The following is a 265,000-nucleotide window of genomic DNA, read 5'->3' on the forward strand; positions in this document are numbered from 1 at the left end:
GACAGAACAAAGAGCATAGTGTATAGGAGAACCAGCCATCAGACTGGGTGGTTTTATCTGTCCTGTTCACATGTACAAGTTAGTATTAATACGCATGTGGTAATTGAAATAGAAATTTTGACACATATCCCAACTCCCGAGACACCCTCGCAGGGTCACGGCCAGGGTCACGGCCAGGGTCACGGCCAGGGTCACGGCCAGGGTCACGGCCAGGGTCACGGCCAGGGTCACGGCCAGGGTCTCATGTGTAATGGCTAGAAAAGTCTAGTGTGTACTGTGGAGGACAAACCTCTCCTGGTATCACAGGTGCCTACTGTAGGGTTGAGGTAGTGAGGTAGTGTGTAGGGTACATACCTCTCCTGGTATCACAGGTGCCTACTGTAGGGTTGAGGTAGTGAGGTAGTGTGTAGGGTACATACCTCTTCTGGTATCACAGGTGCCTACTGTAGGGTTGAGGTAGTGAGGTAGTGTGTAGGGTACATACCTCTCCTGGTATCACAGGTGCCTACTGTAGGGTTGAGGTAGTGAGGTAGTGTGTAGGGTACATACCTCTCCTGGTATCACAGGTGCCTACTGTAGGGTTGAGGTAGTGAGGTAGTGTGTAGGGTACATACCTCTCCTGGTATCACAGGTGCCTACTGTGGGGTTGAGGTAGTGAGGTAGTGTGTAGGGTACATACCTCTCCTGGTATCACAGGGGTCTACTGTAGGGTTGAGGTAGTGAGGTAGTGTGTAGGGTACATACCTCTCCTGGTATCACAGGTGCCTACTGTAGGGTTGAGGTAGTGTGTAGGGTACATACCTCTCCTGGTATCACAGGTGCCTACTGTGGGGTTGAGGTAGTGAGGTAGTGTGTAGGGTACATACCTCTCCTGGTATCACAGGTGCCTACTGTGGGGTTGAGGTAGTGAGGTAGTGTGTAGGGTACATACCTCTCCTGGTATCACAGGTGCCTACTGTAGGGTTGAGGTAGTGAGGTAGTGTGTAGGGTACATACCTCTCCTGGTATCACAGGGGTCTACCGTAGGGTTGAGGTAGTGAGGTAGTGTGTAGGGTACATGCCTCTCCTGGTATCACAGGTGCCTACTGTAGGGTTGAGGTAGTGTGTAGGGTACATACCTCTCCTGGTATCACAGGGGTCTACTGTAGGGTTGAGGTAGTGAGGTAGTGTGTAGGGTACATACCTCTCCTGGTATCACAGGTGCCTACTGTAGGGTTGAGGTAGTGAGGTAGTGTGTAGGGTACATACCTCTCCTGGTATCACAGGTGCCTACTGTAGGGTTGAGGTAGTGAGGTAGTGTGTAGGGTACATACCTCTCCTGGTATCACAGGTGCCTACTGTAGGGTTGAGGTAGTGAGGTAGTGTGTAGGGTACATACCTCTCCTGGTATCACAGGTGCCTACTGTAGGGTTGAGGTGTTCAACTGGTTTAATGACCACTTGGACCAGTTTGGCTGCTTGCATGTACTGATACATACGCTTGAAGGTCCTCTCACTGATACTCTGCAGAGAGAAAACACACTGCATGTCCTGATACACACACTAACCTCACACTGCTGGTACACACTCTCTAACCTCACACTGCTGGTACACACACTCTCTAACCACACACTGCTGATACACACACTCTCTAACCACACACTGCTGATACACACACTCTCTAACCTCACACTGCTGATACACACACTCTCTAACCACACACTGCTGATACACACACTCTCTAACCTCACACTGCTGATACACACACTCTCTAACCACACACTGCTGATACACACACTCTCTAACCACACACTGCTGATACACACACTCTCTAACCTCACACTGCTGATACACACACTCTCTAACCTCACACTGCTGATACACACACTCTAACCTCACACTGCTGATACACACACTCTCTCTAACCTCACACTGCTGATACACACACTCTCTAACCTCACACTGCTGATACACCCACACTGCTGATACACCCACACTCTCTAACCTCACACTGCTGATACACCCACACTCTCTAACCTCACACTGCTGATACACCCACACTCTCTAACCTCACACTGCTGATACACCCACACTCTCTAACCTCACACTGCTGATACACCCACACTCTCTAACCTCACACTGCTGATACACCCACACTCTAACCACACACTGGCTGATACACCCACACGCTCTACCTCACACTGCCTGAAACCCCACTCTTACCTCACAACATGCTGAGATACACCCACACTCTCTAACCTCACACTGCTGATACACCCACACTCTCTAACCTCACACTGCTGATACACCCACACTCTCTAACCTCACACTGCTGATACACCCACACTCTAACCACACACTGCTCAACAATGCACTGTTGACTGGAACACACACACACACACGGAGGTCTCACCAGTTGGTCTCGTAGTGTGATCATGGAGGCTATGTGGTTGGGCGCCTCCGACAGGAGGTTAGAGGTCAACTCCATCAGGATATCATACTTACTACGCCTGGAGAGAGAGACCCAACCAAATCATGAGAAAACCAAAAGGTAATTACTTGACACATTGGAAAGAATTAACAAAAAAAGAGCAAACTAGAATGATATTTGTCCCTAAACAGAGAGTACACAGTGGCAGAATACCTGACCACTGTGACTGACCCAAACTTAAGGAAAGCTTTGACTATGTACAGACTCAGTGAGCATAGCCTTGCTATTGAGAAAGGCCGCCGTAGGCAGACATGGCTCTCAAGAGAAGACAGGCTATGTGCACACTGCCCACACAATGAGGTGGAAACTGAGCTGCACTTCCTAACCTCCTGCCAAATGTATGACCATATTAGAGACACATATTTCCCTCAGATTACACAGACCTACAAAGAATTCGAAAACAAATCCAATTTTGATAAACTCCCATATCTACTGGGTGAAATACCACAGTGTGACATCACAGCAGCAACACTTGTGACCTGTTGCCACAAGAAAAGGTCAACCAGTGAAGAACAAACACCATTGTAAATACAACCCATATTTGTGCTTATTTATTTTCCCTTTTGTACTTTAACCATTTGTACATCGTTACAACACTGTATATAGACATAATATGACATTTGTAATGTCTTTGTTCTTTTGGAACTTCTGTGAGTGTAATGTTTACTGTTACTAAACAAAAGTGAAATAACCAATACAAATGATCAAGTTCACTTGCTTTGGAAATGTAAACATAAGTTTTCCATGAATCAGACAGTGTGTACTGACCGGTCTACGTGGAAGCGTTTGAGCAGCAGCAGTATGGAGTGTTGCTGTGCTCCACTGGCCAGTCTGATGACGTGAGACTGCATGGTGATCAGATCATTCTGCGTCAGAGACTTCCTCAAGTAGTGCATCTTCCTCGGGTCCGTCCTGCACCAATCACAACACAGCTTATTACATAGTGTGACCAATCAGAGCAGACTATAGTGGTATTCTAGCAACTTTACAGAGATGAAAGTGTGACAGAGAGCATGCTGGTACATAAACACTAAAGAGGTAGAGGAGATCACTGTGGTTTTCCTGTCAAGCCAGCTACTTCAATGAGCAGGAGTGCAGGTCTCTCAGTAGCTAGAGGTAGATATGTGTTTTCCTACTTGAATGAGCAGGAGTGCAGGTCTCTCAGTAGCTAAAGAGGTAGATATGTGTTTTCCTACTTGAATGAGCAGGAGTGCAGGTCTCTCAGTAGCTAGAGGTAGATATGCGTTTTCCTACTTGAATGAGCAGGAGTGCAGGTCTCTCAGTAGCTAGAGGTAGATATATGTGTTTTCCTACTTGAACGAGCAGGAGTGCAGGTCTCTCTGTAACTCTCCCTGCCAGCGGGCCCTCCCCAGCCTTTCCAGGATACAGTATGAGTGGTCAGTCAGCTTCATGTCCGGGTCTCCTCCATCACCTATCAACACCCTGAACCTTACCCTCTGGGAGGCCACCATTACCAGCTTCCTCCCCCACCTGGAGGACGAGAGGTTATCATGGGTTAAGGGTTGTTTTAGGACCATGCTTAGTATCTTCCTGACTAGTTCATGACAAGTTGTGGATTGATTCTACCTCGGGGAGAGGTCATCAGTTGGGGCTATGACTTTCTGTAGTCGGCCAGCTAATGTAATGTTAACAGCCGGTCCCATATCACACCCTATCCCTCCCCCTTGGCCCTAAACCCTTGATGTAACATGCTGACCATATCGCTCGCATCGCTAAATAAATGTAAACACACGTTTTTCAATTATTGCACCCACGCTGCTCGCGCACTAACGAGCGTCTGCGTTTCCAAGTGCTAAAATAGAAGTCAGTTCTATTTGTGACGCTGAACACGGTGCAAGTCCTGCCTCTCCCATTTCCTCATTGGTTTATAGAAGCAGATACCCACATGCCATCTCCTCATTGGTTACACCAACGTGCACCATCGTTTACATCACCCTCTTCAAAGGGGGAGACACTCTAGACCCAAACTGCTACAGACCTATATCTATCCTACCCTGCCTTTCTAAGGTCTTCGAAAGCCAAGTTAAACAGATCACCGACCATTTGGAATCCCACCATACCTTCTCCGCTATGCAGTCTGGTTTCAGAGCTGGTCATGGGTGCACCTCAGTCACGCTCAAGGTCCTAAACGACATCATAACCGCCATCGATAAGAGACATTACTGTGCAGCCGTATTCATCGACCTGGCCAAGGCTTTCGACTCTGTCAATCACCACATTCTTATTGGCAGACTCGACAGCCTTGGTTTCTCAAATGATTGCCTCACCTGGTTTACCAACTACTTCTCTGATAGACCTCTGGTACTCTCTATAGGGGTGCCACAGGGTTCAATCCTCGGGCCGACTCTCTTCTCTGTATACATCAATGATGTTGCTCTTGCTGCTGGTGATTCTCTGATCCACCTCTACGCAGATGACACCATTCTGTATACTTCTGGCCCCTCTTTGGACACTGTTAACCTCTCTGGGCTAGGTGGCACCAAATCGTCCCTCCTACGTAACAGCCAGTTGAATCCTGTGGCGCGATTTTCAAATCCCTTAGAAATGCTATTACTTCAATTTCTCAAACATATGACTATTTTACAGCATTTTAAAGACAAGACTCTCGTTAATCTGACCACACTGTCCGATTTCAAAAAGGCTTTACAACGAAAGCAAAACATTAGATTATGTCAGCAGAGTACCCAGCCAGAAATAATCAGACACCCATTTTTCAAGCTAGCATATAATGTCACAAAAACCCAGAAGACAGCTAAATGCAGCACTAACCTTTGATGATCTTCATCAGATGACACACCTAGGACTTTATGTTATACAATACATGGATGTTTTGTTCAATCAAGTTCATATTTATATCAAAAAACAGCTTTTTACATTAGCATGTGACGTTCAGAACTAGCATACCCCCCGCAAACTTCCGGTGAATTTACTAAATTACTCACGATAAAAGTTCACAAAAAACAATTATTTTAAGAATTATAGATACAGAACTCCTCTATGCACTCGCTATGTCCGATTTTAAAATAGCTTTTCGGTGAAAGCACATTTTGCAATATTCTAAGTAGATAGCCCAGCATCACAGGGCTAGCTATTTACACACCCACCAAGTTTAGCACTCACCAAAGTCAGATTTACTATAAGAAAAATGTTATTACCTTTGCTGTTCTTCGTCAGAATGCACTCCCAGGAGTTCTACTTCAATAACAAATGTTGGTTTGGTCCCAAATAATCCATAGTTATATCCAAATAGCGGCGTTTTGTTCGTGCGTTCAAGACACTATCCGAAAGGGTACAAAAAATGTCTAAATATTCCATTACCGTACTTCGAAGCATGTCAACCGCTGTTTAAAATCAATTTTATGCCATTTTTCTCGTAAAAAAGCGATAATATTCCGACCGGGAAAGCGTGTTTACGTTCAAAGAGAGAGAAAATAAAAACATGGGATCCCCTCGTGCACGAGCCTCAGTCTGATGGTCCCCTGATAGAGCATTTACCAAAGGCGCTAATGTTTTTCAGCCAGCGGCTGGAATTACATCATTCAGCTTTTTCCCGGGTTCTGAGAGCCTATGGGAGCCGTAGGAAGTGTCACGTTACAGCAAAGATCCTAAGTTTTCAATAAACAGAGCCAAGAAGCTCAAGGAATGGTCAGAGAGGGTACTTCCTGTTTGGAATCTTCAGGTTTTTGCCTGCCATATGAGTTCTGTTATACTCAGACACCATTCAAACAGTTTTAGAAACTTTAGGGTGTTTTCTATCCAAAGCCAATAATTATATGCATATTCTAGTTTCTGGGCAGGAGTAATAATCAGATTAAATCGGGTACGTTTTTTATCCGGCCGTGAAAATACTGCCCCTTAGCCATAACAGGTTAACAAACCTCCAGACGAGCTTCAATGCCATACAACTCTCCTTCCTTGGCCTCCGACTGCTCTTAAACGCAAGTAAAACTAAATGCATGCTCTTCAACCGATCACTGCTCGCACCTGCTCGCCCGTCCAGCGTCACTACTCTGGACGGCTATGACTTAGAATACATGGACAACTACAAATACCTGGGTGTCTGGTTAGACTGTAAACTCTCCTTCCAGACTCACATTAAGCATCTCCAATCCAAAATTAAATCTAGAATCGGCTTCCTATATCGCAACAAAGCATCCTTCACTCATGCTGCCAAACATACCCTCGTAAAACTGACCATCCTACCAATCCTCGACTTCGGTAATGTCATCTATAAAATAGCCTCCAACACTCTACTCAACAAACTGGATGCAGTCTATCACAGTGCCATCCGTTTTGTCACCAAAGCCCCATACACTACCCAACATTGCGACCTGTACGCTGTCGTTGGCTGGCCCTCGCTTCATACTCGTCGCTAAACCCACTGGCTCCAGGTTATCTACAAGTCTCTGCTAGATAAAGCCCAGCCTTATCTCAGCTCACTGGTCACCATAGCAGCACCCACCCGTAGTACGCGCTCCAGCAGGTATATCTCACTGGTCACCCCCAAAGCCAATTCCTCCTTTGGTCGTTTTTCCTACCAGTTCTCTGCTGCCAATGACTGGAACGAACTGCAAAAACTCTGAAGCTGGAGACTCATATCTCCCTCACTAACTTTAAGCATCAGCTGTCAGAGCAGCTCACAGATCACTGCACCTGTACATAGCCCATCTGTAAACAGCCCATCTGTAAACAGCCCATCTGTCTAATTACCTCATCCCCATACTCTATTTATTTAACTTGCTCCTTTGCACCCCAGTATCTCTACTTGCACATTCATCTTGTGCACATCTACCATTCCAGTGTTTAATTGCTATATTGTAAATACAGCTCTACAAACATTGAAGTGGGCTTGGGCGATATACCGTTTATATAGCATACGGGGGCATTTGGAAACACCGACGGTATGATTCTCAATATCGCCTCACGTGCGTGCTCCGCCACCGCTTAACGATAACGAGGTATAACTATAACTTTTAACCTATATCCAGCTCAGGGATCCAGCTATGCATTTGGTTTGCTAACTTGTTAAGATCAAACTTCTTGATTACAGCAGAGACATAACAGCCTGAGTAACAGCTTCTTCAGCTAACAAGCCACTCCTTGCCTCTCTGTCATTGCCAAACAGACTGGCCTTTCTACCATCTTCAAATATGAACATTCTATCATTAATGAGCACGAGGAGAACAGAGGACTTGATCGTGATTCGATAACCCCTCACAGCTATCTTCCAATCTCAAACATTATCTAAATATTGGCTTTTATTTTATTGAAATTTCAAACATTTTTAAGGATACAAACTCAAATGTGTTACAAAAATCTAAAATACAACAGCTTGCCAAGCTAACAGCTATCAAAATACAACAGCTTGCCTAGCTAACAGCTATCAAAATACAACAGCTTGCCTAGCTAACAGCTATCAAAATACAACAGCTTGCCAAGCTAACAGCTAAACGTTTGTTTTTGACTGTTATAATTCTAATTATATTCTTTAGGCTCTACATGTTGTCATGGAAAATATCAATGTCATTTCTAACAACCAATGAGCAACTCCGGTGTAAATCTAGCTGCATATTGAACATTGAGATTTCTTTGACAATGACAAGGAGTGGAATGTTAGCTAAAAAGACCGGTACTCAGACTAGAGACATTTAATCACCTCCTGGATCAAGATCCCTGTTGCCTAAATTGTTTTGTGTGTCAAATAGCACCTTTGTGTGTACTTCCAATAATACCGTATACTGTATGGTACAGAAACGGTATGAAGATCTGGATACCGCCACAAAAATGTGCCCTTAAGGGTTGCGGCCAAGGAGAGGTGGAGAAATTGGGACCAGCTGGATATGAATGTCTTTGAGATATCTTGAATCTTCAGACAGTTTACCCCCCCCCCCCCCCCCCCCCCCCCCCCCCACACACACACACACACGGATTAATCTTCTGCCAGTTTCTCCCACCTTTTGAAGGCATCCTCTAACGTTAGCCGTGGCGTCAGGTCGGTGGTGCGGATGATTGGGGTGACGTTTCTCCTCTCCTTGAAGAAGACGCACGAGCCCTGGATTCCCCTCTTATCCTCCAATAAGATCTGGACAGGGTAGGAGTCCACTCTGTCCCAACAAGATGCTTCCTGAATCCCTGTGTCTGGATCTATGTCTGCAAACCTGAAGAACAGACATATGGCATGGAGAGGGATAGTGGCGTTGGCAACGTGCACACAGCTAACTGAACATTTGGCACTGAGCATGGCTAGATATTTAGCCATCAAGGTTAGTTAACTAGTTAGCGTCAGCTTTGGAGTCAGGGCTTCTGAATGGTTTTACTAGCTAGTTAGTTAGATAGCCTCTGAATTTGAAACAAACTATCAAACAATGCCATAACGCTACAAATGTACAATATAGGGAAAATGTTTAGTAGGACTGTTGTTAGGCACTGGGAAATCCATGTTCAAAATAAACTTTCGCAGTTGGAGCTAGTTTTTTCTCTCCAATTTCTCAGTCGTCTTGAACGCACTGAAGTAGCTAGACAAGTAACGGCTCGATCACGCCGACAGTGTCAATGCATTTTGGTACACCTGAAGTACATTCATTCCAATGGAACGCTGCGTTTGCCTTGCAGCATTGCGTTGCAGAGGCAGTTGCAGTGAATACGTTGGATTTATCTAAAGTATGCGTCAAACTGTATGCGCAGACGGCTTGACAGAAATGGTAGCAGAAGGTGAATGTTGAACACATATCCAGATGATGCTCCGTCCCATTTTTCGTAATGACACTGTACGTGTGATCGACGCGTAAGAAAAACTCCAACCTACCTGTCGACGAGCACGACATCCGCTCTCTCTTGCGGCAGCTCGTAGAAGTCGACTTCGTGGTTCGAGACCAAGGATTTCCAAATGAACTCTTTAGTATACGGGTCCAGATTCCGTGGGAAAGCAGGGTTCCTCTTTTCCAACCGAATCCACAGAGAGAGGATAGTAACCCCGTCCAGTCCCTCCAACGCCACTTCGTCCATCACTATGTCTAGCGGATCCATGGCTAGCAAACTAACGTTAGCTCGCTAGCTCCGCTGCGAATTCGTGACTCAAAGTTAAAAAAATGACCAGCTACTACTGTACGGCTCGATATGCATTCAAAGCATCTGAATTGTATCCTGTTTAATTAAAACCGCCAAATTAAAACGTTAAATCAAGCACATTTCACGCAAAAATGTATGTTTTCTTTGGGAGCTGCCGTTTCAACTGTGTTCCTGTCGTTACGTTGCACATGTAAACTTTGACCTTGTGTTGTACGTCATTCGCGTCGAACGGTCAGGTTACCTGAAGGACATCCCCCAATGTTCCACAAGATGGCGTACTACTCACATTTACCTGGAAAAATAAAACGGAAACTGTAGTCATCACAACAATTAATTGAGGGCAATAAACTGAAATCAACAAACGTTATTGCATCCAACTCCTGATATTAATGGGCTGAGCTAAAATATGTTGCGGAATAGCTTGGGACTGTCCTTACAAAGGGTGCACTAAACCGAAGGGAACAAATAGTCAGGAGGATTGCCTGCATACATTATGGGATTTTAAGTACAGTCCTGGACATAAAAGCATGTTCAAGAGAAACTGCCGCTAGGAATAGGGCCCTAGATTGGTACCTTTTGCAGACTATGTATAGATTGGTAGTAGGGATGCACCGATATGACATTTTTGGCCGATACCGATATCCAATATTTTCCTTGCCAAAAAAAACGATACCGATAAAAAAAAATGTTAGCCGTCTTTTAAGCATTCTAATACAGTTAAATAATTTAAACACACACACACACACACCACAAAGTAGTTTTTTTTGGCATTTACGCATGTCCCCATTACCAGTAAAACATAATCAAACCTATTTCTTTCACTTACGTGTGTCTGTTTCATGTCACTGTGTCTGTTTCCATGTTGTCCAGCTGTGTCTAACATTTCACGTAAACCCTGTTTCTTGTCTGCATCGAAGTAGCGGTCCTTGTACCTAGCATCGAGCATGGTGGCGACACAGTAAAGAGGCTCAGAGAGAATACCACCGAATCGCTTGTTCACAGCCTCGAGTACTTTTGTTAGTTAACCCCGCGGTCTGTGTCGGCAGTTTTGTTGAGCAGGCGCTTCAATGCCATTACAGAGGGTATCACGTCTGCTGCAGACGCAGTTGATGAGCTTATTTCTCCAGTCAGTTGTTCGAATGGAGCGAGGAGTGTGTTCATGTTTCAAATATATTCTCAAATGCCATTTAAATGGCAGCAGCGGTATAAGAACCAGCACATTCTTGAGCAATACGGCTTTCCTCAGCAGGAAATCCTCATCGACACACTGTGCTGTCAAACTCAGCATGCTCATGGGGCTGACATTACTGGTCCAAATGTCATGAAGCTAATAGCAGTGACGCCCGTAGCAAGTAGCTCATGGATGTGCGTTTCAACAATACTGTGTAACTCCGGTAGGGCAACATCTGAAAAATAGTGCCTAATTGGTAGTGTGTCCTGGGGCTCGAGGTGCTCCACCAGTCGGCGAAAGCCAACATCATCCACAACAGAGAACGGTTGATTGTTAAGGACAATGAATTCCATTATCTTGGTGTTAATGTCCTTCGCCTTTGAATTGTCTCGCTGAAGTGTTCTTACTCTTTCAAATGACTGCTGGACTTGTTGACTGCTCTATCCACACAGCAGACATTGTGGTCTAGGTTAGGAATGCTGTGTTGCACGTGTAGTGCGACATTTTACGTGGCGTCATTATGCCATGTACCTACGTTATATAGGTATGGCACGTCAGCTTTGACATCGGTTTTGCACATCGGTGTTAAACTAGACATCGGGTTGATGCCGATGCTGGTATTTTTAGCTAATATCGGCCGATTCCGATATGCTTACCGATATATCGTGCTTCCCTAATTGATACCTTTAGCAGACTCCATGTATAGATTGGTACCTTTAGCAGACTCCATGTACAGATTGGTACCTTTAGCAGACTCCATGTACAGATTGGTATCTTTAGCAGACTCCATGTACAGATTGGTACCTTTAGCAGACTCCATGTATAGATTGGTACCTTTAGCAGACTCCATGTACAGATTGGTACCTTTAGCAGACTCCATGTATAGATTGGTACCTTTAGCAGACTCCATGTATAGATTGGTACCTTTAGCAGACTCCATGTATAGATTGGTACCTTTAGCAGACTCCATGTACAGATTGGTAGAAGTGACTGCCCAGAAGCAGTCATCAATGTTTAGGTTTTCTAGAGCGTCAATACATCCTTTTCACATAAATCCTGACGGCAACAGAACGATGCTCTACTACTCCATCAACAAGGACAGGGGTCATATTTTATTCAATGTATTTATTAACGAAGTACCTTTTTAAAAAGAAATGTACAAGTGAATCCAGCGCTCTGCAATCTCTGTGTAGTCTATAGTTTATAAACCTCAGAGACTGGCTGGCTGTCAGCGGGTTGAGGACTGAAAACATAAGAAATATGGCAATGTACATATTTACATAGTGAAGAGCAGGCTTGTCTAGACCGACACAGCGTAATGTTGGATGAAAACAATAAACTAAATAACAATGATTTAAAAACAGCACCTAGAGGCTAATGCATGTAATGACAGGTTATATGACAATCAGTGATTGAAGTTAGGATGGGAATAAAAAGGCACAGTTTTCACCCCACCACCACTGACATCTGGGCCTGTATTCAGAAATCTTCTCAGAGTAGGTTGGCTGGATCTAGGATCAGGTTGTCCCCCTGTCCAGTTGGAACTTGCAACGCCAGGGGGGACGGGGGACCAGTATCAATGAAAATGTATTCCACTCACTACTGTAAGTCGCTCTGGATAAGAACGTCTGCTAAATGACAAATGTAATGTTATTCATTGTGATCTTAAAATAAAAAAATTAAATCATAGATCAGTCCCACATACTCTGTAGTGACCCTGTAAGAACTTAGTTAAATTAAATGGAAATTACCTTCATTATAATTACTACCATTCTAAAACAGGACCCTCACAGCTTTTCCCATTCATTTATGAGAATTCCAGGGAGACGTCTCAAATGGCACCCTATTCCCTATATAGTGCACTACTTTTTACCAGGTCCCTATGGCCAATGGCACCCTATTCTCTATGTAGTGCACTACTTTTAAGGCCAGTAGAGTACAATATAGAAAATAGGGTGCAATCCAGGACATCCCCCCCAATAACACAGCATTAAATACCATTCAAAAGGGGCAATGTAGTTTACAACTACAAATAAAACTAAAATCAGGTATAATCCCATGTATAATCGTAAAATACATTTTATATAAAATGAGAACATGCTTGCCAATTATTGGACAGATATTGTCGCATGAAACAACATTCTCTCATCTAAAACGTTATAATTCAGAGGGGGAGATAGTGGGTCACCATCTTGGATTTTTTGGGATGAAATAGTCCTATTGTGTATTTACCCTCTTCGACCAGATCTGAGTGCAAGTCAACATCAGGCACTGTTTCTCCAGAAGTTGATTTAAAACCCAATACATTTAACTCCACATTATAGACTGGACTATTGGGGGAAATAGGGATAACCAAGTGAATTTCTGCCATACAGACAGATACACAATTAAACAATACATTTCACAACGGGACTAACTGTACAGACAGACGCATTTGACAGATGTACAGACAGTGCCCAGACACAGACAGACATCGCAACACAGACAGGTTATGGATTTTCTTTGGCTGTTTACATAGATCCATGCACCGTAGATCAGTTCATTGTAGAAATACAACATAGTACATAGAATACACACAGTACAGGAACCTTGGAGTAAAAAAACAGATCCTAAGACAGTTTCCTCTCCAGAGAGTGACACCTTATTCCCTATATAGCACAATACTTCTGACCACAGCCCTATGAAACCTGGTGAAAAGTAGTGCACTATATAAGGAATAGGGTGTCACTTGAGACAACACAGGGTTAGGGGTAAGCTGATTCTAGATCTGTGCTCTGCTATGGGACAGCTTTGATCTGAAACAGATACAGGCCCTGGGACAGAGAGGAGAAGTTAGGGGTAAGCTGATTCTAGATCTGTGCTCTGCTATGGGACAGCTTTGATCTGAAACAGATACAGGCCCTGGGTGTCTGAGGGGAGAAGTTGGGGAGAGTTGCATTGCATTAATGATCGACAGACAGTTTTCAAATTCCAAACCAATACCTAGCCCCCACTCCAAAACTAGGGTGTAGGGGGTTCAACCTAGGGTGTAGGGGGTTAGGGTTTCAACCTAGGGTGTAGGGGGTTAGGGTTTCAACCTAGGGTGTAGGGGGTTAGGGTTTCAACCTAGGGTGTAGGGGGTTAGGGTTTCAACCTAGAGTGTAGGGGGTTAGGGTTTCAACCTAGGGTGTAGGAGGGTTAGGGGTTCAACCTAGAGTGTAGGAGGGTTAGGGTTTCAACCTAGGGTGTAGGGGGTTAGGGTTCAACCTAGGGTGTAGGGGGTTAGGGTTCAACCTAGAGTGTAGGAGGGTTAGGGGTTCAACCTAGAGTGTAGGGGGTTAGGGGTTCAACCTAGAGTGTAGGGGGTTAGGGGTTCAACCTAGGGTGTAGGGGGTTAGGGTTTCAACCTAGGGCGTAGGGGGTTAGGGTTTCAACCTAGGGCGTAGGGGGTTAGGGTTTCAACCTAGGGCGTAGGGGGTTAGGGTTTCAACCTAGGGCGTAGGGGGTTAGGGTTTCAACCTAGGGCGTAGGGGGTTAGGGTTTCAACCTAGGGCGTAGGGGGTTAGGGTTCAACCTAGGGCGTAGGGGGTTAGGGTTCAACCTAGGGCGTAGGTGGTTAGGGTTCAACCTAGGGCGTAGGTGGTTAGGGTTCAACCTAGGGCGTAGGGGGTTAGGGTTTCAACCTAGGGGGTTAGGGTTTCAACCTAGGGGGTTAGGGTTTCAACCTAGGGGGTTAGGGTTTCAACCTAGGGGGTTAGGGTTTCAACCTAGGGGGTTAGGGTTTCAACCTAGGGGGTTAGGGTTTCAACCTAGGGCGTAGGGGGTTAGGGTTTCAACCTAGGGCGTAGGGGGTTAGGGTTTCAACCTAGGGCGTAGGGGGTTAGGGTTTCAACCTAGGGCGTAGGGGGTTAGGGTTTCAACCTAGGGCGTAGGGGGTTAGGGTTTCAACCTAGGGCGTAGGGGGTTAGGGTTTCAACCTAGGGCGTAGGGGGTTAGGGTTCAACCTAGGGCGTAGGGGGTTAGGGTTCAACCTAGGGCGTAGGTGGTTAGGGTTCAACCTAGGGCGTAGGTGGTTAGGGTTCAACCTAGGGCGTAGGGGGTTAGGGTTTCAACCTAGGGGGTTAGGGTTTCAACCTAGGGGGTTAGGGTTTCAACCTAGGGGGTTAGGGTTTCAACCTAGGGGGTTAGGGTTTCAACCTAGGGCGTAGGGGGTTAGGGTTTCAACCTAGGGCGTAGGGGGTTAGGGTTTCAACCTAGGGCGTAGGGGGTTAGGGTTTCAACCTAGGGCGTAGGGGGGGTTCAACCTAGGGCGTAGGGGGGGGGTTCAACCTAGGGCGTAGGGGGGGGGTTCAACCTAGAGTGTAGGGGGGGGTTCAACCTAGAGTGTAGGGGGTTAGGGTTCAACCTAGAGTGTAGGGGGGATTCAACCTAGGGTGTAGGGGGTTAGGGTTCAACCTAGAGTGTAGGGGGGGGTTCAACCTAGGGTGTAGGAGGGTTAGGGTTTCAACCTAGAGTGTAGGGGGTTAGGGTTCAACCTAGAGTGTAGGAGGGTTAGGGGTTCAACCTAGAGTGTAGGGGGTTAGGGTTTCAACCTAGAGTGTAGGGGGTTAGGGTTCAAACTAGGGTTCAACCGAGGGTGTAGGGGGTTAGGGTTCAAACTAGGGTTCAACCTAGAGTGTAGGGGGTTAGGGATTCAACCTAGGGTGTAGGGGGTTAGGGATTCAACCTAGGGTGTAGGGGGTTAGGGGTTCAACCTAGAGTGTAGGGGGTTAGGGATTCAACCTAGGGTGTAGGGGGTTAGGGTTTCAACCTAGAGTGTAGGGGGTTAGGGTTTCAACCTAGAGTGTAGGGGGTTAGGGTTCAAACTAGGGTTCAACCGAGGGTGTAGGGGTTAGGGGTTCAACCTAGGGTGTAGGGATTAGGGTTCAACCTAGGGTGTAGGGGTTAGGGTTTCAACCTAGGGTGTAGGGGTTAGGGTTTCAACCTAGGGTGTAGGGGTTTGGGTTTCAACCTAGAGTGTAGGGGGTTAGGGGTTCAACCTAGGGTGTAGGGGGTTAGGGGTTCAACCTAGGGTGTAGGGGGTTAGGGGTTCAACCTAGGGCGTAGGGGGTTAGGGTTTCAACCTAGAGTGTAGGGGGTTAGGGTTTCAACCTAGAGTGTAGAGATGGTTCAACCTAGGGTGTAGGGGGTTAGGGGTTCAACCTAGAGTGTAGGGGGTTAGGGTTCAACCTAGGGTGTAGGGGGTTAGAGGCAGTTGAACGGGATAATAGACATGAAGCGTCTCCTGGAGAAGCATGGACTGCCTGAAAACAGATTTCAGCCCTTATAAGACTCAGCCATCTTGCTTTAAAATATATACCTTTACATATAAAAACACAAGGAGTCCCAAACCACACCCTAACCCCCCTCTCCCCCCACGTAGTGCACTAGCTGGGGAATAGGGTGCCATTAGCCATAGGGCTCTGGTTAAAAGTAGTGCACTAGAAAGGGAATAGGGTGCCGTGTACACATGTTTAAAACCTACTAGTACCTGTACATTACCCACCCAGAAAAAATACTCAACGTCTACAGGTAAAAATACTACTTTTCCTTTTATGTCCGTAGGCATAGCGTTGTATCAAAAATATACAGCTGCAGTAAACCAGTTTTACAGAACAATGTTTGTTTGAACAGAATGCTGTGACATCGCTAGGTGACATCAGAGGATGGAGCGTGAAGGTTCTTTATGATGTCATTATGATGTCCACGTGTTGAGGAGATGAAGGCTCCGCTCCATGATAAATCCTCACCTCACGTCCCAAACGGCAGCCTATTCCCTATAGTGACCAGGGACCATAGGGCTTTTATTTTGGAACATAAAAGCTTGTAAAAACACCGTCTTTCAGCTGCAAATTATTTTAAATTTCGGTATTCTAAAAATATTCCCAGGCATAATAGAGAGATATGTGATTGTATACAAATGTAAGCAAGGTTTGAAATGATTATGTTTTAGTCAAATATTCTATCTGTTTGGGCTTGTTGTATTCAATTTGCAGTCCACAAATTCTATGTAATTATATTCAGGCCCCCTGACCAGCCACTCAAGAATTAAAAAATAATAATAATCAGCCTGAGGCTGAATCTAGTTGATGATCACTGGGGTCTAGGGTGCTATTTGGGCCGCACCCATCCCCTCTGCCCCCTCAGTGACGAGTCTAGGGACTGAAGGGAGTGAGATTCCGGAATGGAACTCAGCCGTCATCCTGTTCCGAGCACCATGACGTCTCCATAGCAACTTAGCAGCAGCTGGTTCTGGAAGGAGAACAACTCCCCCAGAACAGGAGTGGAAGACTGTTTAGAAATCAGCTTTTCACCCTGTTCATCCCTCCTTCCTTCCTTTCCAAACGTGTTCCTCTACGCTTCAACCAGGCAGAGACATTCTGTGTACCATTCCATCCTTCTGTCTCATCCTTTCCCACCCTCCTTTACTTCCTCCCGGCTCCATTTCCTGTTTCCTGGTTCAGTCCACCTTCTCTACCTTACCGATGATCTTCTCCTCGTAGATGGGCAAGACGGCGTCGTCCTCTTTGACTTCCTCAAACACCACGCCACAGTCAAACTCATCACTCACCTTCTTAAAGTAGAACCTAGAACACACACAGTGAATCAACACACACACAATTGAATCAACACACACACACACACACACACACACACACACACACACACAGTGAATCAACACACACACACAGTGAATCAACACACACACACAGTGAATCAACACACACACACAGTGAATCAACACACACGCACACACACACAGTGAATCAACACACGCACACAAACACAGTGAATCAACACACACACAAACACAGTGAATCAACACACACACACAAACACAGTGAATCAACACACACACACACACACACACACAGTGAATCAACACACACACAGTGAATCAACACACACACAAACACAGTGTGAATCAACACACACACACACACACACAAACACAGTGTGAATCAACACACACACACACAAACACAGTGAATCAACACACACACACACAAACACAGTGAATCAACACACACACACACAAACACAGTGAATCAACACACACACACACAAACACAGTGAATCAACACACACACACACACACAGTGAATCAACACACACACACACACAATGAATCAACACACACACACACACACAATGAATCAACACACACACACAATGAATCAACACACACAATGAATCAACACACACAAGTAGTGCCCTACGTAGGGAACAGGGTTAGAAGACATGACTTCGTCGTCCACAGGTATTCACCCTGTTCCTTTCATAGGGCCCATAGGGCTCTGGTCACAAGTAGTGCACTGCGTAGGTGCACTCCCCGTGGTCTCCAGAGTTTAATCTCCATAATGACGACCTCTCACCTGTAGTAGCCCTTCTTGGTGAGTAGCTCCTTGAACTGTCCCAGGGTCACCACGCGACCTTTGACCGTGGTGCGGTAGGGGATTGGCTCGCCACAGAAGTAGTAGGCCACAGTTACGTTCTCACACTGTGACACCTGCTTCTTACTGCTTAAAGACTTCTGTCTGGAGGAGAGATGGAGACAGACAGTACTGCTTAAAGACTTCTGTCTGGAGGAGAGAAGAGATGGGAGACATGAGACAGACACTACATGGTGACAAACAGAGTTTATGTCTGTCAGACTGACTGATCCATCAGCATATTGGAGTCTCCCTCCTCTCCCAATACAGCCTCCTGTCCCAGTAACTTTACATCATGTAGTAGAAATTCTACACAGGGACACTGGAAGTCAATCTTAAATGAATCATTCTTTATTGTCAGTGCGCTGGAGAGGTTCCAACCTACTGAATGCACCATAGTACACATGTCAATCAGGAGCTCCACCGGGGCAGTCCCGTTAGTTCTCTTATATACAGACAAGTTATATTTGCATGATTTAGCTTGTTCATCATTCATAATTAATTAATCATTAACACCGGGTCATAACATGTGACCGACCAACAATCCCAAACCTAACCCCTCCTCCTCTCCAGCCTCCTGCTCGAACCCCTGATCCTAATCTCAACGCTAACCCCTCGTTCCAACCTCAACCCCTGTTCCTAATCTCAACGCTAACCCCTCGTTCCCACCTCAACCCCTGATCCTAATCTCAACGCTAACCCCTCGTTCCAACCTCAATCCCTGATCCTAATCTCAACGCTAACCCCTCGTTCCAACCTCAACCCCTGATCCTAATCTCAACGCTAACCCCTCGTTCCCACCTCAACCCCTGATCCTAATCTCAACGCTAACCCCTCGTTCCCACCTCAACCCCTGATCCTAATCTCAACGCTAACCCCTCGTTCCAACCTCAACCCCTGATCCTAATCTCAACACTAACACCTCGTTCCCACCTCAACCCCTGATCCTAATCTCAACACTAACCCCTCGTTCCCACCTCAACCCCTGATCCTAATCTCAACGCTAACCCCTCGTTCCAACCTCAATCCCTGATCCTAATCTCAACGCTAACCCCTCGTTCCCACCTCAACCCCTCCTCCTCTTACCTCTGTTTAGCCTGCAGCAGGGCGGCCCTCCTCCTCTCCTCCTCCAGTCTCCTCCGGGCCTCCTCTAGCTGAGTGAGGGGGTTGGGTGCGGGGTTGGGGGGCATGGTGGGGTCCTGGATGAAGGGGTGGGAGGGCTGCACGTTGTTCCGCAGCTGGGCGCTCACCCAGGGGTGCACTGCCCCAGGACGCTCCACAGAGCTGGGTCTCAACAGCTCCACACTCCCCTGGGTCTTCCTGGAGCCTGTGGTACTCCTAGATAGGAGAGAGAGAAGGAAAGCGAAAGAGGGGGGGAGAAAGAGGGGGGAGAGAAAAAGAGAGAAAGAGGGGAGAGAGAAAGAGAGGGGGAGAGGGGAGAGAGAAAAAGAGAAAGAGAGGGGGAGAGAGAGGGGCGAGAGAAAGAGAGGGGGAGAGGAGAGAAAGAGGGAGAGAGAGAAGGGGAGCGAGAGAGAAAAGGTTAGTTAACATTGGAGTAAGTGAGGGACAGAGAGTGCGTCCTACCATGTGTGTTACCCGTGTGTGTGTGTGTTACCCGTGTGTGTCTGTTACCCGTGTGTGTTCTTTTTGTGTCGTAGTGCCTCCCCCTCCATCATCCACTGCAGTATCTTGTGGTTTCTCTCCAGGTCCTCCAGCGGTACCTGGGCCTCCTGGACACGCCCCTCATCACCTTTACCTGTCGGCTCCGCCCCCTTCTTAGAGCCACGCTTCGATAGGGTGCTGCCCTTACTGCTGAGGTGCAGGGAACACATAAACACACAGGTCAGTATGGCGATACACAGGTCAGTATGGCGATACACAGGTCAGTATGGCGATACAGATGGGCTTCCAGTCCATGTCGGGTTCCAAGTCCCTTCTAAGGGTGAAAGAATTCTGTCCAATTACCTTTTAAACTGAATATCGTATCTTACTTACTAAGGCTAGCTAGTGGACAGAGTTCTACATGAGTAAGGCTAGCTAGTGGACAGAGTTCTACATGAGTAAGGCTAGCTAGTGGACAGAGTTCTACATGAGTAAGGCTAGCTAGTGGACAGAGTTCTACATGAGTAAGGCTAGCTAGTGGACAGAGTTCTACATGAGTAAGGCTAGCTAGTGGACCGAGTTCTACATGAGTAAGGCTAGCTAGTGGACCGTGTTCTACATGAGTAAGGCTAGCTAGTGGACAGAGTTCTACATGAGTAAGGCTAGCTAGTGGACAGAGTTCTACATGAGTAAGGCTAGCTAGTGGACAGAGTTCTACATGAGTAAGGCTAGCTAGTGGACAGAGTTCTACATGAGTAAGGCTAGCTAGTGGACAGAGTTCTACATGAGTAAGGCTAGCTAGTGGACAGAGTTCTACATGAGTAAGGCTAGCTAGTGGACCGAGTTCTACATGAGTAAGGCTAGCTAGTGGACCGTGTTCTACATGAGTAAGGCTAGCTAGTGGACAGAGTTCTACATGAGTAAGGCTAGCTAGTGGACAGAGTTCTACATGAGTAAGGCTAGCTAGTGGACAGAGTTCTACATGAGTAAGGCTAGCTAGTGGACAGAGTTCTACTTGAGTAAGGCTAGCTAGTGGACCAGAGTTCTACATGAGTAAGGCTAGCTAGTGGACAGAGTTCTACATGAGTAAGGCTAGCTAGTGGACAGAGTTCTACATGAGTAAGGCTAGCTAGTGGACAGAGTTCTACATGAGTAAGGCTAGCTAGTGGACAGAGTTCTACATGAGTAAGGCTAGCTAGTGGACAGAGTTCTACATGAGTAAGGCTAGCTAGTGGACAGAGTTCTACATGAGTAAGGCTAGCTAGTGGACAGAGTTCTACATGAGTAAGGCTAGCTAGTGGACAGAGTTCTACTTGAGTAAGGCTAGCTAGTGGACCGAGTTCTACATGAGTAAGGCTAGCTAGTGGACCGTGTTCTACATGAGTAAGGCTAGCTAGTGGACAGAGTTCTACATGAGTAAGGCTAGCTAGTGGACAGAGTTCTACATGAGTAAGGCTAGCTAGTGGACAGAGTTCTACATGAGTAAGGCTAGCTAGTGGACAGAGTTCTACATGAGTAAGGCTAGCTAGTGGACAGAGTTCTACATGAGTAAGGCTAGCTAGTGGACAGAGTTCTACATGAGTAAGGCTAGCTAGTGGACAGAGTTCTACATGAGTAAGGCTAGCTAGTGGACAGAGTTCTACTTGAGTAAGGCTAGCTAGTGGACCAAGTTCTACAGCGTTCCACATTAGTAAGGCTGCACTGTTCTAGTCATGAAAATCGTGACTTGAGTCCGAGTCTAGTTCGAGGCCTGGCCCCAAGTACGACAACACTGATAACACATAACCCCCCCGAGGTACTAACCTATAGCCCATTGCGTCCATGGTCCCAGCCCCATCTGCGTAGTTGCGTCCCTTCCCGGTAGCGTAGTGGTGGGCCTCCCCGTTCCACAGGCCGCTCCCCTGGGTCCTGGAGCCTCCACCCAGAACCACCTCATCCATCTGGGGCTCTTTGGGCTTGGTGCCCCCTGGGGGGTGGTGGTAGCCATGCTTGTGGTGGTACACACCTGAGGGAACAGAGACATATAGGTTAAATAACAAGAACTCTACCTCTTAACCCAACAAAGGTGGTGTTAGCCATGCCATGTGGTGGTACAGTCTTTATGGACACATTCAGAAAGAGATTGGTTTAGAGGTGGTCTATGATATATTTCACCTCTATACCTGGGCCCGTACTCATAAAGCATCTCTGGGTAGGAGTGCTGATCTAGGATCAGATTGACCTTCAAATCCATAAAGAATATGATTATATGGAACAGCACTCCTACTCCGATGCTCTGTGTTCTGTTGGTTGAATACACTCCATCACATTGATTATACAACGTCAACACTATACATACGTAGACTACTGAGCTTGTCTGATGCTTTAAGCACTGCGATAAAAAAAATGAAGACACCATAAATGACTAAAGAGGGAGCTAGATATCATCATAGCCTAACCAGAAGAAAAACCTGTCCCCTCCCGCTGCCTGCAGCCACTGGTCTTCTCAGGTTCTGCCATTATGCTTCTGGAGCTGCTGGTAACAGGCTAAACCAGCGGTCGGCAACCCTTTCCATTTGGAGTGCCAAGTTATCCTACCATTTCTACTGATCTGTATGCCAGTTATGGTTTTCATATGCATATTTTCTTGGAACTGTTTCATTTAGAATAAAAAGTCTTCATTTCTCAAAATCAATGTCATGTGGTTGATCAACAAATTCTATCTGAATGAAAATGATACAAATCTAAAAAGTAACTTCTATGGCCATGACCACTATGTAAAAATAGCCGACATAAACCAAATAAAAAACATGGCAGCCTGCAGGTGGAAAATATCCTGATAAAAATAAATGTCCTATAAATCACATTGGCTACACATGGCCTGTCTGTAAGGAACTGGAAACATTGTATCAACTATTAACTTAGTCCAGCCCATCAGAGTTTCCCACGCCAGCGAGCTAAGAAGTAATCAGGTAGGTCTATGTTATGACGTTTCCACCGGATCAGAGCATTACATTTTGTCCCCCAACATGCTGAGTGGTTATTGAAAGGGAGAGTAGGCTACATTGAGGGACTATAGTCATTCTCAATGAGGCGAAGAACAAATGACTTTGAGAAGCTCCACAGTGACGGTGAGTTAAGACAATCAGAAATAGTAACATCCCCAAATGGGCACATTTATATGCCTACAGGCCAGGTAGCCTTGGACTACTTCTATGTGTAATCAGGCCAGGTAACCATGGACTACTTCTATGTGTAATCAGGGCCAGGTAGCCTATAGGACTACTTCTATGTGTAATCAGGCCAGGTAGCCTTGGACTACTTCTATGTGTAATCAGGGCCAGGTAGCCTATAGGACTACTTCTATGTGTAATCAGGCCAGGTAGCCTATAGGACTACTTCTATGTGTAATCAGGCCAGGTAGCCTTGGACTACTTCTATGTGTAATCAGGGCCAGGTAGCCTATAGGACTACTTCTATGTGTAATCAGGCCAGGTAGCCTTGGACTACTTCTATGTGTAATCAGGGCCAGGTAGCCTATAGAACTACTTCTATGTGTAATCAGGCCAGGTAGCCTATAGGACTACTTCTATGTGTAATCAGGGCCAGGTAGCCTTGGACTACTTCTATGTGTAATCAGGCCAGGTAGCCTTGGACTACTTCTATGTGTAATCAGGGCCAGGTAGCCTTGGACTACTTCTATGTGTAATCAGGGCCAGGTAGCCTATAGGACTACTTCTATGTGTAATCAGGGCCAGGTAGCCTATAGGACTACTTCTATATGTGTAATCAGGGCCAGGTAGCCTATTGGACTACTTCTATGTGTAATCAGGGCCAGGTAGCCTTGGACTACTTCTATGTGTAATCAGGGCCAGGTAGCCTATAGGACACTTCTATGTGTAATCAGGGCCAGGTAGCCTATAGGACTACTTCTATGTGTAATCAGGGCCAGGTAGCCTATAGGACTACTTCTATGTGTAATCAGGGCCAGGTAGCCTATAGGACTACTTCTATGTGTAATTAGGGCCAGGTAGCCTATTGGACTACTTCTATGTGTAATCAGGGCTAGGTAGCCTATTGGACTACTTCTATGTGTAATCAGGGCCAGGTAGCCTATAGGACTACTTCTATGTGTAATCAGGGCCAGGTAGCCTATAGGACTACTTCTATGTGTAATCAGGCCAGGTAGCCTATTGGACTACTTCTATGTGTAATCAGGGCCAGGTAGCCGAAAGGACTACTTCCATGTGTAATCAGGGCCAGGTAGCCTATAGGACTACTTCTATGTGTAATCAGGCCAGGTAGCCTTGGACTACTTCTATGTGTAATCAGGGCCAGGTAGCCTATAGAACTACTTCTATGTGTAATCAGGCCAGGTAGCCTATAGGACTACTTCTATGTGTAATCAGGGCCAGGTAGCCTTGGACTACTTCTATGTGTAATCAGGCCAGGTAGCCTTGGACTACTTCTATGTGTAATCAGGGCCAGGTAGCCTTGGACTACTTCTATGTGTAATCAGGGCCAGGTAGCCTATAGGACTACTTCTATGTGTAATCAGGGCCAGGTAGCCTATAGGACTACTTCTATATGTGTAATCAGGGCCAGGTAGCCTATTGGACTACTTCTATGTGTAATCAGGGCCAGGTAGCCTTGGACTACTTCTATGTGTAATCAGGGCCAGGTAGCCTATAGGACACTTCTATGTGTAATCAGGGCCAGGTAGCCTATAGGACTACTTCTATGTGTAATCAGGGCCAGGTAGCCTATAGGACTACTTCTATGTGTAATCAGGGCCAGGTAGCCTATAGGACTACTTCTATGTGTAATTAGGGCCAGGTAGCCTATTGGACTACTTCTATGTGTAATCAGGGCTAGGTAGCCTATTGGACTACTTCTATGTGTAATCAGGGCCAGGTAGCCTATAGGACTACTTCTATGTGTAATCAGGGCCAGGTAGCCTATAGGACTACTTCTATGTGTAATCAGGCCAGGTAGCCTATTGGACTACTTCTATGTGTAATCAGGGCCAGGTAGCCGAAAGGACTACTTCCATGTGTAATCAGGGCCAGGTAGCCTATAGGACTACTTCTATGTGTAATCAGGCCAGGTAGCCTATTGGACTACTTCTATGTATAATCAGGGCCAGGTAGCCTATAGGACTACTTCTATGTGTAATCAGGGCCAGGTAGCCGAAAGGACTACTTCCATGTGTAATCAGGGCCAGGTAGCCTATAGGACTACTTCTATGTGTAATCAGGTGCGTGTCGTTACTCAAGATTGACAGGATCGCGAAATAATCCAAAACGTTTTTCCTGATAAGTGTAGCCTGTGCGCTCTGTAAACAACATGTCCACTCCTACAATAATAACGAGAAGACTGGAATAATAATATTGAATGCATTAACAAGAAAAGAATTCCATAAACCAACAAACATTGTAGATTAGAAATGAGGGTAATTAACGGTCAATGTGCTACTGATGATACTAGTGTGCCATCTACGTCACCGCCGCAGTGGACTAGTCCACCCAGACAGGCCTCCGCAATGGACTAGTCCACCCAGACAGGCCTCCGCAATGGACTAGTCCATCAATCAAATGTATTTATAAAGCCCTTCTTACATCAGCTGATATCTCAAAGTGCTGTACAGAAACCCAGCCTAAAACCCCAAACCGGAAGCAATGCAGGTGTAGAAGCACAGTGGCTAGGAAAAACTCCCTAGAAAGGCCAGAACCTAGGAAGAAACCTAGAGAGGAACCAGGCTATGAGGGGTGGCCAGTCCTCTTCAGTCCACTCAGACAGGTGCTATATATATATATATATATATGTCACTGCTAGACAAAGAAGAGGTTTATCATTGAGACTAACCTGGATAAATAAAGACAACAACAACACTAGAATATGTTTATCATTGAGACTAAACTGGATAAATAAAGACAACAACACTAGAATATGTTTATCATTGAGACTAACCTGGATAAATAAAGACAACAACAACACTAGAATATGTTTATCGTTGAGACTAACCTGGATAAATAAAGACAACAACACTAGAATATGTTTATCATTGAGACTAACCTGGATAAATAAAGACAACATCAACATACCTGCTCCCATCCCCGCTGGGTCCCCTCCCTTGGCTCCTGGCTTGTGGCCTTTCACCCCTGGAGGCCCCTGGGTTCTCCCAGAGTGAGGCGGAGGGTACACCCCGTCGGGGGAGCGGGACTTGGGGGAGTGTCTCCCGGTGCCTGGTGACTGGCAACCCGGCGTCTTCATCACTCTCTGCACGTGTTCGTCTAGGATGGACTCCGGGTTCTCCTCGTGCGCGTCCTGTAGCGCCAGAACACCATTGTACGAGGTCTCTGAATAACGGGACCCGTAGTGGGGGGGGAGGGGCTTGTTGCCGTAGGGGGGGAGGGAGTTTACCATGGAGACGTCGGCGTCGTCACCCTCCTCCTCCTATCACAGAGCAGGAGAGGAAAGAAGGGGGCAGGGTTAGAGGAGAAGCAGGTTAGTGTGTGTGTGGGATGATTACCATCCAACACACACACACACATCCAAACCACACATGTCACACACACACCCCACTACATACCAGTCTGACCCTCTTCAGTCTCTCCTCCAGTCTCTCCTGAGCTTCTCTCTCTCTCAGAACTCCCTCCAGTCGACTGATGAGGTCAACAGCAAACCTCTCCGGCTCAACGTGGACATCCTTTGGCACACGGTATGTACGCTACACACAGAACATCTATCAGATACCATAAACATCACATACATGGTCTACCGTTATGACCACAGAACATCTATCAGATACCATAAACATCACATACATGGTCTACCGTTATGACCACAGAACATTATCAGATACCATAAACATCACATACAGTCTACCGTTATGACCACAGAACATCTATCAGATACCATAAACATCACACACATAGTCTACCGTTATGACCACAGAACATCTATCAGACACATAGTCTACCATTATGACCACAGAACATCGATGAGATATGATCTATATACAGTTGAAGTCAGAAGTTTACATACACTTAGGTTGGAGTCATTAAAACTTGTTTTTCAACCACTCCACAAATTTCTTGTTACCAAACTATAGTTTTGGCAAGTCGGTTAGGACATGTACTTTGTGCATGACAAAAGTCATTTTTCCAACAATTGTTTACAGACATTATTTCACTTATAATTCACTGTATCACAATTCCAGTGGGTCAGAAGTTTACATACACTAAGTTGACTGTGACTTTAAACAGCTTGGAAAATTCCAGAAAATGATGTCATGGCTTTAGAAGCTTCTGATAGGCTAATTGACATAATTTTTGTCAATTGGAGGTGTACCTGTAGATGTATTTGAAGGCCTACCTTCAAACTCAGTGCCTCTTTGCTTGACATCATGGGAAAATCAAAAGAAATCAGTCAAGACCTCAGAAAAAGAATTGTAGACCTCCACAAGTCAGGTTCATCCTTGGAAGCAATTTCCAAATGCCTGAAGGTACCACGTTCATCTGTACAAACAATAGTACGCAAGTATAAACACCATGGGACCACGCAGCCGTCATACCACTCAGGAAGGAGACGCGTTCTGCCTCCTAGAGATGAACGTACTCTGGTGTGAAAAGTGCAAATCAATCCCAGAACAGCAGCAAAGGACCTTGTGAAGATGCTGGAGGAAACGGGTACACAAGTATCTATATCCACAGTAAAACGAGTCCTATATCGACATAACCTAAAAGGCCACTCAGCAAGGAAGAAGCCACTGCTCCAAAACCACCATAAAAAAAGCCAGACTACGGTTTGCAACTGCACATGGGGACAAAGATTGTACTTTTTGGAGAAATGTCCTCTGGTCTGATGAAACAAAAATAGAACTGTTTGGCCATAATGACCATTGTTATGTTTGGAGGAAAATGGGGGAGGCTTGCAAGCCCAAGAACACCATCCCAACCGTGAAGCACGGGGTGGCAGCATGGGGGTGCTTTGCTGCAGGAGGGACTGGTGCACTTCACAAAATAGATGGCATCATGAGGGAGGAAAAATAGGTGGATATATTGAAGCAACATCTCAAGACATCAGTCAGGAAGTTAAAGCTTGGTCGTAAATGGGTCTTCCAAATGGACAATGACCCCAAGCATACTTCCAAAGCAGTGGCAAAATGGCTTAAGGACAACAAAGTGAAGGTATTGGAGTGGTCATCACAAAGCCCTGACCTCAATCCTATAGAAAATTTGTGGGCAGAACTGAAAAAGTGTGTGCGAGCTATGAGGCCTAGAAACCTGACTCAGTTACACCAGCTCTGTCAGGAGGAATGGGCCAAAATTCACACAACTTATTGTGGGAAGCTTGTGGAACGCTACCCGAAACGTTTGACACAAGTTACCGTAAATTCCAGACTATAAGCAGCAACTTTTTTCCCAGGCTTTGAACCTCGCGGCTTAAACAATGACGCAGCTAATATATGGATTTTTCCCGCTTTCAATTTTTCTCTCTCCAAAAAAACACATTCTGTGACGTGCTCAGTTTTTTGGTGGCATGAAGCTTTCATTAGACCAATGAAATTGCCGAACGGGTTAAGGTCAAACAACTTTTTAGTTTACTGTTTAGATTAAATCGAGCGCTCTCAAACTTCCCATCATTCTGATTACGGTTGTCATTTTGTCACCCTCATCATGGCAAAGACACGGAGAAATGCATATGATGCAGCTTTCAAGTTGAAGGCGATTGATCTGGCTGTTGGAAAAGGAAATAGAGCTGCTGCACGGGAGCTTGGTCTTAATGAGTCGATGATAAGACGTTGGAAACAGCAGCGTGAGGAATTGACTCAGTGCAAAAAGACAACTAAAGCTTATTGCTAATTTTTTATTTTTTGTTACAAGCCGTGTTTCGTTAAAGCCTATTTATTTTTGTTACAAGACGTGTTTCGTTAAAGCCTGTGTAAAGTTAAATTTGTTTCAATGTACCGGTAGGCACCTGCGGCTTATAGACATGTGCGGCTTATTTATGTTCAAAATAATATTTTTTTTTAAATTCAGTGGGTGCGGCTTATATTCAGGTGCGCTTAATAGTCCGGAAATTACGGTAAACAATTTAAAGGCAATGCTACCAAATACTAATTGAGTGTATGTAAACTTCTGACCCACTGGGAATGTGATGAAAGAAATAAAAGCTACAATAAATAATTCTCTCTACTATTATTCTGACATTTTACATTCTTAAAATAAAGTGGAGATCCTAACTGACCTAAGACAGGGCTTTTTTTACTATTTTTTTTACTAGAAATGTCAGGAATAATGAAAAACTGAGTTTTTAAAATGTCTTTGGCTAAGGTGTATGTAAACTTCCGACTTCAACTGTATATGAGATAGGGTATAAAGTAGTGTGTATACTACTTACAGGTATATGAGGTAGGGTATAAAGTAGTGTGTATACTACTTACAGGTATATGAGATAGGGTATAAAGTAGTGTGTATACTACTTACAGGTATATGAGATAGGGTATAAAGTAGTGTGTATACTACTTACAGGTATATGAGATAGGGTATAAAGTAGTGTGTATACTACTTACAGGTATATGAGATAGGGTATAAAGTAGTGTGTATACTACTTACAGGTATATGAGATAGGGTATAAAGTAGTGTGTGTACTACTTACAGGTATATGAGATAGGGTATAAAGTAGTGTGTGTACTACTTACAGGTATATGAGATAGGGTATAAAGTAGTGTGTGTACTACTTACAGGTATATGAGATAGGGTATAAAGTAGTGTGTATACTACTTACAGGTATATGAGATAGGGTATAAAGTAGTGTGTATACTACTTACAGGTATATGAGATAGGGTATAAAGTAGTGTGTATACTACTTACAGGTATATGAGATAGGGTATAAAGTAGTGTGTATACTACTTACAGGTATATGAGGTAGGGGCACACGTCCATTGGCTTTGGCACTTTCATGCATCTCTCTACGATGCTGTTTACGATACCGGTAGGGTGGAACACCATCCCTGCAAAACACACCCACGTTAGTATTCAGAAGAATGTGTTTCAGTGTGTGTGAGAGATAGAGGATATGTGTGTGTGTACTCACACACTGCTGTCGGTCAGTGAGAGTGTGTCGCCGTCGGAGACGCTGGACATGCTCTGCTGTTCACTGTCGTTAGCGCTGGTCACCGGGGCGCGAGCAGAACCCATGTTAACGTAGTAGGGGTTAACTACCAGCTCTCTGCATGGTCTGAGAGGAGAGATGGTTACACACACACACACACAGTAGGGGTTAACTACCAGCTCTCTGCATGGTCTGAGAGGAGAGATGGTTACACACACACGGAAAGTATTCAGACCCTTCAGTTTTTCCACATTTTGTTACAGCCTTGTTCTAAAATTGATTGAATAACAAATTCTCATCAATCTACACACAATACCCCATAATGACAAAAGCGAAAATAGGTTTTTATAGAAATATTTGCAATTTAAAAAATAAATAAATAGAAATACCTTATTTACATAAATATTTAGACCCTTTGCTATGAGACTGTAAATTGAGCTCAGGTGCATCCAGTTTCCATTGATCATCCTTGAAATGTTTCTACAACTTGATTGGAGTCCACCTGTGGTAAATTCAATTGATTGGACATGATTTGGAAAGGCACACACCTGTCTATATAAGGTCCCACAGTTGACAGTGCATGTCAGAGCAAAAACCAAGCCATGAGGTCAAAGGAATGGTCAGTAAAGCTACATGACAGGATTGTGTCGAGGCACAGATCTGGAGAAGGGTACCAAAACATTTCTGTAGCATTGAAGGTCGCAAGAACACAGTGGCCTCCATCTTTCTTAAATGGAAGAAGTTTTTAACCACCAAGACTCTACCAAGAGCTGGCCGCTTGGCCAAACTGAGCAATCAGGGGAGAAGGGCCTTGGTCAGGGAGGTGACCAAGAACCCAATGATCACTCTGACAGAGCTCCAGAGTTCCTCTGTGGAGATGGGAGAACCTTCCAGAAGGCCTTAATGGTACTGAATGGCCAGACAAAAGCCACTCAGTAAAAGGCACATGACAGCCCGCTTGGAGTTTGCCAAAAGGCACCTAAAGACTCTCAGACCATGAGAAACAAGATTCTCTGGTCTGATGAAACCAAGATTGAACTCTTTGGCCTGAATGCCAAGCGTCTCGTCTGGAGGAAACCTGGCACCATCCCTACGGTGAAGCATGGTGGTGGCAGCATAGTGATGTAGGGATGTTTTTCAGCGGCAGAGACTGGGAGACTAGTCAGGATCAAGGGAAAGATGAACGGAGCAAAGTACAGAGAGATCCTTGATGAAAACCTGCTCCAGAGGACTCCTCAGACTGGGGTGAAGGTTCACCTTCCAACAGGACAACGACCCTAAGCACACAGCCAAGATAACGCAGGAGTGGCTTCGAGACAAGTTTCTGAATGTCCTTGAGTGGCCCAGCCAGAGACCGGACTTGAACCCGATCTAACATCTCTGGAGAGACTTGAAAGTAGCTGTGCAGCAACACTCCTATTCCAACCTGACAGATCTTGAGAGGATCTGCAGAGAAGAATGGGAGAAACTCCCCAAATACAGGTGTGACAAACTTGTAGCATCATATCCAAGAAGACTCGAGGCTGTAATCGCTGCCAAATGTGCTTCAGCAAAGTACTGAGTAAAGGGTCTGAATACTTATGTAAATGTCAGTCTTTTATTTTTTTAATAAATGTCAAAAAAAGAACTGTTTTTGCTTTGTCATTATGGGGTATTGTGATGTCATTATGGGGTATTGTGATGTCATTATGGGGTATTGTGTGTAGATTGATGAGGGAATATATATATATATATATATATATATATATATATATATATTACACACAGACAAGACTAGGGCTGTGATGATACCAGTATCTCAATATTTTTTCCATGGTAAAAATCAAAACAGGAAGCAGATCAAACTCTTTGTATGTTAATTATTGAAGCTAAAGCTTGGAAGATGACAGCATGATGAGGTCTGTTTCCAACATGATGGCTGTTCTCCTGAAGAAGTTAAATCCGCTTCGTGTTATGTTGCCTTGCCGCGCGATACTGGTATCATCCGGGTACAGGACGCGTACAAACACAGAGATTCCCTACAGGCACAACTGCATAGCAACCACTCGGACAAATACTAAACACTGTCATGAATTTCACACAATCAGGCGCAAACACACACATCCATAAACACTCTCTCTGGTCTCCTACCTGTACTCTCGGCTTTCCCCTGCTCTCCGATTGGTCGACACTCTGTGAGGAGCCGTCTCCATTAGCAACCTCTGGGTCAGCCTGCTGGCCTGCATATCCCCGCTTTCCTCTTCCTCCTCCTCTTCTTCTTCCTCCTCCCGGCACCTGAATCACAACCACCTTAAATCACCAAGTACATTCACATGGACCAGGAGTTTGACCTGGTGACGTGGTGCTGACAACAAGAACACAATATAGACCAGAATATACGCAGGATCTATACACAGAGACACACACACCTCCACTCTACGTCCTCTGTGAGGGTGGGCAGGTAGCCAGGCCCCAGCGGCCCAGGACCAGTACCCGATGAGGAGCTGTGGTCGCTGGGTGGTTTGGGGCTCTCCTCCCCTGTCTGGGTGTACTCCAGGTAGGGGTCTGACTTCAGGAACAGAGGGTAGGTGTTCTCCTCCATGGTGCTCTGGATCTCTGTCTGGGCCTGGGAGAGGGACAACTTCGCTTCAGTACAAAGTTCCAAAAACTTTATTGTTCATTCAGAATATAAAATAAAAACGAAAGTGAGATTAAACGAGGGAAGCTGGGATCTTCACCTGCAGCAACACACATCCCAGAGAGGGAAGCTGGGTTCTACACCTGCAGCAACACACATCCCAGAGAGGGAAGCTGGGTTCTACACCTGCGGCAACACACATCCCAGAGAGGGAAGCTGGGTTCTACACCTGCGGCAACACACATCCCAGAGAGGGAAGCTGGGTCCTCACCTGCGGCAACACACATCCCAGAGAGGGAAGCTGAGTACCCCACCAGCAGCAACACAGAGAGGGAAGCTGGGTTCTACACCTGCAGCAACACACATCCCAGAGAGGGAAGCTGGGTTCCTCACCAGCAGCAACACACATCCCAGAGAGGTAAGCTAGGTTCCTCACCAGCAGCAACACAGAGAGGGAAGCTGGCTTCTATACCAGCAGCAACACAGAGAGAGGGAAGCTGGGTTCTATACCAGCAGCAACATAGAGAGACGGAAGCTGGGCTCCTCACCAGCAGCAACACACATCCCAGAGAGGGAAGCTGGGTTCTCTACCAGCAGCAACACACAGTTGTTGGTTATGTACAAGCTACCAACACATCCACCCCTTGTCTACAACTGTTCATGAAAATATGTTTGCAATAAAACATCAATGAATGTATATTTGTCCTGATATCTGTGTCTCCTGCCACCGAGAGGATATTAACAGTGTGTTCTCAACCATCTGCCTGGTCAGTGAAAGGTTATTCATAAAACAACAGCTTCCTGTTCCAACATCACGTAATGATTGGTTGTTGCATTACTTCCTGTTCCAACATCACGTAATGATTGGTTGTTGCATTACTTCCTGTTCCAACATCACGTAATGATTGGTTGTTGCATTACTTCCTGTTCCAACATCACGTAATGATTGGTTGTTGCATTACTTCCTGTTCCAAAATCACGTAATAATTGTTTGTTGCATTACTTCCTGTTCCAACATCACGTAATGATTGGTTGTTGCATTACTTCCTGTTCCAACATCAGGTAATGATTGGTTTATGCATTGCTACCTGTTCCAACATCAGGTAATGATTGGTTTATGCATTGCTACCTGTTCCAACATCAGGTAATGATTGGTTTATGCATTGCTACCTGTTCCAACATCAGGTAATGATTGGTTTATGCATTGCTACCTGTTCCAACATCAGGTAATGATTGGTTTATGCATTGCTACCTGTTCCAACATCAGGTAATGATTGGTTTATGCATTGCTACCTGTTCCAACATCAGGTAATGATTGGTTGATGCATTGCTACCTGTTCCAACATCAGGTAATGATTGGTTGTTGCATTGCTACCTGTTGGAACATGGCAGGGTCCAGATGCAGTCTAACCACACAGTCTCTGATGAAGCTCTTAGTAGCTGGTTTAATCTGCCTCGACACGATGCCGTTACTGTCCTGGATATACTTCCTGGAAAGACAGAGAAGAGAGAGATGAGAGAGAGAATAGAGACACAGTGATAGAGAGAAAGAGAGAGAGAGAATAGAGAGACAGTGATAGAGAGATAGAGAGAGAGAATAGAGAGACAGTGAGAGAGAGAAAGAGAGAGAATAGAGAGACAGTGATAGAGAGAAAGAGAGAAGAGAGACATTGATAGAGAGAATAGAGAGAAAGAGAGAGAGAGAATAGAGAGGCAGTGATAGAGAGAAAGAGAGAGAGAGAGAGAATAGAGAGACAGTGATAGAGAGAAAGAGAGAGAATAGAGAGAGAGAAGAGAGAAAGAGAGAGAGAATAGAGACAGTGATAGATAGAAAGAAAGAGGGAATAGACAGTGATAGAGAGAGAGAATAGAGAGAGGAGAGAGAAAAGACATCCCTACCTGTAAATGGCCTTGGCCAGCTTGGGCCTCTTCTCCTGGCTGCTCTTCCTGAAGCCGGAGCAGGCGAACCAGAAGTCAAGCTGGTCCCCACAGCCCTCCTGTCTCAGGAAGCCCCTGAACAGCTGTATGCCCTCCTGGTCATCCAGGAGAGAGTGGAGCGACTCGGCCCACTTCAGGTAGGGAGGCGTGGGGGAGGCGCTGCCCTCAGGCTCGTACCCTAGGTCCAGGTCCGGTCGCCTGGGGGTGGGGGTGGCCGAGGATGGGGACTCGCTACTACGGAAGGAGGGGTCTGTTTTGGAGGGGGGGTAGCAAGTGGACTGGGTGGGGGGGGCGGCCTCCATGGCTGGAGGGGAGGTGGTGGGGGTCACGGTCGCCCCCCTCTTCTCCAGGGACAGGGGGCCGAGGGGCGTGCTCTGTGAAGTGGCTGTGGGGGTCCACCCCCATCCCAACCCCTAGACCCCCCAGATGGTCGCCCCCTCCCACCCCCCTGTACGCCCCCTGTGGGTCTCGGACCACACTCATGTCTCTGGTTGGGGACCACTGGGTTGGGCACCGGTCACACCCACACCTCTAGAACAGCTGAAGATGAGAGATTCTTCCTGTGGTGGAAGAGAAGAGGAGGATGAGTAAAAGAGAGGAGAACAAGGAACTGATACATGAACAATTCTATCTGGAGGAAGGAAGGAGAGGGTCAGAGATTAACTATAGAGTGAAGGAAGGAGAGGGTCAGAGCTGAACTATAGAGTGAAGGAAGGAGAGGGTCAGAGCTGAACTACACAGTGAAGGAAGGAGAGGGTCAGAGCTGAACTATAGAGTGAAGGAAGGAGAGGGTCAGAGCTGAACTATAGAGTGAAGGAAGGAGAGGGTCAGAGCTGAACTATAGAGTGAAGGAAGGAGAGGGTCAGAGCTGAACTATAGAGTGAAGGAAGGAGAGGGTCAGAGCTGAACTATAGAGTGAAGGAAGGAGAGGGTCAGAGCTGAACTATAGAGTGAAGGAAGGAGAGGGTCAGAGCTGAACTATAGAGTGAAGGAAGGAGAGGGTCAGAGCTGAACTATAGAGTGAATGAAGGAGAGGGTCAGAGATTAACTATAGAGTGAAGGAAGGAGAGGGTCAGAGATTAACTATAGAGTGAAGGAAGGAGAGGGTCAGAGATTAACTATAGAGTGAATGAAGGAGAGGGTCAGAGATTAACTATAGAGTGAAGGAAGGAGAGGGTCAGAGCTGAACTACACAGTGAAGGAAGGAGAGGGTCAGAGCTGAACTACACAGTGAAGGAAGGAGAGGGTCAGAGCTGAACTATAGAGTGAAGGAAGGAGAGGGTCAGAGCTGAACTATAGAGTGAAGGAAGGAGAGGGTCAGAGCTGAACTATAGAGTGAAGGAAGGAGAGGGTCAGAGCTGAACTACACAGTGAAGGAAGGAGAGGGTCAGAGCTGAACTACACAGTGAAGGAAGGAGAGGGTCAGAGCTGAACTACACAGTGAAGGAAGGAGAGGGTCAGAGCTGAACTACACAGTGAAGGAAGGAGAGGGTCAGAGCTGAACTATAGAGTGAAGGAAGGAGAGGGTCAGAGCTGAACTATAGAGTGAAGGAAGGAGAGGGTCAGAGCTGAACTATAGAGTGAAGGAAGGAGAGGGTCAGAGCTGAACTATAGAGTGAAGGAAGGAGAGGGTCAGAGCTGAACTACACAGTGAAGGAAGGAGAGGGTCAGAGCTGAACTATAGAGTGAATGAAGGAGAGGGTCAGAGCTGAACTATAGAGTGAATGAAGGAGAGGGTCAGAGCTGAACTATAGAGTGAATGAAGGAGAGGGTCAGAGCTGAACTATAGAGTGAAGGAAGGAGAGGGTCAGAGCTGAACTATAGAGTGAAGGAAGGAGAGGGTCAGTGATTAACTATAGAGTGAATGAAGGAGAGGGTCAGAGCTGAACTATAGAGTGAATGAAGGAGAGGGTCAGAGCTGAACTATAGAGTGAATGAAGGAGAGGGTCAGAGCTGAACTATAGAGTGAAGGAAGGAGAGGGTCAGAGCTGAACTATAGAGTGAAGGAAGGAGAGGGTCAGAGCTGAACTATAGAGTGAAGGAAGGAGAGGGTCAGAGATTAACTATAGAGTGAAGGAAGGAGAGGGTCAGAGATTAACTATAGAGTGAAGGAAGGAGAGGGTCAGAGCTGAACTATAGAGTGAAGGAAGGAGAGGGTCAGTTAACAAAACACAGCCAGCTAGATGCATTAGCTCTGTAACTGTTAGTTAGCTAGCTGCCAGTTAAACAAAACACAGCCAGCTAGATGCATTAGCTCTGGAACTGTTAGTTAGCTAGCTGCCAGTTAAACAAAACACAGCCAGCTAGATGCATTAGCTCTGGAACTGTTAGTTAGCTAGCTGCCAGTTAAACAAAACACAGCCAGCTAGATGCATTAGCTCTGGAACTGTTAGTTAGCTAGCTGCCAGTTAAACAAAACACAGCCAGCTAGATGCATTAGCTCTGGAACTGTTAGTTAGCTAGCTGCCAGTTAAACAAAACACAGCCAGCTAGATGCATTAGCTCTGTAACTGTTAGTTAGCTAGCTGCCAGTTAAACAAAACACAGCCAGCTAGATGCATTAGCTCTGGAACTGTTAGTTAGCTAGCTGCCAGTTAAACAAAACACAGCCAGCTAGATGCATTAGCTCTGGAACTGTTAGTTAGCTAGCTGCCAGTTAAACAAAACACAGCCAGCTAGATGCATTAGCTCTGGAACTGTTAGTTAGCATCAGGTCAATAATAACAATGAGTTTGCACTTAATGTGTACTGTAACTAACGTTAACTAGCTAGCAAATAAACAATGCATTTCAAAGATGGCTACAGTACAGTAACTAGTCAACGTTAGTTCAGTCCTCTCGCTTCCTCTACTCCGGCTAGGTGTAGTAGCTAGCTAGCCTCTCCCTCACATTGCTTTGAAGTGAGATCCCATTCATCTTGGCCTCTCGCAAAGACGGTGGGGGAGGGGGTACAAGGCAACAAACTCCACACCACCACACAAGACGGGCCTGCTGCCTTTCCTTTCCTCCACTAAACCCCTTGAGGTAGCCCGCAACACTACTTGACACAGTAAACATTAGCCAGATTGCTAACTAACTCGGATGGCGGACACAGTTGAGCGTTCTCGTACGGGACACGAACATCCCGAAGCCGTTTGATCGATCAAAGCGCAACAGCCCCAATCCTTCGATCAAGGATCAAACACACAAGCAGAAAGCGGAGGCACGTTTCACCCCGCCGCTTGGCTAAGGGGCTAGCAAGCTACCTAAAAACCCAAAACATCCCGTATTTAGCGGCTTAAAGTATACAACCTACCGTATCTGAAAGCCCGCACCCCGTTTTCCACCGCATCGGGGATAGTGGCGAGAACAGTAGTGTGTGAAACGCGGCATAAGGACAACTTGACAGTATTAAAACGTGAAAGAAAACAACCCTCTCTGTCTTGCCCTCTCAACTCCCCGTGGCCATGGAGGTCTCCAACACACTCCAAGCAGAGTGAGAATGCGTGCTGGAGTATGTGACGGTCGGTGTGCGCTAGTATCGAGTGTGTGTTTAACAGCGCTTCGTCCGGTCGGAACGACACACTGCACCGGGAGAGGGGAGAACATTGGAATGTCCCGTGGAGCGAATGTTCAGAACATTGCCCCCCAAAAATTATTAAGAACAAACCAAATATGATCTAGGTATTGAATTGACTCAATTAATAAACACATGATGGATAATGGTACAGAATATCGGTTCAATTATCTCAATCCTGAAAAATAATTTCTGTCCTCGTACAGTAAAGGGCTATAAGGTACTTTTTAAGAAATCACCGATTTGGCTACACAATGAATACACTGATGACACCCGTTGCATTACATATGAGATAGAATGGCGAGAAAATAACCAAGCAATTACAAACCACTGATCAATAAGCAGAATCAGAATCAATACTTTTCTTGCAATGTGAACAGAATGGCAAATGAATAGAATGACGTAGCCTAACGCGCACCTTTGAATGGTTATAGGGTCCGACGTCGGCTTCTAGACAAACGTTCTACATGACAGTATGTGCTCAATAAAAACAGCCAGGTAGACTAACCAAAAGCAAAAGTAGCCTATTGTCTTCGATTAAACAAAATAAAAAATAAAGATAATTCCGACAATTAAATAGACAAAAAGAAAAACAGAAACAACAGCCCAAAACATACATTATATAAACGAAGAAATCTGTATAAATCTACCTTTCTGCTGTTGCTGCTCCGGTCGCCTGGCGCAGAACCCATCTCCAGAGTGACTGACAGCAGGACAGCGCGAGAGCATGCCGCCGACAGCCGAGCTGTCAGTCACACGCCTGTAGTCAGTAAGTCAGGCATCGACCTGTGGAGAGAAGGGGGAGGGTGAGATGGAGGGGAGAGAGAGGAGGGAGGGAGGGAGAGATCTGAAAGGAAGGAGGGAGACTCAATAGTAAAACCAAGTCATTATATTCAGTTACTTGGCCAGTGCAATCAACCATAGCATATGTATTCAAACATTAGGAATATACTATAATTCTAGTTAAACAGTACCAGTCAAAAGTTTGTACACACCTACATTGTAGAATAATAGTGAAGACATCAAAACTATGAAATAACACATATGGAAACATGTAGTAACCAAAAAAGTGTTAAACAAATCAAAATATATTTTAGATTCTTCAAAGTAGCCACCTGTTGCCTTGATGACAGCTTTGAACACTCTTGGCATTCTCTCAACCAGCTTCATGAGGTAGTCACCTGGAATGCTTTTCCAAAAGTCTTGAAGGAGTTCCCACATATGCTGAGCACTTGTTGGCTGCTTTTCCTTCACTCTGCGGTCCAACTCATCCCAAACCATCTCAATTGGGATGAGGTCGAGTGGTTGTGGAGACCAGGTCATCTGATGCAGCATTCCACTCTCCTTCTTGGTCAGATAGCCCTTACACAGCCTGGAGATGTGTTTTGGGTCATTGTCCTGTTGAAAAACAAACGGTAGTCCCACTAAACACAAACCAGATGGGATGGCGTATCGCTGCAGAATGCTGTGGTAACCATGCTGGTTAAGTGTGCCTTGAATTCTAAATAAATCACAGTGTCACCAGCAAAGCACCCCCACACCATCACACCTCCTCCTCCGTGCTTCACTGTGGGAACCACACATGCAGAGATCATCCGTTCACCTACTCCACGTCTGACAAAGGCACGGCGGTTGGAACCAAAAATCTTACATTTGGACTCATCAGACCAAAGGACAGATTTCCACCGGTCTAATTTTCCTTGCTCGTGGTTCTTGGCCCAAGCAAGTCTCTTCTTCTTATTGGTGTCCTTTAGTAGTGGTTTCTTTGCAGCAATTCGACCATGAAGGCCTGATTCACACAGTCTCCTCTGAACAGTTGATGTTGAGATGTGTCTGTTACTTGAACTCTGTGAAGCATTTATTTAGGCTGCAATCTGATGTGCAGTTAATTGCCGATTTCTGAGGCTGGTAACTCTAATGGACTTATCCTCTGCAGCAGAGGTAACTCTGGGTCTTCCTTTCCTGTGGCGGTCCTCATGAGAGCCAGTTTCATCATAGTGCTTGATGGTTTTCGCGACTGCACTTGAAGAAACTTAAAATTTTCCTGGATTGACTGACCTTCATGTCTTAAAGTAATGATGGACTGTGTTATTTGTGTTATTGACTGTACGTTTGTTTATGTGTAACTCTGTGTTGTTGTTTTTGTCGCACTGCTTTGCTTTATCTTGGCCAGGTCGCAGTTGTAAATGAGAACTTGTTCTCAAGTGGCCTACCTGGTTAAATAAAGGTGAAATATATAAAAAAACTGTTGTTTCTCTTTGCTTATTTGAGCTGTTCTTGACATAATATGGACTTGGTCTTTTACCAAATAGGGTTATTGTCTGTATACTAGGGGTCGATCGATTAATCAGCATGGCCGATTAATTACGGCCGATTTCAAGTGTTCATAACAATCAGTAATCTGCATTTTGGGATGCCGATCATGGCCGATTACATTGCATTCCACGAGGAAACTGCTTGGCAGGCTGACCACCTGCTACGTGAGTGCAGCAAGGAGCCAAGGTAAGTTGCTAGCTAGCATTAAACTTATCTTATAAAAAACAATCAATCTTCACATAATCACTAGTTAACTACACATGGTTGATGATATTACTAGGTTAACTAGCTTATTCTGCGTTGCATATAATCAATGCGGTGCCTGTTAATTTTTGCATTATTTCAACCAAATTGAGCATGTTTCATTATTTATTTGAGACTAAATAGATTTTATTTATGCATTATATTAAGTTAAAATAAAAGTGTTCATTGTTCCTTCAGTATTGTTGTAATTGTCATTATTATATATATATATATATATATATATAAATCAAACGATTAATCGGTATCTGCTTTTTTTGGTCCTCCAATAATCAGTATCGGTATCGGCTAATCGGTCGACCTCTACTGTATACCAACCCTACCTTGTCACAACACAACTGATTGGCTCAGAAGGAAAGAAATTCCCAAATTAACTTTTAACAAGACACACCTGTTAATTGAAATGCATTCCAGGTGACTACCTCATGAAGCTGGTTGAGAGAATGCCAAGAGTATGCAAAGCTGTCATCAAGGCAAAGGGTGGCTACTTTGAAGAATCTCAAATAGAAAATATATTTTGATTTGTTTAACACTTTTTTGGTTACTGCATTATTCCATATGTGATATTAAATAGTTTTGATGTCTTCACTATTATTCTACAATGTAGAAAATAGTAAAAATAAAGAATGTGTAGGTGTGTCCAATCTTTTGACTGGTACTGAATGTATTCAAATAGGTCTATGTTTTACAAAGGCCTATTATAGCAAAAATGTAAATCATCGTTACCTTGAAACAGCTGCACCCAAGCGTCCTGTATGGTGTGCCACTCCTCTCCAGTGGACTGGGGTTTTCCCCCTCTCCCCATCCCAGTCCTGCAGGTGAACCACCAGGTCAGCAGGGGGGGCTCTGCTCTGTCCATACAGAAAACAGAGGAGGGGTTCCACACCTGGCTGCTGCTAGGTCCTCTCTCCATACCGCCCTGGGGAGAGAGAGAGAGAGAGGGTTCAAACAGGTGTGTCTATTGGGGAGGGAGGAGAGGGGAGGGAGAGGAGGGGGAGGGAGAAAGGGGAGGGAGAGAGGGGAGAGAGAGGAGGGGAGGGAGAGAGGGGAGTTGGAGAGATAGGGAGAGAGACAGGGAGAGAGACAGGGAGAGAGACAGGGAGAGAGACAGGGAGAGAGACAGGGAGAGAGACAGGGAGAGAGACAGGGAGAGAGACAGGGAGAGAGAGGGTTCAAACAGGTGTCTCTTTTGGGGAGGGAGGAGAGAGAGAGAGGGGAAGAGAGAGGAGGGGAGAGAGAGAGGAGGGAGAGATTTTATTTTATTTTTATTTGGATCTCTTTTAGTCCTCATTTGGACTAATCTTCCAAGAGTCCTTAAACATTAAAATACAATTTATAACACAAACACATTTTCACATTTAACACACTGTTACAAACAGACATAATACACTAATATATTGACCAGATAAATACTCTAACAGTCTAAAAATATATTGATTTTTCATCTACTATAGTCCATCACAACATTTCTATGTATTATATTTAAATGGTTGTAAAGTATTGTTTGAATGTATATATTGAGAGGTTTCTGGTTTGCACAGTTAAATTATTCAATTTCTATATTGCTCTAAATAAAATGTTATTTTTCCTATTTCTCTTTTCTGTCTGGATAACACATAGATGGTGGACAATCTATTCCTAGTATTTACTGAATGTCTGTCTCTTACCAACTGAATACTGTTGTGAACAGAGTTTGGCTGTTTTAAATGGTGTATATTATGAAATAAAATAAGCTTTTTTTTTCTCAATTATCTTGTTGATTGATGACCAACCAAGAGCATTGCGTATGACTACAATAGAAGAACCATATCTCCACCTTAAAACAATCCTTGCTGCTTTGTTCTGTGCAATCTGCAGCCTCCTAACTTCACTTGATGAAGTTTAGTTTCTGCCACTTCCTCAGTTGTCTAGCTGCACTCCCGGTAGTTTAGTTTCTGACACTTCCTTAATTTGAACTCCCTCCATACTTAATTGTATCCCCATGCTGTGTTGGCCTTTTCTTAGTGGAACAGACCAACATAACTTTGGTTTTCTTGGTGTTTAAAACAAGTTTGTTCCGGCAAACCAACTCCCTGATATTCTCAAAATCTCCTTGTAAAGCTTGCTGTACCTGTTGAACCGATTGTCTTGCTGTATAAATTGTAGTATCATCTGCAAATATAGTAGCTTGAGTTACAGATAAGGCATAAGGAAGGTCGTTGGTATATATTAAATAAAGAAGTGGCCCAAGGCAGCTGCCCTGCGGTATTCCACAGTTTCACACATGAGGGAAAGAAAATTAACCATTGATATAGGTGGACTGTTTCCTGTCAGTTAGATATGACTGTACCCAATTCAATGCTACCTCCTTAAAACCATAATGCATTCATTTTGTCAAAATTATTTCATGATCCACTAAATCAAACGCTGCAGTAAAATCAAAAAATAATACACCCACAAACCTGCCATTATCCATAGCATTGAACCACTGTCATGTCCCACGGGGGACCAGTACAACAAAAAAAAATGTATGAAATGTATCCATTCACTACTGTAAGTCACTCTGGATAAGAGCGTCTGCTAAATGACTAAAATGTAAATGTAATGTAATGTCATGTCAACCATTGCAGTGGTAGTGCAATGGTTTTTGCGATAAGCATGCTGATTTGCTGTAATCAGATCATTCTTTTTCATGTACTCCCATATTTGTCTACTCACAATACCCTCCAATATCTTACTGAGTGAAGGGAGTAGACAAGTGAAGGGAGTAGACAAGTGAAGGGAGAGAGAGGAGGGGAGGGAGTAGACAAGTGAAGGGAGAGAGGAGTGGAGGGAGTAGACAAGTGAAGGGAGAGAGGAGGGGAGGGAGTAGACAAGTGAAGGGAGAGAGGAGTGGAGGGAGTAGACAAGTGAAGGGAGAGAGGAGGGGAGGGAGTAGACAAGTGAAGGGAGTAGACATGTGAAGGGAGTAGACAAGTGAAGGGAGTAGACATGTGAAGGGAGTAGACATGTGAAGGGAGAGAGAGGAGGGGAGGGAGTAGACAAGTGAAGGGAGTAGACATGTGAAGGGAGAGAGAGGAGGGGAGGGAGTAGACAAGTGAAGGGAGAGAGAGGAGGGGAGGGAGTAGAGAAGTGAAGGGAGTTGTAACGTCCTGACCAGTATAAGGAGTTATTGGTTATTGTAGTTTGGTCAGGACGTGGCAGGGGGTATTTGTTTTATGTGGTTCGGGGTTTAATGGGATATGTATTTATGTAAGAGGGGTGTTTGATTTATGTGTTCCGGGGTTTTTGGGTAATGTTCTTGTTTTGTATTTCTATGGTTTTCTATGTTGTGTATTTATTTGTGTTGGCCTGGTATGGCTCTCAATCAGGGACAGCTGTACATCGTTGTTGCTGATTGAGAGTCATACTTAGGTAGCCCTGTTTCACCTTTCCCTTTGTGGGAAGTTGTTGTTTGCATAGCTGTGTGGTTTAGCCTGCAATCCTGTTCGTTCGATCGTTTTCTTGTTTTGTTTGTGTTCAATAAAAGTCATTATGAACACTCAACCCGCTGCGCCTTGGTCCACTACATACGACGACCGTTACAGGAGTAGACGAGTGAAGGGAGAGAGAGGAGGTGATGGAGAGAGAGAGAGAGAGAAGGAGGGAGAGGGGGTAGAGAGAAACAGCGACAGGGGGGTGTCAAGCAGGTTGCTTAACTAATGGGGAAGGAGATCGATAGGGAGAGAGAATTGGGATTGGAGAGAACAGAGAGGAGAGAGACAGACAGACTCCAATTTCTGTAGTCCAAACCAGAGCCTTATCTCTGTCTGTGTAAACTCTATATAACTCTGCTGTAGTCCAGACCAGAGCCTTATCTCTGTCTGTGTAAACTCTATATAACTCTGCTGTAGTCCAGACCAGAGCCTTATCTCTGTCTGTGTAAACTCTATATAACTCTGCTGTAGTCCAGACCAGAGCCTTATCTCTGTCTGTGTAAACTCTATATAACTCTGCTGTAGTCCAGACCAGAGCCTTATCTCTGTCTGTGTAAACTCTATATAACTCTGCTGTAGTCCAAACCAGAGCCTTATCTCTGTCTGTGTAAACTCTATATAACTCTGCTGTAGTCCAGACCAGAGCCTTATCTCTGTCTGTGTAAACTCTATATAACTCTGCTGTAGTCCAGACCAGAGCCTTATCTCTGTCTGTGTAAACTCTATATAACTCTGCTGTAGTCCAGACCAGAGCCTTATCCTTATCTGTCTGTCTGTCTGTTGGTGTTGTTTATCCTCCAGGTGTCTGTCTGTTAGTGTTGTTTATCCTCCAGGTCTCTGTTTGTCTGTTGGTGTTGTTTATCCTCCAGGTGTCTGTCTGTCTGTTAGTGTTGTTTATCCTCCAGGTCTCTGTCTGTCTGTTGGTGTTGTTAATCCTCCAGGTCTCTGTCTGTCTGTCTGTTGGTGTTGTTTATCCTCCAGGTGTCTGTCTGTCTGTTGGTGTTGTTTATCCTCCAGGTCTCTGTCTGTCTGTTGGTGTTGTTAATCCTCCAGGTCTCTGTCTGTCTGTCTGTTGGTGTTGTTTATCCTCCAGGTCCCTGTCTGTCTGTTGGTGTTGTTTATCCTCCAGGTGTCTGTCTGTCTGTTGGTGTTGTTTATCCTCCAGGTGTCTGTCTGTCTGTTGGTGTTGTTTATCCTCCAGGTGTCTGTCTGTCTGTTGGTGTTGTTTATCCTCCAGGTGTCTGTCTGTCTGTTGGTGTTGTTTATCCTCCAGGTCTCTGTCCTCCTCTCAGGGTAGGAGGCTACATGGTTGGCATGTCAAACATATCACCATCACTACAGATTTCATGTATCTGCGTACACAGTACACACACACACACACACACACACACACACACACACACACACACACACACACACACACACACACACACACACACACACACACACACAGTACACACAGTACACACAGTACACACACAGTACACACACACATGCAGTACACATGTACACACAGTACACACACACACACACACACACACACACACATCACTACAGATTTCATGTATCTGCGTACACAGTACACACACACACACACACACACACACACACACACACACACACACACACACACACACACACACACACACACACACACACACACACACACACACACACACACACACACACACACAGCCAGTCCCCAGGGTGGAGCCAGTAGAGTATCAGGATAGAGAGAGTAGATGATCAGTCTGACCTTTATCATATCTACTGGGGCATGTTGCTACTTATTAATCACTAATGACCCCACTGGGACTGGGAGTGTGTGTGTGTGTTTACTGTGTGTACTGTGTGTACATGTGTACTGTATGTGTGTGTGTACTGTGTGTGTGTGTGTGTGTGTGTGTGTGTGTGTGTGTGTGTGTGTGTGTGTGTGTGTGTGTGTGTGTGTGTGTGTGTGTGTGTGCGTGTGTGTCCTAAGGGAACTTCGGTTGAGCCCTCAGCTGAACAAAAGGTCACCTCACTGGGGGGGCAAAGACACAACTGCCCCTCCCCTCCCCCCTCCCCTGCTCCTTAAGGATGTCAATGTGTGTGTGTGTGTGTGTTTAATCCACTTGCTGCCCCCTCAACCCTCCCACCACCTCTTCTGCTCTGCATGTAACCTCACCCACACACGCTCTCTCTCTGCCATTGTCTTGTGTAATCTCTCTGGTGTAATAAGGTCTATGGCTGGGGGTTGTTTTAGAGCTGCAGCAAGTGATCAGGTGGACTACATGATGGTGATTACGTAAAGCACGCAATAAAATACATTCTACAACACACACACCTGCTGAGCTCAAGGAATGGGCCGACGACACACACACGGGCACGCACACACGGGCACACACACACGGGCACACACACACGGGCACGCACACACGGGCACGCACACACGGGCACACACACACGGGCACGCACACACGGGCACACACACACGGGGACACACACACAGGCACACATGCACGTACACACACACACTATAATAACCAAGACAGATAACAATCACAATATAGACATATCCCACATATCCCAGACTGTCTGGCGCTAGGTGTGTGTGTGTGTGAGTGTGTGGGTGGGTGGGTGTGTGTGTGTGTGTGTGTGTGTGTGTGTGTGTGTGTGTGTGTGTGTGTGTGTGTGTGTGGGTGTGTGGGTGTGTGTGTGTGTGTGTGGTATTGTATAAGCTGACTCAAGGACAGTTCCTTTGTCATAAAGCCTGGCTCGTTAACCGTGGCGACTTCGGTATACGTGACGTGACCCATGGAATGCGGTTGCCGTGAGAGATGATGCTGTACAATCTATGATGTCATTGTCTCCTCCTTCTGATCAAAGGCCTTGACTAGGGTCTAGTCAAGATTATTGAGATATACCCTTAATATGTGGGTCCTTGACTAGGGTCTAGTCAAGATTATTGAGATATACACTTAATATGTGGGTCCTTGACTACGGTCTAGTCAAGATTATTGAGATACACCCTTAATCTGTGGGTCCTAGACTAGGGTCTAGTCAAGATTATTGAGATACACCCTTAATCTGTGGGTCCTAGACTAGGGTCTAGTCAATATTATTGAGATACACCCTTTATATCTGGTTAATGAATTGAATAACTTGCTAATATCGGATAAATTCATATACTGGCCATCTGAAACTCACTGAGATAATTATTTTGATGATACATCAGTAGCAGTACAGGGATATACTATAACATCTACAGAGAAGACAGGAATTCCTATGGTGGAGGTGTAGTTGTTTAAATTCAGAGACAACAGCTACTACTTCCTGTTAAGCTTAAAGAGCATCTTATGTCAAATGCTGTTGAAGTAATATGGCTACAGGTTCACCTGCCTCGACTAAACTCTTCTTTTGGGGTGTTGCTATAGGCTAAGTGCCAACAGTCAGTATGTGGATAATATGTGTGCAATGCTTGATACAGTGTGTGTGATGTTAACAGAGAGGTCTATTTTCTGGGTGACCTGAACAGTGACTGGTTAGCAACTAGCTGTCCTCTCAAGAGGACTCTTCTAACTGTGACTAATGCCTGTAATATAACCCAGATTATCACTCACCCAACTAGAGTGTGTACCAATAAGTGTTGGATCTGTGACATCCATTTGTATTGATCATATAGTCACTAATGCTGAAGAACTTTTCTCCAAACTAATATCAGTTCCCATTGGCTGTAGTGACCATAACCTTTTGTCAATAACAAGGAAAGTGCCAAAGGTTGGGCCTAAAGTAAATTCATCAGAGATCATACAATATGTTTTCTCAGGACTCTTTTGTTGAAGATGTACAACATGTACATGTTGGTCTGATGTGTTTGAGGAAGTAAATCCAGATGCAGCACTGGAAGTATTTGTAAAATGATTCATGCCAATTGTTGACAAACATGTTAATACCTTAACTGTGACAACTGTTAGAACGCTGTTAGAACCCCATTAGAACCCCATTAGAACCCCGTTAGAACCACATTAGAACCCTGTTAGAATCTTGTTAGAACCCCATTAGAACCCTGTTAGAACCCCATTAGAACGCCGTTAGAACCCCATTAGAACCCTGTTAGAACCCCATTAGAACCCTGTTAGAACCATGTTAGAACCCTGTTAGAACCCTGTTAGAACCCCGTTAGAACCCTGTTAGAACCCCATTAGAACCTTGTTAGAACCCCATTAGAACCCTGTTAGAACCCCGTTAGAACCATGTTAGAACCCCGTTAGAACCATATTAGAACCCATGAGGAATTGAAACATTTTATGGTTCAAAGACATGATGCAGCTGATTGGTTGACATACTGTACATTGAGACATTTTGTGACTAAACTTTGCAAAAATAAGAAGAAATTATATTGCCAAACCAAGATAAATGACATAAAACACAATGGGAAAAGACTTTGGAGTACCTTAAATGATATAATGGACAGAAAACCCAATTCATCTCCATCGTTCTTTGAAGTTGATAGGTCACCTATAACAAAACCTTTTGATACAGCCAATCATTTCAAATGGATATTTCACTACTAAAACTGGAAAAACCCAGAAATGAAATGACAGTATTGAACAGTGAACCATCATACTAATATATAAAATATCTAATAGTGAAAGAGAAGGATTGCTGTTTTGTATTTGGTCAAGTTAGTGTGGGAGAGGTAGAGAAACTATTGTTATCCATCAATAATGAAACCAGGTATAGACAACCTTGATTGGAAACCATTGAGAATGGTAGCAGACTGTATTGCTACCGCTATATGCTATATATTTAACCAAAGCTTAAAGGAGTTTGTGTGTCCACAGGTGGAGAAGGAAGCTAAAGTCATTCCACTGCCTAAAAATAGTAAAGCACCCTTTACTGGCTTTAACAGCCGACCAATCCGTTTGCTGCTTGTTATGACCAAATACAGTTCTATTTTTCAGAGAACAAGTTTCTATTTTGTTTATTTAACCAGGCAAGTCAGTTATGAACAAATTCTTATTTACAATGACGGCCTAGGAACAGTGGGTTAACTGCCTTGTTCAGGGGCAGAATGACAGATTTTTACCTTGGCAGCTCAGGAATTCGATCTATCAACATTTCGGTTGCTGGCCCGAAAGGCTACCTGCCGCCCCTAACTACTGACTTTCAGCATGCATATAGAGAAGGGCACTCAACTTATACTGCACTGACTCAGATGACTGATGATTGGTTCAAATAAATGGATAACAGGATGATATTGGAGCTGTATCATTAGATTTCAGAGCAGCCTTTAATGTTATTGAAGAAACTACCTTGCTATGGGTTTACATCACCTGCCATCACATGATTGGAGAGCTATTTAACCATTCGAACCCAGAGAGTTCTTCAGTGGAAGCTTCTCTAACATCAGATATGTACAGTTCGGTGTCCCTCAGGCAAGTTGCCTTGGGCCGTTACATTTCTCTATGTTTATAAATGATTTACCACTGGTCTTACACCAAGCTAGAATGGCTACGCATGGGGATGATTCCACACTCTACATGGCAGCACCCAAAGCCAGTGAGCTCACTGATATTCTAAATGAGTAGTCACGGTCACTATCAGAATGGGTGATGTAATAATAAACTGGTCACGGTCACTATCAGAATGGGTGATGTAATAATAAACTGGTCACGGTCAGTATCAGAATGGGTGATGTAATAATAAACTGGTCACAGTCACTATCAGAATGGGTGATGTAATAATAAACTGGTCACAGTCACTATCAGAATGGGTGATGTAATAATAAACTGGTCACAGTCAGTATCAGAATGGGTGATGTAATAATAAACTGGTCACGGTCAGTATCAGAATGGGTGATGTAATAATAAACTGGTCACAGTCAGTATCAGAATGGGTGATGTAATAATAAACTGGTCACGGTCAGTATCAGAATGGGTGATGTAATAATAAACGGGTCACGGTCAGTATCAGAATGGGTGATGTAATAATAAACTGGTCACGGTCACTATCAGAATGGGTGATGTAATAATAAACTGGTCACGGTCACTATCAGAATGGGTGATGTAATAATAAACTGGTCACGGTCAGTATCAGAATGGGTGATGTAATAATAAACTGGTCACAGTCACTATCAGAATGGGTGATGTAATAATAAACTGGTCACAGTCACTATCAGAATGGGTGATGTAATAATAAACTGGTCACAGTCAGTATCAGAATGGGTGATGTAATAATAAACTGGTCACGGTCAGTATCAGAATGGGTGATGTAATAATAAACTGGTCACAGTCAGTATCAGAATGGGTGATGTAATAATAAACTGGTCACGGTCAGTATCAGAATGGGTGATGTAATAATAAACGGGTCACGGTCAGTATCAGAATGGGTGATGTAATAATAAACTGGTCACGGTCACTATCAGAATGGGTGATGTAATAATAAACTAGTCACGGTCAGTATCAGAATGGGTGATGTAATAATAAACGGGTCACAGTCAGTATCAGAATGGGTGATGTAATAATAAACTGGTCACAGTCAGTATCAGAATGGGTGATGTAATAATAAACTGGTCACGGTCAGTATCAGAATGGGTGATGTAATAATAAACTGGTCACGGTCAGTATCAGAATGGGTGATGTAATAATAAACTGGTCACGGTCTGTATCAGAATGGGTGATGTAATAATAAACTGGTCACGGTCACTATCAGAATGGGTGATGTAATAATAAACGGGTCACAGTCAGTATCAGAATGGGTGATGTAATAATAAACGGGTCACAGTCAGTATCAGAATGGGTGATGTAATAATAAACTGGTCACAGTCAGTATCAGAATGGGTGATGTAATAATAAACTGGTCACAGTCAGTATCAGAATGGGTGATGTAATAATAAACTGGTCACAGTCACTATCAGAATGGGTGATGTAATAATAAACTGGTCACAGTCACTATCAGAATGGGTGATGTAATAATAAACTGGTCACAGTCAGTATCAGAATGGGTGATGTAGTAATAAACTGGTCACAGTCACTATCAGAATGGGTGATGTAATAATAAACGGGTCACAGTCAGTATCAGAATGGGTGATGTAATAATAAACTGGTCACAGTCACTATCAGAATGGGTGATGTAATAATAAACTGGTCTTGAATATATCTAAAACTAAAAGCATTGTATTTGGTTCTAAACATTCTCTAAGACCTTAACTGGCGTGGTGCATGTAGGGTGTGAACATTGAGAAAGCTGAGGAAGATAAACTCCTAGGTATAACATTGGATGGTCAGTTATCATGGTCAAGTCATATTGACTATGTTGTTGTTTAGATGGGGTGAAGTTATCACGGTCAAGTCATATTGACTATGTTGTTGTTTAGATGGGGTGAAGTTATCACGGTCAAGTCATATTGACTATGTTGTTGTTTAGATGGGGTGAAGTTATCATGGTCAAGTCATATTGACTAAGTTGTTGTTTAGATGGGGTGAAGTTATCATGGTCAAGTCATATTGACTAAGTTGTTGTGAAGATGGGGAGGGGTGTGTCTGTGTTTTTGACACAAAGATCAACTGTACTAGTTGTCCAGGCTCTGGTCTTGTCCCATCTTGATTACTGTCTGGTAATATGGTGCAGAAAAGAAAGACCTAGCAAACCTGGCTCAAAACAGAGCAGCACGCCTTGCCCTTTAACTGCACATCCAAAACTAATATGAACAACGTGTTTGCCAGTCTTTCCTGGTTGAGGGTTGACCAGAGATGTACTGCTTCTCTTCTAGTTATGATAAATATTACTGTGGCAAAAATTCCAAATTGTCTGCATAATCAAATCACATTCAGCTCACACACCCATATATACCCCACAAGACATGAAACCAGGGGTCTCTTCACACACCCATACATACCCCACAAGACATGCCACCAGGGGTCTCTTCACACACCCATACATACCCCACAAGACACGCCACCAGGGGTCTCTTCACACACCCATTCATACCCCACAAGACATGCCACCAGGGGTCTCTTCACACACCCATACATACCCCACAAGACATCCCACCAGGGGTCTCTTCCCAAGTCCAAAACGGGGATGGTGAGGGGACACACACACAGACACACACATCATTTTTTGTTGTTGTATTGTATATTGTTGTATTTTAAATTTGTGGGACTGTCCTTGTCTATCTGTGTTTTGTCACTTGTCATGTTTTTTGTGGACCCCATGAAGAGTAGCTGATGCTTCTGCAGAAGCTAATGAGGGTCCAAATTAACAAATAGATACACCCTTTATCTGTTTGTCCTAGACTAGGGACCAGTAAGACTATTGAGATACACCCTTTGTCTGTGTGTCCTAGACGAGGATCTAGTCAAGAGTATTGAGATACACCCTTTGTCTGTGTGTTCTGGTCTAGGGGTCCTTTGCTGCAGCTGCCATGGCGGATTTAAGTGTCCGCACGGGCCTGACTGAAACAGGCTTACCTCCTCTCACACAAAGAGCCATTTAAATGCTGAAAGGATGAGTGAAATCTTCATTATATACCACCCGGAGAAAGAGAGAGGAACCTCGGAGAACATATGGCCTGCGTCCCAAATGGCACCCTATTCCCAATACACTGAGTGGACAAATAATTAGGAACACCTGCTCTTTCCATGACACAGACTGACCAGGTGAAAGCTATGATCCCTTATTGATGTCGCTTGTTAAATCCACTTCAGTCAATCAGTGTAGATGAAGGGGAGGAGACAGGTTAAAGAAGGATTTTTAAGACTTGAGACATGGATTGTGTATGTGTGACATTGAATTGAAGGGCAAAAGATTTAAGTGCCTTTGAAAGGGGTACCGGTTTGAGTGTGCCAAGAACTGCCACGCTGCTGGGTTATTCACGCTCAAGAATGTATCAAGAAGGGTCCACCACCCGAAGGACACCCAGCCAACTTGACACAACTGTAGGAAGCATTGGAGTCAACATGGGCCAGCATCCCTGTGGAAACGCTTTCGACACCTTGTAGAGTCCATGCCCCGACGACTTGAGGCTGTTCTGAGGGCAAAAGGGGGTTGTGCAACTCAATATTAGGAAGGTGTTCCTAATGTTCTGTACACTGAGTGTGTAGTGCACTATTTTTGACCAGAGCCAATAGGGTGGTAGTGCACTACGTAGGGAATAGGGCGCCATTTGGGACGCAACCATGGAGGACGGCTGTTTGGAGAGGCTTGGGTCGTAGCTAAACAGCCATGGAGAACGGCTGTTTGGAGAGGGTTGGGTCGTAGCTAAACAGCCATGGAGAACGGCTGTTTGGAGAGGGTTGGGTCGTAGCTAAACAGCCATGGAGGGCGGCTGTTTGGAGAGGGTTGGTTCGTAGCTAAACAGCCATGGAGGGCGGCTGTTTGGAGAGGGTTGGGTCGTAGCTAAACAACCATGGAGGACGGATGTTTGGAGAGGGTTGGTTCGTAGCTAAACAGCCATGGAGGGCGGCTGTTTGGAGAGGGTTGGGTCGTAGCTAAACAGCCATGGAGGGCGGCTGTTTGGAGAGGCTTGGGTCGTAGCTAAACAGCCATGGAGGACGGCTGTTTGGAGAGGGTTGGGTCGTAGCTAAACAGCCATGGAGGGCGGCTGTTTGGAGAGGGTTGGGTCGTAGCTAAACAGCCATGGAGGACGGCTGTTTGGAGAGGGTTGGGTCGTAGCTAAACAGCCATGGAGGGCGGCTGTTTGGAGAGGGTTGGGTCGTAGCTAAACAGCCATGGAGGGCGGCTGTTTGGAGAGGGTTGGGTCGTAACTAAACAGCCATGGAGGACGGCTGTTTGGAGAGGGTTGGGTCGTAGCTAAACAGCCATGGAGGACGGCTGTTTGGAGAGGGTTGGGTCGTAACTAAACAGCCATGGAGGACGGCTGTTTGGAGAGGGTTGGGTCGTAGCTAAACAGCCATGGAGGGCGGCTGTTTGGAGAGGGTTGGTTCGTAGCTAAACAGCCATGGAGGGCAGCTGTTTGGAGAGGGTTGGGTCGTAGCTAAACAGCCATGGAGGACGGCTGTTTGGAGAGGGTTGGGTCGTAGCTAAACAGCCATGGAGGACGGCTGTTTGGAGAGGGTTGGGTCGTAGCTAAACAGCCATGGAGGGCGGCTGTTTGGAGAGGGTTGGGTCGTAGCTAGACAGCCCACAATGTGTGTTAAGAGTCACGAAGCATCAAACTAAGGAGACGAGCACGACTTGTTGGTTTATTGTCTTGAGATAGTAGAATAGTAGCTATCATCCGTATTCTGTGGGTTCTATAGCACACAGACAATCCTAACAGCTAACGAGAGAAAGGCTGAGATATGTCTCTCTCTTCTCAGAGCTCCACACAGGCTCATTACCGAGTAATAACCAGAAAAAGAAAAAAAACGGAAAGAAAAAAAGCATAGAAACCACAACGTCTGAGAGGTGTATAAACCCATTCATTCATCCCCTGTTCTTTTTCAGCCCGGCTTGGGCCCATAAAGAGGAGTGTCAGCATGTCTGCCATGGCTTCCTACTGATGTGTATTGAGACAGTGTGAATATAGAGAGACCAAAATGGCCTCCTCCTCCTCCTGCTGCAAGGCTGGATTAGCTACACTGGATTAAAAGATTTACCTCCTGCTGCTTATTCAAATATTGTTTCACGTATTGTCATCAACAGTCATAGAGACTCTACCTACTGCCCAGTAGAGAAAAAAAGAACTCTACATTAAACCTAGTTTAGAAATGGGAAATATTTCCTCTCTATAACAATCTACAAAGGAGTTCTATGTGATTGGGGAATGAGAATGTGGAATCGGAACGTCGTGGGTTAGTAAAACAATGGTGGAGAGTTCTGAGGCATTCCGCAGCCAAGGAAGAGCGGATGGGATGGAAGGAGATGGAGGGTCCAGATGGAGCAGGATGGGCAGGATGGAGCAGGATGGGGAGAAAAACCCCAGCAAGGCGAAGACGTAAATAAATGCATCAGGAAAGCGTGTGGTGATCTTTGCTACGAGGTCTTTTTCCTGGAGACTCTCCTGGCAGTCAAACCAATTGATGTGCTTCCTTTGATGTCGATAAAGGGCTTCTGGAGGGACATAAGGACCAGGATGAAAGGAGCGAAAGAAAGAGAAGAAAAAAATAACTGTTATTAGATTAGAAGACGAACACGACAACAAACGGGTCGGACGACGACGACGCCACGGCGGGGAGATGTTACGGCACAACAGGCTTTGTTGTTTGGAGGTTCCGTTGGCATACGGAAGGTGGAGGGCGGTGGCAGTAATACGGTAAATGGTGATTCTTACCATGGCGATGATGGGTCGGTGGTGGTGATGTCGTGGTGTCAGGCCGGTCGTCGTCCCGTTGTAACGGACACGGTTCTGGTACTCCGCAGGACGATCTGTTAATCTGGACTCCTGTTGGCGTCCCGCAGTGGAATCTGTCGCCATCTTTGTGTCGTTGTCTTGGTTATCAGCCCTTCTCTCTCTCCTCCTCCTCTCTTTCTCATCCCACCCCTCCCTCCCTCCCTCCCTCCCTCTCTTGTTTCCGTGTTGTGATGTCATCACGCTGCAGCGATATGGAGGAGCAACGAAGGCCTTCTCCGTTCTGCAGGGGGGCCCCGCCACCAACACACACACCAGACAGACCCTCAGTAGAAAGGACGTCAGACTGACAGGAGACCCCCTGCTGGGCTTGCCCTGTGTTTGATGTTGTATTTAACAGCTTCATTCATATCTCTCTCTCTCTCTCTCACCCCCTCTCTCTTTCACCCCCCCTCCCTCTCTCCTCTCTCTCTCTCTTTCTCGCCCCCTCTCTCCCTCTCTCTCTATGTTCAATACCTTCTCAAATCCTGTTAATGCTGCATGGTGCAGTGTGTGTGTGTGTGTGTATGTGTGTGTGTGTGTGTGGGTGTATGTGTGTGTGTGTGTGTGTGTTGGAGAGCCCTTCTGTCTAGATCATCAACCATGGCAGCTGCTTCTCTTTGAAGTTTTCATATATAATCCCTATTCATGTTCCTCCTTTCAACATTTTTTATCCCTTTAGAGTTGTGTTGACATGCTATCTGTGTGTGTGTGTGTGTGTTTAATCTATATAGTTTTGATGTGCTGCTTTAGAGAGGGTAACTTGGAAAGGGGAAAGCAGAAGATGACGCCGCAGAAAGCAGCCATATTGGAAACGTCTGATCGTCTGATCCATTCACTGGAAGCAGACATGATGGGACATATCTCAATACTCTGAAGCAGACATGATGGGACATATCTCAATACTCTGAAGCAGACATGATGGGACATATCTCAATACTCTGAAGCAGACATGATGGGACATATCTCAATACTCTGAAGCAGACATGATGGGGCATATCTCAATACTCTGAAGCAGACATGATGGGACATATCTCAATACTCTGAAGCAGACATGATGGGACATATCTCAATACTCTGAAGCAGACATGATGGGACATATCTCAATACTCTAAAGCAGACATGATGGGACATATCTCAATACTCTGAAGCAGACATGATGGGACATATCTCAATACTCTAAAGCAGACATGATGGGACATATCTCAATACTCTGAAGCAGACATGATGGGACATATCTCAATACTCTGAAGCAGACATGATGGGGCATATCTCAATACTCTGAAGCAGACATGATGGAACATATCTTAATACTCTGAAGCAGAAATGATGGGACATATCTCAATATTATGAAACAGACATGATGGGACATATCTCAATACTCTGAAGCAGACATGATGGGACATATCTCAATACTCTGAAGCAGACATGATGGGACATATCTCAATACTCTGAAGCAGACATGATGGGACATATCTCAATACTCTGAATCAGACATGATGGGGCATATCTCAATACTCTGAATCAGACATGATGGGACATATCTCAATACTCTGAAGCAGACATGATGGGACATATCTCAATACTCTGAAACAGACATGATGGGACATATCTCAATACTCTGAAGCAGACATGATGGGGCATATCTCAATACTCTGAAGCAGACATGATGGGACATATCTCAATACTCTGAAGCAGACATGATGGGACATATCTCAATACTCTAAAGCAGACATGATGGGACATATCTCAATACTCTGAAGCAGACATGATGGGACATATCTCAATACTCTGAAGCAGACATGATGGGGCATATCTCAATACTCTGAAGCAGACATGATGGAACATATCTTAATACTCTGAAGCAGAAATGATGGGACATATCTCAATATTATGAAACAGACATGATGGGACATATCTCAATACTCTGAAGCAGACATGATGGGACATATCTTAATACTCTGAAGCAGACATGATGGGACATATCTCAATACTCTGAATCAGACATGGGGCATATCTCAATACTCTGAAGCAGACATGATGGGACATATCTCAATACTCTGAAGCAGACATGATGGGACATATCTCAATACTCTGAAGCAGACATGGGGTATATCTCAATACTCTGAATCAGACATGATGGGGCATATCTCAATAATCTGAATCAGACATGGGGCATATCTCAATACTCTGAAGCAGACATGATGGGGCATATCTCAATACTCTGAAGCAGACATGGGACATATCTCAATACTCTGAAGCAGACATGGGACATATCTCAATACTCTGAAGCAGACATGGGACATATCTCAATACTCTGAATCAGACATGATGGGGCATATCTCAATAATCTGAAGCAGACATGGGGCATATCTCAATACTCTGAAGCAGACATGGGACATATCTCAATACTCTGAAGCAGACATGGGGCATATCTCAATACTCTGAATCAGACATGATGGGGCATATCTCAATACTCTAAAGCAGACATGATGGGACATATCTCAATACTCTGAAGCAGACATGATGGGACATATCTCAATACTCTAAAGCAGACATGATGGGGCATATCTCAATACTCTGAAGCAGACATGATGGAACATATCTTAATACTCTGAAGCAGAAATGATGGGACATATCTCAATATTATGAAACAGACATGATGGGACATATCTCAATACTCTGAAGCAGACATGATGGGACATATCTCAATACTCTAAAGCAGACATGATGGGACATATCTCAATACTCTGAAGCAGACATGATGGGACATATCTCAATACTCTGAATCAGACATGGGGCATATCTCAATACTCTGAAGCAGACATGATGGGACATATCTCAATACTCTGAAGCAGACATGATGGGACATATCTCAATACTCTGAAGCAGACATGGGGCATATCTCAATACTCTGAATCAGACATGATGGGGCATATCTCAATAATCTGAATCAGACATGGGGCATATCTCAATACTCTGAAGCAGACATGGGGCATATCTCAATACTCTGAAGCAGACATGGGACATATCTCAATACTCTGAAGCAGACATGGGACATATCTCAATACTCTGAAGCAGACATGGGACATATCTCAATACTCTGAAGCAGACATGGGGCATATCTCAATACTCTGAATCAGACATGATGGGACATATCTCAATACTCTGAAGCAGACATGGGGCATATCTCAATACTCTGAATCAGACATGATGGGGCATATCTCAATACTCTGAAGCAGACATGATGGGACATATCTCAATACTCTGAAGCAGACATGATGGGCATATCTCAATACTCTGAATCAGACATGATGGGACATATCTCAATACTCTGAAGCAGACATGATGGGACATATCTCAATACTCTGAAGCAGACATGATGGGACATATCTCAATACTCTGAAGCAGACATGATGGGGCATATCTCAATACTCTGAATCAGACATGATGGGACATATCTCAATACTCTGAAGCAGACATGGGGCATATCTCAATACTCTGAATCAGACATGATGGGGCATATCTCAATACTCTGAAGCAGACATGGGACATATCTCAATACTCTGAAGCAGACATGATGGGACATATCTCAATACTCTGAATCAGACATGGGACATATCTCAATACTCTGAAGCAGACATGGGACATATCTCAATACTCTGAAGCAGACATGATGGGACATATCTCAATACTCTGAAGCAGACATGATGGGACATATCTCAATACTCTGAAGCAGACATGATGGGACATATCTCAATACTCTGAAGCAGACATGGGACATATCTCAATACTCTGAAGCAGACATGATGGGACATATCTCAATACTCTGAAGCAGACGTGATGGGACATATCTCAATACTCTGAAGCAGACATGGGGCATATCTCAATACTCTGAAGCAGACATGATGGGACATATCTCAATACTCTGAAGCAGACATGATGGGACATATCTCAATACTCTGAAGCAGACATGATGGGACATATCTCAATACTCTGAAGCAGACATGGGACATATCTCAATACTCTGAAGCAGACATGATGGGACATATCTCAATACTCTGAATCAGACATGATGGGACATATCTCAATACTCTGAAGCAGACATGATGGGACATATCTCAATACTCTGAAGCAGACATGATGGGACATATCTCAATACTCTGAAGCAGACATGATGGGACATATCTCAATACTCTGAAGCAGACATGATGGGACATATCTCAATACTCTGAAGCAGACATGATGGGGCATATCTCAATACTCTGAAGCAGACATGATGGGACATATCTCAATACTCTGAAGCAGACATGATGGGACATATCTCAATACTCTGAAGCAGACATGATGGGACATATCTCAATACTCTGAAGCAGACATGATGGGACATATCTCAATACTCTGAAGCAGACATGATGGGACATATCTCAATACTCTGAATCAGACATGATGGGACATATCTCAATACTCTGAAGCAGACATGATGGGACATATCTCAATACTCTGAAGCAGACATGATGGGACATATCTCAATACTCTGAAGCAGCTTCTTCCCCTCTTCTACTTCTTCCTGTCTCTTTCTCTCTCCACAGTTCACACCACAACAGACTAGCCCTCCTCAATCTCCCCTCCCCTCCTCTCCTCTCCTCTCCTCTCACCTCCTCTCCTCTCCCCTCATCCTCTCCTCTCTCCCCTCATCCCCTCTCCTCTCCCCTCATCCTCTCCTCTCTCCCCTCATCCCCTCCCCCTCCTCAGACATTACCATTTTAATATGTCTGCTGCTTTAGAGCCCACCTGTCCTCCAGAGTCCAGTTAGTCATGTGACCTCTGTAGCGGTATGGTAATCAGCCATGTAGAACCACCGACAGCAGAACAACAAAGAACTAGAACACTGCTGTCAAGGTCATTTAGTCCAGACCAGAGTCCCTCTCTCCCTCTTTCTCAATCTGTCAGTCTCCCCCTTTCCTCCTCTTCTCTCACTTTGTCTCTTTAATTCATACTACTCTCTCTCTCTCTCCCCTAACAGTAATAAATACTGAGTAACATTGACTGATTACACTGAGTCAGGTGTTAAAACTCATTTCTCATCACTAATTAACACATCATTATAAAAACACATCTTCCCATTTCCATTCCCTTCCTGGTTCATAATCTCCTCCAATTACATCTCAAACTACTCCATATCTAGGGCCCAAATAGCACCCTATTGACCCTGGTCTGAAGTAGTGCACCCTATTCCCTATGGGCCCTGGTCAGAGGTAGTGCACCCTATTCCCTATGGGCCCTGGTCTGAAGTAGTGCACCCTATTCCCTATGGGCCTTGGTCTGAAGTAGTGCACTATCTAGGGGGGGATTGGGTTCCATCAGTCTGATGACTTCCATTCCCACAGGAAGCTTTGGGGTCCGAGGGGACCAATGGGTGCTCAGAGTCAACACGGGCCACTTGAGACAGCTCTACCTGCTGTGTTTTGCTGTGTTGCCGTGGTTACAGCTAATAGCATTCAGCTGACAGGCTGCTGAGTGATGATAAGAGTTTCTCATTATAAGACTCATTCACACTACACACCGTACACACACACACACACACGCTCGCACCCATACAGAGGGAAGGGGAGAGTCATTATGGGGTAATCTCACCAGTAAATGGATGTAACTACATCTCCCAACAAGGTGTGAATAACAAGTGGGACTTTATATTACCTGTGGTGAGTGATACAGAGAGGAGTTTAGGAAGTGTGTGTGTGTGTGTATATGTCGTGACTGTGGGAAGGGGAAAGTGTGTGTGGCATGAGAATCACAAAACCACTCAGCACACAACAGTCTAGAGAATCACACCCTGAAATATCACTTCTTCCTGTTCAACTCTGACCTCTGTAGCAGCAGTCTAACTGACGTCCTGTTCAACTCTGACCTCTGTAGCAGCAGTCTGACTGACGTCCTGTTCAACTCTGACCTCTGTAGCAGCAGTCTGACTGACGTCCTGTTCAACTCTGACCTCTGTAGCAGCAGTCTAACTGACGTCCTGTTCAACTCTGACCTCTGTAGCAGCAGTCTGACTGACGTCCTGTTCAACTCTGACCTCTGTAGCAGCAGTCTGACTGACGTCCTGTTCACCTCTGACCTCTGTAGCAGCAGTCTGACGTCCTGTTCAACTCTGACCTCTGTAGCAGCAGTCTAACGTCCTGTTGAACTCTGACCTCTGTAGCAGCAGTCTAACTGACGTCCTGTTCAACTCTGACCTCTGTAGCAGCAGTCTGACTGACGTCCTGTTCAACTCTGACCTCTGTAGCTGCAGTCTGACTGACGTCCTGTTGAACTCTGACCTCTGTAGCAGCAGTCTGACTGACGTCCTGTTCAACTCTGACCTCTGTAGCAGCAGTCTGACGTCCTGTTCAACTCTGACCTCTGTAGCAGCAGTCTGACTGACGTCCTGTTCAACTCTGACCTCTGTAGCAGCAGTCTGACATCCTTTAAATGCTGAATTGAATGGCAGAACTCAATAACTAGCGAGCTAACTCTTCAGCAGAGACCAGTGTGATGCCTACATGCAGAGTACGTGTGTGTGTGTGTGTCAGGGCCAGATGTCTGGAAGGAGGCCCAGGAGACAGATAAGTTAGCGTCTGACAGTGAAGGTCAGATATGGCTTGCTTCTCAAATGGCAACACTATACCCTAGGTAGTGCACTACTATTGAGTAGGGCCCAGAGGGCTCCACATAGGGAACAAGGTCTCATTTGGAACACAGCCATAGGGCTACGAGCAGGGCCCAGAGGGCTCTAGATAGGGAATAAGGTCCCATTTGGAACACAGCCATAGGGCTACGAGCAGGGCCCAGAGGGCTCTACATAGGGAATAAGGTCCCGTTTGGAACACAGCCATAGGGCTACGAGCAGGGCCCAGAGGGTCCTACATAGGGAATAAGGTCCCGTTTGGAACACAGCCATAGAGCTACGAGCAGGGCCCAGAGGGCTATACATAGGGAATAAGGTCCCATTTGGAACACAGCCATAGGGCTACGAGCAGGGCCCAGAGGGCTCTACATAGGGAATAAGGTCCAGTTTGGAACACAGCCATAGAGCTATGAGCAGGGCCCAGAGGGCTCTACATAGGGAATAAGGTCCCATTTGGAACACAGCCATAGGGCTACGCTAGTGGATGATAATCCCCATGTCCTCAGGGACAACGTGCACATGAGTGTGTGTGTGTGTAGGAGAGTGTGTGTGTGTACTGTATGTTCCATTGTTTCCGGGGCCTCTGACCTTTCCACTCAAACGAGAGGGGTTTCGGACAATCCTGAGTGACGGGTGTGTGAGTGTCAGGTCTGAGTGGCAGGGGGCTCAGGTCCCACAGAGAAACACAGAGCAATTAGACAGGACCAGAGGGCCAATTAAAACAACAGAGACAGGAAGAGGGTGTGTGAGACTCCTGGGAGTTTTCTTAAGAGACGACCAAGTACAAACTGAATTCATGGATAATATTGTAGGCTTTAACCGCTTCAAATGGCGACAATGTTTGTCCCCTGTAGCCTGATGGAGGAATCATTTTATGTTACCTGATTACCATATTATTGTAACAGTATTAACTGGTTAATTCCTTCCCATCAGGTGCAGGTCAGGATAGACTAACAGGCAGACCGTATTCCGATGACTCATATTCTGTAAATTGGTCATTATGACATTAGATATCTAATGGGGTATAATTTTAATGGCCGTTGTATTTCTAGGCTTTAAAACGCGCTCCAATCATCCTCTACTCGGGCGCTGTTGAGATTCTCACCTTGTCCAGTAAAATGTCAAACCGGGGCGCTTGAGACGAGCCGGTAGCAGCTAATTTTCCAACGAGGAACGGAACGCACCGGCTGTCGGGACTAACGATCGACGGGGTCGCTAGAAACACTCCCTGCCCAGGTAATTAGCTTTAATAAGGGACAGTGAAAACTGCCACTTTGGGGAGATGTGTGTGTGAGAGAGGTCAATATGGCATACAAATGAGAGAGAGGGGGGGAGGGAGAGAGACAGGGCGGGAGGCAGATAAAGAGAGGGGGGAGAGAGAGGTGTTCTAAATTAGCTCTACAAATGAGTCAGCTGTTCCTAAGTGCAGCTCCTCCTAAATGGAAGACAGAATTCAATATGAAAATATTCTGTTCTATTCTAATGGAAGCCTCTGTCTCCACATTGACAACCTGTCTCTCCTATCCGTTCGTCTGTCAATATCACTGGAAGTCTATGAGCCAATTAGTACAAGCCATCCCCCCTGTCTCTGTCTGTCTTACAGTCATTTCACTCTGCCTGCAGATCCATAATGGAAGTCAATGAGCTGTTGCTCAAATTACACTCAAGTGGCACCCTATTCCCTATCCTATGCACCCTGGTCCAAAGTAGGGCACATATAGGGAATAGGGCTCTGGTCCAAAGTAGGGCACATATAGGGAATAGGGCTTTGGTCCAAGGTAGGGCACTATATAGGGAATAGGGATCTGGTCCAAAGTAGGGCACTATATAGGGAATAGGGCTCTGGTCTAAAGTAGGGCAGTATATAGGGAATAGGGCTCTGGTCAAATGTAGGGCTCTATGTAGGGAATGGGCTCTGGTCAAAAGTAGGGCAGTATATAGGGAATAGGGTGCCATTAGGGAAGCATTCTAACACTCCTGAGATGGTGAGTGTTCAATGATCCTAACCTGCTCATTAAGGAGAGTTATGAAGAGACCGATGGCTGATGTACTGAACCTGGCCATCTTCAGCTGTTTGCAGTGAATAGTTACTTTGGTCAATAACAGGTATAAAAACAGGGAGGGACTACCTGCACTAGCCCAATAATACTCGCTTTTCCCGTTGCAAAATGTTTCGCTACGGTGTGCCCCTAATGAATTGGACCCAGGAGTCGGAGTGGCCAGAGATACACACCAGTAGCAAGGTTTTGTTCCAGCCTTACTGTGACACCTGATTTCACTAATCAGCTGATACTCAGAACCTTGATAAGCTGAACCAGGTGTGTTGTGTAAAATAGGTCTGGAGCAGGGCCTCCCGAGTGGTACGGTGGTCTCTAGCTATGCCACTGGAGATCCTGGTTCGAGTCCAGGGTCTGTCGCAGCCGGCCGCGACCGGGAGACCCATGAGGCGGCGCACAATTGGCCCAGAGTTGTCCGGGTTTGGCCGGCAGGGATGTTCTTGTCCCATCGCGCTCTAGTGACTCCTGTGGCGGGCTGGGTGCAGTGCACGCTGACACGGTTGCCAGGTTATGGTGTTTCCTCCGACACATTGGTGCGGCTGGCTTCCGGGTTAAGCTGCCATTTTGTCAAGAAGCAGTGCGGATTGACTGGGTTGTTTCAGAGGACTCACGGCTCTCGACCTTCGCCGTGCGGGAGTTGCAGCGATGGGACAAGACCGTAACTACTAAAACAAATGGGGTAAAAAAATAAAAATAGGTCTGGAGCAAAAGCCTGCTCTGTCAGTAGCTCTCTATATGAAGAGGATTTGGTCACCTGTGCTATTGGCTGGGTTTACAGTGCAATACAGCGCCACCTTGTGTTACAGAGCAGTAATGGCAAACATCAAAATGAAATTGGAATAAGTCAAATCAAATCAAATATATTTATATAGCCCTTCCTACATCAGCTGATATCTCAAAGTGCTATACAGAAACCCAGCCTAAAACCCCAAACAACAAGCAATGCAGGTGTAGAAGCAGGTTTCCACCCAACTTTTATTATTTATCTGAGTTAAGTAAAAATCTGAGTTATTAAGTAAAAATCTGAGTTAAGTAAAAATCTCACAAAAATGTGTTTTTGGTAAACTTTCCAAATGTCGACAAAACAAAATACGCCGGACAAGGTGGGATCTTCTTGTGTCAGTGAAAAGGCTTTTGCGTACAGATATTGATATAATACCCATCATATGGAAGTAACCGTGGAGTCACGCGATGACATGGTGAGTGGTCCTCCCCTACGACTCGTCGGTAAAGCAGTTTATTAGCCTACAGATGAAATAAGATATGTACTTCACAGGGTGGTGAAAAGTGATGCTCCTTTACAATAAATATTGAGGGTCTTATTCTGTTGACATGATCGTCGATGCTCGGCTGCCTTTTGACAAATAAAAATGATTTACATTTACATTACATTTTAGTCATTTAGCAGACGCTCTTATCCAGAGCGACTTACAGTAGTGAATGCATACATTTCATACAATTTCATACATATCATACATTTTTTTCTGTGCTGGCCCCCCGTGGGAATCGAACCCACAACCCTGGTGTTGCAAACACCATGCTCTACCAACTGAGCTACAGGGAAGGATTTCTCTCTTTAGTACATAAATCTCATCACTCGCTATACAACATGTCTTGTGAGAGTTGAAAATGCAATGGAAACAGATTTATTCGCTACGTGGGAATTTAACACTATTTTATTTTATGTGCCCTACGTCATCACACACAGCCTTTAATCTGCAACAAGTCAGTTTGATGGAAACAGCTCTCGTGGGAAAATGTGCATATTATTTTTATGCTGATTTTACAATATTCGTATTGAAAATCTCTCATCAGTTAGATGGAAACCGAGCTAGTGAGTTACTCTGAAAACAAAGTGGAGCGAGAATGAGAATATAAAAACACACACACAAAAAAAAAATCACACTTTATTTCAAGGAGCAGTTTTTTTGGGAAGTTACTCTGTTCTACAAAACAAAAAGGTATATTACAGTATACCTCCATTATCGGACAGTATATGAGAGTCCTGCACTCAGATCAGGGCTACATTCCTGGGGCCGTATCAATGGTCTCAGAGCTGATCTAGGATCAGTCTTTAAGATTATAACAAATACAATTATATGGACAAGGGGACCTGATCCTAGATCAGCACTCCTACTCAGACACATGATAGATAACGGCCCCTGAACTAAGAAGCACTTTCAATGGAGATTCTCAATGAAAAAAAGTGTTTTAGTCCATGACTATGCTTCATCTGGGTCCAGGAAACCAGCCCTGTAAGAACTGGGTCAACTTAGACGACTAGAGATTCTTCTAACATTCATTTACAGAGGAAAGATTGTCGGCTGACTAGGGTTGAAAAATTCAGTGAACTTTCAATGAATTCCCTGGTTTTACAGAAATCCCAGATGTAGGATTTCTTGAATAATGAGGGAAAACGCAAGAAACTCGGAACCCTACAACCAGGATTTCTGGAAAACCAACAAATATATATTCGAAAACAATATGACACCTTTTATGTTAAAAAATAAAAGTGAATCTTTTAAAAAAAATCTAATGAAATTAAAAAATGTACCCATCAGCTTCCAGTGACTGCTCGGTGATGGAGAGGAGACCAATGGACTGTCAGTGATGAGGAGGACATGTTGGAGACAACACAAAATGGAGGACATGTTGGAGACAATACAAAATGGAGGACCAAAGGATTTTGTCGTAGTCAGGGTTGAGGTCAATTCAGAAAGTAACCCAAATTCCAAAAGGTTCCTAATTGAAAACACATCGAAGAGAAATGGAATTTCAGTGTAATTTCTGAATTGACTGGAATTGAAAAGGGAATTGACCCCAACCCTGGTACTAGTTAACTATGCACCATACAGCTGGAGGTACAAGGGGAAAAAAATAACATACAGGTTATGTCCCAAATGGCACCCTATTCCCTTTATAGTGCACTACTTTTGACCAGGTCCTATGGCAACCTACTCCCTTTATAGTGCACTACTTTTGACCGGGACCCATAGGCCTCAGGTCAAAAGTAGTGCACTATGTAGGGATTAGGGTCCCATTTGGAATGGACAATAGGAATAGGACCTGTTCTACAGTAAAGTTATCTAAAACACATTGACTGCATCACCTGCACTGTGAGATGCCTTAGTTGTTTATCAGTCCCATTTCACTTCCTCTCTCATTCCCCTCCCTCTTCTTCTCTCCCTCCTGGTACATGGATCTACTTCTCCTCTTCTTCTCTCCCTCCTGGTACATGGATCTACTTCTCCTCTTCTTCTCTCCCTCCTGGTACATGGATCTACTTCTCTTCATCCCCCTTTCCTTCCTTTTCTGTTTTTGGGGCATCCTTTCCCTCTTCCTGTTTCCCATCCTTCTCTTCCTGGTTCGACTTGATCTCTTCCTGTTTCCCATCCTTCTCTTCCTGGTTCGACTTTATCTCTTCCTGGTTTGTGGTGACCTCTTCCTGTTTCACGTCTTTAGGCCCCTCCTCCTTGGCGACCTCCTGCAGGTTGTACTTCCGGTATAGAGTGTAGTCCCTGACAACGCTGACGCAGCACACACTCTTGATGACCTCGACGATGATGGTGAGCTCAGGGGTGGTCAGGTCAACCTTGTTTTTAGGATTCATCTTCCCTACCAGGCCTGCAGGGGGACATAAACATAATGAGAGTGGCCAGGTACAGAGGTTATATGAGCGAGCACAGTACACACACAGGGGTTGTCCCATGGACAGAGGACAGGTGTGTGAGATATGAATACACTAGGACAATATAGAGACAGTTCCCTGCATGTAATCTCTATCCAGCATGCGTCTCAGTCCAGGCCTAGGCTTAATCTGTGTCTGGGGAAACTGGTCCGATGAGATATACTGAAACATCTAGGATGGAAGTGGTCGGACCAAGCAGACATGAGGCTACAAGACTGTTTTGCTAGTACAGACTGGGATATGTTCCGGGATTCATCCACAACAGTCATGAGCTTCCTCAATAAGTGCATACAGTGCCTATAAGAATGTATCCAAACTAAAAACCATGGATTACAGGCAGGGCTGAAGGGGCTATCCACGCTGGGCTAAAGGCTAGAGTTACCACTTATAAGGAACGGGACATGGACACACACAAGAAAGCTACGACTTCAAACATGCAGAAGGACAATATAGGAGGAATCCTAGTACACCAGCTCCGATGCTCATCGTATGTGGCAGGGCTTGCAGACGATAACGTTTTACAAAGGCAAACCCAGCCATGAGTTGCCCAGCGATGTAGAACTCCCATATGAGCTAAATGCCTCTTATGCTCGCTTCAATGAATACAACACTGAGTCTTGTATGAAAGCACCTGTTGTTAAGGATGACTCTGATCTCACTCTCCATGGCCAACGTAAGTAAAACTTTTAAACAGGTTAAAACTAGCAAGGCTGCCGGGCCAGACGGAATACCAAGTTTTTCAAAGCATGCACAGACCTGCTGGCAAGTGTCTTCAAGGGCATTTTCAATCTCTCCTTGTCCCAGTCTGTAATCACAACATGTTTCAAACTGACCACCATTGTCCCTGTTCCCAAGAGCTCCAAGGTAACCTGCGTAAACGACTATCGTCCTGTAGCACTCACATCTGTAATTATGAAGTGCTTTGAAAGGCTGGTTATGACTCACATCAACACCATCGTCCTAGAAACCCTGCACCTACTCCAAATTGCAAACCACCCCAACAGATTCACAGATGACGCAATCTGAAATGCACACTGCCCTCTCTCACCTGAACAAGAGGTGAAATAACACCAAAGATCCCTCCAAGCTCATCATAGAACTGGGGACCCTGGGACTGAAACGCTCCCTCTGCAACTGGTTCCTGGATGTCCTGACGGGCCGCCCCCAGGTCGTGAGGGTAGGCACACTTCCGCCACGCTGACCCTCAACACGTGGGCCTCTCAGGGGTGTATGCTTAGTCCCCTCCTGTACTCCCTATTCACCCACGACCGTGTGGCCGCGCACGACTCCAACGACGTCATCAAATTTACCCGACGACACAACGCTTGGTATGCCTGATCACCGACACCGATGAGTCAGCCTACAGGGAGGTCAGAGACTTGGCAATGTGTTGCCACGACAACAACAACCTCTCAGTCAATGTAGATAAGACCAAGGAGCTGATGGTGGACTACAGGAGAACGAGGGGAGACACCGTCCCCATCCACATCAACAGGGCTGTAGTGGACTACAGGAGAACGAGGGGAGAGCACCGTCCCCATCCACATCAACAGGGCTGTAGTGGACTACAGGAGAACGAGGGAGAGCACCGTCCCCATCCACATCAACAGGGCTGTAGTGGACTACAGGAGAACGAAGGGAGAGCACCGTCCCATCCACATCAACAGGGCTGTAGTGGACTACAGGAGAACGAGGGGAGAGCACCGTCCCCATCCACATCACAGGGCTGTAGTGGACTACAGGAGAACGAGGGGAGAGCACCGCCCCCATCCACATCAACAGGGCTGTAGTGGACTACAGGAGAACGAGGGGAGAGCACCGTCCCCATCCACATCAACAGGGCTGTAGTGGACTACAGGAGAACGAGGGGAGAGCACAGTCCCCATCCACATCAACAGGGCTGTAGTGGACTACAGGAGAACGAGGGGAGACACCGTCCCCATCCACATCAACAGGGCTGTAGTGGACTACAGGAGAACCATCCACATCAACAGGGCTGTAGTGGACTACAGGAGAAACATCCACATCAACAGGGCTGTAGTGACCTACAGGAGAACCATCCACATCAACAGGGCTGTAGTGGACTACAGGAGAACGAGGGGAGAGCACCGTCCCCATCCACATCAACAGGGCTGTAGTGGACTACAGGAGAACGAGGGGAGAGCACCGCCCCCATCCACATCAACAGGGCTGTAGTGGACTACAGGAGAACGAGGGGAGAGCACCGTCCCATCCACATGAACAGGGCTGTAGTGGACTACAGGAGAACCATCCACATCAACAGGGCTGTAGTGGACTACAGGAGAACCATCCACATCAACAGGGCTGTAGTGGACTACAGGAGAACGAGGGGAGTATACACACACACACACACACACACTTTTACACTCATCATTTGCTGCTGCTACTCTGTTCTTTATTTTACTTGTATTATTATCTATCCTGATGACTAGTCACTTTACCCTGCCTTCATGTACATATCTACCTCAAATACCTTATTATTATCTATCCTGATGCCTAGTCACTTTACCCTGCCTTCATGTACATATCTACCTCAAATACCTTGTACCTCTGCACATTGATCTGGTACTGGTACTCTCTGTATATAGCTCCACATTGATCTGGTACTGGTACTCCCTGTATATAGCTCCACATTGATCTGGTACTGGTACTCCCTGTATATAGCTCCACATTGATCTGGTACTGGAACTCCCTGTATATAGCTGCACATTGATCTGGTACTCCCTGTATATAGCTCCACATTGATCTGGTACTCCCTGTATATAGCTCCACATTGATCTGGTACTGGTACTCCCTGTATATATCTGCACATTGATCTGGTACTGGTACTCCCTGTATATAGCTCCACATTGATCTGGTACTCCCTGTATATAGCTGCACATTGATCTGGTACTGGTACTCCCTGTATATAGCTCCACATTGATCTGGTACTGGTACTCCCTGTATATAGCTCCACATTGATCTGGTACTGGTACTCCCTGTATATAGCTCCACATTGATCTGGTACTGGTACTCCCTGTATATAGCTCCACATTGATCTGGTACTGGTACTCCCTGTATATAGCTGCACATTGATCTGGTACTGGTACTCCCTGTATATAGCTGCACATTGATCTGGTACTGGTACTCCCTGTATATAGCTGCACATTGATCTGGTACTGCTACTCCCTGTATATAGCTCCACATTGATCTGGTACTCCCTGTATATAGCTGCACATTGATCTGGTACTCCCTGTATATAGCTGCACATTGATCTGGTACTCCCTGTATATAGCTCCACATTGATCTGGTACTGGTACTCCCTGTATATAGCTCCACATTGATCTGGTACTGGTACTCCCTGTATATAGCTCCACATTGATCTGGTACTCCCTGTATATAGCTCCACATTGATCTGGTACTGGTACTCCCTGTATATAGCTTAATTATTGTGTATTTTATTGTATTCCTCGTGTTAGTTACCATTTGATTTTTAAACTCTGCATCGTTGAGAAAGGTTCGTAAGCAAGCATTTCAATGTACACCAGTTGTATTCGGTGCACGTGATCAATAAAATGTGATTTGATTTTGGGTTATTCTCTTGTCTCTGAACACACTGTATCTAGAGATGTTTCCCAGTACTGTGTCCATGTAGCCTACCTGCCAGGGCCTTGATGATGTCATCCCTCTTGTTGTGGGAGCTGTTCCGGGCCTTGAAGGCAATCTGGTAGCTGCCCTGGTTGGGGGCTTTAAACCACGGCTCTAAGAACACACTCAGGAACTTATCCATGTCCTCCTGGAACGCCTTGCACGTTCCACTCACCTAGAACACACAGAACCATCAGAACGACAAGGAACCCCCCCAACCCAAAAAACCCACACATTCCCAAAAAGAGAAATTCTTCCAGCTAGTCTCTCCCTCTCTCTTCTGGTTGGACTGTCAGGAAACCTCCATGCCACCTGATACTCAGCCACATGACATGTGCTCACCGGCAGCATTCTGAGGATGACTCGTGACTTGTTCTTCTTGGTGATGTGGAGGTCTGACAGGATGTGATGCACCAGCTTATCAGGGTCTGGAGAGAGACAGAGCAAGAGGGGGGATTGGGAGAATAAAAAGACTAGTTAGTTATAAACCAAACAGACTATTTTGAGGACTTCTGAATAGGTATAACTGTTAATGTTGGCAGTTCTTTAATGAACTAAGGATAAAACCTAGCCTGGTCCCAGAACTGTTTCTGCTGTCATGTCAGCTCCTTGTCATGCCAAGTAGTGGCATGACGGCACAAATCATTTCAAAGAACTATGATAAAAGTGTCTGCTAAATGAGTGGTCTCACTCTCCACTCAGGGCGCTGGTTCAAAGTAGTGGGCTCCCAAGTGGCGCAGCGGTCTAAGGCACTGCATCTCAGTGCTAGAGGTGACACTACAGACACCCTGGTTCGAATCCAGGCTGTATCACAACCGGCCGTGATGGGTGTCCCATAGGGCGGCGCACAATTGGCCCAGCGTCGTCCGGGTTTGGCCGGTGTTGGCCGTCATTGTAAATAAGAATTTGTTCTTAACTGACTTGCCCAGTTAAATAAAGGATCAATTAAAAAATATATAAATATATACTGGGAGTCTTGAGACATGCTTCATCTCTGTCTAAGGAGCTGGGATGCTGTCTGTCAAACTCTTCCTCACCGAGGTTCTTCGTCTTGATGAAGATGACGTTGTTGGCTCCACTGTCCATAGCCTGGAAGCGCCGCTCCCGTTTCCCTGACGATGCTTTGAGCTGCTTCACCTCCTTCTTCAGAGCTGCCTCCACATCTTCATCCTCCTCTTCCTCACTACTGCTCTCCTCGGGTTCCTTAAACTGGGTTGTCAGGAGAGTTTAGAGAAGTTACTTTAAACAAAAAGACACATTAATAACTATTAACAAAGATAACTACCAATAAAGATGTACAGTACAAATAATATCTACTAACAATTCACACTTCAACATTTCGTAAAGTTGGCGCAGTTACTTCAGAAATGACTCCTTTCTCCTACTCCTATTTACGTTCAGTTGATCCCGGATTTGATTGACATGATTGGACAGTTATCCGTTCAACTCAACGGCTTTTCACCAGCGATGACTTCAAGGCAGGAATTAAGGGAAACACCTCTTCACGTATTCGTACATGGCCTCGCTAAATGTACTGCTTACATTCTCAGGTCCGTAGAGTTGATCGGCGTATTCGTTGAGCAGGTTGAAGGCTTCCGCGGTGCATTTCCTCTCGTTCATATTACAGGTGATGAGAATACCTTGCATGCCCACCTCAAGCTCCCGGGAACCCTTGTACTTCTTACTCCGGTGTCCGCCGCCGTAGCGTTTCTTACTGCGCTTTCTCAAGTCTTGTGCTTCGGACATATTTGATCATATACAGGACTCCTGGATAATAGTTTAACTGTTAGAAAAAAAACACATTTACCTGGATAACGTTATCTATCTAGTTTCTTATTTGTCACTAGCAAGTATAGCAGAATTGGCTAGCTAGCTAACATGCAAGCTAGCACAACAAACGACACGAGTCGGGATTGCTTACTTTAGCTACTGTACTAAACCTCAATCAGTAACCGTACACGTTGGATTAAATGCTAACAATGTATCGTTTAATTTGCTAAGTTATAGAAATACTAGTCAACGTTTATCGTACTCTTCTCAAGTTGAATCTGAAGGTACTCGTGGGCTCCTTCGTTCATTCAAACAAGCGAGTGTTGTGAGCAGCAAAAGTGGAATCGGCGTATCGCCTTCAAAATAAAAGTCCCCGTTGAAACATGCAAACTAATACAAATATTGAAATCATGACACAATTGGACTATAAATGCTAAACAAGTTTGGAATGTTGTTATAAAAATGAAACAAAAGACAATTTGACAACAAAAATGTAAAATCCGTTGATCGCACTGTGGATGTATAAATTTAGGGATGATGGTCCAAGCACACCAAGACAGTCGTGAAGAGGGCACAGCAAAACCTCCTCACGCTCAGGAGAATGAAAAGACTTGGCATGGGTCCTGAACATCTAATCAAATGACTACCCAGACTATTTGAATTGCCCCCCCCCCCTTTACACCGCTGCCACTCTCTGTTGTTATCATCTATGCATAGTCTTACTTTAATAGTTACTTTAATAACTCTACCTACATGTACATATTACCTCAACTAACCGGTGTCCCTGTACCGTTACCCCCCCTGTATATAGTCTCGCTATTGTTATTTTACTGCTGCACTTTAATTACTTGTTACTTTTATTTCTTATTCTTATTGGTACTGCATTGTTGGTTAGGGGCTCGTAATTAAGCATTTCACTGTAAGGTGAAATGTATTCGCCGCATGTGACTAATACAATTTGATTTGATTTGAACTTCAGAATATCAAATCAAATTTTATTGGTCACATACACATGGTTAGCAGATATTAATGCAAGTATAGCGAAATGCTTGTGCTTCTAGTTCCTACAGTGCAGTAATATCTTACAAGTAATCTAACAATTCCCAACAACTGCCCAATACACACAAATATAAAGGGGTGAATGAGAATATGTACAGTTGAAGTCGCAAGCCTCCAGCTTGATGATGAGCTTGGAGGGTACTATGGTACTCCGAGGAACTTAAAACTTTCCACCTTCTCCACTGCTGTCCTGTTGATTTGGATTGGGCTCATTGATGTGGATAGGGGTGCTCACTCTGCCGTTTCCTGAAGTCTATGATCATCTCCTTTGTTTAGTTGACGTCGAGTGAGAGGTTGTTTTCCTGGCACCACACTCCGAGTGCCCTCATCTCCTCCCTATAGGCTGTCTCGTCATTGTTGGTTATCAAGCCCACTACTGTTGTGTCGTCTACAAACTTGATGATTGAGTTGGAGGCATGCATGGCCAAGTAGTCGTGAGTGAACAGGAAGTACAGGAGGGGGCTGAGCACGCACCCTTGTGGTGCCCCAGTGTTGAGGGTCAGAGAAGTGGAGATGTTGTTTCCTACCTTCACCACCTGGGGGCGGCCGGTCAGAAAGTCCAGGACCCAATTGCACAAGGCGGGGTTGAGACACAGGGCCTCCAGCTTGATGATGAGCTTGGAGGGTACTATGGTGTTGAATGCTGAGCTGTAGTCAATGAACAGCATTCTTACATTGGGGGAATACTTATCTTGCAATGTACAGCCTTACCTATGGATCTGAGGTCCAGATGGGCAGCTTACTCAGTGACACCCACAGATTACAATTCTGAAGAGTTTACACAAATATTAGCATTGTAGCTCTTATCTGAAACTATTTTAAGGCAATCTGACAATGCTCCAAAGTTGATTTCAAAACTGTTTCAAGGGTTGATCAAGGCTTCTCCCGATGACACAACATGTAAAACAAAAATGTGAGGAAGACCTGGTAGACGCTATTGATGATGATGAATGAATACAGATATGTTAGAATACCCAGTCATGTTCATATCATCTCAAATACAAATCGCTGCAGTTGAAGACCATTCATAGAACGTACTATATGCCAGTGAAACTGAATATCAGGCACTCAGAAATGTCATTCCTCTGCTGGAGGTGTAAAAGACAAAAGGGGACATATTTACATATGTTATGGTCATATGTATGGCTGAATTCTGGCTGAATTCTGGAAAAGAGTATGTTCTTTTATCTCCCTGTTTTTGTTTGCTTGGAAAATGACGATACTGGAGTCTGTTATCAGAAGAAACTGTGTAACCAAGCATTTTTTAGCACTAAGAAAATGCACTGCCATTAATTGGAATGTTGGTTATCCACCCACAATGTCACAATGGATGGCAGAAATGTCAAGTTATATATCACTAGATTTGATTTATTACAAGCTTAAGGGTATCTGGGCAACTTTTATAAGGTCTGGATGCCTTATATGGAATACAGTATGACTAAAGGAGTCAGGATTGAAAACATGCCCAGGTCAGGGGAGATACCAAGTCTATTAGGGCAATCCCTAGCTGCTGGGCAACTCAGTCCTGGTCCTGGGGGTCTGCCGTCCTGTGTGTTGTCACTCTGGCCTTGGCCTAACACACCCGAAACCAAAAATGAATGTTTCACTAAGATCCTTAAGGTGAGCGGGGTGTGTTAGGTTGGTGTGCTGCAGGGTGGTGGACCCCTAGGGGCAGGGTGGTGGACTCCTAGGGGCAGGGTGGTGGACCCCTAGGGGCAGGGTGGTGGACCCCTAGGGGCAGGGTGGTGGACTCCTAGGGGCAGGAGGGTGGACTCCTAGGGGCAGGGTGGTGGACCCCTAGGGGCAGGGTGGTGGACTCCTAGAGGCAGGGTGGTGGACTCCTAGAGGCAGGGTGGTGGACCCCTAGGGGCAGGGTGGTGGACCCCTAGGGGCAGGGTGGTGGACCCCTAGGGGCAGGGTGGTGGACTCCTAGGGCAGGGTGGTGGACCCCTAGGGGCAGGGTGATGGACCCCTAGGGGCAGGGTGGTGGACCCCTAGGGGCAGGGTGGTGTGGTGGACTCCTAGGGGCAGGGTGGTGCACTCCTAGGAGCAGGATGATGGACTCTTAGGGGCAGGAGGGTGGACCCCTAGGGGCAGGAGAGTGGACTCCTAGGGGCAGGAGGGTGGACCCCTAGGAGCAGGGTGGTGGACTCCTAGGAGCAGGGTGGTGGACTCCTAGGGGCAGGGTGGTGGACCCCTAGGGGCAGGGTGGTGGACTCCTAGGGGCAGGGTGGTGGACTCCTAGGGGCAGGGTGGTGGACTCCTAGGGGCAGGAGGGTGGACTCCTAGGGGCAGGGTGGTGGACTCCTAGGGGCAGGAGGGTGGACCCCTAGGGGCAGGGTGGTGGACCCCTAGGGGCAGGGTGGTGGACCCCTAGCGGCAGGACTGGGTGACCCAGCTATATTGGGTGCAAGTAAAAAGAGCTCTACAGTACTATTAGGCATATGAGGTTAATTATATGGAAAATGTGCTGCTCCCGGGTGGCGTAGAGGTCTAAGGCACTGCATCTCAGTGGAAGAGGTGTCACTAGAGTCCCTGGTTCGAATCCAGGCTGTATCACATCTGGCCGTGATTGGGAGTCCCATAGGGCAGCGCACAATTGGCCCAGTGCCGTCTGGTTTTGGCCGGGGTAGGCAGTCATTGTAAATAAGAATTTGTTCTTAACTGGCTTGCCTAGTTAAATAAAGGTTAAATATATATTTTTAAATAATTATAATAATGTGTAGGTGCATGTGTTTTTTGTGTTTTTTTTTTTACTTTGGTTTCCAAACCTTTCCCTTGGGAATAAAAAAAAAAATAGGTGGGAAGGAAATTGTGTTGGGAGTGAGTTGAGTTATTGACTAAACTGGTGGGGGTTGGGCGTGCGGCCAGCTTGGGCTGACTGGCTGAAATTTGATATAGAGGATGTCTTAATAAAGACAATCAAGTCTTTGTACTTTGTAATTTTTTTAAGAGTTAATTTGTTAGGCTTTTGGTTAAAGGTGCAACACAATATAGATTTTTGAATTACCTTTGATCTACTTCAGTCTTATCAATCACCTATACATATGTAATAATCTCTTACCTAGCTTGATGACTGTGGGCATTTTTGCTTACTTTTTGTTGTTCTAAATAGAGATGACTAGAAGGGCCATGGGTCATATTGGATTGTGTAGAAAGGCAGGAAATGAGCTTTAGATCCGAAAAATCTGGAGCAGGAACTCCAGACCCCCCTCCAGGTTATGCCCCCCACCCTCTTCTAAAACCAAAGTGCACCCCTGTCTTAATTGTTACCCAGAAATGATTTTATATTGAGATAAAAACGGCTGCATTGGACCTTTAAACAAAATCTCTTTCTCTGATAAATTGTATTGGCATAAAATAATTTAATTTTCAATATTTTTTGAGCCTGCAATATAGCTCATTATTTGTATTATTTATTTGATACAGTATTTTTTGATCATCTTTATCAAGGGTGCCAATAATTGAATCCTACAGACGAAGAACCATATATGTGACAATTTTTCCATTTTAAGATAATCAGTTATTTTTATATTATTAATTGTGTGTACCACATTAGGTGTTTTATGGTTGACAAATAATTCACCATACTCATATCTTCCAACAACAATTGATATTTTTTTGTTATTTCAAAAAATACTTATTTTATTGCTGTTTTAATTTTTAGAATGTGGAAGAACAGTATATCTCCAGCGATGATTTCAGTTTGTGGAAGAACAGTATATGTGACATTTTGCATGACACTTGTAAGATGTCCTTTTTTAACACCTGATATGATGTTTTAAGTACTTTCAAGTACAGATGCCCTTCATGTAAATAACTTAAATGCAATATATAGTTAATTCATTTGTATGGAGGTTCATTTAAAGGTGGTCTATCAACTTTAGCACTGATGACTTTTCTTAAAAGTTGAGTCATGAAATCTTAGTCTCATTTAAAATGAAACCCTCAATGTGAACATACCATAGAATAACTACAAAAATAGAATACAATTAAATTAATTCAATCAAAAGAAGCACAACTTGTACATATCAAATATGGATCAATGTGATGTGCCAATATGCATGTCCATTATGCAGGTCCCTAAGGTCAATATTACAAAACATTCAGAAAACCATTCTCTTTGCGTTTAACACTATGATCAGCAATTAAGTTTTGAATTGCGTTAAACCCATGCTAAAGGCAAGAAATGTCCTTCTGTACTGAGGTGACAGCAGTAAATAAGTTAACTGCTTAGAGTTAATGCTAAATGTGGTGACAGAGAGATGTACTGTATATTGTAATGAATAAAAAAAGGGAATCATTAGGATATTTTATTGTTAGAACAACATGTTGCATGTTGATGGGATGTTAGTAAACTATTTTCTGTGCAATACCTGTGACTTTTAACCACCTCACTGAGGTGATCTGTAGTCCAGCTGGTCGCTTGAGGACAGAATCTGGAAGGTGCCTGAAGTCTTCACATTGCATCCTCATCACCTTGAATGGTTTCGCTGGTTGTGCTTCAAGTATCATCTTTGAAACATCATCAGGTGTATGAAGGACTGACTCCTTGCACCTCTTCTCGATGGTGGCAAAAGATCGATCACAAGGAAGAAAAGAATGACCAGAGACCATGAACTTCTGCTCAACTTGGGTAAAGTAACCCATAGAGATGAGCATCGACATCAGATTGAGCATCCGCCAGTTGTTATTCTGCCCACAGCATCTGTCACTGAAGATGATCAACTTGTGCACCTCTGGTTTGGTGAGTGATGTGAATTTTGTCTTCACCCACTTCAATATGCAGCTTGCTACCTCAATGGACCCTCGGTGTGCAATCCCCTCATGCCAAACACACATGTATGCAGGATCTTCTTTTCCAAGTTCCTGGATGCAAAGGTTAAAATTTGACAGCTGCCGCTGATAGTAGACATTGGAGTGGGTCAGATTAGGGGTGTACATCACCCCCTATAGATCCACAGAAATGACATGGCAGTCAGCATTGGCTTTAGCCCACTCAGTGTCACTTTGAAGCTGTGTGTAGGCCTTTTCGGCTTTTCGATGGTGCAACTCACTTTCAACTGCAATCTTCCTCTTCTCCTCTTCAGATGTTGCTGCTGACATCTTAGTGAAGAATGTGTCACATTTGCCACAGGTGTCACTCCTGGGTTGGCCGAAATTGAGACTGCTGTTTGAAAATGTCCCTATAAACCCAGAATTTTGCAGTTGATGTGGTATTCTTCTCTTTGTAGAACATATACATTTATTGATAGTAAAACATATACTGTAGCACATTCAGGGTATTGCTTGATCAGGACCCCCATCTTTCACACACTCCCAACCTATACACAGAATGAGTTTGTATTGCACCATTGTGTAACACTGCACTTTTAGAGTTAACGTTAATGTACGTATCATTACTGTCAAAGTTAAACTATGCAAGTGTTCAATATAGCTATTATAATATGAGTTTTGTCCTGTTTCTAACCTGTTCTAAGCCGGAGAGAATCAACGCTTGTTGTTTCTCGTATGGGACAGTGTAGAAACTGTTGAACAGATGCAGCTTGCGCTCATCAGTCAACTTTCCACAATCCTTCTGCAAGTCGTGGAACACGCTCTTCCCTGCAGGATACAGTGTAACGTTACATATAACTAGCTAGCTACTGTAGCCATGTCGAATCATCCGGTGGATGGACAAAAAGTAGCTAGCTATGTTTCTTCTATAATCTAGCAATAACATTTGTAACGATAGTGTATAAATTAGTAGCCAACGAACTTTAGCTAATATATTTTCTCTATAGTTACAAATTAGACAACCCAGAACATACATGTTAGTTACTGTACTCTATAGCTAGCTAGCTTGATTGTTTGATATACGGTTCTTCCACATACCTCTTTTGGACAGCTTTTCACATTTTTTTCTTGACCCTTACGATTTGTATAGGGTTTTCCCGCATTCCGTAAGATCTTCCTTTGCCTGTCTTTCCATTCTTTTAGTTTTGTTTTACGTTTCTTTCCCACATTTCGGCGATTTTCATCAGCAACAGAAAAGGTGTGCGCTTATCCGTCCATTCTGAGTGGTGCACATAAACGGTTATTCCACGAGAGCCTATCTTTAAATTAAAAAATATTGTTAATTAGCGCGTGGAAAGCTTGTGAAACCGGTTCACTATAGAAAAAGGGTGTCCAATAATGATTTTTCATGTATATCTCTTTTTTTTGAAAAATGTCACATATACGGTTCTTCGTCTGTAGGATTCAATTATGGACGTGGCTGTATATTAATCGTTTGACACTTTTCTACTATTGCATGGGGGACTTTATTTTGAAATTACCCTAAATTCCGTGACCCGGATTTGACCTGTTAGTGCAACTGGCAAGAACACGTAGCTAGCTAACAAAGCTTGAAATGCAACATCTCAAGGAAAAAGGTAACTAGTAGCTAGCTAGTAGTTTGCTATCGTTGCAGTGTGGTAGCATCTGCAGAGAAATGTTCCTAGGATTGATCTCTCTTTGGCCTCTGTCTCATAGCTAACTAACTAGCTAGCTAAAGTGAGTTATTTAAGTTGCGATCAAGTGACAGCTAGGCTAGCGAGCTATATAAACTAGCCTATTATGAATTCGGCAGGAAAACCTTTATCTTGTCATTTGCCGTGGTAGCCTCACGTTATGTCAAGAACAGTATTTGTATTTATTAGGGATCCCCATTAGTTCCTGCCAAGGCAGCAGCTAACGTTACTCTTCTTGTGGTCCAAACACACCAAAGCACCCACATTACGTATAAAACAGTGAACTATGTTTGTACTGAATGAACTAAAGATAAAACAGTACATCATATGACATCCCTACACCACCACATATCCACAACACAAAATGTAAAATACCACCATACAATTTTAGCTAACATTTTTTACATTTTATTTAACTAGGCAAGTCAGTTAAGAACAAATTCTTATTTACAATGACGGCCTAACCCGGATGAAGCTGGGCCAATTGTGCGCCGCCCTATGGGACTTCAAATTACGGCCGGTTGTGATACAGCCTGGAATCGAACCAGGGTCTGTAGTGACGCCTCAAGTTCTGAGATGAAGTGCTGCACCACTCGAGAGCCATCTCCAGATCCTTCTCTTAATTGCCTATAACCACAAAAAATAATAATTGCCTATAATCGCGGTCAATCTACGTTGAGATGGCTGTTTCTATGGCGATTTAAAGGGAAAGTCTCAGAAAAACGCAATGAAAACAGGAACAGATTATCTTTGGAGGGTGGATATTGAAATTCAGTCTGTTAGCTTCATGGCTACTGATGTGAGTGCTATGGGTCGGTAGTCATTTAGGCAGGTTACCTTCGCTTTTTTTGGGCACAAGTACTATGGTGGTCTGCTTGAAACATGTAGGTATTACAGACTCGGTCAGGGAGAGGTTGAAAATGTCAATGAAGACACTTGCCGGTTGGTCCGCGCATGCTCTGAGTACACGTCCTGGTAATGTCTGGCCCTGCGTCCTTGTGAATGTTGACCTGTTAAAAGGTCTTACTCACATCGGCTACAAAGAGCATGATCACACAGTCGTCCGGAACAGCTGGTGCTCTCATGCATGCTTCAGTGTTGCTTGCCTCGAAGCGAGCGTAAAAGGCATTTTGCCCGTCTGGTAGGCACTGGGCAGCTCGCGCCTAGGTTTTCCTTTGTAGTCTGTAATAGTTTACAAGCCCGCCACATCCGATGAGCGTCAGAGCCAGTGTCAACTTCATAACAAACACTGTGAGGCAGCTGTGAATGGAAAAAAAGATCTGTGAGCCCTTTCCAAAAGCCATGGAATATAATTGACTGAAATGCATAATTTGACACTTGCCAACATTCATGCAGACTCCTACATACACTGATTCAGTCTGCACTCTAACATATAGACCTCAGGGATAATTAGCAACATGGTATCATTTGGAAATGACTAACCTTTTTTCTGTACGCTCAGGTTGACTTCTCCAGGGAATGACCCACAAACGATGTCTCCTTTTCTGAATTTGTGCCCGTAGGTCCCTTTCTTCCCCCAGCGTCTCTGCGTCTTTTGGTTCCTCCACTGTGGCTGATGTCTGCAGCTCTATGGCAGGTTGTTCAGCGGAGAGACATCATGGACTACGGCTTGGTGGAGGAGTTTGTCATCACTGTGTTGGACATAGTCCCAGATCTGATGAGTTACAGAGAGAAAGTCCAACTCATCATGGGCCTGAGAGCACAGGTGAGAGATGGGGCTGATGGGTGGAGAGGGTAAAGGAGAGATGAGACTCAGGAGAACCCCTTGTTTCAACACCGGGGGTGAGGTTATTAGATGCATGTAGTTGTTTGGTTATAATCTGGGTAATTCTATATGAAGTAATTAGCTTGAGAACTAGGCTATACCACTGTGCATTGCTATAGAAATTGATATAGTCCCATGAAAAAGTATTCTCCCAAAGGCACAGTTTTTATATTTTCTGAGACATGATGCATACACCGCCGTGCTTAAAATGGCTCCATAGGAAACAGGCTCATCTCAGCTGCAGTCAATACACTGGTTTTGTTTGCTGGCTCACGCACCAGTATAATTTAATGGACTTCTTTAAAAAATAATCTAACTTTTACTCCTATCAGCTGGTTCTGAAGTTGTTGCACTCAGAACAACTAGCCGACTCTGACACCATCCAGTCACACCTGAATAGGATGAAGACCTGCAGCATCACCCATAGGGACAACCAGGTGAGTGTCACTCAGTGACATTGTAACTCTGCTGGTATTATTTGTAGTGGTTGATACCAAACCATAGCGACAGAAACACGGCTCACTTTTGTATCTGTGCCATAATGGCTTCTGGGACAGCATGGACAGCGCTATTGAGCGCTGTCTCCATTTTTAAAGAAGTCCATTTTCTTCGTAGTGTAAAGCTAATATTGGTGATGTACCAGCACCTGCAGTGCTGGAGTCCTGAACCAAATCTAGTGTGTCATTCATTTATTGTGGCCACAAGATGACAGTCATATAACATAAAGCCATTTAAAAACAATAGCACTCTATATGAAAAAGAAGACACCGCTCTGATCATTGGCTGATCGCTCCCAACCCATAGGAATCCCCACCCAGTTGACTACTTAAAAATGGTGGAAGCCTTCAATGTCATTATCCATGTTAAAATGGGTTATAATCCATCCAGAGCCATCATTTTAACTCTATGGTTTTCAAATCATTACAGCTGTCTCAACCCCTCGGGGGAAAAGGGTTTGCGATAACTAGTTATGTAACGGAGAAATAGGTGGGTAAATGCTGATCCTCATTCATGGGTAGTAATGTAACGTTCCCTACACTTTCAATGCATTTTTCTACAAAAGTTGGGCAAACGCTCACAGCAAAATAAGAAAGGTACGTCAACGGCATACACACAGCTTGCGATTGTGCCACGTGCTCTGGTTAACCAGGCAAGGTGTTATAGATGCTGGGTCTTTTGATTTAGTCACTGTGCTATCCATATTTCCTGTTATTCACTCTGCTATCCGTACTTCCTGTTATTCACTGTGCTATTCGTACTTCCTGTTAGTCACTGTGCTATCCATACTTCCTGGTAGTCACTCTGCTATCCATACTTCCTGTTAGTCACTCTGCTATCCATACTTCCTGTTAGTCACTGTGCTATCCATTCTTCCTGTTAGTCACTGTGCTATCCATACTTCCTGTTAGTCACTGTGCTATCCATACTTCCTGTTAGTCACTGTGCTATTCGTACTTCCTGTTATTCACTCTGCTATCCATTCTTCCTGTTAGTCACTGTGCTATCCATACTTCCTGTTAGTCACTGTGCTATTTGTATTTCCTGTTATTCACTCTGCTATCCATTCTTCCTGTTATTCACTCTGCTATCCATTCTTCCTGTGAGTCACTGTGCTATTTGTATTTCCTGTTATTCACTGTGATATCCATACTTCCTGTAGATTTGTGATCCTGAGGTGGAGGCATCAGAATCCAACTTCCTGAAGCTGATTAAAACGCTGCTGGAAGACCGAGTTGAGAGAGAACGCTTCTTTCAGGTCAGTGACTAAGTAGCTGATTCTGTTGATGATGATGATGATGGTGATGAGGAGGATAATAACTCCAAGGTGTTGAATGCTTTGACAAGGTAGTGTTGTTCAATGCTTAGATTCAAGCACTGTCCTATTCTCTACTTGTTTGGTTGTTTCTCAGAACGTCTTTCCAGAGGAATTCGGCCCAAAGTATCACTCCGCACTGCAGACTCTGGTGTGGGAGTTCCTCTCCAGACTGGAGAAGCTGCTTCCAACACCGACCCTTCAACAGGTACCACCATAACATCTTACTACCTTCATCAGCATCGGACTGAGGCTAGCCTTCATACATCAGGGTTATACCCAACGGGGACTTTACACAAATGCAAAAATATCCATTAAGTGCATGAATAGATGCATAAAATGTATATTTTATTCTATACCATTGTGCGTTTTATACCATTCATGCCTTTTGTCAGCGTCCTGGATAAACACGGTTTCTTTTCAGATGTATTAATGTGGTATACTTCAGCAACCACACTTTAAATAATGTACAACTTCATTTTACCTTGTAGTTATTCTTTGGAATGCTACTCGTTTTACAACGTTCGAGCGAGAAATGCCATTCAAAACTTTAAAACGTGCAGACTGGTCTGGAATAGTATGCTTAAATACACCTTTTTGAAACCATTTATACTTTTAAAACTATTAAATGTTTTTTCCTCCTAAAATAAATAAAACTTCATCCACTTTAATGGAATTTCTTCAACATTCTAAAGCTTCCGTTGTTGAATACTCCCATAACTTCTAACATTCTATTCACTGTAAACATTGTCACTTTTGATGCAATTGTCACTTTTGATCAGCGACTTTGACCACTTTCCCAAAAACTTAGAGCATACAACATCTTAAGGCTGTTTTTATATTTGACCTAACGACGTGTTTGTAGACAATTACAATTCGACAAGTATCGTTGGTCAAAACGACATTTCATTTTATACTCCGGTGGAATGTCTGTAGACCGTAGCTGCGACTGTCTGTTTCCATGTTCATGTCGCAGACAGAAAATTGAACTTTGACCCTGTTTCAGCGTTCGTTGTCATGGTTACCAGAAACCAGAACGCACACGTTCTAAAAAATCTTAAGTAGAATGCCCTGCTTTTATTTCGTCACATTATTTAGATCTTGTTGTAATTTATCTTCCTGTAATGAAGGATACAAATTAGCTAAAGACGTTGTAAGCTATGCTCTGGTCATTATTTTAACTGGCTAGGCAGCTAGCTAACAAACAAACCAAACATTGTTTAGGAAGTTGCTTTTAGTTGCCTGGCTTGATATATTGACATCTACTAAATACATTTTTAGACGGATGGGTTCAATTAAAATACAGCATTTATGCTATTTGGACCACCATGCTGTTGATATCATGCAGCCTGGCGTTTTTGTGTTTATATTTTTTCATAACGACAACGATGCTGTCAGATGACAATAGAATGTTCATGATGTCACTGTGACAACTGTCTACAGACATGTCGATAGACCACAAGCCTTAAGTCTCCGCTATTAAAATCTGAAATCAGAACAGAAATATCTTCTTCCAAACAAAAGTTACAGCTGTTTTAGTAATCGCATCAACTAAACTTAACAAAAATATAAACGCAACATGTAAAGTGTTGGTCCCATGTATCATGAGCTGAAATAAAATATCCCAGAAATGTTCCATATTCACAAAAAGCTTATTTCTCTCAAATTGTGTGCACCAATTTGTTTACATCCCTGTTAGTGAGCATTTCTCCTTTGCCAAGGTAATCCATCCACCTGACAGGTGTGGCATATCAAGAAGCTGATTAAACAGCGTGATCATTACACAGGTGCACCTTGTGCTGGGGACCATAAAAAGGCCACTCTAAAATGTGCAGTTTTGTCACTCAACACAATGCCACAGATGTCTCAAGTTTAGAGGGAGCGTGCAATTGGAATGCTGACTGCAGGAATGAGAATTTAGCAGTACGTCCAACCGGCCTCACAACCGCAGACCAAGTGTAAAACCACGCCAGCCCAGGGCCTCCACATCCGGCTTCTTCACCTGCGGGATTGTCTGACACCAGCCACCCGAACAGCTAATGAAACTGAGGAGTATTTCTGTCTATAATAAATCCCTTTTGTGGGGAAAAACTCATTCTCATTGGCTGGGCCTGGCTCCCAAGTGGGTGGGCCTATGCCCTCCCAGGCCCACCTATGGCTGCGCCCCTGCCCAGTCATGTGAAATCCATAGATTAGGACCTAATGAATTTATTTCAATTGACTGATTTCCTTATATGAACTTAAACTCAGTAAAATCGTTGAAATTGTTGCATTTATATTTTTGTTCAGTATACATTTTCTCTTTTTTATTATTTTTATAACTGACAGTTTGACCACTTTCTCAACAAGTTAGACAAAAACGTAGTGTATGAAATCCTAGTCTACTTTCCTGCTTTTCAAATCTAAAATCAGAACACTTCTTTTCATGTAAAAAAAGACAAATAATAGTCCATCAAAAAGTGAGTTTCTAGGGCAATGAGGTTATGATATTAAATAACTGGATCTATTGTCATTGTCAAGCCGTTCTCTTTCCCCCAGACTGCATCGTGGTTTCTACCTGACCCCTCTGTCCTGGAGGAATGTGAGCAGTCGGTGCGTCACCCTCAACCTTTGAGGACCCTTCTCCAGTACAACACCAACCCTTCTCCAGTCCCACACCAACCCTTCTCCAGTACCACACCAACCCTCCTCCAGTACAACACCAACCCTTCTCCAGTCCCACATATTGAGGCCAATGGTAGGAGAAGAAGACTTTTGAAAAATGAAGGAATGATAATTGTAATGTTTTTTTAATGGTTTTTGACATTCATGTTTTGATATTGCCTTTTCTTCTTCTCTTGTCCTCGGCTCTGTCATCTGGAGACAACAACATCCTGTCTCCATCTCCCCGAGAGTCATTCACTGACCAAGCTGACCCAGAGATCCAATCAGAACCCATACAGACATTTATGACCATTCAAAGCCCTGCATCATATTACTTTGAGTCAGAAATGACACCTTCGCTGGATTACAGGGAGAGTCAACGAGGGATGAATTTAGACCGCACTGCAAATGTCGACATTTTGCCTTTGAATAAAGAGGTAGAGTGTGTAAACAAAGAAACTCTTGACAAAGAGAGTGAAATGGATCATGAGATCAAAGAGAGTGAAATGGATCATGCTTTTCTTCACCTTCGTGCTGACAGTGGGCCGAAAATCCAACCAGGAGCTCGCCGCTTCGAAAAGGAAGTGCAGGACGTTTCTAATTTGTCCACGTCTTGTCGGCTCCTTGAGCCCACGGTGCTGCTGCACAGACTTGACATTACTGATATGCTGTCACCTGTGTCAGAGGTTTTTCCAACGCCGAGCAGAGAGAGGCTTCAGATTGACAATGTGGAAACCCAAGGACAGAGAGAAGGACAGGTCATATCACAAAAGAGCGAGAGGAATGTCGACGTAGAGCCCTCAGATAGCCAACCTCAATATTCTCTGGTCCCTGGCCCATGCCATACTAAGGGGCAGCCTAAAAGAAGCATGCGTGTCAAAATATGCTCCTTGTGTGGGGAAACTTTCAGGGAAGCAAAGGATTTGACAGCACACATAACATCTCACACTGAGCAGAGGACTTACCAGTACACCATGTGTAGACAAGATGTTGAACACCATGAGGACTTACAGAAACATCGTCAGACTGTGTGTGAGGTGGCAATTCAACCAGAAGAGGATAACACGTCTGCGACATCTACGGAGGATTGCACAGAGATATCCCAGCCCCACGACACTTTACCCCAGAGAAGGCACATGAAAATCCAACATGGTAAACCAAGACAGTCTTCCAAAGTCACCAAATGCTCCCTGTGTGACAGGACCTTCAGTAAGGCATCCCACATGGAAAAGCACATGAGATACACACATGGGAAGCTCCTGTGCCTCAACTGTGGGGAGGTTTTTGAGAACTCCACTTTGAAGAAACATAAAAAAGTGTGCTTGAAGACAAAGAAAGGTCTCTCTTGCTCTCTGTGCGGGGACACCTTTGATCTCTCTGAGCCAAACAAGCGTGAGGACGTGAACCCACAGCAACTTCAGAGGAAGGCTCTTCCAGAGGCCAGCGCGCTTTTAGCAGCAGTAGAAAATGCGACAGAGATACCTCAGCCCTCAAACACAACACCCCAAAACCCAACCACCTCCAATGCTCTACCCTTTCAGCTTGCTAATCATTACAGAAAATGCCTTTTGTGTAAAGAAGCTTTTGATAACGGAGATGACCTGAGAAGACATCTGAGATTTCAACATGGTGTACTTCCTCATCTGTGCTTCAAATGTGGGGAGAGTTTCCAAAGAGAGTTTCCAAAGAGAGTTTCCAAAGAGAGTTTCCAAATGTGGGGAGAGTTTCCAAAGCACATCTGATCAGGAGAAACACTCAGACGAGTGTTCCGGTCAAAACATTCCAGATTCTAGAAAGTGTCCCGGGTGCAGGACAAGGACTTCTCAATATAGGCAGCAGCAGCAGGAAACGACAAGTCAGGAAGTGAACCTTAAAAGACACCAGACAGCCTGGCCACTAAATACAGGGGAAAAGGAGATGGAGATCCCACAGTCCAGCAGCACAGACGTTGACTTCTCAAATGACTCTCAGCAACACCAGCTAAACCAGCTAAACCAATCAGTCAATCAATCAAACTTATTTGTAAGGTGCTTTTTCGATCAGCGAACTGCTCTTACAGGAAGCCGGTCTAGACCCCGAAGAGCCAACCAGTGTGATGAGAGGGACATTCAGACACAGCAAGACTTTAATGAGGAAGTCAATGCAAGCCAACCCCTAAGGGAGGTTGACCCAGCAGGTGGAAGCACATCTCAGCCTTCAAGGGGGAACGGGATAGAGACTCCCCATCCCCACAGTACTGAATCCCAGAACCCAACAACCTGCGACGCTTCCCCCACGCTGCCCCCTGGTGTGAATTTAGATTCTAGAACATGTCATGTGTGCTCCAAGAGTTTTCGTAGGAAACAATCCCTGATTTTGCATCTGAGACGTCACGGTGAGGGGGCCATTAAGTGTCCCATATGTTCAAGGTGCTTTGGTCGCAACAGGGATTTAAAGTTTCACCTGGCCAACAAATCAGGCTGTGGGCCAATGCGCCGTAATCTTACCACCGTAATCGTTCCCACAAAAGACACGCCGGTCTTCACTTGCCCCGATTGTCTGCAACAGTTCACAAGCGAAAAGAAACTGAAATCCCACATGGTATGTCACACAGGAGATGGGTTCTCCTGTAGCTTTTGTGGCAAAATGTTTGCTGGACATAATCAATTAAAGTTTCATATTCGTTGTCATAGTTACAGGCCTTATCTATGTGATACGTGTGGCAAGGATTTCCCATCTCAGAGTGCATTGGAATCACACGAGCGTGTGCACACAGACGAGCGGGCATACTCTTGCACGGATTGTGGGAAAACCTTTAAGCGTAAGGGTACCCTGACACAACATCGACTGATTCATACGGGAGAGCGGCCATTTGCGTGTACTCTTTGTCAAGTACGCTTTACCACTAATAAGCATCTAAAACTGCACATGATGTGTCACACAGGGGAGAGGCCTTTTAAATGTCCGCTTTGTGGGAAGGGCTTTAGACAGAAAGGCGATTTGAGGCAACATCAAGCTCTGTGTTCCTAGTTGCCTTTTGGCTCAAGAGTTAAGATAAAGAGTTCTTATTGTGTCTGTCAGTATTCAGACATGTTATAATTCCGTCTTACCCTGCGTTCATAACATCTGGTAAATTTGGGAATACCAGCAATCCGATTGTGAAAAAGAATCCACTTGAACGCCTCTCCAACTGGTAATTACTAGTGGGGAAACTGGTCTGTCATCTCTGAGCTTCCGACTTCTGCCACATGCTGAACTTTGACGTCCCAGACAAAGAAATTTAATTAAGGAAATTACCTTAATAACAGCATTTTTGGCAGTTAAATGCAACAACAAAACATTATTCATAAAAATAAATAAATCTATGAATATGTTTTTTGAAAACAAGTTGTTAGTGAGCAGGTTGCTGTACTTTCAGTTTATGGTTGACACAGCTTTGCCATCAGCCAATCGGCGTTTTCTAAATTGGTTCAAAGCATGTGAATGTACTCAACTCGTTGCTCCCAGTTTCCCGTTTGTCTTGAAGGCAGCATTAAGCACGCCCATGGGAAGTGCCACAGGTGCATTCCAAGACGGTTTGGAATGGAGACTTCAACTTACTATTTTGATGAGGTTATCAATTAGCCTATTAGACCAATGTCAATGAGGATGTTTCCAAATGCAATAGACCTTATTCCACCCGTCGCATAAATAAGGCCTATTAAGTACGACATGAATGGTTTCATTTCTTTGTCTTGCACAATTGTCCATGGCTGTCTTATTGCAACGATCCAGAACTTTCTGAGAGGAGATAAATATTGTCTGATTCGAGGAATCGCTGAAGACTGAAATGCTGATAAAATGCTATTGTAACAGATCTCTCAGTGGGCAGATGTTCCATTGGGTGAATTTTGGGGAGGATGATGCACTGCCCAGTTTCAAGCACATGTGTAGAAGTCTGAATACTGGGGCCTGTGCCAGTAAACTCATAATTCAGCCAACTCTGAAAAGAGCACTAGTCATTTTGATTTGTGATATACACTAACCAGATGTATTTGTCGGGTAAATTAGACAACATTCCCCTTCTACTTTTTCCACACAAAAAAAAACTGCTTCTTTGAGTTAATTTTGAATTCTCCATATTGAATGAGTTAATTTTGAATGATCCATATTGAATGAGTTAATTTTGAATGATCCTTATTGAATGAGTTAATTTTGAATGATCCTTATTGAATGCGTTAATTTTGAATTCTCCATATTGAATGAGTTAATTTTGAATTCTCCATATTGAATGAGTTAATTTTGAATGATCCATATTGAATGAGTTAATTTTGAATGATCCTTATTGAATGAGTTAATTTTGAATGATCCTTATTGAATGAGTTCATTTTGAATGATCCTTATTGAATGAGTTAATTTTGAATTATCCTTATTGAATGAGTTAATTTTGAATTATCCTTATTGAATGAGTTAATTTTGAATTATCTCTATTGAATGGAGTTAATTTTGAATTATCCCTATTGAATGAGTTAATTTTGAATTCTCCTTATTGAATGAAATAATCTAATCTGTTAAAATGTTTATTTTTTTAATTACAAACTTCTTAGCTTTGTAAAACAGCCAATTGTATATATCCTTTACAAAACTGCAACTATATGTCTAGAAGAATTGTAATAAACATAACAGCAACCCATGCATTATCCTCAATTTTGTCATCTTTCCATTTTGTATGTTACAATTTGTTCTACGATGCCCTGTAATGAACGGTTAAAAACATGTCAAAATGAATCATTTTGGCCTCTCCCCGATCTGTCTTAGTGAAAAGTTATCGACAACAGTTTCTGAATTTACATCCATTGTACAGAAATTATTATTCTGTGGGAATCATTCTTAAGGTATTGGTTGTTACAGGTAACTGCCAAAATAATGGAAACACGTGAGTCAATGAGGGATACAGTTAATTAAGCAATTAACATCCCATCATGCTTAGGGTCATGTACTGTATATAAATGCTGGCCAGGCAATTATTTTGGCTACCATGGCTATACTCTTCCAGGATGACAATGCCCCCATCCACTAGGCATGAGTGGTCACTGAATGGTTTGATGAGCATGAAAACGATGTAAACCATATGTCATGGCCGTCTCAGTCACCAGATCTCAACCCAATTGAACACTTATGGGAGATTCTGGAGCAGGGCCAGAGCCAGCGTTTTCCCACCACCATCAACAAAATAACAAATTATGGATTTTCTCATGGAAGAATGGTGTCACATCCCTCCAATAGAGTTTCAGACACTTGTATAATCTATGCCAAGGTGCATTGAAGTTGTTCTGGCTCGTTGTGACCCAACACCAATAATAAGACACTATGTTGGTGTTTCCTTTATTTTGGCAGTTACATATGTCATGTGAGACAGGCTGAATTAACATGATAAAGCCACAATGATTGAAAGCCACAATAATTTTTATCTTAATAATCAAATCATTTTCTGGGTAACAAATGAGTACTGTGATTGTTTTCAATTCAAATGGTCAAAAATTGCTTCTCAGCAAAGAACAATTTCTCAAGCTAGAATGTTGCTAGGACTGTCTGGTCAGATCCTGGGCCTCTCTGGTCAGCACCTGGTCCTCTCTGGTCAGGTCCTGGACCTCTCTGGTCCTCTCTGGTCAGGTCCTGGGCCTCTCTGGTCAGGTCCTGGTCAGGTCCTGGGCCTCTCTGGTCAGGTCCTGGTCCTCTCTGGTCAGGTCCTGGACCTCTCTGGTCAGGTCCTGGTCCTCTCTGGTCAGGTCCTGGACCTCTCTGGTCAGGTCCTGGACTTCTCTGCTCAGGTCCTGGACCTCTCTGGTCAGGTCCTGGGCCTCTCTGGTCAGGTCCTGGTCAGGTCCTGGTCCTCTCTGGTCAGGTCCTGGACCTCTCTGGTCAGGTCCTGGTCCTCTCTGGTCAGGTCCTGGACCTCTCTGGTCAGGTCCTGGACTTCTCTGGTCAGGTCCTGGACCTCTCTGGTCAGGTCCTGGACCTCTCTGGTCCTCTCTGGTCAGGTCCTGGACTTCTCTGGTCAGGTCCTGGTCCTCTCTGGTCAGGTGCTGGGCCTCTCTGGTCAGGTCCTGGGCCTCTCTGGTCAGCTCCTGGTCCTCTCTGGTCAGGTCCTGGACCTCTCTGGTCAGGTCCTGGACCTCTCTGGTCCTCTCTGGTCAGGTCCTGGGCCTCTCTGGTCAGGTCCTGGTCAGGTCCTGGTCCTCTCTGGTCAGGTCCTGGACCTCTCTGGTCCTCTCTGGTCAGGTCTTGGACCTCTCTGGTCAAGTCCTGGACCTCTCTGGTCAGGTCCTGGACCTCTCTGGTCAGGTCCTGGTCCTCTCTGGTCAGGTCCTGGTCCTCTCTGGTCAGGTCCTGGTCCTCTCTGGTCAGGTCCTGGTCCTCTCTGGTCAGGTCCTGGTCCTCTCTGGTCAGGTCCTGGTCCTCTCTGGTCAGGTCATTCTTTTATTAGTTGAATCCACCAGTATTTGGACAAAACACTTGAAGCTATTTTGTTGTTGTTGTAACAACTGCTTGTATAACTATTTTTGTTTGTTTAAAAGATCCTTCACGTGCGATAGACTCCACTGTCCTCAACGGTACTCCCGCCGGCTTTGTTCTTTGTCATGGTAGCTAGGGCAAAACTCCATCCCACCAAAACAGCTCTTACACTAAAAGGGCATTATCATCATTTTCACAATTTCACAGTATTATTCCAACCTCATAGTGTGGAAACATAAAACACAGGAAAAATCACTTTTTTTAATGCATTGAACCTTTAACTAAAGTGACCATTAAACTGCATTTACTATATCGCAGATTGCACCTTTAATAAGATACTTTGGTGAAGATAGATAGGATTGGGTAGAAGCTCTCAAAACAACGTTCTGTTTCGCTGTCCTCTTGGATAGATAGGACTGGGTAGAAGCTCTCAAAACAACATTCTGTTTCGCTGTCCTCTTGGATAGATAGGACTGGGTAGAAGCTCTCAAAACAACGTTCTGTTTCGCAGTCCTCTTGGATAGATAGGACTGGGTAGAAGCTCTCAAAACAACGTTCTGTTTCGCTGTCCTCTTGGATAGATAGGACTGGGTAGAAGCTCTCAAAACAACGTTCTGTTTCGCAGTCCTCTTGGATAGATAGGACTGGGTAGAAGCTCTCAAAACAACGTTCTGTTTCGCTGTCCTCTTGGATAGATAGGACTGGGTAGAAGCTCTCAAAACAACGTTCTGTTTCGCTATCATCTTGGATAAATAAGGCTTGGTAGAAGCTCTCAAAACAACGTCCTGTTTCGCTGTCCTCGTTTAGTTTCAGAACCATTGCTTTTAATCCACTTCTTTTCTGTTCCTCCTTTTCGTTTGTTTTCTGGTCACATGGTTCTCTTCTTCTGTGGCCTCATTGGGTTCATCTACAGTAGCGTGGTTCCGAGTTCTGCTTTAACTACAAGAGGGTTTTTTAAAACGGAATAGACTTACGTTAGCCTTGGATGTGATGTGGCCAAAGCCACATTCATTCTTCATGAGTGTGGCGTACTGTTACTAGCTAAAACCAAAAGAAGGCACGCTATTCAAACTATACGGGAGCTTCTCAACTAATCCATATTGCACACTAGTAATGCACCGACTGACCAACGTGCAAGACATTTCAAAACAGTTTCATTTTCCATTTGGCTAACAACAAAAATGGTGTCTATTGGTTGTTGTTGTGTGGGGTATGTAGTGTCAGAGAACCATTGTGTTTACACCACTCAGAGGTGGGTATGTCGTGAAAACACGGTTCTGTCGTCATTCTCTTCACACGGTTTTCTTTTCTTCCTCATTGTCTTCTTCTCTGTTTCTGCAGCTTTATCTACCGACTGCCCTCACAACTCTCCGTTTCCCCCTCCCACCCATATTCTGTTTTCCTGTCTGGCTTTCTGTATTTCCTCCAGGCTAGCACAAAACTCTTCATAGAGTTGGTCCATACTGACTGTCTGTCATTTTGAGGGCAACCACCACCCACTCCAGGTCAGTGAAGGAGAGCTCCTCATAGAGGCTGATCAGTTTCACCATTACATTTTCTGGTGAGAAATCAAACCACCTGTCAATGTATGTAATGACAGTGTCATAGAACTTCAAAGTCCTGTTGCTGTTTGGACCTTTGTGCTGACAATTGTTTGTCCATCAGCTGCTTGGTCTGGTATCCAAAACAAACGGTCCTGTTTCAGCTGAAGCATCTTCATTTTGAACTTTTGGACTTCCTCGATGCAGAGCGTTGTTTTCTCCAGCTTTTTACGAGTTGGTCAAAAACACACCCACGTTGTGGAAAAAGCACAGATAAATCTCGGCAGATTCTGTTTTTTCTTCATACTCAAATATACTCACAGGACAGGTCTCCCCAAGGGACCTGAAGTATGAAGTAAGAGCTGGCCAGCTTTGCAGGAGACGATCGACAGATGGATCAAGACAGAGCCATCGTGAGCAAACATGTCGCAGAATTTCACGCCACTCAATGTCAACTAAGGCAAAAAATGCACGCAGTTCCTCTCTTCGGGAAGCAGATACTGATAAGTGGCTGTAGATCTGTAAAACAATTGTCTCAATATCCACTGACAGCTGATCGCAGGCGTGCTTGCAGGCATTATGAGCTATGTGAGCTGGGCAATTAGCTTTCCGAACGCGATTGTTGGCACTGCTCAATAACTGGTAAACGGAGAGGTGTTTCCGCAGTAGACGTCAAGAAGAATGCACCGATATTACTAGCACCTTTAGCTCGCGTGGCCTAGTGCATTTCTGTGGATGCATGCTGAGTGAGGTCATTATCCCCTCCTTGGCCAATTGAAAATTCCCGACGCATAAAGTACAGAAAGCTTTCGTCGAGTCACCACTGACGGGCTTAACCCACGTCTTTTTTTGCTTCACATTGTTTGTTGTAGCTGCAATCTTTTTTGCAGGTTTAGCCATATTTCCTTGATATGCTAAACCGACCGAACAATAACAGAAATTGCTTTGCAGGAATTTGCACGTTTACGCTTTACTGTGTTTGGATGAATATACGGGACAAACCAATTTAGCCCAATATAAGGGACATCCCGGCTAATACGGGACAGTTGGCAACCCTACCTCCATGTCTTTCGGCTGGTCCTTTTCTCAGGTTGTCCCTTTTCATGAGCTTGGTCCTAAATTGGGGTAAATTCATTTTCAATTCAGTCAATTCACGAAGTTAACATTAATTCCAATTCTTCCCATTGTCTCTCAACCACGTTAACATCCATAGTTTTTATGCGAGTAAAATCGTACCGTACAAATTAATAACATTACGTTTCGGTACAATTTTATAAATGCCAACAGAATGTGTTAGTTCGACATGGTGGGATATTTTTGTGTCGGTAAAACTGAATATGCGAGAGACGGTGGAAACGCCTTTATTGACATATTGATATAATAACCATCATATCGAAGTAAAGTTGGAAGTCACTCGATGATATGGGTGTGTGGTCCTCACACTACGACTCGTCGGGAAACCATGCAGTTTATTAGGCTAAAGATGAAATAAATAATTTACTTCACAAGGTGCTGAAAGTGCACGGTGATCTTGATGCTCCTTTACAATAAATATCAAAGGGTCTTATTCTGGTGACATGAGTGACTGCTGTTTGACAAATAAAAATATTCTCTTATCCATAATAATCTTATCCCATAGACTAGCCTACCCGCACAGCCTATCCGCACTGTATCTGCGAGTTGATGGCGAGAGCGCACGTACCAAGACCAGAGTAATTACATTTGCTATTTAACACAACAGTTTGTGACTAAACTTTCGGTAGAGTTGATAATACGATGGAAACACGCTGAACTTTACATTTTTATTCGGTACATGAAAACTTAATCGAAAAAGTACATTTTTGCGTTCACTATATCATCACGCACTATAATTTCAAATCCAACGTGCTGGAGTACAGAGCCAAAACAACAACAAAACATGTGTCTGTCCAAATACTTTTTGAGCCTCACAGTAGATCAGCAGACACAGTGAGTATGTCAAAGTTACTGGACAGTGTCCAACTACAAGAAAACTGTCCTCCTTAACACACGACCGATTGTATCGACCTCTTACCTTTAAGCCACACGGCTCCCAAGTTTTCACCATCATTGTAAAAACCCTCGTTATTTTGTTGCTTTGACAGTCATTTCTGATTATTATTATTATTCATTTCATTTGATTAAAGTGATTAATTTTAAAGGTAAAGAAAAATAATCTGTCCCTTGTGTTAAGGTCAACCGTGTTACGTGAACTGAACTCTCGTCTTAATATGGAGAAACTATTCCTTAATAAAATAAATATCAAAAAGAAAACATTGACCATCTATGTAATAGTCAAATCATAGTGTAAAAGAAGGTGAGCTGGTTCTGCACTTTTGGGGCATTTTCTTGTGTTTTGTGGTGGAAACTGAGTGGGTCGAGCGTAACGCTTCCACCCGGTTACTCAAGCTTCCATTTCCCCTGTCACATGGGGATTTATGTCTGAATTAAGATGAAATCGTCAACCCTGCTACTTTTTTTGGTACTTAATATAGGTCTTATTTAACCTCGAGATGGGATGTGGGTTTTTTTTTTTTTAAGTTGAACGTGTGCTCTTTTTGGCAATGTTAAAATTAGGTGAAATATAAGTGTTTTTTTCTCCACATCTCAAAAGGCACCGAATTAGTGGAACGACCTTTATGAGTTTTTCAGAAATGTTTCAGGACCTCCGTGACACAAGATGGCGAAACGGACCTAAAAAACCTTTCACATTCCATATAGATGGGCTATCGAAGAAGAAGCAATGCAGAGTGCAGAACGGGACAGCTAAGGTAGCTTGCATTTACATGTATCCTCATTTCACATTCCTCTATACCTACCGATTGCATACATTATAAAGTCAGGTTATTGTATTGTTCCCAAACAGATCGTTGTAACATGGTGTTGAGTCGTCTTCTATCCGCTCTGCTCAACAAAGCGCAAGTGGTGGATAAACTGGCCGAGTTGCGACCTATACGACGGGCCGCACAGCTCACCGCTTATGCCTGGATGAAGGCAAAAATTGCCGGAAAAGATGCGACAACCAAACTGCTGAAGTTCAAAACAGTTCGCCAGATACGACATGAGGCTTCGGGACTGCCTAAAAACGTCGGGGAGGTGGGGAGAAGAGCCGGAAGACTTCGGGATTCTTTAGTAAATGATGTGAAAGACGGGATAAGGGACAATTCGAGACAAGTTAAAGACAAGGACAAATGATGCTGTGTTCAACAACAAACCAAATAGTATATTTTAAGGCTATCATAATGGTCTTCTTTAGCTCTCAAAAACTCTATTCTGACCAGTATTCAAAATAAAAGCCCGCATTTCAAAACACTGCAATGTGTAGAATTCATTCAAAAACATTAAAATATTACATTTGAATCTATGTCCATTTTTATTGTGATTTATAAGCAAACGCAAGGAGTACTTTATGGAAACAATTACAAACATGCTTCAAAAAACATTTAAAACCTGTTAGGAATAGGGGGCAGTATTTTCACGTTCGGATGAAAAGCGTGCCCAGAGTACACTGCCTGCTCCTCGGGCCCAGAGTCAAATATTTGCATATTATTAGTAGATTTGGATAGAAAACACTCCGACGTTTCTAAAACTGTTTGAATGATGTCTGTGAGTATAACATAACTCATATGGCAGGCAAAAACCTGAGAAACATCCAACCAGGAAGTGGGAAATCTGAGGGTTGTAGTTTTTCTATCTAATCCCTTTCCAAACTACAGTGTCTGTGGGGTCATATTGCACTTCCTAAGGCTTCCACTAGATGTCAACAGTCTTTAGAACCTTGTTTCATGCTTCTACTGTTACTGGCCAGAGAATAAGAGCCCAGTCAACCAGTGGACTGCCTGGGACCAGCGAGTTGTTTACTGCTCAGGCACGCCGCTCCTTCTTTTTCCTCTGTAATGAATACGCTATTGTCCGGTTGGAATATTATCAAATATTTATGTTAAAAAGAACCTAAGGATTGATTGTAAACATCGTTTGACATGTTTCTACGAACGGTAATGGAACATTTTGACTTTTTGTCTCTGGTTTTACGCTCGCGCATTTTGCCTTTGGATAGTGATCTGAACGTGTGAACAAAAGGAGGTATTTGGACATAAATATGGAGTTTTTCAACTGGGAGTGCTGGGAGTGCGTTCCAACGAAGATCAGCAAAGGTAAGTGAAGATTTATAATACTATTTCTGAGTTTAGTTGACTCCAGAACTTGGCGGGTAACTGTATAGCTTGCTTTGATGGCTGAGCTCTGTACTCAGAATATTGAACAATGTGCTTTCGTCGTAAAGCTATTTTGAAATCTGACACAGCGGTTGCATTAAGGAGAAGTGTATCTATAATTCTTTCAATAACTGTGGTAAAGTTTATCAATGTTTATGATGAGAATTTTTGTAAATTGATGTGCTCATTCACCGGGAGTTTTGGGAGGCAATACATTTTCTGAACACCACGCGCCAATGTAAAATGTTATTTTTTTATACAAATATGAACTTTATCGAACAAAACATACATGTATTGTGTAACATTGAGTCCTGGGAGTGTCATCTGATGAAGATCAAAGGTTAGTGATTCATTTTAGCTGTATTTCTGTTTTTTGTGATGCCTCTCCTTGCTTGGAAAATGGCTGTGTGGTTTTTCTTGTGAAGTTGATGTCCTAACATAATATAATGTTATGCTTTTGCCGTAAAGCCTTTTTGAAATCGGACAATGTGGTTGGATTAACGAGAAGATGCTCTTTAAAATTGTGTATAATAGTTGTATGTTTGAGAAAATTGAATTATGAGATTTTTGCTGTTTTGTATTTCGCGCCCTGCTATTCCATTGGCTGTTGGCGAGTGGAACCCCTGTCCATAACAGGTTAAGACCCCTATCGAAAAATACAATGTTCAGATTGGTATATTCACAATTTTGGGCTGTGGAGAAGAAAAAAAACAATTCTATGTGCTGAGATAAATGTGGGGTTGGGAATACTCTGTAGGGTCTGTAGAATCTATGGTGATTACTGTATAGGGTCTGTAGAATCTATGGCGATTACTGTATAGGGTCTGTAGAATCTATGGCGATTACTGTATAGGGTCTGTAGAATCTGTGGTGATTACTGTATAGGGTCTGTAGAATCTATGGCGATTACTGTATAGGGTCTGTAGAATCTATGGCGATTACTGTATAGGGTCTGTAGAATCTATGGCGATTACTGTATAGGGTCTGTAGAATCTGTGGTGATTACTGTAAAGGGTCTGTAGAATCTGTGGTGATTACTGTAAAGGGTCTGTAGAATCTATGGCGATTACTGTATAGGGTCTGTAGAATCTATACAATGTGTTATTTCTTATGGGACTGTGGTCTAAATACCCAGCAGCACTTTCTACCCAACCCACTGGAATACATTGTAGGCCTATAACATTACAAATTGGTTTATAGAGGGAGAAAAAACAATTGTGTGTGTGGAAGTAAAGCTTGGGTTGGGATTACTGTAGAATCTGTAGAATCTGTATATGGTGTTATTTCTTGTGGGACTGTGGTCTAAATACCCAGCAGCACTTTCTACTCCACCCACTTGGTTCCAATGCAATACACTGTAGGCATAGACCATCTATCATTTACATGTTAGTCATTTATCCAGAGAGACTTAGGGTAGTGAGTCATTTAGGAGATGCTCTTATCCAGAGAGACTTAGGGTAGTGAGTCATTTAGGAGACACTTATCCAGAGAGACTTAGGGTAGTGAGTCATTTAGGAGATGCTCTTATCCAGAGAGACTTAGGGTAGTGAGTCATTTAGGAGACACTTATCCAGTGAGACTTAGGGTAGTGAGTCATTTAGGAGATGCTCTTATCCAGAGAGACTTACGGTAGTGAGTCATTTAGGAGACACTTATCCAGAGAGACTTAGGGTAGTGAGTCATTTAGGAGATGCTCTTATCCAGAGAGACTTACGGTAGTGAGTCATTTAGGAGACACTTATCCAGAGAGACTTACGGTAGTGAGTCATTTAGGAGACACTTATCCAGAGAGACTTAGGGTAGTGAGTCATTTAGGAGATGCTCTTATCCAGAGAGACTTAGGGTAGTGAGTCATTTAGGAGATGCTCTTATCCAGAGAGACTTAGGGTAGTGAGTCATTTAGGAGACACTTATCCAGAGAGACTTAGGGTAGTGAGTCATTTAGGAGATGCTCTTATTCAGAGAGACTTAGGGTAGTGAGTGCATACATATCCATAGGCTACTGGTCCCCTGTGGGAATCGAACCCACAACCCTGGTGTTGAAAGCACCACGCTCTACCAACTGAGTCAACCGTACATTGATTCTACAGACCCTACTAAGTAATCCCAACCACACTTTTACTAAGGCACATGGAATCATTTGTTCTCTATAAGCCAATGTGTAATTTATAGGCATATGGTCTATTGCATTGGGACCAATGGAGTGGTTGAAGTAGAAAGTGTTTCTAGACCTATAGACCTCAGTTCACCATATATATAGATTCTACAGACCCTACTGAGTGCTTCCTTTCTGGGCCTATAGACCTCAGTCCACCATGAAGTAACACCATATACACAGTGGGGTGTGAAATTATTGACACCCTTAATAAAGATGAGCAATAATGACTGTATAAAATAATTCAAACACAGATATATTGTATGCAAAAAAAATAAATGGGTAACTTCTATTATTTTATACAATCGTTCAGAGAAAGATTGTGTTTAACAAGTAATACAACAACAAATTGACACCCCTAAAGACTCTTATACAGTAGTCAGAAGTTTAGTATTTGGTCCCATATTCCTAGCACGCAATGATTATATCACCTCTACAAATATCATATTCCATATGCATTTTTGTGTTTCAGATTATGTTATAACGAATAGAAATTAATGGTAAATAACGCAGTGTGTCATTTTGGAGTCACAAAAAGAAACACTAACATTAATGTGGATGCTACCATGATTACGGATAATCCTGAATGAATTGTGAATAATGATGAGTGAGAAAGTTAGAGGGTCAAAGATCATACCCCCAAAGACATGCTAACCTCTCACCATTACCAATAACAGGGGAGGTTAACATTATATATTATACCCCCAAGACATGCTAACCTCTCACCATTACCAATAACAGGGGAGGTTAGCATTATATATCATACCCCCAAAGACATGCTAACCTCTCACCATTACCATTAACAGGGGAGGTTAACATTATATATTATACCCCCAAGACATGCTAACCTCTCACCATTACCATTAACAGGGGAGGTTGACATTATATATTATACCCCCAAAGACATGCTAACCTCTCACCATTACCAATAACAGGGGAGGTTAACATTATATATTATACCCCCAAAGACATGCTAACCTCTCACCATTACCAATAACAGGGGAGGTTAACATTATATATTATACCCCCAAAGACATGCTAACCTCTCACCATTACCAATAACAGGGGAGGTTAGCATTATATATCATACCCCCAAAGACATGCTAACCTCTCACCATTACCAATAACAGGGGAGGTTAACATTATATATTATACCCCCCAAGACATGCTAACCTCTCACCATTACCATTAACAGGGGAGGTTGACATTATATATTATACCCCCAAAGACATGCTAACCTCTCACCATTACCAATAACAGGGGAGGTTAGCATTATATATCATACCCCCAAAGACATGGTAACCTCTCACCATTACCATTAACAGGGGAGGTTAGCATTATATATTATACCCCCAAAGACATGCTAACCTCTCACCATTACCAATAACAGGGGAGGTTAGCATTATATATTATACCCCCAAAGACATGCTAACCTCTCACCATTACCAATAACAGGGGAGGTTAGCATTATATATTATACCCCCAAAGACATGCTAACCTCTCACCATTACCAATAACAGGGGAGGTTAGCATTATATATTATACCCCCAAAGACATGCTAACCTCTCACCATTACCAATAACAGGGGAGGTTAGCATTATATATTATACCCCCAAAGACATGCTAACCTCTCACCATTACCAATAACAGGGGAGGTTAACATTATATATTATACCCCCAAAGACATGCTAACCTCTCACCATTACCAATAACAGGGGAGGTTAGCATTATATATTATACCCCCAAAGACATGCTAACCTCTCACCATTACCAATAACAGGGGAGGTTAGCATTATATATCATACCCCCAAAGACATGCTAACCTCTCACCATTACCAATAACAGGGGAGGTTAACATTATATATTATACCCCCAAAGACATGCTAACCTCTCACCATTACCAATAACAGGGGAGGTTAACATTATATATTATACCCCCAAAGACATGCTAACCTCTCACCATTACCAATAACAGGGGAGGTTAGCATTATATATTATACCCCCAAAGACATGCTAACCTCTCACCATTACCAATAACAGGGGAGGTTAGCATTATATATCATACCCCCAAAGACATGCTAACCTCTCACCATTACCAATAACAGGGGAGGTTAACATTATATATTATACCCCCAAAGACATGCTAACCTCTCACCATTACCAATAACAGGGGAGGTTAACATTATATATTATACCCCCAAAGACATGCTAACCTCTCACCATTACCAATAACAGGGGAGGTTAGCATTATATATCATACCCCCAAAGACATGCTAACCTCTCACCATTACCAATAACAGGGGAGGTTAGCATTATATATCATACCCCCAAAGACATGCTAACCTCTCACCATTACCAATAACAGGGGAGGTTAACATTATATATTATACCCCCAAAGACATGCTAACCTCTCACCATTACCAATAACGGGAGGTTAGCATGTCTTGGGTGGTATGATCTTTGACCCACTAACTTTCTCACTCATTATTCACAGTTCATTTTGAAGGCTTACCGCCGATTCCACTATTGTTGCGCATTTAAAATATTGGTGGCTCTAGTACAGGGCGCCAAGAGGGACAATTTGCAATATGTGCAATTCCAACCTCATGTCAGAACACAAAACATTTAGAATTTCCATTTTGGTCCGACCTCAACTGTTATATTTACAACAATAGAACCCATGTAATAAAATTCATGACATATTTTATTATGACTATACCGACTTAAAAAGTATTTTACATTTCATCATGACGTCATTATGAGGATCAATTCTATTTAGAAACTGTACAGGATATTGGTCAACGAATGCACCAGATTTAGTATGTGGACATAAATCATATACTCAAAACACACATCATACATATTTTCATAAAGTACAGTTTAAAATATGAGACCTTTGTGAGGAGAATCTCAATTGCATTTCCTTGATTCCTCGTGTCCTCTCCTCGCCGCCTCACAAACCCATTGGATGAGAAGGAAATGCTATTGAGAGTCTCCCTATGACCTCAAGCTAATTGATATCTCATCCTAGATGATGACAGGGGGACGAACAACACTGGAGTTGAGACCAAAACACAGAGCGATTGAGGCGGCAGCGGAGGCTGGTGATTTAGCCTGGAGGAGAGCAGACTCCCACTTAAATAACTCACATCCCTTCCTGGTCCCCCCAGGGCCGTGTTTACGCACCACGCAGCAGTAGAACGCTCGGCCTTGGTTCGGACCGCCGTTACATACCGTTAGACGCTTGGCTCGCCGCCCACAGTCACACAGCGGGGCCGTGATCTTGGTGCTGCGGTTCGGCAGGAACAAGGACCGGTTAACGGACGAGGAGAGGATGGAGGACGATCCACCGACAGAAGGACGAGAGACAGAGGAGAGGCAAGAGGAGTACTTGTGGATCATGAAAGATGAGTTTGGCGTCTCTGCGTGCAGACTTGAACGTGAAGTCGATGGGTTAGGGATGACAGGTCTGGGCCTGGCAAATGAAAGATTGGATGCAGAGCCGTTTGGTGTCTGTGAAACAGAGAGGTTAGAATCACTGCTGGTGGTAACTGGTTTGGGTCTAGTGAAGGAAGGATTGGGAAGGTTTGTAGTAGAGGACATGGATGTGAAGGAGTTACCAGGGTTTTTTGTTGTGAGCGATCTTGACAGTGTAGCATGGAGGTTGGAGTTCTGGAGGCCTGGTCTGGGTTTGACAAAGGAATGATTGGATGCTGTCGAGGTATTGGATGTGATAGAAATACTGGATGTAGAAGAGGTATTTGAGGCTCTTGGCTTGTCTTTGTAGATCACAAAGGAGTTGTTCGATGTTGCCGTTTGCGGTCTTGACCGTGTAGCTGAGCGGTTGGAATCATGGGTAACAGGTCTGGGTTTGGCAAAGGAGAAACTGCATGAACTATTGGACCCAGAGATGTTGAATATCCTCGTTGTCTCAGCTTTTGCAGAACTGGAGGATATTCTCGATCCGTTCTTGACGATCACAAAGGAGTTTTTTGACGTTTCCGTGTTCAGTCTTGACCGTGTATCTGAGAGGTTTGAGGAAGGGGACAGACTATTGGCTGCAGAGGTGTTGTAGGTCCTTGTTGTCTCAGCCTTCAAAGACACCAAGTTCCTGGAGGACGTTCTAGTATCGGTCTTGTGTACCAGGCTGGTCAGACGTTGGCAGGGCGTGTTGGTGGTATTGGAACTAGGCCTACTGTTGGTTGGACCTCTACCAGGATTTGAATGTACTGGGCTTGGACACAGCAAGGTCTTCCCATAGACCGAGGTATCATCCACCTCAAACCTCTCGTTCTCTGTGTACACATCAGCAACAGAAGCCTCGTCACCAACCATGACATCCCAGTCCTCCTCCAACACCATGTCATCATACGAACAGCACGACTCCGTTTCCACCAAGATGGGCAAGTCCTCCTCCATACTTCCTGTTTCTGGGTCGGGTCTGGCTGGGGTAGATGGGTAATGCAATTCATAGTGGTGGAGACCAGAACGAGGCTGTTGATGTAGTGATGAGGAGAGGGGATATTGAAAGTCATAGGAGAGGAGACGGACCGTATTGTTCCTATTCTAACTGTTCTGCTGCTATTACTACTACCACCACACATTGGAGTGGTCAGACCATTTAGAAGAGTCTTTGGTGAAACAATACTCTGATACGGAACAGGTTCAGCAGTTAAGTTGCTGTTCACCTCTGTGTTGGGAACCATGTTGTCTGAAGGCTTGGGTCGTGTTTCAACAACGTCTGTGTTGCTAACTGGCTTGCTGTTGGGTTGATTTTCAAGATGGTCGCCGCTCTCTGCCGTCTTGGAGGGTTTTTTGATAGTGGTGTTGTTATCCCCCTTGTTGCTAGGACAACCATTCCCTGGCACGTTCCCATTTCCAAACAGGGGTTTGGTCTTCAAAGGTGCCTAAGAGGTAAACAAATAAAATAAATCAATACATTATAATTATTTTTCCCCCGTTTTCTCCCCAATTACAATCTTGTCTCATCGTTGCACCTCCCCAACAGGCTCAGGAGGCGAAGGTCAAGTCATGCGTCCTCCGAAACATGACCCGCCAAACCTCGCTCCTTAACACCCGCCCGCTTAACCCGGAAGCCAGCCGCATCAACTGACGACCGAGGTCAGCCTGCAGGCGCCCGACCCGCCACAAGAGGGCGATGAGCCAACTAAAGCCCCCCCCTCCCCCCCGGCCAAACCCTCCCGTAACCCGGACGACGCTGGGCCAATTGTGCGCTGCCATATGGGACTCCCGATCACAGCCGGTTGTGAAACAGCCCGGGATCGAATCAGGGTCTGTCGTGACCCCTCTAGCACTGAGATGCAGTGCCTTAGAACGCTGCGCCACTCGGGAGGCCCCAAATCAAAATAAATGTTTTACAAACTTTATTGATAGTCAGTCCAGTAAACAGAGGAGAGAGAGTCATATTCACTAGAAACCAAACGGAAGAAAACAGACCCGAAACAAGGAGTGGCTTCCTGAACTCCAGTAAGAAACTCGTTTTCATTGCAAAACCTTTTACATGGCAAAATGTTTCGCTACGGTTTATACTAATGAATACAACCCAGGTGTGTATGGAACGGGGGAAGAGTCAACTACGCGCGTGAGTCTTTACGGGAGGAGGAGTGGGTATTCTGGGGCGTTGACAGAAATCCAAGGGTTCGATGTAGGTCGCCTCTGGGTGAGTCTTTAGGGGCGTAGTACAGTAGTCCAGGGGTCGTCAGCACGGTGGGGTCGTTAGTACTGGGGGTGTAGTAGTGGGGGTTCGTCAGGACGCCACTCACCCTCTCCAGACTGCGCGTAATCTTCATCACACAGCCATCCCTCATCATCCTCCAGGCCAGGTGGGCCGTGTTGCGGGCGTCATCCAGACCTGCAAATAATATTCAACAAAAACTATTTTCTATGTACTATAAACTATGTCTAGATTTTCAAAAATGCTGAAGAGAAATATTCACGTTGTTTATATGAATGTTATTCATTGTAACTGTTATGGGCTTCATCCAGACCATCAAACAATATGTACACTGCTCAAAAAAATAAAGGGAACACTTAAACAACACAATGTAACTCCAAGTCAATCACACTTCTGTGAAATCAAACTGTCCACTTAGGAAGCAACACTGATTGACAATAAATTTCACATGCTGTTGTGCAAATGGAATAGACAACAGGTGGAAATTATAGGCAATTAGCAAGACACCCCCAATAAAGGAGTGGTTCTGCAGGTGGGGACCACAGACCACTTCTCAGTTCCTATGCTTCCTGGCTGATGTTTTGGTCACTTTTGAATGCTGGCGGTGCTTTCACTCTAGTGGTAGCATGAGACGGAGTCTACAACCCACACAAGTGGCTCAGGTAGTGCAGCTCATCCAGGATGGCACATCAATGCGAGCTGTGGCAAGAAGGTTTGCTGTGTCTGTCAGCGTAGTGTCCAGAGCATGGAGGCGCTACCAGGAGACAGGCAAGTACATCAGGAGACGTGGAGGAGGCCGTAGGAGGGCAACAACCCAGCAGCAGGACCGCTACCTCTGCCTTTGTGCAAGGAGGAGCAGGAGGAGCACTGCCAGAGCCCTGCAAAATTACCACCAGCAGGCCACAAATGTGCATGTGTCTGCTCAAACGGTCAGAAACAGACTCCATGAGGGTGGTATGAGGGCCCGACGTCCACAGGTAGGGGTTGTGCTTACAGCCCAACACCGTGCAGGACGTTTGGCATTTGCAAATTCGCCACTGGCGCCCTGTGCTCTTCACAGATGAAAGCAGGTTCACACTGAGCACATGTGACAGACGTGACAGTGTCTGGAGATGCCGTAGAGAACGTTCTGCTGCCTGCAACATCCTACAGCATGACCGGTTTGGCGGTGGGTCAGTCATGGTGTGGGGTGGCATTTCTTTGGGGGGCCGCACAGCCCTCCATGTGCTCGCCAGAGGTAGCCTGACTGCCATTAGGTACTGAGATGAGATCCTCAGACCCCTTGTGAGACCATATGCTGGTGCGGTTGGCCCTGGGTTTCTCCTAATGCAAGACAATGCTAGACCTCATGTGGCTGGAGTGTGTCAGCAGTTCCTGCAAGAGGAAGGCATTGATGCTATGGACTGGCCCACCCGTTCCCCAGACCTGAATCCAATTGAGCACATCTGGGACATCATGTCTCGCTCCATCCACCAACGCCACGTTGCACCACAGACTGTCCAGGAGTTGGCGGATGCTTTAGTCCAGGTCTGGGAGGAGATCCCTCAGGAGACTATCCTCCACCTCATCAGGAGCATGCCCAGGTGTTGTAGGGAGGTCATACAGGCACGTGGAGGCCACACACACTACTGAGCCTCATTTTGACTTGCTTTAAGGACATTACATCAAAGTTGGATCAGCCTGTAGTGTGGTTTTCCACTTTAATTTTGAGTGTGACTCCAAATCCAGACCTCCATGGGTTGATAAATTGGATTTCCATGGATTATTTGTGTGTGATTTTGTTGTCAGCACATTCAACTATGTAAAGAAAAAAGTATTTAATAAGATTATTTCATTCATTCAGATCTAGGATGTGTTATTTTAGTGTTCCCTTTATTTTTTTGAGCAGTGTAAATTATTCCCAGTAACTGACAATGAGGACTGGAGTCTTGTGTGTATGTTTCGATCCTAATGTTATTAAATGACTAGAGCTGAGAATGCTAATAGTTAGCTAGCCTGCCACTAGTGCTAAGGATGCTAATACTTAGCTAGCCAGCCACTAGTGCAGAGAATGCTAATAGTTAGCTAGCCAGCCACTAGTGCTAAGAATGCTAATAGTTAGCTAGCCTGCCACTAGTGCTAAGGATGCTAATACTTAGCTAGCCTGCCACTAGTGCTAAGAATGCTAATAGTTAGCTAGCCTGCCACTAGTGCTAAGGATGCTAATACTTAGCTAGCCTGCCACTAGTGCTAAGAATGCTAATAGATAGCTAGCCTGCCACTAGTGCTAAGGATGCTAATACTTAGCTAGCCAGCCACTAGTGCAGAGAATGCTCATAGTTAGCTAGCCAGCCCCTAGTGCTAAGGATGCTAATACTTAGCTAGCCAGCCACTAGTGCAGAGAATGCTAATAGTTAGCTAGCCTGCCACTAGGCTAAGGATGCTAATCCTTAGCTAGCCAGCCACTAGTGCAGAGAATGCTCATAGTTAGCTAGCCAGCCACTAGTGCAGAGAATGCTAATAGTTAGCTAGCCTGCCACTAGTGCTAAGGATGCTAATACTTAGCTAGCCTGCCACTAGTGCTAAGAATGCTAATAGTTAGCTAGCCTGCCACTAGTGCAGAGAATGCTAATAGCTAGCTTGCCAGCCACTTGTGCTGAGCAATTAGTGCTTTTTTTGAGGACGGTTCAGTTTCAATTTGATTATTTAAAAAAATAAATCAGGGTTTTCGATTATGTGGGATGAATGCTGTAACAGAATCCAACTATTACTAAAAGTCCCATGATGGCCCGTCACTGCTCATCACCTATTAACCATTTATTCACTTTACTCTAATGAAATATTTCAGTTGTTGTGTACAAAACATTTGGTTGATCTCTGTAGAGCTGCTGTCTGACAGAAATCAGTATTTTGTAGTTCTTCAAAGTAAATAAGGCATACTTTTCTGACTGCTGATTACCAACTATCAATCACTTAGCTCATGTATTTTCAGGTAGAGATACCTCATGAAGTAACAACTGCTCTCTTCAGCCTCTTCCGTAGCAGGCATAACATAAAACAGACCGGACAAGTAGACGAGCAATGGATTATGGTTATTGTGGTTAATTACCACATTTTATGTGGTAAACTATGTGGAATATTGGCCTGTTGGAAACTACAACATCTCACAGTTCAGGCTGGATCTGATGCATCTCTAGAGAAACTACAACTCCCTACTACATCTCACAGTTCAGGCTGGATCTGATGCATCTCTAGAGAAACTACAACTCCCTACTACATCTCACAGTTCAGGCTGGATCTGATGCATCTCTAGAGAAACTACACATTGAGCTCACAGAAGAAAAAAAATTTAACCGATGTCAGTCAATGAGTTGTTAAAAAAAATAAAACGAATTTCTGTTAATCTCTCAGCACTATAAATGATATTAGAGAGATGTCTTTGGTCTGTGTGTACCTGCGTGCTCCCGTCCAGAGAAGCTCAGCACTATAAATGATAGAGAGATGTTTTTGGTCTGTGTGTACCTGAGTGCTCCCGTCCAGAGAAGCTCAGCACTATAAATGATAGAGAGATGTCTTTGGTCTGTGTGTACCTGAGTGCTCCCGTCCAGAGAAGCTCAGCACTATAAATGATAGAGAGATGTCTTTGGTCTGTGTGTACCTGAGTGCTCCCGTCCAGAGAACTGTATCCCTAAATCCTGTAAAGCTCCATTCAGTCCTTTTGGTTTTCTGTTGTAGAACAGCTGAGAGAGAGAGAGACATGAGTTAGACTGGGTTAAGAGTAACACACACACACACCACACACACACATACCACCTACTCTGTACGTAGCTCTCAGGTCTATCCAGCTGTTCAGAACAGCAGGTTTGTGGAGCTGCTTCCGTTTACACTCATACAGCAGACACACCCCCAGGTCCCAGTCTGAAACAATAGGACACAGATAATCAAGTTGAACAAGCTTATTCCCATTAAATGTTTGAGACTGTACAAAAGTGTGAAAATATACTTATTTCCTCTAAACCTTAACAAAGAATCCACTGGAAAGGCAATATATAGTCAGATATGAGTCCTGGGCCCACAGAGAAAGGCAGTATATAGTCAGATATGAGTCCTGGGCCCACAGAGAAAGGCAGTATATAGTCAGATATGAGTCCTGGGCCCACAGAGAAAGGCAGTATATAGTCAGATATGAGTCCTGGGCCTACAGAGAAAGGCAGTATATAGTCAGATATGAGTCCTGGGCCCACAGAGAAAGGCAGTATATAGTCAGATATGAGTCCTGGGCCCACAGAGAAAGGCAGTGTATAGTCAGATACGAGTCCTGGGCCCACAGAGAAAGGCAGTGTATAGTCAGATATGAGTCCTGGGCCCACAGAGAAAGGCAGTGTATAGTCATATGAGTCCTGGGCCTACAGAGAAAGGCAGTGTATAGTCATATGAGTCCTGGGCCCACAGAGAAAGGCAGTGTATAGTCATATGAGTCCTGGGCCTACAGAGAAAGGGAGGGAAATAAGAATTTCTGATTTCCGTATCAAAACGTTTGGTCTCATTTGAAGGTGACCTGGGTAACCTTTCCTATCCTAAGCTACTATTCCTGACCAGGTGACGAAGGCACAGGGGCGCTGCTCTGCGACTGGAGCCCTCTGGTCCCTGGGGAAGACCACACCCCTCTGGTGCTCCAGAGTCTGCAGCCACCGAGAGAACCGGGACAGACAGATGTGAAGGGGAACCCCGGCCTCCACCTGTTGCTGTAAACAAAATGAATAACAAAGTGTGTGTGTGTGAGAGAGAACCGGGACAGACATGTGGAGGGGACAGACATGTGGTTCCAGTGAGCTGGGTGCAGAAGTCAGACAGTGTGAATACCTGCGGTTCCAGTGAGCTCAGTGCAGAAGTCAGACAGTGTGAATACCTGTGTGGTTCCAGTGAGCTGGGTGCAGAAGTCAGACAGTGTGAATACCTGTGTGGTTCCAGTGAGCTGGGTGCAGAAGTCAGACAGTGTGGGGTGCTCCTGCGGCTGAACGTACGTATGGAACTCTGACTCCACCTCGCCTGTAGCGGTGTTCAGGAGAACAGCAGGAAACTCAACTAGATGGGGGGAGGCAAGGGTGAGAGAGGGGAGGCAAGGGTGAGAGAGGGGAGGCAAGGGGGAGAGAGGGGAGGCAAGGGGGAGAGAGGGGAGGCAAGGGGGAGAGAGGGGAGGCAAGGGGGAGAGAGGGGAGGGGGACAAAGAAAGTGCAATGGTTACAGTATGTAGGTATGATATTACCACAAATATTGTCAAAGTACTGTATACTTACTAATCTCCTGCCCATAGCTGTTCCTCTCTCTCCAGCACGTGGATTCGAAGTCAATGACAATCAGATATGGGAATATTTGATCTGGAAAGTAGAAAGTCAGAAGTTATGGAAGTTGAACGAGATGTCATTGATTCAAGCAGAAAATCAAAAATGTAGGGCGTTTTAAAAGACTTACTAGATGTTAGTGGTTTCTTCTGTCCAGTTGATGACTGGCTGCGTTTCCTCACGAACCCCAATTGTCTGTTTTGTTATGGAAGACATCATCCCATCAGTTTTGTCACCCCCTGCCACTGTGAATATTACTCGTTGTACTTTTATGTTCATGGGAGCGCTAAAAAACATTTGAGAATCATGGCAAGTCGGCATTTGAATGACATTGTTTCTCGGCTAGTATGGCTGTCTAGATATACTTTAGCTAGAAAGCTAGCTAACGTTACTTACTTCGCCAGTTTCTTTGTAGACATGTCGTTTTCCTCAGGCCACGGACTCAACTTCGTTACCAATAGTGTACATTAAAATGTGAACAATGTGACAACCGAAGTACGACTTCAAAAATAAAGTACCAGGTAAAATATCGCATACAACTTCATAACAAAGCAGTGTTGGATTCGCGGTGATCTTTTTTTGAATTCTCGTCACATCTGTGATACTGTGCTGCGCTCGACTGGTTTGGGCTGAAAGGAAAAACAATCGAGCAGGAAGTGATGATCGATCAGCAGCATGGAAACCTTGAAAGGTGTGAGGCGAAGCCGGAACACTTTACAAAACAGGTTGACCCACTACGAGGTATTGATCTTTATTTGCACTAGTCACACTGTAACTTATTAGTAGACTATGGACATAAATAAGTATTTACTTATTGTTTGCGTATGTATGATTGTTGTGGTTTTGTAAATAAAGAAGTCATGATCACTTCTCGTCGACCGAGTCGAGATGCAGTAGTGTTGAGTTCGATCACCAGTAAAAAAACAGACAAGTCAACGACATAAGGAAGACTTATTAAATCAATTATGAAAGAAAATGTAGTGGAATTTTGTCACCGTTGGGACTGTTGCTAGGATATGATCGCTAGCTAGATGTATCTTCTGAAAACTCCATTGGGTGATACAGGGTTTGTTCCTTAAAAGCAGGATTAATAAATTAGCCAGCTCAACTAACTGTCCTATTCTTAAATAACTTAATATTTTCGAGAAAGAGTTAAACCTAGGATGATATAATTGACTTTCTTCACTCAGATCCATGTCCAGTTTGAGTCACAACAACTAGCCAACCAACACAGCTGCTGACGTTCATGAGAATTTGATCTCGGAGCTACAACTTTCCTCCATCCAACCTGGGACTCCCCGTAAGCATGGATCCACAAGTCTGTCTCGAGAGAAAGGGGGAACCTTCCCCAACACCAGAGAGCAGTAAACAAGTGAAAGAGACAGAACTTAACGGAGTTCCAGAGTCTGAGCACCGTTCCGGTTCCCGACCCCCACGGCTCTCTCTGCCGTTTGACCGTCTCCAGGAACCGGTCACGTTGAAAGATCTGACGGAACTGCTTCAGTTTGCTGCTCTGGGGAATACCGGTGGGCTGAAACAACCCAGGTATGTTAGCTAGCTAGCTACAACAAAACACCTCAAATATTATCTTAGATCAGAGTCTAGACTCTCGAGGCAACAACACTACTCCATAGAGATGGACGTCACATCACGACAGGAACTGAACCAAACAATAACATGATAGATATGTGGATTGATAAGTGATAACATGTTATTGTCATGTACCGGTTTCAGTTGGTGTCGCCTCCACCACCAGAGGAAGGTATCCGGGGTGAGCGTGATCCTTCTAGAAGGACTGAGCCAGGCCCACTTCTACAGACACTACCTGCACTTCAAACACCTCCGCACCAAGTACACCTCTGTAAGTCAAGGACCAAATGGCACCCTATTCCCTACATAGTGCACTACTTTTGACCAGAACCGTAGGGGTCGTAAATTAGTGCACTCTATAGGGAACAGGGTGACATCTGGGACACAGACTGTGTTAGTCATATTGCATAAGATTCCACCATGACATTTTTTTTTTTTACCCTCTGACCTCAGAGACACAGTTATACTCCATCGCCTGGCAACGTGATTTCTGGAATTTTCAGCAGTGAAGTTGTCAACAATAGTCCTGCTGATGCGCTAGGAGACCAGAAGAGTGCTCAGCCAGAGGGAGGTATGTATGGGTAGCCCTGTCTGCAACTTCAAAATCAGCCACCCTCGGTGCAAGGGGGGATTTCCTCTTGGTCTAATTGTTAGGATATTGATTTCTGGAGTGTGTTTTGTACCTGTGTGTGTGTGTGTGTGTGAGTAGGTATGCGGTTGCACCCAGTGATCAGGAAGTTTGGTCTGGAGACCAGAGGGCTGACTGGATACCTCCTCACCCAGGAGGATATGATCAAGAAACACTTCCCTGTCCGCGGTGAGACACACACACTGGACACTCACTGGACACTCACACACACACACTGGACACTCACACACTGGACACTCACACACTGGACACTCACACACTGGACACTCACACTGGACACTCACACACTGGACACTCACACACACAGTGGACACACACAGGTCCCTCTCTCTCTCTGATGTCTCTCTGTGCTGTGTTTTCCAGGTATGCCTGGCAGTGAGGGCTTTGTGTGTACAGACAGTGATGACTGTGTGACTGACAGTAGTCCTCTCTATGGGCTGGACTGTGAGATGGTGAGGACATGACTGCATCCCAAATGGCACCATGTTCTGGCCCCATAGGGCTCTGGTTAAAAGTAGTGTACTATATAGGGAATAGGGTGCCATAGGGCTCTGGTTAAAAGTAGTGTACTGAATAGGGCTCTGGTTAAAAGTAGTGTACTATATAGGGAGTAGGGTGCCATTTGTGACATCCCATATTCATGTCATTCATAGATTTTATTAACAGTAGATGAAACCTTCTGTTCTGTAGTTATTGCTCGGTGTCTAACGTGTGTGTGTGTGTGGTGTGGTGTATGTCTGTGTTGTGTATGTGTGTGTGTGTGTGTGTTGTGTGTGTGTGTAGTGTCTGACAGAATGGGGCAACGAGCTGACGCGTATTTCTCTAGTAGACAGCAGAGGGAGCTGTGTTCTGGACGAGCTGGTCAAACCTCCCAACCGCATCCTCAACTACCTTACACAGTAAGCTGAGTGTGTGTGTGTGTGTTTACGTGTGTATGTGCGTGTTTGCTTTTCAATATCTGTACGTAACCTCTCCTCTCCCCTGATAGGTTCTCTGGTATCACCCGTGCAATGCTGCAGCCAATCACCACCACCCTAAGAGAAGTCCAATCAAAGCTCAAGAAAGTGTTGCCCCGGGACGCGGTCCTGGTTGGCCACTCCCTTGACAACGACCTCATGGCCCTGAACGTGAGTCGCCATGGTTTACCAATGTAGCCATGACGATAGTGGTTGCAATGGCAGCTAGCAGCAATGCCCGAGGCCTGTTCAGGAGAATATAACATTACAGAACGTTCAGATAGAAATGTATGTTGTAGAACAGATATGACTGTCAGGTGGAATAGGAATCATGTCAGAGCTATTCATTTCTATCTGGAATACACACATAGGTCATATTCACTAGGAACTAAACGGGCCAAAACGGGGAGGGACCTACCTGAATTTGTCAAATAAGAAACCCTTGTTTTGTGTTTTCCATTGAAAAGCATTTTGCTACTGTGAGCGCTAATGAATTCGACCTGGTCTCGTCTCAGCTGACCCCTGATCTCAAAACCCCTGATCTGTGACCTGTTGTCTCGTCTCAGCTGACCCCTGACCTCAAACCCCTGATCTGTGACCTGTTGTCTCGTCTCAGCTGACCCCTGACCTCAAACCCCTGATCTGTGACCTGTTGTCTCGTCTCAGCTGACCCCTGACCTCAAACCCCTGATCTGTGACCTGTTGTCTCGTCTCAGCTGACCCCTGACCTCAAACCCCTGATCTGTGACCTGTTGTCTCGTCTCAGCTGACCCCTGACCTCAAACCCCTGATCTGTGACCTGTTGTCTCGTCTCAGCTGACCCCTGACCTCAAACCCCTGATCTGTGACCTGTTGTCTCGTCTCAGCTGACCTCAAACCCCTGATCTGTGACCTGTTGTCTCGTCTCAGAAGACCCCTGACCTCTAAGCCCTGACTTGTTGTGTTGTCTCCTCCCAGCTGATCCACCCCCATGTGATTGACACCTCCCTGCTGTACAGGAGAGAGTTTGGACAGAGGTTTAAACTCAAGGTGCTGGCTGAGACCGTGCTCAAGTGAGTTCATTTTCACAACACACACACTGTCAACTGACCGCTGCGCTCCATGATAGGTAGGAACTGCAGCATGTTTGTGTTTCTGCTCTGGGGTGAATTTTTCCCTAGGTACAGATCTAGGATCAGCTTCCCCCTCCCCCAATCCTAACATTAACCATTAGTGGGGGAAATGCTAAACTGACCCAAGATCAGTGTCTAGGGGCAACTTCATCCAACTCTTATGTTTGTGACCCACAGGAAGCAGATCCAGACAGAGGAGAGGAAGGGTCATGACCCCACAGAAGACGCCCAGGCTGCCCTGGAACTGGCCCAGTACTTCATACACACTGGACCACGACAGGTACACGACACACACACACTGGACCACGACAGGTACACGACACACACACACTGGACCACGACAGGTACACGACACACACACACACTGGACCACGACAGGTACACGACACACACACACTGGACCACGACAGGTACACGACACACACACACTGGACCACGACAGGTACACGACACACACACACACTGGACCACGACAGGTACACGACACACACACACTGGACCACGACAGGTACACACACAGACTCCCAGGCTGTGTAACCAGACTATGTGTTCTGTATCAGGTAGTGGAGCTGTATTGTGAAGAGCTGTGGGGTGGGAGTCCTACCATGTACCAGCCTCCTGTCAACAGAGCAACATCTACACACAACAACAACAGGTACGACCAACAAACCCTTCCCCTCTTGTCCATATGTGGTTCCTCTTGTATTAGCCTGGAGGCGAAAGAAACACACCTGTTTAGGAGAGGTGCTGGCTAGCAGAGTAGAACACCTGTTTAGGAGAGGTGCTGGCTAGCAGAGTAGAACACCTGTTTAGGAGAGGTGCTGGCTAGCAGAGTAGAACACCTGTTTAGGAGAGGTGCTGGCTAGCAGAGTAGAACACCTGGAAAAGGGAGATGAAGACAGCTTGTCTGTGGAAATGGTTAATAAATGATTGCATCTGAGCTCCTAGAGTGTGGCTCTCCTTTTCCTCTTGTAGTAACAACACTACTATAGCTCTCTCTCTCAGGTTTGCCCAGGCCCTGAAGAGTTCTGGCCAATCAGCCGTGGTTATAGGGAAGCGTGCTGACATCACCCTGGATCTATCCAATCAGCAGTGGCACAGCTCAGACAGAGAGGTGAGACGTGTGATGGGTCAGGGGGTTCCATGGGGCTCAGTTGGTAGAGCATGGCTCTTGCAATGCCAGGGTTGTGGGTTCAATTCCCACTGGGGACCAGTATGAAAAGTACCCTCCACCCTACCTCCTAACCCTTCTACCTTCCTACCTTCCACCCTACCTCCAACCCTCCACCCTACCTCCTAACCCTCCAAACCTACCCTCTCCTACCTCCTAAACCCTCCTAACCCTCCCTCCTAAACCCCACCCTACCTCCTAAACCCTCCACCCTAACTATCCCTCATTCTCTCCTCCAGGTCCTGTCTTCCTTTAAAAGACGACTAGAGTCTCACTCGTTCAGCGTTGTCCAGTTGTCTTCCTTCTCTGACCATCTGATGTCTATGATCTCTACTGACCAACACTACCACACGGTATGAATCTGTCTACCTCTCTGGCTATCATATCACTACTAGAGGTCGACCGATTAATCGGAATGGCCGATTAATTGGGGCCGATTTCAAGTTTTCATAACAATCTGTAATCTGCATTTTGGGACTCCGATTATGGCCGATTACATTGCACTCCACGAGGAGACTGCTTGGCAGGCTGACTACCTGTTATGCGAGAGCAGCAAGGAGCCAAGGTAAGGTGCTAGCTAGCATTAAACTTATCTTATAAAAAACAATCAATCTTAACATAATCACTAGTTAACTACACATGGTTGATGATATTACTAGTTTATCTAGCTTGTCCTGCGTTGCATATAATCGATGTGGTGCCTGTTAATTTATCATTGAATCACAGCCTACTTCGCCAAATGGGTGATTTAACAAGCGCATTCGCGAAAAAAGCACTGTCGTTGCACCAATGTGTAGCTAACCATAAACATCAACGCCTTTCTTAAAAATCAATACACAACTATATATTTTTAAACCTGCATATTTATTTAATATTGCTTGTTAACATGAATTTCTTTTAACTAGGGAAAGTGTGTCACCTCTGCAACAGAGTCAGGGTATATGCAGCAGTTTGGGCCGCCTGGCTCGTTGCGAACTGTTTGAAGACCATTTCTTCCTAACAAAGACAGCCAACTTCGCAAAACAGGGGATGATTTAACAAAAGCGCATTTGTGAAAAAAGCACAATCGTTGCACGAATATACCTAACCATAAACATCAATGCCTTTCTTAAAATCAATACACAGAAGTATATTTTTTGAAACCTGCATATTTAGTTAAAAGAAATTCATGTTAGCAGGCAATATTAAACTAGGGAAATTGTCACTTCTCTTGCGTTCATTGCATGCAGAGTCAGGGTATATGCAACAGTTTGGGCCACCTGGCTCGTTGCGAACTAATTTGCCAGAATTTTACATAATTATGACATAACATTGAAGGTTGTACAATGTAACAGGAATATTTAGACTTAGGGTTGCCACCTGTTCGATAAAATACGGAACGGTTCCATATTTCACTGACAGGAAAAACGTTTTGTTTTCGAGATGATAGTTTCCGGATTTGACCATATTAATGACCTAAGGCTCGTATTTGTGTGTTACTATATTATAATTAAGTCTATGATTTGATAGAGCATTCTGACTGAGTGGTGGTAGGCGGCAGCAGGCTCGTAAGCATTCATTCAAATAGCACTTTACTGCGTTTGCCAGCAGCTCTTCGCAATGCTTCAAGCATTGGGCTGTTTATGACTTCAAGCCTATCAACTCCCGAGATTATGCTGGCAATACTAAAGTACCTATTAGAACATCCAATAGTCAAGGTATATGAAATACAAATGGTATAGAGAGAAATAGTCCTATAATAACTACAACCTAAAACTTCTTATCTGGGAATATTGAAGACTCATGTTCAAAGGAACCACCAGCTTATATATGTTCTCATGTTCTGAGCAAGGAACTTAAACGTTAGCTTTTTTACATGGCACATATTGCACTTTTACTTTCTTCTCCAACACTTTGCTTTGGCATTTAAACCAAATTGAACATGTTTCATTATTTATTTGAGACTAAATTGATTTTGATGTATTATATTCAGTTAAAATAAGTGTTCATTTCATTCAGTATTGTTGTAATTGTCATTATTACAACAAAAAGAAAAAAACAATAATCGGTATCGGCGTTGAAAAATCATAATCGGTCGACCTCTAATCACTACCACATGGTATGAATCTTTCTACCTCTCTGTCTACCATGTGTATCACTACTACATGGTATGAATCTGTCAACCTCTCTGTCTACCATGTGTATCACTACCACATGGTATGAATCTGTCTGCCTCTCTGGCTATCATATGATTTTATATTCCAATAGGGGGGGGCCTACTGTATACTGAACTAGTCCCGTGAGCTGTAATGACTTTATATTCCAATAGGGGGCGGTAACTGTCTACATGTTGATTTCATATCTGTCTAAATGAACTTTGTATGTGTGTGTGGTGCGTGTCATGTCGTGTGTTCCAGATGTCTCAGCGTCTGAGAGAGATGTGTGCGGTGTTTGCAGGGCCGTTGCCTAGCGACTACACAGAGAGGGATGTGAGGAGGCTGTTCAGGAGCTGTGGAAACGTACAGGCTGTCAGGCTGCTGAATGCTACTCAGAGGGTACGTGACCAAATATAAGAAGCCATAAAGCGTCTCACAGTGGTGCTGATCTAGGATCAGGTCCCCCTTGTCCATTCATTACCACAGTAGAGCTGATCCAGGATCAGGTCCCCCTTGTCCATTCATTACCACAGTAGTGCTGATCCAGGATCAGGTCCCCCTTGTCCATTCATTACCACAGTAAAGCTGATCCAGGATCAGGTCCCCCTTGTCCATTCATTACCACAGTAGAGCTGATCCAGGATCAGGTCCCCCTTGTCCATTCATTACAACCTAAAAGGCAAAGCTGATCCTAGATCAGCACTCCTTCTCAGAGGGTCTTTATGAGTACTGGCCCAGGGATCTCCAATGGGTACAGGCTTTTGTTCCATCCAAATCACATGTTATTTGTCACATGCTTTGTAAACAACAGGTGTAGACTAATAGTGAAATGCTTACTTATAGGTTATTTTCCAACAGCGCAGAGTTAACAATAAACATGTTATATGATCCTAGATTAGACTAGGTTTGGTTTTACAGGAGTATTTATGGTCCTGCGCCCAGATATCTAAGTGATTACTTTCCTCGTGTTTGGGATGCACACAATCACAGCACCAGATCACGTGTTGCTGATGTGTGCTTATACAGGTTCAGGAGTAATGCTGGGAAAGGTACTTTCTTGTATACTGGAGCCTCAGAATGGAATGAGTTGCCTCTGCCTATAAAAACAACGTCCTCTCTGGGCAGCTTTAAAAAGAAAGTAAAAATATGTTTGTCTTCTGTGCCCATATGAACAACCCCTATGATGTAACTGGAATGATGAGATAATGTTCTTCTCTGTTTCTGTTGTATTATTTCTCTGCCATACTGTTGGATCTTATCTAGCCATCTTGTCTCAAGAGGACCACAATGGAAATAAGTCCCAGACTTTGTGTTATCCTCGATGATTTTATTCATGTATGGCTTAAGTTGTGTGTGCTTGTTTTTGTTTTGTTTTAAATGGTCAAATTAACTAAACATATAGAAAGTGACAGAAGGAATAAATACTCAGTGAAAAACGAATATTATAAAACTGGGTGGTCCGAGCCCTGAATGCTGATTGGCTGTAAACCGTGGTATATCAAACCGTATGACAAAACATTTAGTTTTACCCTTCTAATTACATTGGCAACCAGTTTATAATAACAATAAGGCACCTCGGGGGTGTGGTGTATATGGCCAATATACCACGGCTAAGGACTGTATCTAAGAACAGCCTTAGCCGTGGTATATTGGCCATATACACCACAACCCCTCGGGCCTTATTGCTTAAACATAACATGGCTATATATAGGGAGTATGAGTAGCGAGTGGATGTGCAGGGGTATGAGGTAATGGAGGTAGATATGTACATATAGTAGTGGTAAGGTAACTAGGCAACAGGACAGATAAGACAGTAGCAGCAGCATATGTGGTGAGTATGAAAAGTGTGTGTGGCATCAGCATGCATGTTGTGTGTGTCTGGGCGTATGTAGTGTGTGCTGGGGTGTAGGTGTGTGTGTCTGGCCATATGTAGTGTGTGCTGGGGTGTGGGTGTGTAAGAGTGAGTGTGTGTCTGGGTGTATGTAGTGTGTGCTGGGGTGTGGGTGTGTGTATGAGAGTGTGTGTCTGGGTGTATGTAGTGTGTGCTGGGGTGTGTGAGAGTGTGTCTGGGCGTATGTAGTGTGTGCTGGGGTGTGGGCGTATGTAGTGTGTGCTGGGGTGTGTGTATGAGTGTGTGTCTGGGCGTATGTAGTGTGTGCTGGGGTAAGATCAGCTACAGAGAGCGTGATCACACAGTTGTCCGGAACAGCTGGTGCGCTCATGCATGGTTCAGTGTTGCTTGCCTCAGTGGGCATAGAAGCAAATTTAGCTTGTCTGGTAAGCTTGCGTCGCTGGGCAGCTCGTGGCTGGGTTTGGCTTTGTAATCTGTGATAGTTTGCAAGCCCTGTCACTTCCCTCGAGCATCAGAGCCGGCGTAGAGGATTCGATCTTAGTCCTGTATTGATACTTTGCCTGTTTGATGGCTTGTCGGATGTCGTAGCGGCATTTCTTATAAGCCTTCAGATTAATGTCCCGCTCCTTGAAAGCGGCAGCTCTAGCCTTCAGCTCAATGCAGATGTTGCCTAGAATCCATGGCTTCTGGTTGGGGTACGTACTTATGGTCACTGTGGCGATGATGTCGTCGATGCACTTAGTAACGAAGCCATTGACTGATGTGCTAAACGCCAATGTTAATGGATGAATCCCGGAACATATTCCAGTCTGTGTTAGTGAAACAATAGATTAGCATTCGCGTCATCGGACCAGCACGAACACCTGATTCCACTAATCAAAGTCTTGATGAGGTCCAGAGTTGGTGACCAGTAATCAAGACTACTTTCCTATGAGTATATGTGCCTCATAAATGTGAGTTTGACCTTTGACCCTGTGATGACTCGGCAGGTGCATGCAGAGGTAGAGTTTGAGCTGCTGGAGGGAGCTGTGCTGGCTGTAGAGATGCTCAACGGAACACTGCTACACACCCGACACATCCTCAAGGTCTGGATCTGTCCCTCTCTCGTTTTCTGTTTATCAACCTTTCTGAAGCGGTCTGTGTTTCTCTCTCCTAACCCCCTCTCTCTATGCATCTCTGGTTTTTCCTGCCTCTCTCAATCTCTATCGCTTTCTGCCCTGCCTCTCTTTCACACTTTGTCTGTCTCCCCACTCTCTTTCTCCCACTCTGACCTTTTTTCATATACTCGTTCTAATTTCTCCCTCTGACCTTTGCTTCCAGTAATTAACCCCTTTGGTCTTGTTGCTCATGCTCTTTCTAAATGTAAATCTAATGTGTGTTATATCTCTCTCCTACCCGTCAGGTCCAGAGACCTTTAAAGGAGTCCATGCTGGATCTGGACGTCTTCCTGAGTTGCCTGCAAGATGACCCGCTAAATGCTAACGTCATCTACGCCGCAGGGCTAAAGGCTAATGCTAAAACAGCACAGCTTGCAGCCAAAGTCAATGGGACTGGGCTAAATGCTAACGCAGCAACTGAAGTCAATGAGACTGGGCTAAATGCTAACATAGCAGCACTCCCAGCTAAGGTCAATAGAGCTAGGCTACACGCTAAAGCGAACCATTCAGGGCTCTTAGAGAAAGTCAATGGAACTTTTCTAAATGCTAAAGCTAAGCTAGCTGAAGTGAATGGACCTGGGCTACATGCTAAAGCTAAATTTGCTAAGCTAGCAGAGCTCTCAGCTGAAGTCAATAGCACTCTGCTCAAAGCGAAAACTATGCTAGCAGAGATAGCAGCCGAAGCCAATGTTGGAGCGAGGCTACATGCCAAGACTGCCGGACTCTGTGAAGAGGACCTCTGCAGGGCCTTTGGAAAGTACGGAACGGTTCAGGGCGTAATTCTACCTGCAAAGCACTCTGGAAAACAGAAACGTATGAGACATGCTTTCTTAAGTGAGTCAATGCTTCACATGTACCAACACTTTTCTTTTTTTTTTAAACATTTTAGTAATTTAGCAGACGCTCTTATCCGGAGCAACTTACCCTTGTTGGCTCAGGGATTCGAACCAGCAACCTTTTAGGTCACTGGCCCAATACTCTAACCGCTAGGCTACCTGCTGCCCATCATCAATGACCTGGGTTTAATTTTAGCTGTTGAATTTTTGTTGTTCGAAATATGTATGATTTTAAAATGCAATTTTTTTGTTAATCATCATATTAAAATGTGAACACGGTGTATATTTTTCCAGAGTATGATAGTCCTGACACTGTGGACGCGGTCCTCAGCTCACCTGTGGAACTCTGGGACAGGAAGGTGAGCACTCTCAGAGCCCTGACTCCGCCCCACCTGCGCTCCTGGATTACTATGATGACGACGACTGGGTCTGACAGAGAGACACCGGACGAATCGTCACAGGAAACTGGAAGAGAGGAACAGGAAGTGGCGTGTGTGATGAGGAAGTTGGACCGGCGCGTGGGGAAGCTGTTCAGATCTCTACCTGACAACACCCTCAGCATCGTACTGCTGCCTGGTCACAACAGGTGAGAAAAGACACCGGCCCAATCCCAAATCATCACCTATGCACTTGTGGAGATCTGAAAGGATTTAATTGGTATGAGCAATATGTTGATATCACCTAGCCTATCAGGAGTTCAATGTGGAGCTATTACCAGATTTCTTACACCTGTCAACTCATCTCAGATCTCCACAAGTGCTTAGGGGTTGATTTGAGATCGGGCCAAAGTCATATTAGGACACCAGAGGTGTATCCATTAGTGCACAGCATAGCAAAACCAAAAAAACGAGTGTCTCCTTTTGGACGATGTTTAGTTATGGTTGTCCCTCCCTGTTTTGTCCCTTTGCTTCCAATGGGTTCCTAGTGAATACAACCCCTGGTGAGGAAAGGGTTTTTACAGGATGGGCTGTTTTCTATAGAGAGAGGGAACTCAGGGAGCTGTTGTTTCCTATATTAGAGAGGGGTGGATTCTAATACGCTGTCTGTTTGCTTTTTCAGTTCCCATGGCGATGGTCTGTGTTTCCTGGAGGTCAAACAGGGGTCAGCAGCACTCAGTGACCATGCCCACAACCTGATGCTACCTGCATAGGGTTGCAAAAATCCGGTACCTTCCCAAGATTCCCAGAAATCCTGGTTGGAGGATTCTGTATTTAGTTATTCCCTCCTGATTTCATGAATCTCCCAAATGGGAAAGTTAACAGATTTTGGCAACACTTCGCCTGCGATACCGTGTTTTACCATCTTTGTGTGCAGTAGCCCAGGAGTGCTGCAACTTGTCTAACATAGAGAGCTATAGGCTACGAGAATATTAAGTTATTTTTAAATAAAAAGATGTCTACTTACGAGTGCTCAATATGTTTCATTGAGTACAGGCTGGACAGGGTTTTGTACACAGGCAACGAATTGAAGGTAAAACAGGATATGTCTGAAATGACACCCTATTCCCTATGTAGTGTGCACTATGGGCACCCTATTCCCTATGTAGTGTGCACTATGGGCACCCTATTCCCTATGTAGTGGGCCCTATTCCCTATGTAGTGTGCACTATGGGCACGCCATGGGTCCTGTCAAAACCCTCTACAGGGATTATTAGGGTGCCATTTTGGACATAAACTCAGTGTGTTTGACCTGTATTACTGCTTCTGATCTGAATCACATGATGCCTTGTGTTGTCTTTATCATGTCCACCTAATAAACAGGTGATTGTTGTTAACATGGTTCTGTCATTCAATAGAGAGCTAGCTTCTACTGTCTGGTGGTACATTTATAACTCATTCTGTCACTGAGTAGAATGCATAACTCATTCTGGTCTTATTTTGAAGGCTTCCTCTGAAGGGAGATGGGTGAAACCAATGTTCTGTTTGAAACTAATGGTGGGTTGGGTGAAGATGAGAACACAGAGTAAGAACGAGTTGGTTACCGTGGTGAACAAGGAAAAGTGGGAGGATTGAGTGGCGTTGAAGACTCGATGGTAGTAGAGCCTACACCCGTGAATGTTTCTCGGCAACCAAGGGATCCTGATATATTTCATGTTAAAAAGGTGGACTGTATAATTGATTGCAATGGTCATAAATGGCACAGCACAAACGGAGAAGAAATCAGAGACAATTGGCATCATTGTAAGTGCAGCTGAACGCTCTTTGGGACTTTGGAATCCTGTCGAAGAATGTTCCGCCCTGCGCTATGACTGGATGTGGTTTTTAAATGGGTCTATTTTTGTATAGTATTGTTTTTTTTACCCATTGTGCCCCTCTAATGAGGGACTGATTTAAACCTGGGACACTAGGTGTGTGTGCAATTCATTATCAGGTAGAACAGCAAACCAACAGGCTCCGGACCTCGTAGGCTAAGAGTTGAGTACCCTTGGTATAGCCTGTCGTTTACCCACCACCAAAAAAAAATTGTTTATTTTTTATACAGTAGGTGGCTGCAATAGACATTCAAGTCTGCCAATGCACCTCTGAAGAAGGCTTCCTTCCCATACCGGAAATGACGGCATCAAACTGCTGCCATCAAAACAGGCTGAGTTGAAAGCAAGACTATCTAAACCATCTTTGGTCAAAAGGTAAACATATTGGAGGAAAACGTCACACATGCGATATGATTAAAGTTGATTAAAAGCATCAAAGTAGATCATAAATGCGCATCTAGCCAAATTTTAATCGCTTTGTAGCTAGGTCCACATGGATCGCTAGCTGATCTAGCTAGTTAACGTTAGCTGTTGTAACGTACTTGTTCAAACGTTACCTATATCAGAACGGTTTATATAGGCCTTTAAAAAAGCCCAAATCATACGTTAAGTGGTTTTAAACACGCGAATGAGCGTGCTCACGATGGAAATATAATGCAGAATGAGAAAAGACGGGCTGTAAGCGTCAGATTCTATTTTTCTCGCGTCTACGCGGAGCAATGCTGGTCAAATTTACGGTTAAAATTGCCAGAAAATGTTTTTTTTGTGCATTTAGTGGTCCCAACGAAATGCATGGTATAGTGTAGTTTTGAGACAACATCGGGGGTCTGTATTGGTTGGACTCCCTGAGTTGTGCGTATAGTAGTTCTGGTGGCTGGCGACGGAAAATAACCCTACCACAATATATCCGGATACACAAAAGCATATGTTTAGTCTCTAGGAACTCCATTTACCAGACGTAAATTTAAAATGTGACCCTCACTATCAAACGTCTGAATCCAAACGTTGTCCGAACCGCACCACATTCCTGCTCTGTAGACAGTGGTAGGATGTGCGTGGTCTAATGACAACCCACTGTAACGCAACAGGAACATGGTGCTGTTCTGACAAAAGTGGGATAGCGAGGGTCACACTTCACTTTCGGTAAATAGTTCCTAGAGCTTATACATGCATATGCCTTTGTTGACAGAAAACGTTTTTTCTTTTGTGTAGCCGGCTGTATTGTGGTACGTTATTTTCTGTCGCCAACCACCAGAATGATGCAACCAATAGACTCCCGATGTTGTCCCAAAACTGGGTAAAGTGATAGTTAATGGAATCAAACGGTTTCTCCTCATCAGCTGTGATAAACGTTGATCTCAGGCAGCTGCATAGCCATAGCAGGAGATTTATCCACCAACCTTTTCTTGGCGATACTTTCATCGTTCTCGATTAGGAGAGGCACCATTCTCTTAAATGTATGTGTCCAGTTGCAGCGGGAACGATTGAATTCATAAAGTGCTCCCGTTATTAAATACATGTTTTGCTCCATAAATGAGTGTCATTCAAAGTGACGCTTGATTGGTGGATTAATTAACGAGCCAGGTGGGTGTCCACTAATCAAGCGTACACTCACCGACTCCGATCAAAGAGAGATGAGGAATAGACAAGATGGCTACGTTGACATTGTTGGATTACTTCTTGGAGCAAAATATCTCATTTAATAAGTGTTTTCTAAATTCAAACGTTACCCCAGCAACTGGACACGCAGGTTGAAATATGAAAACAAACTCTGAACCAATTATATTAATTTGGGGACAGGTCGAAAAGCATTTTTAACATTTATGGAAATTAAACAATTAATCCACAGATAAAACGGTAAACGGAATTCCTTTCTCCTCCTTCCTAAAGGCTTCTTTTTCTTCTTTGGACTTTATATGGCGGTTGGCAACCAACTTTACAGCATTACTACAACCGTCTGGAGTGTGGACCTAAGTTAATCTTTCAATCACCCACGTGTGTATATGCTCCTAAAAACCAATGGGGATGTGGAGGCAGTTAGGGTAGTGGTTAGAGCGTTGGACTTGTAACTGAAAAGGTTGCTGGATCAAATCCCTGACCTGACAAGGTCAAAAACTGTCGTTCTGCCTGTGAACATGTGAGTTAACCCACTGTTCCCAGGCTGTCATTGTAAATAACTGACTTGCTGAGTTAAATAAAGGTGAAAGGGGATTCACGCGTCTGGTTTGGTCAGCATGTAATAGAGCAGGAGGAAAGTATTGCCAAGATGATGGATGAGTCTCCTGCTATGAAGCTCCCTGTTATCACAGCTAATGAGAATAAACCGTTTGATTCAACTGTTCCTAGGCTGTCATTCTATATAAGAATTTGTTGTTAACTGACTTGCCTATGTTAAATAAGCTAAGGTTTGTCAGTCAAATAGGCTACATATCCTTCCTGTGTTGATTTTGATCATAAGAATGACTGGAAGTGTAAGGAAACTGCTGTTTCTGTAGACTTCGTCATTGCTCTACTGCAAGTTAGCATTGGCTTGTGAAACTATTCCTCTAACTTATTTCATTCTGGACGCAGAGACATAAACATGGTATCCATAAGTCCATTTAACTCTGGGGAAGTAAAGAAACTCATTGCCAAAATCCTGAACTATTCCTTTAAATATCAGCTAATAATGACATGAAATTACAGATGAGTGTTTTGATGTATACATATTTTTTTACAGGTACTCTAAAGTCCTGCCATTGACTGCATTGTCGTTGTTGCCACACGAGCAGGACAATATGAATCCACTCAGTTCAGAGAAGGAAACATTGATTGATGAAATTGAACAGAGTTTATTCACTTTAACCGAGGACAATTTATGTTACCTGTGTGAACGTCATGGCAACGATGGATCGGAAATTAAAGGGATGAATCATCGCTTATTACGCCGTAGAATCATGGAGGAAATGTGGGACAATATGGATTCAATGAAATCGGAGGAGCAGGGAATGTCTTGGTTAGTCCAACTGAAAGACGACATCAGAAAGATGCTGGAGGATGTTAGTGGTGCACCAATGAGTCCCAGCCAGTCCGATGATGATGATGCTGTAGACTGTGACGAAGAATGCGATGGGGACAGCGATTGGTTGCCTAGCAATGGACTGAAGGTGGAGCACTTGAGTTCCAGCCAATCCGATGATGACGCTGCAGACTGCGATGAAGAATTTGACGTGGAGGACAATTATTGGTTGGATAGCAATGGGCTGGGGCCAGAGTCAGATCCAGAGAGGCACACTCCAGAGCAGAGAGTAAGAGACATGAGTATTTATTTTTACAGTCATAAAATGTGTGTTATAGTCTTTCTTTGATAAATCTCATCCTTGATTCGTTGTCCTCAAATCAGTTTGTTGGTCACGAAACACACATTTTCAGATATTATCGCAGGTTATTAATTACACTTTGGATGTTGTATTAATACACCCAGTCACTACAAAGATACAGGCATCCTTCCTAACTCAGTTGCTGAAGAGGAAGGAAACCGCTCAGGGATTTCACCATGAGGACTATGGTGACTTTTAAACAGTTTTAAACAGGAGAAAACTGAGGATGGATCAACAACATTGTAGTTACTCCAAAATACTAATATAAATGACAGAGTGAAAAGAAGGAAGCCAGTACAAAATACAAATATTCCAAAACATGCATCCTGTTTGCAACAAGGCACTAAAGTAATACTGCAGCAAATCCTAGAGGAAAACCTGGTTCAGTCTGCTTTCCACCAGACACTGGGAGATGAATTCACCTTTCAGCAGGACAATAACATAAAACACAAGGCCAAATATACACTGGAGTTGTTGTTTACAACAAGGCACTAATAGTGCAAAAAATGTGGCAAAGAAATTAACTATATATCCTGAATACAAAGTGTTATGTTTGGGGCAAACACAACACATCACTAATCCAACACAACACATCACTCTTCAAATTTTCAAACGTGGTGGTGGCTGCACAGTGTTATGTGTATGCTTGTCATCGGCAAAGACTAAGGAGTTTTTTAGGATAAAAAGAAACGTAATAGTGCCCAAGCACAGGCAAAATCCTAGAGGAAAACCTGGTTCAGTCTGCTTTCCAACAAACACTGGGAGACGAATTCACCTTTCAGCAGGACAATAACCTAAAAAAAGCAAGGCCAAATATACACTGGAGCTGCTTTACCAAGATGACACTGAATGTTCCTGAGTGACCTAGTTACAGTTTTGACTTTAAAATCGACTTGAAATTTATATGGCAAGATTTGAAAAATGGCTGTCTAGCAATGATCAAGCCTTGAAGGGAAAAAAGAAAGAAAACAGTAAATATTGTCCAATCCAGGTGTGTAAAGCTCTTAGAGACTTACCCCAAAAACGACTTACAGCTATCTGTAATAGCCACCAAAGGTGCTCCTACAAAGTATTAACTCGGGTGTGAATATTTGAACAAGATGGTGAAGGGCTTTGTAGGTCTGAAGGAGGATCTTGTAGTCAATGAGTTGGGAGCCAGTGGAGTTCACGGAGGGCAAGGGGTGATGTGCTGCCAGGACTTAGTCTGGGTGATGTGCTGCCAGGACAGTCTGGGTGATGTGCTGCCAGGACTTAGTCTGGGTGATGTGCTGCCAGGACTTAGTCTGGGTGATGTGCTGCCAGGACATAGCCTGGGTGATATGCTGCCAGGACTTAGTCTGGGTGATGTGCTGCCAGGACTTAGTCTGGGTGATGTACTGCCAGGAGTTAGTCTGGGTGAAGCGGGCTGCAGATTTTAGTAGCTTATGGAGGGAACTTGAATTGATACCGGAGAGTAGTGAGTTGCAGTAGTCAAGACAGGAGGAGATGAATGCATGTATATGTGTTACAGCAGCAGGACAGGAGAGGATAGACCTGACTTTGGCAATGTTGCAGAGGTGGTAGAATCAGTATTTGACAGTCTGTCTTATGTGTGGGTTCCTTCTAGATGGTAGCAGGGTGAACGGGTCATTGCTCAGGTGGCTGAGGTCCTTGATGATCTTCTTGGCCTTCCTGGTACATCGGGTGCTGTCGATGTACTGGAGGGCAGGTAGTGTGTCCCCGATGATGCTTTGGGCTGACCACACCACCCCCTGGAGAGCCCTGCAGTTGTGGACAGCGCATTTGCTACACCAGGCGGTGATACAGCCTGACAGGGGGCTCTCAATGGTGCATCTGTAGATGTTCGTGAGGGTCTTAGGCCAAGGCAAATTTCTTCAGGCTCCTGAGGTTGAAGAGGTGCTGCTCCACCGTCTTCACCACACTGTCTGTGTGAAGGGACCATTTCAGGTCATCAGTGATCTGCATGTCTATAACTTGAAGCTTTTGACTCTCCACTGCGGCCCTGTCGATGCGGATGTGGGGCGTACGCTCTCTGTCTCCTATAGTCCACGATCAGCTCCTTCGTTTTTGTTGAGGGAGAGCTTATATTCCTGGCACCACTCTGCCAGGGCCCTCACCTCCTCCCTGTAGGCCCTCACCTCCTCCCTGTAGGCCCTCACCTCCTCCCTGTAGGCCCTCACCTCCTCCCTGTAGGCCCTCACCTCCTCCCTGTAGGCCCTCACCTCCTCCCTGTAGGCTGTACTCAGGTCTACCACTGCTGGGTGGTCAGTAAACTTGATGATTTGAGTTGGAGACGTGCGTGGCCGCGCAGTCATGGGTGAACAGATAGTACAGGAGGGGGCTGAGCACGCAGTGTTGAGGATCAGTGTGGCGGACGTGTTGGCTACCTTCGCCTCTTGCGGTCGGCCTGCCAGAAAGTCCAGGACCCAGTTGGGCCTTGAGCTTAATGATGAGCTTGTACAGCACTAGGGTGTTGAAGGCTGAGATGTAGCCAATGAACAGCATTCTTACATAGGTATTTGTCTTGTCCAGGTGGGATAGGGCAGTGTTCAGTGCAATGGAGATTCTGTCATCTGTGGATCTGTTGAGGAGGTAGTGGGAATTGTAGTAGGTCTAGGTTGTTGTGTAAGGTGGAGGTGATATGTTCCTTAACTAGCCTCTCAAAGCACCTAATGATAACAGAAGTGAGTGCTATGGGGCGATTGTCATTTAGTTCAGTGACCATTTTCTTGGGTACAGGAATAATGATGGGCATCTTGATGCAAGTGGGGACAACAGACTGGAATATGAAGAAATTTGAATATGTCCGTAAACACTCCTAGTTTGCACATGCTCTGAGGATGCGGCTTGGGATGCCGTCTGGGCCGGCAGCCAAGTGAGGGTTAGCATGTTTATATGACTTACTCACGTCGGTCACGGAGAACGAGAGCACACAGTCCTAGTGAGCAGAAGGGACCTCGGCGGCGGCTCAATATTTTCCTCGAAGTGGGTGAGGGTGTTTAGCTTATCCAGGAGCGAGGCATCGACGTCCGCAACATGGCTGGCTTTCCCTTTTTAATCTGGGATTGTCTTGAGTCCCTGCCACATGCATCTCGTGTCTGAGCCGTTGAATTGTGACTTCACTTTGTCCCTGTACTGTCGTTTTGCCTCTTTGATTGCCTTACCAAGGTCATAGCTCGTCTGTTTGTACATGTCCATGTTCCCAGTCACCTTTCCACGGTTAAATGCATTCACGCTTTCAGTTTTGCGTGAACGCTGCCATCTATCCACGTTTTTGGTTTGGATAAGTTCTAATCGTCACAGCCAGAACAACATCCTCTATGCATTTCCTGATGAACTCAGTCGCCGTGGGAACAACATCCTCTATCCACTTCCTGATGAACTCAGTCACCGTGGGAACAACATCCTCTATCCACTTCCTGATGAACTCAGTCACCGTGGGAACAATAGCCTCTATCCACTTCCTGATGAACTCAGTCACCGTGGGAACAATAGCCTCTATCCACTTCCTGATGAACTCAGTCACCGTGGGAACAATAGCCTCTATCCACTTCCTGATGAACTCAGTCACCGTAGGAACAATATCCTCTATCCACTTCCTGATGAACTCAGTCGCCGTGGGAACAACATCCTCTATCCGCTTCCTGATGAACTCAGTCACTGAGTCTGTGTATACGTCAATATTATTCTCAGAGGCGACCCGGAACATTTCCCAGTCTGCGTGGTCAAAACATTCTTGAAGCGTAGATTCCGAGACCAAGTCCTTACCACCGGAGCTTCCTCTTCAAGTTTCTGCCTATAGGTGGGGAGGTGCAGAATGGAGGCGTGATCTGATTTTATGATGGGAGGGCAGGGTAGGGCCATCCCCAGAAGGGAGAGTAACAATGATCCAGGGTACGTGATGCGCATGTTGTACAGGCGATGTTTTGATAAAAATTTCAGTAGCGTTTTCCTCAGATTTCCTTTACTAAAGTCTCCAGCTACAATAAATGCAGCCTTGGGATATGTGCTTTCCAGTTTGCACATAGTTGCGGTGTGTGCTTGATTGGGGAATATACACGGCAGTGACAATGACCGAAGAAAGGTATATCGGGAGGTAATTCGGCTTGCATTTGATGATGAGGTATTCCAGATGGGGAAAACAAAAGGACTTGAGTTCCTGTATGACAATCACACCATGAGTTGTTAATCATGAAACAAACCCCTCCGCCTTACTTTTTCCCTGAGAGTTCTTTCTTCCTGTATGCGTGATGGTCGAAGAATCCCGCTGGCTGATTGGACAGGGGACAATATATCCGGAGAGAGCCATTATTCCGTAAAACAGAGTATGTTACAGTCCCTGATATCTGTCTGGAAGGAGATCCTCGCCCTGAGCTTGTCTACTTTATTGTCCAGGGACTGAACGTTAGAGAGTAATGTACTCTGAAGTGGTGGATGGTATGCACGCCGGGCTCCACTTCTTCCTCTTCTCCGGCGTCAGTGTTTTGGTGCAGCTCCCGAGATGAATAGACCTGTCTCGGGAAGTTCAAACAAAGGATCCAGGTCAGGGAAGTCGAATTTCTGCTCGAGTCTCTGGTGAGTGACCGCCGATTTAGTGTCAGTTATTTTCAGCTGTAGGTAATAATACAAGAAACGTTCTGAGCAAATAATGTCAGAAATAACACCCCCAATATGTCAGAAATAACACCCCCCAAAAAATACTGGAAAGTTGGCTAGTAGCTAGAAACAAGGCAACCGTGTCTGTTGGCGGCATCTTGTTATCCTCCTTCTATAAATGTGTTGCAGGAAAAGATTCAAGGTTTCTCCTCTTGGACTTTATCCTCCAATGTTTTTTAATGAAGGATGAGCGGAGTCAAGGGAAAGACTTTTGAGACAAACAATTCCTTGACACGTAGGAGAGTGTTTCCCACCCTGATTTGTTCTGTCTCTATTTTTATGATTTACAGAACAAGCTTTCCACGTCACACTCCGCCCTCCCGAAGTCCCCAGGTCCTGCCTCTCCCAATAGCGTATTACTGCTGGGTCTGAAGAGGGTGTCTGTGCGGCTGGTCGACTGCATGAAAACAGCAGGGCAGAGTGGCCATATAATACACAAGACAACACAGACAGGAGAGAATCCTCACAGCTCGTCTGCTGAACTACGCAATGAAACCCTCTCAGGAGACAGTCCAAGCTCCCATATCTGTGATCATTGTGGGAAGAATTTTACCACAGCAAGAAGTCTAAAACTACACCTACAGTACCTGAAGAGATACAGAGATAACTTGACTGAAGAGAAACCACACGTGTGTTCTACATGCGCAAAGGGATTCAGTGAGGCTGGCAGTCTTAAGAGACACCTGAGAACTCATACTGGGGAGAAACCGTACGTCTGCCATCATTGTGGGAAGGCTTGGAGTGATTCTGGAAACTTAAGGAGACACATGAGAAAAACTCACCCAGGAGAGAAGGTCGTTGTGAAGAGCGTCCTTACAGGAGAGAAACCTTACCATTGCTCCTCTGACGACTGTGGGATGAGCTTCGGTACCTCACGCAAACGCAGAGTACACCAGAGAAAACACACAAGAGAGAAGCTTTGCAGCATGCCTAATGCTAAGCAACGTAAGGAACCCCTCTCAGGAGATGGCTCCCATATCTGTGATCATTGTGGGAAGAGTTTTATCACAGCACGAAGTCTAAAACGACACTTACAGTACCTGAAGAGATACAGAGAGAACTTGACTGGAGAGAAGCCACACGTGTGTTCTACATGCGGAAAGGGATTCAGTGAGGCTGGCAGTCTTAAGAGACACCTGAGAACTCATACTGGGGAGAAACCGTATGTTTGCCATCATTGTGGGAAGAACTACAATGATTCTGGAAACTTACAGAGACACATCAGGACGCACACAGGTGAGAAACCTTACCACTGCTCGGAATGTGGTAGGAATTTTCGTGAAAAAATAAGCCTTATACATCACCAGGAAGTTGTTCACACAGAACACCCTCACCGCTGTGATCACTGTATGAAGAGCTTCGTAAGTGCATTTAAACTGGAATCACACATGCAAACCCGGCATCCGCCAAATGATCCTCTGAAAAAACCACATGTGTGCTCTGAATGTGGAAGGGGATTCAGTGAGGCCGGCAGTCTTAAAAGACATCTGAGAATCCATACTGGGGAGAAACCGTACGTCTGTCCTCGCTGCGGTAAGGATTTTACTCAATCTGGACTCTTACAGAGACACATGAGAACTCACACAGGAGAGACACCTTACCACTGCTTGGTGTGCGGGATGAAGTTTCGTCACACAATCTCGCTAAAGCAGCACCACCTGAAGAACCACAAGGGGGAGACACTGGGTCCAGTCCGTATGCACCAAGGCCCTCTTCCATGCCCACACTGTGGGGAGAAGTTCTCTACCAAGGCTCTTCTAAAGGGTCACCTTCAGAAGACTCACAAAAGCAGAGTCCACTGCCCACAGTGCGACAAGACCTTCTCCACTAAAGGTAGTTTACTAGTCCACCAGAGGAAACACACTGGAGAGAGGCCTTACCTTTGCCCTCAGTGTGGGAAGAGTTTCTCTCTGACAGGGAGTTTAAAACTTCATCTCCGGATTCATGCTGGTGAGAAGCCTTACTGCTGTACTTACTGTGACAAGAGCTTCACAAGTAAGAGCCACTGCAATCTTCACCTGCGAATCCACACTGGAGAGAAGCCGTACCAATGCCCTGACTGCGGGAGGAGGTTTCGTGATGGGAATGTCTTGAAAAACCACCGGCGGACCCACACAGGAGAGAAACCGTTCCAGTGCCACGTGTGTGATAAAGCCTTTGCCCAGTGGAGCAGTCTGAAGAAACATCAGGACACACACAGGCTAACTCAGCCTGTCTCTGTCCCAAGACTCCCTAATCCCTACCTACCACACAATCAGCATGTCCCTTATCCCTACCCATCACAGACTCAATGGTAACCTGGTTTATCACCTGTCCAATCCCTTATAAAGGGATTCCTCACGATACCCAGACAGAAAAATACCATGATTTGGGGGAAATTCACAAAATATAATCCATAGAATAAAACATTAACACCTTCCTAATATTGAGTTGCACCCCATTTTGCCCTCAGAACATCCTCAATTCGTCGAGGCATGGACTCTACAAGGTGTCGAAAGCATTCCACAGGGATGCCCATGTTGACTCCACTTCATAAAGTGGGCTTAACTTTAAAATTAGAAGAGATTCCACATTAGAACTTTGATATGCTTATAGAGTATATTATGTACAACTATAGAAATATTTTTTACACTACCTTTCAAAAGTTTGGGGTCACTTAGAAATGTCCTTTGTTTTTTAAAAAGAAAAGCTCATTGTTTGTCCATTAAAATAACTATTGTAGCTGGAAACGGCTGATAAAAAAAAAGGAATATCTACGTAGGCGTACAGAGGCCCATTATCAGCAACTATCACTCCTGTGTTCCAATGGCACGTTGTGTTAGCCAATCCAAGTTTATCATTTTAAAAGGCTAATTGATCATTAGAAAACCCTTTTGCAATTACGTTAGCGCAGCTGAAAATGGTTGTGCTGATTAAAGAAGCAACACAACTGGCCTTCTTTAGACTAGTTGAGTATCTGGAGCATCAGCATTTGTGGGTTTGATTGCAGGCACAAAACGGCCAGAAACAAAGAACTTTCTTCTTAAACTCATTCTTGTCTATTCTTGTTCTGAGAAATGAAGGCTATTCCATGGGAGAAATTACCAAGAATCTGAAGATCTCGTACAACACTGTGTACTACTCCTTTCACAGAACAGCGCAAACTGGCTCTAACCAGAATAGAAGGAGGAGTGGGAGGCCCCGGTGCACAACTGAGCAAGAGGACAAGTACATTAGAGTGTCTAGTTTTAGAAACAGACGCCTCACAAGTCCTCAACTGGCAGCTTCATTAAATAGTACCCGCATAACACCAGTCTCAATGTCAACAGTGAAGAGGCAACTCCAGGATGCTGGCCTTCTAGGCAGAGTTCCTCTGTCCAGTGTCTGTGATCTTTCGCCCATCTTAATCTTTTATTTTTATTGGCCAGTCTGAGATATGGCTTTTTCTTTGCAATTCTGCCTAGAAGACCAACCAAAAACAAGGACATTTCTAAGTGACCCCAAACGTTTGAACGGTGGTGTATATATATATATATATATATATATATATATATATATATATATAAAAATGGCCAAATCAAAAATTGTTTATTTTTTGCTTTGTAGCACTTACAGATGAAACATAGAGTTTTAAATTAGGCCTGGGTAAGGCCAAAATCGAATAACTTTGATCAGTTATTTCTCAATTATGCTTTTAGAGATGAATCTCAAATAAATGTAAACATTCGTTCCTCCAAATGACCATTCTATGGATAACATTTAGTTACACTCCCCAAAACCCATCCCATTGGGCACACACCAGTTCAATAAACGTTGTTTCCACGTCATTTCAATGAAAATTACATTGAACCAACATGGAATAGAATTAAAATGGATGTCTGCGCCCAGTCTTTTTGTTGTTGTCTGGGTTTCGTGAGGAATCACTCTATCGATCTGGTTACCAACTGAAGCAAATAGATTGGGAGGAAGCATTTCTTAAGTAATGGAACACTGCCTTTGACTCAGCCTGTCCAAAATGGCACACTCTGCACGATAGAGGGCACAAATTTTGACCAGAGCCTATGCCCTACAATTTGTTCAAGACTTTTAACCAGGGCCCATAGGGCTCTGACCAGGCCCTTGGTCAACATTATTGCACTCTGTATGGACAAAGGTGCCATTTGGCACTCAGGACATCTCAAACCCCCACCTACTACGTCCCCCGGGCCCCTCCCCCTTCTATGTTGGCCAGATGTAGGGAGGGATTTGGACTCAGATGAGGTAATGAAAGACAAAACAGATGGGAGACTGAATAGAACTATACAACTGACTTCCTCAAAGTATTGGGTCTGGTATGTCCTGATTTCTGGGGTTTGAAATACTTTACCGCAAACTTACCTCCTTGACCAGAGATTGAATCGAGACATCCCACTCCCATATGTTTCCGTTTCAGTGGAAGTCAATTAACTAAGTAGTCCAGACTCGCATTTGGTGTCTATTGGAGAGCCACCCACTTAAGTAGACAATGGTAAACGGCTTGAGTTGTTCATCTAACATTTATCCACCCTCTTTGCCTTGACCAGTTCATTCTAAATGACAAATATGGGTAAAATTGTTGTGATGTTTGTTTGTTATTTAAAACATTCTGCTTTATTCAGATACGTGGTTGTCTCCAACTACAGAGCTGTGTTGTGAACTGCAGAGGGGCCACGATTCATGGAGACCACTAAATAAATGCTAGTTCATTTTTTAAAGGGGTTAATAACATTTCTAAACACCACCATCGATTTATAATTGTAAAAAACTGTTGTGAGAAAAAAAAACAACGTAACGCCAAACCCAGACTGAAGCTGTTTTCTGTTTAACTGTTCCGTTTTTTTAATGATTATCTAGACAACTCCATAGCAACCATTAGTCCTGTCAGTTGTAAATCTAAGTTGTAGACTACATATTTTTTTTCACCTTAATTTAACCAGGTAGGCAAGTTGAGAACAAGTTCTCATTTACAATTGCGACCTGGCCAAGATAAAGCAAAGCAGTTTGACAACATACAAAAACACAGTTACACATGGAGTAAAACATACATACAATCAATGATACAGTAGAAAAAAAAATAAGACTATATACAATGTGAGCAAATGATGTGAGATAAGGGAGGTAAAGGCAAAAAAATGCCATGGTGGCAAAGTAAATAAAGTATAGCAAGTAAAACACTAGAATGGTAGATTTGTAATTTGAAGAAAGTTCAAAGTTAAAATATAAATAATATGGTGCAAAGGAGCAAAATAAATAAAATAAATAAATACAGTAGGGGAAGAGGTAGTAGTTTGAGCTAAATTATAGATGAGCTATGTACAGGTGCAGTGATTGCAACACAGTATACAGTATAGTATATATTTAAGCAGTAAGGCACGGGGGGCTGTTCTTATGCACGAAGCAAAGCGGAGTGCCTGAATACAGCCCTTAGCCGTGGTATATTGACCATATATCACAAACCCTTGAGGTACCTTATTGTAAACTGGTTATCAACGTAATTAGGGCAGTAAAAACAAATGTTTTGTCATACCCATTGTTTACGGTCTGATATACCAGCCAATATACCAGCCAATCGGCATTCTTGGCTCAAACCACCCAGTTTATAAATATTGATATCACACTGGCTGTAATTATGACACGATATATTCATGAGTCATTAGTTTAAGGCATGAGTAAGAGAGACCTGGGTTAGCGCAGGGTAGCCCTAACCATACGGTGAAGACATGAGTAAGAGACCGGGGTTAGCGCAGGGTAGCTCTAACCATACGGTGAAGACATGAGTAAGAGAGACCTGGGTTAGCGCAGGGTAGCTCTAACCATACGGTGAAGACATGAGTAAGAGAGACCTGGGTTAGCGCAGGGTAGCTCTAACCATACGGTGAAGACATGAGTAAGAGAGACCTGGGTTAGCGCAGGGTAGCTCTAACCATACGGTGAAGACCAGGGGCACCTGTTGATGCGGAGCTCACATAACTTGTAGTATGGGGCTGTCTGTTAGCCTAAAATCCAGACTTTTCGTTTGTTTTTGTCCATTTCAAAGGGTGGTTTGCAAGTTAACAATAGGCAGGTTTCCATTGACCCAGGTGTATTCGACAAAAGCAATAGCACAAAGAAAAGAATTGCAAGGTGTTAATGGAAATGGCAGATATAGGAGACATTTTCTAAAGATCAACAACATTTTATCCGTTCAACAGGGGTGGATTTTTTAATTTGTATAACTTTATTGCGACAAATGGAAAAGCTGTTTTTTTAATTACATTTGTATAAATGATTGCAGAATACTTTTGAAGGTGACGTCATCGCGTAACTATAATCTCCACTCCACATTTTAATTCTAAATACCTACTTCTTGCAAAATCTATTTGTTCGCTTATGAATTTTTTTTTTTTAAACAATTGCAGGGCCAACGGTTTTCCTAACTTTTTAAAGAATGTGTGAATTGCTTCGACTTGATTTTCTGGTTGGCTGGCAAGTTTCACCATCCAATTATTTCAGATCTACGGACGGTGGCGATTCGTTGGCACAGAATTATTAGAATATGGCAAATATTAGTAAACTATTGCATTCTCTCCATGCTGGTTTTCGCGGTATACCTGATACATGAAACATAGGTGGGAGGGAATACAGGCTGTCGCCAATGTATTAATGCCCAATTTCCCTCAATGGGTAATGGAAACACTTAAACAGCTACGTTCTTATTCAACACTCTGTTTTTACGAAAATGCGTTCTAGTTTAGGTGTGACGTCATTACATCCGGCTGTTGATCTACACAAGATAGTTAAATGAAACGCACCCAAGCAGGCAATTAATTGTTTTATCTATTTTCAATGCAAACTTTCTAAATGTCGACAAAAAAATGACTGGACAAGTTAATGGAAACATAGCTACTGTGTTGGAGTTACAGGACCAAAAATGAGCTTTTTGCAGAATGGGCTGTAGTTTTGTTCTTAAAATTTTACCTGTTACTGATTACAGTTACATGAAAAATGAAGTAATTGTTAACGTAGTCCTCTGGATTACTCTAAATGAGTAACGTAATCTGATTACAATTTGATTACTTTCCCTTCTTAACACCCAGAAATATGTTTAAACGTTTTAAAAACATTCACTTAATATAGCATTTTGTTGTTGTAGTAGTATTTCCACACTGGGGACTAGTGTGAGAGCAGTCTAAAGATCCTGTAATTCACATGTTCTATTCTAGAAGCGTAGTTACAGGGAGGACTCCATACTAACATTTTCAGTTGGTGGCACCAGCCCGTGATTTGGTCGTATCACAATTGCTGCTGGGTCAAGCAATAGAACAAATTAGAAGCCTCCTCATTTTATGGAGTCAGTGGAAGTGTTCTAGAATAGGCCTACTGGAATGGTATGATTCAACAAATAAATTGTGTATTCTAACATCATGTCCAAGCACGAATGCATGATTCCAGAAATGTTTATGTGCAAACTAAACCAGTGATTGACATTCATTTTTGGTTTGACAATTGAGCAATTGTTGCTATTATTTTAAAATCAAAATAGGGTTCCAGAATTGTCCATATTTTTTTGTTTTTGTTCTTCAATAGAGATTCATTTTCCTACATTTTTTGGGGGCACTTATATCATATAGACTAATTCATTTGGGGCTAATCCACCACCTGAGGAAGTGGTTAGCTAAATTGCTAACTCTAAATACAGCCTAATATCACTGATAGTTGATCCTTTTCTCTCCAGCAGTAACAACACTGGTTGATCATTTTCTCTCCAACAGTAACAACACTGGTTGCTTTCAATACAGAGTTTTTCCCGCAATTAGGCCTACATTTTGAAATATTGTGCAATCAGAAAGCATTTTCACAAAAGAGAGAGAGAGTGAAACTGCACTGCTTCAAAGACCTCTACTGAACCATCTTTGTGTGATATAACCCGGGATGAATTAATGAACCCGGGATGAACTAATGAACCCGGGATGAACTAATGAACCCGGGATGAATTAATGAACCCGGGATGAATTAATGAACCCGGGATGAATTAATGAACCCGGGATGAATTAATGAACCCGGGATGAATTAATGAACCCGGGATGAATTAATGAACCCGGGATGAACTAATGAACCCGGGATGAACTAATGAACCCGGGATGAATTAATGAACCCGGGATGAATTAATGAACCCGGGATGAATTAATGAACCCGGGATGAATTAATGAACACGGGATGAATTAAACTTGAATGAAAAAGACTACGAGAATATAAAGTTATTTTAAATTACAAGCCGGGTATTTCGGGTCCTGGATGCTGATTGGCTGAAAGCCGTGGTATATCAGACTGTATATCACGGGTTCTAATTATCTTGGTAACCAGTTTATGATATCAATAAGGCATGTTGAGGGTTTGTGGTATATGGCCAGTATACCACGGCTAATGGGTTTTCACAGAGGGAGGGAATTAAGAAAGAAAACACAAAATGGCACCCCATTTCCTGTGCAAGACACTGCTTTTGACCAGAGCACAATGAGCACTGGCCAAAAGTAGTCCACTATATAGGCATTAGGTCGTTATTTCGTACAAACTCCTATATTGTATATTCATTGTTTTACTGGTGTTGACTTGAATCACATGATGCCACATGATGCCTCGTGTTGTTTTTATCATGTCCACCTAATAAACATGTGATTGTTGATAACATGGTTTCAAAATCAATTCAAATCAAATTTTATTGGTCACATACACATGGTTAGCAGATGTTAATGCGAGTGTAGCGAAATGCTTGGCTTCTAGTTCCGACAGTGCAGTAATATCTAACAAGTAATCTAACAATTCCACAACAACTACCTAATACACACTAATCTAAAGGGATGGAATAAGAATATGTACATATAAATATATGGATGAGCAATGTCAGATGTATTTGATGTATGCATAGGCAAGATGCAATAGATAGTATAGAATACAGTATATACATATGAGATGAGTAATGCAAGATATGTAAACATTATTAAAGTGCCGTTATTAAAGTGACTAGCAATCTATTTATTACAGTGGCCAATGATTTCAAGTCTGTATGTAGGTAGCAGCGCCTCTGTGTTAGTGATGCTGTTTAACAGTCTGATGGCCTTGAGATATAAGCTGTTTTTCAGTCTCTCGGTCCCGCTTTGATGCACCTGTACTGACCTCGCCTTCTGGATGATAGCGGGGTGAACAGGCAGTGGCTCGGGTGGTTGTTGTCCTTGATGATCTTTTTGGCCTTCCTGTGACATCGGGTGCTGTAGGTGTCCTGGAGGGCGGGTAGTTTGGCCCCGGTGATGCGTTGTGCAGAACACACCACCCTCTGGAGAGCCCTGCAGTTATGAATGAATGTAGGGTTAGTAGGAAGGGTGTTTTTAAAATATTTTATTTTACTATTTTCCTCTTTTCCCATTTTGTATCACAAAGTATCATGGATTTATATTAAAGTCCAGTTGGTGTCGGTAATGCAACATATTGGATGCCAACCGGCGTTACATCCCAAAGAAGAAGAAGCCGAATGCGACGTCATCGATCTGCTGCCAGTAGAATTGTGGTCAAAATGTAAACATCAGAAGGAAAATCACAGACTATATGGTCAGAGTTATTAAAAGCAGCCAGGTATATTATAAATGCATATATAGACAATTTATATTCGCTTTGTAGATAGGCATAGTCAGCAATATAGCTGCTAGATGGCTAGGTCCACATGGGTAGCTAGCTAGGTTAGCACATGCTTATCTAGCTACGCTGACGTCTAGCTGCTTTGAACACCGCTATCTAGCTAGATCTGTTGTAGTGTTTATTGTATACTGTAATATGAGGTTTATTTTCCCAACTTTGCTACACGTTCAAGCTGTGAATGTGTATTTCCAGGATCTGTAAATCGATTGAACTGATTTGGCTCACCTACACAACGTGAACAGAATAGCTAGCTAACTAGCTAAACGGCTAACAGAGCGATGGTCACGTTCCAGGCTTCTTTGTAGACGGCTGCCAGATCTCACAACGCCTGGTGACGTGTTTTAAATACCAGCTAATAATGACATAAAATTACAGATGAGTGTTTTGATGTATTCATCTTTTTTTACAGGTACTCTAAAGTCCTGCCATTGACTGCATTGTCGTTGTTGCCACACAAGCAGGACAATATGAATCCACTCAGTTCAGAGAAGGAAACATTGATTGATGAAATTGAACAGAGTTTATTCACTTTAACTGAGGACAATTTACGTTACCTGTGTGAACGTCATGGCAACGATGGATCGGAAATTAAAGGTATGAATCATCGCTTATTACGCCGTAGAATCATGGAGGAAATGTGGGACAATATGGATTCAATGAAATCAGAGGAGCAGGGAGTGTCATGGTTACTCCATCTGAAAGAGGACATCAGAAGGATGCTGGAGATTGCTAGCGATGCAGAAATTAGTCCCAGCCAGTCCGATGATGATGATGATGATGATGATGATGATGCTGTAGACTATGAAGAAGAAGGCGACAAGGAGGACAGCGATTGGTTGCCTAGCAATGGACTGAAGGCGGAGCACTTGAGTTCCAGCCAATCCGATGATGACGCTGCAGACTGCGACAAAGACTGGGACGTGGAGGACAAGGATTGGTTGGCTAGCGATGGGCTGGAGGCAGAGTCAGATCCAGAGAGGCACACTCCAGAGCAGAGAGTAAGAGAGGTGAGTATTTATTTTCCCTGTCAGAAAATGATTCCTTGACCTCCTTCTATAAATGCATTGGAGGAGAAGATTCAAGGTTCATCCTCTTGGAATATCTCTTCCAATGTTTTTTGAAAAGGATTCAAAGTAATCAATGGTGAGAGGAATCAAGGAAAGACTTTTGAGATCACCTTTTGAGAGTCAAAATTCCTTGACACAGGAGAGTATTACCCACCCTGATTAATTCTCTCTTTTTTTCTGATTTCCAGGACAAGCCTCCACCACCCCCCTCTCCTCTCCCAGAGTCCCCAGGTCGTGCCTTTCCCAGTAGTACCTTACTGCAGGGTCAGAAGAAGGTGTCTGTGCGCCTAGTCGACTGCAGGAAGACACCTGGGCAGAGTGGCCATATAATACACAAGACAACACAGACTGGAGAGAAACCCCACAGCTCGTCTAATGCTGAACAACACAAAACCCTCTCAGGAGACAGGCCTGGCTACCATATCTGTGATCACTGTGGGAAGAATTTTACCACAGCAAGAAGTCTACAACTACACATACAGAACCTGAAGAGATTCAGTGATACCGTCACTGCAGAGAAACCACACGTGTGCTCTGAATGCGGAAAGGGATTCTCTCAGGCCTACAGTCTTAAGATACATTGGAGAACTCATACTGGGGAGAAACCTTACGTTTGTTATCAGTGTGGGAAGGGTTTCACAGAATCTGGAACCTTAAAGAGACACATCAGAACTCACACAGGTGAGAAACCTTTCCACTGCCCTCGTTGTGGGAAGGATTTTATTGAATCTGGAGGCTTGAAGAAACACATCAAAAGAGCTCACCCAGGAGAGGAGGTCGTTGTCCGTCCGAAGAGCATCCATACAGGAGAGAAACCTTACCATTTCTCCTCTGACGACTGTGGGATGAGCTTTGCTACCTCACGTGAACAGAGACTACAACAGAGAAAACACACAAAAGAGAAGCTTTGCAGCACGCCTAATGCTAAGCAACGTAAGGAACCCCTCTCAGGAGATGGCTCCCATATCTGTGATCACTGTGGGAAGAGTTTTACCACAGCAAGAAGTCTAAAACTACACCTACAATACCTGAAGAGATACAGAGATAACTTGACTGGAGAGAAACCACACGTGTGTTCTACATGCGCAAAGGGATTCAGTGAGGCTGGCAGTCTTAAGAGACACCTGAGAACTCATACTGGGGAGAAACCGTATGTTTGCCATCATTGTGGGAAGGACTACAATGATTCTGGTAACTTACAGAAACACATCAGAACCCACACAGGTGAGAAACCTTTCCACTGCTTGGATTGTGGGAAGAATTTCCGTGTAAAAATAAGCCTGAAACATCACCAGGAAATTGTTCACACAGAACACCCTCACCGTTGTGGTCAATGTAAGAAGAGTTTCATAACTGCAGAAAGACTGGAATCACACATAAAAACACGACACCCGCCAAATGATCCTCTGAAGAATCCACACGTGTGCTCTGAATGTGGAAGGGGATTCAGATATGCTGACAATCTTAAAATACACCTGAGAATCCATACTGGGGAGAAACCGTACGTCTGCCCTCGTTGCGGTAAGGATTTTACTCAATCTGGACTCTTACAGAGACACATGAGAACTCACACAGGAGAGAAACCCTATCACTGCTCAGTGTGCGGGATGAAGTTTCGTCATACAATCTCGCTAAAGCAGCACCACCTGAAGAACCACAAAGGGGAGACACTGGGTCCAGTCCGTATGCACCAAGGCCCTCTTCCATGCCCCCACTGTGGGGAGAAGTTCTCTACCAAGGCTCTTCTAAAGGATCACCTGCAGAAGACCCACAACAGCCGTGTCCACTGCCCACAGTGCGACAAGACCTTCTCCACTAAACGTAATTTACTAGTCCACCAGAGGAAACACACTGGAGAGAGGCCTTACCTTTGCCCTCAGTGTGGGAAGAGTTTCTCTCTGACAGGGAGTTTAAAACTTCATCTCCGAATTCATGCTGGTGAAAAGCCTTACCGCTGTACTTACTGTGACAAGAGCTTCACAAGTAAGAGCCACTGCACTCTTCACCTGCGAATCCACACTGGAGAGAAGCCGTACCAATGCCCTGACTGCGGGAGGAGGTTTCGTGATGGGAATGTCTTGAAAAACCACCGGCGGACCCACACAGGAGAGAAACCGTTCCAGTGCCACATGTGTGATAAAGCCTTTGCCCAGTTGAGCAGTCTGAAGAAACATCAGGAGACACACAGGCAAACTCTGCCTGTCTCTGTCCCAAGACTCCCTAATCCCTACCTACCACACAATCAGCTAATCCCTTATCCCTACCCACATCAGACTCCATTGTAACCTGGTTTATCACCTGTCTAATCCCTTATCCCTACCCACATCAGACTCCATTGTAACCTGGTTTACACCTGTCCAATCCCTTATCCCTACCCACATCAGACTCCATTGTAACCTGGTTTATCACCTGTCCAATCCCTTATAGTTGTGTTTACTACTTCAAGGAGACAAGATGGGAAGGATGTGATTTTTAAAGGGGGTATATTTGATGTTGTAATTGTTTTTAATGGAGACAGGTTAGAAGTAGAGGGGGGAGACAGATGAGCAGGGAAGACAGTGAAGAGTAGATGCAGGTATTGAACCCTGGTCTCCAGTGGGGAGGTTGAGGCATACAGTGAGGGAAAAAAGTATTTGATCCCCTGCTGATTTTGTATGTTTGCCCACTGACAAAGAAATGATCAGTCTATAATTTTAATGGTAGGTTTATTTGAACAGTGAGAGACAGAATAACAACAAAAAAATCCATAAAAACGCATGTCAAAAATGTTATAAATTGATTTGCATTTTAATGAGGGAAATAAGTATTTGACCCCCTCTCAATCAGAAAGATTTCTGGCTCCCAGGTGTCTTTTATACAGGTAACGAGCTGAGATTAGGAGCACACTCTTAAAGGGAGTGCTCCTAATCTCAGCTTGTTACCTGTATAAAAGACACCTGTCCACAGAAGCAATCAATCAGATTCCAAACTCTCCACCATGGCCAAGACCAAAGAGCTCTCCAAGGATGTCAGGGACAAGATTGCAGACCTACACAAGGCTGGAATGGGCTACAAGACCATCGCCAAGCAGCTTGGTGAGAAGGTGACAACAGTTGGTGCGATTATTCGCAAATGGAAGAAACACAAAAGAACTGTCAATCTTCCTCGGCCTGGGGCTCCATGCAAGATCTCACCTCGTGGAGTTGCAATGATCATGAGAACGGTGAGGAATCCAGCCAGAACTACACGGGAGGATCTTGTCAATGATCTCAAGGCAGCTGGGACCATAGTCACCAAGAAAACAATTGGTAACACACTACGCCGTGAAGGACTGAAATCCTGCAGCGCCCGCAAGGTCCCCCTGCTCAAGAAAGCACATATACATGCCCGTCTGAAGTTTGCCAATGAACATCTGAATGATTCAGAGGACAACTGGGTGAAAGTGTTGTGGTCAGATGAGACCAAAATGGAGCTCTTTGGCATCAACTCAACTCGCTGTGTTTGGAGGAGGAGGAATGCTGCCTATGACCCCAAGAACACCATCCCCACCGTCAAACATGGAGGTGGAAACATTATGCTTTGGGGGTGTTTTTCTGCTAAGGGGACAGGACAACTTCACCGCATCAAAGGGACGATGGACGGGGCCATGTACCGTCAAATCTTGGGTGAGAACCTCCTTCCCTCAGCCAGGGCATTGAAAATGGGTCGTGGATGGGTATTCCAGCATGACAATGATCCAGAACACACGGCCAAGGCAACAAAGGAGTGGCTCAAGAAGAAGCACATTAAGGTCCTGGAGTGGCCTAGCCAGTCTCCAGACCTTAATCCCATAGAAAATCTGTGGAGGGAGCTGAAGGTTCGAGTTGCCAAACGTCAGCCTCAAAACCTTAATGACTTGGAGAAGATCTGCAAAGAGATGTGGGACAAAATCCCTCCTGAGATGTGTGCAAACCTGGTGGCCAACTACAAGAAACGTCTGACCTCTGTGATTGCCAACAAGGGTTTTGCCACCAAGTACTAAGTCATGTTTTGCAGAGGGGTCAAATACTTATTTCCCTCATTGAAATGCAAATAATTTTATAACATTTTTGACATGCGTTTTTCTGGATTTTTTTGTTGTTATTCTGTCTCTCACTGTTCAAATAAACCTACCATTAAAATTATAGACTGATCATTTCTTTGTCAGTGGGCAAATGTACAAAATCAGCAGGGAATCAAATACTTTTTTCCCTCACTGTACATAGAGCATCCAGCTGTGTTACCACAAGACTACAGGCTATGTACTAGAGCTGGGACATTAAACCCAAAATTATCTACAGCGAACGTACCAATCACTAATTGCAGGGCGTTTTGCTCTGTCATTCATTACGATAAATAACCCTATAGTAGAACGTTTGAAATGAAATTAGTTTGTTAATATGGGTGATTGTTAATGGGACAATTCATAGCTACAGTCATCAGACTAGTAGTAGTATTTTTAAAAGGATAATTGATTAAAACTGTGGTGCACATTGATGCTATAAACGTATTGTTCTATATGTTGTTATCCACATCAGTTCAGGCAATTTATGGCGATATGGTTTGTGACCCTATCGCCCGCAGCTCTACTGTGCATCTCTAAGTATTGGAACAGAACCTTAGACTTAGAACCCCCGTCCAAACCCCTACCTATCACGTACCCTTTGGCCCTCACCTTTCCATGTTGACAGATCTGGGGAGGGATTTGGGACCAGATGACATGAAGGACACAAAAGACAAACTGATGGAAATAGAACTCTACAACTGACCAAAAAAAGTCCTATTTCTCCACTCTTTTCCATGAGTGGCACCGTCCCAGACATGGATTTAAAAGCATGGGATTGTTACAAGCATTGGCTGGAGAGATCTTCCACCATTGTCAAATCCATTAGAGAATAGGAGAACCTCAATTCCTCGCGTCGGCTTCTCAAAAACCCATTGGATGAGAAGGTCAGAGGTCCCCTCCGGCTCTGACTTTCTTATCCAATGGGTTTTGAGAAGGAGGTGAGGAGAGAGGACGCGAGGAATCGAAGGCAATTGAGATTCTCCCAAAGTGTGCAAATTCGCACACTTGTGGAGAATCGGGACACCCGCCCATGAAGTAGAACTCGATACAACTGACTTCCTCTCACTGGACCATTGGATAAAGTATTGGATCAGGTGTGTCCTGATTCCAGGTTCTGAAAGGCTCGTCTTCAAACATTCTAAATGACTCCTGTGGGTAGAATTCCATGGTGGTGGTTCCTGTATATATATATCACTGGGAAAGGTATTGCACTTTGTCTGTTTCAAACATCAATTATTATACTCTGCTCACATTCTTGCCTAGGAGTTTTTGTATTAACGATTGACAGTTAAATCAAATTGTATTGGTCACATACACAGTTTACAGCAGGTATAAAAGATGCAGGGATATGTGAATGTGCTAGCTCCCTCAACAATACAGTACATATCAACAATAAGAGTCGAGTCAATAACAAGTAGTAGAACAGGTAGTATGGGTAGTTGTAGAACAGGTAGTATGGGTAGTAGTAGAACAGGTAGTATGGGTAGTAGTAGAACAGGTAGTATGGGTAGTAGTAGAACAGGTAGTATGGGTAGTAGTAGTAGAGGTAGTATGGGTAATATGGGTTGTAGTAGTAGAACAGGTAGTATGGGTAGTAGTAGAACAGGTAGTATGGGTAGTGTAGAACAGGTAGTATGGGTAGTGTAGAACAGGTAGTATGGGTAATATGGGTTGTAGTAGTAGAACAGGTAGTATGGGTAGTGTAGAACAGGTAGTATGGGTAGTAGCAGAACAGGTAGTATGGGTAGTAGCAGAACAGGTAGTATGGGTAGTAGCAGTAATGGACCGGATTTACACACATAACCTGGATCTAAAGATATGTTGTCCATTTTAAAGGGTGGTTAGCGTTTATAGCCGAACCTCAACCAGAGTTAATAAAATGGTGACAGTAAACAATGTTGTTGAAGTAATTCTTTATGACCAACAAGCTTTGTGCAGAAGGGCCGTAGTTTCGTTCTTGTAAAGTATATCAGGAACGGAACACGTAACAGACAGACGAACAAGTGGTGGGAAATATAACATGTCTGAAGAAGATGTCTCCTACCAGTACTTATTTATTTGGTAAGAATAAAACAAAACAATGTTTGACAGATGCATATGAAGAGTCAGGTGGTCGTGATTCATTTGACAGGGACAGATACAGATGAAGAGTCAGGTGGTCGTGATTCATTTGGTAGGGACAGATACATATGAAGAGTCAGGTGGTCGTGATTCATTTGGTTGGGACAGATACAGATGAAGAGTCAGGTGGTCGTGATTCATTTGGTAGGGACAGGTAGAGATGAAGAGTCAGGTGGTTGTGATTCATTTGGTAGGGACAGATACAGATGAAGAGTCAGGTGGTCGTGATTCATTTGGTAGGGACAGATACAGTTGAAGTCGGAAGTTTACATACACTTAGGTTGGAGTCATTAAAAATCGGTTTTCAACCACTCCACAAATTTCTTGTTAACAAACTATAGTTTAGGCAAGTCGGTTAGGACATCTACTTTGTGCAAGTAATTTTTCCAACAATTGTTTACAGACAGATTATTTCACTTATAATTCACTGTATCACAATTCCAGTGGGTCAGAAGTTTACATACACTAGTTGACTGTGCCTTTAAACAGCATGGATAATTCCAGAAAATGATGTCATGGCTTTAGAAGCTTCTGATAGGCTAATTGACATCATTTGAGTCAATTGGAGGTGTACCTGTAGATGTATTTCAAGGCCTACCTTCAAACTCTCGCTTGACATCATGGAAAAATCAAAAGAAATCAGCCAAGATCCCAGAAAAAAAATTGCAGACCTCCACAAGTCTGGTTCATCCTTGGGAGTAATTTCCAAACGCCTGAAGGTACCATATTCATCTGTACAAACAATTGTACCCAAGAATAAACACCATGGGACCACGCAGCCATCATACCGCTCAGGAAGGAGACGCATTCTGTCTCCTAGAGATGAACGTACTTTGGTGCGAAAAGTGCAAATCAATCCCAGAACAACAGCAATGGACCTTGTGAAGATGCTGGAGGAAACAGGTACAAAAGTATCTATATCCACAGTAAAACAACTCCTATATCTACATATCCTGAAAGGCTGTTCAGCAAGGAAGAAGCCACTGCTCCAAAACCGCCATAAAAAAGCCAGATTACGGTTTGCAACAGCACATGGGGACAAAGATCGTACTTTTTGGAGAAATGTCCTCTGGTCTGATGAAACAAAAATAGAACTGTTTGGCTATAATGACCATCGTTATGTTTGGAGGAAAAAGGGGGAGCCTTGCAAGCCCAAGAACACCATCCCAACCGTGAAGCACAGGGGTGGCAGCATCATGTTGTGGGGGTGCTTTGCTGAGGGATACTTTCAAAGTTGTGGCAAAATGGCTTAAGGACAACAAGGTCAAGGTATTGGAGTGGCCATCACAAAGCCCTGACCTCAAACCTATAGAAAATGTGTGGGCAGAACTGAAAAAGCGTGTGCGAGCAAAGAGGCCTACAAACCTGACTCAGTTACACCAGCTATGTCAGGAGGAATGGGCCAAAATTAACCCAATTTATTGTGGGAAGCTTGTGGAAGGCTACCCAAAATGTTTGACCCAAGTTAAACAATTTAAAGGCAAATCTACCAAATACTAATTGAGTGTATGTAAACTTCTGACCCACTGGGAATGTGATGAAAGACATAAAAGCTGAAATAAATCCTTCTATCTACTATTATTCTGACATGTCACATACTTAAAATAAAGTGGTAATCCTAACTGACCTAAGACAGGGAATTTTTACTAGGATTAAATGTCAGGAATTGTGGAAAACTGAGTTTAAATGTATTTGGCTAAGGTGTATGTAAACTTCCGACTTCAACTGTACATATGAAGAGTCAGGTGGTCGTGATTCATTTGGTAGGGACAGATACATATGAAGAGTCAGGTGGTCGTGATTCATTTGGTAGGGACAGATACATATGAAGAGTCAGGTGATCGTGATTCATTTGGTAGGGACAGATGCATATGAAGAGTCAGGTGGTCGTGATTCATTTGGTAGGGACAGATGCATATGAAGAGTCAGGTGGTCGTGATTCATTTGGTAGGGACAGATACATATGAAGAGTCAGGTGGTCGTGATTCATTTGGTAGGGACAGATACATATGAAGAGTCAGGTGATCGTGATTCATTTGGTAGGGACAGGTACATATGAAGAGTCAGGTGATCGTGATTCATTTGGTAGGGACAGGTACATATGAAGAGTCAGGTGATCGTGATTCATTTGGTAGGGACAGATACATATGAAGAGTCATTTTATTTAGTGCACTCATTTACAGCATCAGTAGTTCTTTGTTTGGGCTTTTAAAATAAGAAAATAAAATAAACAATGAAAAACATTTTGTTGTGCTTCAGACATTTACAGAGGTATTCCTTTAAACCCATTTGTTTATGTCCTGTTATGTATCATAGGAAATGTAGTAAACCATATTCGCAAATGTAATTAATAACTTTACCATGCTCAAAAGTTTTTTTACCCATCTACCAATAAGTGCCTTTCTTTGCGAGTCATTGGAAAACCTCCCTGGTCTTTGTGGTTGAATCTGTGTTTGAAATTCACTGCTGGACTGAGGGACCTCACAGGTAATTGTATGTGTGGGGTACAGAGATGAGGTAGTCATTCAAAAATCATGTTAAACAGTATTATTGCACACAGAGTCCATGCAACTTATTATGTGACTTGTTAAGCACATTTTCACTCCTGAACTTATTTATGCTTGTCATAACAAAGGGGATGAACACTTAACTGACTCAAGACATTTCAGCTTTTCATTCATTTGTAAAAATGTCGAAAGCATAATTCCATTTTGACATTATGGAGTATTGTGTGTAGGCCAATGACAGAAAATATAAATTGAATCAACTTTAATTTCAGGCTATAACACAACAAAATGTGGAATAAGTCAAGGGGTGAGAATACTTTCTGAAGGCTCTGTAGCTCAAACCAGTCATGACTATGAATGGCTAAATTACTGTCGGACAGAAATAGCTGATATTTGCTTGATCCAGCAATGCTGTTCGGAGGCTCCCTGTGGAGGGTGTGACGCACTTGCGGAGCCTCCGGAGACTAAATCGAGCACACCGCATCGCCGTGCGCCTCTCAAATGTTGTAACAATGCAGAGGGCTCCGTATAACTCCACACTGACATGATTGGTTGAAGGTATGTGGGGGTAGGAGGTCATGTATAAACAAAAACACACTTCCTTGACAACAGCTTGGCGAAGCGCAAGAAGAATAGGAGGAGCTCCTCAACACCACTCTGTTGTTATTATTATTATTACATGTAGGTGGAGCTCTTCCTCACCACTCTGTTGTTATTATTATTATTACATGTAGGTGGAGCTCCTCAACACCACTCTGTTGTTATTATTATTATTACATGTAGGAGGAGCTCCTCCTCACCACCCTGTTGTTATTATTATTATTACATGTAGGTGGAGCTCCTCCTCACCACTCTGTTGTTATTATTATTATTACATGTAGGAGGAGCTCCTCAACACCACTCTGTTGTTATTATTATTATTACATGTAGGAGGAGCTCCTCAACACCACTCTGTTGTTATTATTATTATTACATGTAGGTGGAGCTCTTCCTCACCACTCTGTTGTTATTATTATTATTACATGTAGGTGGAGCTCTTCCTCACCACTCTGTTGTTATTATTATTATTACATGTAGGTGGAGCTCTTCCTCATCACTCTGTTGTTATTATTATTATTACATGTAGGTGGAGCTCCTCAACACCACTCTGTTGTTATTATTATTATTACATGTAGGTGGAGCTCCTCAACACCACTCTGTTGTTATTATTATTATTACATGTAGGTGGAGCTCTTCCTCATCACTCTGTTGTTATTATTATTATTACATGTAGGTGGAGCTCTTCCTCACCACTCTGTTGTTATTATTATTATTACATGTAGGAGGAGCTCCTCAACACCACTCTGTTGTTATTATTATTATTACATGTAGGAGGAGCTCCTCAACACCACTCTGTTGTTATTATTATTATTACATGTAGGTGGAGCTCTTCCTCACCACTCTGTTGTTATTATTATTATTACATGTAGGAGGAGCTCCTCAACACCACTCTGTTGTTATTATTATTATTACATGTAGGTGGAGCTCCTCAACACCACTCTGTTGTTATTATTATTATTACATGTAGGTGGAGCTCTTCCTCATCACTCTGTTGTTATTATTATTATTACATGTAGGTGGAGCTCCTCAACACCACTCTGTTGTTATTATTATTATTACATGTAGGTGGAGCTCCTCAACACCACTCTGTTGTTATTATTATTATTACATGTAGGTGGAGCTCCTCAACACCACTCTGTTGTTATTATTATTATTACATGTAGGTGGAGCTCCTCAACACCACTCTGTTGTTATTATTATTATTACATGTAGGTGGAGCTCCTCAACACCACTCTGTTGTTATTATTATTATTACATGTAGGTGGAGCTCCTCCTCATCACCCTGTTATTATTACATGTAGGTGGAGCTCCTCAACACCACTCTGTTGTTATTATTATTATTACATGTAGGTGGAGCTCCTCAACACCACTCTGTTGTTATTATTATTATTACATGTAGGTGGAGCTCCTCAACACCACTCTGTTGTTATTATTATTATTACATGTAGGTGGAGCTCCTCAACACCACTCTGTTGTTATTATTATTATTACATGTAGGTGGAGCTCCTCAACACCACTCTGTTGTTATTATTATTATTACATGTAGGTGGAGCTCCTCAACACCACTCTGTTATTATTATTATTATTACATGTAGGTGGAGCTCCTCAACACCACTCTGTTGTTATTATTATTATTACATGTAGGTGGAGCTCCTCCTCATCACTCTGTTGTTATTATTATTATTACATGTAGGTGGAGCTCCTCAACACCACTCTGTTGTTATTATTATTATTACATGTAGGTGGAGCTCCTAACACCACTCTGTTGTTATTATTATTATTACATGTAGGTGGAGCTCCTCAACACCACTCTGTTGTTATTATTATTATTACATGTAGGTGGAGCTCCTCAACACCACTCTGTTGTTATTATTATTATTACATGTAGGTATAGCTCCTCAACACCACTCTGTTGTTATTATTACATGTAGGTGGAGCTCCACCTCACCACTCTGTTGTTATTATTACATGTAGGTGGAGCTCCACCTCACCACTCTGTTGTTATTATTACATGTAGGTGGAGCTCCTCCTCACCACTCTGTTGTTATTATTATTATTACATGTAGGTGGAGCTCCTCCTCACCACTCTGTTGTTATTATTACATGTAGGTGGAGCGCCTCCTCACCACTCTGTTGTTATTATTATTATTACATGTAGGTGGAGCTCCTCCTCATCACCCTGTTGTTATTATTATTATTACATGTAGGTGGAGCTCCTCCTCACCACTCTGTTGTTATTATTATTATTACATGTAGGTGGAGCTCCTCAACACCACTCTGTTGTTATTATTATTATTACATGTAGGTGGAGCTCCTCCTCATCACTCTGTTGTTATTATTACATGTAGGTGGAGCTCCTCCTCATCACTCTGTTGTTATTATTATTATTACATGTAGGTGGAGCTCCTCAACATCACTCTGTTGTTATTATTATTATTACATGTAGGTGGAGCTCTTCCTCATCACTCTGTTGTTATTATTATTATTACATGTAGGTGGAGCTCCTCAACACCACTCTGTTGTTATTATTATTATTACATGTAGGAGGAGCTCCTCAACACCACTCTGTTGTTATTATTATTATTACATGTAGGTGGAGCTCCTCCTCATCACTCTGTTGTTATTATTATTATTACATGTAGGTGGAGCTCCTCAACACCACTCTGTTGTTATTATTATTATTACATGTAGGTGGAGCTCTTCCTCATCACTCTGTTATTATTATTACATGTAGGTGGAGCTCCTCAACACCACTCTGTTGTTATTATTATTATTACATGTAGGTGGAGCTCCTCCTCACCACTCTGTTGTTATTATTATTATTACATGTAGGTGGAGCTCCTCCTCACCACTCTGTTGTTATTATTATTATTACATGTAGGTGGAGCTCCTCAACACCACTCTGTTGTTATTATTATTATTACATGTAGGTGGAGCTCTTCCTCATCACTCTGTTATTATTATTACATGTAGGTGGAGCTCCTCAACATCACTCTGTTGTTATTATTATTATTACATGTAGGTGGAGCTCCTCAACACCACTCTGTTGTTATTATTATTATTACATGTAGGTGGAGCTCCTCAACACCACTTTGTTGTTATTATTATTATTACATGTAGGTGGAGCTCCTCCTCACCACTCTGTTGTTATTATTATTATTACATGTAGGTGGAGCTCCTCCTCACCACTCTGTTGTTATTATTATTATTACATGTAGGTGGAGCTCCTCAACACCACTCTGTTGTTATTATTATTATTACATGTAGGTGGAGCTCCTCAACACCACTCTGTTGTTATTATTATTATTACATGTAGGTGGAGCTCCTCAACACCACTCTGTTGTTATTATTATTATTACATGTAGGTGGAGCTCCTCAACACCACTCTGTTGTTATTATTATTATTACATGTAGGTGGAGCTCCTCCTCACCACTCTGTTGTTATTATTATTATTACATGTAGGTGGAGCTCCTCCTCACCACTCTGTTGTTATTATTATTATTACATGTAGGTGGAGCTCCTCAACACCACTCTGTTGTTATTATTATTATTACATGTAGGTGGAGCTCCTCAACACCACTCTGTTGTTATTATTATTATTACATGTAGGTGGAGCTCCTCAACACCACTCTGTTGTTATTATTATTATTACATGTAGGTGGAGCTCCTCCTCACCACTCTGTTGTTATTATTATTATTACATGTAGGTGGAGCTCCTCCTCACCACTCTGTTGTTATTATTATTATTACATGTAGGTGGAGCTCCTCCTCACCACTCTGTTGTTATTATTATTATTACATGTAGGTGGAGCTCCTCAACACCACTCTGTTGTTATTATTATTATTACATGTAGGTGGAGCTCCTCAACACCACTCTGTTGTTATTATTATTATTACATGTAGGTGGAGCTCTTCCTCATCACTCTGTTATTATTATTACATGTAGGTGGAGCTCTTCCTCATCACTCTGTTATTATTATTACATGTAGGTGGAGCTCCTCCTCATCACTCTGTTGTTATTATTATTATTACATGTAGGTGGAGCTCCTCCTCATCACTCTGTTGTTATTATTATTATTACATGTAGGTGGAGCTCTTCCTCATCACTCTGTTATTATTATTATTATTACATGTAGGTGGAGCTCTTCCTCATCACTCTGTTATTATTATTACATGTAGGTGGAGCTCCTCAACACCACTCTGTTGTTATTATTATTATTACATGTAGGTGGAGCTCCTCCTCATCACTCTGTTATTATTACATGTAGGTGGAGCTCCTCCTCACCACTCTGTTGTTATTATTATTATTACATGTAGGTGGAGCTCCTCAACACCACTCTGTTGTTATTATTATTATTACATGTAGGTGGAGCTCTTCCTCATCACTCTGTTATTATTATTACATGTAGGTGGAGCTCTTCCTCATCACTCTGTTATTATTATTACATGTAGGTGGAGCTCCTCCTCACCACTCTGTTGTTATTATTATTATTACATGTAGGTGGAGCTCTTCCTCATCACTCTGTTATTATTATTACATGTAGGTGGAGCTCCTCCTCATCACTCTGTTATTATTATTACATGTAGGTGGAGCTCCTCCTCATCACCCTGTTATTATTATTACATGTAGGTGGAGCTCCTCCTCATCACTCTTTTGTTATTATTATTATTACATGTAGGTGGAGCTCTTCCTCACCACTCTGTTATTATTATTACATGTAGGTGGAGCTCCTCATCAGTCTGTTATTATTACATGTAGGTGGAGCTCTTTCTCATCACTCTGTTATTATTATTACATGTAGGTGGAGCTCCTCCTCATCACTCTTATTATTATTACATGTAGGTGGAGCTCCTCCTCATCACTCTGTTGTTATTATTATTATTACATGTAGGTGGAGCTCTTCCTCATCACTCTGTTGTTATTATTATTATTACATGTAGGTGGAGCTCTTCCTCATCACTCTGTTATTATTATTACATGTAGGTGGAGCTCTTCCTCATCACTCTGTTTTTATTATTACATGTAGGTGGAGCTCCTCCTCATCACCCTGTTATTATTACATGTAGGTGGAGCTCCTCAACACCACTCTGTTGTTATTATTATTATTACATGTAGGTGGAGCTCCTCCTCATCACTCTGTTATTATTATTACATGTAGGTGGAGCTCCTCCTCATCACTCTGTTATTATTATTACATGTAGGTGGAGCTCCTCCTCATCACTCTGTTATTATTATTACATGTAGGTGGAGCTCCTCATCAGTCTGTTATTATTACATGTAGGTGGAGCTCCTCCTCATCACTCTGTTATTATTATTACATGTAGGTGGAGCTCCTCCTCATCACTCTGTTATTATTATTACATGTAGGTGGAGCTCCTCCTCATCACTCTGTTGTTATTTTTACATGTAGGTGGAGCTCCTCCTCATCACTCTGTTATTATTATTACTACATGTAGGTGGAGCTCCTCCTCATCACTCTGTTATTATTACTACATGTAGGTGGAGCTCCTCCTCATCACTCTGGTATTATTATTACATGTAGGTGGAGCTCCTCCTCATCACTCTTATTATTATTATTACATGTAGGTGGAGCTCCACCTCATCACCCTGTTATTATTACATGTAGGTGGAGCTCCTCCTCATCACTCTGTTGTTATTATTACATGTAGGTGGAGCTCCTCCTCATCACTCTTATTATTATTATTACATGTAGGTGGAGCTCCACCTCATCACCCTGTTATTATTACATGTAGGTGGAGCTCCTCCTCATCACTCTGTTGTTATTTTTACATGTAGGTGGAGCTCCTCCTCATCATATTATTATTACATGTAGGTGGAGCTCCTCATCATTCTCATTACATGTAGGTGGAGCTCCTCCTCACCACTCTGTTAATATTATTACATGTATGTGGAGCTCCTCCTCATCAATCTATTATTACTAAATGTAGGTGGAGCTCCTCCTCACCACTCTGTTATTATTATTACATGTATGTGGAGCTCCTCCTCATCAATCTATTATTACTACATGTAGGTGGAGCTCCTCCTCACCACTCTGTTAATATTATTACATGTATGTGGAGCTCCTCCTCATCAATCTATTATTACTACATGTAGGTGGAGCTCCTCCTCATCAATCTATTATTATTACATGTAGGTGGAGCTCCTCCTCACCACTCTGTTAATATTATTACATGTATGTGGGGCTCCTCCTCATCAATCTATTATTACTACATGTAGGTGGAGCTCCTCCTCATCAATCTATTATTATTACATGTAGGTGGAGCTCCTCCTCATCAGTCTGTTATTATTACATGTAGGTGGAGCTCTTCCTCATCACTCTGGTATTATTATTACATGTAGGTGGAGCTCCTCCTCATCACTCTGTTATTATTACATGTAGGTGGAGCTCCTCACCACTCTGGTAGTATTATTACATGTAGGTGGAGCTCCTCCTCATCAATCTATTATTATTACATGTAGGTGGAGCTCCTCCTCATCAATCTTATTATTATTACATGTAGGTGGAGCTCCTCCTCATCACTCTGTTATTATTATTACATGTAGGTGGAGCTCCACCTCACCACTCTGTTATTATTATTACATGTAGGTGGAGCTCCTCACCACTCTGTTATTATTACATGTAGGTCGAGCTCCTCCTCATCACTCTGGTATTATTATTACATGTAGGTGGAGCGCCTCCTCATCACTCTGTTATTATTATTACATGTAGGTGGAGCTCCTCCTCATCACTCTGGTATTATTATTACATGTAGGTGGAGCTCCTCCTCATCACTCTTATTATTATTACTACATGTAGGTGGAGCTCCTCCTCATCACTCTGGTATTATTATTACATGTAGGTGGAGCTCTTCCTCATCACTCTCTTATTATTATTATTACATGTAGGTGGAGCTCCTCATCAGTCTGTTATTATTACATGTAGGTGGAGCTCTTCCTCATCACTCTGTTATTATTACATGTAGGTGGAGCTCTTCCTCATCACTCTGGTATTATTATTACATGTAGGTGGAGCTCCTCCTCATCACTCTGTTATTATTATTATTACATGTAGGTGGAGCTCCTCCTCATCACTCTGGTATTATTACATGTAGGTGGAGCTCCTCCTCATCACTCTGTTATTATTACTACATGTAGGTGGAGCTCCTCCTCATCACTCTGTTATTATTACTACTTGTAGGTGGAGCTCCTCCTCATCACTCTGATATTATTATATGTAGGTGGAGCTCTTCCTCATCACTCTGGTAGTATTATTACATGTAGGTGGAGCTCCTCCTCATCACTCTTTTATTATTATTACATGTAGGTGGAGCTCCTCCTCATCACTCTGTTATTATTATTACATGTAGGTCGAGCTCCTCCTCATCCCTCTGGTATTATTATTACATGTAGGTGGAGCGCCTCCTCATCACTCTGTTATTATTATTATTACATGTAGGTGGAGCTCCTCCTCATCACTCTTATTATTACTACATGTAGGTGGAGCTACTCCTCACCACTCTGTTATTATTATTACATGTAGGTGGAGCTCCTCCTCACCACTCTGTTATTATTACATGTAGGTGGAGCGCCTCCTCATCACTCTGTTATTATTATTATTACATGTAGGTGGAGCTCCTCCTCATCACTCTTATTATTACTACATGTAGGTGGAGCTCCTCCTCACCACTCTGTTATTATTATTACATGTAGGTGGAGCTCCACCTCACCACTCTGTTATTATTATTACATGTAGGTGGAGCTCTTCCTCATCACTCTGTTATTATTATTACATGTAGGTGGAGCTCCACCTCACCACTCTGTTATTATTATTACATGTAGGTGGAGCTCCTCCTCATCACTCTCTTATTATTATTACATGTAGGTGGAGCTCCTCATCAGTCTGTTATTATTACATGTAGGTGGAGCTCCACCTCACCACTCTGGTAGTATTATTACATGTAGGTGGAGCTCCTCCTCACCACTCTGTTAATATTATTACATGTAGGTGGAGCTCCTCCTCATCACTCTGTTATTATTATTACATGTAGGTGGAGCTCCTCCTCATCACTCTTATTATTACATGTAGGTGGAGCTCCTCCTCATCACTTTGTTATTATTATTACATGTAGGTGGAGCTCCACCTCACCACTCTGTTATTATTATTACATGTAGGTGGAGCTCCTCCTCACCACTCTGTTATTATTATTACATGTAGGTGGAGCTCCACCTCACCACTCTGTTATTATTACTACATGTAGGTGGAGCTCCTCCTCACCACTCTGTTATTATTACATGTTGGTGGAGCTGCACCTCACCACTCTGTTATTATTATTACATGTAGGTGGAGCTCCTCCTCATCACTCTGTTATTATTATTACTACATGTAGGTAGAGCTCCACCTCACCACTCTGTTAATATTATTACATGTAGGTGGAGCTCCTCCTCATCACTCTGTTATTATTATTACATGTAGGTGGAGCTCCACCTCACCACTCTGTTATTATTATTACATGTAGGTGGAGCTCCTCCTCACCACTCTGTTATTATTACTACATGTAGGTGGAGCTCCTCCTCATCACTCTTATTATTACATGTAGGTGGAGCTTCTCCTCACCACTCTGTTATTATTATTACTACATGTAGGTGGAGCTCCTCCTCATGACTTTTATTATTACATGTAGGTGGAGCTCCACCTCACCACTCTGTTATTATTACATGTAGGTCGAGCTCCTCCTCATCACTCTGGTATTATTATTACATGTAGGTGGAGCTCCTCCTCACCACTCTGTTATTATTACTACATGTAGGTGGAGCTCCTCCTCACCACTCTGTTATTATTACATGTTGGTGGAGCTCCACCTCACCACTCTGTTATTATTATTACATGTAGGTGGAGCTCCTCCTCATCACTCTGTTATTATTATTACTACATGTAGGTAGAGCTCCATCTCACCACTCTGTTATTATTATTACATGTAGGTGGAGCTCCTCCTCATCACTCTGTTATTATTATTACATGTAGGTGGAGCTCCACCTCACCACTCTGTTATTATTATTACATGTAGGTGGAGCTCCTCCTCACCACTCTGTTATTATTACATGTTGGTGGAGCTCCTCCTCACCACTCTGTTATTATTACTACATGTAGGTGGAGCTCCTCCTCATCACTCTTATTATTATTACATGTAGGTGGAGCTCCTCCTCACCACTCTGTTATTATTATTACATGTAGGTGGAGCTCCTCCTCACCACTCTGTTATTATTACTACATGTAGGTGGAGCTCCTCCTCATCACTCTTATTATTACATGTAGGTGGAGCTTCTCCTCACCACTCTGTTATTATTATTACTACATGTAGGTGGAGCTCCTCCTCATGACTCTTATTATTACATGTAGGTGGAGCTCCACCTCACCACTCTGTTATTATTACATGTAGGTCGAGCTCCTCCTCATCACTCTGGTATTATTATTACATGTAGGTGGAGCTCCTCCTCATCACTCTTATTATTATTACATGTAGGTGGAGCTCCACCTCACCACTCTGTTATTATTACATGTAGGTCGAGCTCCTCCTCATCACTCTGGTATTATTATTACATGTAGGTCGAGCTCCTCCTCATCACTCTGTTATTATTATTACATGTAGGTGGAGCTCTTCCTCATCACTCTGTTATTATTATTATTACATGTAGGTGGAGCTCCTCCTCATCACTCTGTTATTATTATTACATGTAGGTGGAGCTCTTCCTCATCACTCTGTTATTATTATTATTACATGTAGGTGGAGCTCCTCCTCATCACTCTGTTATTATTATTACATGTAGGTGGAGCTCCTCCTCACCACTCTGTTATTATTATTACATGTAGGTGGAGCTCCTCCTCACCACTCTGTTATTATTACATGTAGGTGGAGCGCCTCCTCACCACTCTGTTATTATTATTACATGTAGGTGGAGCTCCTCCTCATCACTCTTATTATTACATGTAGGTGGAGCGCCTCCTCACCACTCTGTTATTATTACTACATGTAGGTGGAGCTCCTCCTCATCACTCTTATTATTACATGTAGGTGGAGCTCCTCCTCATCACTCTTATTATTATTACATGTAGGTGGAGCTCCTCCTTATCACTCTGTTATTATTATTACTACATGTAGGTGGAGCTCCTCCTCACCACTCTGTTATTATTACTACATGTAGGTGGAGCTCCACCTCACCACTCTGTTATTATTATTACATGTAGGTGGAGCTCCACCTCACCACTCTGTTATTACTACATGTAGACCCTACTTTACTTTACTGGCTTGATTGTCCCTGTGGGGAAATGTTGTTGCAGTGTCTTGTACACGTTTAAAGTGGCATTTAAATACAAAACAAATTGACAATACAACTTTCATAACAGTTACATAGCAATAAAACTTGGCAGTTAAAAGCTAAATATCAGCACTTACAAGTTTGAACCCCAAAAACATACAAATCTGCATGGATGGGAGCTGAAGGGTGGAGGGTTGTCTGAGAGTTGAAACAGAACAGATGGCACTGAGAGCGGAGGAAGCGTTCCAGGTCTCGGAGGGAGCCAGTCAGTCAGAGTCGGAGAGCCAGTCAGATCCGCAGCCTCAGCAACGCGCCTCACTGTCCCCTGGCGTCCAGTTTGCTCTGGCTTTGTTGATGCTGGTTAGCCACTCCTCTCCACAACCCCACTCTAAGACATGTCCTGTACACATGATATGTGGTGTTTCCTAACGATTACAGATCATTCATTTTTTAATCCCACCTCTCTCTGTAGACCACCCTCTCTTGATTTCCGTGGGCCATATATATTTTTTCAACCGTGCTGTGATGTCTTACATAAAATGAAGTCACTGCTTAAGTTAATTTAAAAAGCACCGTCCTCATGGCAGTTTCTTGGGTCTGCATAACTGCTGTTTAGGTCCTGTGCTTACATATTTCAGTCTTTCAGACATCCACAGCTGCATTCCTTAATATTCTATTGTTTATGTCCGTTTATGGGAAATGCATAATCAAGATGAACATAACTATTTTGCTGGTGATCAGGAGAGACACTACACAATTACATTTTTCCTGCCCCATTGTCAGTTTGGCAGTTGCTTCGGTCTGCCTAACTGCCGTTTAGGTCCTATGGGTTTGCCAGCATGTCTCTTCTTGTGTGAATAAAGGTTTGCTCTACAGCTGAAACGCTTCCCACATTCAGTGCACAGGTATGGTTTCTCTCCTGTGTGAACTCTCTGGTGGATTTTGAAAGTTCCTTCTCTACTGTATGTCTTCCCACAGATGGAGCAAAGGTATGGCTTCTCTCCAGTGTGTGTCAATAAATGACTTTTTAAGTATGCTTTTTTCATGAAACTCTTTCCACACACAAGGCAGCTGTAGGGTCTCTCTCCAGTGTGTGTTCGCTGGTGAATTTTAATGTAGCTTTCATTGACGAAACATTTCCCACAGTCAGGGCAGGAGTAAGGCTTCTCTCCAACATGCTTTAACTGGTGGTCTTGGATTTGCCCTTTCTCAGTGAATTCTGCCCCGCAAAGGGAGCATTGGTAAGACAGCTTCTTTCCGGTATGAGTTTTCATGTGTTTTTTTAGTGCTGGTAGAGTTTGGCATATCTCCCCACAATCTATGCAATTATGAAATGTCTTAGCTGTGTGGTTCATCTGGTGTTGTTCAGGTTCTCCTGATGTAGAGGGACTGTCCTCTCCAGTGGACCACAATTTGGGGTTCAATCCTGCGTGGAAGACATGGTGTGAGATAATGTGAAGACAGTCAAACCAGCATGTTCTTCATGAAGAAGTAAGAAAGTCCAATGGAAATGCAGTCAAACACTTACTAGGACATACGTTTTTCTCTTTTCAGAACTACTCAACATTTTAAAAAATCTGATAAAACTTAAAATTTCAAAACGTGTAATGTCTGAAGTATATTTCTTTCACAATAAACTCAAGCTGACAAACATTTCCATAGTTACTGCTATGCATAGTTATTACTGGGACAGTAATATAAGACTTCTTCTCACCTCTGTGTGTTTTCATGTGTGTTTTCAGATTTCCTTTCTGTGTGAATCCCCTGCCGCACACAGAGCAACCATGAGGTTTCTCTCCTGTGTGTGTTCTCATGTGCCTCTTCAGCTTCATTGCTTCCAATAGTTGTTTTCCACACACTACACAGTCGTGAGACTTCTTAGCTTTGGGATTCTTCTGGTGTTGTACAGGAATTCCTGATGCAGGAAAGAAAGACAGTGGTCGTGTCCAAATACCCATACTAGTCTACTACATACTTAAAACGGCACACTCATTTCGGCGTTTGTTCTAGTAGAATTCACGCATGTTTTCCTGACTCACGTGTCTGACCACAGCTGATAATCAATAGTGAAGACATACTATAACACTTTTTTTTATTTCCGCATACTATTTAGTATGCTAGCATGGGTCGGTTTACTAGTAAAAGGCCAACGTGTTTTTGTTTTTTAAATGTGAGTTATCACTGGTCACATTCCAGGCTGACTGCATTGCAGACGCATGCCAGACCTCACGACACATGGATAGGTGTTTAACATAAATATTATCATCAAACCACGTCATACGATACGGCAATCTGATGCCCGACTGTGCAGTTGATGACATGGCACGTAACCATTGGCTGATGCAATGCAACGTCTGCAATGTACAGTACCAGTCAAAAGTTCGGACTCACCTATTCATTCAAGGGTTTTTCATTATTTTTACTCTTTTCTACATTGTAGAATAATAGTGAAAACATCAAAACTATGAAATAACACATATGGAATCATGTAGTAACCAAAAAGTGTCAAATAAAATCCTAATATATTTTAGATTTGAGATTCTTCAAAGTAGCCACACTTTACCTTGATGACAGTTTCTACAAGTGCAGTCGTAAAAACCATCAAGCTCTATGATGAAACTGGCTCTCATGAGGACCACCACAGGAAAGGAAGACCCAGAGTTACCTCTGCTGCAGAGGATAAGTTCATTAGAGTTAACTGCACCTCAGATTGCAGCCCAAATAAATGCTTCACAGAGTTCAAGTAACAGACACATCTCAACATCAACTGTTCAGAGGAGACTGTGTGAATCAGGCCTTCATGGTCGAATTGCTGCAAAGAAACCACTACTAAAGGACACCAATAATAGGAAGAGACTTGCTTGGGCCAAGAAACACGAGCAATGGATATTAGACCGGTGGAAATCTGTCCTTAGGTCTGATGAGTCCAAATTTGAAATTTTTGGTTCCAACCACTGTGTCTTTGTGAGACGCATTGTAGGTGAACGGATGATCTCCACATGTGTGGTTCCCACCGGGAAGCATGGAGGTGGTGTGATGGTGTGGGGGTGCTTTGCTGGGGAAAATGTCTGTGATTTATTTAGTATTCAAGGCACACTTAACCAGCATGGCTACCACAGCATTCTGCAGCGATACGCCATCCCATCTGGTTTGCGCTTAGTGGGACTATCACTTGCTTTTCAACAGGACAATGACCCAACACACCTCCAGGCTGTGTAAGGGCTATTTGACCAAAAAGGAGAGTGATGGAGTGCTGCATCAGATGACCTGATCTCCACAATCACCTGACCTCAACCATATTGAGATGGTTTGGGATGAGTCGGACCACAGAGTGAAGGAAAAGCAGCCAACAAGTGTTCAGCATATGTGGGAACTCCTTCAAGACTGTCGGGATAAGCATTCCAGGTGAAGCTGGTTGAGAGAATGTCAAGAGTGTGCAAAGCTGTCATCAAGTCAAAGGGTGGCTACGTTGAAGAATCTCAAATATAAAACATATTGATTTCTTTAACACTTTTTTGGTTACTACATGATTCCATTAGTGTTATTTCATAGTTTTCATGTCTTCACTATTATTCTACAATGTAGAAAATAGTAAAAATAAAGAAAAACCCTTGAATGAGTAGGTATGTCCAAACTTTTGACTGGTATTGTAGTTGAGTTTTACATGCAACATCACTAATGTTGAGCTGTGGTAAACTTAGTGTGATAAACCATACTGTTGGTCACTCAAATCACTTTGGCTACACTCTAGCAGTCATGGTTTCCAACATGGCTGCTCACACACAAGAATCTCATTATTTAAAAGGATCTCTGTGGCTTTTCACCTGTGCCAACTTTCTGATGATGTGTTTTGAGTAACTCTTTCTGGTAGAACAGCTCTCCACAGACAGACTTGTAGAAGCCTCTCTCTATGTGTGTCCTCTGGTGTAATATGAGGTCACAGGCAGCAGGGAACTCCTGTCCACAGCCAAAGCAGCGGTGAGACGACGAGGCTGTCTGATGATTCTCCTGTTGTTGCTCAGGTTCTCCTGATGTAGAGGCAGTCTCCTCACTGCCGTGGCTGGAGGCAGGACTCATTCCTGTGGAGGAAAATAATAAGGATTTAGTAATAGAGCATATACAGGTAACTGCCAAACTAAAGGAAGCACTTGAGTAAATTAGGATTCTGGCTGCTCTGTTATGTTGTGGAGGTGCATTTTCCTGGCATGGGTTAGGTCCAATCAACCCCTTAGAGGACAAGATAAACACCAATAAATACACCGCCATTCTGACTGATCACCATCAACCTTTGGTGAATCATTTCTATCCGGATGGGAGTGGTCTCTTCCAGGATGACAATGGCCCCCATCCACTAGGCATGAGTGGTCACTGAATGGTTTGATGAGCATGAAAACGATGTAAACCATATGTCATGGCCGTCTCAGTCACCAGATCTCAACCCAATTGAATGAACACTTATGGGAGATTCTGGAGCGGTGCCAGAGCCAGCGTTTTCCCACCACCATCAACAAAACACCAAATGATGGAATTTATCGTAGAAGAATGGAATGGTGTCGCATCCCTCCAATAGAGTTCCAGACACTTGTAGAATCTATGCCAAGGCACATAGAAGCTGTTCTGTCTCATGGTGGCCCACCTCCAAGAGAGTTGCAGACCCTTGTAGAATTCATGCCAAGGCACATTAAATATGTTCTGGCTTGTGGCCCAACGGCCAATTAAAACACTTTATGTTGGTGTTTCCTCTTTTTTAGCAGTTACCTGTAGGTCCATTACTATGGAAACGGAAAGGGAAAGGGGGATACCTAGTCAGTTGTACAACTGAATGCCTTCAACTGAAATGTGTCTTCTGCATTTAACCCAACCCCTATGGTAGTATAATATAGTATAGTGTCCCAAATGCCACCCATTTCCCTATGCGGGCTCTGGTCAAAAGTAGTGCATTATGTAGGGAATAGGGTGCCATTTAGGACTAGCCTTTGTGTTCTTTAATGGCATCATATCCCAGCCCCTTACCGAGTTGAGGAGAATCCCAAGTAGCTGCTTCTTCACATTTAATAAATCCACCCACTTCCTCTCCTTCCTCCTCCTCCTCAGTGTGACCACGCTCTCTCTTTACAGTCATGGTATGTGTCCCACATGGCACCCTGTTCCTTACATAGTGAGTCCTCTGGTGTAGCATGAGGTCATAGGCACCAGGGAACTCCTGTCCACAGGCACAGCAGCGGTGAGACGACGTGGCTGTCTGATGATTCTCCCGGTGAGACGACGTGGCTGTCTGATGATTCTCCCGGTGAGACGACGTGGTTGTCTGATGATTCTCCCGGTGAGACGACGTGGCTTTCTGATGATTCTCCCGGTGAGACGACGTGGCTGTCTGATGATTCTCCCGGTGAGACGACGTGGTTGTCTGATGATTCTCCCGGTGAGACGACGTGGCTGTCTGATGATTCTCCCGGTGAGACGACGTGGTTGTCTGATGATTCTCCCGGTGAGACGACGTGGCTGTCTGATGATTCTCCCGGTGAGACGACGTGGTTGTCTGATGATTCTCCCGGTGAGACGACGTGGCTGTCTGATGATTCTCCCGGTGAGACGACGTGGCTGTCTGATGATTCTCCCGGTGAGACGACGTGGTTGTCTGATGATTCTCCCGGTGAGACGACGTGGCTGTCTGATGATTCTCCTGTTGTTGCTCAGGTTCTCCTGATGTAGAGGCAGTCTCCTCACTGCCGTGGCTGGAGGCAGGACTCATTCCTGTGGGGAAAATTATATGGATTTACTAATAGAGCAAATAGGTCAATAACTATGGTAGTTTTGTTGCGTCGATCCCAAATGACTCCCTATTCCCTTTATAGTGCACTACTTTTGACCAGAACCCTATGGGCCCTAGTCAAAAGTAGTGCACTATGTAGGGAATAGGGTGCCATTAGGGATCAATATTAGGGTAAAGTAGTGCACTATGTAGGGAATAGGGTGCCATTAGGGATGTATATTAGGGTAAAGTAGTGCACTATGTCGGGAATAGGGTGCCATTAGGGATGTATATTAGGGTAAAGTAGTGCACTACGTAGGGAATAGGGTGCCATTAGGGATGTATATTAGGGTAAAGTAGTGCACTACGTCGGGAATAGGGTGCCATTAGGGATGTATATTAGGGTAAAGTAGTGCACTACGTCGGGAATAGGGTGCCATTAGGGATGTATATTAGGGTAAAGTAGTGCACTACGTAGGGAATAGGGTGCCATTAGGGATGTATATTAGGGTAAAGTAGTGCACTACGTCGGGAATAGGGTGCCATTAGGGATGTATATTAGGGTAAAGTAGTGCACTACGTCGGGAATAGGGTGCCATTAGGGATGTATATTAGGGTAAAGTAGTGCACTACGTAGGGAATAGGGTGCCATTTGGGGCCTATCTTTTATGTTTAAAGGCATCCTTTCACCACTACTTACCGAGCTGAAGAGGATCCCAATGACCTAATTCTCCTTCCGAATGTATCAATCCACCTACTTCCTCCTCCCTTTCCTCTTCCTTCCTACCGTGTGGACAGTCATATCTTCCTGCTGAGTCAAGCCCATGCCACAGACAGGGCAGGAGTAAGGTTTCTCTCCTGTGTGCACTACCTGGTGTAGCTTCAAGTTCTTCCTGGATGCAGAATATCGGTAAGGTTTCAACCCTTGGTGGATCTGTTAGTGTCTGCATAGTTTATATGAGGTAGGGAACTCCTTTCCACATTCTCTGCAGCCATGTGTCTTCTTGGATTTGTGTTTGTTGTTGTTTGTGTCCTGTTGTTCAGGTTCTCCTGAGGTAGAACCTCCTCACTGTCAGAGTGAAGGCTGCAACTCTCTCCTGTCTCTACTGTGGCGATATAGGAAGAGTCCGGTCCATCTTGCTCCAGTGGGAACATCATTAGAGGCCCAGTTTCAAATAGACCCTACACACTTGTTGAGATCTGATTGGTATAGGCAGTATGGTGATGTTTCCACCTGACCTGTCAGAGGACAGGTGGAGCTTTTTCTCAAGTGGGATCTTATTGGACTATCAGCATGAACTAATAAAGCCATCTCTGTCTGCTCACTGGTTGCTGCTACAGCTGACCCTGTAATGCTCTTGGCGATACAAAAGCAGTTTCCACAAAGATGATATGCCTTCCAAATGGCACTCTGTTCCCTATATAGCATCAATGTATTGCACTAAAGGGTTGTCATTTGGGACGTAAACCTTGGTCTTCGCCAGGTTATTCTCTCTGTGTCCAGCTACATGGGACAACTATTGAAAGGCATTGCACACTCACCAGTATTACTCTGACCCCAAGGTTCATGATCATCTTCTGGCTCCTCTTTGAATACAATGTCAAAACTTTGGACCATCTCGAGACCCTGGAGTCGCTTGCTGCTCTGGTGTTGCTGGTCACCATGGTTACAGTATGGACCCCGCCATTTTGACGGTTGGTGTTCATCAAACTATACAAAAGCCAAGGTGAGAGAGCACATCACAAAACGTATCAAGAATGAATATTAAGCTTTGTCACAGTCCTAACAACTAGCCTAGTTCGGGTTGATAACGTTTTATTTTCAGATAACTAGCTAACCGTCCTGACAACTTGTCGACGTATTCAACTCTGACAAGTGAAGTTGCATAGCTAACGCGTTAGCTAATTTAGCTAGCTAGTTAACGTTAGCAAACTAATAAGTTAGAGGTTGTCTTCTCACCTCATGCATTGTGAATGGGCTTCAAATGTCTCAAAGAATATGTTGTTGTGCCAGAGTTATTCCAGTCTCTTGCTGTGCTGTGAGGGAGAAATGTTAGCTAACGATAGCGCGCTGCTACAACTGGCTAGTATTGTAGCTCCTAAACTGGCAGAGGCGGAAATCCCGCGTTTCATAGTTCCATACGTGAACTAGTCCAGCCAGTGAATAATACTTAACGTTACCATAACCGTATCATAAATTATATCTGGTGATATTAGCTGTATGGAACTAGCTACAATGCTTTGAAGTGCGATAAATAAACTGATAAATCAGCTAGCTGCATTACTACTTCCGTGTTTGGTTTTCTTCTTGGTGCGCATTAGTAAATCAAATCACATTGTATTGGTCGCGTGCACATATTCTGCAGATGTTTTCTCCGGTGCAGTGAAATGCTTATGTTTCTAGCTCGTGCAGTAATACCAAACAATATAAAACACAAATCCACAACAACAAAAAAATATTAGGACATTAAGAAATATGAGAACGAGCAATGTCCAAGTCTGGAATGTCAATGTATATATGTTGATGTGTGTATAGACAGTATATTAATATAAAAGGTGTGTATAGCAGTAGTAATTTAGCATTGGCTAAAATATAGTATATACATATGAAGTGTGTAAAACAGTATGTAAATATTATTAAAGTGACCAGTGTAGGAAGCAGTCTGTAAGGTGCAGTGTCGAGTACCAGGCAGAGTACTGGGCAGAGGCCGGCTAATGGTGACTAATTAACAATGTGATGGCCTGGAAATAGAAGCTGTTTTTTAGTCTCTTGGATGCACCTGCACTGTCATCATCTGGGCTGGATGGGAAAGACAAAGTCCAAAGCCTGTTACAATATATCAGTATACTAAGTAGCCTACTGACACGGTTTCTTAAATCACATGTTTTATAGATAATAAACACATTAGATGTTTATCCCCAATGCTCTTTTATTCCATCAGGACATGCATATGATCAGTGAGTAACATGTCACTAGTGGTCTGTAAGTCACTGTGGATTTCTTGGCACAATAAGTAACATCAATGAGGTGAAATAATATACAGACAATTAAAATGGTGACAAGAAAATAATGTGTTGTTTGACTAATTAGTTATGACCAACAGAAGCTTTGTGCAGAGGGGCCCTAGTTTTGTTCTTATAAAATATATCAGGAACAAAACACGTAACAGACAGACAAACAAGTGGTGGGAAATATAACGTCTGAAGATGGCGTTATTTATTTGGTTCAAAGTAAAACAAAACAATGTCCTTCAGACATTCACAGATGTATTATTTATATGAAAGGTAATAAACCATTTATGGATAGCTTGGTGCTCATAATCAACTGTAACATTACTAACATCACTATTAGGTACTGCGTTAGTTCATTTGACCAGCGCTGTCCCCTTGTCATTTTGGCAGTTGTTTAGGTCTACCTAGCTGACGTTAGCTAACCTAATGTCCTTTAGGTCCTCTCCTGCCTGGACATTACTGCCACCACCTGAGCTGGAGGGAAAGACAACAGGAGTCATAACCAGAATGCTACTTTATTAATCATGACATGGTTATTCTCAGTGAGGAACATTTCACAAGTGGGCTACAAGTCACGGTTGATTTCTTAGCACCATCACAGCATTGATGAAAAATGACACTTTTCCTCCCCTTTTTGTTGATCATATGTTGATTGACGAGATGAGTGAGAGTTAGCATGATTATCTTACTGATCAGAGATGGCGACAACACAGACACAGCTTCAGCGAGAAGAAGAACTCTACCTACTAAGAGACAAAGTCGTGGTTAATTGTCATAGTACTGGCAGTCCTGCATCTCTGTATCACTCTCCATCTTAGGCACTTTCTTGGACATCTGAGCCCTGGTTAACTGCTTTGGCCTGTCCATGGTGGTTAACTGCTTTGGCCTGCCTAACTGGCGGGTCGGTCCGATGGGCTTGGCATAATGTGTCCGCTGGTGCTGCCGGAGCCCTTGTTTACGGACAAAGCTCTTGCCGCATTCGATGCACGCGTGGGGTTTCTCTCCTGTATGTGTTCTGAGGTGGACTTTGAGGTCAAATTCTCTGGGGTAAGTCTTGCCACACACAGGGCAGATGAGACGCTTTTCTCCCGAGTGAGATCTCATGTGTTTGTGTAGTTCTGGGAGGTTAGAGTATTCCTCGCCACACACTAGGCAGCCGTGAGATGTGATGGTCGTGTGGTTCTCCTGGTGTTGTTCAGCTTCTCCCGATGTACAGGGACTCCCCTCACCAGTGGACCAGGAGCTGGGACAATCTCCTGTGGGAAAGAAACCGTGTGCAAATCTGAGCTGTTTCAGATACCTTATTTCCTAGTTGTTTTAATGTCATTTAATGCCATTTCATTTATTTTTTTCACTCTGTAGCCCACACACTATTTGTAGCTTGCAAACCAGGGTCCTACCACTTCCATTAATGTTTTACATGCAATGTGCTAAATGTTAAGCTGTTAGGAGTGTAGGCTGTCGTCATCAATCATGATTAATCAATAATAATAAATCAATGACAGCATAAAGTGTTCTCACCTGTGTGCACTTTCTGATGCGTTTTTAAATTTCCTTTCTGCGTGAAACTCATCCCACACACAGAGCACTGGTAAGGCCTTTCTCCTGTGTGTGTTCTCATGTGTCTGTCCAGGTAATATGTTTGAGGGAACTCCTTCCCACAGTCTGGGCATCTGTGAGTCTCCTTAGCTCTCCTCTGTCGGTGTTCAAGTTCTCTTGATGCAGAGGGACTCAACTCCCCTTCAGAACAGTGAAGCCGCTGATGAATCTTCAGATAGCCTTTCTGAGTGAAGCTCTTTCCACAGACTGAGCAAGGATGTTTCTCTCCAGCGTGCGACTTCTTGTGCGTTGTCAAATTTCCTTTTTGAGTAAAACTCTTCTCACACAGAGTGCAAGAGAAAGGCTTCTCTCCTGTGTGGGATCGCTGGTGTACTTTCAGTAATGCTTTATGAGTAAAGGTCTTCTCACACACACAGCAGGTGTAAGGCTTGTCTCCAGTGTTTGTCTTCAAGTGAACCTCCAGAACATTCTTTGAAGAGAACTCTTGTCCACAGCAGCAGGTTATCTTGTCATCTGGGTCGGTTTTAATCTGTTCAGAATGTTTCTTCTGGTGGTGGTATCTCAAACTACATTGATGAGTGAAGCCTCTCCCACACTCAGAGCAGGTATAAGGCTTCTCTCCTGTGTGGGTTCTCATGTGTATTTGTAGTGCTGATAATGTCTGGCAGTGTTTCCCACAATCTGGGCACGGGTGGGTCTTTTTCTGCCTCGTTCTGCGTTTTATCTGGTATTGTTTAGGTTCTCCTGATGTAGAGGGCATCTCCCCGGCTGCAGAGTGATGGCTGGGAGTCTCTCCTGTGGGGATGAGACAGGACAGATATAGTCAGTGAGACTGAGCCAGACTCAGGTTCTCCTGATGTAGAGGGTCTCTCCCCGCCTGCAGAGTGATGGCTGGGACTGAGTCTAAGTTCATTGTACATACCTACTGGGTTTCTCCATTGTTTTACACCACCTCCCGTGCTACTCCCATTCTCAGATGTATGGCAATACACAAGACTGAGTTCCAAATCATGCCACCCTTTTCCCTATATAGTGCACCACTTTTGATTAGAGCCTCATGGACCATAGAGTGCCCTTTGGGACCCATCTCAAGTTAGCCTGGCTCCAGCTACCCACCTGTATTTTCTAGTTCCCAGTCTTCTTCTTCTTTGACTACGATATTAAATGTTGGTGTTTCACTGTTCATGTCCAGACTCACAGTAACCCTCTCCTGACCCTGCGCTGTGTCTTTCTGATCACCATGGTTACTGTCCTCCTGGTCACCACGGTTCATGTCCAGACTCACAGTAACCCTCTCCTGACCCTGCGGTGTGTCTTTCTGATCACCGTGGTTACTGTCCTCCTGGTCACCACTGTTCATGTCCAGACTCACAGTAACCCTCTCCTGACCCTGCGCTGTGTCTTTCTGATCACCATGGTTACTGTCCTCCTGGTCACCGGACACAGTGGGTTGGGGTTCAGTGGTGCGGGATGAAGACGAGCCTTCAGAGTCCTATGATGAAGAGTGACAGCGCAGTTTTCACAACAAGCTTCATTATGAAAGATGGACTCAGCAATATGACACCATACTTAACAGCAAGGCAATGTCTCTTGTTATAGAAATTACAATTTATTCGTAAAGAAACCGTTCCAACTAAATATACCTGGTTTAAAAACGATCAATCAATGCAAACAGCAGCTAATTTTCATTGGATTTTCATTCACCTAGCGCTGGTCAGTTTGCTTATGTTAGCTGACGTTAGATACCTACTACAAAACAAAATCACATCATCAAGCAACAACAACGTAGCTAGCTAGTACTGCTGTTACTAGCATGCATTGTACTCTACAAAATACTGAGCAACTTGACTTGCAAGCTAGCCGCACCATTTGGTATAGCAACAAACGAGCAGTTTGCAGAGCAGAAAAGTGATGTGGCTAGCACACGTTCAGATTACTACCTCTTCCATTGTAAATCAATCCCTGAGCTAGCTAGCTAACTGATAAATTAGATATAAATCTAGTTTAGTTTTAACTTATGATGACTGCCAATGTTGTTGGTCGTAACCTCGCGTCTGGTTGGATGTAGGCTGGGAAATACCAACACCTGAGAATATTTCATCTAAAGTTACTGTATTCTTTTTATAAATAGCTATGCTAACGTTACAATGTCCATTTAAATAAACTGGTAAATAAACTGTCAAACTCTCCTTGGCTTCGTACTTCCGGTTTAGGTTGTCTTTTGAGTGTGCATTAGCGCCGACATGCGTTCTGGAAGTTAGATTACAGATCTCTTGCAGTGGTGCAACGTACTAAATTAAGTCAAAATACTTTGAAATACTACATAAGTAGTTTTTTGGGGGGGAGGGTGCATCTGTACTTTACATTTTTGACCACCTTTTACTCCAAATAATGTACTTTTTACTCCATACATTTTCCCTGATACCCAAAAGTACTCATTGCATTTCGAATGCTAGCAAGACAGGAAAATGGTTCAATACACGCATGTATCAAGATAACATCCCTGGTCATTCCTACTGCCTCTGATCTGGCAGACTCACTAAACACATGTTGTAAAATATGTCTGAGTGTTGGAGTGAAACTCTTGAGTAAAAAAAGGTCACTCATTAGTAAGGATCTCTATCTTAATTGAAAGGAAAAAAATAAATACCTGCAAACACTCGTCCCTCATTACAGCCAATTTGAGTGATCACCCTTAACCAGGGCTCTCCAACTCTGTTCCCAGGGAGCTACCGTCCTGTAGGTTATAACCAGGGCTCTCCAACCCTGTTCCCAGGGAGCTACCGTCCTGTAGGTTATAACCAGGGCTCTCCAACCCTGTTCCCAGGGAGCTACCGTCCTGTAGGTTATAACCAGGGCTCTCCAACCCTGTTCCCAGGGAGCTACCATCCTGTAGGTTATAACCAGGGCTCTCCAACTCTGTTCCCAGGGAGCTACCGTCCTGTAGGTTATAACCAGGGCTCTCCAACTCTGTTCCCAGGGAGCTACCGTCCTGTAGGTTATAACCAGGGCTCTCCAACCCTGTTCCCAGGGAGCTACCATCCTGTAGGTTATAACCAGGGCTCTCCAACTCTGTTCCCAGGGAGCTACCGTCCTGTAGGTTATAACCAGGGCTCTCCAACTCTGTTCCCAGGGAGCTACCGTCCTGTAGGTTATAACCAGGGCTCTCCAACTCTGTTCCCAGGGAGCTACCGTCCTGTAGGTTATAACCAGGGCTCTCCAACTCTGTTCCCAGGGAGCTACCGTCCTGTAGGTTATAACCAGGGCTCTCCAACTCTGTTCCCAGGGAGCTACCATCCTGTAGGTTATAACCAGGGCTCTCCAACCCTGTTCCTGAGTAGCTACCGTCCTGTAGGTTTAAACCAGGGCTCTCCAACCCTGTTCCCAGGGAGCTACCGTCCTGTAGGTTATAACCAGGGCTCTCCAACCCTGTTCCCAGGGAGCTACCGTCCTGTAGGTTATAACCAGGGCTCTCCAACCCTGTTCCCAGGGAGCTACCGTCCTGTAGGTTATAACCAGGGCTCTCCAACCCTGTTCCCAGGGAGCTACCGTCCTGTAGGTTATAACCAGGGCTCTCCAACACTGTTCCCAGGGAGCTACCATCCTGTAGGTTTAAACCAGGGCTCTCCAACCCTGTTCCTGTGGAGCTACCATCCTGTAGGTTTAAACCAGGGCTCTCCAACACTGTTCCTGGGGAGCTACCGTCCTGTAGGTTTAAACCAGGGCTCTCCAACCCTGTTCCTGAGGAGCTACCGTCCTGTAGGTTATAACCAGGGCTCTCCAACCCTGTTCCCAGGGAGCTACCGTCCTGTAGGTTTAAACCAGGGCTCTACAACACCGTTCCTGGGGAGCTACCATCCTGTAGGTTATAACCAGGGCTCTCCAACCCTGTTCCCAGGGAGCTACCGTCCTGTAGGTTTAAACCAGGGCTCTACAACACCGTTCCTGGGGAGCTACCATCCTGTAGGTTATAACCAGGGCTCTCCAACCCTGTTCCCAGGGAGCTACCATCCTGTAGGTTATAACCAGGGCTCTCCAACCCTGTTCCCAGGGAGCTACCGTCCTGTAGGTTTAAACCAGGGCTCTCCAACACTGTTCCTGGGGAGCTACCGTCCTGTAGGTTATAACCAGGGCTCTCCAACCCTGTTCGCAGGGAGCTACCGTCCTGTAGGTTTAAACCAGGGCTCTCCAACCCTGTTCCCAGGGAGCTACCATCCTGTAGGTTATAACCAGGGCTCTCCAACACTGTTCCTGGGGAGCTACCGTCCTGTAGGTTATAACCAGGGCTCTCCAACCCTGTTCGCAGGGAGCTACCGTCCTGTAGGTTTACACCAGGCCTCTCCAACACTGTTCCGTCCTGTAGGTTTACACCAGGCCTCTCCAACACTGTTCCGTCCTGTAGGTTTAAAGCAGGACTCTCCAACACTGTTCCGTCCTGTAGGTTTAAAGCAGGACTCTCCAACACTGTTCCGTCCTGTAGGTTTAAAGCAGGACTCTCCAACACTGTTCAGTCCTGTAGGTTTTTGCTACAACCTTCATGTAGCACACCTGATTCTAATAATTAGCTGGTTGATGAGCTGATTCTAATAATTAGCTGATTGATGAGCTGAATCTGGTTAGTTACAACTGGGGTTGGAGCGAAACATATAGGAGGGTTGCTCTCCAGGAACAAGGTTGGAGAGCCCTGGCTGAAACCAGTTTCCTTTATTCTGGCAGTTACCTGTAGCTATCTGACCGCTTCTGAAATCAAACGTTTTATAGACCCCTTTCTGTTTGCAAACATTGCCGCACGAGGGCGATGTGCGCAAGTTGGTGGAAGAACAAGGGGGAGTTCTTATAGAATGCCAGCAAAAAAAGCCTCTATTTACATGTTTCTTATGAGTGCATTTCACACTACTATTGGATTATACTTGGATTTTAAGGCTCATATGAATGTCCTGCTTAATATAATGTTTGTGTCATCACAAATCAACTGCATTATACTTAAACACTTCAACTTCAACCAGTAAAATGGCTCCTTGGCTAGCTTTTGCAACAGGCTATAATCAATGAGCGTTAGCATTCTAGCTAACAACTGCTACATCCAAAATAGTTATTTTGCAAAGTTCACAACCAAATATAATCTTAGCGACTGTTCAAGCAATAATCAAAACATCATTGTAAGCCAATAAGAACCCCAAAAAGTTATTTTGTTTAGAAGTAATAAAAACATAAATCTAGGCCATGTTGAATGGGGGCAGATCGCGATGGCTTTCTTCCTGCCGCCGAAAGAGTCGCGCATCTGTGACGTCTTTGTGTCGTGCCCTGGATAAGGGTAATAAAGGTGAAAAACGTTTTTCCCCAAATGTTCATTTATTGGACCATGGCGTTATATGAAATGCATGTAATTTCTTAGTATCATGATAGCTTCAATAAGTAAAATAAACAAGAAATAAAATGCATAGGATTACATAGTATGATTATCTTACACAACACAGTATTATACTGATCACAACACACTAGAGGTCGACCGATTTATGATTTTTCAACGCCGATACCGATTATTGGAGGACCCCCCCCCAAAAAAGCGGATACCGATTAATCGGCCAATTCTTTTACATTTATTTATTTGTAATAATGACAATTACAACAATACTGAATGAACACTTATTTTAACTTAGTATAATATTGCCAATTTAGCCTCAAATAAATAATGAAACATGTTCAATTTGGTTTAAATAATGCAAAAACAAAGTGTTGGAGAAGAAAGTAAAAGTGCAATATGTGCCATGTAAAAAAGCTAACGTTTAAGTGCCTTGCTCAGAACATATGAAAGCTGGTGGTTCCTTTTAACATGAGTCTTCAATATTCCCAGGTAAGATGTTTTAGGTTGTAGTTATTATGGGAATTATAGGACTATTTCTCTCTATACGATTTGTATTTCATATACCTTTGACTATTGGATGTTCTTATAGGCACTTTAGTATTGCCAGTGTAACAGTATAGCTTCCGTCCCTCTCCTCGCTCCTACCTGGGCTCAAACCAGGAACACATCGACAACAGCCACCCTCGAAGCAGCGTTACCCATGCAGAGCAAGGGGAACAACTACTCCAAGTCTCAGAGCAAGTGACGTTTGAAACGCTATTAGCGCCCACCCCACTAACTAGCTAGCCATTTCACATCGGTTACACCAGCCTTATCTTGGCAGTTGATAGGTTTGAAGTCATAAACAGCGCAATGCATTGCGAAGGGCTGTTTGAATGAATGCTTACGAGGCTGCTGCTGCCTACCATCGCTCAGTCAGACTGCTCTATCAAATCATAGACTTAATTATAACATAATAACACACAGAAATACGAGCCTTAGGTCATTAATATGGTCAAATCCGGAAACTATCATCTCGAAAACAAAACGTTTTTCCTGTCAGTGAAATACGGAACCGTTACGTATTTCATCGAACAGGTGGCATCCCTAAGTCTAAATATTCCTGTTACATTGCACAACCTTCAATGTTATGTCATAATTACGTAAAATTCTGGCAAATTAGTTTGCAACGAGCCAGGCGGCCCAAACTGTTGCATATACCCTGACTGCGTGCAATGAACGCAAAATGACACAATTTCACCTGGTTAATATTGCCTGCTAACCTGGATTTCTTTTAGCTAAATATGCAGGTTTAAAAATATATACTTCTGTGTATTGATTTTAAGAAAGGCATTGATGTTTATGGTTGGAGCAACATGTACCTAAGCAATTATATGCAACGAAGGACAGGCTAGATAAACTAGTAATATCATTAACCATGTGTAGTTAACTAGTGATTATGATTGATTGTTTTTTATAAGATAAGTTTATTGCTAGCTAGCAACTTACCTTGGCTTCTTACTGCATTCGCGCAATGTAAAGCAGGTGGTTAGAGCGTTGGACTAGTTAACCGTAAGGTTGCAAGATTGAATCCCCGAGCTGACAAGGTAAAAATCTGTCGTTCTGCCCCTGAACAAGGCAGTTAACCCACCGTTCCTAGGCCGTCATTGAAAATAAGAATGTGTTCTTAACTGACTTGCCTAGTTAAATAAAGGTCTAAAAAAATAAAAATAATCGGCATCCAAAAATACCGATTTCCGATTGTTATGAAAACTTGAAATCAGCCCTAATTAAATCGGTCATTCCGATTAATCGGTCGACCTCTACAACACACACACAAATATGTGCGCGCATACAGACGTGCGCACACACCAGAAAGAAGAACGATTCTGTAGTCATAAGAGGCATGGTGGGTGTCCAAAATAGAACCCTATTCCCTATATAATGCACTACATTTCAGCAGAGCCCTCAAGGTTCCCATATGGGCCCTGGTCAAAAGTAGTGCACTATATAGGGAATAGGGTGCCATTTGGGATGAAGATATGGACCCAGCCCCATTTTTAAAGGTGCCAGTACTGCCAGTGTCCTCTCCATCTGCGGTAAGGGCATGAGTCTCTCATATTTACATTGATGTATGTATTTTTTGCTTAGCTTTTCCTACCCTGGGTGATTGGTTGGACCTTCCACTACTAGAGCCCACCCTGGGTGGTCTGCCTAAATGGCGGGTCGGTCCCATGGGCTTGGGAGCATGTGACCGCCGGTGTTGTTGGAGATTGTTTTTCCGGACGTAGGCCTTCCCGCAGTCATAGCACTTGTACGGTCTCTCTCCTGTGTGTGTTCTGAGGTGGACTCGGAGGTCATATTCCCTGGTGTAAGTCTTGCCACATTCAGGGCAGAGATAGTGTTTTTCTCCCCTGGGGGACATGGTGGGTTTCTGTGGTGCCGGGAGGTGGTGGCTTCCTTCCCTCTGCGGTGCCGGGAGGTTGTGGCTTCCCTCCCTCTGCGGTGCCGGGAGGTGGGGGGTTTGTGGTGCCGGGAGGTGGTGGCTTCCTTCCCTCTGCGGTGCCGGGAGGTGGTGGCTTCCCTCCCTCTGCGGTGCCGGGAGGTGGTGGGTTTGTGGTGCCGGTAGGTTGTGGGTTTGTGGTGCCGGTAGGTTGTGGGTTTGTGGTGCTGGTAGGTTGTGGGTTCCCTCCTTGCCAATCTGATTCAGGCATCGTTGTGGTTTCCCAACATTATGTCTGTTGTCCGGAGGTTGTTTCACTGCTTCTGAAGAAGTCGTCCTCATGTCCATGTCAGGCAGCAAACTGGGATCCCTGCCTGCATGACAAATGGAAAGTGAGAAAGGAGACAGACACAATGCAACAATGTTATTGTTAAGGTGTGGATGAGATTATTGTTTTTAAAACAACATGGTTTTGATCACTGACAGCTTGCTAGTAGTCCATCAGGATTTATTAATGGTAGAGGACACTCACCTGTGTGCACTTTAAAATGCGTTTTGAGATTCCCTTTCTGGTTGAACCTCATCCCACACACAGAGCACTGGTAAGGCCTCTCTCCTGTGTGTGTTCTCATGTGTCTCTCCAGTTTGTTTGCTTGAGTGAACTCCTTCCCACAGTCCGGACACTTGTGAAAGCTCTTTGGTCGCCGTCGTTCCTCTCCCCCAGAACAGTTGAATCGCTCGTGGGTCATCAGGAGTCCTTTACTGATGAAGCCCTTGCCACACTCAGAGCAGAGGAAAGGCATCTCTCCTGTGTGTGTTCGCTCGTGGACTTTTAACGTATACTTACTAGAGCAGGTCCGTCCACACACAGAGCACAGGGGCTTCTCCTCGGTGTGTGTTCGCTCGTGAGCTTTCCAAGCCGGTTTGTGGTAGTAACCCTTGCCACAGAAAGAGCAAGAGTAAGGCATCTCTCCTGTGTGGGATCGCTGGTGTTCTTTTAATGATTCTTTATTGAACCTCTTGCCACAAACACAGCAGGTGTAAGGCTTGGCTCCAGTGTCTGTCTTCAAGTGAACCTCCAGAACGCACTTTGAGGAGAACTCTTGTCCACAGCAGCAGGTTATCTTCTCATTCGGATCTGTTTTAATCTGTTCAGAATTCCTCTTTTGGTGGTATCTCAAACTACATTGATGAGCGAAGCCCTTCCCACACTCAGAGCACGTATAAGGCTTCTCTCCTGTGTGTGTTCGTTGGTGTGTTTTCAAAGCTTGTCTAATAATGAACGTTTTCTCACACACAAAGCAAGCGTAAGGCTTCTCTCCTGTGTGGGTTCTCATGTGTATTTGAAGTGCAGATAATGTCTGACAGTGTTTCCCACAATCTGGGCACGGGTGGGTCTTTTTCTGCCTCGTTCTGCGTTTTATCTGGTGTTGTTTAGGTTCTCCTGATGTAGAGGGCATCTCCCCGGCTGCAGAGTGATGGCTGGGACTCTCTCCTGTGGGGATGAGACAGGACAGATATAGTCAGTGAGACTGAGTCAGACTCAGTGTGCATATGCATACCTACTGGGTTTCTCCCTTATTTTACAACATCTCCTGTGCTTCTCCTGTTGTAGAATTTATGGCAAAGCTATCCAAGAAAGCTCCCCAAATGGCACCCTATAAAGTGCACAAATTTTGACCATAGCCATAGGGTTCTGGTCAAGAGTAGTGGACTAGATAGGGAATAGCATGCCATTCTGATCAACAGTAGTGCACTATATAGGGAATAGGGTGCCATTCTGGTCAAGAGTAGTGCACTATATAGGGAATAGGGTGCCATTCTGGTATACAGTAGTGCACTATATAGGGTGCCATTCTGGTCTACAGTAGTGCTCTATATAGGGAATAGGGTGCCATTCTGGTCTACAGTAGTGCACTATATAGGGAATAGGGTGCCATTCTGGTATACAGTAGTGCACTATATAGGGAATAGGGTGCCATTCTGGTCTACAGTAGTGCTCTATATAGGGAATAGGGTGCCATTCTGGTCTACAGTAGTGCACTATATAGGGAATAGCGTGCCATTCTGGTCTACAGTAGTGCACTATATAGGGAATAGCGTGCCATTCTGGTCTACAGTAGTGCACTATAAAGGGAATAGCATACCCTTTGGGACCCATCTCAAGTTAGCCTGGCTCCAGCTACCCACCTGTATTATCTAGTTCCCAGTCTTCTTCTTCTTTGACTACGATATTAAATGTTGGTGTTTCACTGTTCATGTCCAGACTCACAGTAACCCTCTCCTGACCCTGCGCTGTGTCTTTCTGATCACCATGGTTACTGTCCTCCTGGTCACCACGGTTCATGTCCAGACTCACAGTAACCCTCTCCTGACCCTGCGCTGTGTCTTTCTGATCACCATGGTTACTGTCCTCCTGGTCACCACGGTTCCTGTCAAGACTCGGGGACACCATGGGTTGGGGTTCAGTGGAGCAGGATGGAGACGGGCTGGACGGGTCTTCAGAATCCTATATGATGAAGAGTTACAGTGCAGTTTTAACAGCACACTAGCTAGTTACATTATTAATATGTAGATTTAGCAATATGACACCATCCTAAATAGCAAGGCAATGTTTGTTTGCTTGTTATGGAAAAAGACAACTTCTCTTTGAAATAAACCTTTCCAGCTAAGTATAACTGGTTTAGGAACTATCAGTGGAGAAGGTGGAAAGCTTCAAGTTCCTCTGCGTACACATCCCTGACGATCTGAAATGGTCCACCTTGACAGACAGTGTGGTGAAGAAGGCACAACAGCGCCTCTTCAACCTCAGGAGGCTGAAGAAATTTGTCTTGGCCCCGAAGACCCTCACAAACTTTTACAGATGCACAATTGAGAGCATCCTGTCGAGCTGTATCACCGCCTGGTACCGCAACTGCACCGCCCGCAACCGCAGGGATCTCCTGAGGGTGGTGCGGTCTACCCAACGCGTCACCAGGGTCACACTGCCTGCTCTCCAGGACACCTACACCACCCGATGTCACAGGAAGGCCAAAAATATCATCAAGGACATCAACCACCCGAGCCACAGCCTGTTCACCCCGATATCATCCAGAAGGCGAAATCAGTACAGGTGCATCAAAGTTGGACAGGCAGGCTGAAAAACAGCTTCTATCTCAAGGCCATCAGACTGTTAAATAGCCATCACTAGATAACTTCCACCCGGTTACACAGCCCTGCACCTTACAGGCTGCTGCCCAATGTACATACACATGGAATCACTGGCCACTTTAATAATGGAACACTAGTTACTTTAAAAATGTTTACATACTGCTTTACTCATATGTCCATACTGTATTCTATTCTACTGTATTTTAGTCTATGCCACTCCGATATTGCTCGTCCAAATATTTATATATTTCTTAATTCAATTCATTTACTTTTAGATTTGTGTGTATTGTTGTGAATTGTTAGATACTAATGCACTGTTGGAGCCAGGAACACAAGCATTTCACTACACCCGCAACAAAATAGGCTAAATATGTGTATATGACCAATAACATTTGATATCAATCAATGTAAACCAAAACACACCAGCTACTGTTGATTGTATTGTCATTCATCTAGCTAGCTGGCCAGTTAACTAGTTACGTTACCTTACTAGAAAACGACATATCAGCGAGATCCGACACAGTTAGCTAGTAACGTTACTGATGTTGCTACCATTCACTGTACTCCATAAAATACTGAGCTACTTGATTCGCTAGCTAGCCACAACATTTGGTATCGCAACCGCCGTGCAGACTGCAGAACAGAGATGTGGCTAGCACACATTCAGAGTCTTACCTCGTCCATAGCATATGGAATGAATCCCTGAGCTAACTAATTACAAAGCTCATTTAGTTTCAAATGTACAATGATGACTGGCAATGTTGTTGGTCGTAACCTCGAGTCTCGTCGGATGGAGGCTGGGAAATATCAACACCCGAGGCTATTTAATCAAAAGCTGCGGTCTTCCTTTCATTATATTTTTCTGCAAAAGTGTTTTGAACGATGAGATGTTATAAGTGAAGTTCTGTAAACTGTCGAAGTCAGTTTGGCTTTTTACTTCTGGTATGAGGTTGTCTTTTGTCTGTGCTTTAGCGCCCCTATGCGGTCTGGAGAACAAAGACAATAGAGGACAAGTCTCTTACAACGTCTGACCGTTTCTGAAGTCAAATGTTTTTATAGATCAAGGTAATAAAATACGTTTTCCCCCCTCCCAATGTTCATTTATTGGTCCATGGTATTATGACATGCAAGTCACTGTGGATTTCTTAGTCTCATGACAGCTTCAATAAGTAACATAAGATATAAAAAAACACAAGGACTAAAATGCAAACACTTCATTTTTGTTGATTAAAATATGCACAGGATGACAACTACAGTCGGAATGCTTATCTTACACAATACAGCAGACTTTATTGTACTGATCACAGACGAGGAAGCAACACACACACACCGCCACCATCCGGGCTGAAGTGTAAAGACAACAGATGACATATCTTACAACTTAGCCATCTCTGCTTATACTGGCAATGAAATCAAAATGTTATAAGGCATATACAAAAAGGGCCAACGTTTGATACTGGCATTATGACATGTACGTCACTGTGGATTTGTTTTGTATCATTACAGATTCATTAAGTAAAATAAGATATTTTTTATTTATTTTTTATACACTAGAATGGACAAAAATGCAATCGCTTAATTTTTGTTGATTACAAATATGTACGTTACTATAACTACAGTTGGCAAGATTATCTTGCACAGTGGTAACGATTATTATACTGATCATAAATGAGGAAGCAACAACATGCGCACACACACACACAGACACACACACACACACACACACACACACACACAAACGGAAGCAAGAAGAACAGTTCTGTTTAGTCATGGGAGACATGGTGTGTCCAAAATGGCACCCTATTCCATTTATAGTGCACTACATTTGTCCAGAACCCCATGAGCCCTTGTCAAAAGTAGTGCACTATATAGGGAATAGGATGCAGACATAGCCATGGAGTTTAAAGATGCCAGTACTGCCAGTGTTCTCTCTCCATGTCTGGTAACGGCATCGGTCTTTCCACTCGATGTAAAGGCATGGGTCTCTCCACTGTATGGAACGGCATGGATCTCTCTACACTAGAGAACGGAGGCATGGGTTTATCAACCCTGGACAACTGCTGCTTAGAGCTTCCCATCCTGGGTGATTGGTTAGGTCTTCTGCTACTGGAACCCATGCTGACGGGCCGGCCTAACTGACGGGTCGGTCCCATGGGCTTGGGAGCATGTGACCGCCGGTGTTGACGGAGCCCTTGTTTCCGAACAAAGGTCTTTCCGCATTCATCACACTGGTACGGTCTCTCTCCTGTGTGTGTTCTGAGGTGGACTCGGAGGTCATATTCCCTGGTGTAAGTCTTGCCACATTCAGGGCAGAGATAGTGTTTTTCTCCCCTGGGGGACATGGTGGGTTTCTGTGGTGCCGGGAGGTGGTGGGATGTTCCCTGCCTCTGTGGTGCCGGGAGGTGGTGGGATGTTCCCTCCCTCTGTGGTGCCGGGAGGTGGTGGGATGTTCCCTGCCTCTGTGGTGCCGGGAGGTGGTGGGATGTTCCCTGCCTCTGTGGTGCCGGGAGGTTGTGGGTTTGTGGTGCCGGTAGGTTTTGGGTTCCCTCCTCGTCATGCTGATGGAGGCAGCGTTGTGGTCTCCCAGCTTTACGTCTGTTGTCCCGAGGTTGTTCAGAGGGAGTCTCCATGTCAGCCACTAAACTGGGATCCCCTCCTGTATAGACAGACACACGGACACTCAGTGGGCCCATATGGGCCCCGGTCAAAAGTAGTGCACTATAGATGAATAGAGTGCCATTTGGGATTCAACCAATGCAACATGCAACAATGTTATTGTTAAGGTGTGGATGAGATTATTGTTTTTAAAACAACATGGTTTTGATCACTGACAGTTTGCTAGTAGTCCATCAGGATGTATTAATGGTAGAGGACACTCACCTGTGTGCACTTTAAAATGCGTTTTGAGATTCCCTTTCTGGTTGAACCTCATCCCACACACAGAGCACTGGTAAGGCCTCTCTCCTGTGTGTGTTCTCATGTGTCTCTCCAGTTTGTTTGCTTGAGTGAACTCCTTCCCACAGTCCGGACACTTGTGAAATCTCTTTGCTCGCCGTCGTTCCTCTCCCCCAGAACAGTTGAATCGCTGGTGGGTCGTCAGGTATGCTTTACTGAGGAAGCCCTTGCCACACTCAGAGCAGAGGAAAGGCTTCTCTCCTGTGTGTGTTCGTTGGTGGACTTTTAATGTAGTCTTATTAGAGAAGGTCCGTCCACACACAGAGCACAGGGGCTTCTCCTCGGTGTGTGTTCGCTCGTGGGCTTTCCAAGCCGGTTTTTGGTAGTAACCCTTGCCACAGAAAGAGCAAGAGTAAGGCATCTCTCCTGTGTGGGATCGCTGGTGTTCCTTTAGCCGTTCTTTTTTACCGAACCCCTTGCCACAAACACAGCAGGTGTAAGGCTTGGCTCCAGTGTCTGTCTTCAAGTGAACCTCCAGAACGCACTTTGAGGAGAACTCTTGTCCACAGCAGCAGGTCACCTTGTCAGCTGAGTCTTTCTTCTGGTGTAATCTCAAGCTACTTTGATAAGTGAAGCCCTTCCCACACTCAGAGCAGAGGTAAGGCTTCTCTCCAGTGTGGATTCTCTGGTGGACCTTCAGTGCTGATAACGATGGGCAGTGTCTCCCACACTCGGGGCAGGAGTGGGTCTTCCTGACTCCCCATTTCCTCTTCTGTTGTTCAGGTTCTCCTGAAGCAGGACTCTGTCCATTACTCTTCTCCGTCTCCTCTCCTGTGTGTGTCCTGTTGTCTGTCTCCTCTCCTGTGTGTGTCCTGTTCTGGTGTCTCCTTAGTGTGTACAAGGAGACAAACTTCCTCCCACACGCTAGGCAGCTGTGAGTCTTAGTTTTGCGTTTCACTCCTCGTTGTTCAGGTTCTTCTGATTCGGAATGTTCAGGATCTTCGTATTCGGAATGTTCAGGATCTTCGGATTCAGAATGTTCTGGTTCTTCCGATGAAGAGGGACTATATTCACTGGCAGATGGTTGGTTGGGACTCTCACCTGTGGGACAGAGACGGGAGAGAATAAGGAACAGAGGCAAGTGAGTCCAGCTCATGTTGTTATTCTTCATTTGGTCCTGGGGAAATAGTGTCCTGTCCAGTGGGTGTACTTGTACATTCTGTCCCAAGGCTTGTACATCAAGCTGCCTTCCGTTACAGAAACAAGAGATAGGCTCCTGCACCAAGGCTTGCTTAATTACCTACAGACTGTGCAGTCTTTCGTTCAATCCAGCACTAACACAAAAACTAACACAAAGTGCTCTAAGTTAATGGACATTAAAGTACATCTCATCTTAACACACCTAATCACTTACCTGTAACACAACAATCCCAGTCATCTTCCTCCTCCTTGACGACAACAACTTTTTGTAGAACTATCCGCAGACTACCCAGTTTTGACCTCTGGTCACCATGGTTCCTGTCAGGACCTGGTGATGACGCCGAGCGTTGGGGCTCCGAAGAACTGGGTGGGGACTGTCTAGATGGGTCTTCTGAGTCCTACGATACAAAATAGAGTGTGTCAGTGTAGTCTTAACAAAGTGATAAGGATCTGGGCCTATATATTAATAAAGCGTCTCAGAGTATGGGTACTGATCTACGATCAGGTCCCACCCCCCATCTACATAATTCATTCGTTATGATCCGAAAAGGCTAAACTGATCCTAGATCGGGCTAAATAGCCTGCGATTCTAGGCTGCTGAAGCTGAGCTAATCTGTATCTGTTTCCGATCTACTACAATTATCTGGCAAGTAACTGTGAAGTCTCTGTGACTGGGATTTAATACTCACGTCACTCACTTTCTCCCTCCGTTCTGGTGGTATGTGTCTCTCTGGAGCTGGGTCTGCCAACCTCTCAGCGCCCCCCTCGTTCTTGGTTCTGCTTGGTTCGTTGCCGTCCAGTGTGTCCACTTGCGCTGACTGGCTGGGGCTAGCATCTTGCTGTATTGTTTTGATGTCGTTTTGCAGTTGGAGTAACCAAGACATTCCCTGGTCCTCTAATTTCATTAAATCATCACTTTCACAATATTCTTCTATTTTACGACGCAACGAGCGATAATTCTTCCCTTTAACGTCGGAGCCATCTTGGCCAGCTATTCCACAACGTTCACACAGGTAACGTAAATTGTTCTCGGTTAAATTCCACAAACTCTGTTCGATTCCATCCAACAACGTTTCCCTCTCTCCGCTCATATTGTCCTACCCACGTACCAACAAAAATGTAGTCAATGGCAAGACGGCTACAATCCGTTAAAGAGATTGTTAATTAGTTAGTACAGTATTCTGAAGTGAAGCAGCTAGCTAAATATTAACCATGCTAGCTAGCTAGCTTCTCGTCAACGACTTCCTATGTTCTTCTTCACCTTTTTGATTCTAATTTAGTGTTTTATTTTTTGTAATGTTTGCAAACCAATTGAAAATGCGCATTACCGCCACCTACTGTACTGGAGTGTGAAGACAGACAGGACGTAAAACTGGTGAATTTCCAAGTAGGTACTGAACGGTTTGTTGAATTGATAGAGTAGAGAAGCAAGTTTTTGCAATGATGATTTATTCAATCAAATACCTTATGCGGAAGGTCACACTGACTGTCTTCACATGATGTAGGTATGCTACTGCTCCCAGTCATCAGGTTTCTTAGCACCATCAGGGAGCTTCAATAATGTGCTGTGTTGTGTCAATTAATTAAACATAAATATCTGCAATAGGATAGAGTAACTAATGATATCATTAACCTAATTATTTCCTAATCAATGGCTTTGATCAGGTCCTTCAAATAGAGTCAGAGCAGGAGTGAGGATTGTGTATTTATAAAAAATAAAATAAAAAAGTACAATTTTTTATTTTTTTAATGAAATGTATGTATTCACTACTGTAAGTCGCTCTGGATAAGAGCGTCTGCTAAATTACTAAAATGTAAAATGTAAATGTGTTTTGGGCTCCCGAGTGGCGCAGCGCTCTAAGGCACTGCATCTCAGTGCAAGAGGAGTCACTACAGTCCCTGGTTCGATTCCAGGCTGTATCACATCTGGCCGTTACTGGGACTCCCATAGGGCAGCCTGGATTTGAACCAGAGACTGTAGTGATGCCTCTTGCACTGAGATGCAGTGCCTTAGACTGGTGCGCCACTCAGGAGCCCAATTGACCCAGCATCGTCTGTGTTTGGCCGGGGTAGGCCGTCATTGTAAATAAGAATTTGTTCTTAACTGACTTGCCTAATTAAGTAAAGGTTACCAAAAAAAAGTGTTAAATAAAAATACAAAATTTAATTCAATAAGAAAAAATATAATACATAACTGTTTTTTTTAAAATATTAAATAAATTAAGAAATAAATGAATATATATTGAGAATATAAATAAATGTAAAAACATATCTGTGTGGTGTTCTCTGTGTGGTGTTCTCTGAGGTGTTCTCTGTGAGGTGTTTTCTGTGAGGTGTCCTCTGTGAGATGTTCTCTGAGGTGTTCTCTGTGAGGTGTTCTCTGTGAAGTGATGGTGATGTTTTTAGCTGTGTGATTTTCCTTCATGTTTGAAAAGCAAAAGGAAAAATTATAACCACAAATGGGTGCTAAGTGGCATAAAAAAAATCAAAGTCCAGGCACTGGGGTGGGTCCAGGCACTGGGGTGGGTCCAGGCACTGGGGTGGGTCCAGGCACTGGGGTGGGTCCTGGCACTGGGTTGGGTCCAGGCACTGGGGTGGGTCCTGGCACTGGGGTGGGTCCAGGCACTGGGGTGGGTCCAGGCACTGGGGTGGGTCCAGCCACTGGGGTGGGTCCTGGCACTGGGTTGGGTCCAGGCACTGGGGTGGGTCCTGGCACTGGGGTGGGTCCAGGCACTGGGGTGGGTCCAGGCACTGGGGTGGGTCCAGCCACTGGGGTGGGTCCTGGCACTGGGTTGGGTCCAGGCACTGGGGTGGGTTCAGCCACTGGGGTGGGTCCAGGCACAGGGGTGGGTCCAGGCACTGGGGTGGGTCCAGCCACTAGGGTGGGTCCAGCCACTGGGGTGGGTGCAGCCACTGGGGTGGGTCCAGGCAGAGGGGTGGGTCCAGGCACAGGGGTGGGTCCAGCCACTGGGGTGGGTGCAGCTACTGGGGTGGGTCCAGGCACTGGGGTGGGTCCAGCCACTGGGGTGGGTGCAGGAACTGGTGTGGGTCCAGCCACTGGGGTGGGTCCAGGCACTGGGGTGGGTGCAGCCACTGGGGTGGGTCCAGGCACTGGGGTGGGTCCAGCCACTGGGGTGGGTCCAGGCACTGGGGTGGGTCCAGCCACTGGGGTGGGTCCAGCCACTGGGGTGGGTGCAGGAACTGGGGTGGGTCCAGCCACTGGGGTTACTCCTGTAATCTAACAATATATAATGCTTATCTTTATACAAATGATCAAATTACCCTCCTTCTGTACATCTAAATCTGTATAGAATACAGCAGTGCTTCCCAAACTTGTTATAGTCCAGTACCCCTTCAAACATTCAACCTCCAGCTGTACCCCCTCTTGCACCAGGGTCAGTGCACTCTCAAATGTTGTTTTTTGCCATCATTGTAAGCCTGCCACACACACACTATACAATACATTTATTAAACATAAGAATGAGTGAGTTTTTGTCACAACCCGGCTCATGGGAAGTGACAAAGAGCTCTTGTAGGACCAGGGCACAAATAATAGTATAATAAATCAATAATTTAGCTCTTTATTTAACCATCTTACATATAAAACATTAATTGTTCATCAAACATTGTGAATAACTCACCACAGGTTAATGAGAAGGGTGTGCTTGAAAGGATGCACATAACGCTGCAATGTTGGGTTGTATTGAAGAGAGTCTCAGTCTTAAATCATTTTCCACACACAGTCTGTGCCTGTATTTGGTTTTCTTGCTAGTGAGGGCAGAGAATCCACTCTCACATACGTACGTGGTCGCAAAGGTGTTGTGGAAAATTGTCTTAAGAATATAATACTCTTACAATAACTTTTGAATTCAATATAGGCTTTAATACAAAGTAGCAAGCCGAGGTGGTCCACGGAACATCTACCTTCCCTGAGCATTGGCTCTTCTTTTATGCACATACAGCATATGGGTACATCCCCTTAGCCCTTCCGCTACCATTGTCTTCCAACCCGAGTTTCTAGCTTATTTATGCCTGATGACGCACACATCTGTTCCGGTTTGGATGACATCGGGTGTTGTAGGTGTCCTGGAGGGCAGGTAGTTTGCCCCCGGTGATGCGTTGGGCAGACCGCACCGCCCTCTGGAGAGCAGACACAGAAGCCATCTGACATAAAGAAATGCATGTCGGTGTCTTAGCCACCAGCGTATCTCTCTCTCTCTGGGGTTAGACCTTCTCCTCCTTTGTATACAGTGCATTTGGAAAGTATTCAGACCCCTTCCCTTTTTCCACATGTTGTTACATTACAGCCTTATTCAAAAAGGTATTCAATAAATAAATATTCCTCATCAAACTACACACAATAACCCATAATGACAAGCATAAACAGTTTTTGGGATATTTTTGCAAAACAGAATATCTTATTTACGTAAGTATTCAGACCCTTTGCTATTAGACTTGAAATTGAGCTCAGGTGCATCCTGTTTCCATTGATCATCCTTTAGATGTTTCTACAACTTAATTGGAGTCCACCTGTGGTAAATTAAATTGATTGGACATGATTTGGAAAGACACACATCCCACAGTTGTCCCACAGTCCCAGAATTGACAGTGAATGTCAGAACAAAAACCAAGCCATCAGATCAAAGGAATTGTCCGTAGACGAGAACACAGTGGCCTCCATCATTCTTAAATGGAAGAAGTTAGGAACCACCAAGACTCTTCCTAGAGCTGGCCGCCCGGCCAAACTGAGCAATCAGGGGAGAAGGGCCTTGGTCAGGGAGGTGACTAAAAACCCAATGGTCACTCTGACAGAGCTCCAGAGTTCCTCTGTGGAGATGGGAGAACCTTCCAGAAGGACCATCATCTCTGCAGCACTCCACCAATCAGGCCTTGATGGTAGAGTGGCCAGACAGAAGCCACTCCTCAGTAAAAGGCACATGGCAGCTCACTTGGAGTTTGCCAAAAGCCACATAAAAAACTCTCAGACCATGAGAAACAAGATTCTCTGGTCTGATGAAACCAAGATTTAACTCTTTGGCCTGAATGCCAAGCGTCACGTCTGGAGGAAACCTGACACCATCCCTACGGTGAAGCATGGTGGTGGCAGCATCATGCTGTAGGGATATTTTTCAGCGGCAGGAACTGCGACACTAGTCAGGATTGAGGGAAAGATGAATGGAGCAAAGTACAGAGAGATCCTTGATGGACCTCAGACCTCCAACAGGACAATGACCCTAAACACACAGCAAAGACAACACAGGAGTGGCTTCGGGACAAGTCTCTGAATGTCCTTGAGTGGCCCAGCCAGAGCCCAGACTTGAACCCGATTGAACATCTCTGGAAAGACCTGAAAATAGCTGTGCAGCGACGCTCCCCATCCAATCTGACAGAGCTTGAGAGGATCTGCAGAGAAGAATGGGAGAAACTCCCCAAATACAGGTGTGCCAAACTTGTAGGTTCATACCCAAGAAGACTTCAGGCTGTAATCGCTGCCAAAGAGGCTTCAACAAAGTACTGAGTAAAGGGTCTGAATACTTATGTATATGTGATATGTCTGTTTTTGTTTTTAATAAATTAGCAAAAATGTCTAAAAACCCTTTTTTGCTTTGTCATTATGGAGTATTGTGTGTAGATTGATGAGAGGAAATGTATGTATGTATGTATGTATGTATGTATGTATGTATATGTATGTATATATATGTATGTATATATATGTATGTATATATATATATATATATATATATATATATATATATATATATATGCCTACAGCACATTTATATAAAAGGGTTTTTAGACATCAAGTCTGGGCTCTGGCTGGGCCACTCAAGGACATTCAGAGACTTGTCCCGAAGCCACTCCTGTGTTGTCTTTGCTGTGTGTTTAGGGTCATTGTCCTGTGTGTGTATATATATATATATATATATATATATATATATATATATATATATATATATATAAATAAATAAATAGAATGTAAAATATTAAGATCATACAGTGGACACCTAAGGCTATAGGTCTATGTGTGCAATGCCCTGATACATTTAGTGCTGAAATCTCTGCCAGCTGAACCGTGAGGTGTGTCGTGAATGAGCCTAGTCAGTATGACCTGGTGACTCCTCCAGTCTCCAGACAGAGTCATGGTAACACTGAGACAAGGAAGAGGACCTGGTGAATCCTCCAGTCTCCAGACAGAGTCATGGTAACACTGAGACAAGGAAGAGGACCTGGTGACTCCTCCAGTCTCCAGACAGAGTCATGGTAACACTGGGACAAGGAAGAGGACCTGGTGACTCCTCCAGTCTCCAGACAGAGTCATGGTAACACTGGGACAAGGAAGAGGACCTGGTGACTCCTCCAGTCTCCAGACAGAGTCATGGTAACACTGAGACAAGGAAGAAGAAGCAGAAGAAGGACAGGAAGAGGCCTCCGCCACAGACAGTTGGGGAGCAACAGAACACAGTTAAAGACAGAGAGGATAGGCCTCAACCACAGATAGCTGGGGAGCAACAGAACACAGTTGAAGGCAGAGAGGAGCGGCATCAACCACAGATCGCTGGGGAGCAACAGAACCCAGTTAAAGACAGAGGATAGGCCTCAACCACAGATACACCCTGTAAGATCTCGACGCTGGGATGGAGTTGGTAGAGTTGCCTGATGGCACGTGAGACATGAAGCAGATGACATCACGGATTGTCATCACCTACGAAGGAACCATTGTGTTACCTGACTCTGTGTAAACATCACGTGTAAAGGAAACAATGTGTTACGGAACTTTGCTTAAATGTCACGTGTACAGGGGGAAGATGTCTTGTATGGCTGTAGTCAAAGGAGGCATGGGCTTGGGGAATTAAGGAGTATAAAAACCAATGTAAAAGATAGGGAGAGGAGCAGAGATTCTGGGGAAGACAGATCAGGAGCTGACTGATGTATTAGAAGGAGCTGACTGATGTATTAGAAGGAGCTGACTGATGTATTAGAAGGAGCTGACTGATGTGTTAGAAGGAGCTGACTGATGTGTTAGAAGGAGCTGACTGATGTGTTAGAAGGAGCTGACTGATGTGTTAGAAGGAGCTGACTGATGTATTAGAAGGAGCTGACTGATGTATTAGAAGGAGCTGACTGATGTGTTAGAAGGAGCTGACTGATGTATTATTAGACTCTTGAGGTAAAGTAAGAACAGAACTTAATTACTATTGTTAGAAGCTACTGCATTGTAATTGCAATATAAAAATATATATATATATATATACAATCCAACAGTTGTGAAACTGTGGAACTAAAAGAGAAGTGTCACTGGTTTTCATGAACTAGTTAAATGATTTGTTGAATAAAGTGTCGAAGAAGAAGAGTAGCATTATAACAACTACAGGCTCGGGGCTCGAGACCATATTGTGGGCTCCAGCAGGAAACCACAGGGCAGCTCGAGGGTAACTGTGTGAAGACCACTGAGTAGGCTGATGGTTGTCTTTACTCCGATGAAGTGCTGAACCCCTGCTTTCAGTTAAGAATTCATTTCAAGAAATTTGTTTTAGCCGCGCTTATACAAATAACCTAGTATAACCCCACTGTTGAACGTATCCTGCGTGAAATACGAGATAACACGCAGTAAGGACCGGGCCACGCTAAAATAGCACCCGAGCGGACTATAAATAAATATTGGATTGCTCGTTGGTGTTGTACACAGAAATAGCCCCCGCTGACGGGTAGTATACCGTGTCACAAACTACCCGGGGAAGTGTTAACAGTAGGAAGGAGTGAGCTAACCTCTGTGGCAAGCAGAGATGTACCAAGAGGGGTTGATAAAGTGAAGCCCAGAGCCCCACTGCTAACTCAGTCTCGGGTAGGAAGACAGGGAGGCCCCCTCACCAGGAAAGAGGCTCATACCGCGGCTTTCCATACTGTGGTCAAGAGAAGATCAACAGGCAAAGACCACCCGCGCGTGAGTGAACCCAGTAGGACGTCTGGGAGGCGGCCCGTACTAGTCACCTCGACAGGAGGACAATTCATGTTTTAGGAAAGTAGCCTTTTTATATATATACAGTTTTGCCTATGCTACACATCAAAACACAAGGAAGAGTGTTTCTGTAATTTGTTATAGGCTGTTTTTAAGAACATGTAAATGTGGCTCCTTTGGCCAACACCCCTCGTTTATTGATGACGCTGATTGCGCCAGGTTGGATCTGAATGTGTATGGATGTCCGTTACATTCCGAAAATGTCCGGCAAATTCCCTGTCGTGGTGTCCAGCGCCTACTTTTCCTAAAGGAAACTCTGAAATGGCATATTGCTTTTATGAAGATTTTAGAATATTCTCTTGAAAATGAATCTGTCACCAAAATCCTGACATGGCTGTTCATGTGATGGTTAATGTATCACTAATCAAACGTTGTCATAAAAGGCCCGTGGGCAAAGCTGCGGGAGCAAACGATCTTGGGACAGGGATAGGATAGCCATCATTTTATGGAAATATCAGCCTCAATTTAACTTCAAAGTTGTTGTTTTTCTTTCTGAAGCCAAATCAGGGACATTTTCTGGGACGGCTATATCCGGGTACTGGCCACCAAAATCTGGGACGTCTGGTCAACATAGGCTAAATTAACAGATTGAATGGTCTATAAGGTCAGAAGGGGTGTGGTATATTGCAAATTTACCACGGCTAAATTCTGTTCTTATGCACGGCGCAACGCCGGAGTGCCTGGATACAGTCATTAGCTGTGGTATATTGGCCATATACCACAACCCCCGAGGTGCCTTATAGCTATTATAAACTGGTTTCCAATGTAATTAATGCAGTAAAAGTCTATGTTTTGTCATACTGCAGGTAGCCTAGGGGTTAGAGCGTTGGACCAGTAACCGAAAGGTTACAAGCTCGAATCCCCGAGCTGACAAGGTAAAAATCTGTCGTTCTGCCCCTGAACAAGGCAGTGACTCACCTAGTTAAATTAAAAATACCCTTTGTATACTATATGATATACCAGGCCAATCAGCATTCAAGACTCAAACCACCCAGTTCATAATGATTGGCAGGTTGTTGCAACCATGATTTATTAAATCAAACACAATTATTAAATATCTGCAATACAGTAGCTAATGAACCTAATTATTTAATAATCAATAGCTTTGATCAGGTCCTTGAAATAGAGTCAGAGCAGGAGTGAGGATTGTGTTCTCTGTGTGGTGATGGTCTTTAGCTGTGTGATTCTCCTGCTGGGGAGGTCTCTCCTCACCGTCTGAGCACTGGTTAGGACTCTCTCCTATGGGAACAGTAAGTTCAGGTTACATATAGTACACAATATGGGACATACACTGCCCTTTGGGACGCAACCTTAAAGATATGAGATGGCACCCAAATGGTACCCTATTCCCCATTGAGCTCTGGTCTAAAGTAGGGGATAGGATGGCACCCTATTCCCCATTGAGCTCTGGTCTAAAGTAGGGGATAGGATGGTACCCTATTCCCCATTGAGCTCTGGTCTAAAGTAGGGGATAGGATGGTACCCTATTCCCCATTGAGCTCTGGTCTAAAGTAGGGAATAGGATGGTACCCTATTCCCCATTGAGCTCTGGTCTAAAGTAGGGAATAGGATGGTACCCTATTCCCCATTGAGCTCTGGTCTAAAGTAGGGAATAGGATGGCACCCTATTCCCCATAGAACTCTGGTCTAAATTAGGGGATAGGATGGCATTTGGGACACAGAGATAGTAAGTTCTCATTACTAAATGTTTCTTTAAGTTCAACAGCCTCCCTCCCTCTACTTACTAAGTTCAACAGCCTCCCTCCCTCTACTTACTAAGTTCAACAGCCTCCCTCCCTCTACTTACTAAGTTCAACAGCCTCCCTCCCTCTACTTACTAAGTTCAACAGCCTCCCTCCCTCTACTTACTAAGTTCAACAGCCTCCCTCCCTCTACTTACTAAGTTCAACAGCCTCCCTCCCTCTACTTACTAAGTTCAACAGCCTCCCTCCCTCTACTTACTAAGTTCAACAGCCTCCCTCCCTCTACTTACTAAGTTCAACAGCCTCCCTCCCTCTACTTACTAAGTTCAACAGCCTCCCTCCCTCTACTTACTAAGTTCAACAGCCTCCCTCCCTCTACTTACTAAGTTCAACAGCCTCCCTCCCTCTACTTACTAAGTTCAACAGCCTCCCAGTCCACTTCTTCTACTGGGGACTGAATGAATCTGCTGACTTCCTCGTCCTCTTCTTCTTTAACCGTCACCCCAACAGTTTGACTCAAGTCCTCCAGCTCCACCTCGTCCTCTTCTTCTTTAACCGTCACCCCAACAGTTTGACTCAAGTCCTCCAGCTCCTCCTCCTCCACTACTTTAATGTTCATCCCCAGTGTCTGACTGAAGGCCTCTCTGTCGTCAGGTGACCTGGGTTTGGATCTGGATTGGTCACCCAGAATCTAGAATGAAAACAGTGATCAATAATAAAGGAAGTAATATTTCCTCTGAAGATCAGGGTCTGTGTTAATAAAACATCTCAGAATAGGAGTGATGATCTAGGATCAGGTCCCCTTGTACATGTGATGTTGTTCAGATCCAATAGGAGTGATGATCTAGGATCAGGTCCCCTTGTACATGTGATGTTGTTCAGATCCAATAGGAGTGATGATCTAGGATCAGGTCCCCCCTTGTCCATTATTTATAATCTAAAATGCAAAACTGATCTTAGATCAGCACTCCTACTCTGAGATGCTTGATACATTTGGCCCCTGAAATAGATGACATTAGTTTACAGTAAAATGTATAAAGCTCATTTTCTCCCACCTTGTTGATGTCTGATGTAGGAGGACTTTCTTCACTACCAGAGCCATGGACAGGACCCTCTCCTGTAGAGATAGGTTGGTATTATGGGTTATAATGAGACTACCAGAGCCATGGACAGGACCCTCTCCTGTAGAGATAGGTTGGTATTATGGGTTATAATGAGACTACCAGAGCCATGGACAGGACTCTCTCCTGTTTATCATTTGATGGAAGGATGGATGGTCTAAAGTAGTGCACTATGTAGGGAATAGGGTGCCATTAGGATTGTATATTAGGGTAAAGTAGTGGACTACATAGGGAATAGGGTGCCATTAGGGTTGTATATTAGGGTAAAGTAGTGGACTACATAGGGAATAGGGAGCCATTAGGGACGAATAACCTGCCTCCACTTACTAAGATGAGAAGGGTCCCAGCCGACGTCCTCTCCATCAGAATTGATCAGACCACCAACTTCCTCCTCCCCGTCTTCCTGTCCCCCATTGTGACCGAGGTCCTCCCCCATGTGTGTCTGCAGGTGTTTTCTCAGAGCCTGCTCTGTAGGGAGGTCCTGTCCACACACTGGGCAGCATTGAGACCCTGGGGAAATGGTTTGTGAACGTTAGAATGCTAGCAACAGCATTCTGTTTGTTTTGTGTCGGCAGTGAAGTGGCCGACAGCCCGAGAAGACAGTGAAGTGACCGACAGTCCGAGAAGACAGTGAAGTGGCCGACAGTCCGAGAAGACAGTGAAGTGGCCGACAGCCCGAGAAGGCAGTGAAGTGGCCGACAGCCCGAGAAGGCAGTGAAGTGGCCGACAGTCCGAGAAGGCAGTGAAGTGGCCGACAGCCCGAGAAGGCAGTGAAGTGGCCGACAGTCCGAGAAGGCAGTGAAGTGGCCGACAGCCCGAGAAGGCAGTGAAGTGACCGACAGCCCGAGAAGGCAGTGAAGTGGCCGACAGCCCGAGAAGGCAGTGAAGTGGCCGACAGCCCGAGAAGGCAGTGAAGTGGCCGACAGTCCGAGAAGGCAGTGAAGTGGCCGACAGTCTGAGAAGACAGTGAAGTGGCCGACAGTCCGAGAAGGCAGTGTGAGGTAAACATGAGTATCTGTTTCCTGTCTAAACTGCCACTACAAATAATACATGTTGCTATGCAGGCTTTCTATTACATGTAGTAAGATTAGCATTTGAAGTTTGAATACATAGAAAAATGAGCTATTTGCAGCTTCGCCGTAACATTCTGGAATGTTCATTCAAATCATTCCAACTGAAATGTGTTACTCTGGCAACATGTTGGCTGTAAAGGGAAGTGTTGTTGAACTCACCTCCTGTCTGGTTCTCTCTTGCGTGGGTCCGGAGGTGGTACTTCAGAGTGGCAGGCTGGGCGAACCTCCTCCCACACAGGGCACAGAAGTACGGCTTCTCCCCTGTATGCACCATCTGGTGTCTCTTCAGGACGTCCGCCTGGCTGAACCGTCTCCCACAGTCAGGGCAGGAGTACGGCTTCTCACCTGATAGATGGATGGATGGACGGACAGACGGGTGGGTGGGACAGACAGACAGACAGTGCCACTCCACTATAATGAGTCATTTACTTTATGTTCGTATTATTTCTTATTGTTGTTGAATTGTTGAGAAGGAACCTGCAAGTCAGTATTTCATTGGACGGTGTATACCATGTGTATCCCGTACATACGACAAATCTGTAATGTATGCTGTCAATTGCTGCAAAAAGTTTCACGTTTTATTAAAGAACCACATTGTGGACAACTCAGAGTTGAGACACTGATATCCTTCGATCGTTAAATCAACCTCACCTGTATGCACTCTCAAGTGGACTTTCAGGTGCCCGTTGTCGCGGAAACCCTTCCCGCACTCGGGGCAGACGCAGGGTTTCTCTCCCGTATGAGACCTAAATCAAATCATACTTGATTCAAAGTGCATTTAAACTTGAAACAGATTTTACAGTAAAACAACAAGGAGATCAAATGAAAACAAGAATGAAATAAATAACCTCTGGTGCATCTTCAGGCTGTCCTTCTGGGTGAAACTGGCGCCACACTCCAGGCACTGATACGGCTTCTCCCCGGTGTGAATCCGCTGGTGTTTCTTCAAGTTTCCTATCTGAGCAAAGCCCTTGCCACACACAGAACAGGAGTAGGGCCTCTCTCCCGTGTGTGTTCGCTGGTGCACTTTCAAAAATTCATTTTGGGTGTAACTCTTGCCACAGACGGAGCAAGAATAAGGTCTCTCCCCCGTGTGTGTCCGTAGGTGAACTCTAAGACTTCCCTTCTGGGTGAAGCTCTTCCCACAAACAGAGCAGGAGTGAGGCTTCTCTCCGGAGTGTATCCTCTCATGTTCTCGGAGGCCTCCTGAGTGGGCGAACCTCTTGCCACAGTCAGGACAGGGGTAGGGCTTCTCCCCTGTGTGTACTCTCTGGTGTCTCACCTTATGGAACACAATGGAAATAAGTTGACTTGTTTTGTGTTATCCCGTCACGTTTCATGTACTGTGTGTACATGTCATTTTTTTAAACAGGCAAATAAAACCCATCAAACTCACCAGGTCACATGGGCGGGAAAACTCTTTCCCACAGTCCAGACAACAGTGAGAAAAGGTTTTGGTTGGTTCTGTTTGGTTCTCTTGATCAGGTTCTCCTGATGCAGGGGGGCTGTGGGATGGGGACAGGCTGGGCTGGTTGTTAACATCATCCTAAAAGAGAATGAAGGGCAGAAGTCAGCCTTGAATAGTTCTGGAGAGGGGAACATTTGTTTTGTTGTGGTAGACTGTATGAGTGTTATGGTAGCCCATATGAGTGTTTTGTTGTGGTAGACTATACAAGCGTTTTGTTGTGGTAGACTATATGAGTGTTTTGTTGTGGTAGACTATATGAGCGTTTTGTTGTGGTAGACTATACAAGCGTTTTGTTGTGGTAGACTATACAAGCGTTTTGTTGTGGTAGACTATATGAGCGTTTTGCTGTGGTAGACTATACGAGCGTTTTGCTGTGGTAGACTATACGAGCGTTTTGCTGTGGTAGACTATACGAGTGTTTTGTTGTGGTAGCCCATAATCTGCGTTTTGTTGTGGTAGACTATACAAGTGTTTTGCTGTGGTAGACTATACGAGCGTTTTGCTGTGGTAGACTATATGAGCGTTTTGCTGTGGTAGACTATACGAGCGTTTTGCTGTGGTAGACTATACGAGCGTTTTGTTGTGGTAGACTATACGAGTGTTTTGTTGTGGTAGACTATACGAGCGTTTTGTTGTGGTAGACTATATGAGCGTTTTGTTGTGGTAGACTATACGAGCGTTTTGTTGTGGTAGACTATACGAGCGTTTTATTGTGGTAGACTATATGAGCGTTTTGTTGTGGTAGCTCATAATCTGCGTTTTGTTGTGGTAGACTATATGAGCGTTTTGCTGTGGTAGACTATGCGAGCGTTTTGCTGTGGTAGACTATGCGAGCGTTTTGCTGTGGTAGACTATATGAGCGTTTTGCTGTGGTAGACTATACGAGCGTTTTGCTGTGGTAGACTATATGAGCGTTTTGTTGTGGTAGACTATATGAGCGTTTTGTTGTGGTAGACTATACGAGCGTTTTGTTGTGGTAGACTATACGAGCGTTTTGTTGTGGTAGACTATACGAGCGTTTTGTTGTGGTAGACTATCCGAGCGTTTTGTTGTGGTAGACTATACGAGCGTTTTGCTGTGGTAGACTATACGAGCGCTTTGTTGTGGTAGACTATACGAGCGTTTTGTTGTGGTAGACTATACGAGCGTTTTGTTGTGGTAGACTATATGAGCGTTTTGTTGTGGTAGACTATATGAGCGCTTTGTTGTGGTAGACTATACCAGCGTTTTGTTGTGGTAGACTATACGAGCGTTTTGTTGTGGTAGACTATACGAGCGTTTTGTTGTGGTAGACTATATGAGCGCTTTGTTGTGGTAGACTATACGAGCGTTTTGTTGTGGTAGCCCATAATCTGCGTTTTGTTGTAGTAGACTATATGAGCGTTTTGTTGTGGTAGACTATACGAGTGTTTTGCTGTGGTAGACTATACGAGCGTTTTGCTGTGGTAGACTATATGAGCGTTTTGCTGTGGTAGACTATACGAGCGTTTTGCTGTGGTAGACTATATGAGTGTTTTGTGGTAGACTATATGAGTGTTTTGTTGTGGTAGACTATACGAGCGTTTTGTTGTGGTAGACTATACGAGCGTTTTGTTGTGGTAGACTATACGAGCGTTTTGTTGTGGTAGACTATACGAGCGTTTTGTTGTGGTAGACTATATGAGCGCTTTGTTGTGGTAGACTATACCAGCGTTTTGTTGTGGTAGACTATACGAGCGTTTTGTTGTGGTAGACTATATGAGCGCTTTGTTGTGGTAGACTATATGAGCGCTTTGTTGTGGTAGACTATACGAGTGTTTTGTTGTGGTAGCCCATAATCTGCGTTTTGTTGTGGTAGACTATACGAGCGTTTTGTTGTGGTAGACTATACGAGCGTTTTGTTGTGGTAGACTATATGAGTGTTTTGTTGTGGTAGACTATATGAGTGTTTTGTTGTGGTAGACTATATGAGTGTTTTGTTGTGGTAGACTATTCGAGCGTTTTGTTGTGGTAGACTATATGAGCGTTTTGTGGTAGACTATATGAGTGTTTTGTTGTGGTAGACTATATGAGTGTCCAATACTTTGATCGGGGAATCGGGGCCTGTATTTCACAAAGCATCTAACAGTAAGAATGCTGACCTCAGACCCTCCCTCTCCAGTTAATCCTAAGGCAAAACTCATCCTAGATCAGTGTGTTTGTGTTAGTGCTTGGTAGGAACAAAAGACTGCACCCACCACCGCTCTGCAGATAAGACTGGCGTTGCCTCAAAAGACCCACCCGGTGGCATTGTGACAAAGTTGCGACTGCAGACTGACTGAGCAGCAGCAGTAAACAAACTGCCAGCTTGATACTTTGTAACATTGACAACTACACTCAAATCAGTTTTCAGATGACTGAGCATAAACGGACCTGGCATAACCTGTCTGTGGTATTAATCCAACTCTGTCACGCATTATCTTGCAATAACAGCAATGGAGTTTTCACAACCCGATTTGGGACAAAGCTTGCCCATTCATGTCATGTGAGGCATTCGAGTCCGAAGGGCTAGGACAATGTTAGTAGATTTGGCTGGCTAGCTAACGGGCAGTCGTCCCTCCCGTGTCTTACCTCGTCCATTGTGGGTCGGTCAGAACCGGGAGGAGTGAATTCTGCCGACATGTTATTGATTGTTGTTCTTTTACGTTCACTTCAGCTCGAGGTCACTCACGTCAGTTGAACAATTTACTGGTCGTGAAACGATTTGGAACCTAACCAGCCATCTAAACGAAGGCAATACATGCAGATATCCTATATGTTGCCATTTTAACAGTAACTAGCTAGCCTGTTTTGAAGAGAGGGAAATAAGCCGACTGTCTGCGTTACTGCATCACCGTACTTCCGGGTATGATTCTTCTGCATGACTAAACTACCTGGTGCAATAGCGCCACCTTGTGTACAGGAGTGAGAAGGCAGGCAATACAAGGCGCTTACAACCTGCAGGAATCTTGTTCTACTGCATATACAGTCGTGGCCAAAAGTTTTGAGAATGACACAAATATTAATTTTCACAAAATCTGCTGCCTCAGTTTGTATGATGGCAATTTGCATATACTGTTCTTATGTTATGTCATGAAGAGTGATCAGATGAATTGCAAAGTCCCTCTTGCCATGCAAATGAACTGAATCCCCAACAAACATTTCCACTGCATTAATGCAGAAGGCTTCAGGGCGCCCAAGAAAGTCCAGCAAGCGCCAGGATCGTCTCCTAAAGTTGATTCAGCTGCAGGATCGGGGCACCAGCAGTACAGAGCTTGCTCAGGAATGGCAGCAGGCAGGTGTGAGTGCATCTGCACGCACAGTGAGGCAAATACTTTTGAAGGATGGCCTGGTGTCAAGAAGGGCAGCAAAGAAGCCACTTCTCTCCTGGAAAAACATCAGGGACAGACTGATATTCTGCAAAAGGTTCAGGGATTGGACTGCTGAGGACTGGGGTAAAGTCATTTTCTCTGATGAATCCCCTTTCCGATTGTTTGGGGCATCCGGAAAAAAGCTTGTACGGAGAAGACAAGGTGAGCACTAACATCAGTCCTGTGTCATGCCAACAGTAAAGCATCCTGAGACCATTCATGTGTGGGGTTGCTTCTCAGCCAAGGGAGTGGGCTCACTGACAATTTTGCCTAAGAACACAGCCATGAATAAAGAATGGTACCAACACATCATCCGAGAGCAACTTCTCCCAACCATCCAGGAACAGTTTGGTGACGAACAATTATTTTTTTAAATTTTATTTCACCTTTATTTAACCAGGTAGGCAAGTTGAGAACAAGTTCTCATTTACAATTGCGACATGGCCAAGATAAAGCAAAGCAGTTTGACACATACAACAACAGAGTTACACATTAAGTAAAACAAACATACAGTCAATAATACAGTAGAAACATAAGTCTATATACAATGTGAGCAAATGAGGTGAGATAAGGGAGGTAAAGGCAAAAAAAGGCCATGGTGGCGAAGTACATACAATATAGCAAGTAAAACACTGGAATGGTAGATTTGCAGTGGATGAAAGTGCAAAGTAGAAATAGAAATAATGGGGTGCAAAGGAGCAAAATAAATAAATAAATACATCCTGCCATCAGTCAGGATGTGGCCCAGAAGTTAATTGACAGCATGCCAGGGCAGATTGCAGAGGTCTTGAAAAAGAAGGGTCAAATATTGACTCTTTGCATCAACTTCATGTAATTGTCAATAAAAGCCTTTGACATTTATGAAATGCTTGTAATTATACTTCAGTTTTCCATAGTAACATCTGACAAAAATATCTAAAGACACTGAAGCAGTAAACTTCATGGAAATTAATACTTGTGTCATTCTCAAAACATTTGGTCACAACTGTATATATTTTTTTATTTAACTTTATTTAACTAGGCAAGTCAGTTAAGAACAAATTCTTATTTACAATGATGGCCTACCCCAGCCAAACCCGGACGACACTGGGCCAATTGTGCGCTGCCCTATGGGACTCCCAATCACGGCCGGATGTGATACAGCCTGGATTCGAACCAGGAACTGTAGTGATGCCTCTTGCACTGAGATGCAGTGCCTTAGACCGCTGCACCACTCGGTCCTCAAACCAACGTTAAAGGCGCCGCCACCTACTGTGCTGCTGGAGGGTCAATCACGGTTTACAACTTTTCTAAATCCTCCTACCTCAGTACTTCTGAGAAAATACAAAAATAGCCCTACTAACTTCTAATAGACACTCCCCATCCCCCAAAATCCCTTCCAAATCCCCGTCCAACCTCAATGACCCTACACTTCAATCTTTCCCTCTGTTCAACATACTTAAGACAATATAACAACACATGCTCCACCGTTTCATCGACCGTACCCTCCAGACACAAACCATTCACATGCTGATGTGAATGATGAGTTCAATGTACAATGTCCTAAGCGCAATCACCACCTCTTCCTTCCTAATCTGACCTTTGAACCTTGGTCCACTGACCTTTCTGTAGAGGGCATATAAATGTCGGCCCTCGGGCTCAGAGTCCCATCTCTTCTGCCACACATCTATCAAAATGGCTCTGATCTTACATTTGGCCTCACCTCTACCCAGTGGAACATTAATATCAATTATATCTTATTTCAAAGCTCTTTTGGCTAACTGGTCTACAATTTCATTCCCTTCCACACCCGAATGTCCTGGGGCCCAGCAGAAGTGGCACAGCAGTCTAAGGCACTGCATCGCAGTGTTGCGGTGTCACTACAACCTGGGGTTTGACCCAGTCACACCCAGCCGTGACGGAGTCCCATAGGGCGGCGCACAATTGGCCCAGTATCGTCCGGGTTAGAGGAGGGCTTGGCCCGGGGGGGGCTTTACTTGGCTCATCGCGCTCTAGAGACTCTCTGTGGCGGGCTGGGCGCCTGTAGGCTGACTTCGGTCATAAGTTAACGATGTTTCCTGACACATTGGTGCAGCTGGCTTCCGGGTTAAACGAGTGCGTGTTAAGAAGCACAGCTTGGCGACCTTCGCCTCTCCTGAGCCCATTGGGGAGTTGCAGCGTATAGTATTGAGAGAATACTACACCCATTCTCTCAATTCTTCATAATCACTCCTATCAGATTTACCAGATGATAAACTATTCAAGACAGACAGAGAATCTGAGCATACTATAATTCTAACAGGTTGTACGTCCTCCACCCACTGGAGGGCGACTATTATCACCAACAGTAAAACTGAGTATACTGACAGTTCCCCTGCTGTAATCATAGTAAACACTTCAATACAGCCCTGTTACATTTTCTGCACGCCATATAAAGCCCACGTTTACCAAGGCCGTCTTCAGGCACAGCAGATAAAACCTTATTCTTGATCTCCATCAGCTTGGCTCAGTAGTGTGAAAAGAGTTTGCATAAAATGGTACCGAAAACAGAAACTGTTTTTTTAATAGATAAAAAGTTAAGAGGCAGGTTTTTGTAACCTCTTTATTCAATCACCATGACACACCTTTGTTTACTTTCTGATAGCGGCGTAAAGAACTGAATGAAATCATGGACGGAGCCATAGCTCGCTCTCTGTCATCAAATGTCCTGCGACTGAACATCATTTGGATGTTATCCAATAAAGAACAGAATTATTATATCAACATTTCTTTTAAACAATCATTTGAACTGGGTTCCTCACACAGGATGGGGTGGACAGAGAACAAGCATTCCACGATTCCAATTTAGAACACCGTGTAGAGGCCATTTTGGTTTCCCTTTCTCTGGTTCAAGTTCAATAACAAACTAAAGACGGCACTGGTTATTTCATGTCTCGATCAGAACTGGGTGCTTCCTACAAGTGGAATTTACAACCATGTCCATTGTAATTGTTCTAACCGAGCCTATCGTTCTTCATCATAAGTTGAATAGTGTTTGTCCACCCTACTAACAAACACCCATAGTTCTACAGTCAACACTTACTGATAAAGCCTCCCCATTCTTTCCCCCAACGGAGTAGGGTGAAGTTGCCCCGAGACGCTGGTCAGTTTTGCATCTCCCCCACTAATGGTTAAGGTTAGGATTCAGGCAGGGGAACTTGTGGGAATCTTCACCCAGCGTGTGTCCCCTCCCCCGCAGCCTGTGTCCTGCATCAGAATTCTGTGAATCGTTTAGGTGGAATTTAGAACTATGTCTGTTCCAATGGAGTCTATTGTTCTCCTGTCTGATGGTGACCAAAGTTTATCACTGTTTTTGTCCAGCCAGCTAACATCACCTATAGGAATACTAAGCTTATCATGTCTTATGTTCAAAGCCTCCTGGTTATTCACTCCGTCTCCTCTCCAGTATCAGCGTGGGTCCTGTCACTGTGGTGTGTTCGCTGGTGAGCCCGTAGCTTCTGACAGCGGCCGTATCTCTTCCCACAGTAGTCGCAGCTGTACGGCCTCTCCCCTGTGTGAACTCTGTGGTGTATCCTGAGGTCTGACGCTCTAGAAAACCCTCTCCCACAGACCAGACACAGGTGAGGCTTCTCTCCACTGTGAGACTGCTGGTGCTCCCTCAGATGTCCTGATTGGGTGAAACTCTTCCCACACACAGGGCAGGAGTAAGGCTTCTCTCCCGTGTGTGTGAGGTGGTGTCGTCTCATGGCTCCCAGGTGAGCGAACTTCTTGCCACAGTCGGGGCAGGGGTACGGCTTCTCTCCCGTATGGATTCTCATGTGGATCTGTAGTACCGAAAGCTTGTAGCACTCTCTGCCACACACTGAGCAGCAGTGGGACGTCTTAGTTTTGGGACTCTCCTGGTGTTCAGGATGTTCTGATGTAGCGGGACTCGCTTTGCTGTCTAAGCCACAGTTGGGGCTCTCTCCTGTGTGAATAACAGTGGGTTAGGTATCGAGGCAAGAGAGTCGTCTTTCATTCACAGGCCGTATCCCAAATGGTACCTTATTCTCTATCAAGTGCATCCACTTTGTCCAGGACCCTGGTCAACAAGTAGTGCACTTCATAGGAGATAGGGTGAATAGAACCCCAGTCAGCGTTCTGCCTCCACTTACTATGTTGAACAGAACCCCAGTCAACTAAAGAACAGTCAGCGTTCTGCCTCCACTTACTATGTTGAACAGAACCCCAGTCAGCGTTCTGCCTCCACTTACTATGTTGAACAGAACCCCAGTCAACTAAAGAACAGTCAGCGTTCTGCCTCCACTTACTATGTTGAACAGAACCCCAGTCAACTAAAGAACAGTCAGCGTTCTGCCTCCACTTACTATGTTGAACAGAATCACAGTCAACTAAAGAACAGTCAGCGTCCTGCCTCCACTTACTATGTTGAACAGAACCCCAGTCAGCGTTCTGCCTCCACTTACTATGTTGAACAGAATCCCAGTCAACTAAAGAACAGTCAGCTTCCTGCCTCCACTTACTATGTTGAACAGAACCCCAGTCAACTAAAGAACAGTCAGCTTCCTGCCTCCACTTACTATGTTGAACAGAACCCCAGTCAACTAAAGAACAGTCAGCGTCCTGCCTCCACTTACTATGTTGAACAGAACCCCAGTCAACTAAAGAACAGTCAGCTTCCTGCCTCCACTTACTATGTTGAACAGAACCCCAGTCAACTAAAGAACAGTCAGCGTTCTGCCTCCACTTACTATGTTGAACAGAATCCCAGTCAGCGTTCTGCCTCCACTTACTATGTTGAACAGAACCCCAGTCAACTAAAGAACAGTCAGCGTTCTGCCTCCACTTACTATGTTGAACAGAACCCCAGTCAACTAAAGAACAGTCAGTGTTCTGCCTCCAATTACTATGTTGAACAGAATCCCAGTCAACTAAAGAACAGTCAGCATCCTGCCTCCACTTACTATGTTGAACAGAACCCCAGTCAGCGTTCTGCCTCCACTTACTATGGTGAACAGAACCCCAGTCAACTAAAGAACAGTCAGCGTTCTGCCTCCACTTACTATGTTGAACAGAACCCCAGTCAGCTAAAGAACAGTCAGCGTTCTGCCTCCACTTACTATGTTGAACAGAACCCCAGTCAACTAAAGAACAGTCAGCGTCCTGCCTCCACTTACTATGTTGAACAGAACCCCAGTCAACTAAAGAACAGTCAGCGTTCTGCCTCCACTTACTATGTTGAACAGAACCCCAGTCAACTAAAGAACAGTCAGCGTCCTGCCTCCACTTACTATGTTGAACAGAACCCCAGTCAACTAAAGAACAGTCAGCGTCCTGCCTCCACTTACTATGTTGAACAGAACCCCAGTCAACTAAAGAACAGTCAGCTTCCTGCCTCCACTTACTATGTTGAACAGAATCCCAGTCAACTAAAGAACAGTCAGCGTTCTGCCTCCACTTACTATGTTGAACAGAATCCCAGTCAACTAAAGAACAGTCAGCATCCTGCCTCCACTTACTATGTTGAACAGAACCCCAGTCAACTAAAGAACAGTCAGCTTCCTGCCTCCACTTACTATGTTGAACAGAATCCCAGTCAAATTCTTCTCCTTCAGAATTTATGAAACCACCAACTTCATCCTCCTCGTTCACTTCCTCCTCATCCTCCTCTTCTACAATATGAATGTTCATCCCAGGTGTTGGAGTGATGTCCTCCTCATGGCTTGGATCAGGACCCTGGGACTCTATAGCTTTGGTGCTGGATTGGTCACCAGGATCCTACAATGAAAACATAACAACATCAATAACCATGTTAGAACTCTATTTATAAACACAATACAAGAAAGATTTATGTTCAATCTTTTCAAGACCTGAAAACTATTACATTAGGTTCCCTGTGTAGCATTTCTAATAAATACATTTAACCTCATAAAATGTTGGTCATTTGTTCTCCCACCTTGTTGATGTGTGATGTAGGGGGACTTCCTCCTTCACTACCAGAGCCATGGACAGGACCCTCTCCTGTAGAGATAGGTTGGTATTATGGGTTATAATGAGACTACCAGAGCCATGGACAGGACTCTCTCCTGTAGAGATAGGTTGGTATTATGGGTTATAATGAGACTACCAGAGACATGGACAGGACCCTCTCCTGTAGAGATAGGTTGGTATTATGGGTTATAATGAGACTACCAGAGACATGGACAGGACTCTCTCCTGTAGAGATAGGTTGGTATTATGGGTTATAATGAGACTACCAGAGCCATGGACAGGACTCTCTCCTGTAGAGATAGGTTGGTATTATGGGTTATAATGAGACTACCAGAGACATGGACAGGACTCTCTCCTGTAGAGATTGGTTGGTATTACAGATCCTGTGGAGATAATTTGTGAGTTAAATAATTGGGTGGGTAAATAAGCCAATAAGTGATCTAGGTCTAGGTTGTGTCCAAAATGGCACCCTATTCCCCACAGGGCTCTGGTCAAAAGAAGTGCACTATAAATGGAATAGGGTGTCAGTTGGAACACACAACCGATACAAGTGATAGTGTCACCATTCTGCGTCTACTTACTGAGATCAGGGAAACTCCAGCCAACTTCCTCTCTTTCAGCATTGATGAAACCACCAACCTCTTCCTCTTCCTTCACTTCCACTGGCAGGCAGAGAGAAAGACAACGCATCTGTTTGTTCATTTATGACACAGCTATTGATGTACAGGCATCTTTTGTCTAAATGTAGAACTAATCATCATCAGGTCAGGCCATGTGGTCAGGAAAACCTCCTGGAGACAGTTTCCCAGACACAGAATGGGCCTAGTCCTGGACTAACAAGCATTCTCAAAAGAGATTCTCCATTACAAGCTCTTCTTAGTCCAGGTCTAGGCACACTCTGTTCGGGACACCCCCAGTCCTTTATGCATTGTTTATTATTAATAAATTATCTTCCAACTCACCCTGGACAGTAGCTGCCATCTCCCTCTCCCCGTCACTTTTACCACCACCTCCTGTCCTCTGGTGAGTCAGCTTGTGAGCCCGGAGATTCTTTGACCTGATGTAGCTCTTGCCACACTCTGCACAGCGGTAGGGCCTTTCTCCCGTGTGAACTCTGTGGTGAATCTTCAGATCTTCTGCTCTGATATACTGTTTCAGACAGATCAGACAGTGGTGCTTCTCTCCGGAGTGAGACTGTTGGTGCTCTTTCAGATGTCCCGATTGGGTGAAACTCTTCCCACACACAGAGCAGGAGTAAGGCTTCTCTCCCGTGTGTGTGAGGTGGTGTCGTCTCATGGCTCCCAGGTGAGCGAACTTCTTGCCACAGTCGGGGCAGGGGTACGGCTTCTCTCCTGTGTGGATTCTCATGTGGATCTGCAGTATGGATAACTTTTGGCAGTGTCTTCCACACACTGGACAGGCGTGAAATGTCTTTGGTTTCTGCTGATTCTCCTGGTTTTGTTTAGCTGCTCCTGATGGAGGTTGTCTCTCTCCTGTGTGAATGATAGCACTAATGCATTATAACTTTAGTTTTATTGGTGGAAATACATACATTTAACACATCTGGGTTATATCAGTGTTTCTCAATCCTGGTCCCAGTGACCAGTGACCCAATGGGTGCACATTTGAGTTTTTTTGCCCTAGCGCTAAAACACCTGATTCAAATCAAGGGTTGATGATGAGTTGATTAGTTGAAAGTGTGTGAGTGGAGGGCAAAAACTCAAACGTGCGCCCCTTTGGGTCCCCAGGACCAGGTTTGAAAAACACTGAGTTAGATGATGAACATAAATCATTCAACGATAAGTCATTTTCTGTTAGATGACTATTCTGTCCCAAAAATTCAAATTCAAAACATTCCAAACTATTCCAACTTACTAAAAAGAGAATCCCAGTCAACTTTTAGCAGCTTGGGACCCTGCAGTGTTCTCTGGTTCCTGTGGTTCCTGACAGGAACTGGTGACTGTGTGGGTTTAGGTCGAGTGGGACAGGAGTTAGACAGGCTGGATCTGCCATCACCGTCCTACAATAAATGTTTAAATTACATTTTAGTCATTTAACAGACACTCTAATCCAGAGCGATTTACAGGAGCAGTCAGCCATGACAGCCTACACCGGCCAAACCCCACCGGCCAAACCCCACCGGCCAAACCCAGACGACGCTGGGCTAAGGTTGTGATACAGCCTGGATTCGAACCAGGGTGTCTGTAGTGACGCCTCTAGCACTGAGATGCAGTGCTTTAGACCGCTGCGCCACTCGGGAGCCACTTGGAATCCCCTAGCCGACTTGGTGAATCTGTTGATGTGCCCTCGAGCAAGGCACTTTAGGCTGTCATTGTAAATAAGAATTTGTTCTTAACTGACTTGCCTAGTTAAATAAAATAAATAAAATTCAACCTAATGACTGCCCCAATGCTTGTAACCACTAGGCTATCTGCCACTGATGGAACAGAGGGATGTCTGATGTTAACTAGTATTATACTACTACGACCATGAGTTTTACCCTGACAATGTATCCTTTCCAAATGGCTATATAGTACAATACTTCAGTCCTATGGACCCTGGTCAAATGCAGTGCACTATATAGGGAATCAGGTGTCAGTTGGAACAGGCCAATACGATCTGATCAGGAAACGCTCCACAAGGCCCAGAGTGTTCCTGGCCAGGTCACGTGGTCTTTAGTCAGGGATAAATCTGCGGCCTATAATGTGAATCTGACAGACCGCTAAAGATTGCATTTACTACCATGGTCTACTGTAGTGGAATATAACGATCATTAGATGGAGCAATAACCCAGGAATCAACTGACCGCTTGCCTTTTATTCTACGATAACTAGCCACTAACATTTGGTATGACAACAAACCATGGCGCTAGCTAGCTACCTAGCGAACGTTTGTTACTAGATGTGCGCTTTCTCACCTCATCCATCGTGAATCGACCCAACAGTTCTTCAGTAGACTTTGGGGTTTGGAGAAATTTCCACTGAAACCAACTGTCACCTCAGAACTGGGTCGGATCAGTTGTCGTGAAACTATTTGACAGCTAACTTGTTAGCTAAACAAGCTAAGTTACCAAAGTTGTTTTGCGCCTCTTCGCGTCTAGCTCGTTAGAGTTACATCATATTTTTTTGACAGAATGTCTATGCCAATCACAACCGTATCAGAAATGGCATATGGACATATTTTATCAGTATTTTGAAGTGAAGTAGCTAGCTAACTAGCGCCTGCATCCACCTACTTCCGGGATATTCTTCTTCGGTCAGTGAGCAGCTTCTGGCGCTCTACCTCCACGTACTGGAGGAGAAAGGCAGTGAGAGGGAGAGGGGCAACTGCCTGGTAAACTGCCATAGACCCTAGTGACATTCATTAAAATATCATTGATTCGTTATTCTAGGGAAAGGAGCAGGTTTTTAATGGGTATTTATTCAATCATCACATTAATTGCGCATAGACGTCAGTGAGTGGTATTGCATGTGTTGGCTACAACGCACTGGGTTTATTATTGGCACCACCAGAACATTGACAAATACAAATATGATAAAATGTGAAGGAATTTAACATATTTAAATGATTGAGATGAATACAAAAAATAATAGAATAATTACAGAATCTCAAATCTGACTGTAATTCCACGGAATGTTCGTGGTCAGTAGATGGGTTGGTTTTTAAGCAACTACCAATGAGGGCGCAACTTTGGGGAAAAACAGGTTTATATTGTTGACAATATGTAAACTATATTTTTATTCTCCAAATGTTCATTGAAAACCAATACATTTGCACAATGAGCACTTGTTCAAATCGCTCAAATACATCGTTACAGTTGTTGGTTAGCATAGCTAGTGAATTTTAGCCATATTAGCGTAGATGAGACATCACATGGTATCGAGAACAAAATGAAACTATGGCAGCTTCTTGTCATTGTTGCTTGCTATATGACGTTCAGAATCATAACAACACATGGACTTCTGCCCCATCGACTTGCGCGCATCATTTTCGTGACTATCAAATTGTATTAGTCACATGCGCCGAATACAACAGATGTAGACTTTACAGTGAAATGCTCACTTACAAGCCCTTAATCAACAATGCAGTTAAAAAAATAAAAGACAACCTTTCTATACACACGAAAGTATGTGGACACCCCTTCAAATTAGTGGATCCGGCTATTTAAGTCACATCCGTTGCTGACAGTTGTTTAAAATCGAGCACACAGCCATGCAATCTCCATAGACAAAATAATAAAATGGCCTTACTGATGAGCTCAGTGACTTTCAATGTGGCACCGTCAACTAACTGTATGTGCTGTTATTGTGAAGTGGAAACTTCTTGGAGCAAAGACGGTTCAGCCGCAAAGTGGTAGGCCACACAAGCTCACAGAATAGGACTGCAGAGTGCTGATGTGTGTATAAATCGTCTGTCCTCGGTTGCAACACTCACTACCGAGTTCCAAATCGCCTCTGGAAGCAACGTCAGCACAATAAAATGTTTGTCGGGAGCTTCATGAAATGGGTTTCCATGGCCGAGCAGCCGCACGCACACAAGCCTAAGATCACCATGCTCAATACCAAGAGTCAGCTGGAGTGGTATAAAGCTCGCCACCATTGGACTCCGGAGCAGTGGAAGAGCATTCTCTGGAGTGATGAATCACGCTTCATCATCTGGCAGTCCGACGGATGAATCTAGGTTGGGCAGATGCCAGGAGAAAACTACCTGCCCCAATGCATACTGTAGTGCCAACTGTAAAGTTTGGTGGAGAAGGAATAATGGTCTGGGGCTGTTTTTTATAGTTTGGGCTAGGCCCCTTAGTTCCAGTGAAGGGAAATCTTAACGCTACAGCATACAATGACATTCTAGACGATTCTGTGCTTCCAACTTCGTGGCAACAGTTTGGGGAAGGCCTTTTCCTGTTTCAGCATGACAGTGCCCCCGTGCACAAAGTGAGGTCCATACAGAAATGGTTTGTTGAGATCAGTGTGGAAGAACTTGACTGGCCTGCACAGAGCCCTGACCTCAACCCCATCGAACACCTTTGGGATGAATTGGAACCAGGCCTAATCGCCCAACATCAGTGCCCAACCTCACTAATGCTCTTGTGGCCGAATGGAAGCAAGTCCCTGCAGCAATGTTCCAACATCTAGTCGAAAGCCTTCCCAGAAGAGTGGAGGCTGTTATTGCAGCAAAGTTGGGACCGACTCCATATTAATGCCAATGATTTTGGAATGAGATGTTAGATGAGCAGGTGTCCACATACTTTTGGTCATGTAGTGTATGTTTTAGATCAAACTCAATCAGATCATCACCACAAAGACTATCTGCATCCCAAATGACACCATATTCCCTATGTAGTGCACTAGTTTTGATCAGGGCCTGGTATTTAGGGAATAGGGTACCATTTTAGACGCAGAAAATCCTATGTGGTTGGCTAGTCCTTGTTTTGGTCCATACTATTCATTCAGTGTGTGGAGATGGTCAGCACAAAGAGGAATCTATCCTAATGTGAAAGGCTAGTCCTCGTTTTCCTCCACCCTGCTAGCATCAACTCCTTCTCCTCTTCATCACTGATACTAATAGAATCCTCTTCACTCTTCACCTCTGCAGCCAGGTTTTCCCCTGTCCCAGTCCCTGGGTTTGGTAGTGAGCTGCTGTGACTTTTCCTCTGATGGGCTCGGAGGTTCTGGGTTCGAACGTAGCTCTTCCCACACACCTCACAGCTGTAGGGTCTCTCTCCAGTGTGGGTCCTGAATCAATCAAAACATCAATTCATGAATGAATGTGTATCACAATTGTATTTAATAAAGCCCTTTTAACATCAGTTGTTGTCCCAAAGTGCTTTACCTGAAGTGAGCGACGAGGGCCGTAGCTTTGGAGAAGCTCCTCCAACAGACAGAACAGTCGTGTTTCTCCTCGCTGTAACAATAATAATAATAATAATAATAAATGCATTTTATGTGTAGACCACTTTTTATTACGCGCAGAAATCACAAAGGTTACGTTTACACAGGCAGCCTAATTCTGATCTTTTGCCCAATTATTTGACAAACGAGCTGGGCCCGTATTCACAACACCTCTCAGAGTAGGAGTACTGATCTCGGATCAGTTTAGCCTTTTAGATCATAATGAATAAGACTATATGGACAGGTCCTAGATCAGCACTTCTACTCTGAGACGTTTTGTGGACCAGATCTGATGTGCATCATCAACAGCGGTAGAAATGTCTTTTTAAAAAAGGGCTAAAACCTATTTAGCCCCCAAATATGTGTATGACTAATACGACAAGATAGGCAGACTAAAAAGGAGCCAGCAAAGACTAAACAGCAGAACATCTAAACTTAACATAGAACCAACCTGTGTGTTCGCTCGTGTTCTCTCAGTCGCCCTATCTGGGTGTAGCTCCTCCCACACACAGAGCAGGAGTAAGGTTTTTCTCCGGTGTGCGTCAGCAGGTGTCTCTTCATAGCTCCTGAGTGAGCGAACCTCTTCCCGCAGTCGGGGCAAGGGTAAGGTTTTTCTCTCGTGTGCACTTTCTGGTGGTCGCGGAGGGCTGTTCTTTCACGGAACTGTTTCCCACACACGGAGCAAGGGTATGGCTTCTCTCCTGTGTGGATCTTCATGTGTTTTTGTAGAGCTGATAGCTTCTTACAGTCTCTTCCACATTCTGGGCAGCAGTGGGACTTCCTGGCTTCGCTGTCGGATCTGTGTTCGGAACTCTCTCCTGTCAAGTCAGATTTACAGTATTTGGGTTGTGTCCCAATTGGCACCCTATTCCCTTGGTGGTGCACTAGGGCCCATAGGGCTCTGGTCAAAAGTAGCACACTGCAAAGGGAATAGGGTGCCATTTGGAACACAACCTCAAAGTGAATTCTAAATGGTTCACAACAACATATCAATGAAAAGGAATCAAAGAATGACATGTGGAATTCCATATTAGAACTCATCATTTAATAGGCACTCAGTGGAGACAACAACCTGAGTGTCTCTTCTGGTGTCGTCGTAGGTTAGAGATGTTGGCAAAGTCTTTCCCACATCTAAAGCAGTGGTGAGACTTGGTCTTTGTGTTGTTGTGATTCTCCTGGTGTTGTTCAGGTTCTCCTGATGCAGAGGGACTCTCCTCGCTGTCAGAAGGACGGCTGACACTCTGTCCTGTGTTGATGAAACAGTATGGGGTTAGATAATGAGTGAACCATCAAAATTCTAACTGTCAACATTCTATCACTTACTGATACGATGACGATCCCAACCAATTTCTTCTCCGTCTGAATTGATCAGACCACCAATTTCCTCTTCTTCCATACCATAACCATCTTCTTCATCTTCATCTTGGTTCTCAAACTTTTCAGAAACTGACTTCCGGCCCTGCAATGCTGAAGATCCAGAAAGTATTTGATCCCCTGCTGATTTTGTACGTTTGTCCACTGATAAAGAAAGGATCAGTCTATAATTTTAATGGTAGGTTTATTTGAACAGTGAGAGACAGAATAACAACAAAAATATCCAGAAAAATACATGTCAAAAATTTTATAAATTGATTTGCATTTTAATGAGGGAAATAAGTATTTGACCCCCTCTCAATCATAAAGATTTCTGGCTCCCAGGTGTATTTTATACAGGTAACGAGCTGAGATTAGGAGCACACTCTTAAAGGGAGACACCTGTCCACAGAAGCAATCAATCAGATTCCAAACTCTCCACCATGGCCAAGACCAAAGAGCTCTCCAAAGATGTCAGGGACAAGATTGTAAACCTACACAAGGCTGGAATGGGCTACAAGACCATCGCCAAGCAGCTTGGTGAGAAGGTGACAACATTTGGTGCGATTATTCGCAAATGGAAGAAACACAAAAGAACTGTCAATATCCCTCGGCCTGGGGCTCCATGCAAGATCTCACCTCATGGGGTCGCAATGATCATGAGAACGGTGAGGAATCAACCCAGAACTACACGGGAGGATCTTGTCAATGATCTCAAGGCAGCTGGGACCATAGTCACCAAGAAAACAATTGGTAACACACTACGCCGTGAAGGACTGAAATCCTGCAGCGCCCACAAGGTCCCCCTGCTCAAGAAAGCACATATACATGCCCATCTGAAGTTTGCCAATGAACATCTGAATGATTCAGAGGACAACTGGTGAATGTGTTATGGTCAGATGAGACCAAAATGGAGCTCTTTGGCATCAACTCAACTCGCCGTGTTTGGAGGAGGAATGCTGCCAATGACCCCAAGAACACCATCTCCACCGTCAAACATGGAGGTGGAAACATTATGCTTTGGGGGTGTTTTTCTGCTAAGGGGACGGGACAACTTCACCGCATCAAAGGGACGATGGACGGGGCCATGTACCGTCAAATCTTAGGTGAGAACATCCTACCCTCAGCCAGGGCATTGAAAATGGGTCGTGGATGGGTATTCCATCATGACAATGACCCAAAACACACGGCCAAGGCAACAAAGGAGTGGCTCAAGAAGAAGCACATTAAGGTCCTGGAGTGGCCTAGCCAGTCTCCAGACCTTAATCCCATAGACAATCTGTGGAGGGAGCTGAAGGTTCGAGTTGTCAAACGTCAGCCTCGAAACGTTAATGACTTGGAGAAGATCTGCAAAGAGGAGTGGGACAAAATCCCTCCTGAGATGTGTGCAAACCTGGTAGCCAACTACAAGAAACGTCTGACCTCTGTGATTGCCAACAAGGGTTTTGCCACCAAGTACTAAGTCATGTTTTGCAGAGGGGTCAAATACTTATTTCCCTCATTAAAATGCAAATCATTTTATAACATTTTTGACATGCATTTTTCTGGATTTTTTGTTGTTGTTATTTTGTCTCTCACTGTTCAAATAAACCTACCATTAAAATAATAGACTGATCATTTCTTTGTAAGTGGGCAAACGTACAAAGTCAGCAGGGGATCAAATATTTTTTCCCCCACTGTATGTAGGATTCAGCCTATACATCAACAACCATCTGGTTCACTATGTAGGATTCAGCCTATACATCAACAACCATCTGGTTCACTATGTAGGATTCAGCCTATACATCAACAACCATCTGGTTCACTATGTAGGATTCAGCCTATACATCAACAACCATCTGGTTCACTATGTAGGATTCAGCCTATACATCAACAACCATCTGGTTCACTATGTAGGATTCAGCCTATACATCAACAACCATCTGGTTCACTATGTAGGATTCAGCCTATACATCAACAACCATCTGGTTCACTATGTAGGATTCAGCCTATACATCAACAACCATCTGGTTCACTATGTAGGATTCAGCCTATACATCAACAACCATCTGGTTCACTATGTAGGATTCAGCCTATACATCAACAACCATCTGGTTCACTATGTAGGATTCAGCCTATACATCAACAACCATCTGGTTCACTATGTAGGATTCAGCCTATACATCAACAACCATTTGGTTCACTATGTAGGATTCAGCCTATACATCAACAACCATCTGGTTCACTATGTAGGATTCAGCCTATACATCAACAACCATCTGGTTCACTATGTAGGATTCAGCCTATACATCAACAACCATCTGGTTCACTATGTAGGATTCAGCCTATACATCAACAACCATCTGGTTCACTATGTAGGATTCAGCCTATACATCAACAACCATCTGGTTCACTATGTAGGATTCAGCCTATACATCAACAACCATCTGGTTCACTATGTAGGATTCAGCCTATACATCAACAACCATCTGGTTCACTATGTAGGATTCAGCCTATACATCAACAACCATCTGGTTCACTATGTAGGATTCAGCCTATACATCAACAACCATCTGGTTCACTATGTAGGATTCAGCCTATACATCAACAACCATCTGGTTCACTATGTAGGATTCAGCCTATACATCAACAACCATCTGGTTCACTATGTAGGATTCAGCCTATACATCAACAACCATCTGGTTCACTATGTAGGATTCAGCCTATACATCAACAACCATCTGGTTCACTATGTAGGATTCAGCCTATACATCAACAACCATCTGGTTCACTATGTAGGATTCAGCCTATACATCAACAACCATCTGGTTCACTATGTAGGATTCAGCCTATACATCAACAACCATCTGGTTCACTATGTAGGATTCAGCCTATACATCAACAACCATCTGGTTCACTATGTAGGATTCAGCCTATACATCAACAACCATCTGGTTCACTATGTAGGATTCAGCCTATACATCAACAACCATCTGGTTCACTATGTAGGATTCAGCCTATACATTAACAACCATCTGGTTCACTATGTAGGATTCAGCCTATACATTAACAACCATCTGGTTCACTATGTAGGATTCAGCCTATACATTAACAACCATCTGGTTCACTATGTAGGATTCAGCCTATACATTAACAACCATCTGGTTCACTATGTAGGATTCAGCCTATACATCAACAACCATCTGGTTCACTATGTAGGATTCAGCCTATACATCAACAACCATCTGGTTCACTATGTAGGATTCAGCCTATACATCAACAACCATCTGGTTCACTATGTAGGATTCAGCCTATACATCAACAACCATCTGGTTCACTATGTAGGATTCAGCCTATACATCAACAACCATCTGGTTCACTATGTAGGATTCAGCCTATACATCAACAACCATCTGGTTCACTATGTAGGATTCAGCCTATACATCAACAACCATCTGGTTCACTATGTAGGATTCAGCCTATACATCAACAACCATCTGGTGCCATTGTTCTTCTCTAATTCTGTTTGTTTTTTGTCACCAATAATCTTTTACTTACTGAGGTAATCCCAATTAACTTCTTCTCCTTCGGAATTGATCAAACCACCAACTTCCTCCTCCTCCTCTTCTTTACTATCGACATATAAGGTAGATGTTTGACTGCAGCCTTCACCGTGGCCTTGGTCAGGACCCAGAGAGCTTTTATCTTTGACGACGGTTCCCTAAATGGCAGAGGAGTCACACAGTACGTTGAGTTAAGAGACTGTTTAGTTTAAAAAATGTATTCCATCCTACTCTGATGAAATACGTGTATTTTTAAGCAATAAGGCACGAGGGGGTATAGCCGCGGTATATTGGCCTTACACCACAAACCTCCAAGGTGCCTTATTGCTATTATAAACTGGTTACCAACGTAATTAGAGACAAAAAAATGTCATGTTTTGTCATTCCTGTGGTATACGGTCTGATATACCACTGCTGTCAGCCAATCAGCATTCAGGGCTCGAACCACCCAGTTTATAAAAGGCTTTATCCTCTGGCATTTCTTTGTACTTTTAAACTGTACAAATGTTAAAGCCAAAAATCAATCACAATCAACAAATGAATCCTGTTAGTGACGTCCTATTCCCCCATCTGGTTTGGATAGCCCACAGGTATAGTCTGATGATTTACCTGAGCATCCCCACCAGCGGTCTGACATCCTCCAGTAACAGGAGCAGACCCCTCTCCAGTGTGGGACGACCTCAGGAGCCGACCCCTCTTCACAGTAACAGCAGCAGACCCCTCTCCAGTGTGGGACGACCTCAGGAGCCGACCCCTCTTCATGTTAGCAGACCCATTATCTCCAGTGTGGGACTGTCTGTGTTTCCTCAGGTTTGCTGTTGAGTTGAAGCTCTCCCCACAGACAGAGCACTGGTAAGGTCTCTCCCCGGTGTGCATCCTGCGATGGACCTGTCAAGTCAGAATTGAATTAAAACGCATATTAGACGGGTCACAACTCACTTTACATCATTAAAGGGATAAAAAGAATGTAGGGAAAAGGGAATGTGGAGATAACTAGTGAACTATGTCGGTTGACCTAATCCGCCTCTACCCTCCGTTCTATTAGCGAACGTGTAATCACTGGAGAACAAACTGGATGAGCTCCATTTCGAGACTATCATATCAACAGGACCTGAAGAACTGGAATATCCTATGTTTCTCAGAGTCGTGGCTGAACAAAAGACATGGATTATATACACATCTAGCTGGTTTTTCTATGCATCAGCAGGACAGAACGGCAGCGTCAGGTAAGCTCAAAGGGGGAGGTGTATGTCTCTTAACAACAGCTGGTTGCTCAATCTCTGAAATTAAGGTTCTGCTCACCCGAGTTAGAATACCTCATGATAAGCTGTAGACCACACTATTTACCAATATAGGACCATAAACAAGAAAATGAAAACACTCATCCAGAGGCGGTGCTCCTAGTGGCCGGTGATTTTAAATGCAGGCAAACTGAAATCTGTTGTACCTCATTTCTACCATCACCTTTACTCCACACACAGAAACGCATACAAATATCTCCCTCGCCCTCCATTTGGCAAATCTGACCATAACTCGATCCTCCGATTCCTGCTTACAAGCAAAAACTCAAACAGGAAGTACCAGTAATGCACTCAATACGGAAGTGGTCCGATGAAGCGGATGCTAAGCTACAGGACTGTTTCTCTTCAGAACAGACTGGAATATGTTCCAGGATTGAGGAGTTTACCACATCAGTCACCAGCTTCATTAATAAGTGCATCGACGACATCGTCCCCACAGTGACGGTACATAGATATCCCAACCAGAAGCCATGGATACATACAGGCAACATCCGCACTGAGCTAAAGGCTAGAGCTGTCGCTTTCAAGGAGCGGGACTCTAATCCGGAAGCTTATAAGAAATTTTGCTACGCCCTCCGATGACCCATCAAAAAGGCAAAGCATCAATACAGGATCGAATCCTCATACATTGGCTCTGACACACGTCGGATGTGGCAGGGCTTGCAAACTATCACAGATTACAAAGAGAAACCTAGCCGAGAGCTGCCCAGTGACGCGAGCCTACCAGACGAGCTAAAAGTCAAGCAACAGTGAACCTTGCATGGGAGCACCGGCTGTTCCAGACAACTCTGTGATCATACTCTCTGTAGCCGATGTGAGGAAGACCATTAAACAGGTTAACATTTACTATGGCCACAGGGCCAGACAGATTACCAGGATGCATACTCAGAGCATGCGCTGACCAGCTGGCAAGTGTCTTCACTAACATTTTCAATCTCTCCCTGAGCCAGTCTGTAATATCTACATGTTTCAAGCAGACCACCATAGTCCCTGTGCCCAAGAAGGCCAAGGTGACCTGTCTAAATGACTATCGCCCGTAACACACTTCTGTAGTCGTGAAATGCTTTGAAAGGCTGGTTATGGCTCACATCAACACCATCATCATCCCAGACACCCTGGACCCACTCCAATTCGCATTACCGCCCCAACAGATCCACAGATGATGCAATCTCTATTGCACACCACACTATCTTTTCCCATCCGAACAAGAGGAACACCTATGTAAGAATGCTGTTGATTGACTACAGCTCAACACCATAGTGCCCTCCAAACTCATCACTAAGCAATGGACCCTAGGATTGAACACCTTCTGCAACTGGATACTGGACTTCCTGAAGGGCCGGCCCCAGGTGATGAGGGTAGGCAACAACACATCTGCCACGCTGACCCTCAACACGGGGGCCCCTCAGGGGTGTGTGCTCAGTCCCCTCCTGTATTCCCTGTTCACCCACGACTGCTTGGCCGTGCACAACTCCAACACCATCATTACGTTTGCTGACAACACGACAGTGGTAGGCCTGATCACCGATGACAATGAGACAGCCTATAGGGAGGAGGTCAGAGACCTGGCAGTGTGGTTCCAGGACAACAACCTCTCCCTCAATGTCAGCATGACAAAGGCGCTGACAGTGGACTACAGGAAATGGAGGGCTGAGCACTCCCCCATTCACAATCGATGGGGCTGTAGTGGAGCAGGTTGAGAGCTTCAAGTTCCTCGGTGTCCACATCACTAAGGCTCTATCATGGTCCAAACACAGAACACATTCGTGAAGAGGGCACGACAACGCCTCTTCCCCCTCAGGAGGCTGAGAAGATTTGGAATGGGTCCTCAGATCCTCAAAAGGTTTTACAGCTGCACCATCGAGAGTATCCTGACTGGTTGCATCACTGCCTGGTATGGCAACTGCTTGGCATCTGACTGCAAGGCACTACAGAGGGTAGCGCGTACGGCCCAGTACTTCACTGGCTACAAGCTCCCAGCCATCCAGGACCTCTATACCAGGCGGAAAGTCCTAAACATTGTCAAAGACTCAAGTCATAGACTGCTCTCTGTGCTAATGCACGGCAAGCGGTACCTATGCATCAAGTCTGGAACCAACAGGACCATGAACAGCTTCTACCCCCAAGCCATAAGACTAATAAATAGTTTGTTACTCTGTATTATCTGTCACTTTATTCCTAGTTATATGTACATATCTACCTCAATTACCTCGTAACCCTGCACATGGACTCGGTATTGGCCAAGTTATCGTTACTCATTGTGTATATAGTCTACACCTGTTGTCTACACCTGTTGCTTACAAAGCATGTGACAAATAAAATTACATTTGAGTGATAAAAAACAATGTAGGGAAGTGTGGTAATAATGGCTAAAAGACCTTGAGGGAGGACGCGTAGGAGAACCTCATCCCACAGACATCGCAAGATTGAGGTTTCTCTCCTGTATGTGTCCGCTGGTGGTCCTTCAGACGCTCAAATCGAGGGAAACTCCGTCCACACACGGAGCAGGAGTAAGGTTTTTCTCCAGTGTGTACCTTCTGGTGTTTTAACAGATTCCCTCGCTGGATGAACCTCTTCCCACAGAGAGAGCAGTGGTAAGGTTTCTCCCCTGTGTGCGTCAGAAGGTGTCTCTGTAGGGTGATACCCCCTGTGGAGAAACCTCTACCGCACATGGAGCAGCGGAAGGGTTTCTCTCCACTGTGTGTGCGGAGATGTGCAACTAGCTTCGATGGTTTAGGGAACTCCTTTCCACACACCGAGCAGAGGTGAGGCTTCTTGGTTCTGCATCGTTTCTCCTGGATTTGTTGGTGTTGTTCAGGTTCTGCTGATGTAGAGGGAATCTCACCGCTAACAAAGACTGGGACAGGGCTTTTTCCTGTGTGGATAAATGAAGAGGTTAAACAATGGATCTGCCAAATGACATCCTATTCCCGACATAGAACCCTATGGGCAAAAGTGTAGAGCAGGTTAAACAACTACTTAGCCGTTATGCTAACACTAGCCGACCGACTAACTAACACAGAGGCTGCGTCCCAAATAGCACCCTATTCCCTAAAGGGCTCTGGTCAAAAAGTAGTGCTATGTAGGGAATTGGGTGCCATTTTTGGGATGCATCCTTCAACAATGAAGAGCTCAATCAAAATCGTCATCATTCTGCCTCTTACTAGAAAGAGAAACGTGACCAACTTCCTCTCCGTCGGAATTGATCAAACCACCAACTTCCTCATCCTCTTCTTCTCTCGCCTCCTTCCCCTCCTCTTCTTTCTCCAGTTCTTCAACTATAATTTTCAGTCCCAGAGTTTCACCCAGGGACTCTTTGGGTTTGGGGCTCGATTGGTCACCAGGGTCCTAGAATGGAAATTGAATTAAATATTATAAAAAAAAAAAAAAACAAGATAGGAATAACAAAGCTCTTGGCCCTAACTACCTATGAAGGTTCCCTAGATGGCAGAATATTGACGTCTCCTCTTGAAACACTTGAAGCACTGTCAGTCATAATTTAAATGGAACCCTATTCCCAAGGCCCAGGCTATTGCGATTTGGGACGTGGCTATAATTGTGTCCCACCTTGCTGCGGTCTCGCTCCACCTGTCCACCATCTCCTGTGTGAGTCTGCTGGTGTTCTCTCAGGAGACCAGGCCGTGAGAAGCTCTTCCCACACACAGAGCAGGGGAATGGTTTCTCTCCTGTGTGAGACCTATAAATCAAATCAAACTTTATTTAAAGTGTATTTAAAATCACAACACTTAACAATGAAATACAGGAGATCAAAAAAACAACAGAAGGCAATAAAAGTGATTAATAAAGGAACATCAAATAAAAGAGATGACAAAAATAATAGTGAAAACATCGATTCAAGTCCATACTAACCTCTGGTGATCCCTGAGTCCTGAGGGTGTGAAGAAGCTCTTCCCACACACAGAGCAGCAGTGAAGTCTCTCTGCGGTGTGCTTCAGCTGGTGGGCCCTAAGATAAGATAAAAATAGATTAAAAAAAACTACAAAAACCACTTGACTACTTGAAATGACCCTGTAAACCTTATAATTGATAAATAAAAAGCATAGTTTAGACCTCAGGTTTCTCTGCTGGGTGTAGCTTCTCCCACAGTCGGAGCAGCGGTACGGTCTCTCTCCCGTGTGCAACAGTTGGTGTCTCTTCAGGCTGATCAGTTATAAGTTAGTTATATGTAGTTCAAGTTCTATTACACCCACATAGCAGCCAGTCAAAACAAACCAATGAACTCCATGAGCATGCAAATGACATATGCCAAACTAAATACATATATATACTTAAAAAGGACGGACCAGGGTCATATTCACTAGGAACCAAAAGGTTGCACACGGCCGTAACAGAGAAGGGATGACCTGTTCAATAAGAAGCACTTGTTTTCGTTTCCCTTTGCAAAACATTTTTTGCTATGGCGTGCACTAGAATCTAGGTGTGCACTAATTAATACGACACTGGTCTACACTGATAACAACACCACACCTGATCATCTGGGAGAAGGTGTTCCCACAGTCGGGGCAGGAGTAAGGTTTCTCTCCGGTGTGGACGATCTGGTGGAGCGTCAGGCTCCCCTTCTGGGCGAAGCTCTTCCCACACACAGAGCAGGAGTAAGGCTTCTCTCCAGTGTGGATTCTCATATGGACTTGAAGCTTGTATGCAATGGGAAACTCCTTTCCACACACAGGGCAGGGGTGGGCTCTTCTGTGACAGCTGTGATGCTGTTTATGTTGTTGTTTATGCTCTACGGCTGCAGGGAGACTCTCCTTAGTAGTCTCAGAGTGGTGGTTGTTAGAACTGTCTCCTGTGTGGATGAGGACAATAGTTTGGGTTAAATATACTAAACCATAACTAACGAACTTAACATGAGAACTGAAGGTCAAAGGGTAATGAGTAATTTAAAAAAAAGCTACAATCTGCAGTTGCTACATCCATTTTTGGACTTAAAATTAAAAAAGGAACTCTATGGCCATTTTTGACCTCAACATTGTTGTCCAGATCACGTTATGAACCTGTAGGACTGTAGATCAAAAGCTAGGTATTCTTTTTTTGTATCCGGATTTTACCATCAGTGGCATATTTGGGGCTAGGGAGGGAGGAGCGAGGTTGATTTCCTGATCTCTACTTGCCTCGCCCCCTCGAATGCGGGAAAAATGTGTACGTTCCTAGTTAAACAGCCTTGAGACTGTAATCCTGAAGATCAACTGGAGAAGACATCCTAAACCAGCGGGGCCAAGAAGACAGATAACAGCAGAGTAAGTGTTTTGCGCCAGCTAATGTTTTTATATTGAAAAACTGGCATATAACGTTAGCGCTGTTGAATCGTTAGTTCTGCTATCGTTACTTAACTTAGAGATCTGCCTAGTTTCTTTACATCTAGAGCTAGCGCATTGACACAGCCTAGCTGGTAACGTAGAGAAAAGTGGTAGCATTGACATAGCCTAGCTGGTAACGAAGAGAAAAGTGGTAGCATTGACATAGCCTAGCTGGTAACGAAGAGAAAAGTGGTAGCATTGACATAGCCTAGCTGGTAACGTAGAGAAAAGTGGTAGCATTGACATAGCCTAGCTGGTAACGAAGAGAAAAGTGGTAGCATTGACATAGCCTAGCTGGTAACGAAGAGAAAAGTGGTAGCATTGACATAGCCTAGCTGGTAACGAAGAGAAAAGTGGTAGCATTGACATAGCCTAGCTGGTAACGAAGAGAAAAGTGGTAGCATTGACATAGCCTAGCTGGTAACGAAGAGAAAAGTGGTAGCATTGACATAGCCTAGCTGGTAACGTAGAGAAAAGTGGTAGCATTGACATAGCCTAGCTGGTAACGAAGAGAAAAGTGGTAGCATTGACATAGCCTAGCTGGTAACGAAGAGAAAAGTGGTAGCATTGACATAGCCTAGCTGGTAACGAAGAGAAAAGTGGTAGCATTGACATAGCCTAGCTGGTAACGAAGAGAAAAGTGGTAGCATTGACATAGCCTAGCTGGTAACGAAGAGAAAAGTGGTAGCATTGACACAGCCTAGCTGGTAACGTAGAGACAATTGGTAGCATTGACATAGAATGCTTTTCTCTACGTTACCTGCTAGGCTAATACTGACTTGAAAATTGCCATATTTGGCTGCTGGGTGTGCTCCCACAATAATATCAAAAAATAGCTGTATTTACTAGTCTCGTATAGCATTCAATAGGCTACAAGCGTGCTATGGTAATCTTCCGACATCTTGTTTATATTTTCGGCGTCATGGTAGACTTCGATCACGTTACCTTGGTATCGGCTCCATCTATCAGCTGGGTTTACTAATGTTAGAGAACACACCATCCTAACAACAAATATGATTCATCTTTTATTTCTTTTTCCCCCTTTCAGAAAATACCGCCGGCCTCCACAGCCTACTGTTTCTTCCTGGATACTTCAAGGAGAAAGACTTGGGGAAAAACAAGAGTGGTTTCACCTGCCATGGTGGTTGGGCGCATTCTCCTGATGGTCAGTACACTATAGAGGCTTCATCCAGGTTGATGAGGAATATCTATCTCCTGATGGTCACTAAAGAGGCTTTATCCAGGTTGATGAGGAATATATATCTCCTGATGGTCACCATAGAGGCTTTATCCAGGTTGATGAGGAATATATATCTCCTAATGGTCACTATAGAGGCTTCATCCAGGTTGATGATCCTCTGGATGAACTGTAATAATGTGCAATCATTTTTTCCAAATGGTATCCGAGTTGTTTCAAAACATATTAAAACTTATTTTGGCTCAAATCCCGTTAACGGGATCGATTTGACAACAGCCAGTGAAATTGCATGGCGCCATATTCAAACAACAGAAATCTCATAATTAAAATTCCTCAAACATACAAGTATTATACACCATTTTAAAGATACACTTCTTGTTAATCCAACCACAGTGTCCGATTTCAAAAAGGCTTTACGGCGAAAGCATACCATGCAATTATGTTAGGTCAGCGGCTAGTCACAAAAAAACAGCAATTTTCCAGCCAAAGAGAGGAGTCACAAAAAGCAGAAATAGAGATAAAATTAATCACTAACCTTTGATGATCTTCATCAGATGGCACTCATAGGACTTCATGTTACACAATACATGTATGTTTTGTTCGATAAAATTCATATTTATATCCAAAAATCTCAGTTTACATTGGCGCGTTATGTTCAGTAATCTTTTGCCTCCAAAACATCCGGTGAATTTGCAGAGATACATCAATTTACAGAAATACTCATCATAAACTTTGATGAAAGATACAAGTTTTATACATAGGATTAGAGATAAACTTGTCCTTAATGCAACCGCTGTGTCAGATTTCAAAAAAGCTTTACGGCGAAAGCACACCATGCGATAATATGAGTACAGCGCTCAGCCACCAAAACAAGCCATACAGATACCCGCCAAGTTGTGGAGTCAACAAAAGTCAGAAATAGCGTTATAAATATTCACTTACCTTTGATGATCTTCATCGGAATGCACTCCCAGGAATCCCAGTTCCACAATAAATGTTTGTTTTGTTCGATAAAGTTCATCTTTATGTCCAAATACCTCCTTTTTGTTCGCGCGTTTAGTTCACTAATCCAAATGTACAAAGCGCAGGCACTAAGTCCAGACGAAAAGTCAAAAAAGGTCCATTACAGTTTGTAGAAACATGTCAAACGATGTATATAATCAATCTTTAGGATGTTTTTATCATACATCTTCAATAACATTCCAACCCGGACAATTCCGTTGTCATTAGAAAGGAAAGAGAATGAGCGTCGCGCTCACGGCCACGCGCAAGACTAAACTAAAGGCTTTCAGCCTGACCAATTGTTGAAACAGCTTTTATTCGCTCCCCTTTCACAAGAGAAGCCTGAAACAACTTTCTAAAGACTGTTGACAGCTACTGGAAGCTTTAGGAAGTGCAATCTGACCCCATTTACACTGGATATTGGATAGGCAATCACTTGAAAAACTACAAACCTCAAATTTCCCACTTCCTGGTTGGATTTTTCTCAGATTTTCGCCTGTCATATGAGTTCTGTTATACTCACAGACATTATTTGAACAGTTTTGGAAACTTTACAGTGTTTTCTGTCCAAATCTACTAATTATATGCATATTCTGGCCTCTGGGCCTGAGTAACAGGCAGTTTACTTTGGGCACGCTTTTCATCCGGACGTGAAAATACTGCCCCCTTGCATAAGAGGTTAATGTAATACTAAAGTAGAATGGGGTAAGACCAAGGGTTTATATTCACTCACTGCACCAGCTGTTGTTTACATAAATGCATAGGCCCCCGCCCCGTGTTTTACCAGAGGCTACTGTTGTCTTGCCGACAGTGTATAACCCGCCAGCTGTATGTTCTTAACGTCTTCGTTCAGCCACGACTCGGTGAAACATAAGATAATACCGTTTTTAATGTCCCGTTGGTAGGATATACGTGCTTTCAGTTCGTCCCATTTATTTTCCAGCAATTGAACGTTAGCTAGCAGAATGGAAGGCAAGGGCAAATTAGCCACTCGTCGCCTGATCCTCGCAAGGCACCCTGATCTTTTGCCTCAAAATCTCTGTTTCCTTCTCCAGCAAATCACAGGGATCTGGGCCTGGTCGGGTGTCTGCAGTATACCCCTCGCGTCCGACTCATTGAAGAAGAACTCCTCGTCCAATTTGAGATGAATAATCCCAGCTCTGATGTCCAGAAGCTCTTTTCGGTCATAAGAGATGGTGGCAGCAACATTATGTACAAAACAAGTTACGAACAACGCGAAAAAACAAACAAAATAGCATGATTGGTTGAGAGCCGATAAGACGGCAGCCCTACCCTCCGACGCCATTATTCTCCTGGTTCCAAAAAATAAATACAAACCCAAGTCCCCTCCTTATTTGTATCTTCCTGGTATCCAATAAAGAGGGGACTTGGGTTTGTATCTTCCTGGTATCCAATAAAGAGGGGACTTGGGTTTGTATCTTCCTGGTATCCAATAAAGAGGGGACTTGGGTTTGTATCTTCCTGGTATCCAATAAAGAAGGGACTTGGGTTTGTATCTTCCTGGTATCCAATAAAGAGGGGACTTGGGTTTGTATCTTCCTGGTATCCAATAAAGAGGGGACTTGGGTTTGTATCTTCCTGGTATCCAATAAGGAGGGGACTTGGGTTTGTATCTTCTGATATCCAATAAGGAGGGTCTTGCAGTGGGTGGAGCAACTCAAATAGAACCAAGTTCTATTTTAGCGCTTGGCAACACAGACGCTAGTTCATGTGCGCGAGTGGTGTGGGTGAAATGATTGAATGACATGTACTGTACGTGTGCATTTATTTTTGCAACGTGGCCGGAGAGGTTTGCCTGTAACAACTCGCTGTGGAGTTGTGGAGGCAAACTGTGGAACGTTCCTTTAATGATATATACTCATTGATTCTTGTAGAATATAACTTATCAATATTTTATGAGTTTAGTTCAACTGTCATACCCCATCAGAACCCAAAATATAAAATTGTTTTGCTCCAATGTTTTTATCAAACACTGTGTAGACTTAAAACTATCCTTGCATTCATAGCTCGGTCTATGCATTTGAGAGTAGTTACATTTCTCCAGGCCCGTACCTCAGCTTTTTACCGAAACAGAGGCGGGGTGCCCGCTTTGTTATTGTTTTAATTAAGGACTCTAGCTTTAATGATTTATATTTAATAGGAGAAGCCCTCCTTACTTCGTTTTATTAGTAATTGGTGTGTAACTAAACCGGTCTGACACAATAAGGCGTGACTATGACATGTGACAGAACATGTACTCACCAAAAGCAGGATCCTCCTCCTCCTTTACTATGACCTTCAGTCCTGGTACACCAGCTTCAGCTTGACCCAGGCTCTCTCCAGCATGTGACAGCTGGAGTCCACCACTAGGGGGCAGTGTGACGGTCTCTTCCGCATGCGCCTGCTTCCTGTGTCTCCTCAGACTGGAGGCAGTGAAGAAGTCCTTGTGACAGTAGGAGCAGCGGTAACCTTTTACCCCGGTGTGTGTCCTCTGGTGTGCCCTTAGGAACCCCGGCTGGGTGAAACTCTTCCTGCACTCGGAGCAGCTGTACGGTCTCTCCTCGGAGAAGCTTTGCTGGTGTCTCTTCAGGTCTCCCAGGGAGAGGAACCTCTTACCACAGTCGGGGCATGGGTGTGGTCTCTCCTTGATGTGTACCTACACCCAGGACCACATTGAAAATAAGTGTATTTAAAAGGAATGTTTTTTTGATAAACTATCAGCGTTTTTGCTTTGGACAAAAAGTGCTCTATCTTGAAAACTTGACTTCTGACATGCACAATTTTTGGGGGGGGTTGTAGTACCATTGGCTAATGAATGAAAATACCAAAAATATATTGTTTGACTAAAGTGATCCTTTAGTCAAACCTGGAATCCGTATTTGGTGAAACTGCTGTTTGGAATATTACAATAATAAAGAAGTTACTGAAAACGATAAACACTTTACTTTTCCCTCTGACATCATTGCACGCGCGCAAGAACACCATATTTTTGGTGCGCTGCTGGACCATCAACAACATTAGCGCCTGGGTGAACAGTGGCACTGTTTCCCCCCTTTACGGATTTCAGCTTTAACACTTTCATTGTCCTCTAGGATTTCTTTGTACTTTTAAAAATGTTTTTAAACCGAACAACAATTGAAATAAAGAAATAGGGGATACATCCCAAATGTTCCTGTATTCTATATATATATACACACAGTGAGGGAAAAAAGTATTTGATCCCCTGCTGATTTTGTACGTTTGCCCACTGAAAAAGAAATGATCAGTCTATAATTTTAATGGTAGGTTTATTTGAACAGTGAGAGACAGAATAACAACAAAAAATCCAGAAAAACGCATGTCAAAAATGTTATAAATTGATTAGCATTTTAATGAGGGAAATAAGTATTTGACCCCCTCTCAATCAGAAAGATTTCTGGCTCCCAGGTGTCTTTTATACAGGTAACAAACTGAGATTAGGAGCACTCCCTTTAAGAGTGTGCTCCTAATCTCAGCTTGTTACCTGTATAAAAGACACCTGTCCACAGAAGCAATCAATCAGATTCCAAACTCTCCACCATGGCCAAGACCAAAGAGCTCTCCAAGGATGTCAGGGACAAGATTGTAGACCTACACAAGGCTGGAATGGGCTACAAGACCATCGCCAAGCAGCTTGGTGAGAAGGTGACAACAGTTGGTGAGATTATTTGTAAATGGAAGAAACACAAAAGAACTGTAAATCTCCCTCGGCCTGGGGCTCCATGCAAGATCTCACCTCGTGGAGTTGCAATGATCATGAGAACGGTGAGGAATCAGCCCAGAACTACACGGGAGGATTTCGTCAATGATCTCAAGGCAGCTGGGACCATAGTCACCAAGAAAACAATTGGTAACACACTACACCGTGAAGGACTGAAATCAGGCAGCGCCCACAAGGTCCCCCTGCTCAAGAAAGCACATATACATGCCCATCTGAAGTTTGCCAATGAACATCTGAATGATTCAGAGGACAACTGGGTGAAAGTGTTATGGTCAGATGAGACCAAAATGGAGCTCTTTGGCATCAACTCAACTCGCCGTGTTTGGAGGAGGAGGAATGCTGCCTATGACCCCAAGAACACCATCCCCACCGTCAAACATGGAGGTGGAAACATTATGCTTTGGGGGTGTTTTTCTGCTAAGGGGACAGGACAACTTCACCGCATCAAAGGGACGATGGACGGGGCCATGTACCGTCAAATCTTGGGTGAAAACCTCCTTCCCTCAGCCAGGGCATTGAAAATGGGTCGCGGATGGGTATTCCAGCATGACAATGACCCAAAACACACGGCCAAGGCAACAAAGGAGTGGCTCAAGAAGAAGCACATTAAGGTCCTGGAGTGGCCTAGCCAGTCTCCAGACCTTAACCCCATAGAAAATCTGTGGAGGGAGCTGAAGGTTCGAGTTGCCAAACGTCAGCCTCGAAACCTTAATGACTTGGAGAAGATCTGCAAAGAGGAGTGGGACAAAATCCCTCCTGAGATGTGTACAAACCTGGTGGCCAACTACAAGAAATGTCTGACCTCTGTGATTGCCAACAAGGGTTTTGCCACCAAGTACTAAGTCATGTTTTGCAGAGGGGTCAAATACTTATTTCCCTCATTAAAATGCAAATCATTTTATAACATTTTTGACATGTGTTTTTCTGGATTTCTTTGGTTATTCTGTCTCTCACTGTTCAAATAAACCTACCATTAAAATAATAGACTGATCATTTCTTTGTAAGTGGGCAAACGTACAAAGTCAGCAGGGGATCAAATATTTTTCCCCCTCACTGTGTGTGTGTGTATGTATGTATGTATGTATGTATGTATGTATGTATGTATGTATAGTGCACAGCTTTTGACCAGAGCCCAATGGTAATAGGGTCCCATTTGGGACGCACTCAAATCAACTCAACCTACCCTCTGGTGTGACTCCATGTACCCCCGGGCTGAGAAGCGTTGACCACAGTCTGGACAGGAGAAGGGCTTCTCTCCCCTGTGGGTGGTCAGGTGGACACGCAGCTTGTAGAAGGTAGGGAACTGCTCTCCGCACTTCTGACAGGTGTTGGTGTGGGACGTGTTGTTGTGGTTCTGCCAGTGTCGGACAGGTAGTCCTCCCGGTGTAGAGGGGACGGAGCTGGGAGGAGGAGCAGGACTGTCTCCTGTGGGAATGAGATAGGTTTATGCTGAAATAGTTTGTGTCGGGGGCTAGGGTCAGTCTTATCTCTGGAGTATTTATCCATTTGTATCCGGTGTCCTGTGTGAATTTAAGTATGCTCCCTCTAATTCTCTCTCTCTCTTTCCCCTCCCGGAGGACCTGAGCCCTGGGACCATGCCTCAGGACTACCTGGCCTGATGACTCCTTGCTGTCCCCAGTCCACCTTGTCATGCTGCTGCTCCAGTTTCAACTGTTCTGCCTGCGGCTATGGAACCCTGACCTGCTCACCGGACGTGGTACCTTGTCCCGGACCTGCTGTTTTCAACTCTCTCTCTACCGCACCTGCTATCTTTAACTCTGAATGCTCAGCTATGAAAAGCCAACTGACAGTTACTCCTGAGGTGCTGACCTGTTGCACCCTCTACAACCACTGTGATTATTATTATTTGACCCTGCTGGTCATCTATGAACATTTGAACATCTTGGCCATGTACTGTTATAATCTCCACCCGGCACAGCCAGAAGAGGACTGGCCACCCCTCATAGGAAGAACAATGTTGTTTTGTTTGTGTTTCTCAGTGTCAGGGATCTCAAGATCACAGTCCAGTTACTGGGTCTCTCCTCAAAACTATAAGCTGCTACAATCTCAGTTACAAAAACCCGGAAAACTGCAGCGGGCCTGACAAGGCCCAGAATCCCATACTTCACTTGACGACAGCTTACTTTAAAAACTTTCCCATATTGCATTCTTCAACTGGTTTCAAATGTACAATGTAAACTCTGGCAAGTGTGTGAGAAATGTTTGTATTACGTGGTCTTTGTTAATCTGACTGCTATTTGCTTCCTCTCTAGGTTCCTCTCTAGGTTCCTCTCTAGGTTCCTCTCTAGGTTCCTTCCTAGGTTCCTCCCTAGGTTCCTCCCTAGGTTCCTCTCTAGGTTTCTGGCCTTTCTAGGGAGTTTTTCCTAGCCACCGTGCTTCTACATCTGCATTGCTTGCTGTTTGGGGTTTTAGGCTGGGTTTCTGTATAACACTTTGTGACATTGGCTTATGTAAAAAGGGCTTTATAAATACATTTGATTGATTTATTGGTTAGATCAGAGCCATGTGTTTACAGAGCTGGGAGGAGTAACAGGACTGTCTCCTGTGGGAATGAGATAGGATTGGTTAGATCAGAACCATGTGTTTACAGAGCTGGGAGGAGGAGCAGGACTGTCTCCTGTGGGAATGAGCTAGGATTGGTTAGATCAGAACCATGTGTTTAGACAGCTGGGAGGAGGAGCAGGACTGTCTCCTGTGGGAATGAGATAGGATTGGTTAGATCAGAACCATGTGTTTAGACAGCTGGGAGGAGGAGCAGGACTGTCTCCTGTGGGAATGAGATAGGATTGGTTAGATCAGAACCATGTGTTTAGACAGCTGGGCGATTAAGGCTTCGGCATTATGATGCATTTACATTACACTACAACATTCTATGGAGCCATGTTAGCACACCATTAACATAACATGGGAAACATTTAAATCATTCTATGTATAGAATTAGAACATTACAATTTCAAAGTTGGTCCAACACTCTAAATACATGTCTCTGGATTAGACCAGTGGCCACCAGACCTGGGTTCAAATACTATCTGAAATCTTTCAGATACTGTTAGCGTTTGCTCTAGCTTGCCAGGAGTACCAGATGGGCGGGGTTTGCTCTAGCTTGCCAGGAGTACCAGATGGGCGGGGTTTGCGGTTTTTGAGGCTACTCTTATTGGTTCCATTGCGCAAACAAGCCCACTTAATCCCAGATAAAGTATTTGGAATGACTTCAAATACACTAAACAAAAATATAAATGCAACATGTAAAGTTTTGGTCCCATGTTTCACGGGCTGAAATAAAAGATCCCAGAAATTTCCCATAAAAAGCTTATTTCTCTAACATTTTGTGCACAAATGTGTTTACATCCCTGTTAGTGAGCATTTCTCCTTTGCCAAGATAATCCATCCACCTGACAGGTGTGGCATATCAAGAAGCTGATTAAACAGCATGATCATTACACAGGTGTACCTTGTGCTGGGGACAAAAGGCCACTCAAATGTGCAGTTTTGTCACACAACACAATGCCACAGATGTCTCAAGTTTTGAAGGAGTGTGAAATTGGCATGCTGACTGCAGGGATGTCCACCAGATCTGTTGCCAGAGAATTTAATGTACAATTTATGAGAATTTGAAGCTGCCAGTTGAGGACTTGTGAGGCGTCTGTTTCTCCAAACTAGACACTCTAATGTACTTGTCCTCTTGCTCAGTTGTGCACCGGGGCCTCCCACTCCTCTTTCTATTCTGGTTAGAGCCAGTTTGCGCTGTTCTGTGACGGGAGTAGTACACAGCGTTGTACAAGATCTTCAGTTTCTTGGCAATTTCTCGCATGGAAAAGCCTTCATTTCTCAGAACAAGAATAGACTGACGAGTTTCAGAAGAAAATGCTTTGTTTCTAGCCATTTTGAGCCTGTAATCGAACCCACAAATGATGATGCTCCAGATACTCAACTAGTCTAAAGAACGCCAGTTTTATTGCTTCTTTAATCAGACAACAGTTTTCAGCTGTGCTAACATAATTGCAAAAGGGTTTTCTAATGATCAATTAGCCTTTTAAAATGATAAACTTGGATTAACTAACACAACGTGCCATTGGAACACAGGAGTGATGGCTGCCGATAATGGGCCTATGTAGATATTCCATAAATAATCTGCTGTTTCCAGCAACAATAGTCATTTACAACATTAACATTGTCTACACTGTATTTCTGATCAATTTGATGCTATTTTAAATTATTTAAAAAAAAACAAGGATATTTCTAAGTGACCCCAAACTTTTGAACGGTCGTGTACATTAAACATTATTCAGGATAAAAACACAATGAAACAAAACAAAGTCTGGAGGCATATTTACACTGATTATACAAAACATTAGAAACACCTTCCTAATATTAAGTTGCACCTCCCCTTTTGCTCTCAGAACAGACTAAATTTGTCGGGGGGAATGGACTCCACAAGGTGTCGAAAGTGTTCCAAAGGGATGGTGGCCCATGTTGACTCCAATGCTTCCCACGGTTGTGTGAAGTTGGCTGGATGTCCTTTGGGTGGTGAAGCATTCTTGATACACACAGGAAACTGTTGAGTGTCAAAAACCCAGCAGCATTGCAGTTCTTGACACAAACCGGTGCGTCTGGCTCCTACTACCATACCCTGTTCAAAAGGCACTTAAATATATTTGCCCATTCACCCTCTGAATGGCACAAATATACAATCCATGTCTCATTTGTCTCAAGGCTTAAAAATCCTTCTTTAACCTGTCTCCTCCCCTTCATCTATACTGATTGAAGTGACATCAATAAGGGATCATAGCTTTCACCTGGTCAGTCTATTTTATTTAACCTTTATGTAACTAGGCAAGTCAGTTAAAAACAAATTCTTATTTACAATGACGGACTACCAAAAGGCCTGCTGCGGCGACGGGGGCTGGGATTCTAAATAAATATAAATGTCATGGGAAGAGCTGGTGTTCTTAATGTTTTGTACACTCAGTGTATATTGTGGTCCTCAAAGGGCCAGTAACTCACTTGAACATGATTTGCAATTGAAGATGTGTGTTCGTTTGTTTGTTTGCACAGTAGCAACATGTGTTCATTAACCACCCATCAGTACCTTCAGCCAGAAGGACATCCTCTTGCTCTGGCAGCACATCCACTACAGCCTGAAGTTTAGAATTCTAAAATGAAGCAACAATGAAAAGTTAAAAACGGTTAAAACATACCAGTTGAGAAGTTATTGTACAGCTAGTTGTCTAGGGTCGTGTCTCAAATAGCACCCTATTCCCTATATTCTGCACTACTTTTTACCAGGCACAATCCCTATTCCCTAAATAGTACATTACCTTTGACCAGGGCCCATAGGGCTGAGTAACTGATTATAGCCAGCTCCTGTCAAAAGTAGTGCACTATTTAGGGAATAGGGATGGCCCCTGGTGCCTGGTCAAAAGTAGTACACTATATAAGGAGTAGGGGCCAATTGAGACACAGCCCTAGTTCTTCCAATTGAGACACAGCCCTAGTTCTCCCCCACCTTGTTACTAGTATCGTCGTGTTGGACAAGCAGCACATCTCCAGCAGCTCTTAGTCTAGTCGACCCCTCAGCGTGACCCCTTCCGTGTCTCAACAAGGCTCCTGATTGGTAGAAGCTCTTCCCACAGTCAAGTTCAAGGCAGCGGTAGGGCTTCTCCCCCGTGTGGCTCCTCTGGTGTATCCTAAAGGAGGACTGCTGAGAGAAGCTCTTCCCACACACGGTGCAGTGGAACGGCTTCTCTCCCGTGTGGGTTTTCACGTGTCGGTCCCGGGACTGTTTTGTAGTGAAGAGTCGTCCACACACAGAGCAGGGGAAAGACTTCTTCATGGATGATGTCGTGTTGTAGAGGTTGTTCTGTTGTACTACAGGGACATCAGACTCACACCACACTCCTCTCTCTTCCGCTGAAACCTTTGAGGCCAGTGTTTCACGGTGATAATCGTGGTTTTCCAACACCATCTTCTGCTGGCTCAACAGTGAGCTCTGGTCACCATGGTTACAGTCAGCTCCAGCGTTGTGGCGAAGAGGAGACAGGCTGGCCGCTTGGTCTGCAGACTTCTGTAGCAGAAAACAGCACAGGCTAGGCTACATCCTTACAGGTAAACAATTTAAACAAATTCAGCACTTAGTTCAGTCTACTCCGCTGGACCCTGAGTTAGGAACATCGCTACACTGCTGTGCTGTATTGTCTCCTGCCGGATACTAAAGTAAAGATTCCTCAAATCAAGAAGTTGTTGCTGCTTTCTTTCATATTGCGAAACAACACAGTTAACGCTAGACACGTGAAAGGGTGACTATGTGATTAGATAAAAACTACATTGTTATTACACCAACAATTCAACTGACAGCAGATACTAGTAGGCATCGGCGACAAGCTAGCAAGCTAGCTACATGAAATCTTTACACTCATATCTTGAAAGAAAGCGGTTCCTCCCCCCACAAGTTTCCTCTTACCTCGTCCATGCTGTGTTGTTAAGATGGTCCACCGGGCAGGAATATCACAGGATCACTGAGATGACACACGGATCATCAGCAGGTCGAGAAAGTTGTCATGTTACACAGGACAGGGCCATGGCTAACGGTAGCTAAACCTGTTAACCTGTTAGGCTTACGATGTTGCCCAGTGCCTAATATTACGGCGCTCTCCAAAAGTCGCCGTTCAACGACGTCCTGTGGCCGATGAACGTAAGACAAAAGCGAAGTTCATAGCTGAATAGTTGTATTAGCAAATGCAAAAATGGGAAGATAAGAAGCTACCATCGGCTAACTATAAACTTGCTAGCTTAACAGTAAAAAGACAGAAGTAAAAGATACTAGCTAAATCACAAGCGGTAGTTGATTACTCTCGTCTACCACGTCTGACGACACTGAGGCGGAAGTGGGAAGAAAACAACAACCAGTTTGTTTCATATTCTGAGCTTTTTTTTTTAAAAGAGCACTACTATATACAATGGACGTGGTGGTGAGTAGATAACAATAAACTCAAATATAACGTGTATAATGTTTAGAAGGTGGGCGTATGTTTTTTTTCTCACGTATAGACCCTCAAACAGACCTAATACAGGGCGGTGCTCAGCTCAGCGGCCAGTTGTGAACAAAGCAGCAGTTTCCTAGTCTGGTGGCAGCAGTCTAATCGATACGTTCACCATTCTAGTTCACGTCACATAAGGGAAGTGAAATAGCTAGAATGGTCAATGCAGCGATCATGTTGGTTCCACCAGGCTAGCAGTTTCCATCAATGAAAATGTATAGGTGCATGTTCAGGCATGATGTAGAATAAACCAGAATCTGGGTTTACGAAGGAGTCGGTTGAATATTGCGATTCTCCTTTAAGCCCAGGAAACAGCAATTCAACTTGTCATTCACAAATGTTTCAAACTTAATCATGTTAAAATGTGTTCGGTACCTACCAAAGAATGGAGTTTCGCTGAACAACTATATTCATTACTACTGTTCCAGCCGGCATGTGCTTCGGAAAAAAAACGTATAAATAAATAAATAAATATATATATATATATATATATACTAAAGAAAGTTACATGTAAGCCCAAAAATGCTTTGTCTGGAAATAATCGTAGTGCCAAATCCACTTCAGTTTTCTTCTCTCTCAGGAGACCAAACTCCCAGGATCCCCTGGGCCCAAATGTGTACATGGGGATGAAGTAACGCAGACCCTGAGGGTGGTGAAGCAGGAGGACTGTGGGCCCCTAACAACACCCTTAACAACGTACCTGAGTTTTGCCCATGTGAAAACAGAAGAAGAGGAGGAAGAGATATGGGGTGTGGCTCACCCAAGTACAGGTGCTCTTGCCTTCTCTCTCTTTGTGATTTGTTTATTTTCAACTTGCCGTGAATTAGATCTTGTGTGTTTCCTTCAGGGTTCTTCAACGTCAAGAAGGAGGAAGAGGAAGAATTTATAGAATATCCTATACAGCCTAGTGAGTACAGCATCACAGAGGAGCCATAGTATATCCTATACAGCCTAGTGAGTACAGCATCACAGAGGAGCCATAGTATATCCTATACAGCCTAGTGAGTACAGCATCACAGAGGAGCCATAGTATATCCTATACAGCCTAGTGAGTACAACATCATAGAGGAGCCATAGTATATCCTATACAGCCTAGTGAGTACAGCATCACAGAGGAGCCATAGTATATCCTATACAGCCTAGTGAGTACAGCATCACAGAGGAGCCATAGTACATCCTATACAGCCTAGTGAGTACAGCATCAGAGGAGCCATAGTATATCCTATACAGCCTAGTGAGTACAGCATCACAGAGGAGCCATAGTATATCCTATACAGCCTAGTGAGTACAGCAGCACAGAGGAGCCATAGTATATCCTATACAGCCTAGTGAGTACAGCATCACAGAGGAGCCATAGTATATCCTATACAGCCTAGTGAGTACAGCATCACAGAGGAGCTACCATGGAGTTACTAACCCCTTATCTGACCTGAGATTTCTCTGTTCCCTCAGATGACAACCCAAGCCCCACTTCTGACATTACCAGCCACAGTTCTGACGACTCCAGCCCTGACAATGGCCCTAGAGCCACCCCTGACAAGAACACCCCCCGCCATAACAACAACCCCAGGTCTGGCCCTGCCAGTGGAGGGGCAACAGACAAGGACCCTGCATCCGGAGAGGATGGAGAGGAGAGGAGCCCCCAGATCTCAGCAAACCCAGGAGCCATAGTATATCCTGTACAGCATCACAGAGGAGCCATAGTATATCCTATACAGCCTAGTGAGTACAGCATCACAGAGGAGCCATAGTATATCCTATACAGCCTAGTGAGTACAGCATCACAGAGGAGCCATAGTATATCCTATACAGCCTAGTGAGTACAGCATCACAGAGGAGCCATAGTATATCCTATACAGCCTAGTGAGTACAGCATCACAGAGGAGCCATAGTATATCCTATACAGCCTAGTGAGTACAGCATCACAGAGGAGCCATAGTATATCCTATACAGCCTAGTGAGTACAGCATCACAGAGGAGCTACCATGGAGTTACTAACCCCTTATCTGACCTGAGATTTCTCTGTTCCCTCAGATGACAACCCAAGCCCCACTTCTGACATTACCAGCCACAGTTCTGACGACTCCAGCCCTGACAATGGCCCTAGAGCCACCCCCGACAAGAACACCCCCCGCCATAACAACAACCCCAGTGGAGGGGCACCGGACAAGGACCCTGCATCCGGAGAGGATGGAGAGGAGAGGAGCCCCCAGATCTCAGCAAACCCAGGGACTAAGCCCAACAAGACCAAAGGCGGTCATCAGAGGCCGTTCCCCTGCTCTAGGTGTGGGAAGCGTTTATCCACCACTGTTAGCTTAGACAAACACCAGATCATCCACACCCGACTGAGACCGTACCCCTGCTCCGTACCGGCCTGCACCAAGAGGTTCTGCTCACCAGCCCAGCTGGAGAGACACACACTCACACACACAGGTTTCTTTTACTTTGGTTCCTTTCGAAAGTATTCAGCCTAAATGTATTTTCAATGTTCAATCAAGTGAAAAATCAGAGTTGGGTTCTAAACCAATCTGGTCAATAAATATTTTTGCCACGTTGTTTTGTCCACTTTTTGGGTTGAATTGTTTAAGGTCATTCTAGTGTGCCTTTTTAGACATTCAAGTTCAATACATTGTGTGTTTTGTGTCCTCACCCATACAGGAGAGAGACCCTTCCCCTGTCCAGACTGTGACAAGAGCTTCACCATATTGGCTGCTTTAAAGACCCACCAGAGAACACACACAGGAGAGAGACCTTACGTCTGTGAGGTGTGTGGAAAGGTTGGTTATTTTATTTACATCTCTTTTACTGATTCTTTGCTTTTACTTTTTGTCATTTGATTGTTTTACTGTAAAGAGTGTTGCGATTTTAAAATAGTTTTTGTAGTATTTTATTGTTTTTATGGACAGTGATAGTCGGAATGTATAGGGGAGACGGATACAGAGAGAGATAGCATTTGTACCCATGTCGCCAGGTGTATCCACTGAGTATACAAAACATTATGAAAACCTGCTCTTTCCATGACATTGACTGACCAGGTGAATCCAGGTGAAATCTATGATCCCTTATTGATGTCACTTGTTAAATCCACTTCAATCAGTGTAGATGAAGGGGAGGAGACAGGTTAAAGAAGGATCATTAAGCCTTGAGACAAAATATTTAAGTGCCTTTGAACGGGGTATGGTCGTAGGTGCCAGGTGCACCGGTTTGAGTGTGTCAAGATACCGCAACACTGCTGGGTTTTTCACGCTCAACAAGTTCCTGTGTGTATCATGAATGGTCCACCACCCAAAGCACATCCAACCAACTTGACGCAACTGTGGGAAGCATTGGAGTCAACATGGGCCAGCATCCCTGTGGGATTCTTTTGACACCTTGTAGAGGCCACGCCCCCAACGAAGTGAGGCTGTTCTAAGGGCAACTCAATATTAGCAAGGCGTTCCTAATATTTTGTACACTCAGTGTAAATACTCCAGACTCTGGCAAAAGTGTGTTGTGATTTTAAATGCACTTAAAATTTGATTTGATTTTAAGGGCTTCGCCCAAACGGGGAACCTGAAATCCCACGAGCGCAGGCACACCGGAGAGAGACCGTTCTCCTGCTCCTTCTGTGGGAAGACATTTGTAGAGTCTGGCCATCTGAAGAAGCACCAGCGTATCCATACAGGAGAGAAGCCGTACCACTGCAGCAGCTGCCCCATGAAGTTCCCTTCCTCCAGCGAGCTCAGGTAACTCAGGGCCTATATTCATAAATTGTCTGAGTAGGAGTGCTGATTCAGGATCTGTTTTGTCTTTTAGATTATAATGACTGGACCGAGGGATCTGATCCTAGAGCATCACTCCTATTGGATCTGATCTGAACAAAATCACATGTACAAGGGGACCTGATCCTAGATCAGCACTCCTATTGGATCTGATCTGAACAAAATCACATGTACAAGGGGACCTGATCCTAGATCAGCACTCCTATTGGATCTGATCTGAACAACATCACATGCACAAGGGGACCTGATCCTAGATCAGCACTCCTATTGGATCTGATCTGAACAACATCACATGCACAAGGGGACCTGATCCTAGATCAGCACTCCTATTGGATCTGATCAACATCACATGTACAAGGGGACCTGATCCTAGATCAGCACTCCTATTGGATCTGATCTGAACAACATCACATGCACAAGGGGACCTGATCCTAGATCAGCACTCCTACTTTCAGATGCTTTATGAGTATGGGCCAATGTGTTACTCACCTGATAACGTAATAACCACCGGACATTGTAATAAGTTATTATGTTTTTATCTGGGGAAAAGGTATTATTAAGTAATCTGTTTGTTTTATTACGACATCCGTTATGTAGTAATTTATTTCATTAAACTGTATTTGCTGTTGTTATGATTCAATGTTGTCATGTCTTTTTTTTTTTTTTTACTGTCACAAACCAATTTCCCATTGTGTGATATTCCAGTGAACTAGAACTACTACTACTTAACCAGTGACCTTGCATTACCTGTTGTTCCAGGGTCCATGAGAAGATCCACAGCCAGGACAAGCCTCACAGCTGTTCCTACTGCGGCAAGGCATTCAAACAGCTGTCCAACCTCAAGCTCCACCAGAGAATTCACCCTGACGAGGAGCCTTACGCCTGCTCCTACTGCGAGAGGACCTTCCGTGCTCAGGGGACCTTAAAGGTCAAATATAAAATCCACAACTAAATAGTTATTTCAGTTACACAACATAATACTTGCTATTTACTATATACTGAAATTCTTATTAATTAATAACATTTATATTTTGTATTTTTACTTTGAAGGTGCACCTGAGGACTCACACAGGAAGTTAGGCCTTACCCCTGCTTAGACTGTGACAAGCGTTTCATCACGTCCTCAGAGTTAAAGGTACACCAGAGGATTCACACAGGAGAGAAGCCCTTCTACTGCTTTGACTGTGGGAAGAGTTACTATCAGCTGAAGCAGCTGAAGGAACATATGAAGTTCAACCCGGACCACAGCACCACACGTAGCGGACTCAATAACATAGAGGACGAGCTCTACTCTACGTCACGCCATGATGATGTAACGATGTCTTGATCAATAACATAGAGGACGAGCTCTACTCTACGTCACGCCATGATGATGTAACGATGTCTTGATCAATAACATAGAGGACGAGCTCTACTCTACGTCACGACATGATGATGTAACGATGTCTTGATCAATAACATAGAGGACGAGCTCTACTCTACGTCACGCCATGATGATGTAACGATGTCTTCATCAATAACATAGAGGACGAGCTCTACTCTACGTCACGACATGATGATGTAACGATGTCTTGATCAATAACATAGAGGACGAGCTCTACTCTACGTCACGCCATGATGATGTAACGATGTCTTCATCAATAACATAGAGGACGAGCTCTACTCTACGTCACGACATGATGATGTAACGATGTCTTGATCAATAACATAGAGGACGAGCTCTACTCTACGTCACGCCATGATGATGTAACGATGTCTTCATCAATAACATAGAGGACGAGCTCTACTCTACGTCACGACATGATGATGTAACGATGTCTTGATCAATAACATAGAGGACGAGCTCTACTCTACGTCACTCGTGAAGTAGTGCAGGAAAGCACAGGGTTTAGCCCAAATGACTTAGTGTTTGGTCATAGGGTGCGTGGGCCTTTAGCAGTGCTGCAGGATGGTTGTTTGCCTGAGGAACCACCTCGGAACCTTATTGACTATTTAAATGGTTTTAGGTTGAAGTTGTATAGGGCGTTGTATAGGCAAGTCAGTTTAGAACAAATTCTTATTTATAATGACGGCCTACCCCGGTCAAACCTGGACGACGCTGGGCCAATTGTGCACCGCACTATGGGACTCCCAATCACGGCCGGATGTGATACAGCCTGGATTCAAACCAGGGACTGTAGTGATGCCTCTTGCACTGAAATGCAGTGCCTTAGACCGCTGTGCCACTCGGAAACCCCCTCCAAAAAATGTTTATATTTATCATCCTCAGTGATGCCATCGATGCCACATCATTGGAAAGAGAGACCAATTGTTAAAAAAAAGATATCACATTACTTTGCTAGCTCTCTACTCGTTCCGTGATGACGTCACAGTGGTGATGTCAACATGTCTGTTAGAATGTTCTGTCGTTGCACTGAACAGACACAAGGTCAATGTTCTTTTAAGATGCCGATAGAATGATCGTTTTGATGAAATGTTTTGAGACATTTTTTAGGTTGTTTAGAAACTGACATGACATGAGACACATTTTACTACGTTTCCATTAGTTTTTATGTGTGTTAAGTCATACTGTATAAAACAAAAAAAGAGTGACAGCTGTGAAGTTTTTGATACAATTTTATAAATGCCGACAGATCATTTGTTCGTCGACATGGTGGGATCTTTTTGTGTCGGTAAAATAATTTATGTGAGAAAGGACGCCTTTTATGTGCAAATATTGATATAATACCCATCATATGGAAGCAACCGTGGAGTCACGCGATGACATGGTGAGTGGTCCTCCCCTACGACTCGTCGGTAAAGCAGTTTATTAGCCTACAGATGAAATAAGATATGTACTTCACAGGGTGGTGAAGGTGAACGGTGATCTTGATGCTCCTTTCCAATAAATGTCGAGGGTCTTATTCTGGTGATATGATAATCGATGATTGATTGCCTTTTGACAAATCAAAATATTCTCGCTCTTATCCATAATCTCATAATTTATTGTAGACTAACCTACCCAAACTCTTTCTGTGAGCTGCTGGCTAGAGCACACGTGCCAAAACCAGACTAGGCACATTTGCTTTTTAACGCAACAGTTTTTGTGACAAAACTATCTGTAGAGTTGAAAATGCAACGCAAACACATTGAAAAAATTTATTCGGTACCTGAAAACTTAAGTGGGATTCAGTTTGGTGGAAACACCACTGGTGGGAATATGTGCATATTTTATTTATGCTAATTCTAGAATATTAACATGGAAATCTGTCGCCAATTGGATGGAAACCAAGTTTATGATGTGAATTATTTCTCTTGGACAAATCTGTTGGCTTTCATGTTTGTGTAAAGGTTACCGTTAAACCATATCAGTCAATATAATTCATCAATACAGCCAGTCAATGAAGATAACAGTCTTGAAATGAAACAAGACATGTACATCACTTTATCTGTTAAAGTAGTGTGCCTACTAAGTACAGCCATGTTTTGGAGGGGGGTTACACACCTCTATCAGTGGCGGCTGGTGGGAGGAGCTATAGGAAGACAGGGTCATCGTAATGTCTGAAATGGAACGATATCAAACAATAAACATATGTAAACCACGTTTGGCTCCGTTCCATTTCAATCCTTTCCAGCCATTACAACAAGCCTGTCCTCCTATAGATCCTCCCACCAGCCTCCACTGCTCAATAGAGTGGTTTTGCTCACCCTCCAGTTCCAATGCCAGATCTCCTTTTGAAAGGCTTCAAAGTGGATATGAAGATGTGAATATGTGGAAAACTGTTATGCTGCCAGACCTCAGCATGTGCTTTGAGATCAGCTACAAAATAAAGACAGAAATCAGATCGGAGTGCAACAACTGACCATGTCTATTTTCATCATCCATTCATTTCAGATCCAAACCAAACACTGCTCCATACACTTCATGTTCTAGTGAGCACATTTGCTGTGGGAAACAAAAGATAGCCATCACCTGTTGCACAATCCATCCAGAGAACACTTTGAGAGAACAAAAAGTAGGCTTACAAACTACATTTGTGTATGAATATGAACATCTAAAAAATGTAATTACAAGTCACATACTTGTGACATTTTGATGTAATTAAAACAGTCCTTCTGACACAACAGCATTCCCTCATCCAAGAGAGAGCATGACCATCCGTTGTGTTAATTAAAACAGTCCTTCTGACAACAGCATTCCCTCATCCAAGAGAGAGCATGACCATCCGTTGTGTTAATTAAAACAGTCCTGACAACAGCATTCCCTCATCCAAGAGAGAGCATGACCATCCGTTGTGTTAATTAAAACAGTCCTTCTGACAACAGCATTCCCTCATCCAAGAGAGAGCATGACCATCCGTTGTGTTAATTAAAACAGTCCTGACAACAGCATTCCCTCATCCAAGAGAGAGCATGACCATCCGTTGTGTTAATTAAAACAGTCCTTCTGACAACAGCATTCCCTCATCCAAGAGAGAGCATGACCATCCGTTGTGTTAATTAAAACAGTCCTTCTGACAACAGCATTCCCTCATCCAAGAGAGAGCATGACCATCCGTTGTGTTAATTAAAACAGTCCTTCTGACAACAGCATTCCCTCATCCAAGAGAGAGCATGACCATCCGTTGTGTTAAGATAATTAGGGCCCTGTGTTTTGACCTGGATTTTTACTTTTATTTAAAGCTTTTAATCAAACCGTCCCCTTTTCTTTTTATGTCAGCTGGTCCAGCCCCATCATCCAGCACCACACTGAGATGAGTGCTTTCATTTTTTGTCTAATTCTCATTTTTTGAAAAGGCTTAAAATAAAAGGTTAAAACCCAGGTGATGTGACATGATTCACCTGGAGAGCTACCCTCCTATAACCCAACTCTGTTCCTGGAGAGCTACCCTCCTATAACCCAACCCTGTTCCTGGAGAGCTACCCTCCTATAACCCAACCCTGTTCCTGGAGAGCTACCCTCCTATAACCCAACTCTGTTCCTGGAGAGCTACCCTCCTATAACCCAACTCTGTTCCTAGAGAGCTACCCTCCTATAACCCAACTCTGTTCCTGGAGAGCTACCCTCCTATAACCCAACCTTGTTCCTGGAGAGCTACCCTCCTATAACCCAACTCTGTTCCTAGAGAGCTACCCTCCTATAACCCAACCCTGTTCCTGGAGAGCTACCCTCCTATATCACAACTCTGTTCCTGGAGAGCTACCCTCCTATAACCCAACTCTGTTCCTGGAGAGCTACCCTCCTATAACCCAACTCTGTTCCTGGAGAGCTACCCTCCTATAACCCAACTCTGTTCCTGGAGAGCTACCCTCCTGTCCCATAGTTGTAACTAACCTGCTAGATTGGGGTTGGAGTGAAACCCTCCAGGATATTAGAATCAGGTGCTAGATTGAGGTTGGAGTGAAACCCTCCAGGATATCATAGATTATTCTATATGTACTTCTATGATTCCACCACCACTGCTGCTGTGTGTGGCCTGGTGTTTCTGTAGGCTCTTGTGCCAGGCAAAGCCTTTTCCACAGACAGGGCATGTGTACGGTTTCTCTCCAGTGTGGGTGCTCTGGTGGGCCTTGTGGCTGCGCAGGTCCGAGAACCTCTTCCCACAGTCGGCGCACTGGTGGTGCTTCTCCCCAGAGCGATTCTGCCGGTGAACCTTTAAACCCCATGACGTGCCGAATGACTTCTTACAGTGAGCACACTGGTATGGTTTGTCTCCTGTGTGAGCCTTCTGATGCACCTGAGACAGAAACATATAATTACATATTAGAACTTTATTTTACAGGATCTCTGTGTTTAGAAACGCATCGTTCATCAAAATTTAAACAACAGGGCCACATTCAGTAGCCGAAAAGTTGTTGAACTTTGCGGAATAGAAAGGCTATAAATAGACGTGCCGACGTGATTCCTTATGCTACATGTCAGAGAGGCATATTTGTTCTAGATAGACTATTTCTATCTGAACGTTTCATGTACAATAGGTTTTCTATTGTACATGGTTATTTGGAGACACCATAGAAATGGAATGAATGGAACGGGCTAGGAACCGCCAACCACCCATTATGACATCATTGACTTGAACGGGGACGTCCGTTCTATTCATTGTATTTCAATGGGAGAGACAGCTACAGGGCCAAGTCTGGCAACTGCATGTCAGCGTGATTGTTAGGTTAGATTACTTGTTAGATATTACTGCATGGTTGGAACTAGAAGCACAAGCATTTCGCTACACTCGCATTAACATCTGCTAACCATGTGTATGTGAATGAAATTTGATTTGATATCTGTAGAAACGTTTGTGGTCAATACGCACATCCTTAACAAACGTTGGTGCTGGGCTAAATAAAGTCTACTTGAAAAAAACAACAGAAAGGCCGGCCCACTGTATAGGCTTGTCAATACAGGTGGTAATGGGATCAGACGTAGTGTGAGAGTGATTCTATTTTACACACCTTAAGATAGGCAGCACTGGAGAAGCTCTTCCCACACTCAGAGCAGTAGTAGTAGTCCACTCCGGCCAGAACTCTCAGAGCTCTCTTCCGCCCCATCGCTGACATCACCACCCCGCTACCCTCCTTCATCCCCGTCCCATCCCCGACCACGTCAGCCCCCTCCACGGCATGCAGCCGTTGGTGTGTCCGGAGCAGTCGGACTTTGGTGAAGCCCTTCCCACACACGGAGCAGTAGTGAGGCTTCTCTCCGCTGTGGGTTCTCTGGTGTTCTTTGAGGTGCTGGAGTCTCAGGAAGCTCCGGTCACACTGGGAGCAGTGGTGCGTCCTCTCTGCTGTGTGAACCAAGCGGTGCTTGTTGAGGTAGCGGGCGGTGTCGAAGGTCTTGCCGCAGTCATGGCAGTAGTGAGACGGCTCACCGGTGGTGGTGGTGGTGTGGATTATTCTGGGCTGGTGGATTCTGCGGTGCGCGTTCAGTATCCCAGGGCTGACAAAACTCATCCCACAGTCGGAGCAGTACAGAGGGGAGTGATGGGGTTCCTGGGTCTGTTTTTGCTGTTTCTTTGGTTGTGTCTGTTTTTGCTGTTTCTTTGGTTGTGTCTGTTTTTGCTGTTTATTTGGTTGTGTCAGTTTTTGTTGTGGTTGTTGTTGAGGTTCTTCTGATACGGAGGGACTCTTCCCACTGACAGGCCACTGGTTGCAGTTTCCGTCTGCGTCAAGGAAATAAAGAGTGCTGGGTTAAATCTGAAGAAACAGTACCATGCTAAGGTTCATACTAGCACACTCAAAATTGGTCTACGTCCCAATTGGCACCTTATTCCCTTTATAGGGCACTACTTTTGACCAAGGCCTGTCGGGCTCTACAGGGAATAGGGTGTCATTTTGGGACGTACCCATTATCTGTACATACCAGAAAAAATAAAAACCCCTATAGCTTCTTCCTCTTCTTCTTTTTTGACCGCAAAACCACCCTCCTCTTCTTCTTCTTTAACTACAAGAGCTTCGCCCTTCTCTTCCTCCTCTACTTTGACCATGAAAGCATGATCTTCCTCTTCTTCTTTAACTTGTAGAGAGATATCCTCTTCCTTCTCTTCTTCTTCTTCTTCTTCTTTAACTTGTAGAGATATATCCTCCTCCTCCTCTTCTTCTTTAACTTGTAGAAAGCTATCCTCTTCCTCTTCTTGTTTGATGATGATGTTCAGGTCTGGAGTTTGCCAGCAGTCTACCAGTTCCAGCTTCACTAGTCTATAACTGTATTCAGGGTCCTTCGTGTTGGTATATGTGGGTGGTAGTAATCTATAAGTGTAGAGAGTATCCATGGTGACTATGGGTTTAGGTTCAATGTAGCACAATATACAGAGTTAGTTCACTGATCGCTCTTTTTTAGAGCCGTATGTAGCCAGTTTGCTCTGGGTAGCCAGTATGCTCGGGGAAGAGGTTGATATCTCTAGAACACCGTTTGACAGCTTAGCCGACATTAACCATTTGATTCTTTCAGCTTCCGCCTTACGTCACTCACGCTGCAATCGTAGACATGCACAATGATAATTACTACATACGTGGTGTGATAGACGACTTTCCATGAAATTAATAAACAGGAAACATGTTTTACGAAAGGACAAAACAATCGAACTTTGAACTGGAAGAGCATTGGCACGTGATTTTTGACTTTTCAAAATAAAAGCCACACCACCAATTACAGTAAAGTAAAATACACGGGAGCGCAACCAATGAGGACGAGAACACGGATTTGTTTTTAGCTCATGAGTTCGTCACGGCGCGGCTCGCGTGACCAGAGTGTGAGTTTTGCCGCGTTCATAACAACTGGAAATTCGCAAATAGGAACTCGGAAAGCTCCGACCTCAGTGTGTTCAAAATAACGGGGAACTCGGAAAATAAATGAGCTCCGTGGGGGAAAAATTATTTTTACAGTCATCCAACTCGGAATTCCAACTCGAGAACTTTCTAGAGCACCGACTTTCTGACCTGAAGATCACTAACGACGATATATAAATTCGTATTTGTCCGAGTTCCCAGTGGTTTTGAACGCATCATTTCCCTAGCGAGTCTGTGGGTGTATTCATTACGCGGATTCCGCTTTAAAAGGTCTCGTCTGTTGCAAAACGTTTAGCAACGGAAACCTTTCACTCCAAACGGGAAACATTTTGCAACGAAAATAAATATAGGTCCCTCCCTGTTGGTTCTGTTTGCTTCCGCGTAACGAATATACCCCTGGCAAGAAAAAGGTGAAATGAGAAGCTAGCTAGCTGTTTAGCTACTCATATGACTGCTCGGAAAATGTCGACTTGTCTTATTAGCTAGCTAGCATAATCAAAACTAACTTTGGAAAAGCATCTATTCGGCGGTGATGTGATTTTCCAGCTTGGTTGCAACGGCCGTTATTCCTGAGGTAGGAAACTAAAGATGACAAATGCTGTTTAATACCTAACGGTAGCTAACGTTGGCACAATTGGGGGTTTGCCACTGACTAGCTAACTAGTTAGCAGCTAACGTTAGATACAGTGATTTGGTCAAGAATCGGCTAACTAAAATAATTCTTGTTTTTATTGAATGGCTAGCCATATATGAGAACCTGTAAGAACCCCTCTTTCCTAGGAACAGGTTTCCCGTCAGTATAAGTTGATCTGCGGAGTTGACAATTACGCATTTGTTGCAGTGTTCGTGTAATGTTATGTGCTTTTGAGTTGCTTCCTGTTTACTAACTGTCATTTAGCTAGCCAAACTGCATGTCTGTCAAAACGTCAGTTACTACTCAATAAGAAAGCTATACAAGTGGGTTCCTGTTATTAGCTATAAAATACATTGTCAGAACTCAAAGCCAATTATTCTGTAATATTTGGAAATGGTTCGTCTCAAATGGCAACCTATTCCCTAGTATAGTGAGTGTACATATTTTGACCATGGCCCATAGGGCTATGGAGGAGTGCTTATGCTATGGGCCATGGAGGAGTGCCTATGCCATGGAGGAGTGCCTATGCCATGGAGGAGTGCCTATGCCATGGAGGAGTGCCTATGCCATGGGGGAGTGCCTATGCCATGGAGGAGTGCCTATGCCATGGGGGAGTGCCTATGCCATGGGGGAGTGCCTATGCCATGGAGGAGTGCCTATGCCATGGGGGAGTGCCTATGCCATGGGGGAGTGCCTATGCCATGGGGGAGTGCCTATGCCATGGGGGAGTGCCTATGCCATGGGGGAGTGCATATGCTATGGGCTATGGAGGAGTGCCTATGCTATGGGCTATGGAGGAGTGCCTATGCCATGGGGGAGTGCATATGCTATGGGCTATGGAGGAGTGCCTATGCTATGGGCTATGGAGGAGTGCCTATGCTATGGGGGAGTGCCTATGCTATGGGGGAGTGCCTATGCTATGGGGGAGAGCCTATGCTATGGGGGAGTGCCTATGCTATGGGGGAGTGCCTATGCTATGGGGGAGTGCCTATGCTATGGGGGAGTGCCTATGCTATGGGGGAGTGCCTATGCTATGGAGGAGTGCCTATGCTATGGGGGAGTGCCTATGCTATGGAGGAGTGCCTATGCTATGGAGGAGTGCCTATGCTATGGGCTCTGAGCTCTGGTCAAAAGTAGTCGCTATGATATTTCTTGTTTTTTTCCCTCCTTTTGGATTGTGTGTAATGTTCAATATTACTGTACTGTTGGCGCTAGAAAGGTATGCATTTTGTTGCACCTGCGATAACATTGAGAATCTGTGTAAAGGACCAATACACTTTGATTTGCGGTAATAAGGTGCCACAGTTCATAGTTTTGTCTCTCTCTCTCCCTCTTTCTGTCTCTCTCTCTTCCTTTCTCTTTCTGTCTCTCTCTCTTCCTTTCTCTTTCTGTCTCTGTCTCTCTGTTTGTGTTTTTCTTTCTGTCTCTCTCTTGCACTCGCTGTTTTTCTTCTCTCTCTCGCTCTCTCATTCAATTCAAGGGCTTTATTGGCATGGGAAACATATGTTAACATTGCCAAAGCAAATTAAGTAGATAATAAACAGTAACAGTAAACATTACACTCACAGAAGTTCCAATATAATAAAGACATTTCAAATGTCATATTATGTAGATATACAGTGTTGTAATGATGTGCAAGTAGTGCAAGTTTTTTTTACAACCCATATTCTGTTTCTTGCTCTCTCTTTCTCGCTCTTTGTCTCGCACTCTTTCTCACACTTCTCTTTCTCTCTCACTTATTCTTTGGTTCTCTCTCTCCTCCAGACCCCAGATGATCCAGCAGATGGAGGGGGGTACTGCTGCTGCCCCCGTCCCCAACCCTCTCTCCGATCTCTCCTCCCCCCTAACCCCTCCTGTGACCTCTGACCCCCCTCCCTCTCCGTACCCCCGGCCCTCTGCCAGCCCCTTCATCAGCGAGGACCAGTTTGGGTGCCACTGTTGCTACGACGTCCTGGTCAACCCGACAACGCTGAGCTGTGGTCACAGCTTCTGCCGCCACTGCCTGGCTCTCTGGTGGGAGTCTAGTAGGAAGACTGAGTGTCCTGAGTGCAGGGAGAAGTGGGAGGGCTTCCCCAAAGTCAACATCCTGCTGAGGTAAGGTGCTAGAGTACATGAACTTAACGTACTGGTACGACTCTCTAGAGCTGGGAACTGCCAGAGACATCACCATATTCTCACCATACTTAGGTGCCGATACCATATGTATTCTATATAGAATTGTGACAATCGCAATACACATCGTATCGGCACCTAAGTATGGTGAACGAGTTTTGATCAGTCATGGAAATAAAAGTGCTGACAACAAATTGCCTCATTATTTAAAAAGAATGAGAAGCAGATATGAAGGAAAAATCCTGGAGTTTTGGTTCAGGTACAGCCAACTAGCGCAGAAATAATCCTGGAGTTTTGGTTCAGGTACAGCCAACTAGCGCAGAAATAATACTGGAGTTTTGGTTCAGGTACAGCCAACTAGCGCAGAAATAATACTGGAGTTTTGGTTCAGGTACAGCCAACTAGCGCAGAAATAATACTGGAGTTTTGGTTCAGGTACAGCCAACTAGCGCAGAAATAATCCTGGAGTTTTGGTTCAGGTACAGCCAACTAGCGCAGAAATAATACTGGAGTTTTGGTTCAGGTACAGCCAACTAGCGCAGAAATAATACTGGAGTTTTGGTTCAGGTACAGCCAACTAGCGCAGAAATAATACTGCGATACTGTCAAAACAATACCATATATGGTCAAAAATAATACCCTGATATGTAACTATCAATTTGTCCCCCCCTCCATAACTACTACCCTCTGTATGGTGAAATGTATAGGTCGAGCTAAGATATCAGAGGTCAGAGAGAAGTGGGAGGGCTTGGCCAAAGTCAACATCCTACTGAGGTAGGCAGGGTATACAATTAACAACACCCACCACCTGCCAAATGCAGGTAGGTTTAGGTACTGGTAGGTTTAGATAGTGGTAGGTACCTGTTTTCAAGGTGTTTCTGCTGTTTAGTTTCATGGCTGTTAATTAGGAAGAAATAGGGTTCCTAGATCCCACCACACACAGTAATACCGCCTGGCAGGGGAGCTGTGCAATGAGGGAAGTGCTAATGGATTCATTTTCTTGGAGGCGCTGCTCAGAGGCACAAAAGTTGGTCTAATTTACTCAAGTCTACAAAGTGAGACTTTGTCCTGGTGTTTCTTGGCTATTTACATTGTGCGGTTGTTTTTCAATGTTCGTTTGAGTGCTGCTTCAACTGATAGCCAATGAGACGCCCCAGTCAGACCCCAAATCTCACTCACACACACACACACACACACACACACACACACACACACACACACACACACACACACACACACACACACACACACACACACACGTCAAGACTCCAGTGGCCCTGTTACCACGGTAACCTCCCGCCCTTAAAGGGGCAACTGAACATTTTGTCTCTGCTTTTTTTGATTAAAAGACTGAGGTCACAAAATAATGAAATTGAGCAATATATCACATTACTTCTTACTAATACATTTCTTGTTTTAGAAACATTACAAAAGCATGGTCATCTGTTATTTGTAAAAAAAAATAATAATAATTAAAAAGTGTGTTTTTTGATGAAATTATGGTGAAAAAAATATTTTGGCTGGTAAAAATTGTGAGTAGCTGGTATATATATATATTTTAATCTAACTGTCGCAGTGGCTGATAGACCAAAAAGTACATTTTAGGCCCTGGAGGTAGGGGAACTTAACATGTAGTACACTACTCCTGCTGAGGTAGGGGAACTTAACCTGTAGTACACTACTCCTGCTGAGGTAGGGGAACTTAACCTGTAGTACACTACTCCTGCTGAGGTAGGGGAACTTAACCTGTAGTACACTACTCCTGCTGAGGTAGGGGAACTGACCTGTAGTACACTACTCCTGCTGAGGTAGGGGAACTTAACCTGTAGTACACTACTCCTGCTGAGGTAGGGGAACTGACCTGTAGTACACTACTCCTGCTGAGGTAGGGGAACTTAACCTGTAGTACACTACTCCTGCTGAGGTAGGGGGAACTGAGCTGTAGTACACTACTCCTGCTGAGGTAGGGGAACTTAACCTGTAGTACACTACTCCTGCTGAGGTAGGGGAACTTAACCTGTAGTACACTACTCCTGCTGAGGTAGGGGAACTTAACCTGTAGTACACTACTCCTGCTGAGGTAGGGGAACTGACCTGTAGTACACTACTCCTGCTGAGGTAGGGGAACTTGACCTGTAGTACACTACTCCTGCTGAGGTAGGGGAACTTAACCTGTAGTACACTACTCCTGCTGAGGTAGGGGGAACTGAGCTGTAGTACACTACTCCTGCTGAGGTAGGGGAACTTAACCTGTAGTACACTACTCCTGCTGAGGTAGGGGAACTTAACCTGTAGTACACTACTCCTGCTGAGGTAGGGGAACTGACCTGTAGTACACTACTCCTGCTGAGGTAGGGGAACTTAACCTGTAGTACACTACTCCTGCTGAGGTAGGGGAACTTAACCTGTAGTACACTACTCCTGCTGAGGTAGGGGAACTTAACCTGTAGTACACTACTCCTGCTGAGGTAGGGGAACTGAGCTGTAGTACACTACTCCTGCTGAGGTAGGGGAACTTAACCTGTAGTACACTACTCCTGCTGAGGTAGGGGAATGTGACCTGCAGTACACTACTCCTGCTGAGGTAGGGGAACTGACCTGTAGTACACTACTCCTGCTGAGGTAGGGGAACTTAACCTGTAGTACACTACTCCTGCTGAGGTAGGGGAACTTAACCTGTAGTACACTACTCCTGCTGAGGTAGGGGAACTGACCTGCAGTACACTACTCCTGCTGAGGTAGGGGAACTTAACCTGTAGTACACTACTCCTGCTGAGGTAGGGGAACTGACCTGCAGTACACTACTCCTGCTGAGGTAGGGGAACTTAACCTGTAGTACACTACTCCTGCTGAGGTAGGGGAACTTAACCTGTAGTACACTACTCCTGCTGAGGTAGGGGAACTGACCTGTAGTACACTACTCCTGCTGAGGTAGGGGAACGTGACCTGCAGTACACTGAGTAATACCTGTCAATGTTAATACATTCAACCTGGCATGCTTATCGGTCGATTGGCTACTGGAATTATGTTTTTGCGTGTGTATTTTCTTTAGTTGTCGTGCATCTTATTTCTCACACGCAGACAGTATACAGATCCTAGTTAGTCAGTGCGCAACAAATAACAATTCTAAATGCGTGTTAAACTGTTTTGATGTCCACAATATTAAAAAAATAATATGTTTAACTTCAAATAATGATGCATGTCTTACCTAGCTCCAAGGTAGCCTTGCCAAATCCATCCATTAACCTGATTTTCTCTTCTGTTCTTTTGGTTTTCATATCAACTTTCTTTCTTACCTTTTACTCCTCCCTCTCTCATCCCCTCCTCTCTCTATCCTCTACCACTCTCTCCACCCTTCTTTTCTCTCTCTCATCCCCTCCTCTCTCCCTCCTCTACCCCTTTCCCTCCTTCTCCCTCCACCCCCTCCATCCTTTCTACCCACCACCTCCCCCTCTCAGAGATGCAGTAGAGCGGTTGTTCTCAGAGGTGGTGGGTAGGAGGAGAGCAGAGATCCAGGGGAACCCCAAGGTCTCCCAGAGCCTGCTGGCCTTTCAGAGGTACTGTACTAACACACTCAGAGCCGGCTGGCCTATTTGAGATTGTTCAAAGTAGCCACCCATTGCCTTGTTGACAGCTTTGCACACTCTTGGCATTCTCTCAACCAGCTTCATGAGGTAGTCACCTGGAATGCATTTCAATTAACAGGTGTGCCTTGTTAAAAGTTCATTTGTGTTATTTCTTTCATTTGTGTTGTGACAAGGTAGGGTTGGTATACAGAAGATAGCCCTATTTGGTAAAAGACCAAGTCCATATTATGGCAAGACAGCTCAAATAAGCAAAGAGAAACGACAGTCCATCATTACTTTAAGACATGAATGTCAGTCAATGCGAAAAATGTTAAAAACTTTGAAAGTTTCTTCAAGTGCAGTCGCAAAAACCATCAAGCACTATGATGAAACTGGCTCTCATGAGGACTGCCACAGGAAAGGAAGACCCAGAGTTACCTCTGCTGCAGAGGATAAGTTTGAGAGTTACCAGCCTCAGAAAACTGCAATTAACTGCACATCAGATTGCAGCCCAAATAAATGCTTCATAGTTCAAGTAACAGACACATCTCAACATCAACTGTTCAGAGGAGACTGTGTGAATCAGGCCTTCATGGTCGAATTGCTGCAAAGAAACCACTACTAAAGGACACATAAGAATAGACTTGCTTGGGCCAAGAAACACAAGCAATGGACATTAGACCTGTGGAAATCTGTCCTTTTGGTCTGGAGTCCAAATGTGAGATTTTTGGTTCCAACCGCCGTGTCTTTGAAACATAGAGTAGGTGAACGGATGATCTCTGCATGTGTGGTTCCCACCGTGAAGCACGGAGGTGGTGGTGTGATGGTGCTTTGCTGTTGACACTGTCAGTGATTTGTTTAGAATTCAAGGCACACTTAACCAGCATGGCTACCAAAGCATTCTGCAGCGATACGCCATCCCATCTGGTTTGCACATCACTTGCTTTTCAACAGGACAATGACCCAACACACCTCCAGGCTGTGTAAGGGCTATTTTACAAAGAAGTAGTGTGATGGAGTGCTGCATCACATGACCTGGCCTCCAGAATCACCCGACCTAAACCCAATTGAGATGGTTTGTCTGTATAACACCCCTACCTTGTCACAACACAACTGATTGGCTCAAACGCATTAAGAAGGAAAGAAATTCCACAAATTTACTTTTAACAAGGGTGACCTGTTAATTGAAATGCATTCCAGGTGACTACCTCATGAGGCTGGTTGAGAGAATGCCAAGAGTGTGCAGGGCTGTCTTCGGGGCAAGGGGTGGCTACTTTGAAGAATCTCAAATATAAAATATATTTTGATTTGTGAAACACTTTTTTGGTTACTACATGATTCCATATGTGTTATTTCACAGTTTTGATGTCTTCACTATTATTCTACAATGTAGAAAATAGTAAAAATAAAGAAAAACCCTTGAATGAGTAGGTGTGTCCAAACTTTTGACTGGTACTGTACATATACATACAGTGCCTTCGGAAAGTATTCAGACCCCTTGACTTTTTCCACATTCTGTTAGGTTACAGCCTTAATCTAAAATTGATTTAAATAGTTTTTTTCCCTCGTTAAATTATTAATAAAAAACAATCACATTTACGTAAGTTTTCAAAGCCTTCATTCAGTACTTTGTTAAAGCACCTTTGGCAGCGATTACAGCATCGAGTCTTCATGTGTATGACGCTACAAGCTCGGCACACCTGTATTTGGGGAGTTTCTCCCATTCTTCTCTGCAGATCCTTTCAAGCTCTGTCAGGTTGGATGGGGAGCATTGCTGCTCCAGAGATGTTCGATCGGGTTCAAGCCCGGGCTCTGGCTGGGCCACTCAAGGACATTCAGAGACTTGTCCCAAAGCCACTCCTGCGTTGTCTTGGCTTTGCACTTAGGGTCTTAGGGACTGAACCTTCACCCCAGTCTGACAACCTGCTCCAGAGCGCTCAGGATTTCATCAAGGATCTCTCTGTACTTTGCTCCGTTCATCTTTGCCTCGATCCTTACTAGTCTCCCTGCCACTGAAAAACAGCATGATGCTGCCACCATGCTTCACCATAGGGATGGTGCCAGGTTTTCTCCAGACATGACGCTTGGCATTTAGGCCAAAGAGTTTAGTCTTGGTTTCATCAGACCAAAGAATCATGTTTCATCAGGTCTGAGAGTCTTTAGGTGCCTTTTGGGAAAACTCCAAGTGGGCTGTCATGTGCCTTTTACTGAAGAGTGGCTTCTGTCAGGCCACTCTACCATAAAGGCCTGATTGGTGGAGTACTGCAGAGATGGTTGTCCTTCTGGAAGGTTCTCCCATCTCCACAGAGGAACTCTGGAGTTCTGTCAGAGTGACCATCAAGTTCTTGGTCACCTCCCTGACCAAGTCCCTTCTCCCGACTGCTCAATTTGGCCAGGCGGCCAGCTCTAGGAAGAGTCTTGGTGGTTCCAAATGTCCTTCAATTAAGAATGATGGAGGCCACTGTGTTCTTAGGGACCTTCAATGCTACAGAAATGTTTTGGTACCCTTCCCGAAATCTGTGCCTCGACGCAATTCTTTCTCGGGGCAATACGGACAATTCCTTCGACCTCATGGCATGGTTTTTGCTCTGACATGCACTGTGAACTGTGGGACCTTATACAGACAGGTGTGCCTTTCCAAATCATGTCCAATCAATTGATTTTACCACAGGTGGACTCCAATCAAGTTGTAGAAACATCTCAAGGATGATCAATGGAAACAGGATGCACCTGAGCTCAATTTTGAGTCTCATAACAAAGGGTCTGAATACTTCTGTAAATAAGGTATTTCATTTTTTTTAAACAAATTTTTATAAAAATTTGCTAACATTTCTAAACCTATTTTAGCTTTATTATGGGGTATTGTGTGTAGATTGATGAGGAAAATATTTTATTTAATCCTTTTTAGAATAAGGCTGTAACATAATGTGGAAAAGGGGGGAAGGGGTCTGAATACTTTCTGAATGCACTGTATCTGCAGAAGTATGTGGACACCCCTTCAAATTAGTGGATTCGGCTATTTCAGCCACACCCGTTGCTGACAGGTGTATAAAATTGAGCATAGAGCCTTGCAATCTCCATAGAAAAACATTGTAAGTAGAATGGCCTTACTGAAGAGCTCTGACTTTCAACGTGGCACCGTCGTGCCACCTTTTCAGAGGTGAAGTGGTAGGCCACACAAGCTCACAGAACAGGACCGCCGAGTGCTGAAGCACATAAAAATCATCCTCGGTTGCAACACTCAATACAGAGTTACAAAATGCCTCTGGAAGCAACGTCAACACAAGAGCTTCATGATATGGGTTTCCATGGCCGAGCAGCCGCACACAAGCCATAGATCGCAATGCCAAGCGTCGGCTGGAGTGGTATAAAGCTCGCCGCCATTGGAGCAGTGGAAACGCGTTCTCTGGAGTGATGAATCACGCTTCACCATCTGGCAGTCCCACAGATGAATCTGGGTTTGGCGGATGCCAGGTTAACACTACATACCCCAAAGCATAGTGCCAACTGTAAAGTTTGGTGGAGGAATAATGGTCTGTTTTTCATGGTTCAGGATATGCCCCTTAGTTCCAGCGAAGCGGAATCTCAATGCTCCAGCATACAATGACATTCTAGACGATTCTGTGCTTCCAACTTTGTGGCAACAGTTTGGGGAAGGCTCTTTCCCATTTCAGCATGACAATGCCCCCATGCACAAAGCGAGGTCCATACAGAAATGGTTTGTCGAGATCAGTGTGAAAG

At 44.2% G+C, this 265,000-nt stretch overlaps 16 protein-coding genes and 3 long non-coding RNA genes across 46 annotated transcripts in view; 8 read left to right on the plus strand and 11 right to left on the minus strand.

The window, feature by feature from the left end:
- Nucleotides 1–9,850, minus strand: part of gtf3c1 (general transcription factor IIIC subunit 1) — a 69,334-nt gene extending 59,484 nt beyond the window's left edge. Inside the window, exons 1-6 of the mRNA XM_029739836.1 lie at nucleotides 9,296–9,850; nucleotides 8,445–8,648; nucleotides 3,784–3,960; nucleotides 3,238–3,381; nucleotides 2,392–2,488; nucleotides 1,339–1,502 (exon numbers count right to left, since the gene is read on the minus strand). Coding sequence (XP_029595696.1) covers nucleotides 1,339–1,502; nucleotides 2,392–2,488; nucleotides 3,238–3,381; nucleotides 3,784–3,960; nucleotides 8,445–8,648; nucleotides 9,296–9,516 — 1,007 coding nt within the window. The 5' untranslated portion in view covers nucleotides 9,517–9,850. The remainder of the gene's footprint in view (nucleotides 1–1,338; nucleotides 1,503–2,391; nucleotides 2,489–3,237; nucleotides 3,382–3,783; nucleotides 3,961–8,444; nucleotides 8,649–9,295) is intronic.
- Nucleotides 9,851–17,088: 7,238 nt separating this feature from the next.
- LOC115178127 (axin-1-like) lies at nucleotides 17,089–34,852 on the minus strand. 2 transcript variants are annotated; one of them, XM_029739157.1, is made up of 13 exons: nucleotides 34,397–34,852; nucleotides 33,873–33,987; nucleotides 32,289–32,485; nucleotides 32,011–32,154; nucleotides 29,863–30,006; nucleotides 29,683–29,779; nucleotides 26,354–26,491; nucleotides 25,866–26,217; nucleotides 21,586–21,787; nucleotides 19,813–19,992; nucleotides 19,267–19,518; nucleotides 18,124–18,330; nucleotides 17,089–17,334 (listed from the first exon to the last, which is right to left on the minus strand). In XM_029739157.1, the coding sequence occupies exons 1-13, from the start codon at nucleotides 34,735–34,737 to the stop codon at nucleotides 17,208–17,210; spliced, it is 2,496 nt and encodes an 831-aa protein (XP_029595017.1). In that variant the 5' UTR covers nucleotides 34,738–34,852; the 3' UTR covers nucleotides 17,089–17,207. The 2 variants fall into 2 exon arrangements, with proteins under 2 accessions (XP_029595017.1, XP_029595018.1); XM_029739158.1 differs by having other exon boundaries at nucleotides 18,124–18,285; nucleotides 34,397–34,851.
- A 30,844-nt stretch (nucleotides 34,853–65,696) lies between these two features.
- On the minus strand, nucleotides 65,697–73,537 carry LOC115178860 (THUMP domain-containing protein 1). 4 transcript variants are annotated; one of them, XM_029740240.1, is made up of 6 exons: nucleotides 73,435–73,537; nucleotides 72,945–73,169; nucleotides 72,440–72,611; nucleotides 71,745–71,830; nucleotides 71,415–71,577; nucleotides 65,697–67,690 (listed from the first exon to the last, which is right to left on the minus strand). In XM_029740240.1, exons 2-6 carry the CDS (start codon nucleotides 73,146–73,148, stop codon nucleotides 67,347–67,349), a joined length of 969 nt encoding a protein of 322 aa, XP_029596100.1. In that variant the 5' UTR covers nucleotides 73,149–73,169; nucleotides 73,435–73,537; the 3' UTR covers nucleotides 65,697–67,346. The 4 variants fall into 4 exon arrangements, with proteins under 4 accessions (XP_029596100.1, XP_029596101.1, XP_029596099.1 ...); XM_029740241.1 differs by having other exon boundaries at nucleotides 72,945–73,185; nucleotides 73,435–73,526; XM_029740239.1 differs by having other exon boundaries at nucleotides 73,324–73,511.
- Nucleotides 73,538–80,563: 7,026 nt separating this feature from the next.
- LOC115178861 (zinc finger protein 236) lies at nucleotides 80,564–91,615 on the plus strand. The gene is made up of 7 exons (XM_029740242.1): nucleotides 80,564–80,644; nucleotides 82,246–82,448; nucleotides 82,841–82,945; nucleotides 84,169–84,264; nucleotides 84,419–84,529; nucleotides 86,860–87,058; nucleotides 87,184–91,615. The coding sequence occupies exons 1-7, from the start codon at nucleotides 80,623–80,625 to the stop codon at nucleotides 88,704–88,706; spliced, it is 2,259 nt and encodes a 752-aa protein (XP_029596102.1). The 5' UTR covers nucleotides 80,564–80,622; the 3' UTR covers nucleotides 88,707–91,615.
- Nucleotides 91,616–97,676: 6,061 nt separating this feature from the next.
- LOC115177871 (uncharacterized) lies at nucleotides 97,677–98,361 on the plus strand. The gene is made up of 2 exons (XR_003872521.1): nucleotides 97,677–97,768; nucleotides 97,864–98,361. It is a non-coding gene; the product is annotated as an uncharacterized LOC115177871 (long non-coding RNA).
- Nucleotides 98,362–104,052: 5,691 nt separating this feature from the next.
- On the minus strand, nucleotides 104,053–112,966 carry LOC115178911 (ERI1 exoribonuclease 2). Of its 3 annotated transcripts, XR_003872716.1 has the most exons (10): nucleotides 112,779–112,966; nucleotides 112,513–112,577; nucleotides 112,338–112,418; nucleotides 111,950–112,125; nucleotides 111,632–111,785; nucleotides 110,858–110,958; nucleotides 110,699–110,780; nucleotides 107,150–107,238; nucleotides 104,987–106,273; nucleotides 104,053–104,879 (listed from the first exon to the last, which is right to left on the minus strand). XR_003872716.1 is itself a non-coding variant. In XM_029740340.1 (9 exons), the coding sequence occupies exons 1-9, from the start codon at nucleotides 112,799–112,801 to the stop codon at nucleotides 105,518–105,520; spliced, it is 1,479 nt and encodes a 492-aa protein (XP_029596200.1). In that variant the 5' UTR covers nucleotides 112,802–112,966; the 3' UTR covers nucleotides 104,053–105,517. The 3 variants fall into 3 exon arrangements, 2 of the variants coding, with proteins under 2 accessions (XP_029596200.1, XP_029596199.1); XM_029740340.1 differs by having other exon boundaries at nucleotides 104,053–106,273; nucleotides 111,998–112,125; XM_029740339.1 differs by having other exon boundaries at nucleotides 104,053–106,273.
- A 54-nt stretch (nucleotides 112,967–113,020) lies between these two features.
- Nucleotides 113,021–125,611, plus strand: LOC115178910 (RNA exonuclease 5). Its single transcript, XM_029740338.1, has 18 exons — nucleotides 113,021–113,123; nucleotides 113,573–113,927; nucleotides 114,117–114,243; nucleotides 114,426–114,543; nucleotides 114,682–114,789; nucleotides 114,985–115,073; nucleotides 115,405–115,520; nucleotides 115,610–115,748; nucleotides 116,535–116,629; nucleotides 116,867–116,969; nucleotides 117,250–117,344; nucleotides 117,695–117,803; nucleotides 118,100–118,213; nucleotides 120,257–120,394; nucleotides 122,837–122,932; nucleotides 123,250–123,838; nucleotides 124,135–124,426; nucleotides 124,900–125,611. The coding sequence occupies exons 2-18, from the start codon at nucleotides 113,689–113,691 to the stop codon at nucleotides 124,988–124,990; spliced, it is 2,658 nt and encodes an 885-aa protein (XP_029596198.1). The 5' UTR covers nucleotides 113,021–113,123; nucleotides 113,573–113,688; the 3' UTR covers nucleotides 124,991–125,611.
- Nucleotides 125,612–125,664: 53 nt separating this feature from the next.
- Nucleotides 125,665–147,457, plus strand: LOC115178909 (zinc finger protein 345-like). 4 transcript variants are annotated; one of them, XM_029740337.1, is made up of 3 exons: nucleotides 125,665–126,466; nucleotides 128,811–129,378; nucleotides 134,397–136,805. In XM_029740337.1, the coding sequence occupies exons 2-3, from the start codon at nucleotides 128,869–128,871 to the stop codon at nucleotides 136,401–136,403; spliced, it is 2,517 nt and encodes an 838-aa protein (XP_029596197.1). In that variant the 5' UTR covers nucleotides 125,665–126,466; nucleotides 128,811–128,868; the 3' UTR covers nucleotides 136,404–136,805. The 4 variants fall into 4 exon arrangements, with proteins under 4 accessions (XP_029596197.1, XP_029596193.1, XP_029596194.1 ...); XM_029740333.1 differs by lacking the exons at nucleotides 125,665–126,466; nucleotides 134,397–136,805 and adding exons at nucleotides 144,182–144,779; nucleotides 145,028–147,457 and having other exon boundaries at nucleotides 129,320–129,378; XM_029740334.1 differs by lacking the exons at nucleotides 125,665–126,466; nucleotides 128,811–129,378; nucleotides 134,397–136,805 and adding exons at nucleotides 143,412–143,709; nucleotides 144,182–144,779; nucleotides 145,028–147,457.
- Nucleotides 147,458–152,958: 5,501 nt separating this feature from the next.
- LOC115178510 (uncharacterized) lies at nucleotides 152,959–153,266 on the plus strand. The gene is made up of 2 exons (XR_003872642.1): nucleotides 152,959–153,118; nucleotides 153,165–153,266. It is a non-coding gene; the product is annotated as an uncharacterized LOC115178510 (long non-coding RNA).
- Nucleotides 153,267–164,477: 11,211 nt separating this feature from the next.
- Nucleotides 164,478–172,662, minus strand: LOC115178904 (oocyte zinc finger protein XlCOF6). 2 transcript variants are annotated; one of them, XM_029740316.1, is made up of 6 exons: nucleotides 172,159–172,662; nucleotides 171,741–171,909; nucleotides 169,460–170,200; nucleotides 168,271–168,525; nucleotides 166,161–166,361; nucleotides 164,478–165,872 (listed from the first exon to the last, which is right to left on the minus strand). In XM_029740316.1, the coding sequence occupies exons 1-6, from the start codon at nucleotides 172,165–172,167 to the stop codon at nucleotides 165,226–165,228; spliced, it is 2,022 nt and encodes a 673-aa protein (XP_029596176.1). In that variant the 5' UTR covers nucleotides 172,168–172,662; the 3' UTR covers nucleotides 164,478–165,225. The 2 variants fall into 2 exon arrangements, with proteins under 2 accessions (XP_029596176.1, XP_029596175.1); XM_029740315.1 differs by lacking the exons at nucleotides 171,741–171,909; nucleotides 172,159–172,662 and adding an exon at nucleotides 170,899–171,381.
- Nucleotides 172,663–173,709: 1,047 nt separating this feature from the next.
- LOC115178905 (oocyte zinc finger protein XlCOF22-like) lies at nucleotides 173,710–186,699 on the minus strand. 12 transcript variants are annotated; one of them, XM_029740322.1, is made up of 6 exons: nucleotides 186,383–186,699; nucleotides 184,871–185,066; nucleotides 176,131–176,183; nucleotides 175,887–175,956; nucleotides 174,732–175,565; nucleotides 173,710–174,466 (listed from the first exon to the last, which is right to left on the minus strand). In XM_029740322.1, exons 1-6 carry the CDS (start codon nucleotides 186,389–186,391, stop codon nucleotides 173,976–173,978), a joined length of 1,653 nt encoding a protein of 550 aa, XP_029596182.1. In that variant the 5' UTR covers nucleotides 186,392–186,699; the 3' UTR covers nucleotides 173,710–173,975. The 12 variants fall into 12 exon arrangements, with proteins under 12 accessions (XP_029596182.1, XP_029596179.1, XP_029596178.1 ...); XM_029740319.1 differs by having other exon boundaries at nucleotides 176,044–176,183; XM_029740318.1 differs by having other exon boundaries at nucleotides 175,887–176,183.
- Nucleotides 182,430–188,334, plus strand: LOC115178907 (uncharacterized). The gene is made up of 3 exons (XR_003872715.1): nucleotides 182,430–182,563; nucleotides 188,074–188,145; nucleotides 188,242–188,334. It is a non-coding gene; the product is annotated as an uncharacterized LOC115178907 (long non-coding RNA).
- On the minus strand, nucleotides 186,791–191,045 carry LOC115178903 (oocyte zinc finger protein XlCOF6). Its single transcript, XM_029740314.1, has 4 exons — nucleotides 190,492–191,045; nucleotides 190,017–190,200; nucleotides 188,588–189,703; nucleotides 186,791–188,363 (listed from the first exon to the last, which is right to left on the minus strand). The coding sequence occupies exons 1-4, from the start codon at nucleotides 190,891–190,893 to the stop codon at nucleotides 187,609–187,611; spliced, it is 2,457 nt and encodes an 818-aa protein (XP_029596174.1). The 5' UTR covers nucleotides 190,894–191,045; the 3' UTR covers nucleotides 186,791–187,608.
- A 7,769-nt stretch (nucleotides 191,046–198,814) lies between these two features.
- On the minus strand, nucleotides 198,815–206,071 carry LOC115178661 (zinc finger protein 2). 2 transcript variants are annotated; one of them, XM_029739921.1, is made up of 10 exons: nucleotides 205,774–206,071; nucleotides 203,113–203,262; nucleotides 202,565–202,998; nucleotides 202,368–202,462; nucleotides 201,876–202,061; nucleotides 200,971–201,153; nucleotides 200,578–200,639; nucleotides 200,058–200,213; nucleotides 199,937–199,997; nucleotides 198,815–199,058 (listed from the first exon to the last, which is right to left on the minus strand). In XM_029739921.1, the coding sequence occupies exons 1-10, from the start codon at nucleotides 205,822–205,824 to the stop codon at nucleotides 198,916–198,918; spliced, it is 1,521 nt and encodes a 506-aa protein (XP_029595781.1). In that variant the 5' UTR covers nucleotides 205,825–206,071; the 3' UTR covers nucleotides 198,815–198,915. The 2 variants fall into 2 exon arrangements, with proteins under 2 accessions (XP_029595781.1, XP_029595780.1); XM_029739920.1 differs by having other exon boundaries at nucleotides 199,937–200,213; nucleotides 205,774–206,067.
- A 3,043-nt stretch (nucleotides 206,072–209,114) lies between these two features.
- Nucleotides 209,115–215,821, minus strand: LOC115178662 (zinc finger protein 391). Its single transcript, XM_029739922.1, has 7 exons — nucleotides 215,440–215,821; nucleotides 214,398–214,542; nucleotides 213,485–214,015; nucleotides 213,104–213,184; nucleotides 212,488–212,552; nucleotides 212,108–212,309; nucleotides 209,115–210,498 (listed from the first exon to the last, which is right to left on the minus strand). The coding sequence occupies exons 1-7, from the start codon at nucleotides 215,446–215,448 to the stop codon at nucleotides 209,957–209,959; spliced, it is 1,575 nt and encodes a 524-aa protein (XP_029595782.1). The 5' UTR covers nucleotides 215,449–215,821; the 3' UTR covers nucleotides 209,115–209,956.
- Nucleotides 215,822–217,717: 1,896 nt separating this feature from the next.
- LOC115178663 (zinc finger protein 850) lies at nucleotides 217,718–242,771 on the minus strand. Of its 2 annotated transcripts, none has more exons than XM_029739924.1 (18): nucleotides 242,348–242,771; nucleotides 241,394–241,948; nucleotides 240,977–241,040; nucleotides 237,050–237,291; nucleotides 234,390–234,783; nucleotides 229,098–229,416; nucleotides 228,681–228,770; nucleotides 228,480–228,575; nucleotides 228,177–228,306; nucleotides 227,774–227,957; nucleotides 226,988–227,484; nucleotides 223,918–224,196; nucleotides 223,304–223,466; nucleotides 219,737–219,880; nucleotides 219,486–219,659; nucleotides 218,865–219,231; nucleotides 218,355–218,426; nucleotides 217,718–218,257 (listed from the first exon to the last, which is right to left on the minus strand). In XM_029739924.1, the coding sequence occupies exons 1-18, from the start codon at nucleotides 242,354–242,356 to the stop codon at nucleotides 218,011–218,013; spliced, it is 4,026 nt and encodes a 1,341-aa protein (XP_029595784.1). In that variant the 5' UTR covers nucleotides 242,357–242,771; the 3' UTR covers nucleotides 217,718–218,010. The 2 variants fall into 2 exon arrangements, with proteins under 2 accessions (XP_029595784.1, XP_029595783.1); XM_029739923.1 differs by having other exon boundaries at nucleotides 241,394–241,951.
- LOC115178664 (zinc finger protein 501) lies at nucleotides 242,759–248,634 on the plus strand. 4 transcript variants are annotated; one of them, XM_029739925.1, is made up of 9 exons: nucleotides 242,759–242,855; nucleotides 243,505–243,694; nucleotides 243,772–243,831; nucleotides 244,377–244,646; nucleotides 244,959–245,357; nucleotides 245,583–245,701; nucleotides 246,456–246,649; nucleotides 247,445–247,613; nucleotides 247,736–248,634. In XM_029739925.1, the coding sequence occupies exons 1-9, from the start codon at nucleotides 242,844–242,846 to the stop codon at nucleotides 247,763–247,765; spliced, it is 1,443 nt and encodes a 480-aa protein (XP_029595785.1). In that variant the 5' UTR covers nucleotides 242,759–242,843; the 3' UTR covers nucleotides 247,766–248,634. The 4 variants fall into 4 exon arrangements, with proteins under 4 accessions (XP_029595785.1, XP_029595786.1, XP_029595789.1 ...); XM_029739926.1 differs by having other exon boundaries at nucleotides 245,583–245,689; XM_029739929.1 differs by having other exon boundaries at nucleotides 244,377–244,514; nucleotides 245,082–245,357.
- Nucleotides 248,635–251,927: 3,293 nt separating this feature from the next.
- Nucleotides 251,928–254,760, minus strand: LOC115178507 (zinc finger and SCAN domain-containing protein 2). The gene is made up of 3 exons (XM_029739721.1): nucleotides 254,022–254,760; nucleotides 253,115–253,821; nucleotides 251,928–252,402 (listed from the first exon to the last, which is right to left on the minus strand). The coding sequence occupies exons 1-3, from the start codon at nucleotides 254,428–254,430 to the stop codon at nucleotides 252,091–252,093; spliced, it is 1,428 nt and encodes a 475-aa protein (XP_029595581.1). The 5' UTR covers nucleotides 254,431–254,760; the 3' UTR covers nucleotides 251,928–252,090.
- Nucleotides 254,761–255,220: 460 nt separating this feature from the next.
- Nucleotides 255,221–265,000, plus strand: part of LOC115178643 (bifunctional apoptosis regulator) — a 23,890-nt gene continuing 14,110 nt past the window's right edge. Inside the window, exons 1-3 of one of the 2 annotated variants that reach the window (XM_029739896.1) lie at nucleotides 255,221–255,357; nucleotides 257,346–257,675; nucleotides 261,152–261,250. In XM_029739896.1, coding sequence (XP_029595756.1) covers nucleotides 257,353–257,675; nucleotides 261,152–261,250 — 422 coding nt within the window. In that variant the 5' untranslated portion in view covers nucleotides 255,221–255,357; nucleotides 257,346–257,352. Of the gene's footprint in view, nucleotides 255,522–257,345; nucleotides 257,676–261,151; nucleotides 261,251–265,000 lie in introns of both variants that reach the window. The other variant, XM_029739895.1, reaches the window with a different exon arrangement.

The sequence above is a fragment of the Salmo trutta genome, chromosome 38 (genome assembly GCF_901001165.1).
Source record: "Salmo trutta chromosome 38, fSalTru1.1, whole genome shotgun sequence".
NCBI lineage: Eukaryota > Metazoa > Chordata > Actinopteri > Salmoniformes > Salmonidae > Salmo > Salmo trutta.

What these genes read in the sequence shown, in the direction of transcription:
- LOC115178663 (XM_029739923.1), bottom strand. An exon ending in GGACTCAGGGATCACCAGAG is followed by an intron (nt 228,307 to 228,479) that starts GTTAGTATGGAC and finishes TTTGATTTATAG; the next exon opens with GTCTCACACAGGAGAGAAAC. An exon ending in GCCCTCGTCGCTCACTTCAG is followed by an intron (nt 218,258 to 218,354) that starts GTAAAGCACTTT and finishes TGATTGATTCAG; the next exon opens with GACCCACACTGGAGAGAGAC.
- LOC115178661 (XM_029739920.1), bottom strand. Translation starts at nt 205,824, where the DNA reads ATGTCGGCAGAATTCACTCCTCCCGGTTCTGACCGACCCACAATGGAC. An exon ending in AAGAGAGAACCAGACAGGAG is followed by an intron (nt 201,154 to 201,875) that starts GTGAGTTCAACA and finishes CCATTTCCCCAG; the next exon opens with GGTCTCAATGCTGCCCAGTG. An exon ending in CTGGGAGGCTGTTGAACTTA is followed by an intron (nt 199,059 to 199,936) that starts GTAAGTAGAGGG and finishes CTGTTCCCATAG; the next exon opens with GAGAGAGTCCTAACCAGTGC.
- LOC115178861 (XM_029740242.1), top strand. Translation starts at nt 80,623, where the DNA reads ATGCAACATCTCAAGGAAAAAG. An exon ending in GCAACATCTCAAGGAAAAAG is followed by an intron (nt 80,645 to 82,245) that starts GTAACTAGTAGC and finishes TTGTGCCCGTAG; the next exon opens with GTCCCTTTCTTCCCCCAGCG. An exon ending in AGAGAGAACGCTTCTTTCAG is followed by an intron (nt 84,265 to 84,418) that starts GTCAGTGACTAA and finishes GTTGTTTCTCAG; the next exon opens with AACGTCTTTCCAGAGGAATT.
- LOC115178910 (XM_029740338.1), top strand. Translation starts at nt 113,689, where the DNA reads ATGGATCCACAAGTCTGTCTCGAGAGAAAGGGGGAACCTTCCCCAACA. An exon ending in CTGGCTGAGACCGTGCTCAA is followed by an intron (nt 116,630 to 116,866) that starts GTGAGTTCATTT and finishes TGTGACCCACAG; the next exon opens with GAAGCAGATCCAGACAGAGG. An exon ending in CTGCTGCCTGGTCACAACAG is followed by an intron (nt 124,427 to 124,899) that starts GTGAGAAAAGAC and finishes TTGCTTTTTCAG; the next exon opens with TTCCCATGGCGATGGTCTGT.
- LOC115178662 (XM_029739922.1), bottom strand. An exon ending in GATGGCAGCTACTGTCCAGG is followed by an intron (nt 213,185 to 213,484) that starts GTGAGTTGGAAG and finishes TCTGCCTGCCAG; the next exon opens with TGGAAGTGAAGGAAGAGGAA. An exon ending in CTGGGATTCTGTTCAACATA is followed by an intron (nt 210,499 to 212,107) that starts GTAAGTGGAGGC and finishes TTATTCACACAG; the next exon opens with GAGAGAGCCCCAACTGTGGC.
- LOC115178127 (XM_029739157.1), bottom strand. Translation starts at nt 34,737, where the DNA reads ATGGAGGCCGCCCCCCCCACCCAGTCCACTTGCTACCCCCCCTCCAAA. An exon ending in CTGGCCAAGGCCATTTACAG is followed by an intron (nt 33,988 to 34,396) that starts GTAGGGATGTCT and finishes CTGTCTTTCCAG; the next exon opens with GAAGTATATCCAGGACAGTA. An exon ending in ATGGACGCAATGGGCTATAG is followed by an intron (nt 19,993 to 21,585) that starts GTTAGTACCTCG and finishes CCTGCACCTCAG; the next exon opens with CAGTAAGGGCAGCACCCTAT.
- LOC115178911 (XM_029740339.1), bottom strand. Translation starts at nt 112,801, where the DNA reads ATGTCTACAAAGAAACTGGCGAA. An exon ending in GAAGAAACCACTAACATCTA is followed by an intron (nt 112,419 to 112,512) that starts GTAAGTCTTTTA and finishes TCTACTTTCCAG; the next exon opens with ATCAAATATTCCCATATCTG. An exon ending in ACCTGAGAGCTACGTACAGA is followed by an intron (nt 110,781 to 110,857) that starts GTAGGTGGTATG and finishes TCTCTCTCTCAG; the next exon opens with CTGTTCTACAACAGAAAACC.
- LOC115178903 (XM_029740314.1), bottom strand. Translation starts at nt 190,893, where the DNA reads ATGAGCGGAGAGAGGGAAACGTTGTTGGATGGAATCGAACAGAGTTTG. An exon ending in GGAGGGAGAAAGTGAGTGAC is followed by an intron (nt 190,201 to 190,491) that starts GTGAGTATTAAA and finishes TTTGTATCGTAG; the next exon opens with GACTCAGAAGACCCATCTAG. An exon ending in CTGGGATTGTTGTGTTACAG is followed by an intron (nt 189,704 to 190,016) that starts GTAAGTGATTAG and finishes TCTGTCCCACAG; the next exon opens with GTGAGAGTCCCAACCAACCA.
- LOC115178904 (XM_029740315.1), bottom strand. Translation starts at nt 171,148, where the DNA reads ATGCAGACACTAACAGATCCACCAAGGGTTGAAACCTTACCGATATTC. An exon ending in TTGGGATTCTCCTCAACTCG is followed by an intron (nt 168,526 to 169,459) that starts GTAAGGGGCTGG and finishes TTTCCTCCACAG; the next exon opens with GAATGAGTCCTGCCTCCAGC. An exon ending in TCATCAGAAAGTTGGCACAG is followed by an intron (nt 166,362 to 168,270) that starts GTGAAAAGCCAC and finishes TTCCTGCATCAG; the next exon opens with GAATTCCTGTACAACACCAG.
- LOC115178664 (XM_029739925.1), top strand. An exon ending in TGTGGCTCACCCAAGTACAG is followed by an intron (nt 243,695 to 243,771) that starts GTGCTCTTGCCT and finishes TGTTTCCTTCAG; the next exon opens with GGTTCTTCAACGTCAAGAAG. An exon ending in GTGCTCAGGGGACCTTAAAG is followed by an intron (nt 247,614 to 247,735) that starts GTCAAATATAAA and finishes TTTACTTTGAAG; the next exon opens with GTGCACCTGAGGACTCACAC.
- LOC115178860 (XM_029740240.1), bottom strand. Translation starts at nt 73,148, where the DNA reads ATGTCCGAAGCACAAGACTTGAGAAAGCGCAGTAAGAAACGCTACGGC. An exon ending in AACTCTACGGACCTGAGAAT is followed by an intron (nt 72,612 to 72,944) that starts GTAAGCAGTACA and finishes CTGACAACCCAG; the next exon opens with TTTAAGGAACCCGAGGAGAG. An exon ending in CATCAAGACGAAGAACCTCG is followed by an intron (nt 71,831 to 72,439) that starts GTGAGGAAGAGT and finishes GTCTCTCTCCAG; the next exon opens with ACCCTGATAAGCTGGTGCAT.
- LOC115178905 (XM_029740317.1), bottom strand. An exon ending in CTGGGAACTAGATAATACAG is followed by an intron (nt 184,053 to 184,747) that starts GTGGGTAGCTGG and finishes TCATCCCCACAG; the next exon opens with GAGAGAGTCCCAGCCATCAC. An exon ending in GGTCCAACCAATCACCCAGG is followed by an intron (nt 180,075 to 182,275) that starts GTAGGAAAAGCT and finishes ACCCTTATCCAG; the next exon opens with GGCACGACACAAAGACGTCA.
- LOC115178507 (XM_029739721.1), bottom strand. Translation starts at nt 254,430, where the DNA reads ATGGATACTCTCTACACTTATAGATTACTACCACCCACATATACCAAC. An exon ending in AGGGGTTTTTATTTTTTCTG is followed by an intron (nt 253,822 to 254,021) that starts GTATGTACAGAT and finishes TCCTTGACGCAG; the next exon opens with ACGGAAACTGCAACCAGTGG. An exon ending in CCAGTGCTGCCTATCTTAAG is followed by an intron (nt 252,403 to 253,114) that starts GTGTGTAAAATA and finishes TTTCTGTCTCAG; the next exon opens with GTGCATCAGAAGGCTCACAC.
- LOC115178909 (XM_029740333.1), top strand. Translation starts at nt 129,329, where the DNA reads ATGGGCTGGGGCCAGAGTCAGATCCAGAGAGGCACACTCCAGAGCAGA. An exon ending in GGCACACTCCAGAGCAGAGA is followed by an intron (nt 129,379 to 144,181) that starts GTAAGAGACATG and finishes CTTTTTTTACAG; the next exon opens with GTACTCTAAAGTCCTGCCAT. An exon ending in CAGAGCAGAGAGTAAGAGAG is followed by an intron (nt 144,780 to 145,027) that starts GTGAGTATTTAT and finishes TCTGATTTCCAG; the next exon opens with GACAAGCCTCCACCACCCCC.